Source organism: Canis lupus, chromosome 11 (assembly GCF_011100685.1).
Source record: "Canis lupus familiaris isolate Mischka breed German Shepherd chromosome 11, alternate assembly UU_Cfam_GSD_1.0, whole genome shotgun sequence".
In the NCBI taxonomy this organism is placed as follows: Eukaryota; Metazoa; Chordata; class Mammalia; order Carnivora; family Canidae; genus Canis; species Canis lupus.
In genome coordinates this window covers 45,297,191-45,517,690 of record NC_049232.1, presented here as the reverse complement: position 1 = coordinate 45,517,690, position 220,500 = coordinate 45,297,191, and the positions used below count along the sequence as shown (strand labels likewise).

The 220,500-nt window shown below is 35.6% G+C and overlaps 4 protein-coding genes, 1 long non-coding RNA gene and 1 other non-coding gene across 12 annotated transcripts; 3 read left to right on the top strand and 3 right to left on the bottom strand.

Annotated features, from left to right (window-relative positions):
- Positions 1-35,593: 35,593 nt before the first annotated feature.
- Positions 35,594-120,172, bottom strand: IFT74 (intraflagellar transport 74). 4 transcript variants are annotated; one of them, XR_005366896.1, is made up of 20 exons: positions 118,013-118,202; positions 115,518-115,656; positions 110,923-111,058; positions 108,467-108,515; positions 106,864-106,962; positions 106,643-106,703; positions 101,824-101,883; positions 100,303-100,364; positions 88,127-88,265; positions 86,567-86,629; positions 82,347-82,490; positions 80,655-80,695; positions 70,783-70,862; positions 54,051-54,104; positions 52,232-52,329; positions 51,238-51,455; positions 41,680-41,843; positions 40,982-41,107; positions 37,477-37,537; positions 35,594-35,901 (listed from the first exon to the last, which is right to left on the bottom strand). XR_005366896.1 is itself a non-coding variant. In XM_038552564.1 (20 exons), exons 2-20 carry the CDS (start codon positions 115,635-115,637, stop codon positions 35,783-35,785), a joined length of 1,803 nt encoding a protein of 600 aa, XP_038408492.1. In that variant the 5' UTR covers positions 115,638-115,656; positions 120,027-120,172; the 3' UTR covers positions 35,594-35,782. The 4 variants fall into 4 exon arrangements, 3 of the variants coding, with proteins under 3 accessions (XP_038408492.1, XP_038408491.1, XP_038408493.1); XM_038552564.1 differs by lacking the exon at positions 118,013-118,202 and adding an exon at positions 120,027-120,172 and having other exon boundaries at positions 51,238-51,364; XM_038552563.1 differs by having other exon boundaries at positions 51,238-51,364; positions 118,013-118,199.
- On the bottom strand, positions 68,781-68,853 carry MIR872 (microRNA mir-872). Its single transcript, NR_049526.1, has one exon. It is a non-coding gene; the product is annotated as a microRNA mir-872 (primary transcript).
- LRRC19 (leucine rich repeat containing 19) lies at positions 90,690-95,977 on the top strand. The gene is made up of 5 exons (XM_038552566.1): positions 90,690-90,797; positions 91,701-91,790; positions 93,428-93,941; positions 94,580-94,765; positions 95,288-95,977. Exons 2-5 carry the CDS (start codon positions 91,710-91,712, stop codon positions 95,614-95,616), a joined length of 1,110 nt encoding a protein of 369 aa, XP_038408494.1. The 5' UTR covers positions 90,690-90,797; positions 91,701-91,709; the 3' UTR covers positions 95,617-95,977.
- A 12-nt stretch (positions 120,173-120,184) lies between the features above and the next one.
- Positions 120,185-157,871, top strand: PLAA (phospholipase A2 activating protein). 3 transcript variants are annotated; one of them, XM_038552562.1, is made up of 15 exons: positions 120,421-120,456; positions 121,378-121,464; positions 126,738-126,931; positions 135,916-136,016; positions 136,107-136,227; positions 138,510-138,677; positions 139,124-139,259; positions 140,943-141,112; positions 144,829-144,986; positions 145,650-145,869; positions 148,044-148,115; positions 151,127-151,195; positions 154,282-154,383; positions 155,681-155,845; positions 157,141-157,871. In XM_038552562.1, the coding sequence occupies exons 3-15, from the start codon at positions 126,760-126,762 to the stop codon at positions 157,704-157,706; spliced, it is 2,220 nt and encodes a 739-aa protein (XP_038408490.1). In that variant the 5' UTR covers positions 120,421-120,456; positions 121,378-121,464; positions 126,738-126,759; the 3' UTR covers positions 157,707-157,871. The 3 variants fall into 3 exon arrangements, with proteins under 3 accessions (XP_038408489.1, XP_038408488.1, XP_038408490.1); XM_038552560.1 differs by lacking the exon at positions 121,378-121,464 and having other exon boundaries at positions 120,186-120,456; XM_038552561.1 differs by lacking the exons at positions 121,378-121,464; positions 148,044-148,115 and having other exon boundaries at positions 120,185-120,456.
- Positions 157,872-166,855: 8,984 nt separating this feature from the next.
- On the top strand, positions 166,856-215,783 carry CAAP1 (caspase activity and apoptosis inhibitor 1). Of its 2 annotated transcripts, none has more exons than XM_038552559.1 (6): positions 166,856-166,875; positions 174,894-175,094; positions 175,845-175,929; positions 176,977-177,052; positions 195,356-195,429; positions 214,356-215,783. In XM_038552559.1, the coding sequence occupies exons 2-6, from the start codon at positions 175,026-175,028 to the stop codon at positions 214,700-214,702; spliced, it is 651 nt and encodes a 216-aa protein (XP_038408487.1). In that variant the 5' UTR covers positions 166,856-166,875; positions 174,894-175,025; the 3' UTR covers positions 214,703-215,783. The 2 variants fall into 2 exon arrangements, with proteins under 2 accessions (XP_038408487.1, XP_038408486.1); XM_038552558.1 differs by lacking the exon at positions 166,856-166,875 and adding an exon at positions 169,522-169,927.
- LOC102154328 lies at positions 182,554-206,343 on the bottom strand. Its single transcript, XR_005366893.1, has 3 exons — positions 206,142-206,343; positions 192,760-193,056; positions 182,554-182,796 (listed from the first exon to the last, which is right to left on the bottom strand). It is a non-coding gene; the product is annotated as an uncharacterized LOC102154328 (long non-coding RNA).
- Positions 215,784-220,500: the final 4,717 nt, after the last annotated feature.

Genomic DNA, 220,500 nt, shown 5'->3' with positions numbered 1-220,500 from the left:
TCCAGTCTTCTCTGGTAGAAATGCACAGGCTGTTTTCCAGCAGATCTGGGTTCAAATACTTACTCAGCTACATGTTTACTTAATCTCTTTGAGTCTCAATTTCAACAGCTATAAAACGGCAATAATATTTACAACATGGGGATTTTTGAGAGGATTAAACGAGGCTGGCACAGTGCCTAATTCATAGAAGGCTTTTGTTAAATGTTAATGTATTCATTTCCTTTAGTCTTTCCATTCAGTCTCTGAGTTTGGTCCCAAGCAATTCTTCCAGAAAGCCATTCTTTCATCTTATGAAATGGCTTTAAGTTTGGTGTTATAAAGAATCAGGCAGGGAGTTGGGGTTTCTGGGCTCTAGTCCCAGCTCTGTTTTTCCTGTGAGGTCTTGGACGAGTCATTTCCCACTTGGAGGCCTCAGTTTCCTCAACTGTAAAATGAAGGATTTATACTGGATGTGACTAATTTCCCTCCAACTGTAATGGTTCATAAGTCTAAATGACTAAATTGTCCCCTTATAGCATCTCTACATGGGTTTCTAGGTCCTCTCATCTGGGCACTTCAGAGAAGATGCTAGCTTTATATCTCTGTCATTGTGGAACCTAGAGGGTCACAGATGTGCTCTATTTTAAGAACATGGTGGCTCAAACTTTGTGAGGTCCACTGGCCCCAGGCCATATGGAACAGCAATGGAAAGCCTTGGAAATAAACAAACTCCAGGGCACCTGCCTCCTCAGGCACAGCTTCCTCTGTTTGTGCTTGATGGCCCCACAAGGAAGTCATTGCTCACATGCCCTCCTGTTGGCTAGTTCTTGTGGGCCAAAGATGCTACTACCTCGCTTCCTTTTCTGGGCTGCCTCCATCTGTTATTTAGAAAATCATCTCCGTCTCATCTTTCCCCCATTATCTAGGTAGGTCTACCCCTACCATGAATTGTAAGTTCTCTCTCCTTCTCTTATCCAGAATAGGTGACTCAGTTTTTTTCTTCACTCTGTAATCCAGAAATGTTGCTCATTTTGAAAAAGGCAGTGTTGTTCCATTATCTAAAAGAGGTATGTAGTTTGATCTCATCTTCCATGTAATCTTTTCTAGTGCTATCCAGAGTATTGAGTCTATGTAATAAATATTCCTAGATTTCCTGAGGTTATATCTCCAGTCAAAAGGCTGAGCAACTTTTCTTTGGGATGTCTGAATCTTAGTATGTAAATTCCTGATGTAAAGTGAAGATCACTGGGGGCAAAAGTGGCCAAACATGCTGTGCTCCAACTTTCTGCCCCGTGTATGTCGAACATGAAGAACCAATCAAGAAACAATAATACAAGATTCACCAGGCACTGTGGGGCCAATAGGTCAGCAGAGCTGACTGGCAACATGCTGGGAAGTTGCAAAATTGGATGGCATGCCAGAATTTCCAAGGGAAGGGAGAGGCCACTTCCACGTCTGGACAGGACTCTCCCCAGTACATAACGTATTAAGGAAATACCACATACTTGGATATGCCACAACCCTTCTGTAGATAGTTGGCTGTGGCCATCATCAGGGCATCTCCATCAGCTCTCCACCCTCAGCAGCTCCATCCACCTGGAAAGTCGAAATCATCTTCCCATCATTGCCTGACCAACTCCTCGCTACCTTTTCAGGTTCAGAAAGGTCTTCCCTGACTGCTCGATAGAAATCAGATCTCCCCTGTTCTTCTCTCACAACACCATGTCCTCTTGTTCATGGTGCTAATCACAACTGGTAGTCATACATTTGTGTCCTTATCTTTATAATGTCTGTCCTCCTTTTCATAAGGCAGAGACCATATCTAACTTATTCACTGAATTTTCAGACCTGAGCATAGTGTTTGGCACATCATAAGCCTTAACTAAATACTTAATGAGCTAATGAAAACACTTTCATTATTACTCATATACTCACATCTCAAAAAGATTTTGGGGATGCCTGGGTGGCACAGCGTGATCCTGGAGTCCTGGGATCGAGTCCCACATCGGGCTCCCCTCATGGAGCCTGCTTCTCCCTCTGCCTATGTCTCCACTTCTCTTTTTTTCTGTCTCTTATGAATAAATAAATAAAACCTTTAAAACAAAAAAAAAGGGATCCCTGGGTGGCGCAGCGGTTTAGCGCCTGCCTTTGGCCCAGGGCGTGATCCTGGAGACCCGGGATCGAATCCCACGTCGGGCTCCCAGTGCATGGAGCCTGCTTCTCCCTCTGCCTATGTCTCTGCCTCTCTCTCTCACTGTGTGCCTATCATAAATAAATAAAATAAAATAATTTTAAAAAAATAAATAAAAAAATAAATAAAACAAAAAAAAAAGGCTTTAGACTCAGGCAAATCTAGATTCCAAATTAGAGCTATAATCGACTCACTGTATGACCTGGGCAATTCACATCTCTCAACCTCAGATTTCTCTTCTTCAAAATGAGGGATCTGGGTGGATCAGTTCATTAAGCATCTGACTCTTGATCTCAGGGTCATGAGTTCAAGCCCCGTGTTGGGTTCCATGCTGAATGCAGAGACTATTGAAGAAAAGAAATGAGAGGAAATAATGCCTATTTAGCAAGATAATATATACATAGTAACTGGCACAAGTAAATATTTAATAAAGGCTTTCTACAGATTCTTTCCTCATTCACGGCCACCACTACCACCCCTGGACTGTTATATAGAGCTATTTGCAATGCAGAAATAAAGTCCCACACAGTCTAAGTAATGTGCTCAGCTGTGGGTAGCAGAGGGAGTATTAGTCTTTTGGCTTCCAATTTTTGCAAATTTAATATATGACTCTTTTTTGACATAGTTCATCTTTAGACTACCTCATGCAAAAAAGTAGATAAAGAGAAATATAGGAAATATCATAAACACCAACAGGGTATACCCAGACCTTAGGAAAGTACGTGAAATTAAACTTTGACAGATAATGGAAAAAGCTTGACAACACTGAGGAATGTAGTCACTTCTCATTGTGCTTCCAAAATAGTAATTGCTAATATCAGGACCTGAGAGCACACTACTGCCTTGCTCCAGGAAAATGAAAGGGAGCTTCCTTATGAGTCAAGCTTACTCAGTTTAATTTTATTTTTCTACACATACTTACAGCAGAACAAAAAAGAAAACCAAACCAGCAATGAGCAAACAAAATAAATAAAGCACTTGGCTGATTTGTTGTTTTCCATTCTCTGGTTTTTGCACTTAACAGAGGAAAAAACAACTATAGAAAACATTAAAAATTTTTGAGACAGATTAACAAAAATATTAATGGACAATAAAAAATGTGAAGAGATGCAGAAAGTACACAATGTTACTATAAACTGGTATTACATTAGAAGTATCACAAATATGTAGCAAAAGCTATAGATGCATATATTTTAGCTGAGAAAATCCACTTTAAATTTTTTTTTATTCATGAGAGACACAGAGACAGAGGCAGAGACATAGGCAGAGGGAGAAGCAGGCGCCCTTTGGGGACCCCGATATGGGACTTGATTCCAGGACTCCGGGATCATGACTTGAGCCAGAGGCAGATGCTCTCAATCACTGAATCACCAGAGAAAATCCACTTTTATGATATACCCCAAGCAAAAGTTAAAGATGTGCCCCAAAATGTATGTATAAAGACATTATAGAAGCATTGTTGACAATAATCAAGACATGGAAACAAAATGGATCATTTATATAAATCATGGTATACAATGAAACAGACAAATGTCAAAATCTGGTGGAAGCATACTAACAATGAAAGATGTAAAGATGTTTATAGTATATTGTTGACTGTGAAAAGTCAAAGTTTGAACAGTATAAAATTTATACACATTAACACATGTGTGCACTCTGATATATATGATAAATATATGCCAAATTTTTAAATGTTATTATTTCTATGTTGTTGGGAAACAGATAATTTTTATTTTCTTCTTTATAACTTTCTATAATTTAAACATTTTAAAAAATACTGAGCTTATTTGTACAAATGAAGATTCGGTGAAATCCTTGAAATCCTTGAAGCTGACCCAGGGCAGTAGGATGTACCTTAAAACACCCACTGGCAAATATCGAAGAGAATTGAAGTGAAGCTCAGCATCCAGGAGGTGAGCAAACAGATTTTGGTGCTGGCTTCCCACAGTGTAGCCTTGGCATCATCCTGCCCTTTGCAGGGCTGTGGTCACCGAACCTCCAGCACTATCACATCTGTCTTCTTAAGGACTTTCATGAACTTTTATGTGAACCCATTGTACTTAACAGCGGCTAGCAGAAAAGGAAGGGTCATCAACAATTAAGTCCTGGCCTTCTGCCAGGACACCACAATTAAAGTGGCAACACCCACTCTGGTCTAGAGCAGAGTTGATGCCTACAGAAAATATGGAAAATACCTGACCCTCCACGAACCTCATTTACTCTAAATCTTTTTTTTTTTCTTTTAGCATCTAAATGACATGGACTACACTTATTGCTGTAGGAAGAGACACAGATATAGATGTAGTTTCTGCTTTTGAATCTCACAATTACACTGTCCTAGCATGACAACAGTGCATCAAAACAGGAAAAGTTAAATAACAAAATCAGGCATTGTGTGGTTAAATACCAAAGGGTGGTACTAACAGTAAAATTTTTAGTAGTCTTTGCTTTAGCCCCCAAGGCACCAGTTCTCATGCTTGCTTTTTTTTTTTTTTTTTTTTTTTTAATTCCCCTGCTCTCTTCTTGGTACAGGAGGCATCCCTATGGATAGAATGTAAGCCCATTGAGGCAGAGACTCTGCAGTTCCTTTCAGATGATCCTGTGATATTTTCTCAATGGTTTAGGAGAAAGAGTAGCCAGGATGCCCTGCAACCACTATGAGACCAATATGCCACAGACTGAATAGATTGGGGGTATTTTTCATGACCCCCCCAAAAAAAACCTTCAAAAAAGATTAAACTCCTATTCATCCTTTAAAATATAATTCATATGTCACTTCATCTGTAAAAACTTCTTTCAATAGGGAGTTAATGATTTCTAATAAACCACTCCATGACTCAGTGGCTTAAAACAACAAATATTTACGTACCTCATGATTTTGCCGGTCGACAGATAGTTCAGGCTCACCTGGACAGTTCTGATCTCGCCTGGCCTCCCTCATTTTTCTGTAGTCAGGGATGCAAGTTTTATTGAGGCCATTAAATTAATTAAACAAGGAGGCCATTAGACTGAGATGGCTCTAAAGCTATGTAGGCCTATGTAAGTAAACCAAAATCAAGGCCTGTAAATTCCTTGAGATTATGCAGTCAACCCCCTCTCCCCAAGAACAACCAATCCTAGATGCAACAGGTGGAAACATAGACTTCATCTTATGGTATGAAGAGTTATAAAGTTATAATGCAAAGGGCAAGAATTTTTCAAATGAAGACTTCGGGTCATTTTTTTTTTTTTTTTAAGTTAAGTTTGTTGGGTTTTGTGCCTTGGCCCTTCTCCCAGGGAAAATCTAGAGCCATTCCTTCTTGTTTGTGGCCTCTGACCTGGAAGCAAAGGGAAAGAGGTGAGATGATGGCCTGCTACCAGCTGGAGCACCTGCAGTCCAAGTGCTTAGGCACGGGCCACTTCGACCTCCTCAACTACTTTGCTATTGCGGAGAAGGAGAACAAAGCGTGAGTCCGCTTCTACTGGATGGAGAAGATGCTGTAGCCTGGCCGACCGCCAGCCAACAAGTTGGAGGAGAACTGACACCCGCATCTTATCACCGCTGTGCGGTAGCATCGCCTGAGTTCCTCCCGTTTGCCGTCATTTCCGTGTGTTCCTGCCCCAAGTAGACCTATTCTCCATGGCTTCTGTACTCCTGCTTCCCTTGTACAGAAGTGCTTACTAAGGGCGTCCTGCCTGACCTGCCTTCCTGTGGACTTTTCGGAACACAGCATTGGAAGACCTTCAGGACCCCAGAGAAATGAAATAGTGAAGAGATCCTAAAGCTAGCAAGGGAGGGGAGAAGGCACTGAAATGAGATGGGGTTTGGAGGTTCTTTTTTGACTAGTTTGATTGTCGTTTTTTCTGTAAAGTTTAGAATTTTTTCAGTCTCAAAAAAAGTTGTTTGTTGAGATATAATTTATTTGTATACAGTAAGATTCCCCCCTTTTAAAAAATTGTGGCATAAAACACATAACATTTAAATTATAACTATTATTAAGAGTATGTTTCAGTAGTGTTAACTGTGTTCATATTGTCATGCATCAGATCTCTAGGATTTTTTTCATCTTGCAAACTGAAATTCTATACTTATTGTACAATGCCCCATCTACCCCTCTCCTCACCTTCTTGAAATCATAATTCTACTTTCTATGAATTTAACTACTTTAGATATCTCATATAAATAGAATCATATATTATTTGCCTTTTTGTGCCTGGCTTATTTCACTTATCATAATGTCCAAGATTTGTCCATATAGTGGCATATAACAGGATTTCGTTCTCTTTAAAGGCTGAATAATATTTCATTGTATGCATATCACATTTTCTCTTTACATTCATCAGTTGATGGGCATTTGGGTTGCTTCCACCTCTTGGCTATTGTGAATAATGCTGCAATGAACATGGGAATACAAATATCTCTTTGAGATCCTGCTTTCAATTCTATTTCTATTCTGGATATATATATCTAGAAGTGGGATTACTGGTTAAGATGATATATCTTTTTTTTTAAGATTTCATTTATTTATTTTTAGAGAGAGCATGCATGAGTGGGGGAAGGGGCAGAGGGAGAGAGAGAGAATCTTAAGCAGACTCCAGGCTGAGCAGAGCCTCACACAAGGCTCATCTCACCATCTTAAGATCATGACCTGAGGCAAAATCCAGTCAGTCACTTAACCAACTGAGCCACCCAGGCACCCCAGTAGCTCTCTTTTTAATATTTTGAGGAACCTCTACATTGTTTTTGATTGCAGCTGCAGCATCTTACATTCCACCAATAATGCACAAGGGTTTCAATTTATCCACATCCTTGTCAACACTTTTCTTTGATGGTGGCCATCTTAATGGGTATGAAGTAAAAATTCACCCATTTCTAAAGTGCAGTCATAGGAATTTAGACAAATGCAGACCTTCCTATAATCACCATTCCAATCACCCCAAAGATATCCTTGGGCTCCATTACATTAAGTCCCCTCACCTAACCAACAGCCTCAGGCAATCACAGATATGTTTTCTGTCTCTATTATTTTGACATTTCCAGAATGTCATATAAAGAAATCATATAGTTATCTAGTTTTTTGAATCTTGATTCTTTAATTTGGCATAATTTATTTGATTCATTCATGCATTTGCAGGTTTGAGGAATTTGTTCCTTTTTGTTCCTGAATAGTGTGTCATTGTATGGACACAACAGAGTTTATTTATCCATTCACTATTTGGAATGTCCCTATAACTTTATTCATCTGTATAATTTAAGCTGTGTATTATTTGCATATATATTTTTTGTATAAACATTTTTCATTTCTCAGGTAAATATTGGAGACTGGAATTGTGGATTCTATATACTTAATTGTATAAAGAATTGCTAAACTTTCTGTTGTGGCTGTAACATTTTACATTCCCATTACCAACATTTAAGAGTTCTAGTTGCCCTATATCCTAGCACTTGGTAACGCCAGGTTTTAAAATTTTCTTTTTCTAGCTATATACTAGAAAAAGGCATATGCCAATAGGTATATAGAAACATCTCATTGTGATTTTAATTTGTATTTCCTTAATAACAATGCTGAGCATCTTTTTAAGTGTTTATTTGCTATTCATTTATCCTTAGCAACATATTCAAATTGGCTATTTTTTTTAAAAGATGTTATTTATTTATTCATGAAAGACACAGACAGAGAGGCAGAGACATAGGCAGAAGGAGAAGCAGGCTCCCTGCAGGGAACCTGATGTGGGACTCGATCCCAGGACTTAAGGATCACAACCTGAGCCAATAGCAGACGTTTGGTCACTGAGCCACCCAGGAGCCCCCAAATTGTCTATTTTTAAAATTCAGTTGTTTTCTTTTCTTTTTGCGAGTCTTGGTGTCTTTTTTTTTTTTTTTAAAGACTTATTTTGAAGAGAGAGGAGTGGGGGGGGGGGGCAATGGGAGGGAGATATGGAGAAAACCAAGCAGACTCCACCCTGAGCCAAGAACAGAGCAACAGGTGGTTGGCCCTGAGGTCAGACCTGAGCCCTGAGCAGAAACTAAGAGTCAGAAACTTAACCTACTGTGCCACCCAGGTGCCCCAGGAGTCTTGGGAGTCTTATATACTCCTGTCAAATATGTGATTTGTAAATATCTTCTCCCAATATCATCTTCTTGTCATTCTATTCTCTTGTGTTATTCAGAGGAAAAACTTTTAATTTGGAAAAAATGCAATTTATCTTTTCTTTATTCATTTGAGACAGAGAGATATAGAGAGTGAGTGAGTACATGAGCAGGGGGAGAGGCAGAGTAAGAGGGAGAAGCAGGCTCCCCACAGAGCAGGGAGCCCGATGCAGGGCTCCATCCCAGGACTCTGGGACTATGATCTGAGCTAATGGCAGATGCCCAACCCACTAAGCCACCCAGGTACCCCTAGTTGTATCAGTTTCTGAAAGCAGAGTGTTAAATGTTTCAACTATAGTTATGGATTTTTATTTTTCCTTTCAATTCTATCAATTTTACTTCATGTATTTTGAAGTATTTGTTAGATTTATATTTAGGATTACTTATCTTTGTAAATTGACTCACTTGTCTTTATTTAATTAATATTAATCTTTATTTCTGATATTTCTTGTTCAAGTCTACTTTGATTTTGTGGTAATTTTTAAAATTTGTCATAGCAGACTTGTTCTTCTTCACAGTTACTTATTCATTCCTCTACCCTAGAAAAGGCCATATAGCTCAAGGGAATCTCAAGTGAGTACTGAAGCAGAGCTGTTTACCAGGTGAACCATGACAAGGACAGGAGGGAGATAGGATAGGCATTTCGACAAATGGACCAGTAGACTGAGCCAAAACACAGTAGTGTGAAATAATATACCACATTAGGGGAAATGTAAGTGATTGATTGAGCAAGTTGAAATAAGGGTGAGAAAGGGCTTGGCAAGAGACAAGGTGCTTTAATCAAACTGGGTTCAGATTTGTTATACACTACTGAGTTCTGTAACAATGGGAAATAGGGGATCCCTGGGTGGCTCAGTGGTTTAGCGCCTGCCATTGGCTCAGGGTGTGATCCTGGAGTCCTGGGATCGGGTCCCACATCAGGCTCCCTGCATGGAGCCTGCTTCTCCCTCTGTGTCTCTGCCTCTCTCTCTCTCTGTGTGTGTCTCTCATGAATAAATAAGTAAATAGAATCTTTTAAAAAATGGGAAATAAAAGGTTTTACATCAAGGAATGTCATGACCAAACTCTGATTTCAGTAAGATGACTGGAAGCAATGGACATTTTAAATTTGTAGAGATTACAGCTAGGAAAACTCAGACTAATATTACAATGTGACATTTAGAGATTGTTAAATTCTTAACAAAGACTCTAGTAACATCAGAGATGGAGAGAATGCCAAGTGTTAAAGTGATAGAACTTTAATGAATGAATGAATTCAATGACTGTTGGTGGTTGATAGTGGTAAGTCCAAGGTTGTGGTTTTGTATAACAAAATGGACATGGTAATACTCACTGTGAAAAGGGCCATGAAGCTCATTTGTGGGGAAATATTGAAAATTCAGCATAAAAGTCTAGTATAGATATATAAGCTTGGGTTGTATATTGGATAGCCAAGTCTGAATAAATGCTCAGTTTGCAGTGGATACATCAGTATGAAGCTCAAGAGAGGAATCTCAGCATTGCTGTGGGGATGAATGAATTCACTCAGATGGCATGCAAAGTGAGAGATCCCAGAGAAGCTACTACCATAGAGATTAGGTAGAGGAGGAAGAGTATAAGGGTGTGAGAGACAGGACTTGAGAAGCAGGAAGAGGACCTTTTGAAATGATTCTAACAGTATTTGTCACTCTGCATTATAATTCCTTATTTCCCTCTGGACTTAGAGTTCTTCAGAGTCAAGGGCAATGGCATAGTCATTACAGATACTCAGTGAAGTTTTGAAAAGTGAATACAGAAGGGCCCACGTTTTAGAGAACAATTTGACCATTGAAAACAAAACCAGTGCAAATGTCTTTAAAGGGGTGGTGGTGGTAAAGTGCTTATCAAATTGTCTCTGATTCAATCCAGATATACATTATAAAAACTAGTCTTTAAGGGGTTGGTTGGTAAAAGAGCAAGAAGTACAGGGCTACAGAATCACTGATGGCGGAATCACAGGGACCCCTTGAGAACCCCTTGAGTTACCTTGGGCTAACTCAGTTCTCTGAAGCGTAGTTTCCTCATCTGCTAAGTGAAAGAAGAGGGAGAAGGACATCTACTTTGAAATAAGATGTAATTTGTATAAAATATCCAGCATAATACCTGATAATGATGATGGCTATCAACGTCATCAAATACAACCCATACATTTCACAGATAAAAAGCATCAACATCCAACTATGACAACCATGAAAAAAGAGGAATCAAGTCTCCACTGGGGAATCTACCATGCTGTATGGCAGAAAAATCGTGTGCCCATCTTTCTCTCATAGTAGATAGACTATGGACTCCCTGAGAGCAGAAATTGTGTCATCTGTATCTCCAGCAGCTATTTCTATAAAGGTTCATAGAGTTGAATCATGAAATACAGAGCCTTTAACGACTATTTAGGAGACATCCCAGTCTGGAGAACTTTAATATTTTAGAAAACCAAATAAAAGCAGTTTAACGATTCTTACATGAGCATGAGTTTGTTCAATTCAGTGCCATTAACAATGATGATTTAAATGTCCAAGAAAAGCTCTCTCAAAAGAGGCTGTTTTTTGCACATAACATTTACAGTGTCCACATGTTTGTGTCCATAGATGAAACTGAAGCTATCTTGGCCAGGCCAGCCAGGAATATAGCCATCTCACTATAAAGTAATTCAATGTAATTCTCTGACTTCTAAAACGGCCTGCAAAACTTCTAGAAACTCAGGACCAGATTTCTCCCTTTTGATTTCTTGAAGGGTAAAACAGTAGGGGATCATGAGGTGCTCGCTTACACCTGGCACTGGACACATGGAAGGCCTCTGCCCTTTGTGACTCATGACTGCTCATCAGCTTTGTATTGTGAACTCTTGGCGTGGCCTGCAGTGCCTACAGGAGCCATCCTGCCAATCTCTCCAGCTTTATCAGAAGCTGCCTTCCCCTTGCCCTCTGCACTTAGGCACAATGGTCTCCTCACTATTCCTGGAACATTCTAAACACATAGCCCCATAAGCCATTCCCTCCTTGGGGACTTTGTAATAAGTTTTCCCATTATCTTGAAAACTCTTTCAGTTAGTCACTTCAGTCAAATAGGAAAGAGATGGAGAAAGAGACCAAATTAACCTTGAAAGAATGTTAGATTGTGTATCATCTCTTCAGCCACACCCGCCGAGATAGCAATCACAATCCTTCTTATGAAATCCAAAAACAAACAAAAAAACAATTGTAATGAGGAATTTAACAAAACAACTCAAAATAGAAACTTTTTTTTTTTTTAAGTAAGAAGGTTTTGTTTTGTTTTATTTTCCTCTTGCATTTGGCAAAATACTCTTTAAGGCAGGAACATGTCTCTCTGTGCAACAAATTTTTTAACATGGGAAAGCCCACATTTAAATTGACTTCCAAAACTGGCATTCCAGCATCACACATTAAGTCAATGTTAATTGGTTACAATTATCTGTATTTTAATCTGTATTAAAGGTCAAAAAACCCAGAAGGAGGAAAAGTTTATTTAACCAATTATATATGTTTAATTTCAAATATAGATGCATATTAGTAATACCTACAGACCCAAGCACAATGTTTGTTTAAACACATAGATACAAAATTTATGCTATGGCAGATTTAACCAACCTGGTCTATAAACTGAACAAAGATCTTCCCCAGTACAATACAGCATATTAAGAGAACAGGCCTCAGAATCAGAAAAGCATATATAATATAAATGCTTAAGCCACATGAAAGCCATAGCTTCCTTCTCTATATTAGCAGTTTGAAAGTACTTAGCTCACAAAGTTGTTAGAAAAATTATATGAGATAATGTATGAACAATGCTTAGCACCGTGCCTGGGATACAGTATGTATAAAATAAATATTATTATTAATATTGTTAAAAGTTAAAGAAAAGAAGTTGAGGGGTGCCTGGGTGGCTCAGTGAGTTAAGCATCTGCCTTCAGCTCTGGTCATGATCCCAGGGTCCTGGGATGGAGCCCCACATCAGGCTCCTTGCTCAGCAGGGAACCTGCTTCTCCCTCTCCCTGCTGCTTCCCCTGCTTATGCTGTCAAATAAATAAAATCTTTTAAAAATAAAAATAAAAAGGAAGTTGACAGACATCATTTGAATGAAGTTTAAAGTAATATATCTCAGTGATTAATTTAAAAGATAAAAAATTTATACAAGTAATTATTTTTATTCACATAATTCATGCTTTTTAAATGATCACAAGAGAAAAGGACCATGACAAATAATTCAAGGATGCTTGTATTTTCCTTTATTCCCAAACATATTTTATTCTAATGTGGTTTATGCCTTGACTACCACTTTTAGAAATAAAACATTTTGTTATATGTTATCCTCCTTAAAATAAACAAAAAACTCCAACAAGCAAATAGAATTGAAAATAAACTTCCAGTTTAGAGATGAATTAATCATATGCATGACTTACTCTTCCTTCTCAAAACCATTAAAATAAAGCAAATGAATTGTTGTTTGCCAACCAAACAAAGAAAACGGGAAAGAAGACAGAAACCACAAAATTTTATTTATTTTTTAAAAACATTTTATTTACTTATTCATGAGAGACGAGAGAGAGAGAGAGAAAGAGAGAGAGAGAGAGGCAGAGACACGGGCAGAGGGAGAAGCAGGCTCCATGCAGTGAGCCCGACGTGGTACTGGATCTCGGGTCTCCAGGATCACACCCTGGGCTGAAGGCGGCACTAAACCGCTGAGCCACCCGGGCTGAAACCACAAAATTTTAGAAGCTAGAAAACTCATGGGCCAGAGTTACCTGATATAGCAGGCATCAAAATGCTACTGCTAAGTGACTGGTAGAGGGGAAAGCAACATGTACTGCAGAATCTCTAAAAGATGATAAATTAGTGGCTACTTGTACTTCTGGAAGGGGAAATAAGTGGAATTAAAATTAAGAGTAGTTGAAAGTAGGTTTTAAGATCAGTTAGATCAGTTAGACAAAATGAGATACCACTTCACATACACTAGAGTGGTATGATAACAAAAATTAGATGATAAATGTTGTTTAGGATGTGAACTGGAGCACTCATACATTGTTGGTAGTAATGTAAATGGTTGAGCTACTTTGGAAAATGTACCAGTAGTTTCTCAAAAGGTTAAAAAAGTTACCAGCAATTCCATACCTAGGTATATATCCAGGAGAAAAAAACGTCCACAGAAAAATTTGTACATGATTATTCATAGAAGCATTATTTATAATAGTCAAAAAGTAGAAACAACCCCAAACCATCAACTAACAATGAATAAATAAAATATGGTATATCCATGATGGGATACCATTTGGCAAAAAAAAAAAAAAAAAAAAAAGGTGAATCCATTTATATGAAATGTCCCAACTAGGCAAATCCATACACACGTAGATTAGTGTTGCTTGGCGCTAGAGTTGGAGACAGAGGATGGGAGGAATGGTGAGCAGGTGACTGCTAGGGACTGAGGACTTCTTTGTGAGGTGATGAGAATGTTCTAAAATTGATGTGGCAAAGTTGCACCACTCTAAATATATTTTAAAATGTTGAATTATAAAAAGAGTGAATTGTACAATATATGGATTATATCTCAATAAAACTATTCCAATAAAAATGCACAGTTAGACCTTCAAGGCATTTCTCTTACACTGTACACAGTGGAGCAACCACACCTTTTCTACCACAGAGAAGACTGGTGTGAGGGGTGGGGAGTCCTTTTCTCTGAAGAAGGTATAGAAGAGAAGGTTCTTTGGACCAGTTACAGGCAATAGGAACAGGCTAAAGTTCTGAACTGAATTTAAACCTTGGGCTTTCTCCCCACTTCTGCTTGTAGAAAACTGGCAAAAGGATCAGCAGATCTCTGGGCTGACCAGCCCTAGTGAGTAAGTCTAAAGATGTAGATACTTCTCCAACAGATACGTCGGGAGTGCACCTCCAACAAAACCAATCCATTAGTTTTGCTACAGAGAACCTCATACTCCATGAGCTCAGAACTTCCAGGTAGCTTTTTGGTCCCCTGTTCTTAAACTGCCAAGGTAGCCAGGTATCTGAGGAAAGCCTTTATTGTAAAACCAGAGGCCTACAAAAACAGCCAGAAGAAAAGCAACTTGGAAGAAACAGAGACTACTAAGGAAGAAGATGTGTCAAAATTTAAGGACTAAAATTAATTATAGAAATTTAGAAGATATTGTATCATGAAGCAAGAATAGGATGCTATTTTTAAAATATTCAGATACATGCCAACAATGGAATACTGTTTGGTGATTTAAAAAACTTAAATGCATATTCTAAATTTAAAAAGCCAGTATGAAAAGGCTAGATATTGTATGACTCCTATAACATTCTGGAAAAGGCAAAACTATAGTCAAAAGCTCAGTGGTTTCTAGGAATTTGGAGACAGTGTTGATTGGATGGAGCACAGTGGATTTTTAAAGCGGTACTGTAATGGTAGATACATGACATTGTGCATTTGTCAAACCCATAGAACTTTACTGCACAAAGAGTGAACCTCAATGCATTCTAATTTTAAAAAATTATTTAGAAGTCCAAGGATGTAGTACAGAATGTTAACAACAAAATCTGTATTACAAATGTCTGAAACAACCTTTCAAAGGTAAAGTAAAAAAAGGAATCACCTTACTTTTTTTTATCCCAGTATTTTAAATGTTTGATCATGAAATTCTATTAATGTTAGCAAAGTTAGAAAACTTTTTCAACTGACATCTCCAAATAGATACTGAAATACTCTAACAACAATGGCAGGCCTAGTTACAATGCTTCTTATGACAAAAAGAAACCTGCTTTCTGGATAGGGTATCACTAATTTTTGAGAATTTTTTTTTTTTAATTTTCAGAAAATGCCTGTTTACAAAAGAAGGAAAATCATTTATGCCATAAGACAGGCCAGGCACTTTCATAAATATTATCTTATTTAATCTTTCACAACCTCAAAAGATAGGACTTCTCATTTCCAGTTTACAAAGAAACATTACTTAAAGTCCTAGATAGATGTGGTAGATTTTTGATGAGTATTTAAAGACAGTAAATAAGAGGATGAATAATTTAAGCACATCATACATGTAAAACAGTGTATTACACATTGCTAAGAGTGGAAATGCATAATAAGCTTAAGTACTGTTTAAATTAGAAAGTTCAGGGAACCCTGGGTGGCGCAGCAGTTTAGCGCCTGCCTTTGGCCCGGGGCGCGATCCTGGAGACCCGGGATCGAGTCCCACATCGGGCTCCCGGTGCATGGAGCCTGCTTCTCCCTCTGCCTATGTCTCTGCCCCCCGCCCCTCTCTGTGACTATCATAAATAAATAAAAATTAAAAAAAATAAATTAGAAAGTTCAATTAGAGTTAAAGTTTTACTAAAATGTTCAGAAAAAGATGTTTTTGAAATGAATGCTTCGGTGAGAGAATGAGAATTGAGTTGGGCTTTAAGTGTGGCTAGACTATCAATAAATGGACAGGAAGAGGAGGACATCTCAGGTGGAGACAGCTAGAGGCAGTCAATATATATACACTGTATATATACTGCAATATATAAAAATTCTGCAGTCTATATATACTAATTCATGGCTCTCTTAAAGCTAATATTTCTTCAATATGATAAGGAAATACGGAAACATCATCAGATAAATCATTAAGTCAAAGAATATAAGATTTGATGGAGATGAGTTGTTAAAATTTTGCAGGACAGCATACGGCTGAGTGGCGGACTTAAGAGTATGAAGAGACATGCCTGGTTTCCGAGTCTAAAATTTTTCTACCTACGTGGTTTGATTCCTCATTTACAAACAAGGAACTGAAGTCTGGAGAAGTTATATTACATAATATTTATTAAAGAGTAAATTCAGTGGGATTTTCCTGTTGTGGTCTCTCTAAAAATGCATATAGAATAACAGAATACAAAATATAAATAGAACACTGCTATGAGGATTGGTCATACAGAAGTCAACAGCAACAAGAGAGGCTAGGGAGGAAAATGAATCCATCTGGTTTGTGTTGAATTTGAGTTGCTGCTAGATAGGCTTTGGATTTCCAGGGTACCCTTCTCAAAAAATTCTCCAAATTACGGAAAGGACCACTTGGAGTCACAGAAGACCTTGTACAACTGTTTGTATTTATGTTTATTCTAGTTCCAAAAGTTTCCTTTTTTCCTCCAGTTTTGCAACCAAATTGTGAATCATACCTTTGACAGTTAGGTATTAGGTGTGTGCATTTCTTTGGCTTGATAGTTTAAATTGCCCTTTAATCATTACTCTCTTTGAAGATATAGACTTAAAAGAAGAGATACAGTACACTGGAAGATATGCCTGGTCTGTAGCTTCACCCCCTTCTTTCAGTTCAGTGAAAACCTAATAAGGACCAGGTCTCGAGCTTGTCCAAACCTAGAGCTGATGAAGAAAAACAATTCCAATGTTATTGTAAAAGAATGTTATATATTTTACCCCTTTTTCTAGGAATTGAGGAAGAATCTTTTTTGGAACATATTACCCACTTAAAGTTTAAAAAAGCAATAAAATTGAGCCTGTTTAATCTTTTAAAAAGATGACACATTCTCAGTGAAAAAATTATACATACATACTATATATGTACATATATAAGTTTTCCAGAATGCTCTCATCTGAAGCACAGAATTTGTGATGCAAAGAGCAAGAAAATGAAATATTAAGGAAGTACTACCATCACCTAGATTTCTTGATATTTTGTTTAATTAAATATATTTGTAGAAGAGTTTGATTTATTCTTGAAATAATGTAATATTTTATATCTACTTTGTTTCAAATGTCATCTTCCTGTTGTCTTCTTTAAGTAGTTCACTTGGCCATGAATTAATCAGGCTCTTTTCCTGTTGGTTTGCAGGAGAAAGGTCTTACAAGATTTTTACCATTTTGAACAGTTTCCTTTTAGCCAATTTTCATCTATCATATTTTTAAATGTGCAAATTCAGTATGTCAAACCTTATTATATAACACAAAACTCCTATTTCCTAATAGAAATTACTAATGGAGAAATATTTAAAATGCTCACTAGCCTCTATTAGTATTCTATTAATAGGAATAGACTGATAACTTTGTTTTATGAAGATTTTTTTCATTCCAACTTGTAAATCATGTATTTTATTCTGCTCCCTACAAAGATACACTGTAAACTTGGTGAACTGAGCAATTAACTCTGCTAAGACTTCACTTGCACTTGCTGAAGGACTTGATAACATGTCTGTACTTTCTTTCACAAGACAGCCTTTGTTCTTGGAACTGTCTCCTTTCTCCACTCCTTACTACAGAAAATTAATGAAAAATGTTTAAGTAGTAAAAATTAGTATGCTGCACACCACAAAACATGTAGCCAAAAGAATATGCCAATGAACTTGCAAAAAAAAGTGTGTAACAGCCACATGATTGTGTATTACCAGGATGCTCAGACATCCTGTTTTAGAACAGCACACTTATGGAGGGGAAAGTCACCTATTGATGAAAGTAAACTTGGAAAGATTTCTATTTCAGTATCCTTTCTTTTTAAAGTCTCCTCTCCCCTGCCCCCATCTCCTACTCAAATCCACTTCCCAATTACAGTAATTAAAAAGGAGAACATATCCCAATGGAATGCATCTTTGTTTTAAACTTCCTTACCAGAAGTTTATTGTTTTTTTCAAAAGTATTGCACATTTATTGTTACATAACTGTTATATATAAGTGGCATTTTTGGTAAAAGTGACATAAAATGTTTTTACATTTCTTGCTTCTAGTGGAAAAGACTTATCAATATCTATTAAAATTTAAAATGCACATTTCCTTCAACCTAGCAATCCTACTCCTGGGAATATATCCCAATGAAATAATCACATCAGTAGATAAAGACACTTAAGGATGTTTATTGTAGCATAATTTGTAGCGCCAAGAAATGAAAACAAAATGATCGCTCAATAATTGGGGAAATGCTAGATAGATATTGTTATATCTGAACTGTGGATTATTGTGCTGCTATTAAAGTATGAATTCATGTTATACCCCAATGAATTGAAGGTATTTATATAAATCAAGAGAAAAAATGGATGGGTACATATTAGGCTGTTAACATGGACTACCATGGAAGTGGGGAATAAAAGGCTGAAGTGGGGGAAGAGAGAGATTTTTAAAAACTATCACTAAAGATACGTATGTGTTCACATTTATGTATTATCTAAAATTTTATATATATATATGTATTAATAAAGAAATGAACATTTTTTATAAAAAGGCCTTAGGCAATATACTTGAAATTTGCACAAATTTGTAATGATTCATCAATGGAAACCAGAAGTAAAGATAGGAAGTAAATCACCTGAAGCAATTTGTTCTCATAATGAAAAAGTATTCCTTAGCATATTATAACTACTATAATGTTAAAATGCCATTACAGGGATCCCTGGGTGGCGCAGCGGTTTAGCGCCTGTTTTAGGCCCAGGGCGCGATCCTGGAGACCCGGGATCGAATCCCACGTCGGGCTCCCAGTGCATGGAGCCTGCTTCTCCCTCTGCCTGTGTCTCTGCCTCTCTCTCTCTCTCTCTGTGACTATCATAAATAAATAAAAATAAAAATAAAAAAAAATGCCATTACAACTTAAAATCTCTGTATTTTTATGTATCTGGAAATACAGAATAACTTCAATTTGATATTAACTGCTACCATTTATTGAAAAATTTGGTGGCAGGCACTGTGCAGATGCTTTCCCTTATTAGTTCATTTCATCTATATGCTACGAGGGAGACATTATATTCCTTATTTTATGGTTGCTAAAAATGAGAATTAGAGAAGGCAGGTGATACAGGATTACCCAGCTAGCAAGTGGCAGACAGGATTAAAACTCTTATTTGTCTGGCTCCAGAACCCATACTCTTAACCACTATTCTATATTAGTTCCCCATTGTTCTGAAACCAGATTTCCTCTGTATTGTTAACCCTTTCTTCTCTTGGAAGGGTTGTTGTAGTGATATTCCCAATCTTCTTAGCTGATGTAAGTCTGAGCTTCTTTGATATGTGGTGTATCTATAAAGAAGAAAAGCCCATCAAGAAAAAATTCTATGATGAGTGCTACTTATCTGGTTTTGTTGACTATCCAACATTTTTTTGACCATCCAATACTATGTATAAGTTTCTCAATACAGGATTTTATGGCAATGATAAAAATAATCATTAGTTTGTTTTAAAATATTTGTTGAGTATCTACCAGATACCTAACTACCAAGCATTATTCCAGACATTACTGAAAATGAATGGGTCCACATTCTATTATATACTGATATATACTACAAATAACACAGGATTTATATAGTAAGGTCATTGTTTCATTTTTTGTTAACAAAAACACAAGCCTACTAACATTGTTCGAGGCACTCCTGGATACTATAGTAAAAAGGACAGTCTCTTCTGTTATGGAGCTCAATTTCTAGGATGGTTGGAGGGTGGAGGCAATATTAATCAAACACTTAAGAATATACCAGAAAGAGATAGAAATATAAGTACGAAGAAGAGCAATAGAGGGGGACAAGGTCAGATTGCGTGGTCAGAACAGCCTTCCCCAAGATCATGAAGAACACGTTGCAAAGTATTTAGCAGTGAGAAGTCATTTGAGATTTTAAGCTGGGGAGGATTATGATCTAATTAGTGTTTTTAAAACATCACTTTGAGAGCAGCCCGGGTGGCTCAGTGGTTTAGCGCCACCTTTGGCCCTCCATGATCCTGGAGATCCAGGATCAAGTGCCATGTCAGGCTCCCTGCATGGAGCCTGCTTCTCCCTCTGCCTGTGTCTCTGCCTCTCTATCTCTATGTGTCTCTCATGAATAAATAAATAAAATCTTAAAAAAAAAATCACTTTGACTGAAAATTTTGAATGACAAATAACATCTAATACAAAGTGAAAGATAAGGTATATAAAACATAATTAGGCTCCAAAACAGTAATAGGCAACAGATATAAACAGGTAATTTGTAAAAGAAAAATTAATATCCAACAGGATATTTACATCATGGAAATTCCATTAAAACAACAATCAAAATTTCAACTTTAAAAATACCACGTTTAAGAGATCAGGAGAACCACTTTGGGGAAGTAATTAAAAATGTGCATACCCTATGATCTAGCAATTTTACAAAAATCCAGGTAATGAAAGTCATTTACATTCATACAAAGAGTCACATATCAGGATGTTCACTAGGGCATTGTAATAGAGAAAACTGTAGAGCAACCTAAATGTAAATCAGTAAGAAACTTGGAAAAAAGCCAACTGTAGTATATTCATAGAGTAGAATAAAATACACAGCAATTCAAATAAACAAGCAAGATTTGTAAGAATCAACAAGGATAGCTTTCAACGAAGTAATTAGCAGAAAAAAGAAGGTCCAGAATGATTCTTTCGTGTAAAATTTTTAATCATATGAAACTATCCTATTTTTTTTGTTCATAAACATAAATATGGAATAAAAATGTAAAAACTGCCCAAAAATATAAACAACAAATTTAACAGGGTGATTCATTCTGGGCTACAGAACTGACAAAATGAATGAAAAAGACATCACCATTCTTAAAGCATCTATTTTTATCATATTTCGAATGCCATTCATATCTGTAATGACAACATATTAACTTGCTAATTCTGGGTGTTGAGTATACGGACATTTGTTATAAAACTCTTTGTATTTACTCAACTTATAATATTTTTCAAAAAAATAAAAAGTATTACCATAGCTGCTCTTAAAGAATGGATTGTAGAGAAGCAAGAGATCAGTTAAGGTTCAAGAAAAAACCCAATGGCGGCTTGACCTAGCATTATAATAAAAGAAATGGAAAAAATAGATTAATCAAGTAATATTTTAGAACCTGTTGCTGAATTGAAGTGTAAGGGAAAGAAAGGAATTAAGGCTATCTCTTAAATCTGTTTTTGCATGTAGACTATCTACTTGGGAGTTTTATCTTATTGGGCAAAAACAGGATAGGATGAAATTCCCTGTGCAGTTCCGCAGTTCCACTAAATGTCACTTACAGTCATTTAGAACAATTACTGCTTAATGACTTCAGGCATAAAGGTAAGAATATTACACATTCACATGTTGTAGGAGGTGCTCTACTTCCAAGTAACACAAAGGCAGAACATTAACAGAGATTGGTTGGTGCCTACTATATTCCTAGTTAACGGTGCTTCTAGTTAATGGTTCCCTTGATCTCAACTTTCTCATTTGATTCAGACCTTCTCTCAAGTTGCCCGTGGAGTAACTAGATCTTCTTTAACTGACTGCCCATCTTATAGTGGCAGTAGCAATGCATGGCTTAGGGGAAGCTTTTGAATTCCACCCCCAAACCTACATTACTATCCCCAAATAAATGGTCTGCTTTCTATTCAAACAGTACTTTGAGACAAGTTTCCTAACCACACTCTCAATGAAATTACTATCCCTAAAATACTCTTATACAAAGATTTTGGAGCCAACTTGAGACTCAACAGTCCTGGGTTATTCTGGGATTTGGCCAGAATATGGCATTAAGACTAGAGGTGGATTATCAGGACAGAGGCTGTAATATTCATTTATGTCTTCTTCAGAAAGTGATTATCCCATAAAATTTGAGAAAATTGGTATGAAACAGATGGGATGCTATGTCTAGAGGAACTAACTCCTAGAGGTTTTACTTGAATGCTTCAGGAAAAGCATCTTATGGTAGTAAAGGATTCATGGCGGTTGGGTTTACAAAGAGACACTCGGTTTACTTTTCCAAAATCAGTCAGTATTTGCATTTACAAAGAGAAGTTATCATATGAAATAGCACTGTTTAGTTATTATCTGTCTCTTGCATTAGAATGTAGGTTCTATCTGGGCAGGAATTTTGTTGATCTTAGGTCACTTTTTCATTCAGTATCTGTTAGTTGAATGAGTGATAAATGTAAATAGGCACCCTTATTTGCTAGTACGGTTCCCTTTATATGTACAGGTATGATTTGGTTTCACCATGATGGATTTTACACCATTAGTAGTTCCTGTTATTGGCAGTGAAATTGTGACAATTAAACGCGAAGACAGAAACTATAGTTGATAAAAATTGCAAAGGGTTGAGGCTTATATGTTGCACATACTGCTGCTATAATAAATCACCACAAACTTGGTGGCTTAAAGCAACACAAATTTTTTATCCTTACAGTTTCGTAGGTCACAAGTCTGAGAGGTCTGAGGCTAAAATCTTCTTGAAGGCTCTAGGGGAGATTCTGTTTCTTTTCCCAGCTTTTAGAAGGGCTCATAGCCCTTCCTCCATTTTCAAATTACATCATTCCAATTTTTGTTTCTATTTCTTCACATTTTATCTCCCTGACTTTGACCCTCTTGCTTCCTTTTTAAAGGGATGTTTGTGATGACACTGAGCACACACAGTTAATCAAGAATAATCCTCCCATCCCAAGATCCTTAATTTAATCACAATTATAATGTCTCTTTTGCCATGTAAGGTACATATTCACAGGTTGTGGGATTTAGGATGTGAACATCTTTGGGAAGCAATATTCTGTACACCACAGCTATTCAAAAATCTTACTTGCATTGAAATTTTCACTTTGTTCGTTTGCCATGTTGTTGCTTTAATGTAAAAAATTTGAAAAATTTAGAGGCACACAGCAGTTTTACTCTGAATCAACAGAACTGGAAACTTATTTCTATCTCAACCAAGAAGTCCTGATTATTTTTAAAAACAGATGGGAACAGGAGGAACACTACTTCTTTTGTCAATTCTTTCAAAAGATTGTACTGCATTTATAAATAATGGTTTTCAAGTAGTAAGACTGACTTCACCTCACTCCCATTCCTCATCTTCCAAATACTAAAATCTGCTTTTCAGTTACATTCAAAAGTGTGATAAACTTTATAGTAGCAAACTTGGTAGGGCAGGCTCTTAGCCCAAGGATGTTGTCTTTATTCTAAACATTTTTATAGCTTCTTTTTTGGAATTGTCTTTAGAGACAGTTTACCAGACACACAGGAAAACACAGCTCGTTATTTTAAGGTCACAAGATACTTTGCCTACTCTGTCTTCTTCCCTTCCCCATTGTTTTAATCCACTTGCCTTCATCCCCACTCCTTCCTCTGCAGATACTAGTGCCAGAGATCTGTGAGGTTGAGAGGAAGGCCTGGGGAGAGGGAGTGTGGCTGAAAAGGGGGCAGGGAGAGTTTCATGCAGAGCTCAAGAGGGAGGAGAATGCAATTTATTTCTGTGACCCAGCCTTCTTTAAACATTGTAAAATAACAATATTTGATCATTCACTAAGTGTCAAAAGTCATGTTAAAATAAATCTCTATTGAGAACTGTCTGTAGCTGCATCTAAACTTCTATTAGTTCCCATTGTAAGTTTTGTTCCCCTACCCTCCTTTCTCCTCCTTTCCCCTTTCAAGTAGGCCCCACGCCCAACATGGAATATAATGAATGCGGGGCTTGAACTCACAACCCTGAGATCAAGACCTGAGGTGAGATCAAGAAGTGGATGCTCAACTGAATGAGCTATCCAGGCGCCCCCCAGTGTAAGTATTATTTTAAATAAAAGGTATAGTATACTTAATCAAATAGACTTTTCAGTATGCAATTTTTTGACAGGGAAAATGGGGGCACAGGAGGAGAGACTAGAAAAAACTCTTTCCCGTATTGATTTTCTTCCAAAGGTTGTCTCAGATGAGAGGCTTTCTTAGCGCAGCTCTATAATTCAAAGCTTTTCAATTCAGGCAATAGAAGTTTGCTATTTAGATACACAGATATATGAGGAAAATATTATTGATAATGGCATTACATAAAATAATATAAAATACTATATAGTTATATATTATTAATATATTATATAAATAATGTATTGCACTAATTATTAATTATACTAATTAACATATTGTATATAATATAGGCTATACAATGTTTTTAAATTTTGGAGTTATTAAATGTAAGCACAAGTCACAAATCCTCTGACTTTCAATTCCTGAAGTTAAGAAGATCTGGCCAGTCAGATTCCTTCAGAGGTCCCATTCAGAAGAAAGTATCTAAAATTTTCCTAACTTCTAAATAATTTTTTTCTTCATTGGACCGATTAAGATTACTTTTCAAATAGGTCTGTAAAAGTATTAAGACTAATCAAAAAGAATGCAGAAAGTCCTACTTTAGATTGTAAACTCACATAGGAAAAGTTTTTTTTTCCCCCTTATGAAACAGTTTTCCATTATTTAACAAAACTGCCATTTGGCTTCCTCCCATGGCTCATCCCTTTGCTATACTCAGAATAAAAATTTATAAATTCTAAATCTATGCCGTCCAATTTGTAGCCACTATCAATATGTTGTTATTGAGCACTTGAAATGTGGCCTATAGAAATTGAGACCAGCTATAAAGTGTAAAATACATAATAAAAACTCAAAAATTGGGATCCCTGGGTGGCTCAGCAGTTTAGTGCCTGCCTTCGGCCCAGGGTGTGATCCTGGAGTCCCAGGATCGAGTCCCACGTCGGGCTCCCTGCATGGAGCCTGCTTCTCTCTCTGTCTGTCTCTGACACTCTGTATCTCTCTGTGTGTCTCTCAAGAATAAATAAATAACGGTAGCCTGGGTGGCTCAGCGGTTTAGCACTGCCTTGGGCCCAGGGTGTGATCCTGGAGACCCGGGATCAAGTCCCATGTTAGGCTCCCCACATGGGGCCTGCTTCTCCCTCTGCCTGTGTCTCTGCCTCTCTCTCTTTCATGAATAAATAAAATCTTAAAAAAAAAAAGAATAAATAAAATCTTAAAAAAAAAAACCTCACAAATTTAGAACAGAAAAAAAACCCATAAATTATCTCAATAATTGTTTTGTTGATTACATGTTGACATGGTACTTTGAATATATTGAATTAAATATATTAAAATGAATTTCATTTTTTTAAAAGATTTTATTTATTCATGAGAAACACAGAGAGAGGGGCAGAGACAGAGGCAGAGGGAAAAGCAGGCTCCATGCAGGGAGCCTGATGCGGAACTTGATCCCAGGACCCCGGGATCACACCCTGAGCCAAAGGTAGATGCTCAACCACTGAGCTACCCAGGCATCCCTCACTTGTTTTCTTTTCCCTTTAAATGTAGGTACTAGAAAATTAAACACATATCTAGAACACATTTGTACTTCATATTATATTTCTACTGGACAGCACTGTTCTAAATCAGCAGAGCAGTATTTCCTCCTACAAGATTAGAGAGCTTCACCTCTGAATAGACATGTGTGAATGAGTTATAGTATATGAATGTATTAAAATACCTTTAATTCAAAATATTTTTTTTAATTCAAAATATTTTTAAAGCATTATCTATTTAATCATTAGCACTTTCTCAAAAAGTAGACAGATTTGTGCTTCATTTTCCAAATGCAGCTCCACAGACATAAAATGACTAACATGATGATAAAATGTACAAATTGTACAGCGGCTCTAAGTCTGCAACCAGGCTAAGTTACAGTGCCTTCATATTTACTTTTCTTTGTATACATTCTTAGAGAAAAAAACAGTTGAACCATTGAAATAAAAGTCCTGCTTAAAAATAACCAAATCATTGACCTTCAAAATACGGCTAGGGAACAAATGGGAGCTTTTTTTTTTTTTTTTAATTTTTTTTTTTAATTTATTTATGATAGTCATACAGAGAGAGAGAGAGAGAGGCAGAGACACAGGCATTGGGAGAAGCAGGCTCCATGCACCGGGAGCCTGACGTGGGATTCGATCCCGGGTCTCCAGGATCACGCCCTGGGCCAAAGGCAGGCTCCAAACCGCTGCGCCACCCAGGGATCCCCAAATGGGAGCTTAAATGATGAATTTCAACAGATGGTGCCTCAACAACAGAAAAAACAAGGGAAAACTGAAACAATTTCTGCAAATGTCAAAAATATTATAGTAGAAAAGCTATCAAAATTCTCACCCATCCCAATACTCCACAAAAAAGAACTCTTCCTGAATTATATATACAAAAGGGCAAGTTTTGAACTTGTTTTTTCTCCAACAAGTATAATCACCTCTCCATGTATGTATGTATGTATGTATGTATCTATCTATCTTTCTAAACATCCCTAGAGGAATAGAAACCTGGCCTATCTTTGAATAAGCTTCAAAAAGTTCCCTTTGGATTACAGTAGTGATGCTAGGGAAGAAAAAAAGAGTTTTAGACATTTCTGTTTCTGAGCAGAATCCAAGAGAATGTTGAAAGGGCTCTTAAGTAACTATATCCCTTAACCTCTATGCCCTTTCCTTTTTTAAAAAAATAATAATTTTATGAAAAGTCTCTTCCATAATAACCAAAGTCTAGATTTATTTATATGTAGTTCCCTTAACTTTTTTTAGTGTTCTTATTTATTTTTAAAAATTTATTTGAGAGACAGCAAGTGAGTATGAGTGAGGGAAGGGGCAGAGGGAGAGAGAGAGAGAGACAAGCAGACTACCCACTGCACAGGGAGCCTGATGCAGGGCTCTATCCCACAACCCAAGATTATGACTTGAGCCCAAGTCAGATGCTTAACCAACTGAGCCACCCAGGTACCCCCTTAGTATTCTTTTTAAAAAGTGAGACATAATTCACATGTCATAAAATCCCTTATCATAAAGTATATACTTAAATTTTTTTTAAATATCCAGAGTTGTACAAAAATCACTTCAATCAATTTTAGAACATTTTCAATACCCTCAAATAAACATTGCACCTTCATTATCATCCCCTCAACTCTTATCTCTAAGCAATCACTAACCTACTTTCTATTAATCTGTCTATTCTGGATATTTCATATAAATAATACAGTATTTTGTAGGCTTTTATGATTAGCTTTACTGAGCATGTTTTAAAGCTTATAATGTTCCAGCATATATTGGTACTTCACTCCTTTTTATGGCTGAATGATGTTCCAGTGTGTGTCTATGTGTATGTGTGTGTGTGTATACACATACCACATTTTATTTATCCACTCGTTGATGGACATTTGGACTGTTTCTATTTTTAGGTTACTATGAATAATGCTGCTGTGAACATTCACATTTAAATTTTGGTGTGAATATGTTTCATTTCTCTGGTACATATTTATAAGTAGAATTTTTAAGTCATATAGTAATCTAGGTTTAACTTTTTAAGGAACTTCCAAACTGCTTTCCGAAGCATTTCCCATGCCATTTTAATTTTTTTTTTTTTTTTTTTTTTATTTATGATAGTCACAGAGAGAGAGAGGCAGAGACATAGGCAGAGGGAGAAGCAGGCTCCATGCACCGGGAGCCTGATGTGGGATTCGATCCGGGGTCTCCAGGATCGTGCCCTGGGCCAAAGGCAGGCGCCAAACCGCTGCGCCACCCAGGGATCCCTCCCATGCCATTTTAATTTGGTTTAGTCTAACACAACCAAACTAATTCACTTCAATAAGCATTCACTGTGAACTTAACATGTCAAGTGGTCTGCTTGGCAGAAAGGACACAGATGACTAAGACATCATCCCTGTCCTCAGGAAGCCCACACTGATGAAATACCTCATAGTTTAGTAGAAACAAGGAATTCTTTTTACTAACCTGTCTTAAAGAGGAAGGAGAAAATACTTGTAGTCTAGTAGTACCAGATAAGGACAAGATGCTCAAATGACCCTGGTACTTGATAATTATAAAACTAGCTTTCAAGAAATGTTTAATAATGGAGTCTTTTTTTTTTAAGATTTTATTTATTCATTTGAGAGCAAGCTAGAGAGCATGAGCTGGGGAGAGGGGCAAAAGGAGAAGGAGCAGGAGATTCCCTGCTGAGCAGGGAGCCCAATATGGGCTCCATCCCAGGACCTGGGAATCATAACCTAACCCGAAGGTGGACATTTAACTGACTGAGCCACATAAGCACCATTTATGTAGTTTTTATTGTTTATATTTCTGCTACTGAAGCTTTTCATATCTTTAGATGAGGCTTAAACTGAATTCTTGTTAGTTGTTACTAAAAATTATCTACATCTAGTGACACTTTAGAGGTCTCTGGAAAATAAGCAGTCATGACCCAGTTTTCATTATATAGTTATCCCAACCACAAACTCACTATCACAGTATGAAATTAGCCTAACACATAGGGATCTTTGAAATGATTCCAATAGCCAAGGGGAAAGAATTTATTTAATTTGGCAAGCTAAAATTCCCTAAGCCTCTTACAGGAGCAGAAAAGAAGAGATGCCTAGGAAAACTGAACAGTGGACAAAAAGGTAGAAGAATTATGATGTCATAAAGTGCAAATGAAGACAAAGTTTCAAGAAGGGAGTGGTTAATCATTTTAAAACCTACACAGAAATTTTACTGGAATACAACCCAAGGGAGTCCATTGACTTTGGTAATTAAAATACCATTGGTTAACAAAGTAGTCTAGTGCAATAGACAGCAGTTTTTGGAAGACTTTGGAGTATAATAGACAAGTCTCTTACAATGAATGTGAAAGTAATGGGAAGAAGATGAATGTATTTCTATACTGAAAGTATAAAATCAATGGAGCGAAGGCTAAAGCCACAGGGAAAAAGGGGGTGGTAAGGGATTAAGAAAGATTCGTAAGGAATCTGCAGTGGTATGATACGCACCAGGGTAAGAAACAGCCTTGGACAGAGAGGGGTCTTCTTTTAGAAGGACTTAGAAACCATACTTCTAAGACATTTGCTTCTGAGATGGGACATGTATCTTCTGAGAGAGAAGAATGGGTACCGATGAAGATATTTGTATGCAGGCAGTGGGGATGGGAACAAATTAAAGAAATACAGCAACTACTACTTTATTTACATGGTACTTTATACATTAAAGCAATTCCACATATGCCTTAACTGCAAAGGAATCTTATTAATAACCCTACAAACAGGCTCAAGGAGACTGGAATGAGTTGCCCAAAGGCCTTTAGCTGGTAAGTTGCACAGGAAGAACTTCTTCAAACTCAAAAGGTCCTATGCCTTTTCAGTTGTTTCAGTAATTATGTACAAGCAGAGGAGCAAGATGGTGAAGGAAAGAGCCATGGGCAGTATGTGACTAGTTTGGGTCTTTTTTTTTTTTTTTTTAAACTTTTTTTTTAAATTTTTATTTATTTATGATAGAGAGAGAGAGAGAGGCGCAGAGACACAGGCAGAGGGAGAAGCAGGCTCCATGCACCGGGAGCCCGATGTGGGATTCGATCCCGGGTCTCCAGGATCGCGCCCTGGGCCAAAGGCAGGCGCCAAACCGCTGCGCCACCCAGGGATCCCTAGTTTGGGTCTTATGAAGTGATGTATCTTTTCTATTACATGAGGGAATCTTGGCAGTGATTAGATAGAAGATAGCTCTTTCAATGAAGGAAGTTTAAAGAAATGTCTAATCATATTTATGTCATCAATGCTTTCATCACAATGAATTAAACAGAAATAAAGTCTGATTCTTACAAGACATGGCAAAAGGATCTAACCCATGTGGTAGCTGAAATCCAGGGACTTTTCCTTAGTGGGGTGTAATGTGTTAGGGCCAAGTCTCCTCTCACCATCATCTGGATATGTCCTTTTTGTTTACATTAAAATTTCTGAGACTGTGATAACAATGTCAAAGCATTAGCTTGGTATGGAATTTCAGACAATCAAGCCAATAAACTCTTTTAAAAACTATTTTCATCAGACCATACCCAAAGTCTTACTAAGAAGATAATTAAGCAAATATAACATCAATACCTGCCATGCTTATTGAGGTTATTGTTGAGGGAAGGATGGGAGTACACAGGAGTATCGTGAAGTAATTCAAGAATCACAAGTCTGACAAATCAGAGAGGTTGTGGTAAGGAAATCCAATCTATGCTTAATGAAAATATAGAACCTCTGAATGTTTATTTTGTGGGGGCCTTTTTTTTCTGGCTGAGGTGGGGGCACCTTGGGAGATAATACAGTTGTGAGTGGTTCTGCAAGAAGAGCCTTGCTTAGCTCTTACTACTTGACACTTCTTTCAATCAGCTGCCTCTTAAGGTCTCCTATGAATACCTCTTAAGGTCTAAACAGATATCTCAAGCATGCCCTTGGAAAAGGAAACAAGGCAACCAGACTTTTACAGCTTTACCAGACCCTTTTTACTGCTTTGATATTTCTGGCAGGAAAAGGAACTGAGCCAAGGAACATCTTCAAAGGTAGTGACTCCCAGGAGGGTAGTACCAATTGGTAGTAAACGTTCATTTGGCCTTCTGATAATCACAAGCAAGGGACATTATAAAGGCAAGAGTTCTAGTACACTGTAGGGACGCAGGTTTCATCCATCCATCTACTGTTTAGCACTTTTGTTATTTCCTCCCAAGGGATATCTGCTTTTCTCTGGTTACACGGGAAGTTAAAGAAGCTGGAAAAGCAATTTTCTTTTCCTCTCCTTCTTAAGCATTTCCCTAATCTTGAGATACGGGTCCCTGCTTTGTCCTTGGCAGGGGGGATAAGGTCGGGCTGGTCAATCCCTAAGGCAGCCCTTCCCATCTCCAGTAAACTAAGGGAAAGTTCACTTTAACAAGAAGCAAATTAAAGATAGAGGCTTTTAAAAAATGAACTATAGTATCCTTTGATAAAAAAAAATTCAGGTTGAACTTATGGACTATATCAAATTTTTTCACTTTCATGTCAGTCTGGACTTCCTCTAATAGGGTGAGTTTATCTGCTGAAAATGAAAACACAGAAAATGAGATAATATTTCAGTTTGGTTAACAGTAGTTCTTCCCTGACTTTGTGCCAAACAGAATTTTAATTGATTAAAAGTCTGCCTTTCATCCATGGTATCCCATGTTGTTATCATGGTAAGAATTATGGTTTTCCAGAAAGATGTGGATATAAAACAAAAGTTAACTTTGAAAACCTCATTTTTATATTTCTCTTGTGAAAGACCTACCTAGTGTGTGTCTAAGCCTTTATTAGCAGCAGACCATAAATTCTTTGGACTCATGCTTCCTCCAAACTCTCTTGTATATCAAACTCTCTAATAGATATTACTGTCCTTCCTCTAACACAGCTTGTTTTTATGTGTAATCGCTCTGACTTGGAGGAAGACCAAACAGAACACCTCTGGTTATTATCAGATAAATTAATTCTACACAGATTGTTCCTATTTCCCTTAGGGTTATACAGTCAGTTAACTTTTTCAGAGCAATTATTCATTACAATGTATTATGAGAGAAGATACTGAGGCAGCAAAGTATAATCTACTATCTTTTAAAAGTAACTTTTTTTTAAAAGATTTTATTTATTTATTCATGAAAGTGTGTACACAGAGAGAAAGACAGGAAGAGACACAGGCAGAGGGAGAAGCAAGCTCCTCTCAGGGAGCCCAATGTGGGACTCGATCCTCGGTCTCCAGGGTCACGCCCTGGGCTGAAGGCAGCACTAAACCGTGGAGCTACCCGGGCTGCCCTAAAAGTAACTATCAAGCATTCAACTTTCATTATTATAAAGTTATAACGAATAAATATTTTTAAAATTATATTTTTATTAATAGATTTTTAAAAATATTTTATTTATTTATTCATGAGAGACAGAGAGGCAGAGACACAGGCAGAGGGAGAAGCAGGCTCCATGCAGGGAGCCGGATGTGGGACTCAATCCTGGGACTCCGGCATCACGCCTTGAGCCAAAAGCAGATACTCAACCTCTGAGCCACCCAGGCATCCCAAATAGATTTATTTTTTAGTATGAAACAGCATATCCTGCATATTAGTTAAAACACAATAAAGTTTCTAATTATACTAATGGAGGCAATTTGATTTAAAAAAACTAAAACAAATGAAGTAGTGCCCTATCAACCTGGATTAACACCTGTGTTGGTCAGAGTACAGGGAAACAAGCACTCTTACACACTGCTAATATCATGCTACCTTTCTAAAGCCATTTGGATTCTGTATACTCTGACCCAACCTTATGAGCTAGGCCCTATTATTTTATTTTATAGATGAAGAAACTAAAATTCAGAGACTGAGTAACTTCCCAAGGTCATATAATAATAATAAGTTAGTAGGGCAGTCGTGATTCCAACTCAATTACCTAATCCAAAACTTATGCTTAATTCCTACACCATAAACCTCATTCAGTAATATGGGATTTGTTTTTAGAGAATATCTGTAGAACAGAATAATATGCATCAATTTAACATGTTGTACAAGAATATATAATGACATGGACAAATGTTTGCAAAACTATAAAGCAAAAGTAAATTTAAGAATATGATCTTAGGGATCCTGGGTGGCACAGTGGTTTATTAGCGCCTGCCTTTGGCCCAGGGCGTGATCCTGGAGACCCGGGATCGAATTCCACGTCGGGCTCCCGGTGCATGGAGCCTGCTTCTCCCTCTGCCTGTGTCTCTGCCTCTCTCTCTGTCTCTCTGTGTGACTATCATAAATAAATAAAAATTTAAAAAAAAGAATATGATCTTAATTTTAATAAAAAAATATATACATAAATAAGAGATATGTATTACAGATATACAGAGGAGCAATCTAAAGAGACTGGGGACATGACAAATCTATTTTCTTCATTTTGTTATCTGTTTCCTAAATTTTCTACCTTTGCAATAAAAATTATCTTTTTGGGGGGATCCCTGGGTGGCGCAGTGGTTTGGCGCCTGCCTTTGGCCCAGGGCGCGATCCTGGAGACCCAGGGATCGAATCCCACATCGGTCTCCTGGTGCATGGAGCCTGCTTCTCCCTCTCCCTGTGTCTCTGCCATTCTCTCTCTCTCTCTGTGACTATCATAAATTAAAAAAAAAAAAATTATCTTTTGGGGCACCTGGCTGGCTCAGTTGGTGGAACATGTGAATCCTGACGTCGGACATTGCAGTCATGAATTTGAGTCCCATTTTGGGCAGAGAACTTAATTTTAAAAATTAAATTGTCCTTTTATTTTTTATTTTTTTTAGTTTTTATTTATTTATGATAGTCACACATGGAGAGAGAGAGAGAGAGAGAGGCAGAGACATAGGCAGAGGGAGAAGCAGGCTCCATGCACCGGGAGCCCGACGTGGGATTCGATCCCGGGTCTCCAGGATCGCGCCCTGGGCCAAAGGCAGGCGCTAAACCACTGCGCCACCCAGGGATCCCCAAATTGTCCTTTTAAAGATGCTTAATATCTGTTATCAAACGGTGAATCTGCAATTTCAAGACATAACCTACTTTTATTTAGAGAGATGTATGAAAATGAAAGATACATCAATATTAAAATAAATGGCAATAGTGCTCCAGTGGTCCATCTTTATTTCTTCTTACTTTAAGTCTGTTCGAATTTCCTGGCAGGGAGATAGCAAGAACCCTGGGAGCTTCTATTAATTCGTCTTTTATCTCTAGTGTGAATGGCATTACTCCATGCTCTAATCCTCTAACCCTGCACTGAATTTTACACGTTTAAATGTGGTCCAAATCAAGGACTCCCCAGTTAGTGAAAATGAGATTCAAGAACTCATGTTTATTTATTGATAAAAGATAAGGATGGGAAAAACAAGGACTTGCTAATTTTCCCATGCTGACTTTCATTAGTAAAACTACTCAGCATGTTTGTTCAGTCTGCAGCTTCTTTCCCTATGACTTACAAGATGTTGTTTTAACAGGAATGGAACTCACTGAGCAATGTGACGGACTGAGGAAGAGCCGGTTCATGCAGATAGTAGACTCCAGTCCTATCCTAGCAGAGAAATATTCTTGTTGGATTTGTTGAAAAGCTCTGAGAGGAAGGAAGAGACATTAGTGAGAATTTCCCTCAGATAACACGTTTTAGTTTAAAGAAATCCTGCTCTATTATTGTTCCACAAATATCATATATGAGTAATTTAAAACAGAGGTTGGAAACTTTGCTTTTTTAAAGAAATTTTCTTTTTTCTGCCAAGTTTCTCATTCTTATAATCCAAACACTTATGTTTATTAGATAGGTCACTCTTCCTCCTACCTTCTTTCTTGGTGAAGACTGGGTCAGATTTAGTTCAATAACAGCAGAGTTGTCTATCACACTTCCTTCCCATAGGTTAGAAGTGCTAACTGTATACAGAAGTGTATTTGAATTTTTGTTGTACTTCTAAATATTTTATGTACATGATAAATGATTTTGAACCCTAAAATTTTCAGACCAAAAAGTCTGAAGAAGATTTAAACAACTGCAATTCCAACCACTCAGGGGGAAAAATCCCCAAAACCTTAAACATATATACTCCTCCTGATCTTATTGCACATTAGCATATTAAAGGCTCTTAGCAGTCAAGAAGAAAGAAAATTATTTACCTTTGTTTAAAACCATGTTTCCCAAACTTCTTTGATCATGAATCCTTTGGTGGCATAACACCTATTAATAACCTGAAGAACTTAAGATCTGAGGAGCCCATTTTCAGAATGCCACCTTAATGACTCTATCACTTTCCAGGATCTTTAGCCATATTAGTAATCCAGAGTTAACCAAAATCAACAATGTTCACCCTTTCTCCTAATCTCACACACACTAAAGTTGAAGAGTTAATGATAAATGTTTACTTCAGGAAAGCAACATGTATGGGTAATTTACAGTATGTAAATTATATCTCAGTAAAGCCCTCCACTTTTCAAAGAAATATGCTTGTCTTTCAGGATTACTGAGATGTGGAATTACTTGATGAACATGAAATCAGAGCAAAAGGAGTATAGTTTTAAGAAATATTTTATGCTGGCCAAGATGACTCATTCCTGCCCAAAGACATCTTTAGTTATTACAACATCTCCTAGATTTACACAATATAATTCTACCTCTTCTAGTTTTTCTTTTCAAATGGTCTGGCAATGCTCACAAATTAACCTACTTACAGTCCATAAGAGTGAATATATACTCCAGAGTGACAATGAACAGCAACAGCCATTGTCTAAAACAGACTACCATAGGTGCAGCATTTCTTTTAAACTTCATGTTTTTCCTAGCATATACACGTAAGAAAATATTTGTAAAATACAAAGGTCAAAGTTTTTAATTCTGAATCTTTAGGGATAACTGATATGCAAAGAATATGAGTTAATATACTTACCTGCAACTTTATATTCCTTAGAATACATCAAATATACCCTATTTGAGAAATAAACCTCAAAACTAAACATCTGCCTTCCATTCTTTCTTTTTCTAGAAGCAAAACTTGACAAGATTGATGTAAGTGCTAAGTCAGAATCTCACTCCGTATATCCCTTCTAGAGTTGACACATTTAAAAAATGATCTCATTTGCTGCCATAGGTGGATTATACCAACTAAATCAATCTCAACGGCCACTTTTAGTTTATCTCTTGGTTGTCTGAGACATTTTTATCACTCACACAAAAAAAATACAAAAAAATGCTTTTCTGTATGCAAACTTTTTATTGAACTATTATGCTGTTTAAAGTAGTATACCTCTTCAAAGAGGTCACAAAAATTATAGTAGTTAAAAATTTTAGGTAAAACTCTTCAAGGGTATGAGATTCTTTTTCAGTCAACATACAGTTTAGCAGAAAGCATACTATTATAGAGACTTGCAGTTGGTTCAGACTCAGTTTCTGCTCATGCTATGTAGAGCGTCCACAATGCTTTTATTGTATTCTGCAATCTGCTTGGTCACATTCTTCATAATTGACTGGTAATCACTCTCTTGACTCTTGGTTGCTATGACTAATTACATGAGTTAAGGGGGAACAGTGATCAACAAAAACAGTAATCCACTTTGGCTTAGGAAGGGACCAAATCATACTGGTATTTTTCTTATGGAAAACTGAAAATGGCCAGAAAAAGAACAATTAGAATATATTTAAAAAAATATATTAACAGATTAAGATCAACTGAAATCTAAAAGGCTAAGGAAAATGTGTTTCAAAAAAAGTTCACCTACAGTATGACCTGAGCCAAAACAGAGTTAGACACTTAACTGACTGAGCTACCAATGCACCCATAATAGCTTTTTATACTTAATGTTGTGCATTTCAATCTAATTCTGGTCTGAGAACAACTGAATGTTCAGAAGAACCATGTTCTCTAGAGTACTGCAATGAATTACAGAAGTCTCTAGAATTCACTCTATTTCAAAATCCCCTACTTTGTGTTGCATAAACTAGACTGCTGGACTAAAGCATACTGAGTGAGAGTCTTTTGCTTTTAAAATGAGTAGCAACAACTGCTAGGAATAGAGCACCTGATGCATTTGATCTGGAAGTAAGCTGGGATCCATGCTGCCCTGAGCTGAAGTTCAGCAGTTTCCTGGAGGAGAATCTAAACTACCAATGAGTCAGGAACTACTTCTCCAAGCAGAGATATCCTTAAAGGGTCAAAGAAAGGAACAGAAAATAACTTTCAAAGAAGTGTTTCTTACAATTTCAAAACATATGTCCTCAAATAGGTGCTTCCTCCTATATAATCACACAAAAAGATAAAGCAAGAAGGTGGGATATAAGTGCCATCTTGGTAAAAACGTGAAGTTGAATTGGCTGAAACAGATGAGCTTGAAGGTCAAATTTCTCAAGATACTAATGTGTTTACTTCCCTTTGCTGCCCAGATATCCAAGGTACAGCACTATAAGCAACAGCAAACAATTATGCACATACATATTTCTGTAGGTATACATAATTCTCCCAATAACTCTATGAGAAAGAAATATTAAGTATATTTGAGATGATAAAGTTGAGGCTTAAACAAACTTTAACAATAATAAATTGTCCAAAGTCCATAAACTACAAGTAGTAGAGTCAACACTGAAAATTAGATCTCCTTGCTCCAAAACCTGTGCACTCAGTCACTATGCCACACTAACTTTGTATAGTCTGCTTTCTATTGTTACTTTGGTTGTGAGTGTGCATGTACACAGAACATGTGCGCGCGTACACACACACAAACACACCCTAATTATTGTAGATTGGAAACGAAGTCTCATTCATTTATTCCCCACATAGTTTAGATTGAGGTTTTGTACATATTAGGTATTTGATAAGTGTATATTAAATTTCATTTCATTTCCGTCTTTAAAACATTCTTAGGAAAAAAATCACTCTGGGTGCCTGTGTGGCTCAGTCAGTTGGGTGTCAGACTCTTGGTTTGGGCTCAGGCTGTGATCTCAGGTTCCTTGAGATGCTCTCTCCCTCTACCTACCATGCCCCCTGACAGATCTCTCTCTCTCTCTCTCTCTCTCTCAAATAAGTGAATACATTTTTAAAAAACAAAAATCACTCAGTCATTTGTTTCTTTTTAAAGGATACATTCTTTCATCACAAAATTATTTTGCTCATGGTGTTGCCACTTCCTCTCCAAATTTGTAAGCTAAAATCACAAAATAGAAATGTTAAACAGTACCCATATTCAAAACAATTATACACGTTTTTAAAGGATAAGAAAAAAAAACATTCAAAATTTTAAATCTTATCAATTCATTGCATTTTAGTTGAGATAAAGCCATGGCAGACAAAAAGGAAAATTAGAAAGGATTAAACAATAGTAAATACATTAATAAATACAATGTTGAATTTGACAACAAGTTTTACTCTATGTGTTTATCTTAATTGGAAAATACTTAACAATATTTATTATGCCGATGAACAAGCCAACTGAATGACACTTTATGATTTTTCCCTTTCTTAAAAGAACTTGAAAGAAAAGAACGGGACATGATGGGAATCTCTCCTTGAAATCTGGAAGTCTAATGCCACAAACGTGATATATATTCTAACACTGTCAAAGGTTCAACTATATAGGAGTAACTTCCTTATTTCCAGGGCTAAATTTCCTGTCTAATTCCACAAGCTGTGATAAGAGCAGAGCTGCAGTGTGAAGATTATAAGAGGGCTGGTAAAAAGCTGGCACTGTTACAATAATTTCTGCATCAACAGGAAGCTAATGTGGATATTATATTGATGGTTGCTTCCTCAGAAGACAATTTTACTGTTATAGAATTAAATTGTTTTTCTGATTTAATTAACCTTGTAACTCTGGGTTATGGTCTTTCTTTTTTAAGATGCACATAGTATTTTTCCTAGAGAAAGGACTGTCTGAAAAACGAAACATTAAAATAATGTTCTGTGTGGACATTTCTAAGAGGTAATGATCATTTTTAAGAATTTCATAACTGAAGTAGCATTAATAATATTTCTTTCTACTCTTATGTTAAAATTATTTTCAGGGCATACATTCAGTATTAATGTAGCAACCAGCCCATTGTTTCCTCTAAAGAGATATATCTAGATATTAGGATAAATCCTAACTAATTAATTATGTAAACTGTATGTGCTGTGAGTTAACACTAGTAAATCAGATCTGGCTCTCTAGATAGGAACTCAAAGTTAAGATGGACTTAAGGAAGCAGTCAGCACTTTTTGGCAATAAATCTCTAATAACCTTTTGCAAAGTCAAGTACCAAACTTTTCCCCTTTGTTTCATACAGAGAGGCCTTCTTAGAATGCAGACCTCTTAAGTACTAAATGAATAATGCTATAAAAGCAACACTGTGTTAGATGGTCAACTTCCTTCCATATTATACATCTGTATTAGTGACCTGCCTTTAAACCTCCAAGAATATCTTGAAGCATGAATCTGTTTTTTCCCTACAACTTAGTCTGTTGTGTGTTCTTTATATATTAATCCCTTACCAGATAATGATTTGAAAATATTTTCTCCCATTCAGTTTTCATTTTGTTGATTGTTTCTTTTGCTGTGCAGAAGCTTTCTAGTTTGATGTAGGCATACTTGTTTATTTTTGCCTTGTTGCTCATGCAATTGATGTCATAAGCAAAAAACTGTTGCTACGCTGATGTCAAGGAATTTTATCCCTTGTTTTCTTCTAGGAGCTTTATAGTTTGTTCCAATATAAATATGTTTAAATGATATCAAATAAATAACAGCCATTCATCAAAAAGTCTGTTATGAAAATTATTCGTAGATGTCAAAAAACAGTTTTCAAGAAAATAGTTGCAAAAACGAAAGAGACTAGATTTTATTTGATCAGTGGGGATTCCCAAAAAGCAACAAATAATACAGAGAAGGACTGTAGATTATGAGTTATGTTATGAATTCCTCTTACCTGTGTATGGTGTTAAGTATATGATTAGCACTTGATGTATGGTGTTAAGTATATGATTAGCACTTGATGTGTGAATAAACAAGGTAACCATTACCTGACTCTAAGAAATTGTGTTTGTCAAGTGTTTTCCTCCTTAAGTAATCTATTCAGTGAAAGAAGAGGGGTGATATTCCATAAGCAATATCAGCATTTTTCCCTAAGAACCACTTTTGTCTTAAGTGGCCTCATAAACTTTTTCTTAGATTTCTTCTCCAGCATCCATCCCAACTCTCAACAGCATAGGATAATTTTGTCACTCCCAAATCTAGACCTGTATATTATGAAGTGTAGATAGAATAAATGATAAATTTGGAAATGTAAATTAATGATTTCTAAGCTTTTAGTAGCTGTGACAAACTCTGATGAAACTCTACCTCTTTCAAAAAGAATATAAGGTACATCTCTGCCATGGTATGGTATGGTAAATCCATACAATAAAATAGCAGTCATAAAATATCAAAAAAGGAGTTTGCAAATACTTAAGTGACAAAATGAATCTTTAAAGACTATATGCATAGAATTTCAGTTTTTATAAAATAATATAATTAATATGGGTGTATAAGGCAAAGGAAAAAAGTTTACAAGGATATTATACCAAAATATTAACAGTGATTGTCTATCATGATCATATTACCATATAAAGAAAAGGAAGAATGCATTAATTATAAGTTGCAAATAGTTAACATATATACTAATTAGATGAGAATGATCAATTTTTATCAGACCCTAATTACTGATTTTATACATGTCACACATGCTCATTTAATCCTCCAATACTTATTGAACAGCTATTATATCCCAACCATTGGCACAGGGTGGGGAGAAAATGAATGAGACAGATATCAACTCTATCCTCTTAGAGTACTTCAATCTAGATCTCCAACATTGTTTAGGTAATTCTATCAGATAAATGATATGAAAAGGGGACTTGTCTGTGCATCCTATGTAAAATAATCAGAAATGTAAGTCAAGAAGTTCAAGGACAAGTCTGCTTTTGACAGCATTAAACAGCTTTAAAACTAAAAGTAACCTAAATGTACAATAATATGAAATTGGTTCAGTAAATTATACTAAATCCAAATATTATACATAATCATATTTTTAACAAATTTACTGACAAAGTAGTTATTAGGTATCATTAATAATGAAAAGCAAGCTTCCAAATATGTACAATATGCTACCATTTCTATAAATACATAGAAATAATGTATACATATGTATATATAAAGTATGTGTACATATAACATACATACAGACTAGAAGGACCCACACAAAAATGACAAGAATTATGTCTTCTGTGGGATATTAGTCATTAAGGTTTATTCTATTTGTGGTTTTTGTGAGTTAGCAAAGTTTCTCAATTAAAAATGCTTTATTTTTGAAATATTTAAAAGCTATTATTTTAACAGCTGAGCCCAGAACAAGGCCTAGCACCGAGTAGTCCTTCAATATAGGTTTATAAAAGAAGAGCAAAAGTAAATTCATTCTGAGTGGAGATTGTATATAATTTGGCTACCTTCAAATCCAGAAAGTCTGGAAGGATAAATAAAGCAAGTTAAAAAAATTGTTTTGGGATAGAAATATACATTAAGAACACAAGACAGATAGTCTAAAAACAGAAATAAATTTCAGTCTTTGCTTTTTCTTTTTACCTGAGAATGTGTCTCATTTTCTTGCAACTGTGTTTTTAATGTCTCATATTCTATGTTTAGCTTCTCTGTTATTTTCTTAAAGGCATTTCTGCGGGTTGTTAATACTGTTCTCTCCTGATGTAATTTCTAGATAGGTCCAAATAGAAGTAAATAACAGAGCTTAGCAAATATCTAGTTAGCCAATATAAATCATTTTTAACTTAAATAATTTCAACATTGTTCTGGTAAAATTCTACCAAGACTATACTCCAAAGCCTGTTTGTAAAAATTATCTTTTGAGTTATAATAAGCTAAATTAGCATTAACTGAATTAATAACACTATTCAGGCTAAATTAGTATTAATTGTGTTAATAATTATATTAAGGCTGCTATATATGTGTTCCTATCCAAACAAATTTGCTTTAAATTAATCTAAATGGCAATGAAAAACCACTGATGAATAAGTATTAAGGAGGGAAATTTCATAATCAAACATGCATTTAACAAAGTTCAGATTTGTTGAAATGCTCTTGCTTTTCCTTTCTTTTCACCTTTTGTTTAAAACTTACATCTCTCTAAATTCCTCCTACATACATAAACATCTTAGCTTATATATCAAATAATCAACTGAAAATAAATTCTATGAACTACATATATATTAAATTTGATCAAGAAAATACAATTCGAATTTTAATTCTGTAAGACTGTTATCATTTACCTTTTTCTTTTCTTCACCTGCTGATTTTAAAGCTGGCAAATCATTGTATGTCTCCAGGTCAGTTGTCATTTGCTTAATTTTGTTTTTCAGAGAATGCTGTTCCTCAGTCATCTTACTTTCCAGAAGTTCCATTTTCTGTAGATCCAACTGTAGACGTTGACTATCTGAAACACAAGAAAATTCAAGAAGTCAAAACTTTATTCCTTTCACAAATAGAAATGCGATGCTACCATTAAAAATCATGTTTTATAAGAGTACCTGCAAAAGAAACAAGTTTCATTGAAACCAGTGAGACAATACAAAGATAAATTAAGAAAAAAAAATATTCATCCTCCAGGTAATCAATATAACCTGATATATATCAGCCAAATTTGTCTCCATGCTCATACAAACATTTAAGAACACACAGGTATTTTTTTTCTTACTTAATAATATGTATTATGAGATAAAGACCCACTATTTTTAATAGGGGTATGAAAGCAAATTATGAAACATATATATATTTTTTGAGCAAAACTGTATGACTATACATGTAGTCAAATCTCATTATTCACAGTAGTTATATTCTATAAAGTCACTGTAAATACTGAGTTAGCAAATACTAAACTATTGCTACTAGCGGAGATATGGGGTTAGGTTCCTAAAAGCCTCTGGTCACAATATTTTCATCAATCAACTAACACATAATCTTGTTTTATGTGGGTTTCTGTTTAAACACACCGTATTTAATATATATTTTTCAGTCATTATTAACCCTGAACTCAAGGCCAACTTATGCCTGAATGAAACTAATCTAACACACATTTTCTCTGCAAGGAACACTGCAGCCTTCTTGGGCCTAGGAACACAAGCCAACACTTCAATATGCTTGGGAGACTTTTTTTTTTTTTAAGATTTTATTTATTCATTCATGAGAGACACTGAAAGAGAAGCAGAGACAGGGAGAGGGAGAAGCAGGCTCCCTGTAGCGAGCATGATGCAGAACCCGATCCCAGGACCTCGGGGATCATGACCTGAGCCAAAGGCAGATGCTCAACCACTAAGCCACCCAGGTGCCTCTGTTTGGGAGCCATTTTATACAGCAAAATCACCAACAAAAAGTACAAAAATGTGGGAAAAACTAGCACTAAATATGCCACAAAAAGGATACTTGTTAATAGAATGAGGACTAAAACAAGAAGACAGAGTTGCCCTATGTGATCTCTGCTGCAAATGCATGTCAGGCAATTCACCTTTTTGACTCTGCACATATCCACAAATGACTATGAAAGTGCTACAAGTACTGATTTTGGGATTACAAATTAATTATGGTGAGTAGGCAAATTTACAAATAGGAATCCATGAATAGGGCAGCCCCGGTGGCGCAGCGGTTTAGTGCCGCCTGCAGCCCAGGGCGTGATCCTGGAGACCTGAGATCGAGTCCCACGTCGGGCTCTCTGCATGGTGCCTGCTTCTCCCTCTGCCTGTGTCTCTGCCTCTCTCTCTAGCTGTGTCTCTATGAATAAATAAATAAAATCTTTAAAAAGAAAAAAAGAATCCATGAATAACGAGGACTGACTACATATATGTGTGTGTATGTGTAGGAGGGAGTGTGCGCGTCTCATACTTTGTTTTAAAAGTGTTGAGCATCTACCATGTGCTAAGTGCCTAGAATATAATGGAAATCAACAGAGACATTGTTTTTGCTCAAGTAGCTATATTCTAGAGGTAGAACCAGAAAATTAGATACGCATTTACAATAAATTGGATAACTACTATGAAAATAGTAATAAAGGGTGCTATGAGAACATGTGGTACTGGTCAAGAGAGCTCTCTAAAGACATACCTTTTAACTGAGTAAGGCCTTAATTAAAGATTAGGAATCAACCAAACCAAGGAGAAAGTAATTGTGTTCCAGAGAATACAATCAACATGCGCAAAGTCTAGAGGTAAGAAAGCATGATACATCTGTGCAAATAACATAAGTTCAGTATGACTAGAACCCAAAGGTCAATGTAGGGAGAATTTCAGTTCATGGAGGGCTTTTGTAATGAAAATGGGGGGATCCCTGGGTGGCGCAGCGGTTTGGCGCCTGCCTTTGGCCCAGGGCGCGATCCTGGAGACCCGGGATCGAATCCCACGTCGGGCTCCCGGTGCATGGAGCCTGCTTCTCCCTCTGCCTGTGTCTCTGCCTCTCTCTCTTTCTCTCTCTGTGACTATCATAAATTAAAAAAAAAAAAAAAAAAAAAAAAAAGAAAAAAAAATGGGGAGTTGGAACTTTATCCTAAGGGCTATATTAAGTAATTGATGTAAAATCCATTAGTGTGGCATAATTAAATTTTAGAAAGTTCACCCTGGTTTCAATGAGGGCAACTAATTGGAAAAGCATTACTACATGCAGGAAGACCAGTTAAATGTTGATTCAGTGATCTACATCAGAAATTGTAGACTGGTATAGTCACTTTGGGCTTTTTTTTATCATTAACATTATTTATTAAGTGCTTTCCATGTGCTAGGCATAGGGGATACAGCAATGAACAAAGCATATGAGATCCCTATCATTACAGAACCTATACTCCAGTGGAACACAACTATATATATGAAATCTAAAGTTATATAACACAGAAATAAATGAGGGAAAAAATGCAGGAGATGTGGAGGGACTCAGGAGATATCAGGGATTTGGGGTTAACTAAATAGGCAACTGACCAGATACAGTAGTTGAGCAAAAAGAGTCAATGCAGAGTCCCATTTCCAACTTGAGTAAAAGAGTAGATGACACGGAGGCAGAGGGAGGTACCAACTTTTGTTTGTAGGAGGGAATGATATGGGGTTTAAGTCAACTTAGGATATGTTCTCTGAATTACCTCAGAAGCACCCAAATAGTAAACAGGCCCATGTATAGATATATGGGTCTGAAGTCCTGAGAGAAATTTGAAGATACAGATTTTGAAATCATCAACATAGAGACAGAACGTGAAACTATGGGGATGGCTGAAATCATCAAGAGAAAAGAATTCATGATAGAAACTATAAGAATAACAAAATTTTAAAGAATAAACTGACATGGAGGATCCCATAAAGGAGAATAAGAAATGACTACAGAAATAAAAGAAAAATCAGAAACGATGGTGAAAAGTCATTTTAAGAACAAAGGAGTGATGTGTAAAGCAGAATACTACTTAGGGATTTAAAAAAAAAATATCGCAAAATACAAGTTGGACTTACTGTCCAGAAAAACCTTGATATATTTCTTGAGAACAGATTTTTTTTTAAAGATTTTTTAAATTTTTATTTATTTATGATAGTCACACAGAGAGAGAGAGAGAGGCAGAGACACAGGCAGAGGGAGAAGCAGGCTCCATGCATCGGGAGCCCGATGTGGGATTCGATCCCAGGGTCTCCAGGATCGCGCCCTGGGCCAAAGGCAGGCGCTAAACCGCTGCGCCACCCAGGGATCCCGAGAACAGATTTCATAGGAAAAAAAATGAGAGCAAGAGTGAGAGGAAGGCTTTTGAAAATTTGGATGTGAAACCCCTGAAAGGGAGGGATGATAGCTGGGAAGACAATACTTGGAAGAGGCTTTTAGGACTTTATTTTTTTAAAGATTGATTGATTGATTCATGAAAGAGAGAGAGAGAGAGAGAGAGAGAGGCAGAGACACAGGCAGAGGGAGAAGCAGGCTCCATGCAGGGAGCCTGACTTGATCAGGCTAGATCGAGGGACTCAATCCCAGGTCTCTAGGATCACGCCCTGGGCTGAAAGCGGTACTAAACCGCTGAGCCACCCGGGCTGCCCTAGGATTTTTTTTCCAAGATGAAATATAAAAAAAAGATTGGTGAAGATATTGGCAAATGAATGTATCTGCTAAAGGGTTAGTATCCAAAATAAATAAACAACTGATACAACTCAACACCAAAACCCCTCAAATAACCCAATAAAAATGGCCAGAAGACTTGAACAGACATTTCTTGAAAGAAGACATATGATAATCAACAGACACATGAAAAGATGCTCAACATCACTCACCATCAGAGAAATGCAAAAACTACAATGACAGAATGGCTAAAATAAAAAACATAAGAAACAAGTGTTGGTGGGGATGTGGAGGAAAAAGAACCCTTCTGCACTATGTGTGGGAATGCAAACTGGTACAGCCACTGTGGAAAACAGTATGAAAGTTCCTCAAAAAGTTAAAAATAGAACTATCCTATAATCCAGTAATCGCACTACTGCGTACTTATAAAAAAAACAAACAAACCAGTAATCCAAAGAGATACATGCATTCTTATGGATACTAAAATTGAACTGAAATATATGTATCATGCACATCCAGATGAAGATATTTGAATTCAAACCTGCCTAAGCTAGTTTCCTATGTTCCCAGGGCTAGGTATGGTAATAATCCTAAACATCCTGTAGTTACTTATTTATAGACAGAGGCATGTAGTGATACATTTTCATCTTTGAACATGTTGCTTTCACTTTACTTCTATTTTAAAGTAGGGATATGAATAGCCTCAGAAAAATGTGGTGTTTCATTAAAGGCAAACAATGAAGATTTTCCTTTTATAACTTAGAGATTTAGGGGTAACATAAAAAAAATTTAATCTTATAGTAGGATATATTATTCCCTGTATATATGTATTTTCTCTGGTATTTTTCATTGTTTTTTCTTTATGTTGCATTTTAGCAATTTAACTGGGATTTGCTTAGGTAAGGGATTTTTATATCAATCCTGTTTGGAATTCAAGAGCTTCTTATATCTGTCAAATCTGGTTTTTCATCAACTCTGGGAAATTTTCAGCCATTATTATTTCTTCAACTATCTTTTCTCCCTCATTCTATGTGCCTCCACTCCTTCTGGGACTCCAATTATATATATGTCAGATTGCCTGAAACTGTCCCACAGAACATTTAGGTTCTGTTCATTTTTATTTCTTCTCCAGATTATATCATTTTTATTGATCTTCAAGTTCATGGACCCTTTATCTGCTGTCTTCAATCTTCTATTAAGGTCATTCTGTGAATTTTTCATTTTAGGTATATTTTCAATGCTAGGATTTCTACCTGATTCTCTTTTGTAATTTTTATTTTTCTGTGAGATTCTCCATCTGTTCATTTGTTATTTTATTTTCCTTTAATCCCTTAAATATGTTTTTATGCATTTAAAGTCTTCTGTTCATTTCAACATCTGGATTATCTCAGGTCAATGTTTATTGACTGCTTTTCACCTTGACTCACATTTTCCTATTTCCTCACATGGCTAATGAATTTTTATATTATAATTGACACTTTAAATGATATGCTGTAGAGATTCTGGATTATATTGTATTCCTTTAAAAACTGTTGATTTATATTAAGTGAGGAATAAACTTTACTGAACTAAAACTCTAAAACTTTTCTCCTTTGGAGTAGGCAGTATGCAAAATCTCTGTATTCAGCTTTTTCAACTTTTAATTGCTGCTTTTTCCTAGGTTCCCTAAAGTTACCTAATGCTTACATAGTTCACTGGTCAGATTAGGATCTAAATAGAGTTTATGCATGGATTTTGGCACTTAGTTGCCCTCTTACCAGGAATGTCTCCCTCTATGTGGGCAGGCAATAACTTGGCTGCTTCTTATAAAATTTAGCAAAATTTACTTGGAATTGAGTTTTATTATTTATACAGATTATCTACAGGAAAAATCAAATATAAAGCTGCTATTAAATGCTTCCATCTATGAAACCAGAATTATGGATTAAAATATAGGTAGAAGGTGAGATATAGTAAAAATAAAACGTTCAAAAACTGAATGACTTCTTAGGTATAACAATTATCATAAAGATTAAAATATCAAAGTTTTTTTTAAGGATTCAAAGGATAGTGATTTTTTTTTTTTTTCAAAGGATAGTGATTTAAGAAAGAAAGTTTTTACCAACCAAATTGAAATTGGTATGGTTAAACTTGAACATTTCCTTTTGTCCCTTTAAGAGTATTACAATTCAACCATATTGACATATATGTTCTTAAGAATATTATGGATATCTGGATTTAAATGTTGTTGAGTGGGTTTTGTTTTGTTGGATTCATATCTCAACTAGGGTTGGAAACCATTAAAATGAAAATCAAAGTGCTAAATCAAAGTCACTGAGGCTTATGGTTTTTCAATGCTCCAAAAAGGAAATGTACATAGCTTGTATAAATTTTGACTGTTCTGTGAAAATGCTACTGAACTCTAAGTTTAATTTGAAGATATATTAGGGACATACATTTAGGAGTCATACTAAATGTTTTTCCTAGAGAAAGGGAGAAAATGGTTGGTTGGTATAGGGTAAAGTTTATCTTCCTTTAACAGCAGGTCCCCTTGAAAAGCTAAAAACTTCTCCAAGGGAAGAGACAGGAAGAGGATGCAGACAAGTTCCTTCTGATATGCTATGAAGTTGCAAAGTTTACTAAGCAGTGTGTACATAGTAGCAAAATCTCAGAAGGAACCACTTTGACATGGGGAAATGTTTCTGAAATATTCTGCCATCAGTGCATTTGTTTATTCCCTGGAGTTTCCTTTCCAAAAATATAAATAAAAACTATTGCTGACAGATTCCTTGCCTCTTTACTCATGTAGTACACTAGCGTTTCACAATCTTTTTTCCCCCATTACTGTCGCCCTAAGGAGCCTTTTGTAGACTATGTTTTTCCTAATCACCACCCTCCCATGAAACTTTTATATTACAGATATAATGTATATCTGTCTATGTATAGTGATCATTGCGGGGGGGGGGGGGCACAAACCATTATAATCAAGATATTTTTACTCTCCGCCCAAGAAATAATTTTGTCCCATTAAGAAACAGAGTACACTAAGAAAAGCAAGTGATTTATAATTAGAAACCCAAAAGCCAAAAGGGAGGCAAAATTCACAAGTGGAAATGTAAAATTCATGGTCTCTGAAAGGTGAACAAGAATATTATAGACTTCTGATGGTGATTTCTAGATACAAGAAATTTTTGATGGTGGATGGTGTTAAGAAAGAGAAAAAATAATTTATATGCTTAGTTTAAATTAAAACTTAAAAATAATTGAGTAAATGAAATTAATTGTAGGGGCCAGAAAATTCAGACCTTAATAAGGAATATTTTCAGTAAAATCTTTATCATAGTAATAAACTTGAATAAAATTAAGTCAGTTCTCAGTCTTTTCAACCCTATGTCACTGCAGAAAATATAATGAGTAGTTTTTAAAAGGAAACATTAAACACAAAATATAAAAATATGAAAGGAATTCAAAGTCCTTATAATTGAATTCATTTCCTGGTATTGATATTTACCTCTTAAAAAAATATGTTTTTCAACAGCCATTATATAAAGACAGCTTAGAGGAGGCAAAAACTTTCTAAATTAAAATTGACTTTAGATAAATGAAAACCTTAAAACTACCATCTAAAACACAAAACAGAGATTTCCTAGATGGAATAATTAAAGATAAAATGCTTTAGCTTTATAGAAAGAAGAAAATAAAGATGTAAAAATACTCATATTTGAAGAGGTCTCAAAGAAATATTTGCACACCCATTTCATTCCAGCGTGAATTACAATAACGGAGAAGTAAAAACATCCTAAATGTCCATCAACAAATGAATAAAAAAATGTAGTACATAGATACTATAGAATATTATTTAGCCTTAAGAAAAAAAATACTGTCACATATTACACCACTGATGAACCTCAAGGACATTATGGTAAGTAAAATATCCATTCACAAGAAGACAGATATTGCATGATTCCACTCATGAAGTATTTAGAGTAGTCAAACTCATAGAAACAGAAAGTAGAATGTGGTTAGCAGAGGAGAGAAGTGAGAGGGAAATGGATAGTTCTTCAATAGTATAAGTTTCAGTTTTGCAAGATGAAAAAGTTCTAGACATCTGCTGCCCAACATTGTGTGTATAGTTAATGGCTAAGATGATAAATTTTGTTATGTGTTTTTTATCACAATTTAAAAAATTCTGATAGTCAAACCAGTAGTAGATATAAATCAAATTTAGAATGTACTTTTTCTAGTTGTTTAGCAGAGAACTCAGATATATATATATATATATAAAACTACAGCAAACTCTAAATAAATCTGGGCAGATAAAATATACTTAAATGTATAAAATAATCATTAGCCACTTATATCATCAACCTGAATTCAACTGTATATTAATAACATTTAGCATGGATTTATAGGTCTACAAATGTATAAATATAAAACTCCTAGGTAATTGTTTTAGAATGCAGAATTCTTCGGATTTTACAAAAGTAATATAGCACATATATTGATTATAATATAACTCCCACAGCAGGGTCTAAGGGAGCATCCTGTCATCAAGTACATGACTATTTCTGCAGCAAAAATTATGAACAGTCACATTAGGAAAGATAATTAAAACCTCATGTCAGTTCAGGTCAGGTTTTGGGATTTCAGATAAATGAATATTATTGGACCCATTATTCTATTTCAAGAATCTCAACATTTTGAAGTTAGCAAGTATTCTTATTCCTCATAATTTCACTAATTGCCAGTTTAATTCCAAGTAGACAAAAACAACAACAACAAAAAACATAGCTGATTCAATACCACCACACACAAGCATTAAAAAAAGACCGAAAGGTAGAAACCATCAGTTCAAGAACCAAAGATTCTATACAAATTTTGACTTTATCCTAAACTTTTTTCCTTTTGAGTCTAGCTTTTTAAGCTCTATTTTGTGTATTTGTTTTTAATATCTATACTGTCCAAATGGCAGCCATTAGCCACTTAAGGCTTTTGAACACCTAACTATGTCTAGATCCAAGCTGAGATGGACTGTAACTGCAAAATCTCATTGATCATTTTTGTACTGATTACATGTTTAAATAATAATCTTTTGGATAAACTGGGTTAAGTAAAATATATTATTAAAATTCACCTGTTTGTTTACTTTTATAACACACCATGAGGAAATTTAAAATTATGTGTGGGGCTGGCATTACATTTCTATTTAAGAAATGTATCAACATTTCTATTGAAGAGTGTTGCTCTAGTATCATGTAGTCATAACGGCTCAAACTAATTATAATTAAAATATTTTTTTCTCAAGGATATCTCTCCTAACTACTCAAGCCTGGGGTGGATATAAACTCAGTGTAATTCTGTTGCTCTTAATGCTTCTATCCTAGTACTGTTTGATTATATTTTAATTGTTTGTCATTATTCCACCAAGTTGAAAGTTCCTTGAGGAAAGAGACTATTTTTCTTTTATCTCTGTGTGCCAATGTTATGTACAGGCACAAAGCAAGCATCCAGTAAATATTAAAAATGAATCAGTGTCCCAATGAAATAGTATTAAGTTAAAAAAAAATGCTATTAAGTTGATGTGAAAGGTCACACAAAATTCTGAGGCTATTAATGACTGGACTAATAAGCAATCCTAAATTATATTCTCAGCCTTTCAAAAAAAATAAAATAAAATGACATTAAAATTTTAAACTTTCAATTTGTTACAGAAAAAAAGGGATATTAAAACCTGTTTTCTAAAAAAATATAAATAAATAAATAAATAAAATCTGTATTCTCACCTGAAGTCAAATTCCTAGCCGTACTTTGTGATTTCTGCATTTCAGTAGATTTAAAATTGAGATCATCCTGCATCATCTTCAGCTCTTGATTGGTGATAGAAGAGATCTGTTTCATACGATTTATATTCTGTATTTGTAAAGAAATAAAAATGGAAAAAATTCCACTGATTTAACTCTTGATTGGTGATAGAAGAGATCTGTTTCATACGATTTATATTCTGTATTTGTAAAGAAATAAAAATGGAAAAAATTCCACTGATTTAACTCTCCAAAATAACTCTTGGAAAACACTGTTAAGAACTAGATGTTTTAAATTGGTATTCTTTTTTGAAATACATCATTTATTATATATGTTTTATGTATGTTTAGAAGAGTATAGTGAGACTCAATGAAAGTCAGATTTTCTCAAAGGGGGACTAAATTAAAGCTAATGTAAAAGAAATAATTCTGAATTTTATCTCACTGTAGAAAAAATTCAAATACACTACATTAAGAACTGCTTGGGAATCTTAAGACACTTAGAATATTTAAAAGAGACTGCACATTTTTCCTTCAATGTACCATTCATTAGTAGCTGCTCAATAAGCATTTTTCAGTGAATCAAAAGATACTCCTTGATAACCTATATTTTTGTAGGTTCTTACTAGGAAAGAATACCTTGTATTTATAATGCAAATGACTGTGTAAAAATGTATCAACATTTTCCATTATAACATCTAGATTTTTAAGTTAGCTATGCAAATGTTACTTCTCCAAATTCAGATACATTAACATGGAAGAAAATCCTAATAAAAACTCTGAGTTAGTCTTACTTACTGCTAAATATTGACATTATACATATATAATCCTTTCCTTCTATTGTCCTTAGCTGAATTTTGCTAGAAATACACAAATTAATAGCTTAAAGAAATAAAATAATAAGTAAGGGAATTTAAAGGAAACATTAAATGAGCAGATGCAATAGTGGACCACTGCATTTTCTGATGGTACTTACTCTACTACAGTGTTCCAAAAGTGCAACTATGTTGGCTTCTATCTGTGCCTTTCTTTCCAGTTCCTGATTCTTAGTTTCCTCAAAAGTCTCAATAAAAGCTGCAGATTCAAAATATGATGAGAAGCTACTGTTAATATAGTTAACAGTAGGTACATACTAATTTACAGGTCTTAACAGTACTTTTTAGAAATTCAAAGCAAATGTGAAATTATCATTATTTAATCTTTTATTAACCCAAGGGTAATTAAATTAATAAGAACATTTCTACATACTCTCAAGCTTTTAAAGCTTAATGGTTATGATCTTAAGACAAATAAACTGGGATCCCTGGGTGGCGCAGCGGTTTGGCGCCTGCCTTTGGCCCAGGGCGCAATCCTGGAGACCCGGGATCGAGTCCCACGTCGGGCTCCCGGTGCATGGAGCCTGCTTCTCCCTCTGCCTGTGTCTCTGCCTCTCTCTCTCTCTCTCTCTGTGTGACTATCATAAATAAATAAAAATTAAAAAAAAAGACAAATAAACTAAAGATTATAAATATGGACTCAGAAGTAACAACTGATAAAAAGGAGAACAGAAAAAAAATCTGTTTTTACATAGGATCGTCTTGATACATCTATAATTATTCCTATTTATAATTAGCCACTAATTTTAATACTGAAAAGTTATTACTAGTTTTATCTGAAAATGAGTATTCTCTTTAAAATGTTGCATTAATCTCAACTAAATAAATTTAATAATTCATATTATATTCTAAGAAATCCTTCTTTCTCCTGTCTAATACAGAATCAGTACATAATTTACTTTTTTTATATTCTTAAGGCATTTCTAGGACTCTTCCAAAAATAAAAACTTACAGTTAATAATCACTTTACTGTTAGCATGAAACAACAAATTAATTCTGAGGAAATTTTTGGTACTTGCTGAGATTTTAAAGAAATCTTGGGATATTGTTGTATCAGTTGGCAATTACTACTTTATGGCCTGCTTCTATGAAGGTAACAATTGACACCACACCCACAGATTCTGGCAAAATGATTATTAAAACAGGAAACCAGTAACAGGTAATATAGCTCAATTTTGAAAAATTTCTGAATGTACAATGCAATTAAGTTTAAGTGAAGATATAGTTACAAAGTTAAGACTTTTAAAAAGTAAATGAGAAGCTCCAACAGAAAGCTACTAAAGCTACAGTCAGTGATAGAACCAAGTAACAAGGTCTGAGGAGAAAGCTGATAAATAATAAGAGGAAGTACTATGAAAAGCTAAAAAAAAAAAGGCAAAAGATACTAAAGATGAATACAGTGAAGCATGTAAAACAGAACACTCAATATTCAATCAGTATATCTCTATACAGACAGTAAATAGAAGTACTAGCTTTACAATCTATCTTTACCACAAAAATACTCATACACACACAAACGTACAAAACCTTTTTCAATTTTTCTACCCATCCCTAAGTCATACTACATATTTATTAGTTTTTCAAGGGACGCCTGGGTGGCTCAGCGGTTGAGCGTCTGCCTTTGGCCCAGGGCATGATTCTGGGATCCAGGATCAAGTCCCATATCCGGCTCCTAGCAGGGAGCCTGCTTCTCCCTCTGCCTATGTCTCTGCCTCTCTCTCTGTGTCCCTCATGAGTAAATAAATAAAACCTTTTTTTAAAAAAAAAAGAAAGAAAATAATTTTTCAAGGCAAATGCTTGTAATGTCTACACTTCTACATTTATTACTAGCCATTGTATCTTCCCAAGATAAGATCTCTGATTTGGTATATGTGAATAGACATCTGAGAATATTTTCGTATCAATAAGATAATCACTTACTGTCCATATTTTCCTCTCGTTTTTTAAGTTCCTTATACTTCTGATTCATTTCACCTGTAAGAGATACAAAATATAACATTGATTTAAAAAACTTCAAACAGTGCTCTAAATGTAAAATATGTCTTAGGTTTTCTACATACCATTATATTAATATATGTTTGATATATATATGTTTGATAACTTGGAAAAAACAATCTCCTGACTGGAAAGGACTTACAGGCTTTCCAGTGGTTCTCTGTTTCAGTCCCAACTTGGGACTATTCAACCCGTACATGAACACTACTGGTGATGGATTTTGGTGGAAGCACAAATTTATTCTGCTTTCTCTACCTGGGACTTTGAGAATACAGGGCTGCAGCTGCCTCATTAGTCCAGGAAAATACTGGAATGCTAAAAAACTGCATGACTCAGATAAAGAAATTATAGATTGATTGATGCAAGTGCAAATTTATTCTGCTTTCTCTATCTGGCCCTGAGAACACAGGCTGCAGCTGTTTCACTAGTTAAGGGAAATAGTGGTGTCCTTCCAAAACTCAGTTTTTGTTACTCTGAAAATCCTTTTATTATAACATAATCATGATCCATCTTTTTTTAAAGATTTTATTTATTTATTCATGAGAGACACAGAGAGAGAGAGAGGCAAAGACACAGGCAGAGGGAGAAGCAGGCTCCCCACAGGGAGCCCGATGTGGGACTCCATCCCCGGACCTGGGATCACGCCCTGCGCTAAAGGCAGACACTCAACTGCTAAGCCACCCAGGCATCCCTTGATCCGCCTCTGTTAATGGCCCCTTTATATCACTGAAGGGTCCAGTTTCATCCATTTGTCAGGGTCTTAGATTTTTACTCTTTTAAACATGTCTTTCACATGTATTAAGTGTGACATGTCCAAACCTGTTGTGAGCAACCTCTTCCTAAACTTGCTTCTCTTTTCAGTTAATAACACCACCAACTCTTCAGTTGCCCAAGTCAGAAGCCTAGGGTCATATAAAATCCATTTTACTCTGGCTCTTAAGTATCTGGATCAAAAATCTACTTTCCATCCTAATTGCCCACTGCTCTACTCCAAGAAACCTTCATCTTTTACCTGGATTACTGTGACTACCTCCTAACTGGTCATATTGCCTCTAATATTACTTGCCTTTTCATTAACCAGAAATATTTTTCAAAAATGCAAATTGTTTTCTCCTTAAAATTCTTCAATACTTTTACCATCGTCCCTAGGTGGAAGACCAAACCTTTATGTGTTTTATAAGGTCTCTCATGATTGCCTCCCCTTTGTGCCATTTTTTTACTTCACATTCCCTGCCTCTGCCATACCACTCTCTTCCAGTTCCTTGAGTTACTATATTCATCCTCAATTTCTTTTTTTATTATAATTTATTATATTTATTTATTTATTTATTTATTTAATTTATTTATTTTTCATCCTTACTTTCAAGGTTCTCTACTTGCAGTGCTTTGAACCTCTTCACTGTTCCAACCAGGTACATTTATTTATTCTTTATAATGCAGCTTAAATATTATTCTTTAGAGAAAATTTCTGGAAATCTCTTTTTTTTTAAAATTAATTTATTTATTCATGAGCGATAGAGACAGAGACACAGGCAGAGGGAGAAGCAGGCTCCATGCAGGGAGTCCGACATGGGACTCGATCCTCGGGTCTCCAGGATCACACCCCAGGCTGCAGGCTGTGCTAAACCGCTGGGCTACCGGGGCTGCCCTGGAAATCTCTTAACTAGATAAGTTGTCTTTCGCTCTGTGCTCTTATGTACCCCTTTTCATACAGTAGCATTGGGTATATTCTAATTGCTTGTTCAGATTTTAAGGTCTGTGAGGGAGGTTACTTTGCTATTTTGCCTGCTGTTGTGAGTTATTCAAAGATGGAATGAAATTTTTTGGGAGCAGCATAAAGGGGCCATTAACAGAGGTGGATCGTGATTATTTTATAACAAAAGGATTTTCAGTGTAACAAAAACTGAGTTTTGGAAAAACACCACTATTTCCCTGGACTAGTGAGACAGCTGCAGCCTGTGTTCTCAGGGCCAAGTAGAGAAAGCAGAGTAAATCTGCACTTGCATCAATCTACAATTTCTTTATCTGAGTCAGTTTTTAGCATTCTAGAAAAGCTAAGGAATCTTATTAAGATGATGCCCAGTAAGGATGGAGAGAATAATAGACTAGACATTCCTAAGGGCGTTCCTGATAAGAAGCTTGTATTCTGAAGAACATTAACAGTTCAAAGAAAATGGAAGCCAAAAGTTACAGTGCAGAGGTTAAAATGCAATGGTCAGCCTGTGTTCTGTATAAACTCCTATGCAGTTTTTCAAGTAGTGGCTAGAGTAAAGTTAGGAAGTAGAGGATGTCAGTTGGGGTAAAGTCTCAAATTACAGAGGCATGAACTTCTACTTGTATATATATTTACTTGGGTAAAAAGTGAGCTACAAGTACATAAAGGTGATGGCACAGAAACGTGGGCCCCCAGTTTTATTGCTTTCTGGTCTAAATATTTTCCCTAAACTCACTGAGAAGGGCACTGATACATAGAAAATCTTGTCATGGGCCCCAAAACAGTACTGGCAGTAAAAACTTGGGTGTGAAATCTACTGCTTAAGAAGAGTAAATACCCAGTGGTCATGAATTCCCAGCCAGCAAATACCGAAAACCGATGGGAAACATTGGGTTCATTCCGACTGGATGCATTAAGGGGAAGGGAAGAGATAGTTTGTTATTAATAATAAATTTGTATGATTAGGTTTTTTAAAAAATAGATTATAGACAAATTAAAATTATAATGTCACTCCTCACTCACCTTATGGCAATAGTTTTTGAATGGGAAACAAAGAATTAGAGCTGAAATACCATGGGAGAGAAATATGCAAGGAACTTTTTTTTTTTTTAAAGGACTCCAACTTGGTTGGTTGGTTGGTTGGTTGGTTGGTTGGTTTGTTTATTTATTTGTTTATTTGTTTATTTATTTATTTATTTATTTATTTATTTATTTATTTATGATAGTCACAGAGAGAGAGAGATAGAGAGAGCTCCATGCACCGGGAGCCCGATGTAGGACTTGATCCCGGGTCTCCAGGATCGCACCCTGGACCAAAGGCAGGCGCCAAACTGCTGCGCCACCCAGGGATCCCCTGCAAGGAACTCTTATACAACATATATGAAGTAGCAGAAAACCTAGTGTCTGCTGAACCTGTCATAGCCCAGGTTTCTAAGAAAGTTCTGATTGTCTGAGAAGTCCCACTCTTCAGAGATTGGTCAGACATTTAGGAGGAAGGCCTGCATCTTAGGCTTTACAAAAATTAAACTACCATCTATCTTTCTTCTTATAAACCTAAAAGAATCTCCTATTCATGCTGTTTCTTGTTCTTCATCTTGCTATGAGACCTCAAGACATGGTAATGAGGCTTCTCTTTCTGCCATTCCAATGAAATTTCTCTCAATAAGATTATATGACTCTTTAATTATCAAATCCAAAGAGCAGTTTCCAATTCTTATTTTACTCTGCAATATCTGACAGTATTGATACATTCTTTCTTCAAATTTTTTTTTTATGTTTTTGTTATTGGGGTGGGAACTTCTGTGGTTTTTCTTCCTCTCAGATCATTCCTTCTGTCCTCTCTTCATGGCTTTCCCTTTCTTCTTTTTTTTTTTTTTAATTTTTATTTATTTATGATAGTTACAGAGAGAGAGAGAGGCAGAGACACAGGCAGAGGGAGAAGCAGGCTCCATGCACCGGGAGCCCGATGTGGGATTCGATCCTGGGTCTCCAGGATCGCGCCCTGGGCCAAAGGCAGGCGCCAAACCGCTGCGCCACCCAGGGATCCCCCCTTTCTTCTACGTTTAAATTCTACTCTCTGCCTTTAGTTGACTTCTAATGCTACATTACATCCAAGAAAATCCCATTCATTCTTGTGGTTTAAGAACTCTCAAATTTGACCTTTTCCTTACTTCTCTGATTGTTTTATCCAACTCCTTACTAGATACATTCATGTGGGTATCTTTTAGAACATCCTAATAGTATATTAATAATTAAGCTCATCATTCTTCCCTCTCAAAGTCCGCACCTCTTGTACTCCCTATTATGTTTGGAAGTCCTTCACCACACATTATCCAAGTCAGAAACCTAAGAGAATATTTCTTTCTTCTCTTCTTAAATCCATGTTCTTAACTGTCATCAAATTGAGCTAGAAGACATATCTGGTCAATGTCTCCAGCTACACAGCTGGCCAGCAGGATTAGATAGGACAGAGCTCTCATATATCTTAGATTCCCAAGCTTCACAAAACCTTCTCTCTTATCACTGATGCTAAGAAGAAAAGAAATCAGGGTGCTAGTGAACTCCTCTATTTTACGATTTCTCAGTTGGAAGGTTCATATCTGAGCTGCCCATGAGAGTCAATGCAGATGAGGACAGTCCTAAGATAAGGTAAAATACAAGAGTTATTACCAAATCTATTCTTAGACTATCGTAGGAGAGGAGATCATATATTGGAGAAGCTAAGTAATATGTCACAAGGTGCAAAAGCAGGCAAGCAAAAAGGTCTAAAGATTAAGGAAACCAAAAGAGAAGGAAAACGGCACAATGATAAAAGCTATTTTAGAGCTGTCCTCAAATTCTTAACATTTAATGTAATTATAGTTCTACATAATTTAGTTATTCCAAATTTACTGAATGCCTGCTATGTGCCAGATACTGTTAGCAGGTGCTGGGGAAATCAAAATGAACAATAGTTACAACTCTCCTAGAAGGGCTTACAAATTATTAGATGTATAAAACCAAAAGTTATAATCAAACAAGAGTGCTCTGAGGTATATATGAAGTCCTGTAGATAGATGAAAGGGTTCAGAAGCTTCTTACATAGTATCGTTATCAGCCAGGCACTCGAACAGATAATGTAGAATTACAGCGATGATGAAGACTTTTGCCTTTAAAACATTTATACTCTACCAATACAAGTACCCCAAAATTATAAATTCAGGTTTTTCCCTTGCATGGAGGAAAAAAAGAAATGGGTATGAACTATTACAAAAGACTTGGGGGGCAGCCCAGGTGGCTCAGCACTGCCTTCAGCCCAGGGTGTGATCCTGGAGACCCAGGATCGAGTCCTACGTCAGACTCCCTGCATGGAGTCTGCTCCTCCTCTGCCTTTGTCTCTGCTTCTCTCTCTCTCTCTCTCTCTCTCTGTGTGTGTGTGTGTCTCTCATGAATAAATAAATAAAATCTTAAAAAAAAAAAAAGAGACCTGGGATACTGTAGAGGATATCATTATTTTTTGATGCTGCCTGCCATAGAAAGCTAGTGGAGAAAGGGAGATATGCTCTTATTGTGCTATAAAGGGGCTGAATAGCACCACAGTCTCCTCTGTCCTTACTGCCAGTACATCTGACTCTTCTCCACCATCAAATGTTCTACTGACTCTACGCTTACAGAGCTATCTTGACTTTTATATTCTGAGAAGTAGTTCTGCCCCTGGAGAAGGTGTGAGTACCACTCCCCCCCACTGCATCTTCTCTCTTGATCAATATATAACAAGGCATATGCTAATGACTCTTTTGGCCTCAAGCCCCGCAAATAGGCAGGCCTAATCATTTTGGAGGTGAAAGAGCAGCAAGAAGAAAATAAAATTAGAGAAGTGGGCCAAGAATAAAACCTCAAAAGACTTTTGCATATCCAAATTCTTTCCTATCCAGCACTTGCGGTACTTCTGAGGCAAGGTAAGTCTCCCCAGTGTCTTTGAGTATTCAATACCTTTGGATGTTCCTTGTGTGGCATGGCTTTAGTCTCTACCATTCTGCTCATTCTACTTTTAGTGAGTTCCTGGTCTTTTTTGTCCCTTTTGAAGTATAATGCCATGGGGCACCTGGGTGGTTAGTCGGTTAAGCATCCAACTCTTGATTTTGGCTTAGATCAAGATGGCAAGGTCATTAGATCTGGCTCTGCACTAGATGTGGATCCTGCTTAAGATTCTCTCTCTCCCTCTGCCCTCCCCACACCTTAAATCAATCAATCAATCAATCAATCAATCAATCAATCCAGCCAGTAAGCCAGCTAGCCAGCCAAGAAATAGGATTCAAAGCTATCACTTCCCATAGTTTATATACTCATCTTTTTGTTAATGATCCCTAGGATTTCAGCTGTGCATTAATGTATACTGAGTAGTTTAGTTGTTGTTTAAATCTCTGTTAACATTTTCACATATTTTGTAAGCCAAGATACTTTCTCCTCCCCTTTCCTACTTTGATTTTAATTAGTTTGGGGGTCCTGTTAAATTGCACCTTTTTATATTCAGTCTTTCTCTCCTGCCTACATTTCACCTATCATTATAGAAGTAATAAACTAGCATATCAAAACTACCAAACTAGTATGTTAATGGGTCCATATTAAGTTTATTTTTTTTAAATTAACTTTTAGCTTCAGGCTTCATCCAACTTACCAACCATACATTCTCTGCAAAATGTTTTAAATTTAGGCAGGCAAGTTTCTTTACAGCTATGCAGACCAAGTCTGATAATTCTATTTCTACACCCTTCAGGCACTTTAAAAGTAAATAATAAAAATTCTCTAAATATGTAAGAGTTAAATTAGTACTAAAAGCTTCACCATATAAAGAAAAGGAGGAGGACCATGAAGATAGTCTGTTTTAACAGAGTAATGTCAATTAAACCGGAATGGTAATAATGAGTGGTTCTCTTTATGTACTAAACACAACATGACTTCTTAATTATTTCCTAAAGCAGTAGTTATAAACTTTACCATGCATCATAATCATCAGGAGGGGTTGGTGAAACACAAACTGCTAAACCCTACCCCCAGCATTCACACTGAGTAGGTCTGAGGTAGAGCTCAAGAATTTGTTTCAGATGGTACTCATGCACCTGATCTGGAAATAATACCATCATTCTAGCAAAAAGTATAAAATGTTGTTTAACCAATCTCCAAATTGAACAATAAGCAAAGATCCATTCTTCTTCATTGAATCTATATTGAGTCTCTATAGATGGCAATGTATAAAAAACATTTGATAGCTCAGAAATCAGAAAATAAACCACTCTGAAACTATTATTTCAGAATCAATTATTTTATATATCCTGGGGAAAATATGGTTTGGGAAAATATCTAGGAAATTTATTCAAGTTTCAGTTTATAAATTAAGAGCATTAATAATAACAGCCAATAACTAACCCTATATGCACTTTTGTAATTGTATGCTATTCTCAGTCTCTCTCTCACACACACACACACAAACAACCCCATTCATCTAATCTGCACAGTGACCTAAGTAGTTGGAAGGTACTGTTATCACCTTCATTTTAAAAAATGAAGAAACTAGGGATGTCTGGGTGGCTTAGTCGGTTGAGCACTTGGCTCTTGATTTTGGCTCAGGTCATGATCTTCGGATCTTGAGACTGAGCCCCAAGTCAGGCTCTGTGCTGAGCATGGAGCCTATTTGAGATTCTTTCTCTCCTCCCCTCTGCTCCTCCCCTGCTCGCACATATTCTCTTTCTCTCTCTCTCTCAAATAAATAAATAAATCTTTAAAAAATAACAATAAAAAATAAAAATGAAGAAAATAAAAAAATAATAGAAAATTAAAAAATAAAAATGAGTAAACTAAGGTATAAAAAAAAGTCAAAAAGTATTCCAAGATCAGCTCAGATTTGAATATAGTCATCCTGGTTGCAGACATGTGCTCTTAAATAAAATTATCCTGTCCTTATAAATTCCATATTGCCTGACATAAGCAAAGAATAAAAACTTCTAAACTAGACCCTGGAACCCTGAGTATGAAAAAGTATCCTATAAACAAACCAAAGAAAAATGTTTTATATTTTTATTACTCTTTAAAGAAGCATATAATTATCGAGTAAACTGACAAAAGTTAGGAATGGTAATCCAATGATTCTATTGCACTCTACATATATTTCTATCATAATACGTATTTATCACATTCTAGTGGTTAGATATTTAGATGTCTGTGATCAGCTGTATCAATAACCACATATTTAGTTTTACAACTTAAGCCATCTTTGGAAAGATACTGTACTCTAAAAATGAAGGAATAATTTGTAGTAATGATGTCCCAAAATCCTTCCTGTAGAGATAAGTGCTTAAAAAAAAGATACTTTTTAAAAAATGTGACTGTATTTTTTCAACTGTATTCCTCAAGCCGGGTATTTATAAATACACATCCAGAAAATTAGCCCCACCTTGTGGATCATGGTAGTACTACAAATTCAGGCCTTTTAAGAACTGTGAACTGTCAAAGTGTGTATTCTTTTGACAGACAAAACTAAGAAATTTATAAATAATTAACATTGGTGAGGAAGTACTTTCACATACTGTTGTTGGTTGTATAAAATGACATTACCTTTCCTGGAAGAAATTTGCAAAAACAATAAATAGGTAACATTATATTCATTAATTTCACTTATAGAAGTTTATCCTCTAGAAATATGCAAGTTAGTAAACGTATGCAACAAGGTTATCTACTAAAGCATTATTCTTGGTAGTGAAAAATTAGAAGCCACCTAAATGTCAATGTGGATATAGTAAACACTATTTAACCATAATAACAAAGATGATGATGGCAGCTGACAGCTGTTGGGAGTAATAAGTAAGTGCCAGGCCCCATTCTTGGTCTGGCTTCAAAACCCTGACAGTGACCTCTATGCTATGTTTCTTAGAATAAAGAATACATCCTCATATGGAAGAATGTACATTAAATGTAGTTAAATAAAAAAACTCAATCTCAGAGGAACTATATTACTCCATCTTAAAATACATATGCTTATAAATGTACCCAAAAAGTATAAAAGGCTAGAAACACATCAAGTTGTAAATAATGATTACCTCTAAAGACTGGGAGGACTATGAGGAGAAAGGAGATGACTTTTTATACATTTTGTATTGCTTGAATTTTTCACATTAAGTACATATTAGATTTATATATTAAAAGTGTACAATTTTTAAAAATAAATTAACTGGAGTCTTTAAGATAAATAGTTTAAGGAACAATTTTTTTAAAAACAGGAAGGATAACCTTATACATGCTAAGGTTAACTGCACAGTTAATGGAAGCATGAGAATGGGCATTTGAGGGAACACACAAACACACCACACACTCATAAAATGAAGTACATTCGGGTGATTAAAACTCTAGAAATTCTGAGTAAGTGAGGTTTATATCTGGTAATTTCTTGATAAAGATGGCAAGTTGAATATGCACAGCTAACTCTAATCCTCCTTGAAACTCAACTAAAAATATAGTAAAAAGAATTTTTAAAGGTAAAACTCCCAGCAATAAGGAATATTAAAAAGGAAATAATAGTAATAAAATTTTGGAAGCTGTAAATAGATGGACAAGTGGTAACTGAGCAAAAGCCTAAACCTAAGCCAGCATTGGGTAAAGCTGAGAACCAACCCAACTTCAAAAGGTTTTGGAATTTTGCATAGAAGGCTGATCACTTGTTCTGTGTTCCTACTTCATGAAAAGTTTTGTTTCTGAAACATCTGAAAATATTAACACTCTTCTTTCTAGAATTTAATGTAATATAGTGAAGAATAAAGTAAGGAGATCTGATTTAAATGGACCAAGAAACATTATTTACTTTGAGGAAACTTCAATATGAGATATATAAACTTTTAAGTATTAATTTGTGATGAGAATAAAAAATTTCTCAGTCAACAATTACAAAAACAAATTACTCAGCTATATGTTAGAATTAAACCCTGAGGTAAATGGATGCTTATTTGAAAGGGTATTCTGTATTAAGTGAGAATATAGGCTACTATTACCTATTTTTTGTTCTTTTCTTTATCCAGAGCAGTGCTTTTTCCATTACCTTCTCATTCAGAAGGAATATTTTTAAGAGTTTTTATTTAAATTCCAGTTAGCATACAGTGTAATATCAGATTCAGGGATACAATTTAGTGATTCATCACTTACATAAAACACCCAGTGCTCATCTTCACAAGTTATCTCCTTAATACCCATCACCCATTTAACAAATTCCCCCACCCACTTTGCCTCCAGCAAACCTTAGTTTACTCGCTACAGTAAAGAATCTGTTTTGTGATTTGCCTCTCTTTTTTCCCCTATGTTCACCTGTTGTTTCTTAAATTCCACATGAGTGAAATCATATGGTGTTTGTCTTTCTCCAACTTATTTCACTTAGCATAACACTCTCTAGTTCCATCCACATTGTTGCAAATGGAAGATTTCATTTCATTTTTATGGCTGAGTGGTATTTCACTGCATATAAATGTATCACATCTTTTTTTACTCATTCATCAGTTGATGGACATTTGGGCTCTTTCTCGTTCTGAAGGTTGCCTTTTAGTTATGTTGACTGCTTCCTTGTTATGCATAATCTTTTTATCTTGATGAAGTCCCAAGAGTTCATTTTTGCTTTTGCTTCCCTTGCCTCAGGAGATACATCCATCCAGTAAGAACTTGCTACAGCTGATGTCCAAAAGGTTACTGCCTGTGTTCTCTAGAGTTTTGATGGTTTCCTGTCTCATATTTAGGTCTTTTATCCATTTTGAATTTACTTTTTGTGTATGATGTAAGAAGTGGTACAGTGTCATTCTTTTGCATACTGCTGTCCAGTTTCCCCAACACCACTTGAAAAGACTGTCGTCTTTCTTGCTATGTCAAAGATTAGTTGACCATATAGTTGTGGGTCCATTTCTGGGTTCTCTGTTGTGTTCCACTGATCTATGTGTGTGTTTTTGTGACAAAACCATACTGTCTTCATCACTACAGCTTTGTAATATCACTTGAAGTCCAGAACTATGATGCCTCCAACTTTGCTTTTCTTTTTCAAGCATGGCCCCTGCACAAGGATGACACATAAATTCCGTGATGCTTTTCTTTTTCTAGATTGCTTCAGCTATTTGAGGTCTTTTCTGATTCCATAGAAATTTTAGGATTGTTTATTCTAGCTCTGTGAAAAACGCTGGTGGTATTTTGATAGGGATTGCATTAAATGTGTAGATTGCTTTGGGTAGTGTAGGCATTTTAAAAGTATTTTTCTTCCAATTCTTGAGCATGGAATGTTTTTTGATTTCTTTGTGTCATCTTCAATTTATTTTATATAAGTCTGTTATAGTTTTCAGAGAACAGATCTCCTACCTCTTTGGTTAGATTTATTCCTAGACATCTTATGGTTTTTGGTGCAATTGTAAATGGGAGTGATTCCTTGATTTATCGTTTCTGCTGCTTCATTATTGGTGTATAAAAATACAACAGATTTCTGTACATTGATTTCGTATCTTGTGACTTTACTGAATTCATGTATCAATTCTAGCATTTTTTTGGTGTAGTCTTTTTTTTTTTCCCTAAGATTTTATTTAAGTAATATCAACATCCAACGTAGGGCTCAAACTCACAACCCCAAGATCAAGGGTCCTATGCTCTTCAGACTGAGCCAGCCAGGCATCCCTTCTGAGTTTTCTACATAGAGTATTAGGTCTTCTTTCTTGCCAATTTGGATGACTTTTATTTCTTTCTGTGGTCTGATGGCTGAGGCTAGAACTTCCAGTACTATGTTAAGTAACAATGGTGAGAGTAGACGTCCCTGTCTTGTTCCTAACTAAGGAGGAAAAGCTCTCAGTTTTTCCCCATTGAGGATGATATTACTTTTCAGTCTTTCATACATGGCTTTTAGGATGTTGAGATATATTCCATCTATCTTTACTTTGTTGAGGGGTTTTTATTAAAAAGGATGCTACACTTTGTCAAATGCTTTTTCTTTATGTACTGAAAGGATCATATAGTTTTTATCCTTTCTTTTATTAATGTGGTATATCATGTTGATTGATTTGCAAATATTGAACCACCCTTGCAAACCAGGTATAAATCCCACTTAATCGTGATAAATGATTCTTTTAATGTACTGTTGGATATGATTTGTTAGTATTTTGTTGAGAATTTTTGCATCTATGTTCATTAGAGATAATGGCCTGTAGTACTCTTTTTTTTTTTTTAGTGGAGTCTTCATCTGGTTTTAGAATCAGGGTAATTCTGGCCTTATGAGTTTCAAAGTTTTCCATCTATTTCTATTTTTTGGAATAGTCTGAGAAGAATAGGTATTAACTCTTTAAATGTTTGGTAGAATTCCCTAGGAAACCGTCTGGTCCCAGACTTCTGTTTGTTGGGAGATTTTTGATTACTGATTTAATTTCTTTGCTAGGTGTTGGTCTGTTCAATTTTTCTACTTTTTTCAGTTTTGGTAGTTTATGTTTCTAGGAACTTAATCATTTCTTCCAGATTGCCCAAGCCCAATTGGTTAGCATATAATTTTTTGTAATATTCTCTTATAATTGTTTGTATTTCTATAGTGTTGGTTACTTTTCTTCTTTCATTTGTGATTTGGATAATTTTTCTTTTCTTTTTGATAAGTCTGGCTAGAGGTTTATCAATTGTATTGATATTTTCAAAGAACCAGTTCCTGGTTTCATTATTCTGCTCTACTACCCTATTGTTTTGTTGTTGTTGTTGTTTCTATATAATTTATTTCTGCTCTAATCTTTATTATTTCCCTTCTTTGGCTGGCTTTAGGCAGAAGCAGTATTTTAAAAAGCAACAATTAAGCAAATTTTTAATGGCTGGCATTTAGCTGAGAAAGGAGAAATCTGGATGGACTCTGCCTCTTCTGAAAAATAGCACAACATCTGATGATAATGCTCTGCTTTAGCAATGATGCAGTTTATACCCAAATTCTGACCATTTTAGTAACTTTCAGTAGAACTGTTTCTCATTACTTCTAGTTTGCATAAATAATAACAAGTTACTCACAGGACAGTATATGTATTTCAACCTAAAGCCTTTTAGAACCCATGTAACAAAATTACCTCATCAATCAATAAGGTAAAACTATTATCTGGCTGAGGGAGGTCTAACAAATACTTAAGATGATAAAATTAAATCCTCAGCAGTTTGAAAAGAGTAATGCTATCTTATTATATTGAAATCTTTGAAAGGAGATTTTTTTTAATTACTTACGAAGCCAAGGTAAATATCTGAGAGCAAAGAAGTCCATCCAGAATTGGTCAAAAGTACAAGCGTATTATGAGCATTGTTCAGTATCTGAACAATGAAGATTTTCATAGAATAGTCACTTAACTGTTAATTGGATTTACTTAGTTAGCTTTGGGAAATAGTTCTTCAATGTAACTTTTGGCAAATTATAACATTAGGGACTTACCGAAATGAGTAAATATAATGCACTTTAGGAAGATAATTGGACTACACAGCCACCTTTAATACCTAGCACAGAACACAACTGTACCTAACCCAGTATCCAGGGATGCCTTTGAGTTTAAACTGAATTATGCAAAACTGAAAGGATGAAGCAACTACTAACAAAGTGAGACATAAAAATCATTTACAATTTATATAACCAAGCAAAAGGTGGCATTAGTTGGATTATACATAAACAACAGAAGCTAAGGTAGCAAGTATAAAATTAGTAAAATGGGCCAGAGGGAATAAAGCCTGGGGCAGGAAGAAGTATGAATTAGAAAGTTAAAATAACTTGATTATCCTCCACATCTTAAGGAGAAGGTTTTTTACAACCTTGTGTCAAGAGACTGCTGAGAATGCAGATGTAGGAGAGAACCCACACTTTACTGGAAATCATGTATCAGGGTAGGAATCCTCTAGAAAATAATGAAACCTTTGCTGGCAATCAAGCTGTCTCTGAAAAAGTGCGTATGTACATCCTAGGAACTAGAGGGCCCAAAGAAGTGATAGAACCTGTCACCTTCTATTCATTCTAAAAATCCTTCCTTGCTAAAATATAGCAACTGTTTCATTCATTCCACAAACATTTATTGAGTATTTATTTTCCCAGACACAGTGTTGCTGAAAGAGGTTACCAGAGTGAACAGACACAGTCCAGGACTTTTGAGGATGTATGGTCTCAGAGGAAAGACGAACATCCAAGCAGATACTGGTAATATAGTATGGCCAATACAGTGATATATTTATGCACAATCTACTCTGATAATGGAGGAGGTCACTCACTTAGCTCAGCCCAGAAAGAGGTCAGGGAGGGAAGTCAGGGTTACTGTGCTGGATTAAAGTATAGCTGAAGTAGATTTTAAAAGATAAGAAACTAGTAAAATAAATGACAAGGAAAAGAACATTCAAGACAAGGGAATAAACAGTAGGAGCAGAGGACTGAGCATGAAACAGATTTAGAGTAAAGGGGGTGAGGTGTGGGGTACCACAAGGAGATTATTAGAATGTTAGGATAGGGCAGCCCAGGTGGCTCAGTGGTTTAGCACCGCCTTCAGCCCAGGGCCTGATCCTGGACACCCAGGATTGAGTCCCGTGTCGGGCTCCCTGCATGGAGCCTGCTTCTCCCTCTGCCTGTGTCTCTGCCTCTCTCTCTCTCTCTCTCTCTCTCTGTGTCTCTCATGAATAAATAAAATCTTTTAAAAAAAAACACAAAATGTTAGGATAGAGATAATGAGGAGTAGGAGATTGACAACATTCAGTCCAGATTGCAGAGGGACTATGAAGCCATGCAAAGATTCTTTTTTTTTTTTTTTCTTTTTTTTTTTCATGCAAAGATTCTTAAACTTTATCTCCTAGGTCAGGGGGAGCCACTGTTAAACAGGAGAATCACACAGAATCAATTTCACATTAAGTCACTCTAGCAACATTGTGGTGGATGAATCTGAGAGGGGGCAAGACTGGAGGTGGGATAACCGTTAGAAGGCTACTTCAATAGGTCAGGCAGGAAATAATGAAGCCTTGAGCTAACACATAACCTTCTAACAAAACCCCCTGTGCTGTTATATCCATAATTCAGGATGTTCACACTATAGCAAAAGAAAAATGAATGTATTTATACATACATATAGAAGTGTATATATATATATATATATATATATGAACATATATATTCACATAATAGCTACATATCATATGTAGTTTATATATATTATACATATTTATATATAAACACTTTCTCACTACTACTATATTATAGATGCTCTTTTCCCACATTAATCAAAAAGTCCAAAGAAGGTTAGAAAACGAAAAGGAAAACAGAGGCTAAAATTCAAAACATTCTATTTATTTTAGAACTAGCAAATTAATAATAATTTGTAACCCTCAAAATGAGTTACTTTACTGGAAAAATAAATCAAATGTCATTAGAAATTTAAATTTAGGAAGAAGAAAACTTTAGAAAGTTTCATATACATATAAAGCATCTAAAATCAAGAACATAATCAGATTTCTCAGAATAATTTAAGCTATTAATAAAGAAAATCTAGAATACTAGATCTATATAAAGTAATAAAATAATTTAATGAAGAAAATAATATGACCTTAGTCTTAAAAATTCATTTTGAGCCTACCCTGCCATAGATATATATATATCACTTAATATTCATAAACCGTAATGAGGAAGGATCATTATATTCATTTGCAGATGAGAAAATGAACACTCAGGTAAGTTTATTTACCTAATAAACAGGACTTAAAGTTTGCCTGCCTTATATGCCTAATATACCTAAAAATGTCTTACCTAAAGCAATTACAAGCTACATATAAATAAAACTATATAAACATTTCATAAGAATATTTTTATTTCACAAATGTAGCACTTCATATCAGAAAGCTTGGAAATAAAATAAAACTCTGGGATCAAAGAGAACTTGGTCTAAATAGAGACTTTATTTCTTACTAGCTGTGGAAATTGAGTAACTTCTCTGAGCTTCATGTATAAAAGAGCTTACAAGACTTCAAAAAAGTTCTTGCAAAGAACACACAGTGCTCAGTCCAGTAATTAAATAATTAATCAATAGTAGCTAATGTTATACATCAAGAAAAAAATATAAATAAAACTAATATACTACCTTTAAAACTGGAATAAAAAAATAATTTAGGAATAGACCCCCCCTCTTTCCTGCTATGAATGTTTCTTTAGCCATAATAGGTATACACATGTATGTATACTGTTTACAATACCATACATAACTCCTAAGAATATACAGTCAATTCTTACTAATCCAAGAGTACATAAATACTGGTTTTCAGTTAATTTGTGATTACAGTGCCATGAGGAACACATCTTTCTCTTCTTTATTAGAAAAAAACTAGTAAGCAAACTATAATGCCCCATCTCACCCTCCAACCACACATACACTATAGCTCTCAAATCACCACCACAAACATTTCCATTTCACACCTCAGGTTCCCATATAACTGTTCTAGTCCCTTTGGCTCTTCAAATCCCACAACTGAGGAAAGTTGGGAAAGAGTCAGAATAATCAGTACTTGCTACCTCATTACTGGGACCCCTACATAATTAATTCTTTCTGTTTGTGACTTGATCCTCTCTCAATTCTTACCCCAGTTGATTGATAGTTGGGAGGTATTAAGGAGATATAAATTAGAAATCCATAATAACTTTTGACCTTTTTACATCAGTTTTTAAAAAACTGATTTACAAAACAAAATAAATTCTTATCATTAAACCATTTTAAGTCATTTCAAGTTTTTAGTCAGCTTAAATACTTTAACATTAATTATAGTATTTACTATTACAGTACAGTTATGCATTTTGTAATTAAAGCCCGGGATATCAGTAAGAATTAAATAATAAATCCCAGTTAAATAGTCCCTGAGGCCCAAGTTAATACTAAATCAATACTGCTATGTATCTGTTACTATACATTATAAAAATACCAGAAAAGTTACCTTGGTGTTCTTCTAAATCCATGTCTAGTTGTCTAATTTCTTCACTAAATTGATTTATTTTTTCTTTTATATCTGTTAACCTGTTGAAAAAATTATTTAATACATTTATGACAGATAATTTATATATTTTCAGTAAAAACTTTTTTCAGTAAAAACATTAAATGATGATGTTATGAAATCTTTTCTAAGTTGCAAAAATAGTATCTATGTGTAATATGCCCCATTCTGAAGACAATATAATAAATTTAGAGAGAAAACTCTTTTCTAGATTCTTTTTTTTAGGATAAAAATTTAAAGTATATATTCCGTAAATGTTAGGTGGCCTGATTTCAAAAGCAGACCTTTCCCCCATGCCTCTTTTGAGCTTAACTTGTGATATTAAAGTAAAAAATCTATAGCAACATTCTTTTTTGTTGGTTTGTACAAATTGAACTAAGCTGGCAAATTAGTCTCAAAAATTAGAAAATAAGAGAAAATTTATCATTGACTGAGGTATAAAATTTTAACAAACAGGGCAGCCCAGGTGGCTCAGCAGTTTAGCACCACCTTCAGCCTAGGGCGTGATCATGGAGACCCACGATTGAGTCCTGTGTCAGGCTTCCTGCATGGAGCCTGTTTCTCCCTCTGCCTGTCTCTCTGTCTCTCTCTTTCTCTCTCTATGTCTCTCATGAATAAATAAATAAAATCTTTTTTCTTATTTATTTATTTATTTATTTATTTATTTATTTATTTATTTATTTATTTTTAAAGGTTTTATTTATTCATGACAGACAGACAGAGAGAGAGAGAGAGAGAGAGGCAGGCAGAGACAAGGCAGAGGGAGAAACAGCCTCCATGCAGGGAACCTGACATGGGACTTGATCCTGGGTCTCCAGGATCAGGCCCTGGGCTGAAGGCTAAACCGCTGAGCAACCGGGCTGCCCAAATAAATAAAATCTTACAAAAAAATTTAACAAATAGCATTTGTACTTATAAAGCTACAGTAATTAAGATAGTGTGGTACTGGAATATACATATATAAAATATATATATATACACACACATATATATATATATATATATATAAGGAAGATATATATATATAGCAATGAAATAAAATTGAGAATCTAGAAATGAAATCCTTTACCTATATATAACTGATTTTTGACAAAGGTGTCAAAATAATTAAGTGAGGAAAGAATACTAAATAATGTTTGTTGAAGAATATTTCTACAAACGCTTGCTGGGACAATTAGATATGCAAAAACAAAAGAATAAAACTGGACTCCTATCTTATACCATATACAAAAGTTTATTTAAAATGGATCATAGATCTACACATAAGAGCAAAACTATAAAATTCTAAGGTAAGTCATAGGCATAAATCTTCCCAACTTTGGATTAGGCACTGGTTTCAAAATCATAATCAACAAAAGAGAAAATAAACTATCAAAATTGAAAACTTTTGTGCTTCAAAAAACACCACTAAGAAAATGAAAAGACAACCCACAGGAGAGAAACTTTGGAAATCATTTATCTGTTAAGACACATGTCTCTGAAACATAAAAATATTTCTTACAATAATAAGAGATAAATAACCCAATTAAAAAATGGGCAAAGTGGGCAGCCTTGGGTAGCTCACAGGTTTAACGCCACCTTCAGCCCAGGGTGTGATCCTGGAGACCCAGGATCAAGTCCCACATCAGGCTCCCTGCATGGAGCCTGCTTCTCCATCTGCCTGTGTCTCTGCCTCTCTATCTTTCTGTGTCTCTTATAAATAAGTAAGTAAGTAAGTAAATAAATAAATAAATAAATAAATAAATAAATAAATAAAATCTTTAAAAAAAAAATGGGCAAAGGAGGGGTGCCTGGGTGGCTCAATCAGTTAAATGTCTGACTCTTGATTTCAGCTCAGGTCATGATCCCAGGGTGGTGAGACTGAGCCCCATATTGGCTCCCAGCTGCTCAGCATGGAGGCTGCCTGAGATTCTTTCTCTTGCTCTGCTCCTGCCTCCGCTCACATGCACACACTTGCTTACTCTCTTCCTTTCTCAATCTCTCCCAAATAAATATATAAATTGGGAAGAGTTAAGATGGCAGAGGAGTAAGGGGCCCTAAGTTCGTCTGGTTCCTGGAATTCAGCTACGTAGTTATCAAATCAATCTGAACATCTGAGAAATCAATCAGAGATGTGAGAAAAGAAATGTTGCCATTCTAGCAATAGAAAAGCACTACTTTTTGGAAGGTAGGACGGTGTGAATCTGGGGTGATATATATTGGAGGATATTGTGAGGAGAGGGAGCCTTCTTAAGGAGGCTACTGCAAAGTATTAAAGCAATGGAGCAGAAAATTGGAACTTAGAGAAGTCAGCTATGGTGGGGGAAGTCAGCTACGGTGGGGGCAGTCAGGTGACAAAATGGGGCAGAATCTCAGGTGGGACAGCAAGTCTCAGGATCCCTGGGGTCACAAAAAGAACGAGAGTGCCTGAGTACAACAGAGTTTCCAGGCATCAGAAAGGGGAAACTGGCCGAAAACAATGAGTCTAGGTGCCAGCTTTCAGCTCAGTGATGCCATAAACAGAACCGCTGCATAGTCTCACAACTGCTCTCTGGACAGGGACCCAGCAATAGAAAGAAGCACGGTCAGACCCCCTCCCTCCCCTGGGAGGAATGGTGTGGATCCATGCCACAGGAGTTAGAAAAGTTTGGAGACTCAAAACTGGGTCATGTGCCTGAGATAAAAGCATTCAGGTATAGACTGGGTGAACACACAGTTCAGACCGAAATCAGAAAGACAAGAGTGAATGACTGCCTTTCAGTGAGGGCTCTCTGAAGAGTGAAGGGGGCAAACTTCAGCTTCAGGATTAGAGATTGCAGTGCTGTCATCTCCCCCACCCCGCCCCCATCAGTCTTCAGGGAGCAAAACAGCACCACATAGTGAAATCTTGAGTTTTTTACACTGAGCCTGACCCTCCTGGCAGCAGTGGCACATTTCCACCAGTCCAAGGACATTGAAGAATCAGCACAACAGGCCCCTCCTCAAGAATAGCAGGAATGACTGGCTAGCACAAAGTTTACTGATCAAAGAGAACAGAAAATAGGTATTCAAGTCCAGGATATATAGAGAACCCTCCGTGAAATCAATAAAAATAGGTCAATACTGGTGCACCTGATCAGCTCAATTGGTTAAAAGTCTGCCTTGGGCTCAGGTCATGATCCCAGAGTCCTGGGATCAAGTCCCAGTCGGGCTCCCTGCTCAGCAGGGAGTCTGCTTCTCCCTCTTCCTCCACCCCTCCGCCCTGTTCATGTTCTCTCTCTCTCTCTCAATTAAATAAATAAAATCTTACAAAAAACCCAAACAGGTCAAAACCTTGACATATAAGAGTGAAACTTGCAAATTTCAAAGATAAAGAGAAAATCCTAAAAGCAGCTTGGAACAAGAGGTTCTTAATCTACAAGGGTTAGAAACATAAGGCTGGCAGCAGATCTGTAAACAGAGAGATGGCAGTCCAGAAAGAACTAGCATGATATATTCAATATGTTAAATGGGAAAAATATGCAGCCAAGAAAATTTTACCCAGCAAGGCTGTCATTCAGAATAGGAGAGATGAAAAGTTTCTAGGACAAAAAACAAAAAACAAAAAAACAAAAAACAAAAATTAAAGGAATTTGTGAGCACTAAACCACTCCTGCAAAAAATATTAAAGGGGATCCTTCGAGCAAAGAGAGAGCCCAAAAGTAACAATGGCCAGAAAAGAATCAAGACAGCCTTCTGAGACAGTGACTTTACAGGTAATACAATGTTACTAAATTTATATCTTTCAATAATTACTCTAAATGTAAATAGACTAAATGCTCCAATCAAAAGACACAGTGTATCAGATTGGATAAAAAAAAATAAGAATGATCAATATGCTATCTACAAGAGCCTCATTTTAGACCCAAAGACACCTCCAGACTGAAAGTGAGGGGGTGGAGAACCATTTACTATGCTAATGGACATCAAAAGAAAGTTGGAATAGCAATCCTTCTATCAAACAAATTTGATTTAAACCAAAGACTGTAATAATAAGAGATGAAGAATACTATATCATAATAAAAGGGTCTATCTAACAAGAAGATCTAACAATTGTAAATATCTATGCCCCAAAGCTGGGAGCAGCCAACTAAATAAGCCAATTAGTAACAAAATTAGAGAAACACATTGATAATAATACAATAATAATAGGGGACTTTAACATACCACTCACAGCAATGGACAGATAATCTAAGAGAAGATCAACAAGGAAATAAGGGCTTTGAATGACACACTGGACCAGATGGACTTCACAGATATATTCAGAGCATTTCATCCTAAAGCAACAGAATGTACATTCTTCTTGAGCGCTCATGGGACATTCTCCAGAACAGATAACATACTGGGTCACAAATCAGGTCTCAACTGGTACCAAAAGACTGAGATTATACCATTGTATTTTCAGACCACAATGCTTTAAAACTTGAACTCAACCACATGAGAAAATTTGGAAGGAACACAAATAAATACATGGAGGTTAAAGAGCATCCTACTAAAGAATGAATGGGCCAATCAGGAAATGAAAAGATTTTTAAAATACATGGAAACAAATAAAAATGAAAACATGACAGTTCAAAACCTTTGGGACACAACAAAGGTGGTCCTAAGAGGGAAGTATTTAGCAATACTGGCTTCTCTTAAGAGACACAAAAAAATCTCAAATATACTACCTAACCTTAGACCTAAAGGAGCTGGAAAAAGAATAGCAAATAAAGCCTAAAACTATCAGAAGAGAAATAATAAAGATTAGAAATCAATGATATAGAAATAAAAAACAGTAAAATATATCAATGAAACTAGGTGCTGGTACTTTGAAAGAACTACTAAGGTCAATAAACCTTTACTAGCCAGACTTATCAAAATGAAAAGACCCAAATAAACAAAATCCTAAATGAAAGAGGAGAGATCACAACCAACATCAAATAAATATAAACAATTATAAGAGCATAGGATGAGCAATTATATGCCTACAAGTTAGGCAATCTGGAAGAAATAAATGCATTCCAAGAAGCATATAAACTACCAGAACTGAAACAGGAAGAAATAGAAAACCTGAACATATCCATAACCAGCAAAGAAACTGAAACAGTAATCAAAAATCTCCCAACAGGGATGCCTAGGTGACTCAGTGGTTGAGCATTTGCCTTTGGCTCAGGTCATGATCCCAGAGTCCTGAGATGGAGTCCTGAATTAGGCTCCCCGCAAGGAGCCTGCTTCTCTGGCGGCCTGTGTCTCTGTCTCTCTGTCTCTCATGAATGAATGAATAAAATCTTAAAAAAAAAAAAAAATCTCCCAACAAAAGAGTCAAGGGCTGGATGGCCTTCCAGCAGAATTCTACCAAACATTTTAAGAAGAATTAATGCTTATTCTTTTGAAGCTGTTTCAAAGAATAGAAATAGAAGGAAAACTTCCAAACTCATTCTATGAGGCCAGCATTACCTTGATCCCAAAACCAAAGATCCCACCAAAACTGAGAATTACAGACCAACATCCCTAATGAACATGGATGCAAAAATTCTCACCAAGATACTAGCTAATAGGAGCCAACAGTACATTCAAAGGATTATTTATCATGACCAAGTAGAATTTATTCCTCGGCTGCAGGGGCAGTTCACAACATTCTCTAATCAACTCATGTGATACACCACATTAATAAAAGGAAAAACAAAACCATACGATTCTCTCAATAGATGCAGAAAAAAGCATTTGACAGAACACAGCATCATTTCTTAATAAAAGCTCTCTGCAGTGTAAGGATAAAGAGAACATATCTCAATATCATAAAAGTCATGTATGAAAAACCCACAAATATCATCCTCAATGGGGAAAAACTGAGAGCTTTACCTCTAAGGTCACAAACATGACAGGGATGTCCGCTCTCACCTTTGTTGTTCAACACAGTACTACTGGAAGCCTTAGCCTCAGCAATCAGACAGCCAAAAATAAATAAATCAAGGATCTGCAGCAAAAAAAGAAGTCAAACTTTCACTCTTCACAGATGACATGATACTCTATGTACAAAACCTAAAAGACTCCAACTAAAAATTGTTAGAACTGATACAGGAATTCAGCAAAGTTGTACGATACAAAATCAATGCACAGAAGTCAGTTGCATTTCTATACCCTAACAATGAGCCAGAAGAAAGAGAAATCAAGGAATTGATCCCATTTACATTTGCATCAAAAACCATAAGATACCTAGGAATAAATCTGACCAAAGACATAAAGGATCTATACTCTAAAAACTATAAAACGCTTATGAAAGAAATTGAGGAAGACACAAAGAAATTGAAAACCATTTCATGCTCATGCATTGGAACAACAAATATTGTTAAAATGGATAGCTACCCAAAGCAATCAATATATTCACTGCAATCCCTATCAAAATACCACCAGCATTTTTCACAGAGCTGAAACAATCCTAAAATTTATATGGAACCAGAAAAGACCCTGAACAGCCACAGAAATGTTGAAAAAGAAAACCAAAGCTGGAGGCATCAGAATTCTGGACTTCAAGCTGGTTACAAAGTTGTAATCATTAAGAAAGTACAGTACTGGCACAAAAACAGACACAAGATCAGTAGAACAGAACCCAGAAATAGACCCTCAACTCTATGGTCAACTCATCTTCCATAAAGCAGGATAGACTATCCAATAGAAAAAAAGACAGTCTCTTCATTAAATGGTATTGGGAAAATTGGACAGCCACATGCAGAAGAATGAAACTGACCACTTTCTTATACCATATACAAAAATAAATTTGAAATGGATCAAAGACCTAAATGTGAGAAAGGAACCCATCAAAATCTTAGAGGAGAGGGATCCCTGGGTGGCGCAGCGGTTTGGCGCCTGCCTTTGGCCCAGGGCGCAATCCTGGAGACCCGGGATCGAATCTCACGTCGGGCTCCCGGTGCATGGAGCCTGCTTCTCCCTCTGCCTATGTCTCTGCCTCTCTCTCTCTCTCTCTCTCTCTCTCTGTGACTATCATAAATTAAAAAAAAAAAAACTTAGAGGAGAACAGAAGTAGCAAGCTCTGCAGCCTATGCTGTAGCAACTTCTTGCTAGACATGTCTCCAAAGGCAAGGGAAACAAAAGCAAAAATGAACTACTGTGACTTCATCAAGACAAAAAGCTTTTACACAGCCAAAGAAAAAGTTGACAAAACTAAAAGACAACCCACAGAATGGGAGAAGATACTTGCAAATGTCTTATCAGATAAAAGGCTAGTACCCAAAATCTATAAAGAACTTATCAAACTCAAACACCCAGAAAACAAAACAAAAAAAATCCAGTCAAGAAATGGGTAGAAAACATGAACAGTCATTTCTCTGAGAAGACATACAAATGGCCAAAAGACACATGAAAATATGCTCAACCTCACTCATCATCAGGAAAATACATATCAAAATCACATATCACCTCACATCTGTCAGAATGGCTAAAATTAACAGCTCAGGAATCAACAGATGTTGGCGAGGATGTAAAGAAAGGGGAACCCTCTTACGCTGTTGGTGGGAATGCAAACTGGTACAGCCACTCTGGAAAACAGTATGGAGGTTCCTCAAAAAGTTAAAAATAGAACTACCCTACGACCCAACAATTGAAGTACTAGGTATTTACCCAAAGGATATAAACATAGTGATCTGAAGGGATACCTGCACCCCAATGTTTATAGCAGCAATGCCCATAAAAGTGAAACTATGGAAAGATCCCAGATGTCCATTGACAGATGAATGGACATGGATGGGGACGGACACACACACACACACACACACACACACACACACACACAGTGGAATATTACTAGCCCATCAAAAAGAATGGAATCTTGCCATTTGCAATGACATAGATGGAACAAGAGAGTATTATACAAAGTGAAATATGTCAGAGAGAAAAACAGCATACAATTTCCATTAAATGTAAATTTAAGAAACAAAACAGGGGAAGGGAAGGAAAAATAAGATGAAAACAGAAAGGGAAACAAACTGTAAGAGACTCTTAACTATAGGAAACAAACTGAGAGTTGCTAGAGGGGAGGTGGGTTGTGGGGTGGGATAACTCGGTGATAGGCATTAAAGAGGGCACTTGATGTAATGAGCACTGGGTATATGCCACTAATGAATCACTAAATTCTATCTCTGAAACTAATAATATGCTATATGTTAATTAAATTGAATTTAAATAAAACAATTTTTTAAATAAAAAAATTTTTAAAATAGTTTTTAAAAAATGGGCAAAGGATATGAATAGTCATTTCTCTAAAGAAAATATAGATATGGTCAATAAGCATAGGAAAAAAGGCTCAACACCAGTCACTAGGGAATTGCAAATCCAAACCGTAATATATCACTTCACACCCATTAGGATGACTCTAATCTAAAAAGACAGGGTATCCCTGGGTGGCTCAGCAGTTTAGAGCCTGCCTTCAACCAAGGGCCTGATCCTGGAGACCCAGGATCGAGTCCCATGTTGGGCTCCCTGCATGGAGCCTGCTTCATGCCTGTGTCTCTGCCCCTCTCATTCTCTCTCTCTCTCTCTCTCTCTGTGTCTCTCATGAATAAATAAAAAAATCTTTAAAAAATAAAAAAAAAATAAAAAGACAGGTAATAAGTATTGGTGAGGATATGGAGAAACTGGAATATCATACAAGGCTGGTGCAAATGTAAAATGAGTGCAGATACTTGGAAAATAGTCTGCCAGGTCCTCAAAGAGTTATATATAGAATCAGCAATTTTACTCCTTGGTATATACCTAAGAGAAGTGAAAGCATATGTTCACATAAAACTCACACATCAATGTTCATACCACCATTATCCATCATAGGCAAAATGGAAACAATCCAAATGCCATCAATTGATAAATAGCTAATTGTGGCATAACAACACAATGGATTATTATTTGGCAAAAAAAGGGAAATTAAATATTGATGCATACTACAACACATATGAATCTTGAAAATATTATGCTGAGTGAAAGAATCCAGCCACAAAAGACCACATATTGTATGATTCTATGTATATAAAATGTTCAGGATAGGCCAATTTACAAGGACATAGAGTAGAGTGGTTACCTAGAGCTAGAAGTAGTGGATGAGCGGGGTGAGGAAAGGGATATTGGGTTTTACTGGGGAGATTAAAATGTTCTAAAAGTTACTGAGATGATAGTTGCACAACTATGAATACACTAAAAACAATTCTGAGTTGTACACTTTAAATATACGAATTGTATGGTATGTATTATATCTTAATAAAGCTATTTTTAAAAAATAAGGGCACGTGGATGGCTTAGTCAGTTAAACTTCTGGCTCTTTGATTTCAGCTCGGGTCATAATTTCAGGGTCATGAGATCAAGCTCCACATGGGCCTCTGCACTGGATATAGAGCCTGCTTAAGATTCTCTCTCACCCTATGCCCTCCCTCTCACTCAGCAGAAGCTCTCTGTCAAAAATAATAATGATAATAATACTAACAATACTATGCAATGGCTCTTAACATTAAAAAGGGATGCCTGGAATGGCTTAGTGGTTGAGCATCTGCCTTCAGCTCAGGGCGTGATCCTAGAGTCCCACAGGGAGCCTGATTCTCCCTCTGCCTCTCTCATGAATGAATAAAACCTTAAAACAAAAAACAAAAAACAAAAAACCCCCCAAAAACTAAACATTAAAAGAAATGTTTAAAGCTATAAATAAGATTGAAAGCTGAATCAATAATATGCCATAGGAAGAAAATAACTATAACAATATGTACCTATTGTATATTTAGAATGTAATTTAAAAGAAGTGAAATGGATGTAATATGTCCTATTATAAATGTACTTACTGTCGCTCCATGCTGGCTATTTCCTGATTATCTTCTTTAACCTATAAAGGCATAAAAAGAAAATAGTACTTAAAGAATTACTCATTGTTAGGGTACCCTAAACACAATTTCCTTCTAAGGTATGCTGTATCAAAATGTCAAATGTAGTCTCTTTCTTGAAACCTAGTTCTTAAAACTCAACCTTTCAAGTTAAAAAACATATCATTAAGGAACTATTCACTGATTTTTTTTTCCTTTTTTCTCAAAGGAAGGGTGATGACTTATACAGCTATACCTATCCACATGGCACCATGAGGTTAACATATCTTCAGGCCTGGATCAGTTTACATAAATATCCAGAATTTCCAAGATTTCTAAGACTGTTACCCCTCACCCCAACCCACACACATAAGGCAGAGGGTGCCAGATTTAGTAATTGCCATTACAATTGAATTTCAGATAAACAATGAGCAACTTTTAGGGCATGTATATACCATGCCCTAATATACCATGCATACACATATACACACACACTACTCTAAACAATTATTCATTGCCTTCTGAAATTAAAACTTAAATAGTTGTTTTGTATTTTATCTGGCAATCCTATCTCAAGACCACACTTTCTCTCCCCTGCCTCCAACGATCTCTTTCCAAGGAACTTCAGAGATTCTAGATTATAATACCTTTCTGGAATGACTCTAATACTTAAATAGCTCCCAAGTTGATCTCTAAGGTTCTTCCAAACCATTTGGGTTCAACCTAAGACCATAAAGGAGTCTCATTTGTAGGTTCCTGATGGGTGCTACTCCCAAATATATATATGCATTTCTCCTAAGGGCCCTTTAGTTAAGAGGTCTCATTATAAACAGGCTAATTATAACAGTGCTAAATTAAAGCTAACCTTGGGTAGTAATAAAGGTACTGAATACATGTGACACAATCAGGTGACATACCGTGATTTCACAGGACATTTTAGTTCCATTCACTTTCATGGAGACATGGATGATAATAACCACAAAACTTATTAACCTTGGAATACTTCATTTTTTAAATATGAAGAAGCCCCAAACACAGAATGGAACAGATCTTCAATAAGATCATCAAACTGGGGGCACCTGGGTGGCCAAAATTGAAACAGGAAGAAATAGAAAACCTCAACATATCCACAACCAGCAAAGAAACTGAAACAGTAACCAAAAATCTCCCAACAGGGATGCCTAGGTAGCTCAGTGGTTGAGCATCTGCCTTTGGCTCAGGACGTGATCCCAGGGTCCTGGGATTGAGTCTCACATCAGGGAGACTGCTTTTCCCTCTGTCTATGTCTCTGCCTATGTCTCTGCCTTTCTTTAAATATCTCTCATGAATAAATAAATAAATAGTCTAAAAAAAATAAGTGACCAATAAAGAGGGTTTTCAGTGTCCTTACATGGATCCAAAACATGAAAAAAAGTATGGCCAAAATGTGCACAAAGACCATATAAAATTATGACTTAAATCAAGAAACAGTTTATATGAGAAATGACTTTCACCTAGATTTTCTTTGTCAAATAGTTCATCTTAATTTAGATGAAACTCACTTTTCACTGTTTTTTAAGACAATAAATGTACTGGATTTCTGTTCAATTCATATGCCTTAAATCAAATAAATCAATACATTTACCATATCTTGATATAGTAAAATAAGTATTTTTGTTTTTTGTTTTTTTCGACCTGCTTAAGTAATCTCTCTCTCTCTTCCATTGGAGATCCCATGCTTTTGTCTTCAGCAATCATTTGGTCTCGATGGGACTCCAACTCATAAAGTTTCTCATGCAGCAATACAGCCTCCTGTTTTACCTGGGAGTGTGCTATTTCCTGAAGGGCACAAAAAGAAAAATTTAATCAGGATTTTATCAAAACCTATTCTCAACTAGGTTTCAGTTTATAAGAATAAGGACAAATTTAAACCATCAGCATCCTTAAATAGAGGTATCAATATCTACAGTACTCAATAATGCTCCAAAGCACATTTGTATATTAGAAGAATAAAAATAAACCCCTTTTCCTTCATAAGTTATTTTCAGTCTAAGATTCACGAGAAGATGGGAGTTTATCTTATCTTCTAAATATAAGACCTGAAAAAGGATAAGGCAACTCTACCAGTGGGAAGATAATAAAGAAAACATCACAATGTATGTACAACTTTAATCACAATATTAAAGTCCAAATAACTGATCTCTAGAGGGAATATATTCTCATATATATATATATATATATATATATATATCTCTATATATATATATATATATAGAGAGAGAGAGAGAGAGAGAGAGAAAGAGAGAGAGAGAGAAAGAGTCATATACATACTCTACTACAATGTTACTGGTTGAATTGTGTCACCCAAAAAGATACGTTGAAGTCCTGGTAATCTCCAGTACCTGTGAATATTATATAACTTGGAAATGGGGTCTTTGCTGATTTAGTCATGTTAAGACGAGGTCATTAGGGTAGACCTTAATCCAATATGACTGATGTCTTTAGAAGACATGCAGAGACACAGAAGGAGAATGTCATGCAATGAAACAGGGAGAAAATGGGGTGATGCACCTAAAATAAAGGAATGAATACCCAGGACCGACAGACACCACCAGAAGCTGGAAAGAGGCCAGGAAGGAGTCTAAAAGTCTCAGCAGAAGCATGGCTCTGCTGAAACCCTGATCTTAGACTTCTAGGCTCTAGAAAATTTGTTGTTTTAAGCCACACAGTTAGTGTTATCTTATTATAGCAGTACTAGGAAATTAATACACATAAGCAGAATAGTTATTGTGTATTCACCACTGTTCTACTGTTTACGAAGAGAAAATGAAGGCTGTGGTAACTTTATGAGATAACTAAAAAAGCTAGGGTTGTTCATAGTGTAGAGGAGGGAGAAAATGGCATTTGAAGCTGTTCTTTATTGATCATTCATTCTGTGTCAGGCACTGTATTCTGTGTTCTCTATACACTATCTCTAATAGTCAAGGCAACTGTAATCAGATAGTTATCACCTCTGTTTTACAGATGAAGAAACTAAGGATCTGAGATGTAAATAATTTTCTAAGTTAACAAAAATAAAAGCTAATGATGATATCTGAAACTAGATATATGAACAAGGCCAAATTTTTAAGAGGCAAGACCTCCTCTTTTTTGAAAGCCAAAGAGGAGGAATCTTAAAAGGAAAAACTGAATTAGACGAAGTCTGAAAGCCTATTTAAAAAACACAATATAGGAGCACCTGGCAGCCTCAGTTGGTGGAGAGTGGGTCTCTTGATGTTAGGGGTTGTAGGTTTGAGCCCCATGTTGACTGTACAGATTACTTAAAAATAAAACCTTTAAAAAAAAAAGAAAGCATCGTATATATAGCTCAATAATGGATTAGCTTCAAGTCAAAAAGTGTGATAATAAAATATAGACAGAAGAAATGCAGATATTTTGGGGTATCCCTTTTCATAATTATCTCCCCTTTCCTTTTGCTTAATCATCCTAACTAGCTGATCGATAGTTGACATGTTTTCTTGAAGAACAAGTCCAAAAAAAAAATATAAGGAATCTGGCAAAAGATAAATAGAATTAATGACATATATTCTATATATATATATACACACACACACACATATATATACACAATATATATTATATATGATAAAAATATATATTTTATTTATTTAAGAGATTATATATTTTATTTATTTAAGAGAAAGAGAGCGCGCGAGCAGAGGGAAGAGAAAAGGGAGAGGGACAAGCAGACTCCAAGGTGAGTGAAGAGCCCAATTTGGGGCTTAATCTCATAACTATGAGATCATGACCCAAGCCAAAATCAGGAGTCAGATGTTTAACCAACTGAGCCACCCCGTCACCCCACAACTTATATATTCTTAGACAATACTGTAAGTTTTTGTAAAATTTCATGTTATTTTAGGCACACATGTGTGTACTGATGCCAAAATGTGGTATCAATACAAACACTAAATCCAAGGATATAGTTTACACCTCTTCCCGAAGATACTAAATTTGCCAACTGAAGTAAGACTTGACATTCCCCATACACCCTAAAACAGATAATGAAGAATTCTTTAGACCAGCTGTGTTAATACTAAATATGGTCCTTATTCTTCAAAGCATATTTCTATTACCAGAGAGATCCAAAAATATTAAAATTATATATACTCACATGTAGACAATAAGTATAGAAAGCCATCTTAATTTTATTTAAGCAAACTACTCTTTCAACAGCAAATTTCTAAAAGAATTCCAATACTCATGCTTATTTCTTTTGCAAGAGAGATGACAGCAATCCTGTCAATCTACAATTGTTACTAATCCTATCATCATGATACCTACCTGAATCCATAGGAAATGAGGAAAAGCAGGTAAGGTTTGAGGTATAGACAGTATACTGAAGTGTAAAGGACATGAAAAGGTAGTCGCAGAAAAAGAAATACATTGGCCAACAAATATATAAAGAAATACTTAATTTCATTCGTAAATAACTGAAAATTAAAACAAGATAGAAATGTTTACCTATCAAACTAGCAAAATTGGAAAAAGTGAATAATGCTTGCTATTAATGAGTGGATAGGATAACAGGCCCTCCCTTAAACTGAGTCTAGAAGTAGAAAATGGAACCACCTTTTTGGAAGGCAATTTGACAACTTTACATTTTATTTTTTATTTATTTATTTATTTTTTTAAATTTTATTTATTTATTTATGATAGTCAGAGAGAGAGAGAGAGAGAGAGAGGCAGAGACACAGGCAGAGGGAGAAGCAGGCTCCATGCACCGGGAGCCCGACGTGGGATTCGATCCCGGGTCTCCAGAATCACGCCCTGGGCCAAAGGCAGGCGCCAAACTGCTGCGCCACCCAGGGATCCCCAACTTTACATTTTAGAAGTGTGTATTTATCTTTTGACCCACTGCAAAAAATTCATCTGAAGACCTTCTCATTTAACTTTGCATAAAATGCATGTTTTCACTGCAGCATTGTTTATAATCCCAAAAAACTATAAACAACCTACTCATCTACAATGCTGTACTATAGTCATGCAATGTAACACAATGCAGTAATTTAAAATAATGAGGGAGATCTCTGAGAACTGATGTGAATAAATATTCAAAAGAGAATGTTAGGTGAAAACAAAACCATGCTGCAGACAGTACATTATATGGGCATTCCACTTGAAGTTTTCCCAATAAAACCAAGATAAGGGGATCCTTGGGTGGCTCAGCGGTTTGGCGCCTGCCTTTGGCCCAGGGCGTGATCCTGGAGTCCCGGGATCGAGTCCCGTGTCGGGCTCCTGGCATGGAGCTTGCTTCTCCCTCTGCCTGTGTCTCTGCTTCTCTCTCTCTCTCTCTATCATGAATAATTAAATAAAATCTTTTAAAAAAATTAAAAACCAAGATAAGACCATAAAATTGTTATAAAGACTAAATAATGCTGGTAATCTATGTAAAGAGCTCAAAAAGCACAGAGTAAGCACTCAAAAAATACAAAGTAGTTCTCTCTGGAAAGAGGGAAACAAAATAGGCATTTTCATTTTTCATCTTATTTAAACATAAAAACCTTTTTTTTAAATTAAACTGCTTTAACATGTAAGCATTTACACCTTTAAAATGATGAACTGATCTCTTTCCTTCACTCATTTTTAATTTCTTGTGCATGTCTTTAAATTACCGTTAGATTTTGCATGTCTTAGCATGGCAGAATGATTTTGCATACAGTAGGTACTCAATAACTGAAACTAATTTCTTACCAAAGTAGGATATTTGTGGTGCTGAATGGGAAAAAAAATTATACCTCTCTTAGAAAATTACTAAATAAATATACTTGAATGAGTTCCATTAATATATGTAATATGTAGCTGAATTATCTTTTGTAGCTAATAGAAGAACCCTTATTTGATTTTATACTTACAGCTTCCAAGCTCTCTTTTTTCATGTTCAGTGAATCTAATTGTTGTTGAAGTGTGTCTAACTCCTAAAAAACGGAAAAAAGCAAATACATATACAAGTTATATTTAAAATGTGTCTGTTTCTCAACATTTCAGATATAGATATGACAAACTAAACTTTATATACATATTCAACTCATATCTTGCTACTTGATTAAAATTTAACATTATTCTATTTTTGATCATTTCATAATGTATAAAAATACTGAATCACTATAATGTACACCTGAAACTAATAAAATATTGCATATTAATTACACTTCAATTAAAAAAATAAGTTCGTGTTACTTGATCATAGGTTGAAACGTACCCATTCACAATCCTAAATTTTGAGTTTATAATTTGCCTGTTCTACTGCAAGCTTTTCCTAATTTCATCCAAAACAAAATTAAGTTTTTTGGTTTTTGAAAAAAAAAAAACACCCAAAACACATTATTTCTATTTTTGCCAATTTATTCCTAAAAACTTTGCCAAGATCTACCTTGAAAAATACTTTGAGCTTGTCAAAGGTAGCCAGATCTTTTCACAGTGAATCATCTCAATCAGAGAAGGACAAACATTATCAATCGGAGAAGCACAGTGAATCATCACTGTGTTTTGAAAATATTAAATATCAGCAGCTTTCAAATTCATGATATTCTTGTTTAAAGTTATGATTTTTAATTTTTATTTTTTAAACCATGTTTCCACATCCTTTGCCTAATTTCTTTTAGGGCCAAGACATATAGTAATTTATGTGGCTCACTCCTAAGGAAAAGATTTTTTAATCTGATTACTTATTATTCAAAAACAGCTGTGCAAGATTAGCTACATTTTGATGGTATTTTGGCATTTCTATTATACTCTTTCTTCACTGTTTTGTTCTAGTTTATAAATCCTGACTAAAATAAAAAGTTAAATTGTCCATGAAGTAGTATCTGAGAAACCAAAACCACATTCACTTTTGGCATTTGTGCGGACTCATTCTCTATTAACTGTTTGGTTAAGGGACATCTGGGTATGTAAGGCCACTAACTTGCAAATCCGAGTCACCACCATGACTGTATGTTGGGAGAATTCTCAATAACCCCTCAGCAGATTCCCAGATTGCTTATTTAAACACCATGGTTAGGAGGCAAGAGCTGTTCAAATCAAGGACACAGAGGTAAAAGATGTGCTGCTTATTAGGCAGAAAAGAAAGTAAGCATCCCTATTGCTTTAGTATATGAGGTTCTTTATTATTTCCATCAACAGTTCATTTAAAATGAAGTGTTTTCATGTATCTTTATGACATGCAAAAGTGAAAGATGCATAGGAATGAATAATACAGTAAGATTAGGTCATTATGCAGCATAAAAAAAAGAAGTTTTCTAGATCAGTGCTTCTTAAATTTAAATGTCCATCCTTAAAATTATCTGGGGACTTTAAGATTCTAATCACTAAGTAGGTCTAGTCAAGTTCTCAGGGATGCCAATGCTGCTCATCTTTAGATCATATAGTATTAAGACTTCTAAATGCTTGGACCAAGTAGTGATTAGTATTACCTGCAACAATTTCTCATTTGTGGTTTTCATTTCTATATACTTGACTTGTTTTTCAGGAGACATGTTTTTGATAATGCCATCTGCTGCTTGCTTTTCCTGTTCAACTTCTTCTTCTACACTTCTAATTTGTTTTTCCTTCCTGAAATCAAAAGTATCCAATATTCCTCTTACTACATTGAGGGGAAAAACATCAATAAATTTTACTTAGGGTAAAATCACTCAACATAGTTTGTAATCCTTATAGATGTACAAAAAATTCTATTTGGAGAACTAGTGGTAGGTTGCCAGAGGGAAGAGGGTGAGAGATGGGCAAAAATGAAGGGGAGAGGTCCTTATAACTAGTACAGGCTTCCAATTATGGAATGAATAAGTCACAGGGATGAAAAGTATAGCATGGTAATAGTCAGTGGTACTGTGATAGTGCTGTATGATGATAACTTGTGGTGAGAATTGACTAACATATAGAACTGCTTGAATCACTATGTTGTACACCTCAAACTTAACATTATGTGTCAACTATACTTCAATTAAAAATTAAGAAAACAGGAGAATCCCTTATACTTCTGAAAAAAAAGTTGCCCTCATCAGCAGACTTATTTCACATCTTTCTCTTTTCAATCCCCAAATCCTTCTATTTCCTTACTGTTCATTTTCCTTTACTTTTTCTTTTTTTTTTTTAAGATTTTATTTATTCATGAGACACACACACACACACACACACACACACACACACAGAAAGAGAGAGAGAGAGAGAGAGGCAGAGATACAGGCAGAGGGAGAAGCAGGCTCCATGTAGGGAACCTGATGTGGGACTCGATCTCAGGACTCCAGGATCACGCCCTGGGCTGAAGGCAGGTGCTAAACTGCTGAGTCACTCAGGGATCCCCTTCCTTTACTTTCTTGCCAAAAAAAAAAAAAAAAAAAAAAGAAAGAAAGAAAAGAAAAGAAAAGATTATCACAGAAAATCCTTAAAGCATTGTATACTTGAAGATGTATTTACACTTTGTCATACCTTCAAGACAAGTAAGACCATTAAATTTTAGAATAGTGGTTTTGAAACATCTTTTATCTACAGAATTTTGACCAAATGAAATCTTGCATGGTAGTTCGTCATATAAATGATATAAAGTAACACAACTCTGACTGATCTCTGAGTAGGGAAACCTACAGTGCAATTTGATTTAAAAAAATCATAACTTTAATATATTTGCCTACCTACTACTTTAATTAAAATTGGTATTCCAAAAGCTATATATTTAATGTTACAAAATAGTTAATTTCCCAAAAAATGTAACAGAGACATCACAGGCATAATCATATAAAAGTAGGAATCAATTACAAACAAAAACCATGTTTATCATATAATCACAAGAAATACCAGTGATGTGCCATTTACTACCTAAGCAAGGTCAATTATCAACAGGGCAGAGAAAAAATCTGAAAAAAATAGAAAGATGCTAGTTATCATATAAATACTTCAAGATTTACTTATAAAGACTACTTGAAGATAAATGTTTAGTCTCAGTATCAAAATTTCTATTTTGAGTTTCAAAATAGGAGTAATATTCTACTATTTATTCTTTCACATGTAGTTACCAACTTCTACAATTTTTACATTCTCTAAGCCCCCTACAGATCCACCTATTTCCCACACAATTTTTACATACTCCTATCCCACTGCCAGAATAAAGAATCTAAACTCAGAAATTTTCCTACAAACATCTCATAATAATCCAATAAAGGATGAACAAATCAACCTGGAATTTCTATTTATTTTTGTCTCACTATTGGACAAGGAGTGATAGCTTCACTTTGAACTTCAATTACTATAGTATAACAAATGTGTTTGCTGCTGAATTTATATGGGTTTATGGGCTCATAGTACTTTCAAGCAAAAAAGGTAATCAATTTCAATCTCTTTGTTTCATAGATTAAGGATACTAATGATCATGGAAGTTAATCTAGAACTAACTCATTCTGCACTCCATGATTATTCACTATCAACAATGAATCTTAATTATGTTTTGGCCGATACACCTGTCTACTATACTTACATGGGAACTAGTATTATATAGAATTCCATTTTACAGAGGGGAAGCTGCAGCACAAGGAAGGTAATTCGTTTTTTGAAGGCCACCTATGGCCAGAGTCAGGTCTTTTGATGCTTTGAGCACTTTGCTCCTGTTATAACTTGGCAGTAAAACCACCAATGACAGGGTCATAAAAATGAGTAAACAACAAAGCTGAAACTTAGGGGAATACAAAACTCGGGGGTATCTTTTCAACTTGAATCTCTCTAAATACAAAATACCTTTAGGACTAACTTTAAATCACTTTAACAATTTATCTTTCAAAGTATGCTTGCATTTTCAATATTATATACTCTAGCTCACAAAGTACATTTGCTAATACATTTTTCAAGAGTAACTAAGAAATACAAAGGTTAAGCAAAGCACTTGTTATGCTAAAAAAGTCAAAGATGACTAAGAAATTATACTTCTAGTCAATCTTTTGCTAAGGAAGTCTAGCTTTTTTTTTTATCACATGTTCACTGGGTACAAAGGTTAAAACATAGTGAAATGTGATCATATGACACTTTTTTTTTAATGGTGTAGAAGAAACAGTAGATTCCTTAGGACACGAGTCTCAGAGACAAAAGAAAAAAGTAAAGGTAAGATCCTATATATATTTACAGGTTTGATTGGTGCTGAGTTTTTAGAGAAAAAAAAAACTATATTTAGGTTTGTTAATCTATATAAAAATCTTTAATAGGCGATGAAAGAGCAGAAAATATGATTATATCTTCTCATGATCTACCTTAGAAATATAAACCTGGGAGCTAAAAAAATCTCTCCCAAATAAATTTATCATGTAATACAAAGTAATTACTTTTCTTTTGGGGGAAAAAAAGGTTTCATATAGCTAATCAAATTTATAAGATCTTTTTATTCAGAGCATTCTGAAACACTGAGGATTCTTAAAGTGACATTAACTTAAAAAAAATTTACAAGATGAAAAAAGACCAAAATTATGAATAAGTATGTTTGAGGAATGAAAAGATAGAAAGCATACATTCGACAGACTGAAGATGAATTTAGGAAGTATATGAGAAAGCTGAAGCCTCTTATCTTCCACAGTTTTAAGTCAACAGGTTATACCAATAGACAATGCCTAAATTAAAAAACCAAGAGATAGCAATATAAATATATACTTAAACATGAACATATACATAAGTATAGAGTCTTTACTTTCTCTTATGCACATATACTAAAATTTTAAAATATACAACCACTTCACTTGTCTTATAAGTTCTTTTCAATTGATCTAGAAACTACTGAGACATTCTAAAAATACTTTCATTTGCCAGGGGCTTTCCAGTTTGTTAAGATTACAATGTTGGAAAAAAAAAAAAAAGATTACAATGTTGGGAGGGTGTGGGAACATGTACTTGTTTCACATTTCATATATTTTAAGAAAAAACAGATTTAAAAGGAGAAAAAAGGAAATCAAAATATCCTCAATGATCTCTAAAGTTCTTCTCCTACTAAGATGAAAATACTCTCTTTTCTATCAGGCCTGCGATATGAAAGCTACATGCATCACAATCTTGTTTTGGCCCCTCTTCATGCTATTATTATCAGAGGAAAGGCAGTCTTCTAAAACAGTAAGTTTTTACAGTCACCATTGTGAAAATATTTCCAAAGGCATACTTTGTGTACAGTTAATAAAATATCCCAAGGCAATTCAAGCAAAAAAAAAAAAAATCTAAGCTATCAAAACTAATTGGTTAGCTATGTATATTCAAAATCTGTGATGTGTGAGCTAGATTCTAATTTGACAAAACCGGTTCTCATTTTATTTAAACTAAGTTGTTGTTTTTTTTTTTAACAGTTGGTTAAAGAAGTCTGTAAGTTTACACTATAAAATCTGAGATTAGTTTCAGGATATAAATACTATTTTTATTTTTTATTTTTTTATTTTAAAAAAATAATCTCCATGCCCAACGTGGAACAAAAACTCAGGACCCTGAGGTCAAGAGTCACACATTCTACTGACCAAGCCAGCCAGGCACCCCTAAACACCACTCTTTAAAATGTAGGAAATATTTTTTTTTAAATCACATATTTATGAGGAAAATTACTGTTGTTGCATTATTATAACTAGGGAAATACTTCAATTGCAAAAACAGTCAAAATAAGAACTATATTTTTGGATCTACAGCCACATAAGGGAAGAACTTCATGTTGCCTGGCTCTTAAATTCAATATATGGTTCAATTTGTTAATAAAATAAATATGCTCTGGGGGCACCCGGCTGGCTCAGTCAGTACAGCATCTGATTCTTGATCTTGGGTTCATGAGTTCAAGCCCCCACATTGGCTGAAGAGTTCACTTTAAAAAATATTAATGAAATAAATATTTTCTTTTAAAACACCAAGCTTTGGGCAGCCTGGGTGGCTCAGTTGTTTAGCGCCGCCTTCAGCCCAGGGACTGACCCTGGCATGGAGTCCCATGTCAGGCTCCCTGCATGGAGCCTGCTTCTCCCCTTGCCTGTGTCTCTGCCTCTCTCTCTCTCTCTCATATTAATAAATAAATAAATAATCTTAAAAACAAAAACAGAAACAAACAAACAAAAAGAAACGAGCTTTAAGCTGTTAACCCTATATAGAGTTATATCCTGAGTATTATTTCTTATTTAATAGCCCTAGGTGTAGTGTTGGTAGCTCTGATTTTTAAAAACAAAAAATTTTAAAATAATTTCATTATAAATCAGACACAAGTGATACACTATATACGTTAAGAGAATTATTTGCCATGTATTTCCATATATATATAATAGAATTATACCCATATTTTCAGTAAAAGTATAACAGAAGATATCCATATGATTAACTAGAATCTCTTTGCTCAGTTACATATAACAGAATTTCTTTAATCTTCAGTATTTCATCCCAGTGAGGAAATAAAAGTATTTGCTTTACTTTTTACACACTATAATATCAAAATATTAAAAAAGGAAATGTTTTTCTAAAACTATTTTCTTAAAAAAATAAAATAAAATAAAACTATTTTCTTCCAGGATTGGAATTTCACCCAGGATTGCCTGGGTGGTTATGCATCCAACTCTTGATTTTAGCTCGTCATGATCTCAGGATTGTGAGATTCCCTTCTCCCTCTGCCCCTCCCCTCTAAAAACAAAACAAAACAATCTTCCAATGTCTAATTTCCTGCATATGAAAATTTGGCAAATTCTGTTAATATTTTTCCTGATTAATGCATTTCTCATTTTTTTCTTTTTTAGGAAGTCAAATATAATTTCACTGAAAAGAATTATTCTTTGATTCCAGCGGATATCAATAAAAATGTAACTATACTTGATCTCAGTTATAACCAAATTACTTTGAATATTATAGACACAGGGGTTCTACAGACATATATTTTACTCACTGAACTCTATTTGACTGAGAACAATGTCACTATGTTATATAATAATAGCTTTGGTAACCTCTCCAATCTAGAAATTTTAAATATCTGTAGAAATTCCATCCACATAATCCAACAGGGTGCATTCATGGGCTTAAATAAACTAAAACAGTTACATCTCTGTCAAAACAAAATATCTCAACTGAGTCCTGACATATTTGTGCCTCTAAAAAACCTGATACTTCTGAATTTGCAAGGCAATTTCATAAGCTATTTTGATGTACCACAATTGTTTCATCTGGAATTAATAATTTTATATGGAAATCCATGGAACTGCTCTTGTAGTCTACTGAATTTACAAAACTGGTTGAACACGTCAAATGTGACACTAGGTAAGTTTCTATTATTTAAATTAATCAAAACCAAAATGTGATTGATTATATCATTCTACCTCAGGAAAGTCTCTCACACTTCATGTTTTAAAGAGAAAGAAACTATTCCTGTATAAGGGAAGCAGACAGAAACCCTGAAAAATACTTGTTGAACAGATATCCTTCCTTTGCCTTTTAGGGGGAAAAAAAGAAGAAAAGAAATTTAAATGTTCTGTATAATGAGATGATAGTCACTTCATGTATTAAGTTTACAGTTTAAATATGAATTCATAAGAGAATTTTTTAAGGCATTTCCTTTTCTTAGGATAAAAACAGATGTCCTATTTTCTTAACTGCAACCATGTACTGCCTGAGATCAATTTTTACCACAATCTTAATCATAACATCTTTATTAACACAAACCAAACAATAGATACTGCACTTAAACTATATTTGTAAAATAACTTAATAAACAAGGTGAATCTTTCCCTTCCCGTGTTGCTAGGCAAATACAAGAGTTTCTTACTAATAATCTTTAATAATGACAGGCAGATATACCAAAAAATTCTAGGTAAAAATAATTATTAAATGCTAGCCATTATAACTTATTAATAATAATAATCCTATTTTCCATAATAAATCTTATTCTGATTTACTAGAAAATGAAAACGTCACCACGTGCATCCACCCAGGTATCCTGAATCACTACAGTATCAAAACAGTACCTTATAATGCTGAATGCTACTCAAAATTTCCTCCACCTATAAATGAAGATCTTTATAACCACTTTCACTTCATTAGCAACTCAACATTCAATAGCTCTTTGAACAACTTAAAAAACTCAGGTAATGTACTGGTTTTGAATATTAATATTGCTGAAGGTAGTATACTAAATTAACTGAAGTAGTTCCGATTATTTTCTGAATTTTAAATTCCTGAAAACAATGTAAAAGAAAAATTCCTTAACAAAAGATTTACAAAACACTAAGTTTCCAAACTAGGCTTTCCTAGTTACCATCCAAATGCCATTATGCAACTTATTTAACTTCTTTGGGCCTTATTTTTGACTAGTTAAGTCACAATTCTATTTAATAGGTATAAATCAATAATATTCTTGGTAAAATGATAAACAATACCTGCAAAGACAAATAGTTATTTCAGAAAAAAAAAAAAAAGGTATTTTTAACCACACTATTAAACACCTTTATTGTAGTTTTAGTAACTTTTGCTTAAAGAAAATTATAATATATGTTTATTTCTAATACCAACATTATGGAGTTATTAGGACATATAATTAATGATTATTTTTGTCAATTTAACAAAATCAATCTCTCTCGCTTTTTCTCTCTCTTGGTGTTCCAATTCAGAACGTAAACTTCTTGGAAAAAGTTGGGCTCTTCTTGTTGGTGTGGTAGTTACTGTACTGATGACTTCACTCCTCATTTTTGTTGCTATCAAATGCCCAATATGGTACAATTTTCTGCTTAGTTATCATCATCATCGCCTAGAAGAGCATGAAGCAGAAACCTATGAAGATGGTTTTACTGGAAATTCAAGTTCTCTTTCACAGGTTCCAGATACAAACTCTGAGGATACTACAGTAATATTTGAACAACTACATTCATTTGTGGTAGATGATGATGGGTTTATTGAAGACAAATACATAGATACTCATGAATTACATGAAGAAAATTAATTCTGTTCAATGTTTGATTTTTTAAAAATGTTATAAGTTCACTCACAGTTTAGACATAAATGGAGATTAAGCATGTGACATACCAAACTGTGGCTAGTAGATTTAGATTTTTTTTTTGCTAGTAGACTTTTATATTAATTGCAACACACGAGTATCATAAAATGATGTTTTTATCATTGGTATTGAGTAAGTCGGTCCAAATACAGTAACAGTGATAATACTAGCATTACTATTTTCAGCAGTATTCAGACCATACATCCTAATAAGGAAAAGACCTAAACTATTCATTAATTAAAATGAACTGATTCTAATATTAGCCCAGATATTTTATGTAATACATATTAAATTATATTAAAAGTTTTATTGATTGGAATCAGTAAATAATAAAGGTTTGGGGGGGTGCCTGGGTAGCTCAGATGGTTGAGTATCTGACTCCTGGTTTCAGCTTAGGTCATGATCTCAGGGGCCCAGGATCAAGCCCCATGTTGGGCTCTGTGTTAGGTGCAGAGTCTACTTGGTCCTGTCCCTCTCCCTCTACTTCTCCCCCTGCTCATATTCTCTGTCTCCATCTCTCCCTCAAATAAAATCTTTTTTTTTTAATTTTTTATTTATTCATGATAGTCACACACAGAGAGAGAGAGAGGCAGAGACACAGGCAGAGGGAGAAGCAGGCTCCATGCACTGGGAGCCCGACGTGGGATTCGATCCCGGGTCTTCAGGATCGCGCCCTGGGCCAAAGGCAGGGGCCAAACCGCTGCGCCACCCAGGGATCCCTCTCAAATAAAATCTTAAAAAAAATTTTTTTTTAAATAAAGGTTTTGAATTTGTCAAAGTGAAAAAGCTTAAACATACGACACACTAAGACTGATTTTATGCTTGCAGAATGAATTTATGGAATTGGAAAATATTTAAATGCTTCCTGATTTAGCACAATAAATTTTCTGAAAATTTAGTACTAACTTAAGGTATAGGTACAATGTCCAAGCACAATCTTAATAAGTTACTACTTCTTTCAAATATAAAAAAAAGACTGTGACCATAAAGGAAGACCATCACAACTGAATAGTATGGTAGCTTCCAAAGTGGGTATTACAAGTCTCCATGAATCTTGTTTTTAAAAAGCTATATTTCTGCCTCTCTTTGGGAGAGTTCTATTCAAATGAGTCTGTGCTGGAGTTGAGGAATCTTCAGTTGGTCCATGGACAGCTGTTTGGGATCCTGTAGATAGAGCAATGTTTCCCAAATTGTTTATTCTAGAATATTAATTTCCAGGGAAATGCTCAAAAATATTGAAAGAGAGAAAACAGTACATGGTCAAAGTACTATAGAATTACTATAGGAAATACTGAGTTTAAACACAATTTATTCAAGATTCTAACAAACTAAAATGCTCTCTGCCCTTCAACAACTAAGCATTAAGAATTTTTCAAACTTACTGGACAACAAAACCCTTTCTTTGAGGTGCCTACAAAGAGTCCATAGCACAATGATAGTCCAAAAAACTTAGTTTGGACAACAATGACCTTGGGACTATAACAGGAAGAGTCTAAAGTTAATTATTTTGTTAATTCCTTATAATCAATTGGCTGTAGTCATAATTTTAAAAACTTAATGCAAAGTGGCATTAAAAATTGTAACAAAATCCATCATTTTTACCTTCCATGGTGTGAAAATTAAGTGTATTTACACCTTTTAGAGACTTCTAAAACACTATAATAAAATACATTTATAAATGAAATAATACAATGTCATATTTTCTTCATCACCATCATACAGGAAAGGGCGTAGTGCCTAAAGGTCCATTGATTCAAATATAAAAAAAGACTGTAGGATTGAACGTGAGCTGAGGAGCAGGGAGATAGATATTTAAGTGTATAATAACACTATTTATTTTTGTGTATGTTCAAATTTCCCTATAATAAAGTTTTTAAAATGCATATGTACTTGAGAGTTTCTCAGACTAAACATAATGTATATGTATGTTATATTCTGCAGAATAGTTATTTTAAAGGTTACATCAATAGTAAATTCAGTTCAAATGTCTATTTAGGAAAATAAAAACTGTTTGGATGACATACAGTCTGTGAAATAAGAAGACTCACTTATTTATATGCATATTTGTGTTTATGGAAACATGTTTTCAATAAAGGATATAAGTGTTTTACATGTAATAGTTCCTACTAGAAGTGAGATAATTATGGAAACAAAATACATCTTTCTCTAAATAATCTGTTATTTTACCAAACTACCATTTCCTAATATGAGGCAAATATTAATATCTGAAAAATCTAGTAAAATGAAATATAATTATGAATGAACAAAGACTACATCTAATCTCTTAGGCCCCTTATAATTGAATGTTAGCATGTGAAATTGAATTAAAGCCGAGTGTAATGTTATAGTAATATTTTAAAGGCTGTACTCTATAACTAACTTATTTTGAATAGACGTTCCATAATAAACCTGACAGTTTATCCATACTACACTAAATGGAAGTTTTCTTAGACCTGCCTTCTCAGGGTATGGCATTACCTGCTCCCTTTGAATGTGTAGCCAAGGAAGATCCTTGTCTCACTGACATATTGGCCCTCTGATTAACACATGAAATAAATCTATTCACCTGGTGCATATAAAAGTAAATTTCATGAAAATAACTTTTGTTCTTAAATTTCTGCTTATGTCAGGAGAACCAATTATGTCCAGCCTCAGTTACCAACTACAGATATTAAGAAACTGCTCACTGCTCACATTTCAGGACAAACTATCATATTTTAAGAACTCTTCCCTTAACTAAATGAACCAAATAGACATAAAAGTCTATGACAGTCCTAAATTTATAATCTGTGAGCTATCTTTCTGGATGAAATATCTATAAAACAGGTTCATATATTTTTAAATCTGACCTAAGTATTATATAACTGTAGATAAAGGATGAGATAAAAATTAGGACCTTAATCTGGAATGTGTTCAACAGACTAAGTTCATTATTTACTTTATAGGTACCTAGGGGAGCTATTTTATGCATGATAAATGATAAACACTTGCTGAGTGGTTTAAACAGAACAAACACAACAGTAAAAAGTTTTCAGGTGAAAGCTTGGTCACCATGTATATAGAATTTTCTTTGTAAATAGAAGAGTTTTCCAGTATTTATAATTTTTAAGGTAGCACTTTATAACATCAAATGATAAAGAAGAGGTTCCTTTGTTTTTAATCAACAGAAAAAATTGTATTACCTTTCAAATGTTTTATCATTACATATTAACAATTCAATTCTTCAATTGTTTTCTCTATATGCATAAGTAAAAGGACAGTATATTTGGTGTTACAGAATGTCAGTAATTTGGGTTATTACCCTTGCTCTCAGAGATTAATACTGATAAAATTCTGAGACAAAATATGTACAGGGTGAGTGTATACAAAATAGTATATCTGGTGTTACAGAATGTCAGTAATTTGGGTTATTACCCTTGCTCTCAGAGATTAATACTGATAAAATTCTGGGACAAAATATGTACAGGGTGGGTGTATACAAAATAGCTTATGTTTGCACTGCCTAGACAATATTTAATTAAGGCCAAAAATCAATGAATAATCATGTTAACTACTGTTATTATCTGAATATTTACGTCCCTCCAAAATTTGTATTGAAATCCTAGCCCCCAAAGGTAAATGGTATTAGTAGGTGGTCTCTGGGAAGTGATTAGGTAAGGAGAATGGAGGCCTCATGAATAGAATTAGTGCCTTTATAAAAGAGATCCCACAGACCTCCTTCTACCATGGGAGTATACAGAAAGGAGATACCTAATATGAACGAAAGAGGGACCTCACCAGAATGGGACCATGTTGGTGCCTTGAGCCCAGCCTCCAGAACTGTTAGCAATAAATTCCTGTTGTTTATAAGTTACCCAGTATGTGGTATTTTGTTATAGCAGCCCAAATGGACTAAGATAACTATATCACATCAACCTATTACCTTTGTAGGCCTTTGTCACTGCCACATTGACACTTATTACCAGAGTCAAAATTATTTGCTATCTGGTCTTTATATAAAAAGATACCTTTATGTGTATATATATGCATTAATATAACTACTAATTATAAATTAATAATTGAATACTGTAATAATGTACATAGCTCACTATAATGTGCCTTTTATTAGACTGGGACTTGAATTCCAGAATTCAAACTAGTTAAAAGCTCTGGTTAAAATTATAAATGGTCGAGATGAACATATTCTTATTCATCTTAAAATTTAATATTACTTGAAATAGAAATTTTATTTATCTAATCTATGTAATAATTTTATTTATCCAGGATTTGGGTACTTAATGGCAAATGATAGTAATTTTATTTATATAAGACTTGGGTACTTAATGGTAAAATAAAAATAATAGATGTGTAACCAATAACATTTGTATTCCATATATTCAACTTTTTAAAATAAAATGCAAGAGAAGGGGTGCCTGAGTGGCTCAGTTGGTTGAGCATTCATTCAGCTCTTGATCTTAGCTCAAGGCTTGATCTCATGGTCATGAGTTTGGGCCTGCATTTGCCTCCATGCTGTGTGCAGAGTCTACTTAAAAAGAAAAAAATGCAAGGAAAAAAAAGAGAAGATTTATAAAGAAATAAATGACTTCAAAATTAAACTAAGAAATGTTTGATTTCTAAATGGATTGTACTTACGCTTGTCTTTCAGTAAATATGATATCCATACTTTGTGTTTCTCGATCATTTTGAGCTTTAAGCTGAATAAAGAGTTAATACAGAAGTTAGTGATAAAAAATTACCATTTAACTTTAAAAGTTATTCTGATCATGTACTAATTGAAAGATTATTGTAATAATCCTAATGCCACATGCAAATTTTTTTTAAAAATACAGTATCTATTTCATTTGACAAACTACTACCCTGAAACAGGAAGCCTTTCATAGGTAATATAATCTCACATCAAAGATATTCACTATTCTTCTATTCTTCAGTGATCAAATAATCCAATATAAATTTAATTTATATAAACAGAATTTCTAAAATTTATTGGGTGTCCAAGAGTTCATTAGTAATACGTTGGGTTTAGACCCAACACAAAGTTTTATGTGCCTCTCTCTCTCTGTGTGAGACTATCATAAATAAATAAAAATTAAAAAAAAAAAAAGACTTTTTTTTTTTTCTTAAAGATTTTATTTATTTATCCATGAGAGACACAGAGAGAGGGAGGCAGAGACACAGGCAGAGGGAGAAGCAGGCTCCATGCAGGGAGCCCGATGTGGGACTCAATACCCAGACTCCAGGATCACACCCCAGGCAAAAGGCAGGCACCAAACCGTGGAGCCACCCAGGGATCCCCAAAACTGTTTTTTTTAAATTGGGAATTCTCATGTGTTCTAAAGTTAAGACTAATTTTACCAAATTATGTTTTTAGAACCCCAATTTAGAAAAAAGTCATTGTAGAGATTCTAGTCTAATTATGTAAGTTAGAAGCTATATAAGTTATATAAAAGTTGTATAAATAAGTTATAGAAACTATAAACTCTATGTATGTTATTTTCTTCCAAATGTTTATAATCAAAAGAAGTTAGCTCCTAACATTTTGTCATCTACCAAAGACTCAAAGAACATTAAACACCCATTCTCATTTATCAGTCAAGAAGTAGGGTTATATATGGCATCATAAGGTAACCATTCATTTTTCTCTCTCACTTATAAAATGTTATAAAGGTTACCTTATATTTACAGTGAGTACTTAGCTGCTTTTGTGCAAATGTTAAACCAAAAGTATTCCATAAGTTGGAATACTTAATCTGTATACAAGGAATATAGATGAGACTCCCTAACACTGTGGTGTGAGACCAGTTCAACCTAGCCTTGTAGAAAGACACTAAAGCATCCATTAGGGAGATCTGACAAACAGGAAGAAATTTAAAAAGAGCAACCTAAGGGGCATCTGGCTGGCTAAGTAGTAGAGCATGCAACTCTTGACCAGGATATGAGTTCGAGCCCCACACTGGATATAAAGATCACTTAAAAACAAAATCTTTAATGAAAAAAAAGCAACTGAAGGAACTCAATTATAATAGTGGCATTTAAGATCAGAGTAATACCTATCTGTAAGGTGTGCAAAGTTTTATCAAACTATTTCTAGATATAACTTTGTAGTGGAGGACATGATCTACTTGGTCTATTGCTTATACTTATAAATTTTCTTACCATGTTGTAATCATTCATCACTTCTTCCATTTCAGTATTGGTATTAAGTTTATCTACCAACTAAAAACAAAGATACAAAAAAAAAACCACTCTGTTAGTCTTTATAAATTTTCCCTATAATTCATAAGCTGGTATCTAATCTTACAAACAATGAGTAGTCATTTCAGTATTAATACAAGTATTTTGTCTTCTAAGATAAAAACAAATATTGAGCTAAGTATATATTATGCATTTGGCCAATCAATAAATCACATTTTTAGGGTGGCAAAGTGAGCAGTAATAAACTATTCTTCCCTCAGACTGTACATTGAAGAGCTTTGCCTGCTTTGAAAAGATGTCTGGACTTAAAAGAAGTGTCTAAAGAATACAAAAGGGATCCCTGGGTGGTACAGTGGTTTGGCGCCTGCCTTTGGCCCAGGGCGCGATCCTGGAGACCCGGGATCGAATCCCACATCGGGCTCCCGGTGCATGGAGCCTGCTTCTCCCTCTGCCTCTCTCTCTCTCTCTCTCTCTCTCTCTGTGACTATCATAAATAAATAAAAATTAAAAAAAAAATAAAGAATACAAAAGTTTGGGGAACATGTGTCTGTCTTTTCCTCAGCAGAGAGGGTATTAACAGAATTATAAACAGAATTATATTATAATTATATAATATTATGATTATAAATATATTCATAATTATAATAATATAATTGTAATATAATATAAAAGTTTGGGGAACATGTATCTGTCTTTTCCTCAGCAGAGAGTGTATTAACAGAATTATAAACAGAACTATAATTATATAATATATAATAATATATTAACATAATTGTAATATAATAACACAATATAATTATAATATAATTATATTTTTAACAGAATTATATTATACCAGTAAAAATGCAAAATTATTTTCTTGGTCTTCCAAAAAAAAACCAAAATACAAAAAAAACAACAGGGTAAGGCACCATCAGCTTACTTATACCAGTAAGCTTCTTTCAAAAAATTAGGCAATGATAGAAATAGCTAACATATTTACCTGTGACAAACATTATTCTGGCCTGTTGAATATATTCACTTAATTTTAACAATTACTCTACAAAGTAGATACTATCCACATTTTGCAAATAAAGAAATTTAGCAAGCTGAAGAGCCAGAATTTAAACAGGAAGGCTACTAAAAGCAAACTATTTGGATATAACTGTGCCTAAAAAACTAAGCTTTATTAATGTACTATGTATTAGTATATATCCTATTTCACTTGATAAGAATAGTAAGTGCTACTAAAACCTAACATTCTCAAATGTTTTTCTATGTGTTAGATATGGGCTAAATGTTCTCCTTATATTAGTTCATCATCCTACAAACAACATATTTTACACATTATTAATATTATCATACTAAGTAATTTACCTAATGCATTCTACTACAACTAAAAAATGGCTTTTATCTAATATCATTTCATATAATACAAAAAACTTTCTCATATTTAAGACAAAACATTTACTAAAAACATTGCACTGAATACTAGGCTCTACAAATTGTTCATTATGGATTATATAGTCCAACGTATTTGAGAATTACAATATTCCATAATCAGCAAAATTTGTTTATGAGTACAATGTAACAATATCAAGTAGATACAGCATAATTTACCTAGCCATTTTGGTAGAATGTTTTGTATTTTATGTAACACTATAAAGTGCACTAACATTCTTATCATAGAAGTCCCAGAAGAAGAGAGGGAGAAAGGGCTGAAAACTTCCCTAATCTGGAAGGAAACAAATATTCATAAAAAAGGTGTAGAGAACATCCATAAAAAAATCAACAAAAGCAGGTCAACACCAAGATTATCATAGTAAAATCTGCAAAATACAGAGATAAGGGGAAAAAAATCCTACAAGCAACAAGGAAAAAGAAATCCCTAACTTAAAGGGGAAGACAAATAAGGTTAAAGCAGATCTACCCACAGAAACTTGGCAAGCCAGAAAAAAAGTGGCATGATAAATTTAAGTGCTGAATGGGAACAACATGCAGCCAAGAATACTTTATCCAGCAAGACTGTCATTCAGAGTTGAAGATACAGTGTCCCAGATAAACATAAAACAAGATTGTGACCACTACACCACCCCTGTAAGAAATATTAAAGGAGACTCTTTGAGTGGGGAAAAAAGACCAAAGGCAACAAAGACTAGAAAGGAATACAGAAGATCTTCAGAAATAACAATTTAACAGGTAATAAAATGGCACCAAGTGTCATATAACCATTCTGAATAAAAGTGGAGTAGGGATCCCTGGGTGGCGGTTTGGCGCCTGCCTTTGGCCCAGGGCGCGATCCTGGAGACCCGGGATCGAATCCCACGTCGGGCTCCTGGTGCATGGAGCCTGCTTCTCCCTCTGCCTGTGTCTCTGCCTCTCTCTCTCTCTCTCTCTGTGTGACTATCATAAATAAATAAAAAAATTTAAAAAAAAAAGTGGAGTAAATGATCAATCAAAAGACAAAGGGCATCAGAATGGGAAAAAAAAAACAAAACAAGACTCACCTATATTCTGCCTATAAGAGACTCATTTTAGACTTAAAGACCCCTGCAAATTGAAAGTGGAGGGATGGAGAACAATTTACCATGCAAGCAGATATCAAAAAAGAGCTAGAGTAGCCATACCTAAACAACTAGATTTTAAACAAAAGACTATAACAAGAGATGACAGAGGGTAGTATATCATAATTGAGCAGTTTACCCAATAAGAAGATCTAACAATTGTAAATATTTATGCTCCCGACTTGGAAGCTCCCAAATGGATAGAACAATAACAAACATAAAAAAATTGATAATAACACAATAATAGTAGGGGACTTTAACACCCCACTTGCAGCAATGTACAGATAATCCAAGCAGAAAAGCAATAAGGAAACAACGGCTTTAATGACACGGTGGCCCAGGGATCCCTGGGTGGCGCAGCGGTTTAGCGCCTGCCTTTGGCCCAGGGCGCGATCCTGGAGACCCGGGATCGAATCCCACATCAGGCTCCCGGTGCATGGAGCCTGCTTCTCCCTCTGCCTGTGTCTCTGCCTCTCTCTCTCTCTCTCTCTTTGACTATCATAAAAAAATAAAAATTAAAAAAAAAAATTTGACACAGTGGCCCAGATGGACTTAACAAATATATTCAGAACATTCTATCCAAATGCATCAGAATTCACGTTCTTTTTTCAAGTGCATGTGAGACACTCTCCATAACAGATCACATATTGGGTCACAAATCAGGCCTCAACAACTACAAAAAGACTGAGATAATACCATGCATATTATCTGGCCACAGTGCTATAAAACTGGAAGTCAACCACAAGACCATTAAGAAAAACTTTGGAGGGGGGCTGGAGTGGCTCAGTAGTTGGGCATCTGCCTTTGGCTCAGGGCATGATCCAAAGGTCCTGGGATCGAGTCCTGCATCGGGCTCCCCTCAAGGAGCCTGCTTCTCCCTCTGCCTATGTCTCTGTCTCTCTCTGTCTCTTATGAATAAATAAAATCTTTGAAAAAAGAAAAAATTTGGAAAGACCCCAAATAAATGGAAGTTAAAGAACATCCTACTAAAGAATGAATGGGTTAACCAGGAAATGAAAGAAAAAACTTTAAAAATACATAGAAACAAATGACAATGAAAATTTGATCGTCTAAGACCTTACAGATGCAGCAAAAGTAGTCATAAGAAGGAAGTATATAGCAAGATAGGCCTACCTCAAAAAGCAAAAAAAATCTCAAATACACAATCTAATACACATGTAAATACACACATAAGGAGTTAGAAAAATAAGGCAAATGTGAAGCCTAAAGCCAGCAGAGAAAGGGAAATAATAAAGATCAGAGTAGAAATAAATGATACAGGAAACAATATAGGTTGGTGAGGATGCGGAGAAAGGAGAATGCACTGCTGGTGGGAATGCAAATAGGTACAGCCACTCTGGAAAACAGTATAGAGGTTCTTCAAAAAGTTAAAATAGAAACTACCATATGACCCAGCAACTGCACTACTAGGTATTTACCCAAAGGATACAAAAGCACTGATTCAAAGGGCACATGCACCCAGGTGTTTATAGCAGCTTTAGCAACAGCACCAAAACTATGGAAAGAGCACTAATGCCCACTGACTAATGAATGGATAAAAAAGATGTGACACAGACACACATAAAATGAAATATTACTCAGCCATAAAAAAATAATGAAATCTTACCATTTGCAATGACATGTATGGAGCTAGAGTGTATTACCGCTATGCAAAATAAGTCGGTCAAGAAAGATAAATACTGTATGATTTTACTCATATATAGAACTTATGAAACAAAACAGATGAACATAGGGGAAAGAAAAGAAAAGAGAGAGAGGGAAGCAAACCATAAAGGAGACCCTTAACTATAGAGAACAAACTGAGGGTTGCTGGAGGGGAGGGGGGTGGAGGGCAGGTTAAATGGGTGATGATTATTAAGGAGAGGACTTGTTGTGATGACCACTGGGTGTTATATATAAGTGATGAATCACTAAATTCTACTCTTGAAACTGATACATTACACTGTATGTTAACTAACTAGAACGTAAATAAAAATTGAAACATTAGAAAAAAAAGACGACCATGACTGGCAGAATACATATTGATCTGTTAAACCAAATTATCTCTGGGGAGGGCAATGAGGGAAAAAGCAAAATGATATTTTAATCTCTAACTTTTCCTGTTTTCAATCTTTTACAGTAAGCATGTATTTGTGTATTATTTGGTATTTAAAATAACACATTTTTAAAGCAGCAAAAACCAAAAAAAATGTTCAAAAAAATCTTAGAACAAATACCATGTTGTAGTCTGCTAGTTGTCCTTGAAACTCTTTGATTTCAACAGCTAAAGTCTCAGCTCTGTAAGCATAAAATACATTTATAAACACATAAATAAGCAGAAGTGAATTATAAACATTATGTAACTATGAATTCAGTATTAAATTTCTGAAATATATTACATTAAATGTTGCTTGTAATAGGAAAGATCTTGTATAATTTTATCTCCAAAATCACTTACCTCTTTTCATATGACAAATATACTGAATTCTCTTGATTGTACATTTCTATTTCTTTCTGAAGTTTATTAATTTCCATTGTAAGTTCACTTATTTTACTTCTAAATGAGAAGAAATTAGAAAGTCAGTAATACTTCTAATCCAGAAAAGAGCCTTTCTAGACACACAAAACAAACTTCTCATACATGTGTAACATTATAAATGGTTTTATGAAATTTCACTAAAGGAAAAACAATTTATGTGGCTTATTTGACTAAGAATGAGGAATATCCCAACTTTGATAAGAAACTAAAAGAGATTCTCTAATCATTAAGATGAAATATGACCAGAATATAAGGCTGGTCAAACTAACAATCTTTAGACAGAAGCAGATGCCTTAATTGTCACCCTTAAACCACAGGCCATCCTCTAGGACAGGGCTTCTCAAAAGCAGCACTATTGACATTTTAGGTCATTAAAGAATACTCTGAAGTATTCTGAAGAATACTCGGAAGAATACTTCTTTACTTCAGGGGAAGGGTCTATCCTGTGCACTCTACGAAGTTTAACTATATCTGTAAAAGTTGTCAGTAGCACAACCCGTCAATCCCAAGTGTGACAACCAAATTATTTGTCTAAAAATTGCCAAATATTCTCTAGAGAGCAAAATCAGTGCCAGTTGAGAACCACTGCTATAGAGTCAAACAATTACATAAATAGCTGGAACTATTTTTTTATGCAGAAACACAAATCATAGAAAAGCAAGGAAATGAAATGATGAAAAATAGTGCTATTCCTTTTCCTTCTTTTGATTTAAAAGTGGCTGGATATCAAGAGATGCTATACAACTAACATCCTATCTTTTTTGCTGATATTAGTTTAGCTTAATGCTAAACTTAATGGACTGATGGGAAAAATGTACACTTCTCTTTACTGCCTTCTAGAAGTTTGAGAATCATAAAGGATCCTGATATCAGAGAAATGAAAGGATCCAGAACTGGGAAAGAAAACAGTACTTTTAGGACATGATAGAAGAATGGATTACATGAAATGGAAGTAAGAGAGAAAGAAGATACTGATAATGAGCCAAGAAGAAAACAAAGTAAAATGGGAAAATGGAGATAGGACAGTAGGACACCTGAGCAAGAAAAAGGTAGGTTGAGAATAAGAAAAAAGTTCTCAATTTAGAGCTTCATACTTTGAGACACATAATAAACCTTATTAATTAAAATACCCCACATTCGTAGCAGTTGACCAAACATACATTTATGTAAAACCTTGCACTGATTAACATGTCATAAATAACTTTTCCCTTTCTTATTAGATGCAACTAGTGACATGTCAGTGGTATAAATAATATACTTCACAGTAATTTGTGAAAGAAGCATAAAAGATTATTCTTATCATTTTATGAAAAACAGTGAACTTGACATATAGAGTTCATATACATGCAAATATACACAATTTAAAATCTCAGCCTAATTGTATTATCACATATATTTTATAACATAGCCAAATTAACAAATTATATTAGAACACAAAATAACTCTTAGAAATCGAAAGATAATTATCTTAATAAAAGTACCAGAGTTAAAACTTCACGACCATTCATAGGAAAAAACATACCGAAGAAGCCCAAGATAATAAGATTTGTCTAAAATTTGCCTCTGAGGACCTAAAAAAAAAAAAAAAAGTTTTTAATTATTACTGTACAGTTTGGAAATGCTGCCAAAACACCAAAGCCAAAGCACAATAAAGTTACACTCCATAATTCTGACAGTCCTTATTTATGCTCCAATAAATCTGATAATCAAGACAAATCATTAAAATGGAAAAGAACACTGGGGCACCAGGCTGGCTTAATCAGTAGAGCATGGGACTCTTCATCTCCGGGTGAAATGAAAAGAGAATTAATATCCTGGCATTATGACATAATGGAAACTTGAATTAAGACCATGAAAATGGGACTAGAGGTAGGGCTGTTAAGACAGTAGACTCTACGGGTCAGGTTGACTGCACACTAAGAAAGTCTAGAACAGGGTTATCCAAGAAAACCTTCTGCAACAATCGAAATATTCTATATCAGAACTGTCCAGTGAAGTAGCTACCTGGGATTATTGAGCACTTGAAATATGGCTGATGCTACTTGAGAGCTAAATATTTATTTTACTTAATTTTATTCAATTTAATTTTAAATAGCTACATGTAGCTATTGATTATCATAAAGTACAGTACAGATTTTGGACTGTGAATTTCTCAGTGCAAGAGATTATGATTTTTCAGAATTTGTCTCAGAGACTTTTTTAGAAACATGATCTTATTTCAGTAGGAATACGAAAGTATTCCTAAGGAAAAAAAAAAAGTATTCCTAGGTTAAATGTCCCAAACCTTGAGAAATGAAGTGCTCTGCAAGGTGGGAGAGGTAAGGGTAGAGAGTACTGACTGTGAGCTCTATGCTCAGAAGAGGGAGAGAATGTGTTAGAAAGGGAAATGGGGCTCTGGAGCAGGTAACAAGTCACAGCAGATAGCAGTACATATAATAATCAGAACTCTTTCATGTAAGACTCTGAAATATACTGGTAGAAATTATCTTAACTGATATTGGTTCTGTTCTAAGGAGAAATCAATACAGTAATAAATATTTGATAAATTATTTATAGGATTATTTAATAAAATAAAATGTGCAAATATTTCTCTGAATATATTTTCAAAGACTAATTATATAATTTTGACACTTTTTCACAGTACTCATTATTATTAAGCAAGCATTTCTAAATAACCGTTTATTAGTATTTAGTGAGCTAAGTGGTATTACAATAAAGAAAGAAAATTTGTCTTCTCAAAGGCATGGCATGGTATATTATACAATATAGCATCTTATAATTAATTTTTCTCAATAGAATATCTTCATCCCTGATAAGTCATTTGTCACAAATACAGAAAATAAAACTCATTATAAAGCAGTTCATCATGCTTTGATTTGTACATATTACAGACCAATTTTTTGAATCCTAACATACCATTATGTCTCTTTAAACACAGAGGCGTAAGGAAAGATGCAGCAAAAATCTATACATTAGTCTCATTTCCTTACTTAAAGAGTTACATATTACAATGGTGCATTAGAAAAAGTAACACTCAACTAATTTCTCATAAAAATATAAGTATCTTAATAGTGTCACTTTTATATTAAAAAGTATTTCAGAATATTTCTACATAGTACTAGAAATCTAATTTTCATTCCTAAGCTTTTCTTCAAATTATTTCAAATTTCTTCAAGTTATAACAAGTTTCATGTTCAGAAAAATAAAGATTAAAATACCTCACATATGTATTTATTCTCTATTCCACAATGTATTTTCACATTCATTCTTTTAATTATTTAACCCTAACCATAATTTTGTGAATCAACGAATAAAAATGGAGTAAAATAGCCTTCTTATAATTCTCATTTAGTAATAAGGTACTGTAATATATTTTTTTAAGATTTTATTTATTTATTTCTGAGAATACACAGAGAGGAGAGAGAGAAGCAGAGACACGGGCAGAGGGAGAAGCAGGCGCCACGCAAGGAGCCTGACGTGGGACTCGATCCCAGGCCTCCAGGATCAGGCCCTGGGCCGAAGGCGGCGCTAAACCACTTGAGCCACCCGGGCTGACTGTAATATTTTTTTAAAATATTTTATTTATTTATTCATGAGAGACACAGAGAGAGGCAGAGACGCAGGCAGAGGGAGAGGCAGGTTCCTCACAGGGAGCTCGATGTGGGACTTGATCCCGGGACTCTAGGATCACGACCTGAGCCCAAGGCAGACGCTCAACCGCTGAGCCACCCAGGCATCCCTACTTTTTTTTTTTTTAGGTTTATTTGAGAGAAAAAAGATTTGAGAGAAAGAAAGAGAGAGCATGATCAGGGAGAGGGGCAGAGGAAGAGAGAGAAGCAGACTCCCCACTGAGCAGGGGGGCGTTATCCTTGCTTGATCATGACCTGAGGCAATGGCAGATGCTCAACTAACTGAGCCACCCAGGTGCCCCTGTTTAATACTTTATACAAAATATACCCATTTTCTTAAAATAGATACCTTTCATTCCAGTTTTCATTCCACTCAAACCTTGCTGTGTTACAGGACGATCAGCAACTTTGATTTGAGAAGACAGAACACCTCCTGTCCCTATGGGACCACCACGAGAGCCTGGTCTTGCTGTTCCAGGTGGCAACTAAATGAAAAATATGATTTCAGTTTTAGTAAACTAGAAAAATACTGTACCTTCTACTACTGTTAAGACTGCAAAGAGAATATTTTACGAATTAAAATTCTATTTAATTTGTAAAATATTCTTTATACTTTTGAATTTCTGAAATATTAAATATTAATAAAATTCTTTAACATTTAAAATTCCATGAACATTAAATAGTACACTTCCTTAAAATTTAAAATTCTAAAATAAAATTTATTTTTTTGTCAACTATATTTTAAGAAAAATTAGATTACATAAATATATAAATAAAATTCTATGTGTAGACACTATTTATAACACCCTTAAACTGGAAAGGAACTAACTGTACACATATTTGTCCTTATTTTAACCATAAGAAATGGTTGAATAAGTTGTAGTATATTAAAAAAGTTGATACAACAGTATTTATTTATCTATTTTAGATTTTATTTTATTATTATTTTTTTATTTATTCATAGAGACAGAGAGAGAGAGAGAGAGAGGCAGAGACACAGGCAGAGGGAGAAGCAGGCATCGTACAGAGAGCCTGACGTGGGACTCCATCCAGGATCTCCAGGATCACGCCCTGGGCTGCAGGCGGCACTAAACCGCTAAGCCACCGGGGCTGCCCTATTTATTTATTTTTTTAACAGTATTTATAATTCCATTTTGTAAAACAGAAAGTCTGGAGAATTTTATAAAAAACGGTAACAATGGTTATCCTAATAATGCTGTAGTTCATTTTTATGTTATCTTTTCACAGCTTGATGTTTTCAGCATTATTACAGTAAATATATATTACCTTCAAAATTAGAAAAAAAAATGGGGCAGCCCTGGTGGCGCAGCGGTTTAATGCTGCCTGCAGCCGGGGGTGTGATCCTGGAGACCCAGGATCAAGTCCCACATGGGGCTCCCTGCATGGAGCCTGCTTCTCCCTCTGCCTGCGTCTCTGCCTCTCTCTCTCTCTCTCTCTCTCTCTTTCATGAATAAATTAAAAAAATAAAATCTTTTAAAAAATTAGAAAAAAATATGAAAAATTTTCTGTTTCCTTTTTTCTTTTTTAAAGATTTTATTTATTTATTCATGAGAGACACAGGGAGAAGGGAGTTCCGGGATCACGCCCTGAGCCCAAGGCAGACGCCCAATGGCTGTCCCTGAAATTTTCATTTTTAAATTGAAATTATATATAATTCTATCACAAGATAGTCAAATAAGTGTTAAATGGCTTACATCATTCAGCAAGCATACAGATCATTACTCTACATGATTTTCTATTTCAGTTCTGCAAAATCCAATAGAATACTATACCCTCTGAGGAAAGAATAAAAGACTCCCTTCTTGGGGTGCCTAGGTGGCTCAGTTGGTTAAGCGTATGCCTTTAGGCCCTGGAATTGAGCCCCATGTGGTGGGGCTCCCTGCTCAGCAGGAAGCCTGCTTCTCCCTCTCCCTCTGTCCTCTACCCCCTGACCCCTGCTTGTGCTCTCTCTCTCCAATAAATAAGTAAAATCTTTGGGAGAAAAAGATTCCCTCTTTGCCAGTTCATACAGCATGGAGAGGTTGGAAAGGTATGAGACAATCCAAAGCTGTTCCACGTTATCCTTCTGTTATCTTCCATTCTTTCTTTCCTTTTTTCCTCACACTCTGCCAAAGAGTAAAGCAGTGATCTCTGGAAGAGAATGCTAAATCTCTTCCTGGGTAAACTTTACCAAATGAAAATACAGAGAAATATAAATTAAAATCAAACACATCTAAAAGAATGAATAGACATGTATGTATTCACATAAAAATATGCTTACAATATAGTATTAAAAATAATAGATAAGGTAGACAACAATGTATACCATTGTTTTAGAAAATATTAAAATCATACAATCTTATATGCATGTGTCTTAGTGTTTGTAAATAAACAGAAAAAAGTTTGGAGGGATACATATCACACTGTTGACTATCATTATAGCTGAGGTAGGAAGGAACTCTGGCACTATTCCTTTGTATATTTAATGACAAGCACCAATAGTTTAAAAACTAGTAACATTAAATAGGTGAAGCAGGGGCAGCCTGGGTGGCTCAGCGGTTTAGTGCCGTCTTCAGCTCAGGGCCTGATCCTGGAGACCCAGGATTGAGTCCCATGTCGGGCTCCCTGCATGGAGCCTGCTTCTTCCTCTGCCTGTGTCTCTGCCTCTCTCTTTCTCTCTCTCCGCTTCTTCCTCTGCCTGTGTCTCTACCTCTCTCTTTCTCTCTCTCTGCTTCTTCCTCTGCCTGTGTCTCTGCCCACCCCCCTCTGTGTCTCTCATGAATAAATAAAATCTTTAAAAAAGAATAAATAAATACATAAATAATAAATAAGTGAAGCACCTGGCACTGAGTAGGTGGCCAGTAAGTGTCCAGATTCTTTTATAAATATTTCATTAGCAAGCATAAATTCTTACTAAAATAAAAATTCTTACTAGCTCAGTACCATGCATATGAAGACTTTAGAAAAATCATTTTAGTATAAGTTGATGTTGATAACGTTACGTAAAACTCTAGAAAAATCTGAAAACATTAAGAAAACCTGACTTTAACAAAATCATTCCCTCCAAAAATTACTGTTCTTCTTATGACTTAAACACAGGACCGAGGGGCACTTGGGTGGTTCAGTCAGTTAAGCAGCTGCCCTCAGCTCAGGTCACCATTCCAGAGTCCTAGGACTGAGCCCTGCAGCAGGCTCCCTGCTCAATGAGGAGTGTTTCTCCCTCTCCCTCTGCTCTTCCACCCACTTGTGTGCTCTCTCTCAAATAAACAAATCTTTAAAAAAATAAAAATAAAAAATTAAACACAGGACCTAACATTATCTCTAGTTTGCAGTTAACCTACTGTATAAGCTTGACATACAAAGAGTCAAAACCATCTGTTGCAAGCATCAGAATAATTAATATGAATATTTTGGTGTATTCATTTCTTTCTATGTATGTATAAATATGCTTTTATGTTCAACGGGCACCACACTGCTTTTTTCACTTAATACTATATTATAAAGATTTATAATTTCTTCAAATATTCTTTGAAAATAATTTTTAATGACTACTTCATAGCTTATTATAGGAAGAGATGCATCACATTTTAAGATTCACTTGTTGTAAGGTAATTTAAGTTGCTTTCAAATTTTCACTGTTATAATTCCAATGAAACTGTAATAATCATCTTTACAGGATATTATTTTGCTTAGAATGATCAGTTTATAAAGTTTATCCAATTTTTTCTAATGTGGTACATGTTTGATGACACTCTCCATTTCACATTAAGCTATTAAATTTTTCTAGTCTGTTTCTAGGCTGTTGTGGCAACCAAAATATCGTTTTACTTATTACTTATAATGTATTTATAGTGGAGTACTGTACTTTTCCTTATTTTTGCTTTATTGCTTTAGATGAATTTTAGAATAGTTTTAGAATGGTATCTCATATAATTTTGATTGAACATAGGGTTCATAGCCTTAGTATAGCAAGAGCTCTTATAAGTTTGCTTTTTCATTTTAAGATTCTGAACTCTATGACATCTATGTTACAAATAATTTTTACCCATTTATCATTTTTAACTTTTTTAATGGTGTTTTCAATTTTTAAGAATTCAAATATATAAATATAAAGATACTTTCCTTTTCAGTATTTGGTGTTTGTTTTACAAAGGCCTAGTCTACACCAAGTTTATATGAAATACTTGCCTATTTTTTCTTCCAATACATTTACAGCTTCATTTTTTAAATATAAAGTTTCGGTGGGTGCACGGGGGGAAAAATAAATGAGTAAATAAATAAATAAATAGTTTCTAAAATATCTAGAATTGGGGCACCTGGGTGAGTCAGTCAGTTAGGCATCTGCCTTCAGCTCAGATCATGGTCCCAGGGTCCTGGGATCCAGCCCCGCATTGGGCTCCCTGCTCAGCAGGGGAGCCTGCTTCTCCCTCTCCCTCTGCCACTCCCCTTGCTTGTGTGCTCTGTCGAATAAATAAAATCTTAAAAAAATAATAAAAATAAGAATATGTAGAATTCTGCGTGAGGGAGGGGTCAATTTTTAATAATCAATGGTTTACCCATTATTTGAACGCACTACTGAATGTTCTATGCTTTTCCCACTATTTTGAAATGTCACTTTAATCATTAAGTTCTTACATATGTCTGATTCTGTTTCTTGTCTATTCCATTTCATTTGATCCAGCCACCAATAAACTGTACCACTTAAATTACTGTACCTTTAAACTAAATTTGAATATCAGTATGAGCAGGCATTTTCTCTCAATAATGTCTTTCAGACATCCTTCCACATTTATACTTCTAGGTATTCCCTCCCACAATACAAAATCATATATAACACTATCCGGACAGAATAAAGCAAGAACAAATAAGAATTATAATAGGCAGGCTCTCCAACTTCTACCAGGGCATATGCATAAGAATTCAACAGAACTGTTTGAAACTTACTCCAGTTGCCACTCGAGTATTTCCTGACGGGGGTCGTATTCCAGAAGGAGGTCTTCCAGGTAACCCAATTCCACCTCGCGAAACAGGGCGAGCTGCTGAAGGCTTGTGATTACTGGCCATTGTTTGTACACTTTAACCACTATTTGGAAAACAAGAAACAGTTCAATTCTCCTTTGGTGCCTTCTATAGTAAGACACTGGGGATCTACATAGCTTTCCTTCAAACATTTAAACCACAATAACTTTTCTTGCAAATGGCCATTCCAAGTACCACTATGAGGCCAAACCTGCTTCATTTTGTTCAAATTTGACATTAATGTTACATCTACAATGGAGTCATTGAAGTCAATGAAGTCATTTATTATAGTATGCCTTCTTCCTTTCCCTGTTTGCTTACCAAAATGCAAGCCTCTCTAATTAATTATCTGTCTTGAGCTCTTCCTATACTCTAATAAAATTTCTTTTTTGACATATCCAGCACCTTTCTTCCGTTTAGACTTTTTCTCTGTGCTCTATGATTCACTTTCTTATATTCTCTGTTATCAAATGCTTCATTTTACTCTTAACCCCAGCTTCCCCGCAAAACACTTTTAGTAGTAAAAGCTGTTTTAGCTTCTTAATCCACAAATCAAAGCAAAGGGAGTACACAACACTCCCCTTGCTTCTCAGTGTCACTTTCAAAACACTCTTCTTCCAAATCTTAAAAAAACAAAAACAAGACTCTCTTCCTTTGACAACCAGGGAACGCAACCTTATTGCCTTGGATCTTGCCTGGTTGCTTTTATCTAAGGACCACCTAATCTCTAACCCCATCTTCACTAAAGTCTTTTAGTGACACCTAGTTCAGTGTCTATTCCAGTCCCACCAAAGCCCTGGATGACTTCCCTGTGGATTCAATACCTAACGTTCTAGGTCACGGTTCCCTGACCTAAATTTCAGTTACCATCTCAACTCCATTTCAGTCATCTATAGCTGTGGGTCGACCTAGAGCTTGTCATCATCTGGAATTGTTTCACCCCAGTATCAGTTGAAATACTTCATTCCCCTTAATCTCCACATGCCTGTCTCATCTTTATTCTAACTACATCTCCCTTTAAACCAGTTCCTTAATTCACTCATTTTCTTCCAGTTTATCAGCCCTCTCCTTTACTCATCAGAATACATCATTTAAAGTTTGGCTGATAATTCAGAACAGCATTTTTCAGATTATGGGTCACAACCTACCAGTGGGTTGTGAAAAAAATTTGGCAGATTCTAACCAATATACTTTAAATGTGATATAAAAATTATAAGAATTTACTGCACATAAGAAGGGTGTTGTTTCATTAAGTTTTGTTTCAGTTATGTTTACATAAACAACGGTTTGAAGTATCACCAGAATCACCAAAATGTGACTGACATGAAGCGGGTGAATGCTGCTGGGAAAATGGTGCTAGTCGACTTGCTTCATGCAGGTTTGCTACAAACCTTCAATTTGTAAAAACAAAAAAACAAACACAAAACACCCCGTAGTATATGCGAAGCTCAAGAAGATGAGGTATGACTGTTGTCAATGTAAAATTTAAGTCTATTAATTAACTCTAGCTTCCTTGACAACTTTAAAAAAATGTACGATATATAGAATTTCTACTTGATTGCCACTGCTTTCCTGTCTTGGTAAAAGCTTAGCATGAGATCAGTCCCAGAGGGTAAAATATAAAGGGTCACTAGTAACAAAACACGCCAGGAACTCCTGGGGTATTCATCACGCAAACATTCACACAATCTCCACCATTATTCTCACGGAGAAGCAGCCTCGCCTCTGGTTCCAGAAAGATGAGTGATTCAAACTTTAGTTCTGCCAAAACAGTTATCCAGGGCAGCCCCGGTGGCTCAGCGGTTCAGCGCCGCCTTCAGCGCGGGGTGCGATCCTGGAGATCCCGGATCGAGTCCTACGTCGGGCTTCCTGCATGGGGCCTGCTTCTCACCCTGCCTGCTCTCTCGGTCTGTCATGAATAAATAACTAAAATCTTAAAAAAAAAACAAAAAACAAACAGTTACCTAATCCCCGCTGGATGTTTCCTCATCTGTGGGACCCAAGTGTGGCAATGAGGTAGATCTTGCAAAGCCTTTGTGATACTACATATGAAACCTCTAATTATCACTACCATTATGCTCCCCGAGGCAGCCATTTTAACAAGGAAAGTTGCTAACACGAGAGAGAAATCTATTACTTTGAGTAAAATCCCTCAAAGAGAATTTTCTCTCTGAGGCTCTGGAATCCTTTCCTCCGGTCTCGCCTCGTCAGGTTTCCTCAGGGCGCTGTCTGAGGAGGTCTCTCCACACGCTTGGCGGGACTGGAGTCGGACTCCCCGAGCCTGGCGACAGGCTGAGGAGAACAGCCAAGCGCCGAAAAGATCGGATTCGTTGTGTTTGGAGCGGATCAGCTTCTCCAACGTGAGAAAACCGGATCCGGAGGGACTGAAGGAGGGACAGAGGAGACCCGGGATTTCTCACCTCCTCCGTCGCGTCAGGAGGGAGGTCGCGAGGTCGCGAGGTCGGGGAAGGGCTCCAACTTCTTTCCGAGGCGGGCGCCTCGGCGGAGCCCACCAGCCTGTCTCGTACCGGTTGGCTCACTCGCGACTCCTCGCTCACCCTCGCGCTCACCCTCGCGCAGCTTTCCAGGGCTCTCAGACCTAACCACTGACCGCCCCGCGCGACCGCGTATCCCGGCAACGAGGGCGGGGCGGGGAGAGGGCCGTCGTCCTGATTGGCCAATCTTCGGCCTCGGCCCTGGCAACTACAAGGGAGGCGAGAGTAAACCGCTCTCGCGAGATTGGAGGGCTAAATTTTTGTTGTTGTTGTCTGGATACGGCCGTGCTTTTCTGGAAAAATTGGAAAACAGCGTCTTGGCTGGGAAGGAACACTTTATTGGAAATCCTTAGTTTGCTTTCTAGCTACAGCAGCCTCTCTGTGTGCCCGACCTGAATTCACGCCTAGCGAGTTTTATTATAGCGCCATGTCACCTCACGTGCTATCGTTTTTATTTTTATTTTCTATTTTTTAGTCGTTTTTAAGAAACGTTGTTTAAAGTTATTTGTGATAGGAAGGCTTGTACGTTCTTTTCACTTATTAAAGATCGTTTCCCTTCCTTTTGGAACCCCAAAACGTACACATTAAGTATAGATGCGTTTCCGGGACCGTCTATTCCTCAATTGGTTGGAAGCTCCCTTTCAGAATTCTTTTGATCCAAGTTCGTGAGGAAGGATGAATTAAATGGACAATGGTTCTAAAATAACTATGTTAGTATCGTTGTTTTAAAAACAAAAACAAAAACCACGATGTTAAGAACTGCTACATCTCATATCCCACCTCTCTAATAAAGTAACTTGCAGTTTGTTTTCTTCCAGTCTTCCTACAGGTGCGATTGCAGCTATATTTTACTTTTAGCGTGGTTTTTTTTTTTTTTTTACATTATTTCCAACTCCCGTTTGAACCCAACATCTTTGCAGCGATCATTTGTTATCCTTTTGTTCACTGTAGTGAATGGGAGTGGCATTTACCACTCCAAAATATGCCACTTTGGAATAAGGATTATTTTGAGCTAAATGCAACTGGAAAGAAGGAGATACAAGAAAAGCTACCATTTCCCGACTTGCCTTAAAAGCAGGACATAAATTTCCAAAGGAAAGACAATAGTCACGGGACACAACTTTAGACCCGTTGTCAGCCTAGAGACTACATGAAAGAAGCTACATAACAAACTTTACCAACTGGCCTTTATTTGCCATTAGCTCCCCATGTTTGCATGTACATAATCGGCTGCCTCTAAAGACTTAAGAACCTTTTCTTTTCTTCCGTAAATACTGTTCCTTTGTTAAGATATTATATAAGCCCAGACTCTAGCCACCTCTTCTATTTATTATACATGTCAATAAATTTGTTTTTCTCTTGTTAATCTATCTTTTGTTGCAGCGCCCCCACGGATAGCCTAGAAGGGTAGTAAGAAAAAAGATTCTTTCCCTCCCAATAACCTCTGTTATTGTCCAAGCGCTCGGTACACTGAATCGTCGGAGAGAAGCTACTGACATTACGCAGATTCTCCCTGAGTACCTCCAGACACATGGGAAGGGGGCCCAGCATTGGCTACTTTTATGTTTAAAAACAACGTTTAGCTTCGGAAAATCTCAGGAGACCACAGAGTAAGTTCGAAGGGGTCGGGCGGGACTGCGCTGCCCCGACGCAGCGTCCGAGGCAACCTCCGGCAACCGCAAGGGAGCGCGCAGCCCCTCGGATCAGGATTTAAAACATCCGGATTCGGCGCGCGGGCCGCTCAGGTCCCGCTGGCGCGTGGCATTGTGGGATTTGTAGTCCCGGCCCGCACCTCGGACTACGAGAAATAGTTCCCCCAGGACACAGAGAGGGGGCTGGGGCTCGCAAAGGATCTGGATTGGGGCGACCGGGCCCAACGCCCGGCCGTCAGCTCCGCCTTGACAGGCGGCCCACGGCGCTTCAGGGAAGTGAGGCTCACCTCGGCGGCGGCCTCGGCAGCCGGGACGCACACGCTTTGCGTCACGGCGGGCTGAGACAGATGATGAATTCCGGTGTGCCTGTCAGGGTTGCTGTGTCACTCGGCCCGCTCGGCGCTCCCCCTTCGCGTCGCCCTTCCGCGCCGGCTGTCGGGCTCTTCCGGTGCGCAGCCGCCCCTCACCTGCAGGCCCTGCGCCCGCCGCGCTTCGGCGCACCCCCGGCGTCTCCCGCGGACTGATCTCGCGCGGTGCCTGGGCCCCGGGCGCCCGACGCACCAGGGCCATGGCGAGCAGCGCTGCCAGGTACCGGCTGAGCTGCTCGCTCCCGGGCCACGAGCTGGACGTGCGGGGCCTAGTGTGCAGCCTCTATCCGCCGGGGGCCTTTGTGTCCGTGTCCCGAGACCGCACCACCCGCCTCTGGGTCCCAGACAGGTGAGCGCGGCGAGTCCGGGGCTCCCGCCACCCACCCCGCCCGGGTTGCAAGCTTCCTACTGTTGGTGGGAAAAGAGGGACGCTTCCCTGCCGTTCTCCTGCGCTCTTCCCGGCCCGGGCTCCATCCCGTTCGCGCTCCCTCCCAATTCTGCGCGCACAGTGTAAGAAACCTGTGAGATTTAGGTGGAGGCAGCACAGCTTTCGGGTAACAGAGACGTAAATTCTTGTCCTTAACTTGACCACAATCGAGTAGGTGACCTTGGACGAACCTCTTATGTTTTGGGCTATGATTTCCCACGTTTCTTTTAGATTTGAAAATGTACTGATGCCAGGTGCAACGCAGCCCCCACCCCCCGCCCCCAAATGAGACGTTGTGAGACATCTGACGTGTAATTGAAGTAAATCCTTTCCTTTCCCTAGAATTTGCTCTGTAGTCAGCCTTCCCTCAAGTTTAATTTTTGAACTAGGGTTCTCAAAAATTGCACGGCAGAAAGTTGCACTGGCTCCTCTCCTCGTTGTCCAAATCAGAGTTTCTTAGTCTGGGGTCTGTGGTGGGCCTGGATGGCGGGGATGAAACTTTTCACATATTTTATGGATGTTTGGGGATGTGCTGCTTCCTTGAGAGAAAGCCCATTGCCTTCAAAGGATTGTCACAGAGATTGAACAAAAAGAGAAATTAAGGAACGGAAGGTTGAGCTCAGGTTCAAATCAAGATCAAGGGGTCAGTCCTGATTTGGTTGGTTGTAACAAGAAATTTACAACCTGGGAGACGGATTTTAGTTCGGAAAGAAAATTTAAGGTGATTTGCTTTGTTATGTAGGACATCTCCCGTTAGTATAGTTTTCACTCAGAGTTTGGGTAACCATGCATAAATTCAGATAGATGGTAACTATTGGTTGTGTGCCCCCTATTTGTTTACAGTTCTAAAGAAGAGTAAGACAACAGACAAGTTCCCTGTTTTAACGGATCTTTCTTACAGTCTGGGAGGAAAGGTGGATCAGAAAAAATGTAAATATATAATTGTTCATTGGCATGTATACTATGAAAACAAATATAGGTAGAGAATTGAGTGGAGGAATGCTAAGGAAGGAAGCCCCTCCCAGGAGGGTTTCAGTTTGGTTTTTTTGTTTTTTGTTTTTTGTTTTTTTTTTAAAGCTCACACCAAGGTGAACCTGGTCATGGGAGCAAGGAATGAGAAGTGTTGAATTCAAAGAGCTCTGTAGAAAGTAGTAGGATCAAGCACAGAGACCCTGTTAAGAAGGAGGCAAGTCCCTTTGTGCAGGAGGGAATGCTCTGTGAGGTGAGGGCCAGAGCCAGATGCCATGATATGAGTCCTATGAGAAAGAGTAAGCAGAAACCTTCAGTGAGTTTCACACAGGGAGGAGCGTGATTTGATTGACCTGCGGAGAGGTTCTGCTAGCTGGTGGTGGAGATTGGATTGCAAAGGGATAAATGTGGAAGTAGATCTGTTTGGAGGCTTTTGCTGTAGTACAGCCAATACAGGATGATAAACAGACTAGAAATATTGTAGAGCAAACTCCCGTGTTGAATTGGAGGAGATGCTCTCTAACGTCTCTTTTAACTCTAAGATTCTGTGATATTCCAAATAACTTCGTAACACTAATAATACATAACGTTTTGTGTTTTGGAGTGTAATTACTGATTAACTTTGTATCCTTAAATTTTAGGGTGGTAGGGTTGCCTGCTTGGCTCAGCAGTTGAGTATCTGCCTTCAGCCCAGGGCGTGATCCCACAGTCCTGGGATCGAGTCCCACATGGGGCTCCCTGCATGGAACCTGCTTCTTCCTCTGTCTCTGCCCTCTCTCTCTATCTCTCTTTCTCTCTCTCAAATAAATAAATAAATAAATAAATAAATAAATAAATATCTTTAAAAAAAATTGAGTGTGGTAGAAGCATATACCCAGTAGGATAAACATTACGGTAAGGATGCGTGCTGTAGTAGTTGAGTACCTGTCATTTAACTTCACAGGTTTTGTAGAACTCTGCTAAGATTGTCAAGAACTTAGATCACTGAACATTTGCATTTATCAGGAGCTTCAGGAATTTAGGGCTGACATCATCTATTTGAAAAGTGCTGTGTTTTATTTTAAACTCATGTTGTTTTTGGTTTGGTTTTGTTTTTTAAAGATTTTATTTATTTATTTGAGGGCAGCCCAGGTGGCTCAGCGGTTTAGCGCCGCCTTCAGCCCAGGGCGTGATCCTGGAGGCCCCGGGATCGAGTCCCACGTCAGGCTCCCTGCATGGAACCTGCTTCTCCCTCTGCCTGTGTCTCTGCCTCTCTCTCTCTCTCTGTGTGTGTGTGTGTGTGTCTCTCCTGAATAAATAAATTAATTTTAAAAAAAGATTTTATTTATTTATTTGAGAGAGAGTGAGAGCGATCATAGAGAGGGAGAAGGACAAGCAGGCTCTATGCTGAGCACATGGCCCAATGGAAAGCTCAGTCCCAAGACCCTGGGACCAGGACCTGAGCTGAAAGCAGATGCTCAACTGACTGAGCCACCCAGGTGCCCCTTAGTTTTGTTTTCAAAATCATTAATGAATTTATTCAACTAACACTGATTGAGAGCCTGCGTTGTGCCACACACACACACAGGAGTGAATAACCGGTGATTAGTGAGATAAGATTGTTTTATTTCTCACTTCCAAATGCTCAAAGTAGGATAACTCATAGTCACTGGCTCTCTTGTGGTCATGAATCTCTTCTACATCCATATCAAAAGCGTCCTCAAGGCTGATGTCCTGACAATTTCTATTTCATGGTATATTAATAAAGTTAATGTGCTGTAAATGTTTGTAGCCAAATAATAAATGAAAATTGTTTTCTCATGTACATTGTTGATAGAGTTCTGGATCAAAGTAGTTAGTGTACAGATAGATTGGGAATGTTGGGGGGGATTTAATTTAGTTTTAGTGCATCCCTTCATTCTGGGATACTCTAAACCGATACTATCTTTCGCAAAAGACCATTGAAAATCCAGGAATTCTCTGGGCCTTCTGAAGACCCCTCAGAATGACGATGTTATTTTTTGGGTGTACGTGGAACTGAAACAGTCAATATGCCATTGTTTCAGACTGCTTCAAACCTCCATAAGCCCACTTCAAATTTCTCAAGTCTGTTACCAACTATTGTGTTGCCTTTTGAAAACGACCTGTAAATGAAAGATGCAACTTCAAATTTAAGATTGTGGTCAGCCCCCATGGCCCAGAGGTTTAGCGTTGCCTTCAGCCCAGGGTGTGATCCTGGAGACTGGGGATCGAGTCCCACGTCAGGCTCCCTACAATGGAGCCTGCTTCTCCCTCTGCCTGTGTCTCTGCCTCTCTCTCTCTCTCTCTCTGTGTCTGTCATGAATAAATAAATAAAAATTTTTATTTTTATTTTTATTTTTTTAATTTTTATTTATTTATGATAGTCACACAGAGAGAAAGAGAGGCAGAGACACAGGCAGAGGGAGAAGCAGGCTCCATGCACCAGGAGCCCGATGTGGGATTCGATCCCGGGTCTCCAGGATCGCGCCCTGGGCCAAAGGCAGGCGCCAAACCGCTGCGCCACCCAGGGATCCCAAAATAAAAATTTTTTTAAAATTTAGGATTGTGTGCCCATCTTCCCTGACCATGCTGAGGTTGAAATGACTTCTCCCTCATGTAAACTCTCAACATTTTGGGTCTTAAGTCAAATAGTTCCTTGGAGTTTGTTAAGAAATTAGAGCCATTCTCTTCCTAACCTCCATTTCCCTTTCTTGGAGACAAAATTTTAATCTTTTTTACCTGCTTATTTTTACTTTACTTCCACGTGTATGTATAAAGTGCTTATTGTGTCTTTTTATTTTTTAAATATTTTAGGCATTTTCTATTCCTTCTATGCAGTATTAGAATTTAGCTCTTTCTACCCCCTATTAACCCTCATCACATATGCATTTTTTCTATACTCTGACCCTTATAGTTAAACTTAATTTAGATAAAATCAGTATTTTATTACAGAACAGAGTCTATTTACACCAGAGCTGTGGAATAAACTATAACTTTTCCTCAACCATTTTATTATCTGCCTGTAGCTAGTAAGTGCCCTGTTTTGGGGTTTTCGTTTGTTTCATTTTCTGTGTATTTATCTCTAATTCAACTTCATATTCTTTGCTAGTTGTCTAAATCTCTTCTAAGACCTTTAGACACACTGGATATTTTACAGTTTCATCTTCCTGGCAATGAAAACTTTCTGACCCTGGTCTCTACTCCTGGTGCACAACCAATCCTGAGATCTCCCTTCATTGTACTCTCCACAGTTCCTTCTTTGGGGCCTTTGTTTTGGATTTCTATTTTCTCTATCTTTTTACTTTCTTTGTTTTCTTTCTTTCTTTCTTTCTTTCTTTCTTTCTTTCTTTCTTTCTTTCTTTCTTTCTTTCTTTCTTTCTTTCTTTTTTCTTTCTTTCTTTTTTTTTTTTAAGATTTTATTTACTTATATGATGGGAGTGGAGAGGCAGGGAGCCCACACAAGCAGGGAGAGTGACAGGCAGAGGGAGAACGAGAAGCAGGCTCAGAGAGTCTGCGGGGCTAGATCCCAGGGTCCTGGGATCATGACCTGAGTTGACAGCAGATGCTTCACCACTTAACCACCACCCAGGTGCCTCCCTAGTTTATTTCCTTGATGCCTAATTGGAGCATATCTTCTAGGAGCTTCCTGTGAAATACATTGCACTGATAATAAATGTATTAAGACGTTGCAAGTTTAAGAATGATTTTATTCTGCCTTGCTACTTGAGTAATAATTTAAATGTTTGTAGCATTCTAATGCCCAAATAATTTTTCTTCAGAATTAAGGAGCCATTGATCCTTTGTATTCTAGCCTCTAGTGTTACAATTGAGAAGTCTGAAGCCATTGTGATTCTTGAGCTGTCATTTTTTTCTCTCTGGCAGGCTGTGTATATTCAAGCATAGTTAAGGGCCATTAGTGGGACCTTTAACGTGAAAACTCATGTCTGTAAATTCTGGGACATTTTCTTAAGTCAGTTCTTAGGTTTCTTTCTCTTGATTTCCTCTGTCCTATTTTCAGGAGCTTGAACTTGTTTCTAAATTTATTTTCTCTCTCCCTCTCTCATTCTCTCCCTGCTGTGTTCTCTCAGAAATTGCCTTGACTTTTGTGAAATTATGCTCATATTCTATGGTTGAAATATCTTCTAAGAATGATAGTGATTTTTTTTAAGTTATTTTCTTCTTAGTGATCTGATTTCTTTAAATAGGTTTTTCCCAGGATGCCTGGGTAGCTCAGCAGTTGAGTGTCTGCCTTTGGCCCAGGACATGATCTGGGATCAATTCCCACATCGGCCTCCCTGCATGGAGCCTGCTTCTCCCTCAGCCTTTGTCTCTGTCTCTGTCTGTCTGTCTCTCTCTCTCTCTCTGTCTCTCTGTCTCTCATGGATAAATAAATAAAATCTCTTAAAAATAAATAAAGATATAAATAAATAGGTTTTTCCCCCTTCCTATTCTTTTTGATCACTGTATTTCATGCTGGAGAGGGCTTTCCCCAGACCTGGTAATCCTTATTTTGTGCTCGTTGTTAAAGAGTCGAGAACTTAAAAAGCTCCTGGGAGGCTCTGCTCACAGTTGAGGCTGCTGGCTGTGAGCTTCACTGTGGGGTTATCTGGCTAGACCATTTCACTGGACTGATCTACCTAAAGGAATGTGAATGTACATGCTCCTCATACCCCAAGGCTCAACTATGCCTTGTGTCCTCCTAGTCAAAGATTTTCAATTTTCCTAAAGAAGAAAACTTCAGGCTTTTGCTTTGTGCAAGAGGGGCTATTTAGATATACATACTGTACTAATGGGTACTAAGTTAATGTTTTATAGTGTGAAAATATCCTAGTAGTCGTAAGGCTTATCAATAGTAGATTCTATTATCCAATTGAATGAATATTTCACTTCACTAGGTATTTCTGAAGGTAACAGTCATGGATAAATAGAAATAAAGATGGAATATGAGAAAAAGCCACTTGTTTCCCTCCTTTTCCTTGCTTATTCTTTCTGTTAATTGACATGCTCTTCCCAATGAAATACAAATTAAACTTCAAATCTGATGTGAATCTCAATAGTAGCTAATAAAATTAAATATTTAATGTTTAACTTTAAAACAATAGATTCTTAAAGTAGTATGTACCGTAAAGTTCAACCTAGATACTAAAAGAAAGTAAATACTTTGACAACTCATGTCCTATGCTAAGTAAGGGGAGAATGTATATCTTATTAATTACCATGTCATGTCTTTCTAGTCCTAACAGGGGCTTTACAGAAATGCACTGTATGAGTGGCCACTCCAATTTTGTGTCTTGTGTATGTATCATACCTTCAAGTGACATGTACCCTCATGGACTAATTGCCACTGGAGGAAATGACCACAATATTTGCATTTTCTCACTGGAAAGTCCAGCACCACTTTATATACTAAAAGGTCACAAAAATACTGGTGAGTAGAATGCTTTGGGTTTTTACTATTTGAAGTTTTATCCTCTTGAAAAGAAAATTCACATATTTGCATTCCGTACAATTTATTATATTTGTTTTACCTATATCTATAGCTTGGTAGTGAAAACCTTTTTGGACCATCATCATTCTGTAAATTCTATGTTGCAGATTTATTGTCATTGGTAAAGGTTGACGTGCTTATATGTAGAAAGTAAAGTGTTCCATTAAGCAGCTGTATAATTTTAATACCATTTCATTTGTAAATACTTTCTTATGTAGCTCTAAAATAGGGTTTGGAAACTTTTTCTATAAAGGGCCAGATACTAAATATTTTAGTCTTTGCAGGCCATATGGTCATTTATACAACTATTTAACTCTGCTGTTGTATACAAAAGCAGCCACTGACAATAAGATAATGAATGGGCATGTCTGTATTTCAATAAACCTCTATTTATGGACAGTGAAATTTAAGTGTCATAATTTTCGCATATCAGGAAATAGCTTTTAATTTTTTTCCCTCAATCACTTAAAAATGTAAAAACCATTCCTAGTTTGTGCACTGTACAAAAATAGGTGGCCCATAGGCCTTAGTTTGCTGATCTCTCTAAAGGATAAGAATTATCTTTTTTTTTTTTTTTGAATCATCATTACACCTAAAACAAAATCTAATTTCTTATCAAATATCCTGTGAAGGCTCAAATTACACTCTGTTATCTCATAAATTTTTTTTACAGTTTGTTTGAACTGTGACCCAACTAAGGTCCACATGTCTTTTAATCTATGGATTTCTTTCCCTTTTTTCACCCCTCTCTATTTGGAACCAGCTTATTTAACTTGTAGGATTTCCTACATTCTGAATTTTGTTGATTAAAGTCTCATGGTTTCCTTTTAACATGTTTGTCAATCCCCTGTATGTTTCATAAGCTGTTAGATCTAGAAACTTAATCAGATTCAGATTCAAGTTTTAGACAAGTACACATTTAGGTACTATTATGTATTTTCTGTCGTAGCACATTAAGAGGCACTTAATATCTCTGTGATGTTAAGGTTAATTAGTAGATTCAAGTGTTGCGTCATTCATTTTAAATTTCCATCAGTCTTTTATGTAATAGTTTTTAGCATGTATTGATCACACACGGGTCTAGTATGTCATTAAGATTTGTGAAATCATTGTATTCTAATTCTACCATTATTTTTGCATTTAATAGCTAGCATTTTTTTAAAATGTAGAATTTCCTCATATTAATTCTTTGGTTACATGTGAGACTTTTATACAGGAAGAACAGGATAAATACTCTTTTACTGAGTTTCAGGATGAGTAGTTTCCTAGCATCTTTTTTTTTTTTTTTTTCATTCTCAAATTTTCCCGTATTTGGATTGGAAACCTCAATTGCCCCTGTGAGCTTTTGACAAGATCTTTAGCAGTCTTCCTTGCTTTTGGTAGTACAGAATGTTCTAGGTTCACTGTATGCATTTTTCGTCCTAACCCGAAATCAGCTGTTTTGCCAAGAAGCCCTGTGTTTTTTGCCTTTTTTTTTTAAAGTGAGAATAAAAAGTGGAAACCTCAGTTCAGACTGTAATGGTACTCAACAGGATTTTTTAAAACTTAATCTTGTTTTATAATTCTATAAAACATATATATAGTTTCAAAGAAAAAAGAATTCAAGGTATATTCAAAAAAGTCCATATTTAGTCTGTATTGCCTTCTTGTACCATCCCTTTCCTTATACTTTATTAACTGTGTTAACAGATATGAATGTATATTTATATTGCTCCTTTATATGTAAGATAAAAGATAAAAAGATAACATACCCTATGCAATTTTCTGCCCCTCCTCTTTTTGCTTAGTAATATTATTACCTTGGAGATCTCTTTATTACACTGTATAGAAATCTTATTCATTCGTTTTTACAGTGGCATTATAATTTACTGTTTAGTTAGCTTTACCATGGCTATTCTAGCTTATTCCGCCAGTCCCCCATTAATGGACATTTGAATTTTCAATCTTTTGCTAGTATAGATAATGCATTATAAATGGTTCTGTGCATGTATCATTTCATTCTTTTGGAAGTGTCATTTAGATTTAATATCCATTTCTGGATCAGAAGGTAAGTGCAGGGCAGCCCAGGTGGCTCAGTGGTTTAGCACCACCTTTAGCCCAGGGTGTGATCCTGGAGTCCCGGGATCGAGTCCCACATAGGGCTCCCTGCAGGGAGCCTGCTTCTCCCTCTGCCTGTGTCTCTGCCTCTCTCTCTGTGTCTCTCATGAATAAATAAATAAAATCTTTAAAAAAAAAAAAAAAGGTAAGTGCGTACTTAATCAAAGCTGAGTGTTCCCTATACTTATTGAAAGAGATTTATTTTGTTATTCATTCTTTCTGCCTGATCTTGAAAGAAATTTTAAGAAAGAAATTTTCTGAGTGCTCTAAAATAATGTTTCTCTTGAATTATATGTTACATTGATCTCTGGGAGAATATAAAAAGCATTCCCAATTACAACTATCAAGATATGCTTATGGTTCTCTGTTTTTAGACATTAATAATGTATTCATATAAGAATCAGATGATTAAATTTACTACCCTTCTGGATATTTGAATTTAAAGAGCAACTGATGATACATACACTTTAAGTTGATTTTTTTTAAAAAATTGAACTATTTGAAAAGCAACTTTTCATATAAATGGCAAAATTTACTTTGATTTCAATATTCAAATACAGTAATCGTATTTTTATGTGTATAGTAAACTCTTTCAGTCTTTGTCCCTGTGACTAAGCATGGGTAATACTTTACAGATCCACAGAAGATATTTTCTGTTCCAATCACCAAGACTATTTCTCGACTAATTTTTTAAATTTAATTTTTAATTTTATAATGTACAAATATATTACATGTATATATATTTAGTCTCCAAGGAGGAGATATATATATTATATATAATAAATAATATAAGTGACTTTCTGGAGTAGAGTAGGGTAACAAAATTTGGGAAATGTTTAATCAATCAATATATATATATATATATATATATATATATATATATATATATATATAATTCTTAAATTACATCCAGTAAGAAATATCTTTTTTTTTTAAGGTTTTATATATTAATTCATGAGAGACACAGAAGCAGAGACATAGGCAGAGGGAGAAGCAGGCTCCTTGTGGGGAGCCCAGTGTGGGACTCGATCCCTGCCCGGGATCACACCCTGAGCCAAAGGCAGACGCTCACCTGCTGAGCCACCCAGGTGTCCCTATCTTATTGATATTTTACAAGAGTTTCAGGAAGTCTCCTAGATGCCAATTATGTTTTTCAAATAGTCTAACATATAATGAGTCAAAATAGGCCAAGTTATGGTATAGTAACAGACACTTCCATGATCTCAGTGTTCTCGCACAACAGTTTTTCTCACCCACCATATACATACATCGTGGATTAGTGAGGGGAATCTGCTCATCAGAGTTTCTCAGGGGCCCAGGCTGATGGAGGCTCTCTCTATATGTGCTTCAGAAGTTTGTTGTAGCAGTGAAAGAGCAATGTGATTAATAATGCATTGACTCTTAAAAGCATGTACCTAAAAGTGTCAGCCACCGTTCATACTTTTGACTAATGTAGATACAATTGGCTGTGCCTAACATCATGCACAAAAAGGGCAAGCTACCACAGTCTGCCTCTGGTTATCAGTTATTCAGCTTGTTCTCTGTTCTTTGTGCAGGCAGAAAATACCCACCATTCTCTCAATGTCAGAAAAGCTGAAATTCCCCTCCAATTACAGCATCAATCCCAAAGTTAAGAATCTCTGGGTGATAGTGTTGTTTGTTTTTTTTTAATTAATTAATTTATTTATTTATTTATGATAGTCACAGAGAGAGAGAGAGAGAGAGAGAGAGAGAGGCAGAGACATAGGCAGAGGGAGAAGCAGGCTCCATGCACCGGGAGCCCGAGGTGGGATTCGATCCCGGGTCTCCAGGATTGCGCCCTGGGCCAAAGGCAGGCGCTAAACCCCTGCGCCACCCAGGGATCCCCTGGGTGATAGTGTTTTAAGCATCAAGGAGATGAGGCTTAGGTGTTTTGACATCAGGTCCAGATATAATTCCTCTTAAAGTCAGAGATCTGTGGGCTAAAAACACATGTTCTCTGTCATCCTTTCACCCAGTCAGGATACAATTGTGGAACTGTAGGGTAAGCACTATCATTCAGAAAAGGGAATGATGCAAGACAGCAGTTCCTAATCTGTAGTCATTCTGACATCTAGATGGGCAGCTGTTTCCAGGACTTGGCTACTATGAGAGTGAAGAGATTTTTGTGATCTGGTCCCTTGGGTCTCTAAAAGGGGTTTGCTAGTCCATTGTCCTTTACAGCTCTACTTTGGCCCTCCAGGGTATTCTTTCTTTTCTGTTACTCTCCTTGGTCATCTTGATGTATACCCTTCTTGGAGACTAAACTCAGCTTGCCTTCTGCCTGGAGGTTTCGTGCTTAGGGGTCATTTTAAGTTTTGAACAGTCACAGACTTTCTTTTAGTTCTTGGCAGTGCAACTCTCTTGTTGGCTTCTTGCCCATTTGGTTCTAGTCAGACCTCTGTGTACCCTCAGTTGTAGTCTGATTTGTTGTATTTCTCCCCCTCTCTCCTTTCCTCTTTCCGTACATGCCTTTCCGGATTTTACTCTTGAGGCCATGAGCCTGTCAGACCTCAGTGGGAAGCTGCACGCTCAAGTTCTTTTCCCTGAGCCATTTGTTCAGCTGAAGGCAATTATTTTCATGGTGACAACCTAATTTGCTTTGCTTTGGGTATACTTAAAATCCATTTAGAAATTTTAGCACTGTACATGCTGGTCATGTTTTTTATTTGTTCCTCTTGCATGACTTAGTTTCAGTTGTCCTTTGCTGCTAAAAGGCCTTCTCAGGTTGGTATTTTATCATTTGGGGTTGAGAAGTAATTGGTTCTTCTAACCCCGCAAGTCCTTAAGTTTCTGACTCCATTCCTGCTTGAGAACCAGCCACGTCTTGTTCTCATTCCATTATTTTAGTACTTAGATGTAGCTGATAATGACACCTATCACTGAAGTCCCATTTTCCAACCTCTTTCTTTAAAGCTGCTAGTTTATCATGTCTTGGGTTCTCGCGAGCAGCAGTTTTACCAGATATTCCTCACTGCATAAGGATTACCACACTTCCACTCTCTGATTAGTGTCCTCCTCACCACCTGCCCATTAAGCTAATGCCATTTGTGGGTTCTTGTTTCATCAGGGCCTGGCTTGTGCTACCAATTTCTAAATCAGGCTAGATGACATTGTGGTAGCAGACAACTCCAGAATTGCTGGAGCTTAACACAATGAAAGTTTGCTAGTTACACATCTAGTGCAGTGCAGCAGGGGGCTCTGCTTTGTAGAACTATGCAGGGATCTAGGATGACAGATGCTTCATCTTAGTATGTGCTTTCACAGACATTGGAGGAGCAGAGAAGGAACATGGCTTAATCGTGTACCTGTCCTTTAAGCTTTCACCAGCCAAATAACATTTCTGCTCATCTGGGCAGCCCTGGTGGCTCAGCGGTTTAGCGCCGCCTTCAGCCCAGGGCGTGATTCTGGAAACCCGGGATCAAGTCCCATGTCAGGCTCCCTGCATGCAGCCTGCTTCTCCCTCTGCCTGTGTCTCTGCCTCTCTCCCTCTCTCTGACTCTCATGAATAAATAAATAAAATCTTAAAAAAAAAAAAAAAAGACCATTTCTGCTCATCTTTCAATGCCAGAACAAGTCACAAGGCATGCCTAAAGCCAAAACAACTGGGCAAGTTCAATATTACCATTTGTTTGGAAGGTAAAGAGCACAAAATATCTGATGAATATCACTAATGGCTATCACACACATCACAATATTTATCTATTCTGTGTTTTTCCTGGAAACTTAACCTCTTCAGGCCTAGTGTTGGATTGATGTTCTGGGCTGATGTCAACCCTGGATTTCCCTTTGCCAGTGTATTTCCTAGAAAAAATTCTCATATTTTTCTCATTCTTAACTTACACTTTTGTTTTGGTGTAATACAGCTATCACAGCTTAAGAAAGCTGTGACATAGGGGCTAAATATATTTGTATACTAGAAAACGACTGTATTCTATCCTTACATTTGATTGTTAATTTGGCTAGATGTAAAATCCTATGTTAAAACTATTTAATCTCAGAATTTTTTGTAATGATTTTATTTATTTATTCATGAGAGAGAGAGACAGAGACACAGGCAGAGGAAGAAGCAGACTCCACACAGGGAGCCCAATGTGGGACTCGATCCCGGAACTCCAGGATCATGCCCTGGGCCAAAGGCAGGCACCCAGGGATCCCAAATCTCAGAATTTTGAAGGCATTGCTCTATTGGCCTTTAGTGTAAGGTATTAACTGAAAAGTTTGGTGCTGTTCTAATTTCCCATCTTCTCTGTAGAACATACTTCTTTCTGGTCTCTTTGTAAGCTTTTAGATCTTGTCTATTTCTGATGATACAAATTTTCACAATGTATCTCTGTCTCTGAAAGTGCCTTTCATTTGGCACCTTTGTGGGTTCATTGAATCTAGACATTCATGTCCTTCACTTTTGAGAATCTTTCTTTTGTACTGTTTCTTTGTCCTCTCTACCCTGTCCCTATTATCTATTTCTAGAATCCCTATTTGTTGGATATTGAACATTCTGAAATTATTTTCTGACTGTTTAAACTTTTTCATTTTTTGTTTCTTTTTAGTCTAATTCTCTGGGAGACTTTGTTTTTCCTAGTGCCATTTAATTTTGGCTTGGGTTCTTCTACTTTTAGCTTTTATTTTTCGTGTTCTCTCATTTCTTTTCTTCTATAATATCTATTTGCAAATATTATAGTATTCACTTTTTTGTTTTTTGCTTCCTTTTTAAAAAAAATTTTTTTTTTTTTTTTTTTTTTTTTTTTTTTAATCTGAGAGAGAGAGTCTCATGTAGATTCCACACTAAGTGTGGGGCTCAATCTCGGGATCCTGAGATCACAACCTGAGCCAAAACCAAGTGTCAGATGCTTTAACTGACTGCATCACCCAGGTGCCCTCCCTGCCTCCTTTGCTTCCTGAAGTTGGATTTGTCACTTCTGGATTGCTTACCCCTTTCCCCCTTATTTTTATGTTTGGATTTTTCTCTTTCATGTTGGAGACTTTGATTAAATGGTTGTTAATATTAAATTGGCTGCTCATGTTTAAGAATGAGGTATAAAGAAGTTGAAATTTTTTTAGCTTGTGTAGATGAAGCTTGGTGATTGCTGGGCTTCATTAGAAGGCAATTTGATGGTGGTCTGACCTTTAGATGGGACGCCCTTTTACATGTCTTTATCTGAAGTTCTTTAGCATTATTCAGTCTTCTAGAGCAGAATTCTCCTGCCTCTTGCCTGGCTGCTGGTATTAGAGAAGAAATGAAGATTTTTCATTTATTTCCCTTGTGTTTCATGGGGCTTCTTATTCCAGACCTTTATTTTACCTGACTTCTTGAATCTGCAAACTGTACTTCAGTTCCTCCAGTGAATAAACCTTGAGTTTCCTGCAGTAGATGAGGATGTACTTTCCCGACACAGTAGACTGAAAGTAGAGATCTAGCATTTTAAGTCCTCTGCCTAGCCCCATTCTCCATCAAACCTAGTAGTTGGAAATTGAGTTCCATGAGAATTCCCTGGGGGAGTCACTTGATTTTGGTCTTTTTCTGTGGGTGTTTAAATTATAACCTCCACCATTTTGCTAAGTCAATTACGTTGTTTTCTGTTTTCTTTGTCCTTATAGATTAACACCATTGATAGCTTTACTCTGAACAATCTACCAGTTTTTTTTTTGGGAGATTTACTTATTTGAGAGAGAGTGAGTGAGCAAGCGTATGACTGGGGGGAGGGAGAGAGAATCTCAAGCAGACACCTCATTGAGCATGGAACCTGACACATGGCTCAATCCCAGGACCTGAGGAAATGACTTGAGCCAAAATCAAGAGTCAGACGCTCAACCAACCGAGCCATCCAGTCGCCCCAACAATCGGCCATTTTTAACCAGAACTGTCTTTTGTTTCTGTATTTTTAGATAATTTTTCAAATGTTTAATTTTTAGCTTATATAATTTTACATTAAGATAATAAGACATTTAATTACCTATTCCGATACTGTTGAATATTTAGCTGGGCTGAAGTGTTTTTGTGGTTTTTTTGTTATGTTAACTAAATATCAGGTCACCTGGGTGGCACCTGGGTGGCTCAGCAGTTTGGCGCCTGCCATCGGCCCAGGGCATGATCCTGGAGTCCTGGAATCGAGTCCCACATTGGGCTCCCTGAGGAGAGCCTACTTCTCCCTCTGCCTATGTCTCTGCCTCTCTCTTTCTCTATGTCTCTCACGAATAAATAAATAAAATCTTTAAAAAAAAAAAAAACTAGACTAAATATCTGTATAAACAGCATTTCAAAATCATTTACATTAACTTTCTGTGTGGTTTTTATAACCAGAAGTCACTGTGCAACCCCTTTGATCCTGCTTCTCATTTTATAGATGAGGAATCTGAATTTGTCCCTTGGTCAGACAGTCCATAAGTTGTACAGCCTCAACTTGTACCCAGACATTCTGGTGTAGAGTCTACTCTTGATCACTACACTCTTTTTCATCTCCATTCAGTAAGCTTAACTAGCCAAGGTACTCTCAGTTCAGAAAGTGTTTTTAAAATGCAGTGCTTTGGGAGCTCCAGGGTGGCATAGTCAGTTAGGTGTCTAACTCTTGGTTTCATTCAGCTCAGGTCGTGTTCTCAGGCTCGTGAGATTGAACCCTGTGTCGGGCTCCATACTCAGTATGGAGTCTGCTTGAGATTTTCTCTCCCTCTCTCTTTGCAGAAGTGTTTTCTCTCTCAAATAAATAAATCTTTAAAAAATTAAAAAATAAAATTGCAATGCCTTAATAACCAGCAAGGTTGAACATTTTTCTGTATAACACTGTATTAACTAATGCCTTTTCCCCCTTCAGTTTGTAGTCTTTCATCTGGAAAATTTGGGACATTACTGAGTGGCTCATGGGACACCACTGCTAAAGTCTGGCTGAATGACAAGTGCATGATGACCTTACAGGTATAATAGTAGTTCTTTGTGAATGTTCTACATGATAACTAAGTGTGATGATTCTGTGGCAACCTATATTAATTCCCGTTTCACTCACAGGGTCATACAGCTGCAGTATGGGCAGTAAAGATCTTACCTGAGCAGGGCTTAATGTTAACTGGATCAGCAGACAAGACTATTAAACTGTGGAAAGCTGGAAGGTGTGAGAGGACTTTTTCAGGTAAGATCAGAGTGACAACATTTCATATTCACTCCAGTGGTGTTTTCTCAAAAGTTTAGAAGCATGAAAATGGCATTTGAGAAACATCAGTGTATTTGAATCATTTAATTTGGGTAAATGTAATTTTTCTGACAATATTTCAAATCTTGTAAAAGATATGAGACCTCCCGTAAAGCAACTAGATGTGTACTAATAAATGGCTACTTGATGAGATTATAATATGGTATACAATTTTTGATTTAACAAGTTCAGCCTGAAACTTCCAAACATAATAATATATAACATAATCTTCTTTTTTGAAGATTTTATTTATTTGAGAGAGTGGAGAGAGAGAGCATGTATATAAGCAGGCAATGGGGCAGAGGGAGAAGCAGGAGCAGACAGCCTGATGTGGGACTCAATCCCAGGACTCTGGGATCATGGCCTGAGCTGAAGGCAGACATTTAACTGACTGAGCCACCCAGGTGTCCCAAGTATAGGCTTTATGAATAGTGGGTCACTATTGTTAATTTCATATATAGAGGAAGACATCATTAGTGCTTTTGTGAGTTTTGAAGTACATTATTTAGTAATAACAAATTTCAGACTCACATTGGGATTTTAGGTGGGTAGTCTTTTTGAACCTCACCTATTAAATAACTCCTGCACTGAGGCATCTGCTTACTGATACTGGTATTGCTGATTTATCTGTGGAACAATTAAACTTTTGTTGTGAATTTTTTATTTATTCATGAGAAACAGAGGGACAGAGAGATAGAGACACTGGCAGAAGGAGAAGCATGCCCCATGCAGGGAGCCCAGCGTGGGACTCGACCCCGGGTCTCCAGGATCATGCCTTGGGCCAAAGGCGGTGGTAAACTGCTGAGCCACCATGGCTGCCCCTTTTGTTGTTTTTCTTCTCTTTTATTTTTCCTTGAAAGTTGATCACTAGTCTGGATAATACTTTCAAGAAGTCCCTTTGTGCAGATAAAAATATTTGTAGATGGACAAGTTATAACTAAGCATCACTGTGTTCCTTCTTCTGTACATACAACATATGTTATCAAGTTGTCATTAATCTTCAATAACTTGGTTGAACAGCAAATACTGAGCATGGGGAATATTTTTGATTCCTGATCTCTTTTATTAGATCATAAGCTTCAGAGAATTTTCTGTCCCTTGAAAAATAAAAAAAGTAATATCTTCTGTACTGCCTCAATTAACATTAAGAGAAATTGAGTTTTATGAAGTTTTAAAAATATTTTAAATCTTTTGATTAATGGAATATATGTATTTTTCTAGTTACATAATTAAGAATATAATGAACTTTATTCCATAAAATACTGCCTTTAAAAAACTTGATCATTAGTTTTTATTGTATCATTTTAATGCTTGTATTTGTATATATTATGAAATGTTTTTGTTAATAAAGCAGTGATGTTTGGTTTTATATTTGTGTTTTGTTGAATCAAAAGAAGTGGGATTATAAGGCAGGAAACTTGGATTCTTGTTTTAGCTTTTCCACTAGTTGTATGGTTTCAGAAAAGTTAATTTCTCTCAACCTATTCTTTTTTTTTAAGACCTTATTTATTTATTCATGAGAGACACAGAGGGAGAGAGAGAGAAAGGGAGAGAGAGAGGCAGAGACACAGGCAGTGAAAGAAACAGGCTCTATGCAGGGAGCCTGACTTAGGACTCGATCCCAGATCTCCAGCATCAGGCCCTGGACTGAAGGTGGCGCTAAACCGCTGAGCCACCTGGGCTGCCCTCTCAACCTATTCTTTCATAATTTAATAAAGTTTACCTTTTTTTGATAGTTTTTATTTCAAATTCTTAAATAATTGAGATCTTTTTTATGATTTAATTCTTAATTTTCATTAGTGCCTTATAAATGTTAATTTTAGTATTATGTGGTGAGAAATTTACAGGCTATTTGTCATGTTTGAATGTTTTGTTTGTTATAGATTACTCTTGTTTTGGGGGATGAAAAGTTGAAAATGAATTGTCAGGTAAAAAAAAGAGTTGTTGGGATCAGAATCTTCTTTCTGGAGAGCTTTAAGAAGTAATTTACAGAAGATAAAATAAATGTAAATAACTTCCGAAGACTGGTAATAAAAAATATTGTAAACCTAAAATAACCAATTTTGATTACCAGGCTTTCCTACAGAAAAAAAAATGAATTTCTCTGCCTTGAGAATTGGTTTTTACTACTCACTGATTATGTTTTATAATGTTAGTTTAACACATAGATCCATCAACCAAATTATCTATCTTAACTGGTTTATATTATTCTTTTAATATAGGGCATGAAGACTGTGTAAGAGGTTTAGCAATTTTGAGTGAAGCAGAATTTCTTTCCTGTGCAAATGATGCTAGTATTAGAAGGTGGCAAATCACTGGCGAGTGTCTTGAAGTATATTATGGACATACCAATTATATTTATAGCATATCTGTCTTTCCAAATTGTAGAGGTAAGCTTAGCACATAATATGCATTTCAAATTTTGTATTGAGCATTGTTCCATTCTTGAGGTGGGGGTAAGAGGGCTAATTACTTAAATCAGTTTACTATGATTTGAATAATTTAGTAGCTTTATCTCAAGCATCTTCTCATGAAGGAGAAAATTATGTGATCATGTTTATATTAGTTCACATTTGGTGGTTATGTCAAAGTTTTTTGAGTATTTAAGGAAAGACTGTATAATTTATTGGTGCAAAGTATATAGCATGTAAGGTGTGAAATGTAGAAAATGTGATTTTTGAAGTTGTATGTGTATTAGTGATAAATACATGAAATGTAAAACTAAAATAGTGTGGGGTTAAAAAGTATTCTTAGGCCTTCCTAGAAAAATGGTATATAATACATATATTTAATTTTATTTACTCAAGCTAATTTTACCTATATTCATTAATTTTAGATTTTGTGACAACAGCAGAAGACAGATCTCTAAGAATCTGGAAACATGGGGAATGTGCTCAAACAATCCGACTTCCAGCTCAGTCTATATGGTGCTGCTGTGTTCTAGACAATGGTGACATTGTGGTTGGTGCGAGGTATTTATATTCTAGTCAGTCAATAAATATCATGTATCTGGGCCTCTGGTGGACTCTAGTGCACAGAGATAAACTGAGGGAGCTTCAGGTGAATCGGGAAATCATATGTGTGTATCTGGACTGAAAAAACAGTACTAGGCAGGACAACTTTTACATCAGTGATAAATGTTACATTACACCGGTCTTATACTACAGGTTGTGCAGTCAAAACATTGAAAACAAAAGAAATTGGAGAAGATAGAGATTAGTGTGGAAAAACTTTATGAAGAAAGAAGAAAAAATTTGAATTTAGTATTGAAAGATCCTGAGTAAGAAGGGAAATGAGAATTTCTCTCAAAACAAATGGTATGAATAAAGGTGTAGCATGGACCCAAGAGTCAGATGTGTGTGGAAAATGAAGGAAAATAGTAGAGGACTCATGCTGGGAAATAGTAGGGATTACTGATAAGGTGGTAAGGCAGTAAAGTGGAGAACCTTGAATGCTGGGCATTTTTTAGATTCCGTGCTTGGGGTAAAGAGTTCTAGCTTTTGAAGAAGTGACGTGATTAAAGCATAACCTGTGAATTATTACATAGGTAGGCTGAATTTAACTAGTGGTGACAGTGGACAGGAAAGCAATTTAGAAAGCAGTTACAGTAGTAGGGATGTGTCATTATGAAATAATATCCTCACAGTGGTAATAGATAAAAGGCCAAAATACAAGATATTGCCGAGGAAGAATGATCAGAAGAAGGATGAACGAAAAAGGTTCTAACTTTGGTGATTGCATTAATAAATTGGGGCAGTGGGAGAATTGGTGTGGTCCAGAAGGTGAGGACCTCAGTTGTAGACTTCTGAGGTCTGAGTGGGATGAGCCACACTCATGCCAGATCTGGCATGGAAGGCAAAGGAAAAAAGCAGCAACTGTAAGGGATGGAGGTCCTAATAGAATCAAGGTAACTTACTTTTTGGCTGGGCGAAGGGAAAATCTGTTGGCTTAGTCCTTTTCTCCCTAAGCATATTTAAAGTTGAAGAAAAATGAACAAACTGAAAGGGTGAAGTTCCTGTTAGTAGAAGGTTAAGTACAAAACCAAGTTCTCTGTAGAATTGAGCAGGATTAGTGAATTTGAAAGTGGCTAACTTGCCTTTCCTACCCAAACATAGGGGTTGTCTAGTCCAAGGCAAGGCTGGTATTTTCCTGATTAGGATTACATCGCTAGTTAATCAGAGTAAAGATGTAAAGATGGACTCCACGTTTCCCGAATGGACAGATAATGAGCATCTACTATTTTCTAAGCTTTGTATTGAGTATTTGAATCCTTTGTACAAAGCAAACCAACACATTGTCCTTCTTTATAGTCTTGTACTTATATAATATTGACATGAAGTGTATATGAATGTCTCTAGATTTTTATGATGCTCAGTACTGAACTTGGAATTCAAAATTGTGTCAAATATATATTTCTCTGTTGTTTGCCAGTGATTTTTCCCTTAAATTATATATTTTTTTACCCTAAACATGGCTTTAGAAAGCAACAGAGGATAATGTGTGAAATCAGCATAGTGCTCTACTCAGCCATAAATACATAATAATGTTTTTCATATTCATAAAATACAGATTATTTTTGCTTTGGATCATTCAGGTGTGATAATGTTCATGCACTATGGCAATGACTTCAGATGTGTTTGTTTTTTTCCTTATAGCGATGGTATTATTAGAGTGTTTACAGAATCAGAGGATCGGATAGCAAGTGCTGAAGAAATCAAGGCTTTTGAAAAAGAACTCTCTCAGGCAACCATTGATTCCAAAACTGGTGATTTAGGGGACATTAATGCCGAGCAGCTTCCTGGGAGGGAACATCTGAATGAACCTGGTAAATACTTCAGCGTATATAGTAATAAAAAATGCTAACACGTTCGCCTTTCAGAATAATTAGAATGATAAGAAAAAAAGAGGTTCTTTTGCTGGCATTAAAGTGTTATTCTTATTGCTAGACGGGGATTTTTTTTAGAATTTTTACTGTTAACCACTGTGAGAAACCATATTCTTGCCTCTGTCTCATAGTTTTAAAACTTTGAGCTAATAAACTCCTCATAAACAGGAATCCTTCAAATAAATCTCCTAGTACTTAGCTCAGACACAGTAGGTACTCAAAAGTCACTCATTTAATACCTTTCAGTTGATTGGATTCTCTGAGAGAGGTTATATAGATTAAAAATGAGTTCAAATAAAGCAATGTCTGCTTAATGAGTTGGGGATCATTTGAGTTTATATCAGAGGATGGTGGTTATTTCAAGTGAAATCTAGATATATTCCTGATCCATTATATCAGTGGTTCTCAGAACTTGGTCTACAGACCCTTAGGAATTCTGAGGCTCTTTCAGGATGTCCACAAAGTCAAACTAATTTTATAACACTAAGCTGTTATTTGACTTTTCCACTGTGTTAATATTTGCACTAATGATTCAAAAGCAGTGATGGATTAAAAAAAAAAAAAAAAAAGAACTGCTGGTTCCTTGTATACATTCAAGGCAATGGCACCAGGCTATTCTGGTAGTTATTATGCTCTTCTCTAGCATGTAGTTGTATTAAGAAAAAATAACTAAAAAGCCTTTTGCCCATAAGAATATCCTTGATGGGGCAGCCTGGGTGGCTCAGCGGTTTGGCGCTTGCCTTTGGCTCATGACATGATCCCGGAGACCCGGGATTAAGTCCTGCATCGGGCTCCCTGCATGGAGCCTGCTTCTCTCTCTGCCTCTGTCTCTGCCTCTTTTCTCTCTGGATCTCTCATGAATAAATAAAATCTTAAAAAAAAAAAAAAAAAAAAGAATGTCCTGGATTAAGCATTAAAAATTAATTTTACTACATCTCGACCCTTTAGTACATATCTTTTTTAATATTCTTGTTGACAAAATGTGAAGTACAGATAAAGTACTCCAAAGTACCATGGTGTTTCAAGGATAAGTACTTGTGCATTTCTTTGAGTTTCATGTTGAACTTTTTCCATGAAATGCTATATTTATTTCAAAGAACAATTAACTATGGTTATTCAAGCTTGGGTTTGGGGCAGACATTTTTTTGAAAAAGAACAAAATGACCATGTGTCACTTTGAGGAAAATACAGACAGTATTTATTGCCAAAGATAAAATTCAAAACTCTGAAGTGAAATTTGAAATTTTGAAAAATGTGTATCTGCCACCAGGAGCTTGTAAGATAGTCCAGTGGATTTTAGTGCTTAATAGAGCATGAAAAATGCACTGGTATGGTTTCAGATTCTAAGTTATAACCTTGAAAGACCTACTACTTGTAGAATATTCACATCTTTCTGAAAAGGCTATTATACTAGAGGTTTTTCTTTCAATCATACTATCTGTGTTAGGTTGGATTTTCTTTTAAAGATTTTTTTAAATTTATTCATGAGAGACGGGGAGAGAGCGAGAGAGAGAGGGCAGAGACGCAGGCAGAGGGAGAAGCAGGCTCCATGCAAGGAGCCCGATGCGGGAGTCGATCCTGGAACTCCAGGATCACTCCCTGAGCCGAAGGCAGGCGCTAAACCACTGAGCCACTCAGGGATCCCCTGGATTTTCTTAATATACTTCAAACAAAACGTATTGGAACAGATTAAATGCAGAGGCAGGTATGATAATCTAACTGTCTTCTATTAAGAGATTTACAGATACATAAAATGCCAGTCTTCTGAATAAATTTCTAAAACTATTACTATTTTTCATTAAAACAGTAAAATGTAAAAAAAAAAAAAAACAAAAACAGTAAAATGTTATTTGCTCACTATATAATCTATTATTGTTTTCCTTTAAAGGATATATTTACTTTTTTATTTTTAATTTCAAATCTAGTAAATCAATCGATATAACCCATGTTAATAAAAGTTCTTTGGGATTCCTAATAACTTTTATGACTGTAAAGAAATCTTGAAATCAAAAGTTTGGGAATTAATGCATTATACTGTCATGTTTTTAATATTCTTACAATTCTTTACAAAAATATAGTCTGTCACTACACACACACACACACCCCCGCAGTAAATACTTGCTAAGTGCCCAGTGTATGCTGTTGTTCTAAGCTCTGGGGAATATAGCGAATAATAAAAGGAACAAAAATTTCTGTTCTCATAAATTTATGTTCTACAGGAAACAGATAATTAAAAAGTAACTAAGTAAATATATGTCAGATAGTGGTAAGTACCATGGGAAATAAAGCAAGAATTGGGTCTTTTGTAATTTTAAATACAGTAATCAGGAAGTATGTAATACTTAGGATGGCATTAGTTGCTGTAACAGATAAACTCTTAAAATCTCAGTGACTTAATACAAGAGGAGTTTATTTATTGCACATTCAAAGCTCAGTTGATGGCAAGGTATGTAAGCATGTTTGTAGAGCAGTTTTGCTCCTTGTGGCCATTCAGGGACCCAGGTTTATTGAAACCACCATCCTCAGCATGAAGCTTCCAATGTTCTCTTTTGTAGAAACATTCAGCCATCAGACAGAATGGAAGAAAATGGTAGAGGATGATGGCCTAGACCTAGAACTGGCTCAGATCATAGCCACTCAGATTCCACTGATCACTTCTCAGTGTGTGACATCTAGGAACTTCACCTTGCTATAGCTACAGCTACAGCTCTATCCTATGGAATAGGAGCATGAATCTCTGGAGGACACCTGGCTATCTCTGCCACTAAAGGCTTTGCTGAGAAGGTGACATTCAAGTTGTTAAGGAGGCAGGGGAGCAAATCTTGCCAACATCTGTGTGAAACGTGTCATGGGCTGAATTAATAGCCAATGTAGAGACTCCATGGCTGAAGTGGGAAGATGGGTTGAGAGGAGCAGTGAAAGAAGGTGAAATCAGAGAGAATGATGTATTTGGCCTTGTACCTCATTCCAAGGACTTAGGCTTTAACTGAGAGAGATGGGACGTTACTGAAGGGTCTCCAGCAGAGGAGTGGCAGGAGTGCTTTCAACTTTTGAAAGAATTTTTGTGGTTGCTGGGTTGAATATAGATTGTAGGAAGCCCCAGGGCAAGAGGAGGAGGCCATTAAATCAGTCCAGCTGAGAAATGATGATGGCTTGTACCATTGGGTAGAAATGAAGATGGTGAGAAGAGATAATTTTCTAGATCTTTTTTAAAGATAGAACAGATAGGATTTGCTGAAGGATGGCTGTGAGGGACCCTTCAAGGCAGTGTTTGTAATGCCAGGAAAAGGAATCAGACTCCTCTACTTTTTGGCCTGAGAAGCTAGAAGAGTGGAGCGTCATTTACTAAAATGAAAATGTTGTCAGAAGATATTCAATGATAAAACTTGTTTTATTTTTAGTGGGCTCCTTTCTAGTAGAAACATACTTTTTTAACCTTGCTGTATTTAATACAGGTTCCTTTTAACCATTAAGTTTGTTTTGGGCCACTTTCCAGTAGAGGAACATTTTTAAATCTTTTAATAAAATTTTCATTAAACCAAATACATATTCTCTTTTCTGTGTAAATTTTAAAGTTAACTTTTTTTTTTAAATCTAAATGGCTTTGAATTTCACTTTGCTATTTTACCTTTGATTCTTAAATGTTTTATTCTTAGGCACTAGAGAAGGACAGACTCGTTTAATCAGAGATGGGGAGAAAGTCGAAGCCTATCAATGGAGTGTTAGTGAAGGGAGGTGGATAAAAATTGGTGATGTTGTTGGCTCATCTGGTGCTAATCAGCAAACATCTGGAAAAGTCTTATATGAAGGGAAAGTATGTCAACTTCTACTTTATAATTACCATTATCTTAAAGCATATGGTTTTCTTTTTCACTTTTGCCCATTAATTAAATTTAACATTAAAATCTATTTCTTTGGAGATTATTTTCTCTTCCTGCTTTGAACTTGACCTTTAGAAAAGCTCTTTCCATGTAGGAGCTGTATTTGATAGATTAACTACTATTTGTCTTTGGTACTTACCATGAGTAAACTGTTCCCAATCATTTTGGATTAGAAGCTTCTATGCCATCTTTTACCTAATGCTTTGTGCCTAGCTATATTTAACTTAGCAAGATATACGGACCCTGCAGGGCAGTGCTTGTAATGCCAGCATGTTTTGCTGAGTGGGGCATGGTAACATTTAATACCTTTGGCCTTTAGATCAACCAATTGGAAACCCTTCTTTAGCCTTAGAATTAATGTGTAGTTGTAATACATCCCCTGCCTCCACCCCTAGTGAAATGCTAATCTTGCAGCACATGCAGATGGTTGCTATCAATCATCATATGCCAAGTGGAAGATTTTAACTTTGCACTTTGGAGAAAGTTTATTATAATAATTATCTTAAAAAGGACACATAACACCCGTGATATATATGTTATTAATATGAACAGATAAGTTAGTAATCATTTATCTCCTTTTTGTATTCCTATTGAAGGAATTTGATTATGTTTTCTCAATTGATGTCAATGAAGGAGGACCATCATATAAATTGCCATATAACATCAGTGATGATCCATGGTTAACTGCATACAACTTCTTACAGAAGAATGATTTGAATCCCATGTTTTTGGATCAAGTGGCTAAATTTATTATTGATAACACAAAAGGTCAAATGTTAGGACTTGGGAATACCAGTTTTTCAGATCCTTTTACAGGTAAGTTAGGGTTTATATTAAGTCTTCTGTACTTTCATCAGCATTGGTTGATTTTTTGTTTGTTTGTTTTTAATGTGTTTAAACATGCACTATGATTAGCTGTTGAAGTAAAAACCAAGACCTAAGATCTATAGCAGGCTTTTACTTTAAATTCATATATTTAAACCTCAAATTACATAGTAATTCTGTATTTATAGAAACAGTTGTATGTTGTTTCAAGATTCTGCTTTACTCATTTATTTTAGAGCAGATGGGGAGAGACTGTACATGTGCAGAGTGAGGGAGGGGGCGAGAGAAAGGGAGGTGGGGGAGAGAAAGAATCCCAAGCCAACACCATACTGAGCACGGAACCTGATGCAGGACCTATCTGGAAATCCTAAGATCATAATCTGAGCTGCAATCAAGACTGAGCCACCCAGGTGCCCCTTTTCCCTTTCAAAAATACAGCTACACTGTAAACTAAACAAAATTGTGAAATTTAATTTAGTCATTTGAAATGAAAAGAAACTTAGAAGTCCCTTTAGATGGTTACTCCTTTTAAAAATACAAATTTTGGTGGATTTTACTAAACAAATTCTTTTTTCATGTGAGACTAAGTTGGTTAGTTGGGCATCAAATTTAGGCCTGGACTATGAGTAATTTTACTTTACATGTGATTTGTATTCCACATAATGATTTTAAAGTCAGTTATTTATAATAGTATACGGTGTCTAGAATGTTATAAATGGAGACTTGAGGGGAGACAGGAAAGGGAAAAGATACTATAAATGTCCCTGGATATAATCCTAGCAGTATTAGTCTGGCTCTTGATTCCTAGGAAATGGATTATAAGACTAGTTGTACTAGCCTGAGTTTTGGGGCCTGGGAATTGAGGCCATGGTACAGGAGGAAATAAAATGCTTCCTTTTTTCTTAGGTACAGAGCGAGCTCTCAATAAAATTCTAAAATTAGCACGTTATTGTCAATGTTTTCCTACTGTCATTTCTCACTCCATTTTTCACGTGCTAGTATGCTTCCTTGTTTTACAAGGATTCCATATCCCTTCCTATGTAAGTACTTACGTAGATCTTTTTTTTTTTTCTTCTTCCCTCACAGGTACTTTATGCTCCTAAGTTTTATCCTCCTCCTCTAGTTCAGAATTCCATTGCCCATTCACCTAATAAAGTTAATGTCCCCTGCATGTTGACTTAAACAGAATTACCAGACTGACTCACTACTGAATATAAGTGATGTAACCCCTCCCAATAGTTGCACTTGACAGGGAAAAAAAAAATATGTTTAATATCTGGGTATTCTGTTGATGGAATTTCAGACTACAGTACAAAAGAGTGAACACATGAATATAGTCTTGTGTAAGCTATTTTGTGGAGAAGACAGATATTAGAGCAGCTGGCTCCATATGGAAATCTTAACCCTGGCTTTTTTTTTTTTTTTTTTTTCTCTTCTGAATCTCATGCTGCATAATCTCATGAAGCATAACTTTATATGCATCCTTTCATATATATCTTTTACATATATCTTACTGTAGATGCCTCTGATTATTTCCGTAGAGGTGCTAACAGAACATATACTCACACATACCACACATTTATAAGAGTAAAAATGGAAATCTCTTTCCTTTGTGACACTCATTGCCTTTGTAATTCTCTTCTCCAGTAGGTTGTAAGCTTCAGTGGATACAAGCAATCTTGTTCCCTGCTGGATCCCTAGCACTGAATGCACTGTTTGACAGATGAGTTAATGAACTCAGGGGTTCTTTAAAAGATTAACATTTGATGCCTGTGGTTTTGATAGCAACAGCAGCAGCAGGAATTCTAGTGAATTTGTATAGGAACAGGAACTGATTATATATGTATATTACTGAGGTCAGAGACCACTTGTAATTTCTCCTTTTATATTTGAATTTTTAGTTATTTTAATATTTAAGGGCAGTGGCTAACACTTAATAAACTAGTAAAGGTGAGAAAAAGAAAGTTGGAGAATCACTAAAGTTTTAGTTTCTTAGTAGTCTTTCCTATTGTAAGACTGCTGACTAATTTCTGTTATTCTCTCATGTGACAACGTTGTTCTTCTGTTTTTTCTCCAAGCTTGGAGTCTCCTAATATAAGCATTGTGTTATTTATGAAATTCAAAATTTTGGCATCCTTCAGCTTTTCCTTTGTTTGCATGCATAGGTGGTGGTCGGTATGTTCCAGGGTCTTCATCAGGATCTTCTAACATGCTTCCTGCAGCAGATCCTTTTACAGGTGGGATGAAGTTTTGATAAATACATCTTTCTTCACTTAATGAATAGCATTTTGCAGTATATGGCTTTACATTTTGGAGACATCACCCAATAATTAATAATTCCCTTATCTATATTTCTAATTTTGATGCATCTCCTTTTCTTTAACTTCTAATTTTTGCTTTTTCCTGGAGTGTTTTGTAGTTCTTCTTATGACTTACATAGCATATTGTTAGAACTCACCGTTTTCTCCAGTGGTCCTTCCTGCAAGGAGAGCAAGAGTCATTAAGGGCATAGTTTTTAGAGTCGATAGACCTTGATTCAAAATCTGGCTCTACCACTTACTTGCTATGAGAAGTTGGCAAGTTGCTTAACCTGTCTGAGCCTAATTTTTTTATCTGTGAAATTAGATAATAGGGGAACCCAGCAACCAAGACACAGCATGAGTGCTATTACTGGCAAGATTCTACTGATCACAAGCAAAGAAGGAGCCATGTGAGTCCCTGCTACTGGATGATGCAGTGCAGTCAAGAAGCCTGTTCAGGTGTATTTTGCATTAACGTGGGAGGACACAAGTCCACCCAGGATTAGTCTTCTAACCTTTGTTATTAATGGCCTTTGTGAAGCCCTGGAAGTGTTGGTGTATCTCTTCACAGTGGCTTTATTTATCAAGGTATGCATGCCTCGACATCAACGGTACTGGAAAAAAATTGCCAAGCTTGGACTTGAATGCAGCTGAAGAAGTCTCTGTTTTCAGAATAGCTTTTGATGTATTTTATGATGCTATTGTTGGATCAGCAGCCAGAGTTTCTAGACAATATACCCAATTTGGGAAGAGATTTTTGGCACTTAATCCACTGGCCTTGCCAATATAGATACCTGTCTAAACCATAACTGGGAGCAACACACAACCTTCAGTCAGTCTCATGAAGTTGTGAATCGTTCTCAGTGAGCTGCTTCTCTCCTGTGAATGAATTGGTGGCCTTGATGCACGTAGCTGTACCTTGTGCACTGGTAACCAGTATGCTATAATAACCGACCATCAAGATCAAGCTAAATGTTATGATAGCACAATGGCTATTAAGGATATCTTTGATGACATAATGCAACTTGAAAAGGTAGTAAGGATATGAAAAGTAAATAAAGTGATGATTTACTCAGACATAGTGATGCCCTGAAACGTAGAACAACAGAGTTCTTAGATCTCATTAGCACCTTTTTCTTGGAACAGAAGAAACATACCAAGCTTCAAACAATACCAACAAAATTAAGAGAACTCCTGGGGCCATCATCACTGGAACATGTCTTACTGTTGTGCAATGTCAGTAACACAGAAGATTCAGTGATAATGGAGATATGCAAGATAGCATGCCAAATATCCAAGAGAATTATGGAATTATTAGGATAACTGAACCTAACTGAACAATTATCAAAAATAGATAACAGACCTGATATTGAGCTGTTAGGAAAATTAAATGGCACAGTACATGTGAAGTGTTTAACAAAACACCTGAACTGTATTTAAGCAGGCCCTCAGTATATTTTAGTATATTTTCCCCCAATTTAACCTGGGACAAAGAGTTTTTCCCATTTACCTTAAGACTTAAGGTCAATCTTAATTCTCTTTTCTCTTCCTTATTTATGTGGTTCTCAAATTTCTAATGTCAATTCAAATCATCTAGGATGCTTGTTTATCTCATCACAAGGTCCTTCTCACAGAGATAATCTGATACACCGGGTTGCTTAAAAAAAAAAAAAAGTTTCTAAAGTGAAGCCAATTTGGAGAGCTACTATGTTGTTTTGGGTGGGCCCTGGGAATCTGCATATTAAACAGGTGACTCATTCAGGTGGTTGGAGAGCCACGTGTAGAAAAGTGTAGGATTGTACTATGTCTCATAATTAATGCCTTGGGCAAGTTTTTCAGCCTTCTAAAATATTGTTAATAATCATGGTATCTAATACTTAAATGAGTATATAAATATAAGATGCTTAGCATGCAGGGCACTTGGCTGGTGTAGTCAGTTAAGCAACTGGCTCTTGGTTTCAGCTAAGGTCAGGATCTCAGGGTCATCGAGCTCCACCTCGGGCTCCACTCTCAGCATGGAGTCAGCTTGGGTTTCTCAATCTTTCCTCCGCCTCTCCCCACTGCACATGAATGCTCACGCTCTCTCTCTAAATAATAAATCTTAAAGATGCTTAGCATGCTACCTAGCATATTAGTAAAAACTCAACAAAGCCTCTTACTCTGTGTTCTTCATTATTTTAATTTATTTACATCTGCAGTTTTTGTGAGGTTTTTTTTTAGTACTATATATGTTAAACTGGTTATATCAGCTCCTAGATATTAAATTCAGAGAGGCTAGAAAAGTAGCTCATCTTTCTTTTCCCGCAAAGGCTCATCCAGGACTCGAACATCTCCAAATCATGATAATCCTTTCTCTACACCTGTTTTTCATGTTCCTTTCTTTCCATTTTCAATTAGGATCTTAAATATGAGACCGCTGTTATAGCATCCCTAAATCTTACTAATCTCTTGTTTGCTTATGTGTCAGCTAATCCTCTCTGTTTCAATAGAATAATCACATTTATTTTTTGTTTTTAATTTTTTTAAGGTTTTCTTCTTATGTAATCTCTGTATCCAATGTGAGATTGGAACTTAAAATCCTAAGATCAAGAGTTGCGTGCTCTACCAACTGCCAACCAGTCACCCCATGTTCACATTGCATTATGAAAACCTTTTTCTTCTCTCCAATCCACTAATGCTTTTTTAATTCATTAGCATCTGTAATTATAATGTTTAAGGCATCTAATGTTTATTTTGTAATTTGAGAATTACTTTTAAGGCTAACATTTATTGGTCACCAACTATATGCCAGGTACTATTCTAAACAAATTTATAGCCCATTTATTATGTATATAAAGATGCCATTCTGAATTGTGACTCATGAAAATAAGTTATTCTGTGTGGAGAGGAGCATTTTGAACTTTAATTTGCAGTTACCTTTACTTACTAGATGTGTTACTGCATTTTAGGTGGTGGTCGTTATGTGCCAGGGTCTGCCAATATGGGAACTACCATGGCTGGAGTTGATCCATTTACAGGTACACACTTTTCATTTCTTTTTCTTCTTCTCCTCCTCCTCCTCCTCCTCCTCCTCTTCCCTATTTTTTTTTATATTTTTAAAATTCATTAAAATTTTAATGAAAGACTGAGAAAACTAGTAAATTCTCCTTGCTAGAGAACTTTTCATATGGTAGATTAAGGACAAACTTCTTGACCTGGCATTTAGAATGTTCTCAGAATTGTGTCATACTGCACATTAGACTCATGTAGGAAGCTTAAAAAAGTACTTCAACCTCATTTCGAGAGATGCTCATTTGGTGTATTACTGCTCTGGTTTGGGGCCTTGGCAAAGTTAGTTCTGATAATTTTCCAATGTGATTCTAATGTGTAGCCAGGATTGAAAATTGCTATTCTGTCATAGGTCTGGTTTTCTAACAACTCTTATAAAAACTGAGTTTTTTCGCATCACACCTTTGTTCATTTTTAATATATTGAGAATTTTATTCACTATGCTACATATTGTTCTTTTTAAGAGGACCCAGAAAAAAATTACTTTATGATTTAGGCCTATACTATCTGGCCTTCTCCTGAGCAATTAATTTTTCTTTTTTATTCGTAGTATCTTGCCTAGAGTCTGACACATCTTACTTGTTCATCATTGTTGAGCATAGGCAAAGAAGCTTTCCTCTGTATTTACTGCTAGTAAAATGCAGAACTAAATTTGTGGTTAATCTTTTACAAGTTTGACGGCTGTCTTGCTATATGTTTTCCCCTACTTGTTATTGTCTACAAAAGTCTAATAGATGTGAAACATAAATGTTCTTGACCGTAATAAGATTGATACTTACAAACCCAGCAGTCTACTTAAGAACTAATTTGGTATGTGATTTTTGTAAGCTATTTTTTCACTGCAAAAGTAACATTGACTGGCATATTGAAGTATAAACATAATGATTAAGATTGGGACTCTGGAGTGAGAGTGCTTAGATTGAAATCTCAGTTCCACTATTTTTCACCTGTTTTGCCTTGAGCCAGTTATTCTGTTACTGTGCCTCTGTTTTTCTCATTTGTAAAGTGGAAGTAATATCTACCTCTTGGAGTTGTTAAGAGTTGTAATTTAAAATTGTTCAAGTTGGAATTTAAAATTACAAAATGTATACAGCACTTTATACAGAATAAATGCCTAGTAATTGTTGGCTGTACTTGTATTATAAAGTATAAAGTTAATAGTGCTTCCTACCATTTTTCAGAAGTTACAGTTTTTAACAGTTTGGTGTATATACTGAACCTTATATAGTATACCTTAGTCCAACTTACTGTCATCTCTTACTTAGACAAATGAAGTAATATCCTCCAAATTGGTCTCTCCGTGGTCCACACTTCAGCCAGTGATCTTTTTACAGTCGAACTTTATTTATACTGCTCCCTTGATTAAAACCCTTTAATGATTTCTCATTCAATATTTTTTCTTCACTCTATCACCTTCCTCTCTGCATTTTTTCTGCCCAACCATACTGGCCTGTGTCTGTTTCTTGAGCATCTCATGCTGTTTTCTACCTCAGAAGTTTGGTACATGCTGTTCTGTTTTAGAATATTTGAGCCCTTTGCTATGTTATTTAGATCACAAATTATTATTTGTTTTTTTCTCCTTTTTCTTTATTTTGCACATAGTATTTTTTAAATGAACATTCTCGGACACTCATTCATATATGGCCCTTGCTAGATCACTTACTCTGTCATAGGCTCTGTTACACCCTGTACTTTTCCTTCTCATTTTACTCAATTGTTTGGACAGTGTTTGATTTGCATTCTCCTTACCATTAGTCTCTAATGACCAGGACTCCAGGCAATGTCTGTTAGCTCATCTTTGATTGTACCAATAAATATTTTATGCTTTATAAGCAATGAAAATTAATTTTGTGTATTTATTTCATAACTTCATCTTTACCTACCCTATTCCCCTTTCTGATATATATTCAGAAAATTAAAATGTTTTATACATATTTTTGCAAAATGCCTTTTTGCATTGGAACAAAAGTAAATAAGATTTGAAATGCAGGCAAAATACAAATTAGGTTTAAATTATGCTTTAATTGAAGTAACTTTAGATATTATGTATTGTGATAAATTTTTATCCTATGCCAGTTGTTTGTCAGACACTGCATTTGGTTACTATAATAGTACTTAGGGATTTAGGAAGTAAAAATGTATAAAAGACTAGGGCCTTTTCACTTTTCAGGGACTTACATCATTTATTAAAATGATGGAAATCATAAGTTGTTATTCTTTCTCTGACTGGCTGACTTCATTTAGCATAATACACTCTGGCTCCATCCACGTCGTTGCAAATGGCAAGATTTCATTCTTTTTTATGGTTGAATAATATTCCAGTGTGTGTGTGTATATGCCACATGTTCCTTATGATTTCACTCATAATGTGGAATTTAAGAAACAAATAAGCAAAAGGGGAAAAAAGAGAGGCAAACCAAGACACAGGGTCTTAACTCTAGAGAACAAACTGACAGTCACTAGAGGGGAGATTGGTGGGGGAGGGGTTAAACATGTGCTGGGGTTTAGGGGAGAGTACTTGTGATGAGCACCAGGTGATGTATGGAAGTGATGAATCACTATATTGTACACCTGAAAGTAATATTACACTATGTTTAAACTGACTGGAATTTGAATAAAAACTTAAAAATAAATAAAATGATGGAGAAAATGACAATGTGGACTATATATCATTTGGAATAAGCAGTAAAAGACATGAGAAGAAAGAGATCAATATGCCTTAAGATGGGAATGGCAAGTTTTGTAATTGTTATATATTCTTTGATCTTTTAAAAATTTGTGATTTAGATTGAATCTTAAAGGTATGAGAGATGTAGAGAATACAAAATGGAAAGACTTTTGTTTTAAATTTTAAGTTTACATTAAGAACTAAAATTTATTATGTCAACAAATATATACAGTATATAAAATTTTATGATTTTTCTTTTTTCCATAGTTGTTTTGTTGCATGCACTGAGTAGTTGTATATATCAATAATCGTGAAAACAAAGTCATACAATTAGAAAAATCTCAGTTTTGACTATTACTAATGATTTTCATCGTCTTTTTTAAATAGGGAATAGTGCCTACCGATCAGCTGCATCTAAGACAGTGAATATTTATTTTCCCAAAAAAGAGGCTGTCACTTTTGACCAGGCAAATCCTACACAAATATTAGGTAAGTACATTTTAATTAAATAGTTTTCTCACATATCCATAGACTCTTTGCAGTGCACTCAAGACTGTTTCTCCTCCTCACATGAGCTAGGAACTGGGTGCTTACATGATAGAGACTTCTGTTGTGGGATTACACAATGGCGTCGACTACAAATACACAGTCTGATAATGGACCCTTAATACTTGCAAGAAGCCTTATACAAATATAAGGTAAATGCTTTATGATGATTTTAATGAGAAAAAAACTAAAGGGAAAAATATAAATCCCATTCCCTAAGATCTTAATGTTTTCAGGAAAAAAAAATAATGAAAACGAATGATTAAAGCACTTAAAAAAATTTTTTTTCCTCTTAAAAAAATTAATGGCCCTTAGAAGTAGTAAAAATTACATTAAAAAATGAAACTGCTCAGTTGACTTTGTTAACTTGTTTCTCTGAAACAAAATGACTTATGTGTTTGCCACTATTACTTCATGAGAATTAATTGAGATAGCATATATACCTCAATATAAGACAAGGGTTTTTTGGTCAGAATTTAATTTTATACCATCTTTATAAAAATCATAAGGGGCACCTGGGTAGCTCAGTCAGTTAAGCATCTGACTCTTGGTTTCAGCTCAGGTCATGATTTCAGGGTCATAAGGTCAAGCCTTGCATTTGGCTCTACGCTCAGCGGGGAATCTGCTTGAGATTTTCTACCCTCCATCCTCACCCCTGAGTACTCTCTCTCCCTAAAATAAATAAATCTTTTTAAAAAATTGCTTCATGAAATGTGACTATGGTGACAAAAGGCAATATTTCCATTAAATATGTTTTTAAAGCCGGGTGATGTCAAATGTACATACGGAACTAAGGAAATTAAATATTAGGCATTTTTAACTCTTCAGTTAATTCATTGACAATCGAAGAAGTTAGGCAAAGTTGGCTAAAGGTTGTTACAATTTTTTTCTTTGAGGAAAATAGAGCATTGACTTATACTTGGGTATAATGACATGATACTGCTTCAAAAACCAAAATGATTACAAATATCTACTTTAAAACTTACTTGAAGCAGAAAGTTTCATAAGATCTTAGACAATAACAGGTAAAATCATCACAGTAACCTTTTTCTCTACTGTGTTCGAATGAAAAATATTAACAGGCCTTATCCTTATTTTACGGTCTTTGATAATTGCCATGAAATGTCTTACCTTCCCCATGGTGTATAGTGGAATACTCTTAGTGAAAGTTTAGACATCTTTATATTATATCTAGCTAAATACAGTTAGAGAATTTTGAAAGTTTGGGTTTGGGTTCTAGGTAAACTGAAGGAACTTAATGGAACTGCACCTGAAGAGAAAAAGTTAACTGAGGATGACTTGATACTTCTTGAAAAAATACTGTCTCTCATATGTAATAGCTCTTCAGAAAAACCCACAGCCCAGCAACTTCAGATTTTGTGGAAAGCTATTAACTGGCCTGAAGGTATGGAAGCCATTTTTAAAATGTAATCCAGAAAGTAGTAAGTATGTCTTTTCATTTCTATCAGTATTACTGATGTTTCTAGATTGTTTTACCCAGAGTAAAAGTTACCCTGGGTGGTTGTAACTTACATTGTGTGAAACTTAACAAAAAAGTACTCACCATGCCCCTGTAATTCATAGTCTTGATTTGGTCCATGCTTTATGAGAATCTGAAGGGAATGTAATGATCCCCATACCATTTCATGTACCATTTCAGAGCATTTGTGGGTCCCCTGCAAGCCACCCAAGAACGTCTTGTGCACTATTAACCCCAGTCTACAAACGGTTGCTATAATTATTTTTTTGACTCACTTCATTCCTTTTAAATTCCAAAAGTGTCCTCTCTCATTACTTTTTCATGTTATTGATTAGAGAAGAAAAGTCATTTGTCCTGCTTAATATCCCATATTGTGATTTTGGCAGCTCACTTAATGTGTTCCATGATCTCTGTAGCTCCTGCTAGACATAATTAGATTCTGGTTCAATAGATTTTTTTTTTTTTTAGGTGAATATCCTTTATAAATGATGCTGCATACTACCTTTATATCACAGGGCACATAATTTCTGGATTCCTTATTTTTAGTGGTGCTAAGATTATAGAGTGGATTCATTCAAATGGTGTCTGCCCAATTTTTTGAATGTAAAGCCCTCCACCAACCTGTAAGCATCGTATTATCATTTGTCAACTGGAATTCTATTTTAAAAAAACTTTCCCTCATGGAGCACCTGGGTGACTCAGTGAAGCATCCGACTCTTGATTTTGCCTCTGGACATGATCTCAGGGTTCTGAGATTGAGCCATGAGTCGGGCTGTACACTAGGCATAGAGCCTACTTAATATTCTCTCCTCCCTCTCTAACCCTCCAACCCCAATCACACGTGCATGTACTCTCTCTCTTAAAAAACAAAGAAAAGATATACTTAAAAACTTTCCTCTTAAACTCTTTGGTCTTAGAGGATTTTAAAAGCAAGGTCCCATCCCATTCATTCCACAGGGATTTACTGAATACTCAATATATATATCAGGCCAGTTGATAACCCATTTATATCACCTCAGCAATAAATCGTTTCTATAAATATGAAAAATCAATTAACAAAAATTTTAGAAATATATATATTTTGTAAAGCAAGCACATAGCACATGGTTTTTTAACATTTTCTGAAATGGTCGTGTGTTAATAAAATTCATAAACCCAAATGATAGTCATAGGAATTTTATGGGTGTTTGTAAACATTAATGAATTTTTCTTTTTAATAGATATTGTCTTTCCTGCACTTGACATTCTTCGGTTGTCAATTAAACATCCCAGTGTGAATGAAAACTTCTGCAATGAAAAGGAAGGGGCTCAGTTCAGCAGTCATCTTATCAGTCTTCTAAACCCTAAAGGAAAGCCAGCAAACCAGCTGCTTGCTCTGAGGACTTTTTGCAATTGTTTTGTTGGCCAGGCAGGACAAAAACTCATGATGTCCCAGAGGGAATCACTAATGTCGCATGCAATAGAACTGAAATCAGGGAGCAATAAAAACATTCACATTGCTCTCGCTACATTGACCCTGAACTATTCTGTTTGTTTTCATAAAGACCATAACATTGAAGGGAAAGCTCAATGCTTGTCAGTAATTAGCACAGTCTTGGAAGTTGTACAAGACCTAGAAGCTACTTTTAGACTCCTTGTGGCTCTTGGGACACTTATCAGTGACGATTTAAATGCTGTACAGTTAGCCAAGTCTTTAGGTGTTGATTCTCAAATAAAAAAGTATGCCTCAGTATCAGAACCAGCTAAAGTAAGTGAATGCTGTAGACTTATCCTAAATTTACTGTAACAGTGGGGATGGGCTGAGATTTTAAATTGATTAGTGTTTTTTCTCACATTTTACATGACTGATTACAGATGGTTTAAAAAAAATGCTGTGGATTAAGTAAAATTTCAGATCTTGTAAAGTGGGGGGTAAGAAGAGACAAAGAAATAAAATTTTTGCACTGATGAACTGTGAGATTTTCCTGTGTGATGTGGGTAAGTTTTCAGGAATTTAGAAAGAATGAGATAAAAAGAAAAACAATGCAACTGCTACAATGGCATAATTTCCATACCTTTGCCACATAAGAGAAGATAACTTTTATTTATATACTCTGCTTTTACGTTACTTGTTGGTGGTTGTCTTTTACTTAATTTCTGCTCTACTCATTTTCATTGCTGATTCTTTGAACAGCACCAGCACATTTCAAGATCTTATTTTAGGATAAGTACTTTAGAATTTTCAAAAATTAAGTTTGTGGTAAATTATTCCATATATAGAAAACATATAAAATAATTTCATCATTTAAGTTACTTGTATATAGAAAATTACATTTGATGGCTCATTTTTAGATGAAGGGAAAGCAATTTTCTAAGCTGCATTAGGTTATGTATCAATTCAGACAAATGAGACCCCTAATTAACTCCAGGTTTATAATCCAGTTTCTTTTGCCCCTCCCTATTTGAAGTAACTTCATTTTTCATTCCAGTTTTGATATTAGTTTATTTTTGGTCATTTCTGTTGTCTCAAAGGGAATTTGCAATGTGTTGACTTTATCAAGCAACTATGCAAGCAAAAACTGTTACTGGCAAGTCCAGAGAGCCTATCATGTAAAACTAGTATTTTTGACCTCCTAACATGGTCCAGGCACTGTGCTAACCACTTTGAGATTTGATCCCCAAAACCCCTTAAATGAAGAATGATGGTGTCTCTATTTTCAGAAGTAAAGAAAATGGGATAAATCATGGTAGGAGAAAAAAAAAGTGCATACCATACCATACTTCCTAGAGAGAGGCATCACAAATTTGTCTCAGAATATCCTAACAACTAACACGAAGGAACTACCACTTTAATTATATAATTTAATATGTTTAAGAGAACTGCAGTTTCTTAAGAGAAGCATAACTATTCCTATTTTTGAGTGGGAAAGATCTTTTCACAAAGAGGACTTTGCCTAAAATAATGAGCAGCATTCTCAACATTTATGGTATACAGAACCATCAATTTACTGGCTTAATGACAAATTGTAGTCAAAGAACAGTTCTTCCCCAATAAGGAAGGGAAGATTTTCCATCATCTGGATTAATTCAAAGAAAAACTTTTGGAATATCAAGAGAGAATGGGTAAAGTATAAATAGAGGAATGTGTATTTTGTTGAGTGTTAAATTGCAGCATTCTGACATATGCTCAGACTTTAAAAATTCTGTTGGCTGGGCTGGTTAGGAACCTTTGCTTTACTTTTTGTTGAATCAGGTTTTAGGTGGTTACGTCAAAGTTAAATGGCAAAGTCAAGAGTTTAACCCAGGTCAGCCTAGTTCCATTATATACACTTCTTTCTTATTAACATGTCCAGTCTAGCATGCAGTTCTGAGTACAAAGAATTTATCTACAATATATTTTGAAATACCAGGTAGAACCTTTGGATGATGGGAGGACATTAAGAACATGAGCTGACTCTTCAAAATGTAAGGGGTGGCAAATTGTAAACATTGTTTGCTTCTTGTAGAGTACAAGTCTTTACAACAACTTTTATAGTATCAGTATTTCATATTGAAGAAAAATTATAAAATATAGTTTAGCTAAAGAACTAAGATAATTCACCTGAAAAATAAGTGTTATATGATGGTTTTGTGATTTTTGAAGTCTTTTTCAGTTAAACTTTTTTCCATGGTTCCCTTAATATATTTTTGTGAATATAAAAACATAACATTCATCTAATAAAACACAGACACACATCAAATAAAAATTGTAATCCCACTACCCACAGAGAACCATTCTTAACATCTTGTGGTATATTAGTAGGTATGTAAATGTGTTTTTTTTTCTTAAAGGACTGTGTGATACACATTGTTCAACAACCTGATTTTTGAACTTGACAATATATAGTATGCATACCTCTACCTTAATAATCATATATCCATTATATGGATATATCCATTTCCTATTATCTGATATTGTTTTCAGCTTTCAAGCACTGCTCAGACAAATATCCTGTGTCTTACTAGCTACTTAGGCTACATTTTATACATGGAATTGGTGGGCCAAGTTAATGCACATTTTTTAGGCGACACATGCTGTCAAGTCACTTCCAGTGGTAAAAGTCTTGGAGTTAATATCCTTCATATTGCAAATTCTGGGGATGAAACTTGGACATTCGCTTCCTTAGCAGTTATCAATGTTATAAATCATTATTTTGTTGAGAAATGATAAAATGTAAAGAGGGTCATCTGTGATATACTTACTAACAGTCTTGAGATATAAATTACTTGAGATTAGGAAATGTTATTCAGTCTTTTTAAAAAATAATTTATAATCTTAAAAAATTAATTAAAAATAAAAATAATTTATAATCTAACTTCTAATATATTTTTCTATAGAAGATTACACACAGGGTGTTAGTTTATTTGGGCTGCTGCAACAAAAATCCAATAGATTGGGTGGCTTAAAAACAAACATTTTCACCATTCTGGAGGCGAGGAAACCCAAGGTGAATGTGCCGGCATATTTGGTGTTTGATGAGGGTTCTTTCATGGTAGGAGGAAGAAGCTCTCTGTTGTCTCCGCATTCCTGAGGATTCCACCCTTATAACCAAATTACCTCCCAGAGGCCCATCATATTGGGAATTAGGTTTCAAAATAATGAATTTTCGGGGTGACACATTCAATCTATAGTATAGTGTAGTTGTGATTATAAATACAATTTTGAAGATTTTTTTCATTTACCATTATCATTCCATGTGTTTTTCTTAAAATTTTTAATGAAAATATTCATACATCAAAGTTCAAAGAGTACAGTGAACACTCGTGAACTTGCCAACCAAGTTCTACAGTTGTTAACATTTTGCCATATTGGTTTTATATTGAGATTACAGATATCACCTTTATCAACTAAATACTTAAATATGTATCTTCTAAGAATAAGGACATTTTAAAGAATGTTCTTTATAACCATATCATTGTATTACCATTCAGTAATTTCATAGTATTTAATATGTATTCCATACTCAAATTTCCTTAATTGTTTCATAGTAACTATTATCACTTTATTTAAAGGATCTAATATAAATAATCAAGGTTTATGTATTATATTTATTTGATTATATGTTTCTTTGGTCTCTTACTCTAGAACAGTTCTATTTTTATTTTTTAGTATCGTTGACTTTGAAGTGTCTGCATTACAGAATGCAAGGTACCCCAATTTTATATTTGTAAAACATTTCTGTAACTCTTCTGTATTAATTACCTATTGCTGCTTAATAAATTACCCCAAAACTAAAGTGGCTTAGAACAGTACACATTTACTATCTGAATTTTTTTGCAAATGAAGAATCCTGGCCCAGCTTAGCAGGATCTTCTGTTTCTTTGTTTCACATGAGGCTGCTATGAAGAGTATCAGCCATGGCTGAGGACTCATCTGAGGGCTTGATTGGAGAAGGAAGCATTTTCGAGCTCATTTATATGGTTAGTGTTCAGTTCTTTTCCAGGTGTTGGATTGAGGACTTAAAATCCTAGCTGGCTGTTGGCCAAAGGCTGTCCTCAGTTTTTTGGGTGTTTTGTCTTTTTAAGAATGTTTTCCAGGGGCACCTGGGTAGCTCAGTCTGCCTTTAGCTCAGGTCATGATCCCAGGGTTCTGGGCTTCGGCCCTGCATTGGGCTCCTTGCTCAACAGCCCCTCCACCCTTTCCTTTATTTGTGCTTCTCTCTCTCTTTCTTTCTCTCTCTCTCTCTCTCTCTCTGAAATAAAAATTTTTAAATGAATGTTTTCCTTTTTTTTTCAGAGAAGGAGGTGGGGGAGGGGCAGAAGAGAGAGAAAGAGAATCTTATGTAGGTTCCATGCCTGCATGAGGCTCGATCTCAAGACCCTGAGATCATGACCTGAACTGAAATCAAGAGTCACTTAACCAACTGACCTACCCAGGCTCCCCTGCCCTCAGTTTTATGTTTTATGGGCTTCTCCATCATGTCAAGTGCTTTCATTAAAACCAGCAAGGGAGAGAGTCTGCTAGCAAAATCAAAGTCAGAACATTTACATTTACAAACTACAAATATGCCACCCTCTCAACATCAAGGCTGGAAGCAAGTTACTCAAGGAGAGTGGATTACACAGGCTGTATCAGAAAAGAGATCACTGGGAGCCTTCTTAGAATGTGCCTGCTATACCTATTTCCTATAAACTAAAAGGTAAACCCAAAGGCTTGGTAGATTAAGATTAAAATACTGTAGCAAGAATACTTCATAGGTGTGTGTACTTTTTTTTTTTTTAACTTGATGGCATCATACCTGTGCTTCCTTAAAGTTTATTATGTTCCCCTTACCATAACTAAAGGAGGCTGAGAGAACAGAACAGGGTGTAATTGGCTTATTGACCATCTTCACAGAGATGGGTGAATATTTTTTAAAAGTTGTTTTCATTCTATATTTTTCTAAGTGATTATCAGGTTTTGCTTGTTTAATAATTGAAATCAGGGTGCTTGTTTTCTGGAGGTACTAAGGCAGAATCTTGATTTTGAGGGCAACAAGTAAAAACCACTTTGGTGCTTCTCATGGAGGAAAAAGAGTCTTTAGAATACAGTGAATAAGGAAGCTTTAAAGAGGAGAACACCAACTAATGCCCTTCTGTAAAGCAGGTAGGCTGATACTTAGGCCTAAAATGAGGTCCTGGGACTTAAACTTGATCTTGGGGCTCCTGGGCACATTGTAATAAGTCAGAAAAGTAAAATGTCCAAATGGCAATACTTTCATTGTACATACATCACTTAGATGTAAAGGCATATGATATAGCAATACTTATACAATGGTTTGTAACTGAATTTAAAGCAAACTAGTTAAGTACCTTTGCAAAAAAAAAAAAAGACAAGTTTAAGTAAATTAGATAGCATGTATTAAGCAATTACTTTATACTAGTTTCAGGTTTATCCTCATTATCCCTATGGGGTAAGTACTGTTAGTAATCTTACAAGTGAAGAAGCTGAAAGAGGTCAGGTAACACGTCACTAGTAACAAAACAATGGAGAATAGTATTTAATAAATGATGTCGGCAAAGCTGGATATCAAGATGAAGAATATCGGTTTGTGGTAGCCACTTCACTTCATCATAATAGCAACTATGGTGGGTGGTAGTGAAATGTATGCTTGATACATAGAGCAGAAGGTCGCTTGAAATAAGCTCTCCCACGTTTCTTTCATTCTTGTGTCTTCAAAGGAACTAATAAATTCAAGAAATGTGGGACACCTGGGCGGCTCAGCGGTTGAGCATCTGCCTTTGGCTCAGAGCGTGATCCCAGAGTTCCTGGATCCAGTCTCACATCAGGCTCCCTGCAGGGGGCCTGCTTTTGTCTCTGCCTCTCTCTGTCTCTCATGAATTAAAAATAAAAAATAAAAAAATTTTAAAAATTCAAGAAATGTTTTGCTTATTTCTATGCCTTTTAAAATTTTTCAGTAGTAAAAACAACCAGGGGTACAGTACAATATGGTGAAAGAATACTAGCTTTGAGGTTAAAAAGGCATACATTTCAATGACATTTCCACCACTTGCTATTGAATTAAGTTGATCTCAGCCCCAGTTTAAGCAAAGATATATTAGGATTTTATAAAATAGAAGAATAAAATATGTAAAATGTCTACCACATGAGTACTTATCAAGCATTGCTTTCACAGATAACACAAAGCTACAGTCCTCTTTAACAATAAAAGTGCTGTATACAAGGAACATTTAGAAGACAAGTATTTTATTGCTACTGGAAAAAAAATGCTCATGAGCAGAGGTACCCTGTTATTTTGCAAAATTGGTTATTTGGAACTCTGAACACAAATATCCTTAGACTTCATTTAAATTTCCTATAATGCCACAGAACCTCACTATGAAATATAGTTTGTTTCTGTTGGAACATAAGAATTATATCTGCCCGTATTACAGCACTGACATTGAATGACTTAGGCAGTATAAAGCTAGTTTTGAAGACCCTTCTAATGCCTAACAGAAATACAGAAAAGGAGGCTTTAGAAAGTGTGTATCTGTTAACTGTAACCACCGTAATACTACTGTTCAACAACTAACAACCCAAACAATAGCACTTATTGACCTAAGAAGTTACAATCTTAGAGGTGGCTGATCCTGACTGGGCTCATTCATGTCTGCAGGGTGGAGGAGGACTCCGTTCTAGGCCAGGCTTGACTCAATAGTTTAGCTGGGCAGCTCAGCACTACTATTTGTCTCTCATCTTTCTCCTGGGACGAGTGTGCTGAGTATATCATTTTTATGGTGATGGTGGAAACATAAGAGTGAACCATCACAATTACAAGATTTTTGTTTGTCTTGTTTTTGTTGTGTTTTATTTTTTATGTAGGCTCCAAGCACAGAGTAGGGCTTGAACTCACAACCCTGAGATTAAGAGTTGTATGCTCTACCAACTAAGCCAGTCAGGGGTCCTGTTTTTGTTTTTTTAACATGTGCTTGCTACATCTGCTAGCATCTCGTTGGCCAAATGAAGTCAACTTCAAAGGCAGGTAGGAGGGATCCCTGGGTGGCGCAGCGGTTTGGCGCCTGCCTTTGGCCCAGGGCGCGATCCTGGAGACCCGGGATCGAATCCCACGTCAGGCTCCCGGTGCATGGAGCCTGCTTCTCCTTCTGCCTATGTCTCTGCCTCTCTCTCTCTCTCTGTGTGTGACTATCATAAATAAATAAAAATAAAAAAAAAAAAACAAAGGCAGGTAGGAGTTACATGTTTTGCCTCAAGTGGAAGGACACTGCCAAATAACATGGCAAAGAACATGAATACAGGAAGAGGTGAAGAAATGGTGCCCTTAATGTGATTTACCTAAATGGTGTTTGGAATGAAGCTCTGAATGGATCCTGAACTTCTCAGCTCAAAAATTAACACTGCATTCCTAGCGCATGCCCGGCACTGTATTAGGTGGTGACAGTACAAAGATATATAACACACAGCCTCTATTCATGAGAACTAACAGTATATTGGAGAAGATATGTAACAAATACCTGCAGGCAAGAGTTTTGGATGCTCTGTAGGGAAGACAATGTCTTACAAAGGAAGAAGCATTTCAACAAGATTAAAAAAGGTGATTTGGAAAGGTTTTAAGTATGAAGTGACACTTAAAAAGAATTTTAGATTTAACCAGATGAGTGGAACTCTGAACACAAATATCCTTACAGTTCATTTAAATTTCCTATAATGCCACAGAACCTCACTATGAAATATAAAGTTGAATAGGATTATTGAATAGGCCCAGAGGGCATATTTCTAAAAAAGACATAGGGCTACAGAGAAAAATGCTGTCCAGATCATGCCAGGTCTTACATGTTGTATGTTGAATTCATCAAGAACCTAGATTGCAAGTGGCAGAAACCAATTCAGATCAGCTTAATAAAAAGGAGAGAATTATTGGCTCATTGATATGAAAAAGACAGTATTGGGACTTCTAGGTCTTGTTTCATAAGTGTCTTTTGTTGACCTTCCACAAGATAGATAATGTGACATCTAGAGGCAATTTCCTTACAGTTTATTTAAGTGGAAGACTGAATTTCTCAACTAGTGTCTCTTTATAAATTCCAGTTAAGTACTGAGTGGCCCTAGCATTAATACATGCATATTCCAGGCGGATCATTGTGACTAATGCTCAGTGAGTTGCTGGAGAGCAGTTATAAAAAAGGGCATGTAAATTCCAATCTCTGCCCACCCTCCCATGTATTTGTTCTAGGAAAAGCAGGAAAAAACAGAAAAACAGTCCTGCATTAGTTTGCTGAGCTTTAAATCTGTTCAGTGCTGGGTCTCTTCAGCTCTATAATATACTGAACATATGAAACTATCCACATCAATCAGTTCTGGCCTCCAAAAAAGGCAATTTCCTATAGTTCAACCTAAAAAGAAAATGGCGTCTCTGTTGCTTCAAGCTAACTAACCTTGTGATGTGTCTATGTCATGTTCGCACCAAAAGTCAGTTCTTTCCCTGTTCTCTGAAGAACTCCATGTAGAATTATCCAGTTTCTGTTAGAAAGCTGTTTGTACCTACTCTTCCAAACCCTGCATGATTGTCAGTGTCACCGTGGCAGCTAAGGCCCTGTAGCTAAGTGTCTCTGCCATGTGATGAAGGAGCACTGAACTATTCCCAGCAAAGTTCCTACTGACCTCCTTTAATAAAGGAATTTCCCACCATTAATTTCACTAGGTACTTCTACACTCATAATTTAATGAGTTCATTTAATCCTGCACAAATCTGGTTCTTGTTCTCCATCTGAAAATTGTGTTTCATTCACTCACTTATGCAACAAATTTTTTTAAATTTTTTAAATTTATTTATGATAGTCACACAGAGAGAGAGAGACAGAGAGAGAGAGAGAGAGGCAGAGACATAGGCAGAGGGAGAAGCAGGCTCCATGCACCGGGTGCCCGACGTGGGATTCGATCCCGGGTCTCCAGGATCGTGCCCTGGGCCAAAGGCAGGCGCTAAACCGCTGCGCCACCCAGGGATCCCTGCAACAAATTTTTATTAAGAAACAACCATATGGGAAATTTTTCTATTAAAGGCATTTGGGTAATGGGAATACAGATGTGAATAACACCAAGTCAAAACTTTCATGGAGTTTACATTCAAGAGAAAGGAGACAAATAAATGCATGTGCAGTGGTTAAGAGCACTGAAGAAAAATAAAGCAGAATAAAAAGAATGCAGAATGCCAGAGCAAGTGATGATGGAGGCACTTCCTGTTGCGTATGTTTTTTGGTTTGCTTCTCCCTGCTAGAATATAAGCTAATGAAGACATGGATTTTGTCTATTTTTTACTCTATCACCAGTGGTCAAACAATGCTTTTGCATTCTAGAACAAGAATATGGAAGAGTGGTCAAAGACTGGAATTCAGCTGCCAAATTGATAAATTCTTTAGCCATCTAGTTGGCAGTACCCTGGTTTCTTGCTCCAGCCAAATAAATATGGGAACTCTTTGTCAAGCTGCTACAAAATGAGGTAGAAACTGAGAAGCTTCTCAACTGATTTTATAAGGGGATAATTTGCAGGCAGTAATTAATAAGCAACTATTTTTATCCAGTACTTTGTTATGGCAACTTGAGATGACTGATACAAACCTAAAATGGTATAGTTTGCCTTAGAGGGCAAAACTAAGGGTGGAATCAGGGGGTAGAGACGGCTGTTTTCCCAGGGCTGGAATTACCCCTGTATCTGGTTTGTTTTACACACTAATTAAATAGTTGTTGAATGGCTAAGACAGGTAGGAAATGAGGTCAAAAGGAAGTCCCTTTTTTAAATTGCTTCCTATACGTCAGGTGAAAGACGTAGGATTACTATCACTCAGTGTTGCCCCAGGCCCTGTCTTTTTTCTTCTGTGGCTAAAGTCCCTGATGAGACCACTCGTGCCAAATGATAACGCATTTTTGAAATATGTATTCTTGATCCTGGTTATAGAACCTGGCTTGTGTTTCCAAAATCCTACACATTAGTCCACAAAATCTAACACTGATAAACCCATGACACATACTCAGTTTTGAAAAACTCAAGTCCTTTACTTGTCCCTCATGTACTCTATGCATGAAATAAACTCCAGAAATACCCTCTAAATTCTCTTCAGTTGTCTTCTATTTGTTGACCTTATGCACTGTTTTTCTTTTGCATTTCTTGCCTCAAGTTCTTTCTAAAAGTGGCCTGGGACTTCATTACCAATTCTGTGCACTCCTAAACTCTTCTTGTTTTCCTCTCCTTTGAAAAGTAAGAACTAGTCTGAAAAGGCAATTTGGGGGGAAGGAAGGGAGAGAGACAAGATAGGAACACTGATATGCCAATAATATTTTATCCCTGCTCCCTTCTCTGTCTCACCAACATAAATAACTTATGTACATTTAAAAGATCAAAACACTAACTTCAATAGAAAAATGGTTAAACTTACTTGCACTTGATGAGGAAATAGTGTTCCGACCAATGGTAAAGTATTCAAAATTACAAGTCAAAGGATATATGCATCCCAATGTTTACTTTGGCATTATCTACAATAGCCAAGATACAGAAGCAACCCAAATGTCCATTGCTAGATGAATGGATAAGAAGATGTGATACTATATATATAATGGAATATTATTCAGCCATTAAAAAAGAGTGAAATCTTGCCATTTGTAGCAATAAGGATGGATGTAGAGGGCATAATGCTAAGTGAAACAAGGCAGTCAGAGAAAGACAAGTATCATATGACTTCACTCATCTGTGGGATGCAAGAAACAAAGCAAATGAGCAAACAAATGGAAAAACAGAGACAAACAAAAAGACATATTTTAAATGCAGAGAACAAACTGGTGGCAACCAGAAGTGGTTGCTGGATAGGTGGGGGTATAGTTGAAATAAATAAAGGGAATTAAGAGTACACTATCTTAATGAGCACTGGGAAACGTATACAATTGTTGAATCATATACAGCTGAAACTAAAAGAAGTGTCCATTATACTTGAACTAAAGTAAAATTAAAAATGCAAGTTAAAACCCTTTATATTAGAAAAAAACTGTAAGGTTTCAGTGTATGGGTGACATTTTAAGTTAGCTTACTCTTTCTTCAAAGGAATCTGATTAAATAGGACAAGGAAAATAAGGTGTTGATCAACTTGTTTTGGGGGCACAAAAATGCCATAAGGAAAATAATGTAAATTTTTTTTCGTAAGCTGTTCATAGCTGCATTATTGTAAAATATAACAGATTGACAACAACTTAAATGCCAGCATTCGAATATTAGTTAAATAAACTGAGAGGGATCCCTGGGTGGCGCAGCGGTTTGGCGCCTGCCTTTGGCCCAGGGCGCGATCCTGGAGACCCGGGATCGAATCCCACGTCGGGCTCCCGGTGCATGGAGCCTGCTTCTCCCTCTGCCTGTGTCTCTGCCTCTCTCTCTCTCTGTATGACTATCATAAATAAAAAATAAAAAAAAAATTAAATAAACTGAGAAAGTATACGATAAAATAGTAGATCCAAATGACTTGAGAAGTGAAAGGCAAACGTGCCTAAAAATTAGTGTGAAGGGGGAAAAACAAGGAAGCCCAAAATCCTCTTCCAGTATAATTCCCTAAAATATATTTCAAAAAAAAAAAAATGTGCTCCGGTGATAATAATGAGATTTCCCCTTAAGTTCTTTTTGTTGTTGAAACATTTTAGGGCGACGCCTGGGTCGCTCTGGGGTTGACTGTCGCCTTTGGCTCAGGGCGTGACCCTGGAGACCCGGGTTCGAGTCCCACGTCGGGCTCCTTGTGGGGCGCCTGCTTCTCCCTCTGCCTGGGTCTCTCATGAATAAATGAATAAAATAATAAGTAAGTAAGTAAATAAATAAATAAATAAAAACATTTTAGTGTCATGTACTTATGACACTAAACATTGGGAAACAAAACAAAAGCTACACCATACCTTACTGTGTAGGTGTATACGACAAAATCTGAAGAGGTATCAATCAATAGAGCACAGAGCTATGGTAAAGCTCCACCTTCCGTCCTCCGTAGAGAGGCTCAGAGACCCGAAGGCGCGCGGACAGCCCGCCAGCCGACTCGAGCCGCCCCCGCCTCCCGCCCGGAAGCGCTGCAGGCACGCCTCCCGGGCTCTGCGACGAGGCCGGAAGTGACGCACAAGCTGCGACGCCGCCGCCGCCGCCGCCGCCGCCGCCGCCGCCGCTGGGTTTCGGCAGCTTCGGAGACGGTGGGCTCGCCCCGGATGGTTGCAGCAGCGGGATCATGACGGGGAAGAAGTCTTCCCGGGAGAAGCGGCGCAAACGAAGCGGTCAGGAGGCGGCCGCAGCGCTCGCGGCGCCGGACCTGGTGCCCGCCTTAGCCAGCAGCGGCAGTGGGAGCACCAGCGGCTGCGGGAGCACCAGCGGCTGCGGGAGCGTCACCTGCTGTGGAAACACCAGCTTCAGTGGAAGCGTCACCGGCGGCGGGAGCGCCGGCAGCTGCTGGGGCGGGAGCAGCGTGGAGCGCGGCGAGCGCCGGAAGCGGAGGAGCACGGACTCGTCCTCCAGCGTCTCGGGGTCCCTGCAGCAGGTGCGTGCGCGCCCTTCTCGCCGCGCCCGGAGCTGCTGCGCCCTCGGACCGACGCAGGCGGGAGCCGAGGCTGGCGCCCGCGGGGCTGGCTCTTGCGGGAGCGCCCTCCGCGCCGACGTCTCGAGGTTCCCGTCCCCGAGTACCGGGGAGCCGCACACTCCCGGGCCTTGAACGGAAAGTTCCTGGATTAGCTGGTCATCTCGCCCTTTGCCTTTTGTCCCTTTCACTCTAGCAGCAGCCCGCCCGAAAAGTATGGGTCGGGAGCGCGCCCTCGGCGCCCTTGAAAGCCACGGTTTACTTCTCTTTCCCTCTCCACCTTGTAGATCATCTCCGCGTTACAGGATGAGAAGATCGAGGCTCAGAGAGATTAGTGAAGTTACCCACAGTCACAGTTTGTTACTAACAAATGTGTTACTGACTAAATGTGGATCCAGTCCCCGATTTTTTTTTAATTTATTTTTTATTTTTATTTATTTATGATAGTCACAGAGAGAGAAAGGGAGAGAGGCAGAGACACAGGCAGAGGGAGAAGCAGGTTCCATGCACCGGGAGCCCGATGTGGGATTCGATCCCGGGTCTCCAGGATCGCGCCCCGGGCCAGAGGCAGGCGCCAAACCGCTGCGCCACCCAGGGATCCCCCAGTCCCCGATTGGAAAAGCCATGAGCTTTCTACTCCATCCATCTACCAAGATACCGCCGTTAAAAAAGGAAAAAAAAATGCAGTTTGCTTTTATTATAAAACGTAAGCATGAAAACATAAAAGTTATACAACACAGAAATAAAAAACGTGAGAGTCTGCTTAAGCCTCCCCATTGTTTGCTACGCAGCCGCATTAACTTGTTACATGTGTATTTAAGTTCTTACACATAAGCTTTATAGTGCTATTACCCCCATCGATTTAGATGTTGCCTTATTTTTCAGTGACTGTGGGATATTCCATTTTATCTTTATTGACGAATACTCAGATTTTTAGTTTTCTTGCCGCTAAAAGAGTTGATGTGAGAATGAACCCTTGTTCATATGTATTGTGCAACAATTACTTTAGGATAGAATCTTAGTGAAATTGTTGGGTCAAAGTTTATGCACTGAAACAGATTTGAGAGGTACCACCAAATGCTTTTCAAAAAAGATTTTATTGATTTATAGTATAAACATTACAAAAGAATCCCCATTTCTGCAAATATTCACTATACCCATTTTTGAAAAAAAAATTGTCAGCTTAGTGGGTGAAATCTAGATTTCATTTGTTTTGAGGTATGTTCTGATTAATAGATCGAACATTTTAACATTTTTATTTGCCATTTGATTCCTTCTTATGTAAGTTGCATGTATATATTCTCTGGCCATTTTCTTTTTGATTATTTTGAGCTTTTTACTGATAAGTTCAGAATGTCTACAAAAAGTCTTGGTTCTGATCCTCTCTGTTTCAAATGTCACTGTAACTTTATCTGTGGAGTACTGAAGTTTTTTATTTCTTTGTGGTCAAGACTAACAATATTTTCCTTTGCCTTCCAGATTTTGTGTGTTGAGAAAGATCTTTCTATACTCTCGACCTATCCTAAAACTATTCTTTGTTTTCTTACAATATTTTTAAACGTTACATCTTAAATTGGAAGCTGTAGAAACACAAAAAACCATTTATTCTTATGTATTTCTTATATTTAGCCACACTATTATTAGTTTAAAATTGACTCAGAAAAATTTGTGTGAACAAGGGATTTTTGTCTTTTTTTTTCAGCACTAATATTTGTTTTTGTACTTTCACATTATTTAAGACTTTCAGTGTGGTGCTGAACAGAAGCAGTGATAATAGGCATTTTTTTCTTATTTAGTTGTTAGCGGGAACACTTTTTATGTTCCATCCAAAAGTGTATTTGCCAAAAGTAATGAAAGATACTTTTGATCAAGTTAAAGAAATTTTTTTCAGTTCCTAGTTCACTGAAGGTTATAGAGTTTTATCAGATGCTTTTTTGGCATTCTGTGGAGATGATCGCATAGCTTTCCTTCTTTGATCTGGTAATGCAATTTTTAAAAAAGATTTATTTTTTTGAGAGAGTGAGTAAGAGAGATCACAAGCGGGGGGGGGGGGGGGGGGAGGCATAGAGGGAGAAGCAAACTCCCTGCTGAATGGGGAGCCTGACATGGGGCTTATCATGGGATCGTGACTTGAACCGAAGGCAGACACTTAACTCACTGAGCCACCCATTCACCCCTGAGAATGTAATTTTTAATAAATTGGTAAATTAACTCGGGTTGAACTGTCTTGTCATCCTGGGATAGATCCAATTTGGTTTGTCGGTTTGGTTATTATACTCAGAATTCAGTATTGTTACTTTTGTGTCTATGTCCCTAAGTTAAATCAGCTTATGGTTTTTATTTTTGTAATTATCCTTTTGGTTTTGGCATCAAGACTATGCTAGCCTTATGGATTGATTTGGGAAGCTTTGCATTTTTGGAATGTATTCGAGAATAGTTTATGGCTTTTTCTTGAAGATTTATTAGAACTGGCCTATTGGACCATCTATCTGTGTGGGTCTGGTGGGTTTTTTTAGAGTAGTATTTTTGTCCCCACCGTCCCCCCACTCCTAATTCTTTCATAGTTATAAGTCTATTCAGTTTTTCCACCCCTTCTAGATTTTATTTTGGATATCATCATTCTTATCTTTTTTTTTTTTTTAAGATTTTATTTATTTATTCATAGAGAGAGAGGGGCAGAGACACAGACAGAGGGAGAAGCAGGCTCCACGCAGGGAGCCCGATGTTGGGACTAGATCCCGGGTCTCCAGGATCACACCCCAGGCTGCAGGCGGCGCCACCAGGGGCTGCCTTCATCATTCTTATCTTAAATGGTTTCTGTATCTTTTGTACTCTTTATCCTGATGGAGAGACCAATAAGTTAAATATTATAAAGATTTCCATACCAGAACTAAACCCTACTTCTTATTTGTGAAGAAAAAAAGAAATCATTATATATTAGGCATGTAGATAACATCTCACAATTCTGAGAGTGCCATTACGTCTGTTGTATATTGTGTTCCCTATTGTTTTTGGTAACAGCTTTATAGATATGTAATTCATATACCATACAATTAGTCTATTTCAAGTATACAGTTCACTGGTTTTGAGCATATTAATGGAGTTGTGCAACCATCGCTTTAGTCAGTTTTATTTTCATCACTCCCAAAAGAAACTCCATGTGTACCTTTCAGCTATCATCCCTAATACTCACCTCCACCATTTTCATCCCTAGGCAGTCACTACTTCTTGTCTCCATAGATTTTCCCTGTTAGGGACATTTTATATGAATGGAATAATATTTCATTGTATGGCTATACCACAGTTGGTTTTTCCATTTGTTACTTGATGGGAATTTGGATTGTTGCCATCTTTTGGCTATTATGAATAATGCTGCTATGAATACTTGTGTACAAGTTTTTATGCAGGTGTGTAGTTACATTTCTCTTGGATATATATCTAGGAATGGAATTTTTGGGTCATATAACTTTTCAAGAAGCTGCCAAACATTTTTCAGAGCAGCTGTACCACTTTCTATTCCTACTAGCAGTGTGTAAGAGCTCCAGTTTCTCTACATCCTCACTACTTAAATTACTTTATGAACCGTTAAAATGAGAACTGACCTTTATTTTTTCAGTCTAATTATTACAGTATTCTTTAAAATTGGTGTGTTTTTAAACTACTTTTAAAACATTTCTATTAGAAAATATAATTTAAAAAAGCCCTACCTAAACTATATAGTCAGGGAAGATTTTCTTGAAGAGATGACTTTAGAATTGATATCTAAATTTGTTAATTTTAGAAGTATAGCATTGGGGAGAAATGAAGAAGAAAGACTCTCTTAGGCAGAGTGGTACATACAAAAGCCCTGCCTGAATGAGGTGAAGGGAGAACAGGTTATATTTGAGTAATTCTTTGAATTACTTTGTATTACTTTGTGCTTGTAGCATGATCAGTGAACATGTAGGCCCAGCTAGGCTTAATTACCCTAAGATCAGTGTGAAGTCATTGAAAGGTTATAAATAAAGAGGATGAGTATATGTATATTTCATAGAATCTATTGTAGTAACAGATTGGAGACACCTCAAGTTAGATTCAAGACCTCCAGTTAAGTAGCTGTTGAGGTGATCTAGGCAGAGGATGATGGTACTTTGGACCAGGATTATGGGAGTAGATTTGAGAGATAGGAGGTGAAATTGACAGAAATGTCTTAAATAACTTGGCTACTTTGAATATGATTAATTTATATAGCAGTTTTAAAAATGAGTGTAGCTCCTGGGAAGCAATAATACTTTATAATTGTGATGTTTAACATTTTTGCTGTCATCTCACTTTTTATGAATTTAAGAAGAATAACCATGGGGGCACCTGGGTAGTTCAGTTGGTTAACTGTCTGCCTTTGGCTCAGGTCATGATCCCAGAGTCCTGGGATTGAGCCCCAGATTGGGCTCCCTGCTCGGTGGGGAGCCTGCTTCTCTCTTTCCATTTGCTGTTTCTTCTGCTTGTGCGCGCGCTCTCTCTCTCTCTCTCTCTCTCCTCTGTCAAATAAATAAATGAAATCTTTAAAAAAAAGAAGAAGAAGAAGAATTCATACTTAAAATTTTGGGTTGAGTGGCATGCTAGAGGAATCTCCTAATTCTTCAGAAGTCTAAAATTGTAGGAGATCACTCAATATTTCTTTTATTTATTTATTTTTTAATATTTAGTATATTTTCACTTGTGTGTCCTGAGATAATATTTCTTCACTTTATATTAGCTCATCGAGTTAATTGTAGTTTGGACAGTAAGACGAAAGTATACTGAACAATTAAATATGCTTTTTAATGGTTTTAGGTAAATATCCCAACAAAGAATTTGGAAATATTAGTGAAGAAGTAGTTGTTAAATGTAAATATATGACATCATATACATCCTCCTTTATTTAATGGTTCCTTGTCTCTTTTAATTTTAGGATACCAAATACCTTTTGCCAACTTTGGAAAAAGAATTATTCTTGGCAGAGCACAGTGACCTTGAAGAAGGTGGACTGGACCTGACTGTGTCATTAAAACCAGTTAGTTTCTATATATCAGACAAAAAAGAAATGCTTCAGCAGTGTTTCTGTATCATAGGCGAGAAAAAGTTACAGAAGATGCTTCCTGATGTGTTAAAGGTATTTCATTACATGTATCATTGAATCACACACATATATAGAAAAATACACATTTTCTGTAACAATCATTTTACTTCATGTAAATTATAATTGGATGTTTTCAACTCAAGCTACTTCAAAAAGATTTAAAAACGGAATTTTAGAGAATTAGTATAAATGGCCTTGTATATTTAAAAGTTTGCCAAGAAAAAAATGGAGCCGTATACTGTGTTTTGGTAAGGAATTTATTAACCTTTTAGAAATAATTCTACTAAATGCAGGTAATTTTAGTGACTAAATTAGAGATATGACTCTGGTGCCTTAAGAAGTAATACTCTGCTATGTAACAATACACATTATTGGTTGGTAAAAGCTTACATTTCATTAAATTCACAAATGTTTTCATATATTTATTTATGGTATTCGAATTTTACAGTTACGGAAATAGGGCTTGGAAGATCCAAGATGTATAGAGCCAGCACTTGCGTATTTAAATCTTTAGAGGAATTACCTAACATATAGGCTGCTATTAGTTATGACTTACTCTTTAATTTGTTCTTTCATAGTAAATGTGACTTTATTCTCATCAAATGTCTATAAATTATAACATTTACATATTAAGTGACAGTTTTCAGATTTCATGTCATGAAAAGATTTATGTAACTTTTATTGTAAGATTTTGCTAACCAGACTTTTTTTCTGATTGCTATATTCTAGTTTACATTGGCACTATATTATATAAATGTATATTTTTGATGTTATTTTCTTTAGAACTGTTCAATAGAAGAAATTAAAAAACTATGCCAGGAACAGTTAGAGCTCCTGTCTGAAAAAAAAATCTTGAAGATTCTTGAGGGTAAGAATACATATTTTTATGCTCTGTTAACTCATTACTTAACATATCTAGCATAAATCCTAAGTTACTCTTTTTTTTTAACCTGATTATTAGTTTAATTTCATTACTGGGTAACCATTGAGTAATTTTACTTCTGTTTGTACTTTAAAATATAGTTTACATAGCAGAACAGCATTTTAAGAGTAGACTTTTTGATGTATGTATCATTTTCTCAAATCAAATGTAATCAAAGGTAAGAGCATGTTTGTATACAATAATAAAATGAAATAAAAAATTTTACCCAAAGTGTCCTAAAAAGTATCAATTATTGAGATGGCTTTTCTTGAAATAATTTTTTATTTTCTGCTTTACATTCCTATTGCTTGTAATTGCCTGTTGCATACTGCTTTTGCTCTAATAAGACCTGGCTGCAGAGTTGGAAGGATTTTTGCAATTTGCCTACATTTATCTCTCTGCCTAAAGTATGACTCTTCTTTGTGATACTCTTACCTGTCAAATTTTAGATTTTCAAGCTTTATTTTTTTCTTTTGGAACTGTACATTAGCATTACAAGAGAAGAAGCCAAAAAATGGAGACTTTAAATTTCCAGAGATAATATATTTTTTTTAAATATAAAATGCCCTAATGGACACACTTGGCTCTTTCACTTGGTAGAGCATGCTTCTCTTGAACTCAGGGTTGTGAATTTGAGCCCCATGTTCAGTGTAGTGGTTACTTCAAAATAAAATCTTAAAAAAATGGTTTAATGGAATTTATAACTTTGCTAATAGATGTATAAATCTGGGTATAGCCTGTAAATATATATATACACACACGTTTTGTGTGTTTTTGTGTGTGTGTGTTTAAAATAGATAACAGGAAGGCAGTGAAAAATACCTAATAAGCCACTGAAAAATCTCATTTTAAATATAAGCAATTAAAAAATGTCATCTTTCAACAACTATAAGTTTCTTTAATCTGTATAGTTTATAGATGGCACTTTGTGTAATGCTTAAATTGTTCTGATATGTTATAAGCATGCTTTCAATAGTTTATTTTATTTATAAGGTGACAATGGTATGGATTCTGATATGGAAGAGGAGGCAGATGATGGCCCTAAGATGGGATCTGATTTAGTCAGTCAGTAAGTTAACTTTCATTTCCATTTCAAAATTTCTTTGTTGTTCCTTCCATGATATCTTACCTCAAGAATGTGATTGTTTTTCTGTTGTATTTATATAAAATGATTCAACAGGTTGGAATTGATTTGTTTACTTATAATGATTGGTCTTTTTGGTATATATGAGAATATAGTTCATTGCTTTCAGGGTTAAGATGATTTTCTTAAACTACTACTTATACATACAAGACAACAGTGATGCCAGCCTGAAGCAGAATCATATCTCTCATTTGGAATTTGAATTTGCTACTAGTGATACTCATAAGTGCTTACTCTATCAAGTTATTATAGTAGTGGTTTAGAACACTTAAAATTCTTCTAGTACTCATTAATGTCAGATGATAATTGTCTCATTTCACAGATGAGATAGTAAGGTGGTTCATTTTACATAGGTACATAAAATTTTTCTATTGTGATGGTAAAAATGCCCAGAGTTTTGGGATACTAATATAAACCTTTTTATTTTGGAAAATTTCAAACTTACATAAAAATTGAAAGAATCATAGAATGAAATCAATAACATTAATGTTTTGCTATTTTTTTGCTTTCTCTCTTTGTATTTACTGTTTTTCTGCCAGAGCCATTTGCATTAGCTTGCTAGGGCTGCCATAGCAAAATACCATAGACTGATTGACTTAAAGAACAGAAATACATTTTCTCACAGTTCTGGAGGCTGGAAGTTCAAGATCAAGGTACCAGCAAGGTTAGTTTCCTCTGAGGCCTCTCTTCTTGGCTTGTAGATGGCCACTTTGTTACTGCTGCTGCTTTTTTTTTTCTTTTAATATTTATTTGAGAGAGAGAGGGTGGGGGGGGGGAAGGGCAGAGCTAGAGAATCTTCAAACAGACTCCTCTCTGAGCAGGAAGCCTAATGTGGGGGATATGGGCTTGATGCCAGGACTCTGAGATCATGCATAACCTGAGCCAAAACCAAGAGTTGGATGCTTAGCTGATTAAGCCACCCAGGTGCCCCTTGCCGCTGCCTCTTGAGTTGGTTGCCCTTATGTGTGTGTGCCCCCTGTGTTCTAATCTCTTTTGATAAGAACACCAGTCAGACACCAAGCTCCACCATGATGGCCTCATTTTAACTTAGTTACCTCTTTAAAGGTCCTGTCTCCAAAATAGCCATATCTGGGGTTTGGGCTTCAGCCTTCAGATTTTTTAGAGCGGAGACACAGTTAAGTCCACAAATCATTTAAAAATTCAGATGTCATATATTTCATGCCTAAACAGTTTAGTAATGCCTTTCCTAAAAATAAGGACAGTCTACATAGCAACAATATAACATGACTTTTAAGAAAATAAGCAATGATTCAATAATGTTTTCTAATATATTGCCCATATAAAATTTCCCTGATTACTAAAAAAATGTTTAGAGTATGTTTATTCATTTTAATTAACAAACTGATTCTGATCCAGGATTCAGTTAGAGTTCATGTGTTTCATTTGATTGTTAGCATCACAAAGTTGAGTTTAAAGGGAAGGGTTAGATATGAGAAATAATAAGCTTAATGACTAGCCCAGGAACCTAGTGCACATTTTAAAGGAATTTAAAAAATAACAAAGTAAACCAAAAGAAAGTTAGAAAAATGAAACAACGAATGTAAACATTAAAACAAAGAAATAGAAAACAAATAAGCAAATGAATAAGTCCAAAAACTTGGTCTTTGTAAAGAAAGTCCAGATTGTAAACTCCTCCTGGATCTGATAAGGAGGTAAGGGGAGAACCATTATAATTGAGATTGAGAAGAAAGGAGATATAATCACATAATCATAGGCTGGTTGTGAATCCACATACAGCATTGTATAAACAAACTTGAAACTAGCAAATGGATGCTTTTTTTTTTATCAAAATACAAATAAACCAAATTGACTTTCTGCAAAAGTAGAAAACTTGAAGAGTAACATAGAAGAAATTAGAAAGGTGAATAGAGATCTACTATTGAAAAAAACACCAAAATAAGGTGGATTTATAGCTGAGTTATTACTTAATGTGGGTCAATACATGTAATGTGTTTACCTCTAATAAAATATTCAATAATGCTCTCTGCTGTTATTTTTGAACATATTACACCTGTTATTTAAATTATTCCAGGCCCTAGGAAAAGATGAAAAGTTCTTAATTTACTTTATGGCTTCTACATAGCTTTAATACCCCAAATCCCATAAATAGTGACAAAGCATATGGGGGATTCAGGCGTTCTCACTTGTGAATATAGATGTAAAAATTGTAAGTACATATTAGCATGTAGAATCCAGCAGTGTATCATCTGAGTAGTTATACCACTAACCAAATAGAATCTATTACAGGAATTTACAGGAAATTTAATTAGAAAAGCCTCCTAGAGTAATTCATATCAGCAAATTAAAGGAGAAAAATGATGTGGTCAGATAAGTATATACTAAAAAGACCTTTGGTAATATTCGGCAGTCATTTCTAATATAAGCTATAGGTAAAAAAGGTACAGGAGAAAACTGCTAAGATATAATGAAGACAGTTGACCAAACTTAACTACCCACTTAGTGAATTAAAATGAGAGACTAGACAGGAAGTCTGTGTGGTCATTTATTTTAAATATTTTCTTAGAGGTTCTAGCAAATGTAATTAGACCAAAAGAAAGATGGGTGGTGGAGATGAATTAATTTTGACATAAAAAACTTTGGAAAAGAAGAAATAAAATTATTTCCCTTTCAGTTTATAAGATTATAAACCTAGAATAGTGAGAGATTCTAGGTTTTTTAAAAAAGTAGAATTTGAAATTTGATAACATGGATCGTATATAAACATAAGAAAATCAACAGCTCTTCTCTCTTATAGCAAAAACATCTGTAAAGGGAATGTGTTAGGATTTTCCAAAGAGACAGAACTTTTTTTTTTTTTTTTTTTTAATAGTTGTTTTAGAAATACAGGAGTACTTGTTCCCTGGGGGTGGGGTTGCTGGGACCAGCCTGAGACCAGTGAGGGTGTGAGGGGATCCCAGGAGGCCACAGACGTAGGGGGGACATTGGAACATCTTTTCTGTTGTTTCACACGTTCTAGAATAATAAAAAGATTCCTTCTGGCCCAACTGTTTGCCAGAAGGGTAAACAGAGACTGGAGATGGGTCAGAGCAGCACAGGGTCAGTCACCTGCGGGCAGCAAGGACCCCACCCTCCACCATCATTACTCACACCTGAGGCCAGGAGCCTCAGTACCTGCCCAGGAACCCAGGGAGCAAATAAATAAACAATAAATACACATAAATAGGAGGGGCCCTCTTTGGCGAGACCCCTGTTGTATAGATATGTAAAAATTTTATTTTCTTTATTAATTTTTATTTATGATAGTCACAGAGAGAGAGAGAGGCAGAGACACAGGCAGAGGGAGAAGCAGGCTCCATGCACCAGGAACCCGACGTGGGAATCCATCTAGGGTCTCCTGGATCGGGCCCTGGGCCAAAGGCAGGCGCCAAACTGCTGCACCACCCAGGGATCCCTAGATATATAAAAATTTTAAAGGAATTGGCTTCTGTACTTATGGGTGCCAAGGAGTCCCAAGATCTGCTGATTTGTTGTCTGTAAGCTGGAGAACCAGGAAAGCCATTGGCAAAACACAGTCTTAGACTGAAGGCTAGGGAATGTGGTATAAGTCCCAGTCTAACTCCAGAAGCCCAGAATCCAGGAGTGCTCCTGTTCCAGGGCATATGGATTTCTGAACTCTAGCAGACAGAACTAATTTGCCTTTCTGCCTTTTTTTTTTTTTTTTTTTTTTTTTTTTTTACCTGAGAGAGAAAGCACAGGGAGGAGCAGAGACAGAGGAACAAGCAGGCTCTGCCCTGAGCTCAGGACCCTGAACTCTGTACCTGAGCCAAAACCAAGAATTGGTGGCTTTTAAAAAAATTTGTATTTAAATTCAATTAATATAAAATATATTATTGGTTTCAGAAGTAGAGGTCAGTGATTCATCAGTCTTATATAACACTCAGTGCTCATTATATCACGTGTTCCTTAATATCCATCACCCAGTTACTCCAACCACGCTCCTCCCCTCGTGACCCTCAATTTGTTTCCTATGATTAAGAATTTCTTATGGTTAAGAATTTGTGGCTTAACTGACTGACCCACCCAGGTGCCCTGCCCTTCTGCCTTTTTAATTCCAACCCTCAAGGGGTTGGATGTTGCCTACCCAGGGCTACCTGCATTACTCAATTTACCAATTCAGATGCTAATCTCTTCAGGTAACATCCTCAAAGACACACAGATATAATGCTTTACCAGTTATTGGGCATTCTTCAGCCCAGTGATGGGGAACTAAAAGAAAAATATTCCATTAATACTAGTTACAAAAACTCTGATATGCTTTCAGATATATTTAACAGAAAACTTATGAAGAAAACAATAACATTTTACTAGAAGACAAAATCATGATCTGAAAAAAATAGCATACTAGTTGTATAATCTGTGGGATGGTAGGTGAAGTTCTTAAATAATTTAAGACTAAAAACCCAGAAGCCATAAAAGAAAGAAAAAATTTGTGTGAAAAAATTTTAAGTTTGGGTGTTGTCATAAATAAAATCAGTAACCAAACAAAAGATCTGGAACAAATAATTGCAAGCAATGTATAATAATCCTAATGTTAGTGAAGGCCGAATTCAGGGCCAATTTATAATAATGTGAAATCCACAAAGAATATCCACAGGAATATATGCCTTACATATGAATCTATCTGTATTTCCTTTATAGCTTTTATAAGGCAAAAACTACAGGAATCATGATGTGAAACAAGAAGTGCATGAGTAGTAGAAAAATAAGTAGGGATATTGAAGACCTAAATGAATTGATTGCTATAGATCACATTCTGTATTCTGAAAACATATCTCCTGTGGAGTATCCCCACACATTGATAATAAATTTGGTCATGAAATGTCAGTAAAGTTCTCTAAGAACTTTTGTCCTGATTTTAGAGCAGTAAAGAAAAAGCCTATGGAAAAAAAAAAAAAAAAAAGCCTATGGAACTTCACCATCTACATATTGTAAAACTCAACAGCTTTTAGATTAAAGAGGAATTATAAACCATCTAAAAACTAACAAATAAAAAAAAAACCTTAATGAGCTCTAGGGGATACAGCTAAAGTAGTATCAGAGGAAAATTTTAGCCTTAAATATGTATTACTAATCCCCAAATATCTAAAATAAATCGACTAAGTATTCAAGAAGTTAGAAAAAAAAACCAAAATAAACTTAAAAACAAATGCATACAGATATGGCATACTTAAATAAAATCTGCATGGTTTCCAAGATAGAACCAAGCAAAAATATCTTCTCTTATTATTCCTATTCAGCAATGTGCTGGAAGTCCCAACAGGTTTAACCAAGCATGAAAAAGAAATAAAAGTCACAGATTAGAAGGAAAAGTAAAACTCTCTATTTGCAGAAGACTTAATGTGTTAATCTGTTGGGGCTGCTATCACAAAATACCACAGGCTGGATAGTTTATAAACAACATAAATTTATTTTTTAGTTCTGTAGTCTGAGATCAGGGTGTCAGCATGATTGAGTGAGGGCTCTTCTGGATTACAGATTTGTATTCTTACATGGTGGAAAGGCCTGTGAGATCTATGGAAAATCTTTTGTGAGAAGTGTAATTTGTTCCTGGCTGGCTCAGTCGAATAGCATGCAACTCTTGATCCTTAGGAACATGCGTTCAAGACCTATGTTGGGCGTAGAGATTACTTAAAAAAAGAAAAAAGAGATAATCCCATTCACAAAATCTGCAGTCTCATGACTTAACCACTTCTCAAAAGGTTTCACCTACTAATACCATCACTTTTGAGCATTAGGATTTCAGTATATGAACTTTGTCATGGACACAAACCTTCAGACCATGGCACAAAACTATATACACAGAAAATCCCAAGAATCTATCAAAAAACTCCTAGAAATACCTATGCAGTAGACAGAATAATGACTTCCCTCCAGAGATGTCTGTGTTCTAATATCTAGATGAACATATTAATTTACATGCACAAAGAACTTTGCTGATCTGATTAAATTAGGAATCATTAGATTATCCTGGATTAACCAATTGGGACCAGTATAATCACAATCCTTATAAGACAGAGGTAAGAAGGTCAAAGACAGCCAAAAGAGATGGGGTGATAGAAGCAGAGGTTCCAGTAATATGTTTAGAAAGGAGTCAGAAGCTGAAGAATGCAGGGTGGCGTGTTAGAAACTGGAAAAGACAAAGAAATGGATTCTTCCCTAGAACCTCCAGAAGGAGGCAGCACTGCCTACACCTTGATTCTAGTGTCCTAAAAACTCATAAACTCCTATTGTAAGCCATTAGATTGATGGTAAGTTGTTGCAGTGGAAATAGAAAACTAATGCAAGATACTTGATTAAAATGTAGATGGAAGCCAGAGTTACAGGTTGGTTACGTCCAGCTATAGAGAGGTTTTGTTTGATTTTAAACATTTAAAACTTTCAAATGGTTTCTAGCATTTAAAAATTAAGTGATATCATACCAAAAACCTGGATTTCCTAGGAAGGCAAAAAATTATTTGAAGCTGAGTGTAGCTACTATCTTTCTTTATGGTATTTGTGTATGTCAGTGTGCTACATAGTACTTCATTTGTCTGTGTGTTAATATACAAAATATCTATAAAATGAAACTATAAAACAATTGATTAAAGGAAAAATACAAAAGGGCCAAAGGTTGGCCTTGGAACCAATAATGTCAGTTTGTCAGTTTCTTATCAACTGAGATGTACCTTTTCTACCTTTTTATCACAATTTTGATGAGTAAAAATAATTTCAAAAACAGGTCTAGCTAAAGCAATCTCATTAAAACATGAAAATTTGATACTTTATTTTAATGGGCAACCTATGTACTTTTGTTTTCATTTTTATTGGAAAGCACATAACATTAATAGCTTCTTGGACAATTGTAAGTTACACCTTTCAGTATAAGGTGTGTGTATGGGTGTGTGTATGTCTATGGTGTTGAATATGCCCTATGTAAATCAATCTTGTTTTAACTACCAAAAATAACAAAGAACAGAAGCAGTAGTTATAAGAAATTTTTGATAGTGCACTACTTTAAAAGTTGAAATTAATGAGTGTTAACTTAAAACAATTATTATAGGAATGAGATTTAGGAACTATTAAGGTAAAACATCCATAGTTTCTAAATACCTTCATTTTCAAAAGGGTGAGGGATGGGATTGTCATTTAAGTTCTAAGTAAACAAATGAATGGATTTATATTATGTTAAAGTCTAAAAACCTCAGTATCTATGATTTTGCAGTGTTTTAGCAAACTTTTTTTTTTTTTTAATTTATTTATGATAGTCACAGAGAGAGAGAGAGGCAGAGACACAGGCAGAGGGAGAAGCAGGCTCCATGCACCGGGAGCCCAACGTGGGATTCGATCCCGGGTCTCCAGGATCGCGCCCTGGGCCAAAGGCAGGCACCAAACCGCTGCGCCACCCAGGGATCCCTGATTTTGCAGTGTTTTAAAACTGTTAGGTATTGTGACAAGATTTGCAAATATTTACAGATCATGACAACTGCTTAAGAAGGACAGCAATTTCAAGTACATAAGTTACATAAAGACCTGGAATTAGAGTGCTGTCTCCATTTGGAAATGTGCTGGAAAAGAAGCTTTGTATCTAAAATAGCACTAAAAATGAGAGGTATTAGTTTGGCCTATAATGTAAGATGATTATGCTCTAGGGAATATGTTTGTAATATTTAAATTTTGAATACTGCAGTAAAATAATCAGGATTGGGGTTTTATATATAAAGAATAAAAATACAAATACTTTAGGGAGATCTTAGCAATATTTTAGAATTGCTAAGATCTAATAAGTATCTTTTCATGAATTTTAAATTAATGTGCTTTTAGTGAGCGATATTGAGAGAGAATTTGGTGGAAATGAAACTGTGATTCCCTATAGTTAATAAGCATTGTTGAGATAATATCACAGTTCTAGAAGATAAATTTAAAAATCCAGGTTCTTTTTTTTTTTTTTTTAAATAGTTATTTATTTATTTATGATAGTCACAGAGAGAGAGAGAGAGGCAGAGACACAGGCAGAGGGAGAAGCAGGCTCCATGTACCAGGAGCCCGACGTGGGATTCGATCCCGGGTCCCCAGGATCGCGCCCTGGGCCAAAGGCAGGCGCCAAACCGCTGCGCCACCCAGGGATCCCAAAAATCCAGGTTCTTAAAATAAGGTATACTGCAAAGTAGTTTCTATATTAGTGTTTTGGAAGTACTCTTCCTAGTCATTGCTACTTTCTTAGCAGAGGATGAACATGTTCTAAAGTAGTTATTATTAGATTCCAATTTTATTTATTTATTTTTAACAAACAAATTGTATTCTTTTTTTTTTTTTTTAAGATTTTATCTATTTATTCATGAGAGAGAGAGAGGCAGAGACATAGGCAGGGGGAGAAGCAGGCTTCTCACTGGGAGCCTGATGTGGGACTCGATCCCGGGTCTCCAGGATCATGCCCTGGGCCGAAGGCAGGAGCTTAGCCACCAAGCCACCCAGGCATCCCTGGATTCCAATTTTAGATATTAACTTTTTTTTTAAAAAAATAAGAGATTCCTGAATAGACTTTAGAGATTTTAGGTGACACATAAATTGAACCATTTTATATTCACTAGAATATTAAACTAGTGAATAAAATACACAGGAAATTGTTTTGCAAAGTGAATAATTCTTTGGCAGGAATTATTTTTAAATCTTCATTCTTCATTTAAGATGATACATCTGTTTTATGAATTTCAGATGTGAATATATTTGTTCAAAATGGAATACTTGGGTATTAAATATAAACGGTTGAAAGAGAAGTTGGTGTCATCTACTACTAGTTACTTCTATTTATGTGTAGCATAAATATCTCCAAATTAATTGTTGAGTCAGATGTTTGTACATTTGACATTTTAAGATTTTGTCATAATTGACTTAACAGTCATAATTGACTTGATTTATACCTCTAAATGTGGAGTACATGTGTTCATACACTTTACTGAATGTAGTGTTATCTAAGATTTTGATCTTTGTTCATCCAATAGATAATAGTATATCCTTGGAATTTTTATTTGTAGTCTCTTATTTTGAGTGAAATTAACCGTCTTTCTATATATTACAGAGCTATTAGAGTCTTCTGTGAACTTTGGCATTTATTTACACTTTGTGTATATGTAGTTGGAGGACTTTTTTTTTTTTTTTAATCCATTTTTGGTGATATGGGTTGCAGTTATTTTTGCTTGTTGCTCTTTTTTTTATACTTTTATACTTTGTTCAAGGCTTTTACTTTTTTTTGCATGCATAAATATTTCATGTTTATGTAGTCTAATATGGCAATCTTTTATGTTTTCTGAGTTTTATATTTAGATAAGGCATTCTCTATTCTGAAGTTAGAAAGTATTCTTCATATTCACTTCTAGTACTTTATGGATTTTTTTTAGATGTTTAATCTTTCATTCATTTGAAATTTATTTTGGTCTAAGTTTTAAAGTAGGGCTCTAAGATCCCCTTTTAATTTTCATTTTGCCATATTCCTCTTGACAGCCATGAAGAATTCACTTAGAGTATTACTTTTACAATTCTTGATTACACAATTATTCAATACGTTTATTCTATATGTTTCTTTTTATTTGCTTCCTTGTTTTCTGTCACAAACTTGTGTGAATTTGTACTTCAATTGACTGTTTTTTAAAGTTAATAGCCAAATATGTGGGCGTGTTTTTTAAAAAAATACAAATAGCACTCTTTCTGCCATCTTTCCCTGCTGCCATATTGGTGTGCATGAATGTCTTGGCACATGCTCTCAAAAGTATAAACAATGTCCAAAAAACCCACAAAGCCCCAAAACCCCACAAAGCCAGAAAGAGAGGCAAACTCCAGGTTCTTAACTAGTCCGTGCTCCAGAGTCATTGTTCGTTTTCTAACTGTGATGATGAAGTATGATTATGTTGGCGAATTTGAAATCATTAACAATCACGAGCTGGGGAAATTATTGGGAACCTCATAGGCAGATTAAACAAGCATGGAGTGATAGCCCCCAGATTTGATATACAACTCAAAGATCTATAAAAATGAAATAATCTGCTCCCATCCCACAAATTTGGTTTCATTGTACTGAATGAAAACCTCAACTGGCATCATGGACCATGGAGAAGCATGACAAAAACACACAGGAGGAAGAATTCTGGGATTCTTTTTCTAGGGATATAATATATATGTACAAATAAAATGCCTCAGTGGTGGTGGTGGGGAATCAAACAGTGCTATTTGTACAAAATAGTATAAAAAGGTATACAGTTTTAAATGTTTCCTTCTTCCATTTTCATTCCTATCCCTCTCAGGCCCTTTCTTGAGGGTTTGGGTCTTTCGTTGTTGTTCCTTATGTCTGCCATTTCATTAAAATTTTCAACATTTAAAATAATTCTATCTTGAAGTTTTAATAGCTTATCTTAGTTTACCCAGTAAGAAGGAATTTTCTGATGCCTGGGTGGCTCAGCAGTTGAACGTCTGCCTTCGGCTCAGGGCATCTGGGATCGAGTCCCACATCAGGCTCCTTGCAGAGAGCTTCTTTCTCTGCCTGTGTCTCTGCCTCTCTCTGTGTGTCTCTCATGAATAAATAAATAAAATCTTAAAAAAAAAAAAAAAGAATTTTCTTCTGGAGCCTTGAGGTCAAATTCTGAGTAAAAACTGACTTTATGCTTTGAGATATATATAGCCATATGAATATGTATATAGCTATGGCTACATGTAATTTTTTTTTTTTTTTTTTTTTTGGTGGGCAGCAAAGCAAAGTTTATTGAACAATAGTACAAAGTTCCTGAAGAGGGAGGAGACCTGAGAGGGTTGCCTGGCTACATGTAATTTTTAGGCATTACTACTTGGAGAAGTATTTCTGTAGGTAATAGGAAGTCTAAATAAATGTAAAGAATGAAGTTTCTAGAAATAAACTGCCTGAATTTTAAATTTAACTTAAATTTAATGCTCGCCAGCGTAACTCCACAGCTTGCTTTCTCTCTGATGTTTGTCAAGTTACTTAAACCCTCCTGGCCTCAGTTTCCTCATCTGGACAATATGGGTAATACCAGTACATACCCTATAGGATTGTGATGATGATTGAGAAAAAGATTGTAAAGTGCTTACAGTAGTACCTTTCACATGGTAAGCATGGGAAAAAAATATATTACTGTATTTGTTATGGGATTTTTACTCTGAATCTGTAATAATAACTATTCCTAAAATTGCACTTTCTGCTGATAAGTATTGGGGATTTTCCCCACATTTTTTTTTTATGAAAGCTTGAAGAAAGTGAAATAATTCATTGTGTTTTTTTATTATTATTCTTTACTGTTACTGCTTTTTAAAAAATTCATTGCTTACAAGTATCTAATTTTTTCATTTATTACAAAAATAGTTTAAAACTATTATATATATTTAAGCATAAAAAGATTTTTCTCACAAATGAGATCAATTTGTTATGTTGACATTACTTTTTATAAACTCATTTCTCTTAGATATATCTGAATTATAAAGAGCTGACTATGCTTTTAGGCTGGTAAAGGATAATAAATTGGTTATCTGTACTCCACTTATGTTCTCGTGTCCTTTATAAATTGCTGTTAGGCTATAATACTTGGATGTAGACTGTTCAACATAATATGGTAAATTTATCAGAAATGAGAGGATAGGTTTTTCAGAAACCCTTCATGGAAAGTACTAATAATCATTGACAAGATTGTGGCCTAATGCTTAGACTCCACACAATAGTAGCATGTTTATACATCCTACGTGTTGGTACCTTTAAATGCACTTATAAACTGATCTCATGCTAATTCCTTAAAAACATAGGGATATTAGAGATAAAACAAAGAGAAAATCCTCTTTGATTTCCTTTAGTCACTTTTATATAGAAAAGAGCTCCCTATTTAAGGAATTAGCTAGCTATTCATGAAAACAGAGTTACAGGGCTGCAGTTTACACAGTAAACACAAGTTCTTAGGGAATCATGGATTAGAGAAAAAGGAGTGTGGTAATTGTGATTCTTTGCATATTCAGGGAGAGGAATGGAGGTAAGAGTTACATTTTGCCATCCTTTGCTGAAGGAAGTTTCTGAGGGACACAGTGGAGATGTGGATTTATTTGATCTTTGGAAAAGCCCTTTGAGAAAAATTAAGATTGTTTTGCCTCATTTCTTAGTGTTTGAGGATTACAGTTTACCAGTATATGATTTAATTTTTTGAGTCCGCTTTAAGATTTTTGTGGTGTTTCAATTAAAAAAAAATTAAAGTATCATTTAGATACAGTACAATTCATCTTTTTTACTATATAGCTTTGTAAATTTGGACAAATGATGGTTTTTTATATACTACCATAATCATAATATAGAATAAGAATAGTTCCATCACAGTAAACATTTCCCCCATGACTCTTTGTAGTCCACTTCTCCCATCCCTAGTCTCTGACAACCACTGATCTGATTTCTGTCCCTATATCTTTTCTTTTTCTAGAGTGTCATGTAGAGTAGTAATACAGTATATAACCTTTTGAGTCTGGCTTCTTTCACTTAGCATAATGCATTTGAGATTCATTCATATTGGTGTGTATCAGTAGTTCATTTTATTGCTAAGTAGTTAGTATTGTGTGGGCCTATTATAGTTTATCCACTCCCCACTTGAGGTAATCTTGTAAGCAAAGTAATGACCTTTCACAGGTGTTTAGTCTGATCTTCAGAACCTGAGAGTATGTTACTTTATTTGACAAAAGGGACTTTGCAGATTTGTTTAAGGTTAAGGACTTTGATATGGGAAGATTATCCTGGATTATCTAGGTTATCCCAGTTTAATTCCATGAGTTCCTTAAAATTGAAGAGGAAGGCAGAAGAAGTCAGAGAGATCTAACCTGAACTTGACTAGAATCTGGGAGTGTTCCTCAGTTTATAGCCAGTAAGGAGTCAGGGACTTTGGTCCAACAAACTCCGTGAACTGAATTCTGCCAGCAGCCCAGATGAACGTAAAATGAATTTTCCCCTAGAGCCTCCAGAAACCAATGCAGCCTGTGGACACTTTGATTTTACTCCAGTGAGAGTCATACCAGACTTAGGACTTACAAAACTGTAATATGTTTATGTTGTTTTAAGCTACCAAGTTTGTGGTCATTTGTTATGGCAGCAATAGAAAATTAATAATAGGACATTTTAGTTGTTTACAGTTTATGGTAGTTTCAAATATTGCCACTATGAATGTTCACATACAGGTTTTCCGTAGGAACACAAGTTTTCGGTTGGAACTTAAGTTTTCATTGTCCTTGGTCTAGTACCTAAGAGTAGGCGTTGCTAGGGCATGTCTGCATCCTCACTGATACTGTATATGAAAGTTCAGTTTGTCTGTTGTTTTGATTTTAGCCATTTTAATATATGTGTAGTGGTATGGCATTGTGGTTCCAAATTTGCATTTCCTTAATAACAAATGGCATTGACATATTTGTTATATTTATTTGCATCTGTGCATCTTCCTTGGTCAAGTGCATTAATATTTTTTTTAAAGGTTTACTTGTTTATTTGACAGAGAGAGAGTACAAGCTGGGGAGGGGCAGGCAGAAGGAGAGGCAGAAACTGGCTCCTTGCTGAGCAGAGAGCCCAACACGACCACAGGAGGAGAGGCTTGATCCCAGCACCCTGAGATCATGACCTCCGTTAAAATTAAGAGTCAGACGTTTAACTGACTGAGCCACCAAATCACCCTTGAGTGACTTAATTGTTTAACCAGTTTTTTAAGTTGGGTTGTTTTGTTTTTTTTTTTTTTTGTGTGTGTGTGTGTGATTTCAGAGTTCTTTACTTACTCTGAATACAAGTCCTTTTTTATCAGATATGTGGCTTGCAAATATTTTCTCCCAGTCTCGCTAGTTTTTTATTCTCTCAACATTTCCTTAGAAGAGCAGATGTTTTTTATTTGGGGAAAATCCAAGTTGATCAATTATTTTTATTTATAGGCCATGCTTTGGTGATATCTTTGCTTATTAATAAAGTCACAAAGGATTTTTTTCCTGCATAATCATCTAGAGGTTTTACAGGTTTACATTTTTTATGTCTGTTATTTTGAGTTAGTATTTGTATATAGTGTAAGATATGGTTGTAAAATTATATACATATGGATATCTAGTTGTACCCATACCATTTGTTCAGTTCCAGTGAATTGCCTTTGTACTTTTGTTGCAACTCAATTGATCACGTAACTGTGGGTTTATTTCTGGACTCTCTTTTGTTCCATCAATATATATGTTTATTCTTTCTCCAATATCTTAGTGTCCTGATTACTGTAGCTTTATAGTCTTGAAATCTGATCATGTGCATCCTTCTTTTTCCAAATATTTTGGCTACCCTCGTTTCTTTGTTTCTTATTTTTAATAGAAAGCTCATAGAATGATAGGTTGGCTTCTTTTAGCCTCTGTTTTTATTCTCAGGAGACCGAGGAGAATTAAGAGTTCTACTTTTTGTTATGCCAGTTTGCCCGATTGTCAGCTTACTTTTGGCAAATTAGGAAAATGCTGGCATCTTCTTTATCCTTCCATTGAGATATCTTCTCTATGTTTTTTTTTATAAGAAATTGGCTTTTTCCCCTCTTTAAAAATATATTTTAAACTTTTAGTAATTCACATATGTAATTGTTCTTAAGTTCCACAGATCTCCCCAGTGTATTACTCTGACTTAAACAACGAATCCATTGAGTTCTGGAAAACAAATAAAATTCATTGAGTGTTGAGTTTTATAAGTTCTTTATATATTTTGGATACTGACCTTTTATCAGATAATGTCATTTGCAAATATCTTCTTCCATTTTGTAGGTTGCCTTTTAGTTTTGTTGATTATTTCCTTCACTGTGCAGAGGATTTTTATTTTGATGTAGTCCCAATAGTTAATTTTTTAATTTTGTTGTAAGGAAGGATCAAGAGCATAATTGTGTATGGGTTAAAAGAAGGAAAGTCAGATTGCCATTGGTTTGAGGACTTAAATCCCAGAGATGGGTATATGGCTTTCTTATAATTCAAAGCCAAGATTGTAAATTAAGCTGCTTTAAGGAGGAGCACCTTGGATGGGAGAAAGGAATTAGAAAAATAAAAAACGTGCTTCACCCCACCCTCAATGGAAAGAAACACAAAAAGCCATTGCAAGATTCTTAAACCAAAGCAGATTTAACAGTGTGTTCTCTCCCTCCCCTACTTTTCTGTGTTGCCTTCTCTCTCTCTCTCTCCCAATTGTTATAAAATTCCTTTTTATAAAAAGATTTGTTTATTTGAGAAAGGTGTGTGCACACATGAGCGGGGGGGGGGGGGGTGTTAGTTGGGTGGTGGGAAGAATCTCAACCGTGAGCCTGAGTGGAGCCCTAAGCAGGGCTGGATCTCCCAACCCTGAGATCTTGACCTGAGTCAAAATCAAGAATTGGATGCTTAACCAAAATGAGCCACCCAGGCACCCCTACAGTTGTTATAAAATTCTTACATAAAGTATTTGATAGGAATATTTAAATGTCATTTAAATATAAATTAGAATTACTTTAGTTTTCCTGACTCTAACACCTAGTATGTCTTATCTGAGAGTAGACATTTTTTATTTTCATGAAACTAGAAATAAAAAGACATCATATGTACTTAAATGGTTTTCTTACACTTTAAAACGTTTCCTTTTTTTGTGTATATCATCTCTTTCATGCTCTTTGGTGAAAATCTTTAAATTGTTTTAGAGAGCTCTGGAAGTAGTTGCAAAGCCTACATCTTGGAAAAATTACTTGGTATAGATTTTAAAATTCCAAGCTATTTTCTCTAATATTTTTTCCGACTTCAGATAGTACTGGTGGAAAATCAGCTAGCATTTCATTTTTCAGCCACAAGATGGTGGACTTGTACTGCATCCACTGTCTGAAATTCTGTTTGGTGACTTTCTTCAACAACACGTTCAGACCTAACTAAAGATAAAACAGAATGTTACAAAAGTTCACTTTGGGTACAAAAAGAAATTCTTTATAGCAGCAGGTAATCTTTATAGAGGTGTTCAGTTTTATTAGAAGGGGAACCAACAGGTTTTCACAAAAAATAAAATAATGCATACAGTAACGCATCTTACTACATTATTTTTAAAAATGTTTATTTGGCAATAACTTCAGTTATTAAAATGTTAGAAGAATAAGAGCAGTATAAGAAACATCCATATATCTTTTACCTAGATTTACCTATTATTAACATTTATTTATTTATTAACTTATTTGCACACCCTCTTTTTATAGATGTATTTATTTTAAAACAGTTGAAGCTATAAGTTACATACATTATGACACTTTACCCCTAAAGACTATATTGTGCTTTTTTTTTTTTTTTTAAGGTTAGTGATACTCTATGTATATAGCCACAACACCCTGTCTATTTCAGTAAACTTAACATTGGTGTGATACTTTTATCAAATCTACCTTCAGTATTTCAGTTTGTCATTTGACTCAATAATGTCCTTTATCACGTTTTCCCCCTTTAGTTCACCAGTGTCATGTCAAGTATAACATTTAATTGTCATGGCTCTTTTTAACTTCCTTTAACTTGAAATATTTTCACAACCTTTATTTGCCTTTTATAAAACATTGGCATTTAACTCCCCACCCTCTTTTAATAGAACAATACTTCTTTTTTTTCCATTTGGGGCTTAACTGATGACTCCTTCATGATATAGGTCATACATTCTCAGCTTTAATATTGCATAGGTGATGTTGTATCCTTTGGGTATTACATATACCCATGGCCCTCCTCCCCACTTTTTAAGTTTACTTATTTAAGTAATCTGTCCACCCAACATGGGGCTCAACCTTATGACCTTGAGATCAAGAGACCCAGGCTCTTCCCACTGAGACATCCAGGCATCCTGCCCATGGCCTTTTTAATGGTGATCTCTTATCTGGGAGTAAACTTTTTTTTTTTACATTATATTTCTTTTTACATTATGTTTTTGTTCAAGTCATTTAGATATATTGCTTAGAAGAATAATTAGGTGCCCATTCAAGGATGTGTAAGAGCAAACAAACATTTTCTCTAAAGGAAGATACTTAGGAATAGATTAATGCTCCCAGTAGGTAAAAATCTAATTTGACTGTAAGGCTTGAGGTAGCACATTTTAACTTTATTCCTTGCAAAGCTCTTAATGCACTATATTGACATTTTATCTGTCCCTGGATTGCCAAAGAATATTTGTTCATTTCTTCGTTGGGATCTGCCAGTCATTCTGGTGAAAGAATAAAGTCTGAGTAGGTGATATTAGACAGTTATATATAAAACAGGTATCTCAATTTTAAATTTTTTATGTATTCTAACTAATAACAGATCCAAATAATTTTGTAGTCTCTATTTGAGTTTGTGCTTGCATTACTAAACACGTTGAGTGCCAAATAAGTTGCCAGGAAAGAATATTGTAAATTCAAGGAAGTGATCATAAGTCTTTATCCTTTGGTTATTTGAAAGATTTGTTATTAAGTGGATAGAAATAGTTTTGTGAGTAGGAAAATTCCCAAAATACTTTTTGTATGTTAGTTTTAGGATATGTATAGAAATTCTCTAAAGGGTGTAATACGTATTTATAAAGAAAATAGTCATTTTGAATATTTGCACCTAATTAATTTCTTTGGCTGAAAAGTATTTGTAACATTAATATTTAGATGGTATAATGCCCTCTAAGAAAGAATATTAGTTTGGGGTTCTGTTGGAGAACATGGTGAATCAAAACTTTTTTATGATCTTATACTTTAATCCATTTACTTTGATTACATATGTATATTACATATAAAATATGTATTTCCCACATACTGTAGACATCAAAGCATTTGAGGTATGAAATTAGATGAATATAAAATAATTTGAATGCCAAAGTGCCCATTAAATTTAACAGTTGAAGTTGGAAAATTACTGGATTCCTCTGTAAGTTATGATTTCTCCTACCAGCTATCCTGCAGGGTATTGGAAAGGAGAAAGTTACGTCCCTATTCCTTCCAGTTTTGTCCCTTGATTTTTACAAAGACATATACTGCTTAAATTGGTGGTGGTTTATAGCTACTGCTTTTGACATGTATACATGTTTCTGAGTTTCCGAAGTGCACTGAATGGTGTCCTGGGGGCTTAGAAGAATTCAGTGTGTCTTCCCAAGTGTATGACTTAATTCTGGGAACCTGAACAGTAAGTATTATTTGATTGAATATAGTTTTAAAAATGGTTTTTATTTTTATTCCTCAGACAAGACACCTCTGTAGATTCTACTTCAGCTGTGAGAGAGAACAAGCAACCTGAAGGTTTGGAATTAAAACAAGGTATGAATCAAGTAGTTAATTTTTATATAACGTTTTCTTGAAGATTATAAACATTTTACCAGTAATGAATTTTCACTGCTGCAGGTCACGTCCATTTTACAGATAAGGAAACAGAATAATTTATTTGGTCCAAGATCAAAAGAGTAAAGAACATATCCTTTATTTCATGACTCCTTTAGCTACTGGAGTAGTTCTACCATAGTGATATGTGGCTGCAATATCACCAGAAAGCTTTCATCTTGAATAGTTTTAATTTCGTAATCTCTGCTATATATCATCAGCTGCAGTATGTATATTGGAGATTTGTTAACTGGATAGTTTTGGGTTATATAAGGAAAAACAAAAAAACTTTATGGGGTGACCTTTTTGGTCTTTTCTGTGGAGATACTTTGTTATTATTCTCTTCCTTATTTGTTTTCTATAAATCAGTAGTTTTTGACATTATCAGCCAGCAGAAGTGAAATGGTAGTTTGTAATTTATTCAAGCCAAGTAGATCAATAGGGTTGATCTTTCACATGTCTTTTTTGTTTCTCTTATTCTCGTAGGGAAAATTGAAAGTAAAATAAATTTTTATTAGTTATTCAAAGACCACTTCACATTTTTCCTCTGTTCTGATAAAATTACTTCAGAGCAATGAGAATCTCCTGTAGCCAAAATGATTGTTTTACATATTATGTAAGCAACTAATCTTTGATTGGCTTAAAATAGTTTCTCTGAAACTTGAGTTATAAGAACTTATTTGGTAAAGGGAAGTAGGTCATCAGTTTATTTAGGCAGAATTTCTTTTTTTTACTTGTAGCCTGGGTTATTGATGCTTAATTGACAAAGTGAAAAAATAATTGGATAACTTATTTTGTGATTCATTAAATTTATAGATAGAACAAAATTAAGATTTTCTGTAATTCTAATTTATGTATTCTGGGTTTTTTTATAAATACTTCTGATGGTTTCAAGAATTCCGTTGTTTTTCAGAAGTCCTCTTGTGTTGTTAACCTCTTAGATAGACCAATATATATATATATATATATCTCATTATGTTCTGACTACTTCTGAGCACCCACCAAAGACATAAACTCAAATTCATAGTTTCATTTACATTTATTTGTCATATATAAATGCTAAGCACACATTATTTTCATTTAACTCTTATACCCCATGGGTAATTGGACAGGTCTGCTGTTCTTACTGTCTTTGTTTCTATTCTTTGCATCTAATGAGCAGGCAGTGTGGAGGGTATGCTGTTTGATCATCTAGGAGAGAAGAATGTCATGTAATTGACATGGTTGATTCCAATTCCTAGGGAAAAAGGAATGGAGACCTCAAAGTACAAATTAGCCAGTGCTGCCTTCTTCTTCTTTCTTCTTTCTTCTTTCTTCTTTCTTCTTTCTTCTTTCTTCTTTCTTCCTTCTTCCTTCTTCCTTCTTCCTTCTTCCTCTTCATTTATTTATCCATGAGAGACACAGAGAGAGAAAGGCAGAGACACAGGCAGAGAGAGAAGCAGGCTCCATGCAGGGAGCCTGATATGGGACTCCATCCCGGATCACGCCCTGGGCCGAAGGCAGGCACTCAACCACTGAGCCACCCAGGCATCCCGCCAGTGCTGCCTTCTAAGGGTAGATGTTTACTCTCATGTTCAGGTACTTGGAGTTCTTTAGAATTCGCTTCCTACTGTCAAAAGCCTATTTTGCTTTGATTTTATGTTAACTTCAGTAATTTAAAAACCAGCCATAGAGGCAAAGAGGGAGAGAAAAATTGCTCAGAGTAGCCAGAACCTATGTAGACCACTCTCAGGTTCTCACATAGGCTTCAGAAACATCAAGAACACACTGTCATCAGTAAGTGATAGCAAGCAGAGATGAGTAAACATAAGATCAAAGCACAGCAGTACCATCTTGCTTTTTTTTTTTTTTAAGAAAAGAGGGAAATAATGAAGTCTTCTAGAAAAATGTCTATAACAATAGTTAAAATATAAAATGTTTTGTTGCATAATGGAACAAACATAAGTTATTTAGAATATTCAATTCTAAGTAGAACATCTAGGTAAATATTAGTATAGCAAAAATCTGAACCAGATAGTAAGTAACTTGATTGGAGTTTCCACAGGAAGCTGAGGTATACCAGGAAATAGAAATCCTAGTAGTCTCAATAGATTGTTGCCTTTTTCCCTAAATGAACTAATATTGTCTATTTTTAATATGCAAAACTTGCAGAGTTTAATATTATCTCTAACTTTTCTTGCATAGCTAGCTGTTCGTGCTCACAGTGAGCTCAATAAAAACAGAATATAATACTCCTTGTGAATGTATTGTTTTGTTTAATGGCTTGACCGTTCAAGAAAATTCATGGAAGCTTAATTAGAATTACAGTAACCCTTTGTTCAGTAGACCAAAATATAAAGCAGCATTGAATTTTTCTTTGCTCTTTCTGAATAAAATAAGTCTTATTATATGACCTATTACATAGTGTGTGATACACGTTATTTAAATTACACTTTGAATTTTTTTGGTTTCTTAGCTTCTAAAATACTCAAATATTGAGAAATATTAACTATGAATTAGTTAATTGAAATTGGCATTTTTTGTTTAGTTTTTGTTTCATCTGTCTTGTTGATAAATATCATAAACAAGTTTTGCTGAAGATGAGTATCAAATAGCCTGCTAACTTCTCCCATACTTTAATGGTGGACTAGTAGCCGAAGATATACCTTCACTGTGCAAAAATTATTTAAATGTAAATTCAATCTACTGGTTGATTGGTATTATAGTAAAATAGGAACTCTTCTGTTGGGATTAGTTTCCTAACTCATTTTTAGCAAGAGGGCAGCTGTATAAGAAACATCAGTTACAGTTTTGCTCTTCATCTTTGGCACAGCTGTGTTTGTGTACATGAGCACATATACATGTACAAGCCTGAGATCTTTGATTAATTTCCTGGAGGATCTTAGGGTTTGTATTATTGAAAAAGTTTACCTAAGTTTTAAAAATAATAATTATTTGATTTTATTTTTTTAGATTTCTTTATTTGAGAGAGTGCTCGAGAGCAAGGTGGGTGTGGCAAAGGGAGAGAAGGAGAGAGAATCTCACACAGACTTCCCACTGAGGGTAGAGCTTGATACATGGCAAGATGCCCCAACCCCAAGATCATTGGCCAAAGCTAAAATCAAGAGTCAGTGGCTCAACCAACTGAGCCACCCAGGTGCCCCTGAAATTTATGTTAATTTTCTAAATTGGTCTAAATAGCACAACTATTTAAAAAAAAATGAAAACTGATATTTGTTGGAGGTATTTAATTTGTAGAAAATATTTTTAAAATAATAAAATCTCTGCTAATATTCTCTTATATATATATCTATAAATAAATAAATTTGCTTAAGACCTTCAGTAGTATTAAAATAATGGTCTATATTTAAATTATTGCTTTAAGCTTTACAACCAGGTCTATGTATAATTTTGTAAATTATTCTCCTTTGTAACGTAAGAATTTAGCTCCCAATTTTGCATTTCTTCTTGGAAGTGGTCATGAGAAATATTTTTAACTATACATGAGAAATAGCTAAGTCAAATTTGGATATTTAGGTTGAAGAGGAGGTGAGGTTTTTAACACTCATTTTAAAATATTTGAAGGGCTGTCAAGTGGAAGAGTGATTAGGCTTCTTCTATATTGCCTGTGAAAATAAAAATAAGTCGGCCAGTAGGTCGACTTATCATTAGATAGATTTAGGTTCAACTTACTTATCTCAAATAAAAGTATCAGAAAATGCATAGGCGGTCTTCCTCATTGCTGATGAGTGTTTGAACACAAGTTACATAAACTACCACTTGGTGGCTCTGTTGTAGAGCAGATTGAAGCAGTGGTTGGATCTTTAGCCTTAATCTTGAAGTTTCTTTCTGGTTAGATTTTGTAAAGACCAGTGCCTAGTGCAGTGTCTGTACTTTTTCTTTCTCTATATTTTTTATTCTATTAGGAAATTATTCTTCCTGTTAGAGAAAGACATGCAAATATACACACCAAATTTTGTGTGGTTAGGCTCAAATTCTCCCACTGTTGTTGTGTTTTTAAAAACTAATGTAGTTGCCTCATGTAATTAAATTTTGACCTTGCAGTTCATGAATTAGTGTATGATGGACAGCTTTAAGAATTCTTGTGTTAACAAGAGCTTCAAAAAGTTGAAAGGTAGACTTTAGGGGAAAAATGTTTATTAGTGGTTGAACTGTGTGGTGGAAGTTTAGATATTTTCTTTGGGCTTTTTTCAGCCTTCTAGACTGTGGTCACCAAAGTGTAATTATACACTTCAGAGATTGCAGGAAAAAGAATACCAGTACTTTTTAAAATATATATTTTTTAAATTTTATTTAAATTCAATTAACATAATGTATTATTGGTTTCAGAGGTCAAGGTCAGTGATTTATCAGTCTTATATAACACTCAGTGCTCATTACATCACGTGCCCTCCTTAATGCCCATCACCCAGTTACCCGTCTCCCCTACTGTCCTCCCCTCCAGCAACCCTCAGTTTGTTTCCTATGATTAGGAGTCTCTTATGGTTTGTCTTCCTCTCTGATTTCGTCTTATTTATTTTTTCCTGCCTTCCCCTATGCTCCTCTGTTTTGTTTCTTAAATTCCACGAGTGAGATCATATGAAAATTGTCTTTCTCTGATCAGCTTATTTCACTTAGCATAATATCTTCTAGTTCCATCCATGTTGTTGCAAATGGCAAGATTTTTTTTGATGGCTGAGTTGTAGTCCATTGTATATATTTATATATATATATATGTATATATATACATATATAAAAATATACACACACCACATCTTTTTTATCCATTCATCTGTTTTTGGATGTCTGGGCTCTTTCCATAGTTTGGCTATTGTGGACATTGCTGCTATAAACATTGGGGTGCAGGTGCCCCTTTGGATAACTACATTTAATACCAGTACTTCTGAAGTGAATAAATACATATAAGCATATATGTTTTTCTCTCCATTTAAAAATTTCTGATTCCATATATCATTATATTAGTACATACTAATTTATTATAATCTAATTTTATAAGTAAGTAAAAATATATACTGGAGCAGGTACTTAAAAACATTTTCACTGATGTGTTTATATAAGTAATGAAATTGTGAGACTCCTTTTAGACTATCAAAGAATTGATGATGGTCACAGCTTACTCACTTATTACTTGTAAAAATTAGATGTGATGGAAGAGATTTTTCCCAATATTTAGCAAAGGTATTAAATATAAAACCGTATGAGGCCATTTGAATCCTTAAGGTGAGGGATAAATGGAAAAGTTCAACTGATCTTTGCTCTTATTGCTATTATTGTTACTGCTGTTGTTCTAACATAGTCCTGCATCAGGAAGAGCAAAGGTGAGTAAGTAGACTAGAATGAAGAAATGAATTTGCAGTTAAAATTGAGTTTTGCTGGAAAGAATTTCATAACCATAGCTGAAGGAATATATATAAGTTATAAGAAGTTAAAAAGATAATGAGAAGATAGTATTAAAGATAATCAGAATGCCCTTAGAGACTTCTGTTGCTTTGTGAAGAGAGAATGAAGATCATCAGTTAATTAAGCAGCATTTGGAGGAGTTTTATATGTATGTGTTGCTGTCAAAGCCTCTGGATTGGCAAGTGAGCTCTGTGCTGTGTCTTCCTTTGAAGACCTAAATTGCAGGCATGAGTGTGTGTGAGTGTGGGAAGACTGATAAAAAGTGTTTCAGGCCGTTTGGAGCTGGAAGCAGAGAAGCAGATGGACAACTGATTTGTTCTCCAAGTTTTTAGTCTAATTTCTTTTTTGTTAGTCCTTGATTATTTCCTTGACTGGCTCTAACCAATAAGTATTCATAAAATGCAGCTTCTTAACATGAATTAACTTCTTAAAAGGATTTTTATTTTTATTTTTATTTTTTTATTTTTTTAATTTATTTTTTATTGGTGTTCAATTTACCAACATACAGAATAACCCCCAGTGCCCGTCACCCAATCACTCCCACCCCCCGCCCTCCTCCCCTCCTACCACCCCTAGTTCGTTTCCCAGAGTTAGCAGTCTTTACGTTCTGTCTCCCTTTCTGATATTTCCCACACATTCCTTCTCCTTCCCTTATATTCCCTTTAAAAGGATTTTTAGAAACTCATTCTGGGGAAATGACGTCCAGTTCAGCAGTTGGTGAAGTAAAAAGAGATTTATGGTATAACCGTCAGTGCGATTTAAGAATTTACATTTCTCTTCTCAATTCCTTTGAGCTTTTTCACAAGTTATTACTAGCAGTGACACCAAACAGGATCTTCCCGCCTTTTCATCTGTCCCCTTCTGTGTAGTAGTTTCACAAAAGGGTGAGAATTACGTTTTGTGTGGCAGATTAGCCCATACTGTTTCTTTTTTCCTTTTGAAGATCCCTGTGTTACATTTAATTGTGCAACTTCTCTGGATTAAAAAAAAAAAAGTCAACTGGCAAGGTTTTTGGGTGCATAATGGTTTGTGTGTGTGTGTTATTAAAAATCACATTTTGAAGAGTTTGATTTAGTATATGAAGAAAATGTTCGTTTCCATGTTTCTTTAAATTCTACCCATTCTATCTTGTGATGTATTTCAAAGGATCCTAGACATAGTCTTAGGGCAGCTGCTTTGGAGGTTACACAGTTCAAACCTTTGACAGATGTTTGAATCCCCTTTGGATCCACTCTGCTTTTTAGTAATTATGTTCTTGTTCAAAGGATTAGCAAAAGTGCCTCCTTATATAGAAATATTCCTACCAAAGGAAAGATAGTAAACATTAGGCTTGCAATTATATGTTGCCAGTTTCTGAACTTTTTGCATGTCCTATACCACAGTCTATAATTTACTTAGAAGTTTTAGTTGAGATATCATATGTAGTATATGGTCTTTTCAGGTTAATTCCTTTCACTGAACAGTATGCATTTGACATTCTTCCATGTCTTTTTGTGGCTTGATAGCTCATTTCTTTTTATTGCTGAATGATCTTCCATTGTATGGATTTATTGCAGTTTGCTTATCCATTCACCTATTAAAGGGCATCTTTGTTGCTTTCATATTTTGGCAATCATGAGTGAAGCTGCTATAATCATTTGTATACAGGTTTTTGTATGGATACAAGTTCAGCTCTGGGTAAACACCAAGTTCAGTTTTATAAGAAATTGCCATGCTGCCCTTCAAAATGCTGTACCATTTTGTATCCTGCCATCAGTGAATAAGACTTTGCTTTGTTCCACGTCCTTGCTAGCATTTGGTGCTGTCAGTGATTTGGATTTTGACTATTCTAATAGGGGTGTAAGTGGTATCTTTTTGTTTTACTTTGCAATACCTTAATGACATATGATGTTGAGCATCTTTTCAGGTACTTCTTTGCCATCTATGCATCTTCTTTGGTGACTTGTCTCTTTACATCTTTTGCCCGTTTTTTTATTTGGGTTGTTTGTTTACTAATTGTTGAGTTTTATGAGTTCTTTATATATTTCAGATACCAGTCCTTTAACCAGGTGTGTTTTGTGAATATTGTCTCCCAGTCTGTGTCTTGTCTTTTCCTTCTCTTAATAATTTTTTCATATTTAATACATTTTTTTAGCTCTATGTCTCCTACATATTTTATTTATTCAGGTGCGCTTAAGGGACCTACAAGAAGAAGATAAATTCAGTCTGAACGAGCATTTTCATTTGTGATGCTTCAGTGGGCATTCTGATTCTGTTAAGATCTGGGAGGCACTATCGAATATTTAAATTGCATAGATTTTTTTGAAATATATTTGGGTTTGGAGTTTGGTTCTGCCACTTCAGTTTTGTGAACAATAGGGCAAGTTACTTGAACTCTGTTCCTCAGTTTCATCATTTGTAAAATGGAGATAATAAAGATGAGTGCCTATTCCAATATGTTGGCAGAAGGATTAAATGAGTTAAGACATGTTAAGTGCTTTAGAGAAGTGATCAGTACATAGTAGATGCTTAGGAAATATCAACTCTTGTTATAAATATTTCTGCCATTATTATTATTATCATTAGAATTTTCTGCTACATCCCCTCAATATCATCCTTGCTGTCTCTAATTGGTAAAAGGGTCTCTATGTTGAAATATAGGCTGCTATTATGTAACTCCTGCTCATTTGCCCTTATGTGTCCTTTGGGTTATAGAAAATGAACTTAATATTTTTTTCTTTTTTCTTTTTTCTTTATTTTTTAAAATATTTTTTGTAAATGATGTTTGTTCAGATTTTGAAGCTGATCCCTTCTTCCAACAAACAAATTATGGTTTTGTGTTAGGCACCAGAAAGATAAAATATGGCCTGGCTTGGAGAGAACTTCTCTAATAAAGGAAAACAAAGGTGTAAATTAATTTTTTCTATGTACCTGTGTCTGAAAATAAATTATATAGTCCCCATCTCTTCTCTTAAAATGGGTGAACTCTTTTTGTTCCTGAGACCAGCCCCTCTATTTGTGTAGTGAACACATTCTCTTTTGGTACCTACAGGTGTTTTTTCTGTTCCAAAGATTGCCCCTCTCTCTAGTGAACTATTATTGCCAGCAGCTATTTGACTGGTATTGCTGAGTCCTTATCTTGACCTATCAGCCATATGTGATACCTATTGATTATTCCTCCTTCCCTGATACTCTCTTCTCAGTCTACTTTTTGTCATGTTCTCCTCTACCTGACTTCTAAAGGGTTAGTGTCCCACCACCTTCTCTTTGGACTTTTGTTTTTAAAAACACTTTTTAAAAAATTCTTAAAGGATTTTTGTTAGAGAGAAAGCTCAAGCCACGGGGGAGGGGCAGAGGGACAAGCAGACTCCCCCCTGAGCACAGAGCCTGACATGGTGCTCAATCCCAGGACCCTGAGATCATGATCTGAGCCAAAGACTGAGTCACCTCGGTGCCTCTGGACTTTTTCATTTTCCTACATCTTATGTAATTCTAAGATTGGCAGCTACAAATTTATTTCTCCAATTCATACTTCTTCCCAGCCTTTTATATCTAGCTTACTTATTAGATATTCAGTAAGTATCTTAAAGTTAATATGTTCCAGAGAAAATTCTAGATTGTTCCCTGACCTCTCTCCCCCCACCCAAAGCAACAAAGAAGAAAACAATACCACTCCCCCTCCAAATCTTGCTTCTCCTACAGTCTTCTCCATCTCAATGAATAACAGCTACATTCCTTTGAGTGTCTAGTTCAAGAATCTCTGTTTCATTCTTGAGTGCTTTCTTTCATCTCTGTCAACAAATCATGTCCAGCTCTACTTTTACAATATTCAGAATCCAACCATTTCTCACCTCTTCTTAGACATATTTTTGTGGTGTTGATTCTTTCAACATTCTGATTCCTCTATTTCTACCTGTGCTCCCCTGTAGTCTCTTCCATTTCTGAATGACTATAAAAATTAAAAACTCAAAATGGTCATGTCACTGTTCTTATCAAAGCCTTCCCATATCTTCCTATCTCCAACAAAATCTGAAATCCTTCCTTCCTGTGGCCAGTACAAGCCATATGTGATATGGCCTGTCACGCTCCCCCTTACTCATTCTCCTCCTCCCTTTTCAGTTTCCTCTGGCACTACAAGTACTGTTTTGTCAGGGACTTTGCTTTTGCTGTTCACTCTGCCTTTATGCTCCTCCCCAAGATAACCATGAGTCTTCCACATGTCATTTTGATCCTGGTCAAATGTTACCTTCTCTGTCTAAACTATTTAGCACTACTTTTTTTCAGAATTCATTAACCTCTTAATAAACCTAGAATTTTGCTGAGCATTGGTGTCAGATATACTGTATTATAGTTTTGTAGAAGTTACCTTTTCTTGAACATAGAACTATGATGCTCAGGCACTTGGGTGGCTTAGTGGTTAAGTGTCTGCCTTTGGCTCATGTTGTGATCTCAAGGTGCTGGAATCAAGTCTCGCATTGGGCTTCCCATAGGGAGCCTGATTCTCCCTCTGCCTATGTCTCTGCCCCTCTCTGTGTCTCTCATGAATAAATAAATAAAATTTAAAAAAAAAACTGATGCTTTATCATGTGTCTAGTTTGCAGCATATCTCAGAATATAAATGTGAATCTGTTGTTTGTGAGTACAGGTTTTAGTGCTTGTCATTCAATTTGTCCAAATCTGAGAAACTCATACACCAGTGATGTACTCTTATTTAGGTCAACTAGTTGTTCTTTAAGATGCGACATCTCCAGATCAACTGTGGCCTTCCCTACCTACTTGTACTTTTCCACTTCTCTTACTAAATATCACCTAGTTCCTACTGCTGTTGCCTATTTAATTACTTATCTGATCCTTTGTAAAGACTGGCAAGAGGTCACTGTTGTGCTTTTTCTCCTAGAATGGTGATGTCTTCAGAGGCAGTAATATTGGATACTAGCCTTTTATATATTCTCACTTGTGTATTTTATTCTGTTAGGCTCACATATTTCTGAACTAACTTTATCTCTAGCACCTGTCTTTCCATTCTGTCCCTTACACTTGGAGTTGTTTCTTCTGTCAATATCACCTAATAGATTCTAAGACCTACTTCATATCACATATTTATGAAGATCTTGACTTTTCCCTATTGTCTTAAACACTCTGAAATTCTGGCATACTTTATATTTGTACAGTTTAGTACTTGAAGGTATCCTGTCCATATTTTAAGCAAACATAAATACCACAAAGGCAAAATCTATGCCTTAATCATGCTACAAATACTGAGTTTACCTTACCTGTAGCATTTTGTAAGGCCTGTCTCTTCTGTGGCCTCTCTAGCATTATTGTGGCATTAATAGACATTGAATGAATATTTATTGATTCTTGGAGTAATTTCTGAATTTATCATTTACAAAAGTTAGGTTTATAGGCTAGAGGGCACTTAGTTATCCAGAAGTTCAGTGTGGGTTTGGTAGAATTCTAGATAGTTGTTCTGTATTAAGTTGTTTACATTTTCTTCTGTATCTTAGTAACAGTGTCATGATTAAATTTTGAATATGGTGGTTAACATGATACACTTAAATTTATATCAGTAGTTTAAAACACTGCATGAAGGAATAACCCAAGTTCTGCCTGTTTTGCTGAGAGGAAGATTAAAGTCCTCTACAAAAAATAAATAAATAAATAAATAAATAAATAAATAAATAAATAAATAAATAAAGTCCTCTACAAAAATTATTTTTATATACTAAAAAAAAACCCAATTGTTTCTTTTTTTTTTTTAAGATTTTATTTATTCATGAGAGACACACACACACACAGAGAGAGAGAGAGAGAGAGAGAGAGAGAGAGAGAGAGAGGCAGAGACACAGGCAGAGGGAAAAGCAGGCTCCATGCAGGGAACCCGATGTGGGACTCATTTCTGGTCTCCAGGATCCAGGCCCTGGGCTGAAGGCAGTGCTAAACCACTGAGCCACTGGGCTGCCCCAATTGTTTCTTTTTCAGAAAATAAAGTTTTGGTTTCTTGAAAAAGCTAGAACTCACTAGAACTGTTGCAAGTTGACTTTCTACTAGAATACAGTAAAGTTGTGTTCCTTGTAAGTTAAAATTTAGTAAAACCAAACTTTTTTGTTGTCTCAGAAAAGAAATCCATGGAAGCATAGCATTGCTGTCCAATAAGCTATGGACTTTGTTACTAATGAGATTCTAGCAGGTTGATAACACTAGAAGCCTTGGAGAGTTAAGATTCTACAGGGAAGGACCTAGAGGGGAGGATGGTAAAATGTGCTATTCTAAATGGCATAACCACTGAATGTGATTAACTTAAAATTAGAGGAGAAAAACTAAAAGAGAAAACAAACGACTTTAACTCTTTTGATAACCAGCTATATGATTGCCTAGTAGGAATATAGGATTTTGATTTTCTTGTATTCCCCTCCAAGATATATATATTTTTAGATATTTTCAAAAATGTTACTTATTTAGGGTTTCTGAATAACAATCAACTTAAAAAAGAACTTTTTATCTTGGAAATTTTTAAGCAAAAATAAGAAAAAAATAGCATTAACTTCCATGTACTCTCTCCTACTTCAGTTATCCACCTGTGACTAATTTTTTCATCCATACCACTGCCTGCTTCATATTGCTAGATTATTTTAAAGCATATTCTAAACATCTTTTCAGTTGGTTTGTAAATATCTCAGTGTTTGTATCTCAAAGATTAGAGATCTCTTTTTAAGCATGATCATAATGCCTTAAAAAGTTAACATTTCTTAATATTAGATATTCAGAGTTTTCACATTTAACCTACTATTCATTGGTTAGTATTGTGATATTAAAATTGATTGGTATAAGTTGCCACCCTACCACCTACTTTAGTAGCTACTAATTATTGTTGAAATCCATCATTAAAGGTTACAGAATATTTTTATTTATTTATTAATTTTTTTTAAATTTTTTTTTAATATTTTTAATCCTTAGGTATCCAGGCTCAAATTTCTTTGGGTATCTTTTTATATATTTTTTTTTTAACTTTTTTTTTTTTTTTTTTTTTTTAAGAGAGAGAGGGATGGGCGGGGGGAGGGACAGAGGGAGAGGATCCCATGTAGGCTCCATGCCTAGCATGTAGCTTGACATGGGTCTTCATCCACCTCAGGACTCTGAGATCATGACCTGAGCTGAAATCAAGAGTCAAATGCTTAACTTACTGAGCCACCCAGGCACCCCGTCTTAGAATATTTTGTAAACTATATTCGTATGAATGGAGATCCAGATAAGTTCCCTACATTATAATTGGTTGATACTGAGTTTCTTTTTAATGTGTATGCTTGTCCTTCCCATCCCACCCTCCTTTACCTCCCTCTCTGTGCAGTTTATTTCTTGAAGAAACCAGGTTGTCAGAGTTGCTCAGTTTAAATTTTGCTGATTGCATCCCATTGTGTTACTTAATATTATTTTTCTTTAAATTGGTAGTTAGATATAGAGGCTTGATCAGATTCATGTTCAATTTTTTGACAATATTTTAGAAGCAATGTCGTGTCCTTGAGGCACATAATATACCACAACTTCTCTTTTTGTGATCATGTTCATAGCCATTGTGATATCTTGTCCACAGTGGCTGATAGGAAAGCTCTTGATTTCTTGAGTCTAGCTGTTGTTGGTAATCTAGCTTTTTCCTCTGGGGATTTTTAGTAATTTCTTTTTACCCTTGAGTTCTGATTTTTTACAGGATGTATCTTAGATATGATACACTGCAGTTGGCAAGCCTTTTCAGTGTGAAGAACTTCTTCACCTCAGATCACTTTTTTTTCTCATATTTCTTTATTTTCCCTCTCCACTGTCTCTTTTTTTGTCTTTTGACTTTATCACTTTAGTCAATTCTCTGCTCAAATATTACCTTACCAAATCACATTGATCACTCTCTGAAAGCATCCTACTACTGTCTTCTTATCTTGGCTTTATTTTTCTTTATAAAACCTGATACGACTTTATAGAGTTTCCCATGACTTAAATATAATGCAGAGACTTTTTTTTTTTTTTAATTCACTGATGTTTCCTTAACTTTTAAAACAGTGTCTTCTACATAGTAGGTGCTCAGTAATGTTTGCTAAATTAATTATATTAGGTTTTTGGACTCATAGGTCATTCATCTTCATCTCTTTTATAGCATATTTTAAACATATTTTTATTTCTTTTCTATGTTTAGAGCATCCTCCCCCCCATTTTTTCCAGTGTCTTCCAGCAACCACTGAATGTTTGCTTTTGATAACTATATTTTAAATTCTAACATTTCTTATTCTCAGGTCTTCTTTCACTACACCCTGTACTTACTTTATGGCTGTAGGGTCCACTTCTGTCTCTCTATAAATATTAAATAGACTCCTCCACCCTTCCTTCTCCCCCATTGGATTATTATCTTTGGTCCCTAAATTTTCTTTATTCATCCTTTGTTTGTCTTGGTTCTTCATTTATTGTAGCTGGTTTTTTTCTGGAAGCTGGTTTGGGTTTCATCAGTAACTGTTTAGATATGTTTTTCTAGGAGAGCTCTTTAATTTAAGTGGATGAAGTGGCCTCCCAGTAGAGTACTTGAGCCTATGGCATGGAGAGGGAGGGAAAGAAGGAAGGGTTCAGTTGGCCCAACCATTCTGAATCAATTTAATTTAATTATCTTATTGTGTGTTTCACAGCCAACTCTTCCTTGGTTCTAAGACTAAGAATTATACTTATCTGTGATGTCTTTGGCTATGGTTTTGCTTTGCTTTTATTTTTTCTTTTAATTTTATCCTGCCTGCTTACATTTTGTAAAACTCTTGCAAAATGTCTTTTTAGATGATATCCTTTTTTGTTATCTAGTATTATGGTTTCATTTCTTCTTTTTTAACTTTTCACAAGGTTATATTCTTGGAAATGGTTGAAGAAATACGTATGTTCATAGAGCAAAATTGAAAAATTCATTTTCTTCTCTTCCCCTACAACTTTAACTTCCCTCCCTAGAAGTAATCTCTATTAATAATTTACATGTTATTTTTAACATAAATATGATTATCACTCATTAGCTTACTTTGTTGACTTAATCATGTCTTGATCATTTTTCCATCTTATGAATTTATTAAATTTTTCCAGATGTATAAAATTCCTCTTTTTACTAATGAATTAATAATATCTTGTTCTTTTAATTTGCATTTCTTGATTAGAAATTACATTGAGCATTTTTAAATATATTTTCTGATGGTTTGTATTTCATATTTTGTGAAATGCTTGACTTTTTTCTACCCTTTGCCCATGTCTTTAGTTGTTTCTTAATGATACCTAGACATTGTATTCTTATATTTGCCATGAAAAAATGTATTTCATTAATATTTTCTTGTAGAGTACCTTTGATTTTGCCCTCCACCCCCGAGGTCTTACTATTTATTTAGGTAAATTTGTTGAATTTTTTTCCCCCTTTATGGATTCTCCATTTTGTGTTTTACTTAGGTGGGACTGTTGTTAGTTTTATCCTCAATTATTTTACAGTTTTTATGCTATTATTGTATTTTTAAGTATCTGTCTTCTGTCACTCAGTGGGTTCTTGGTAGGGAAGGGAATTAGATAGGTGTGCTCAATTTGCCATCTTCCAGAGGAATTCAGACAGATATTTAATTATTCCATGTTCTAGGGTTTGTCTCCTAGATTAATTTAATAATTTACTATTAAGTTTCACAAGCATGCAGTGACTCATTAGATATGCTTCCATTTTATGCATTAAAACTATTCTAAGTTGAATTATTAGCAAGTAGAATGTAGGCTCTATTGAGGTTTAAATATGCTAGCATAACTTAAAAATTCTTTTAAAATTTTATCCCTCAAAATCTTTGTGATTAATAATTCTTGTACATTTGTGTACTTCTAATTGGGTATTTAAAACTTTTATTTTTAACAAATAGCAAACCTAAGATAATGCGCACACACATACCCTTAAAGTTTTAATTTTAACAAAAAACAAACCTAAGACACATGTGCACACACATGCATACATGCATGCAGAATGGGGGTATGGAAGGACAGAATATGACAAGACTGATATTTTAAGGATTTTGAATGAGGCATTTTGATATTCTTTCTAAAAGAATGTACAAGTTTTACCTCTTCTACCTTGAAGATTATAATTGATAAGAAAAAATTTTATAATTCCTAATACTAAGGATGAGGTAAATAAATTATCTTTGGAAGTGTAGTCATGTATTTGCCAATGATGCTTTAAAAAAACAAGTCAATAAAATGATGAAAATTAAGGAATAGTGAAAAGACTTGAAGTATGATCCTAGATCACATTTCAAATAATTTGTCCTGTTACATTGTACAAGTCACTTGACTTGTTTTCACATTGTGAAATGAAGTGCTTATGCTAAGTTACTTCAGATACAAATTGTACAAAGCTTTGGCATCTATGTGCAGGTATCATAGGCAAATGGAATCTGTGAATGCATTCACTGGTACTGTGTTACAGAGAATCCATAAAGGAAAAAAATAATTTTTTTTCAGAGTTTGTTTATTAATTAATGTTTTATTTATTTATGAGAGACACAGAGAGAGGCAGGGACACAGGCAGAGGAAGAAGCAGGATCCATGCAGGGAGCCCGATGTGGGACTTGATCCCGGGACCCCAGGATCATGCCCTGAGCTGAAGGCAGACGCTCAACCACTAAACCACCCAGGTGTCCCTAAGAGCTTATTTTTAAGTAATCTCTACATCCAACATGGGGCTCGAATTTACAACTCCGAGATAAGGGTTGTGTGCTCTACTGACAGAGCCAACCAAGCACCCCAACTTTGAATAATTTTAAATGTAAACAGAACACCAAATTTATGGAGCACCATTTCTTCAGTTATAGGATATGCATAGCTGTTTAAACTAAAGAAATAAAGTAAAGCCTACCTTCTGCCCACTAATAACTTTGAAACCCATAGAATATATAAATGAAAAAAAAAACCATGGAGAGTGTATATAAACATTTTGATCCTGAATCTCTAGTGCCAGTAACTTTATAAAATAAGGATTTTATTATTATAAACTCAGAGCAGACCTCTTTAGCTGTGGTTGCTTCTTAAGCTTATATAAAGAGGCTTAAAAAATTACCTGAATTAGTTGAGAGTGTACGTAGCTCAGTGGTTCTTAGCCGTTTGAAGTATTTGGAAAAACACGCAAAAATAAGATGAACATAATATACATCCCATTAAAAAATATTTATACACACTCATATATTCTTATAGTCTTTTGGTAAGAAATATAGACTGATATCTGACAGTGATATTTAGCTAGAAGATTTGCCATGTGTGTCTAAAGGATGGACTAATGTGGATTCTCCCCTTAATGAAAATACCTCTAAGATTTGCTGTTATTTATGTACCTACAGATAAATTCAAAGCAAATTAATTTCATAAAAGTACAGCTACTTCAAAATTTGTGATTTAGCATATAAGGGATTCCATAATTATATCATTACACATTGAACCCTGGACCCAAGATAATAAGTGAGCTTCAGTTATATTGCCTGGACATTGTAAATGTACTTCTTTTTTCTAGAATATCTATTGTCAAGAAGGTGGGAGGTGCCTGGCTGGCTCAGTAGAGCATATGACTCTTGATCTCAGAGTTGTGAGTTTGAACCCCATGTTGGGCATAGAAATTGCTTAAAATAAAATATTAAAAAAAAATGTTGGGTGAAAAAAAATTAAGTAGAGCATAATTTATTGACATGTTACTTACCTTTCACTGGCTACTACTGTCAATAGGAAATTCTTTTGGATTATTATCCAAGTGATAAATGTTTTAAGTGAAAGGTAAGTGGTAACCATATCTTGGGAGAAAAGGAAAATAAAGTACTGCCATTTTATATAGACTTACTGTATTACTAGGCTTGTATTTTAGAGATGTCCTAGGACAATTTGCCTTAACTTTTATAGCAGAGAAAGTTGGGATGGTAAGTGATTTGCCCAAAATCACCTACTTAATAGCAAAGTAAGATTTAGAACTCAGGTATTCCAACTTTCAGACCTCCTTCCTCCCCACCCACCATTATATTCTTCTGCTCTTAATTCATTATCAGGCAGTGACTCCTAGTTTGAAAAACAAGTCACTGTTTTTCAAAAAGTTATGTTTTAAAATCTTTTGAACAGACTACAGATTTCCCCTAGGATCAGAGACTACAGATTTAGAATTTTAGATTAAAGACTGCTAAGCATGAAAATGAACTTTTTGAGACTGAACAACTTAGCTCTTCACTTCTTAATTTGTTTTTGTCTCAAATTGCCAATACTTCTATAAAGCATTATTCCTTTATGCAAAGGGCTATATTCCTTTTTTTTTTTTTTAAGGCTATTTGGAGATATTTGTCGCTTTGGGGGAGATATGTAAAATCTTCTTTGGCATCAAATAATTAAAATTGCAACTTTTTTTTTTTTACAAGTTCTCTTTGTAGGCACAAATATAATTTATTGATTCATTTTTCCATATTAATTATGATATAGGGAGTAGTTTTTTAATTATTAGGATGTAGGAGGATCAGTCAGGGTCAGTAAATTGTTATTACAAAACCAGTGGAGTAGAATTGTTTATTACCTTCCCTAAACATTGTATGATGAGAATTTTCCATATGTCAGTAAGTTTTTTCTTGTATAAGACTAGCAAAGCTAACATTTGGGGGATCATGACTTAAAACATGTTAGAGATTTAAAAGATAAATAAATTGGAGATATAAATGAGCGCTCAAAGTTTAAATGACAGCTGGACTTAATGTCCAAAGCCAGGGTAATTGAGGGCTGTAAATTTATGTCTAGATTCAAGGTTTTAGCATCAGTTATAGAAGTTTTATAACAAATGCATTTTTAAAAATTATAGTGTACTAACTTTATTAATTAAAATCCTCTTGATGAAAACTTATTTCATCTTAGAAAATGGCCTTAGGCATTCTCCTTTAATTTATTGATTTAGAACAAAGTGTTTGAAAAAGCATATGAAAAGATTTAGGATAATTGCAGTGCACATGGTGTCCAGCTTGCCAATGATATTTTTTCCTTTTTTGTAGTTTATTAAAAGCAAAGTATTTTAAACAACTCCTAGAATGGAATTTTACTTTTTCATTAATAAGCAGTGCTTTACTCAGGGGTTCTAACATCAGCTTTCATTTTGTATTGTAGAAGCTTCCCTGTGGTATAAAGTGTTGGGAAAAATAATAATAAATATAATTAGGAAAAGAGATCATGGAACTCCATATGGTGGTATAAATCTTCCAGTGCTTCCATGTTCTACTAAATTGGAATGAAAAATACATTAAAATTTATATTAAATTATATCTGTTTTCAGAGTTGAGGAGTCAGGGGAAAAGAGGATGGGATAGAGATTATGGAATGTGTTTGGGACTCCATGGTGGGAGGTGGGATCAAAGTAGCCTTTTAATCACAAATAGAAAGGAAATTTTGACCAGGGCATTTAGGTTACATGGTTCTTTCCCCTTTTTTGTTTGTTACAGGCAAAGGGGAAGATAGTGATGTACTCAGTATAAATGCAGATGCTTATGACAGCGACATAGAAGGCCCATGCAACGAAGAAGCTGCTGCTCCTGAGGTCCCAGAAAATACAGTCCAAAGTGAAGCTGGTCAGATAGATGACCTGGAGAAAGACATTGAGAAAAGTGTGAATGAGATTCTGGGACTGGCAGAGTCTAGCCCAAAGGAACCCAAAGCAGCCACCCTGACTGTTCCTCCACCAGAAGATGTTCAGCCTTCCGCACAACAGCTGGAGCTGCTAGAACTTGAGATGAGGGCAAGAGCTATTAAAGCCCTAATGAAAGCTGGTGATATAAAAAAGCCAGCCTAGTTATTTGACTTGAATCTGAATTCTAGGTGTGTTTGAGCAAAGTCACATCATATAATTTTGTATATGAAGTTTATTTTGGGTCTCATGTGATATTTCTCATGTAATCCTTATTAGATAAACTCATCTTAACCCTAAAATACCTGTGGTTTTTTTGGTTGTTGTTACTTTTATATATATATGTTACTGCTTTATGAACATGGCAAATATCATTGGATAACCTGGATACTTTGTTAGTTGAGCATTTAGCTATATCTGCTAATTAATATCTGAAAAGCCATTAGCAAAGAGTCACTGTAATTTTTTTCCTTCATTTTTAAATGTTTTGGCATCCAGCCTAAAAGCTTAAGAAAGATTGACCAAGCATGTTGCTCCTAAGGCTACCTATATTTTGTGGTAGAATATTAAATTATTGCTCCTAGATTTGTTAACAATTTAAGAAATTTAGTCATGCTTATATTCACTTCTAAAATAAGTCTGTCTTAAGGACCCCTTCTGTGGGTGTGGATTTACTAGTAAAAACTGATAACATTTTTTGTGGTAAGACTTAGGTCTGAAATGGCTGAGAAAAACGTTTTTTTATAAAGGAAAAAAAGGACTTAATTTAAGGCCATTTTTAAAAATGTAGAAGTAATCGCCCTATTTTAATTCTAGCAGACAAGCCATTCTAATAGGTATTTGATATTATTGGACACTTCGTTCAAGTTCTTTTCTTCAGTAAAAAGGGAACATATTTTAATTTACATTCCAAGCTATCAGGAAAATAATACTTTATTGTACAGGCTTTTATTTCATGTTTTGCTTGAAGATCTGATGTGCTATAATTCCATGAATTAAAAATAATAAAGACTATCATTCTGGATCTGAAGACTTTTGATACATTTCCAAAAGCAAAATTAATTTCAGGAAGCTTTGATAAGTCAATGTTATAATTAATCTAATTTTGTATAGTTTTTGTAAATAAATTAACATCTTGCACAGTAATGGATGATTTTTGCCCCATCACTAATTGTAGTTGTTTGATACTGAAATAAATTTAGGTAGAGACTCTTAAAATAAAGTAATTTTTTTCCTAAAATATAAATCTGAAACCACCATTTTTATACTTGCTAACAAATATAGTATATTTTATTTGTAAACCATGCTCTACTAATGTATGAAAATTTTCCTCATACATGAAACTTGCTAGGATTGTGTTTTATTAGCTGGCTTAATTGTATATAACTTTTAGAGTTTCATGTGGAAGTAGAAAGTACTTATGAAACATTAGAGTTGCAAAGTTACAAATTTATTTTTTTGTTTCTGAACCTGCTTTTAAATAATCCTATCTTTTTTTTTTTTTTTCCCCTGGAACCTTCCTAATGTAGCACAGGCCTATATCATTTGAAGTACTTCTCTTAGGCTGATAAATGCAGGTATGATTTGAATAGTGAATTCTCATAGTTACTGCTTCAGGATGAAAAAGCATTGATTATGGCAAAATAATTTTTTATTCCAACCAAAAGTTAAAATAATAACAAAGTAGTATGGAACAAACTATTGCTGCTTACTAATTATAAAATGCAGTGGGTGATATTTGTGTGATTAAATATACAGTAGTAAACAAGGATCTGAGTGCTTTGTAGCTGCCCAGTTACCACTTTCATGAAGCATTGTGTCTGCTCTGTTCAGTTGCAGAATGGTCTAGAGGCCATTTGACTAGAGTAGTATGTGTGACGTAGAATGAGCTGAACAAATTAGAAGCCACTTAGTTTCCTATCTTGGAAAATCAGCTCTTCCTTTTACTCTTTTTTTTTTTTCCAATATTGAAAGACACAAGAGCTTTTTGAAAAATGAATATCTTTAGAGAATAGGAATATGTATATTTTAGGAAAGCCTAATAGGAAAATACTATATATTGATCTAATGCCATTTAAATCAACAGCTTACAGGTGTTTGTTAGATACCTCTGAGGTGTTTAGTCTTATTCAGAATCTCAAACTCAGGAATGTTATAGTATAGATTTTAGCACAGAATAGACTGAGTAATAATGACGATTTTGGTGCTACTACTTTTTATGCTCCTCCCTTTTGCCAAGGTAAGGAGAATTTTTATGTAATGTGTAATTAGTAAATTAGAAGAGCAAAAAATATTTTGACAGCCTTATTTTTTATCCAAATTGAAGTTCCTCCTGATATTTGATGAGGAACTTGACCCAAACTTGAATGATAGGTAGTAACTGATAATAATGGGTCCTCTGCATTAGCTTTGGGCCACTTTTTGATATTCCTGCTAATTCACACACTCAGATATATCTTAAAAACCTATTACACCAAGTAGCCAGTGTAACGTACTATTTATCAAAAATCTACTGAACCCCTCCCCTAATCCTTTTGTTGAATCAGTTCTTTTAAACTATCAGGCACTGTATTTTTTCCTTATGAAATTGTTGCCAAAACCCACTTTCAGCAAATTATAGATTCTAGAGCATGACTAGCTATTTGAGTAAGGGTGTTCTGAATCATTTGAACAGTAATACAAATTGCAGGAAAATACACATTTCAAGGTACGTAAAGAAGGAATGAACCTACAGCTTGGGCCAAATAAAGTTGACAGCCTAAAAATTTCAAAAATTCTCAGTTCCTTCCATTCCATCCTATGAGAAGTAGGAAAAGAGTTCAGTTACAGATATTTTTCCTTTATTGTACTTGTTTAATGCTTAAGTAAAACACCAATGTGCTTTAACTTAAAACTTAGGTTTTTACTTTTTTGTGTGTGTGTGGTGAGGGGCAAGTTATTTTTTTTTTTTTAAGATTTTATTTATTTATTCATGAGGGACACAGAGAGAGGCAGAGACATAGAGGGAGAAGTAGGCTCCCTGGGGGAGCCTGATGTGGGACTCAATCCCAGGACCTGGGGATCACGCCCCGAGCCAAAGGCAGATGCTCAACCACTGAGCCACCCAGTGCCCCTATTTGCTTGTTCTAATGTTACTCTTCTCCCTATCAAATGCCTTTCTTGAACATTTCCAGTCAATGAAACAAGGCATAATGACATATGTAGCCTGGCTATGTGATACCTTTGTTGGATCTACAATCACCTCTCTCTATATATTTTCTTTCAAGTAGACTCCGTTTTTAAAACAAAAAAAGTACTAATGAATATGTCACTAGGAACGCAAATATATTTATTTCATAATCATTATTTAAAAATGCATTGTGATGAAATGAAAAGCATGTGAGAGTTAAGAGCAGAGGGTCTGTTGAAAGATTATCCTTTGGGATCCCTGGGTGGCGCAGCGGTTTGGCGCCTGCCTTTGGCCCAGGGCGCGATCCTGGAGACCCGGGATCGAATCCCACGTCGGGCTCTCGGTGCATGGAGCCTGCTTCTCTCTGCCTGTGTCTCTGCCTCTCTCTCTCCCTCTGTTACTATCATAAATAAATAAATTTAAATAAAAAAAAAAAAAAAGAGCAGAGGGTCTGATTCTGCACAAACCATCTGTGTAACCCTGGACAAGTAACTGTAAAATGAGGGAAATAAATTGTTAGCCAATATAGAAGATTTCTTTCTACTATAATACTCTGTGATTTTACTATGGAATACTATACAATTTGGTAAGCTTATTTCTTACCTCTTCCCCTTCCCCTTTCCCCTGATTCAAAAATGAAGTAGTCTGTTTAATCATTTTTTTGTACTCCAGTGTTGCTGGATATGAACTACAATCCAGTTTTTGAGTTTTGCCTGTTAGAGTCTTTATTGTCAGGATCATTTGGTAAGTATACTGTATAGAATTATTTGCATTAGCCCATAAATGTAACTTATCTTTCATTTATTGTTTTATTTAATTTCATGATAATAAGTAAATAATTTTAAGTTAATAAAGTTTTTCCCCCAAGACTTAAAATGAAAAACAGAACTCTCCTCTGTTCCTTTTATTTTTTAAAGATTTTATGTATTCATGAGAGACACAAAAAGAGAGGCAGAGACACAGGCAGAGAGAGGAGAAGCAGGCTTCTTGCAAGGAGTCCGATGTGGGACTTGATCCCAGGAATCCAGGATCAGGCCCTGAGCCAAAGGCAGGTGTTCAATGGCTGAGCCACCCAGGCATCTCTTTCCCTATTCTTTTTTTTTTTTTTTTTTAATTTTTATTTATTTATGATAGTCACAGAGAGAGAGAGAGAGAGAGGCAGAGACACAGGCAGAGGGAGAAGCAGGCTCCATGCACCGGGAGCCCGACGTGGGATTCGATCCCGGGTCTCCAGGATCGCGCCCTGGGCCAAAGGCAGGCGCCAAACCGCTGCGCCACCCAGGGATCCCCCCTATTCTTTTTATACCTGCTCTTGCTAAAGAGATAACCACTTTCAAATCTTTTAGTGATTTTTCTATTTATCTCTGTAATATGACTTATCTCTATAACATGATTCTAAGTAACATGATTATTAGGCTATTTCTTGATATTTCACTTTTAGGCTTTATTGATCTATCTTGGAGATGAAGATGAAGATGTATTCCTTTTGCCTCTTCCCTAAACACATAGCTTCCTTCTCCATCATCCCAGTACAGTCCAATCACATCACACTTTTGGATAACATTCAATATTTATACTATTTTGACTATGTAAATACTATTCACAACTGGGTTGTGTGGTATCTGTAATTACATTTTTTTGGGGGGTGTCCAATTCCTGTTTTAAGTTTTTTGGAGTTAATAATGTAATTGCTTTACTGTTTCATTTGCTCAGTGTTCTGTGTAGCACACATTAACTTAGACCCTAACTGTCCTCCAGGAATAGAAGTCTCTTAGTGGGTTCAAAGACATCATGTAATCTAAATTTTTTTTCCCCTCTAAAGACATTGTCTCCTGGAAATCTCTGCTATAATAATCTGGGTTTGTTGCTCTTCACCTCTCTCATGTTGAGTATTCCAGTTTCCTGAATCTTCTGTCTTAAATGAGTTTATTCCCTCATTTTGGTGGTGTACCTCTTCCAACAGCTTCCTGTGAAAGAATACATGAACAATAAATTGTTTTGATTCATTGGTATAACTCTGCATGGCTCAGTTCTATCCATTCGCTCAACTGGAAGATTACGTATGTTGATGTCTAGGCCTGGAATCATTGTCCCGAACTTTACAGCATTACTCCTCCCTTCCAGCTTCCACTGAAGCTGTTGAGAAGTCATTTGTCTTTTTGATTCTTCATACTCTCCTCTGTTTATTTCTTTTCAGAAGCTTCAGGATTCCTGTTCCCAGTATTCTGAAATTTCTTGATGCTGTGTCAGAGAATGGATTCTTTTTCATCTATTTGAGTCAATCACTGGTGAACTTTTGTAATGGGGAAATTCAATGTCATTCGGTTCTGGGAAATATTTAGATATCACTTCTTGGATAACTTCTTTCCCTATATTTTTTTCTAATCTCTATTTTTGGAACTCCTTTTATTAAGATACTGGTACCTAGCCTGATTATTTCATTTTTTATTTCTTTTGTGTTTTTCATCTTTTTCTTCTACTTTCTCATATATTTTCTCAGTATTCTCTTCCAGTTTCTCCACTTATTTTTTTAAAAGATTCTATCATATTTTATCTCAAAGATCCTGTTTTTTATTCTCTGAGTATTCCCCTTTATTTAAAGATATTTTTTATTTATTTATTTATTTATTTATTTATTTATTTATTTATTTATTTATTTATGAGAGACCTAGAGAAAGAGGCAGAGACAGGAAGAGGGAGAAGCAGGCTCCCCACAAAGAGCCTGATGCAGGACTCGATCCTGGAACCCCGCCCGGATCATGCCCTGAGCTGAAGACAGATGCTCAACTGCTGA

Coding starts and splice junctions, on each gene's coding strand:
- PLAA (XM_038552560.1), top strand. CDS start 120,308: ATGGCGAGCAGCGCTGCCAGGTACCGGCTGAGCTGCTCGCTCCCGGGC. Junction 120,457..126,737: donor CGCCTCTGGGTCCCAGACAG/GTGAGCGCGGCG, acceptor ATGTCTTTCTAG/TCCTAACAGGGGCTTTACAG. Junction 154,384..155,680: donor AAATCCTACACAAATATTAG/GTAAGTACATTT, acceptor TTTGGGTTCTAG/GTAAACTGAAGGAACTTAAT.
- CAAP1 (XM_038552558.1), top strand. CDS start 169,622: ATGACGGGGAAGAAGTCTTCCCGGGAGAAGCGGCGCAAACGAAGCGGT. Junction 175,095..175,844: donor TGCTTCCTGATGTGTTAAAG/GTATTTCATTAC, acceptor TATTTTCTTTAG/AACTGTTCAATAGAAGAAAT. Junction 175,930..176,976: donor AATCTTGAAGATTCTTGAGG/GTAAGAATACAT, acceptor TTTATTTATAAG/GTGACAATGGTATGGATTCT.
- IFT74 (XM_038552564.1), bottom strand. CDS start 115,637: ATGGCCAGTAATCACAAGCCTTCAGCAGCTCGCCCTGTTTCGCGAGGT. Junction 86,630..88,126: donor CAAATGAGAAATTGTTGCAG/GTAATACTAATC, acceptor TCCGTTTTTTAG/GAGTTAGACACACTTCAACA. Junction 41,844..51,237: donor GGCTAGGAATTTGACTTCAG/GTGAGAATACAG, acceptor CTTGTGTTTCAG/ATAGTCAACGTCTACAGTTG.
- LRRC19 (XM_038552566.1), top strand. CDS start 91,710: ATGAAAGCTACATGCATCACAATCTTGTTTTGGCCCCTCTTCATGCTA. Junction 91,791..93,427: donor AAAGGCAGTCTTCTAAAACA/GTAAGTTTTTAC, acceptor TTTCTTTTTTAG/GAAGTCAAATATAATTTCAC. Junction 93,942..94,579: donor CACGTCAAATGTGACACTAG/GTAAGTTTCTAT, acceptor CTGATTTACTAG/AAAATGAAAACGTCACCACG.